The sequence below is a fragment of the Dromiciops gliroides genome, chromosome 2 (assembly GCF_019393635.1).
Source record: "Dromiciops gliroides isolate mDroGli1 chromosome 2, mDroGli1.pri, whole genome shotgun sequence".
Classification (NCBI taxonomy): Eukaryota; Metazoa; Chordata; class Mammalia; order Microbiotheria; family Microbiotheriidae; genus Dromiciops; species Dromiciops gliroides.
The window spans coordinates 463,710,253-463,938,836 of record NC_057862.1 but is presented as its reverse complement, the minus strand read 5'-3'; the positions used below and the strand labels follow the sequence as shown (position 1 = coordinate 463,938,836).

At 42.0% G+C, this 228,584-nt stretch overlaps 3 protein-coding genes across 5 annotated transcripts; 1 reads left to right on the top strand and 2 right to left on the bottom strand.

Annotated features, from left to right (window-relative positions):
* Positions 1-1,013: 1,013 nt before the first annotated feature.
* Positions 1,014-125,937, bottom strand: YWHAB (tyrosine 3-monooxygenase/tryptophan 5-monooxygenase activation protein beta). 2 transcript variants are annotated; one of them, XM_043980100.1, is made up of 6 exons: positions 125,816-125,937; positions 11,078-11,380; positions 7,583-7,706; positions 3,651-3,814; positions 2,632-2,727; positions 1,014-2,059 (listed from the first exon to the last, which is right to left on the bottom strand). In XM_043980100.1, exons 2-6 carry the CDS (start codon positions 11,375-11,377, stop codon positions 2,003-2,005), a joined length of 741 nt encoding a protein of 246 aa, XP_043836035.1. In that variant the 5' UTR covers positions 11,378-11,380; positions 125,816-125,937; the 3' UTR covers positions 1,014-2,002. The 2 variants fall into 2 exon arrangements, with proteins under 2 accessions (XP_043836035.1, XP_043836034.1); XM_043980099.1 differs by lacking the exon at positions 125,816-125,937 and adding an exon at positions 27,792-27,930.
* A 139-nt stretch (positions 125,938-126,076) lies between these two features.
* RIMS4 (regulating synaptic membrane exocytosis 4) lies at positions 126,077-191,540 on the top strand. Of its 2 annotated transcripts, none has more exons than XM_043980097.1 (6): positions 126,077-126,513; positions 162,179-162,320; positions 176,200-176,312; positions 176,717-176,818; positions 178,936-179,075; positions 185,960-191,540. In XM_043980097.1, exons 1-6 carry the CDS (start codon positions 126,417-126,419, stop codon positions 186,176-186,178), a joined length of 813 nt encoding a protein of 270 aa, XP_043836032.1. In that variant the 5' UTR covers positions 126,077-126,416; the 3' UTR covers positions 186,179-191,540. The 2 variants fall into 2 exon arrangements, with proteins under 2 accessions (XP_043836032.1, XP_043836033.1); XM_043980098.1 differs by lacking the exon at positions 126,077-126,513 and adding an exon at positions 127,387-127,411.
* Positions 191,541-194,463: 2,923 nt separating this feature from the next.
* On the bottom strand, positions 194,464-202,750 carry KCNK15 (potassium two pore domain channel subfamily K member 15). The gene is made up of 2 exons (XM_043980264.1): positions 202,120-202,750; positions 194,464-199,633 (listed from the first exon to the last, which is right to left on the bottom strand). Exons 1-2 carry the CDS (start codon positions 202,400-202,402, stop codon positions 198,765-198,767), a joined length of 1,152 nt encoding a protein of 383 aa, XP_043836199.1. The 5' UTR covers positions 202,403-202,750; the 3' UTR covers positions 194,464-198,764.
* Between the last annotated feature and the right edge of the window lie 25,834 nt (positions 202,751-228,584).

The following is a 228,584-nucleotide window of genomic DNA, read 5'->3' as shown; positions in this document are numbered from 1 at the left end:
ATTAAAAAGCCACGCCCTCAGTGGAAGAAGAGAAAACAGGTTCTATGACACCAAAGGCTGGGTAACTAGCTGGTTCCAAAAGTACGGATCTTCACCAGGGAACAAACCAAAGCAATTATTCACAAGCCTGATTTAACTGATAAAATTTTTTATTTCACTTTTGAATTCTTTTACACTCTTCCTGATTATTCCATGTAAGGTGAAACTAGAACTGTTTAAAAGACAGACACAAATCTAGTACATCAATAACCAGGGATTTTGTTTTTGCTATACTATTTTCACAACCACGTGTGTGCTACGCAATATACCCATCACAGAAGCAAACGTTAGGCAGAATACTGGTCAGTAAAAACAAAGCAAAAAAGAGCTACCAGATATACAGACAGGCTCGGTTCCACATTCACTACTGCGTTGATCAAGCGCCAAGGACTAACTGCACAATGGTTCAGCTAGGGGGGAGTGTTTTTGTGATTTTTCTTTTTCTTTTTTTTTCTTTTTTTTAAATCAGTGCATGAATTTTACTTGTTTTAGCAGACAATGGACAAACAGATGGCATTGACAGCTCAGTGGAATGTTAAGGTGGCGAGACGGTGCTGTGAGACGATAGGCCTGGATGCTTGAAGTCCTTTCCTGTGCATGGTTCATGCAACATTCTGTAAATGATAGGGTCTCATTTGGGCACACCTGACATCAGGTACTAACAAGTGTGGTGGGGCTGCATTCCAGGAGGAAATAATGGGAACTATTACACACTGACTTAAGTCAGGTTTTGGGTATGACTTAAGAGCAGCATATGCTCAAAGAACTGGAGGAAGACTGAATGGTGGCACCTGCAGTTCTGGCCTGTCCACAAGTCCTGGAAAACTCCCCTTCCCCCCTCCCCCCTCCCCCCCCCATCCCATATATTCACAAAAAGTGAAGCAAAAATATACAGAAGGACAGAATCCACAAAGAAAAAAGATAGGTAAGAAGAGGCTGAAGGAAAAAATTACATTAATAGGCAGAGAGGACAGTGTGGAAAGAATGGCTGGAGACTGCATTTTGAGTTCTAAATTGGGAATACCCTAAAGGTTTTTTGTTTTAAATTTTCCTAGAGAAAGGCAATCTTGTAAGTACATTATTCTTAAAGGTAATATCCAGCAAACAGATAAGGCCATTCATAAAATATGCATCTTTTCTTGCTTCAGCTCACTTGTCACAATTAAAGGATGATTCCACTATTTAAGCATAAGTTGCAAATTGGTAACTTATTGCTATGGGAAAGGGATATACTTGATAGCTGTTGAGAGGTACTTCCAATTCAGAAATCCCATGATTCTAGGTTATATGTGCATTAGACCTTATTCAGCTTCAAAATCCAGGTGACTGTCACAAAGGAATTTGGAGGTCAGGGGTCCATCTTGCCCAGAGGAAAAGGAAAAGTGTGACAGTGGCTTTCACTGGTTCTGGACTATAAACAGCCCAAAGTGATGAAATCTGAAGCCCAAATAATAGGTGGAATCACTTTCAGTTGTCAATGAGCTGGAATACTACCAGATGGGTGTTTCATTCCTCATCCCAGTGTCACAATATAATCTCTATAACTTTCTGTACAACTTTACAACAGAATTGTACTTTGACTATTTGGATATCAGATTAAACTTTCAAAAAAGTCACACATAATTCAGGTCTACTTTTTTTTTCTACCAGTAAGAGTTCTGCTAAGTTACAAAACCCCATAATCACAGTGTTCAGTTTAAAAAAAAAAAAGAGAGAGAGAGAGAGAGAAAAAGAGAAACACTCAGTAATCCTAACTGTCAATGTTAATCAGAATCAAACTCCAGAATGCCATCGTTATTTGTTTTACCAATCTCAGTTTTTGATACAAACACCAACTGTTCACCCTACGGACTTTTTGCTATGCTGAGGTTGTGAAAAGTTGACGTACGATTCGTTGTCGCACAAAGGGATATATGTGTAGGGTACAGAGTGATATTGAACAGACAGTGAAGCATGATAGCCATTAGTTCTCTCCCTCGCCAGCATCCCCTTCATCACCTTGGTTTTCTGAAGTCCATAACTGTAAGAAGAAAAAAGAAAGATGTTTGCATTCATTTATGCAATTAGTCTGACATTCATGGCTCTCTACAAGCTGGCTTCAACCTACTTTTCCTAATCCCTTTTTCTGCTACTTCCTACCCTCACATTTTATACAAATCATAGTATCTTGAATGTGCCTTCATTCTTTCCTACTTCCACACCTCTGTGCTCATTCTATTCCCTCCACTGGGACTATGTCCTTCCCAACCAATTTTAGTTGCTGATCTTAATCATTCTTCAAAACCCAAAGGCCATTTCCTTCATGAAGTCCCCTCCCCCCCAATTCTTCTCCCCTCTCACCCAGAAATAATTTCTTATTTGATCTTGTAGCATACTTTATACTTCACTTACGCAATGCCTTATTTATCTTTTATTATTACACCAAATGTCAATAGATCTTGCTAACATAATGTTAATAATTTTTTTAGGATTCCAGCCTCTAGAAAAAATGGTGATAAAGAAACTCATAGGAAGTGCCATTAAACAGAATTAGTTGGGAGAGCAAAGTGTTCCAAAGTACAATCCAGATATCCATAGAGCCATAATACTTACAGTGAGATTGTCCCTGAGTAACTGCATGATCAGAGTACTATCTTTGTAAGATTCTTCATTCAGTGTATCCAGTTCAGCTATTGCTTCATCAAAGGCCTAAAACAAACTACAAGGATTTAGCACAGAATTCCTTGGCAAACATTCTCTTAGTTAAATTCACTTTTCTCCTTAGCCAAAACAATAATGAAAGCAGTCCTCCATTTGCACTTTTAGAATCTGGTGACAGCCCATGATACTCCTTACTAATTATATTAGCAAATGTCCCCTTAGGCACATTTACAGTCATCATTCCTCTAAAGGTAAGATATCTCTAAACCACAAAGTTCCTAGATGAAAACATTTCAAGAACTAGCTTCTTGCTTGCAAGCCAGCAAGAAACACTGCTAACAGCATGTGTTTTCTACCAGGCCCACTAGATTTGAGTTATACAAATGTTTTCAGTTTCTTTCATGATCTAATGGTCAAAGGCATGGATAGAAAGTTTGATGAAATTAAAATCTTTGAAGTGTTGAACGGAAACAGTAGTTATAAAACTCCTCCTAAATCTAATTCATAACTGAACATTTTTCAATATTCATTTTAATTCCAAGTTCCATTTTAAAGACGTTCTAAAGTAGCAGTGCATTTTTTGAAGAGTATTTCAACTATATGGAAGGGGCAGGTAGGTTATTTAAAACAGATCACAGGAGGTAATGAAGCGAGGGTGCAAAAACTAGTTAGACTAGCTTAATTTGACTTCACTTCTTGGTATGATGAAGATCATGCCTTTGACTCAGCCCCAGGGGAGAAACAGCCAAGCTGCTCCACCTGAGCTTCCATTCCAACAGTCTCAAATGACTCAATGGCACGTCTGCAACATTCAGCCCTTAGGTTGTGTACATTTCCTCCCCAAAGAACTCATGGAAGACTGTGTCAATGAAATACCTCAAAGAAGTTTCAGGTGGAAAAAAGTAAGTTATGAAACACTCCTTTCCTGCTGGTCAGTGACCTACTGAGAAACATGAAAAGGGCCCACTCACCGTTTTTGCCAGACTGCAAGCTTTCTCAGGTGAATTTAGTATTTCATAGTAAAAGACAGAGAAATTGAGAGCCAAGCCAAGTCGAATTGGGTGTGTGGGCTGCATTTCTTTCTTACTAATTTCAAATGCTTCCTGGTAAGCTTGTTGGGAGTTTGATACTGTGGCTAGAAAAGATTAAAAAAAATTTTTTAAAGCTGCATTCATTCACAAGTTAACAGCATCATAACTTAAGTTCTCACTTGGTCTGATAATATTTTGTCAAACTTGTTTTAGCCAAGTTGGTGACATCTTTTCCCCGCAAGTGTAGCTGACCAGTGACATCTACCACAGCCTGGTGCTGGTAGAACTGGTTATACTAGAAAGTCTAGGGCCTCCCCCTGCTACACATCTCTTTCAAAACGGACAGCTGAGTGGTGGGTCCACAGAAGCTAAGTTATACATCCATGAAATGTACTTTAGGTCATTTCTGAAAGGCCGGTCCAGAAAGAAAGGCTCAATGGCTTCCAATAGCACAAAGCATGACTGAGGATCAACAACCAGAATGACCTACCCAAAGTTTTATTCCCTGAACCGGCCCCGAGCGCACCGCCCCCCCCCCCCAAACAAAAAACAAGATAAATCTTCAGCCAACACAAGACAATAAAATTTGGGCTTCTTTGTGTTTTGTTTTTGGGGAAAATTATCAATTAGCTTTTAGCCCAAGATTAAAACTGGATAACAACTTCAGTTGGCCTTAAACCCACTGAAATGAGTTTAGCAAAAAATGAAGTATTTTGGGCCTTAGGGATACTATAGTTTCTGGTTTTCAGTAGCCAAAAACACCCAACAGTTTACTGCATTTCTTCAGTGTGTCCAGAACAGTTACAGGGTTCTTATACTACCATTACTGTTGCTGCATAGTTAACAATGGTGGTGTTTTATATGGCTAAGTACCTGGACTCATTCTGGACATTAGCATTTCAGTTCCTTAGGGAGCTTTCTCAGCCATTGGGGGGCTATGGGGTGAGGGTCGAACAATCACTTCTATCTTCCTTTCTGAGTATTTCTGGATAAGGGATTCAAGAAAACTTAAATTGTAGTTTTTGCCTTGATGTAATATTTTAAAAATGGAATCAAGTTTCCAAGGTCAGAGATGACTAATGTTTTTGCTAAATGCTTTTAAACATTTTCTTATCAATCTAGCTAACAAATATTTTTGTTTGTAAGCCAATGTCATGTTTTCAGAGCATAATTTGTGTATATATTAAGACAAATATTTAAACCTTGAAGTTTACTGCTGACACACACACAAAACACATGTAGAAGCTACAGAAACTATGGCAGAACTTTTTGCTGGGCTTTGGCAACCAATTTAATATTAAAAATAACAATAGCAGTAATAGTATTTATGTAGCACTTTAAGGCTTGCAAATCAATTTACAGGTTGTCATTTGAGCCTCAAAATAATATCATGAAGTATCATTATCCCCATTTTACAGATTAAGAAATTGAGGCTGAGGGAGGTTCAGTGACTTGCCTAGGGTCACAACAAAGCTAATAAATGTCTGAGGCAGGATTCAAATTCAGGGCTTCCTGAATCCAAGTCCAATATTATTATTCACTGTGCCATCTAGCTTTGTCTGGCCAATCCCACCCCTGCCCAGGATCCCATCACAGAACACAACTCCCATGATGTGGATCTCAGTATCTTGATAGCCCTTATATGAGACTACTCATTTATATATATATATATTTTTTAGTGAGGCAATTGGGATTAAGTGACTTGCCCAGGGTCACATAGCTATTAAGTGCTAAGTGTTTGAGGCTGGATTTGAACTCAGGTACTCCTGACTCCAGGGCCGGTACTCTATCCACTGAGCCACCTAGCTGCCCCTATATTAAATATTAAACATAAAAGTTTTATCTGTCTGAGGATGGCTTCTAATTTTTTTTTAAGTTTTGTGGATTGTATTTAAACAATTCAAGTATGTTTCCTAATTCTGAGATACTAAGTAGTGTAACACAATTGCCACTCAACTGAATGTGTACAAGAGTACCACGAAACTGATAATGAATATACCCTTGCATGGCTTCAGGTGCTAGAATTAGTGAGAATTGGTTATTACACAAAAATACAATACATTTTGAGATTTGCTGGATTAATGCTAATATCCTGCACAGCAATAATAGGCGCAAATTAATTAACTTTAGTTAGCTAGCATATAGTCTGACCTAGGGAATGAGGTCATAGTGTCATTACCAATTAATAACAAATGGGGCCAATTATCTTAGCCATCACTGATGATTTCAAGCTATCAAAAAACTTGCTAAAACCCCGATTCTAAAAAGAGATGCATCCAAATAAGATTTTCTGAAAGCAGTGTTACTAAATCAGATTTTAACTATTAAAATTATGGTATATGAATGTAATGAAATATTATTTTGCTATAAGAAATTATTAAATGGACTGTTTCAGAGAAACCTGGGGAAATGTATATGAAATGAAAGAGTAAAGTGAGCAGAAACAGGAGAACAATTTATATAACACCACTGTAAAGACAAACAATTTTGAAAGATTTATTTTTGGTTTTTTTTTGTTTTGTTTTTAGTGAGGCAAGTGGGGTTAAGTGACTTGCCCAGGGTCACACAGCTAGTAAGTGTTAAGTGACTGAGGCCGGATTTGAACTCAGGTACTCCTGACTCCAGGGCTGGTGCTCTATCCAATTTTGAAAGATTTAAAACCCAGCATCCAACCCCAATTCCCATTAAGGGCTGATGATTAGGTATGCTCTAAACTTCTGGGGCAGAGAAGTGACAGACTTGGTGAAGAGTAAGACAGACACTTTTCGGGACATGACCAAGAAAGGAATTTGTTTTGAATGACCATGCATATTTATTATAAGAATTTTGTGTTCCCTCACGATGGAGAGAGAAAATAAAATTTTAGAAGATTTTAACTTATATTTCATCGATGAGATAGATTTTTTGTCATTTCTGAAAAGTCAACAAGTAGATTAGCTTAACACTCAGTATAAACTTCAATGTTTTGAGTATCTGCTGACATATTTTCAGGGTCATTTGAAATTCTGAATACTACAAAGTGTTCATACTTTTCGTGCTTTATAATTTATAAAGCACTTGAATCAGTTAATAAACAAATATTTTAAAGTATCTACTATATTGCCGTGTATGGTGCTAAACATAAGAACACAAGGACAAAACTAAAATAATCTCTGCCCTTAAAGGAGCTTTTATTCTAACTTTCCTCAAAATAAGATTGGGAGGTGAATGGTGCATGTATTCTATTCTATTCTATTCTATTTATTTATTTTTAATTTTTGTGGGGCAATGAGGGTTAAGTGACTTGCCTAGGGTTGCTCAGCTATTAAGTGTCAAGTGTCTGAAGCCAGATTTGAACTCAGGTCCTCCTGAATCCAGGGCTGGTGTTCCCCCATGGTGCATGTATTTTAAGCCCCATTTTACAGTTAGGAAACTGAGACTTAAGAAATTTTTGACTTGCCTAAGGTCAAATGACTAATAATATCAGAGTAAGGTGTCTAAATTCTAGTCTCTCCTTACTCTAAGTCCAATATTTTCCGCACTGAACAAGATCCTATTTAAGTAGGCATGAATATATATATTTTTACTGACATATTCTGTTCTTACATTCCATATATTTCCCCCTATATCCCTTCCCTTCTCTACTTCCAAAGAGCTATCCCTTATGAGTTTTTTTAAAAGAGGAAAAGAAAATAAATGAACAAAATCAGTACAACAAAAAGTCTAATAAATTCCATAGTCTACACCTGTGACCCTTCCCCTCCAAATTCTGTAAACAAATAAGTATTTTTTCCTAAAACACAATATGATTCAAACTAGGTCCCAAGAATCTATCTGATAAAGACACTATAGTAGCTCCAATCTTGGTTATTTTTCTTTAAAACATCACTTACTTTGTTTATTGTCTCCAGATGCCACCTCTGAGAGATATCTGAAGTAATCACCTTTCATCTTTAAGTAGAAGACCTTACTTTCTGGTTGTGTGGCATTGAGAATAAGGTACTTGTCCAAGAGCTCCTGAAAAGACAACCAAATTCAAGATCAAGGATTTGAAATCTTATTGATGTTATTTTAATATAGAATTAAGATTTTTTTTTGGTTTTGTTTTTCTAGTGAGGCAATTGGGGTTAAGTGATTTGCCCAGGGTCACACAGCTAGTGAATGATAAGTGTCTGAGGCCGGATTTGAACTCAGGTCCTCCTGAATCCAGGGCCAGTGCTCTATCCACTGTGCCACCTAGCTGCCCCTTAGAATTAAGATATTTTAAAGCAACAAATCACTTCTTGTTAGAATCAACTTTGGTGATTTATTTTAAAGATACACTTTTTGGACAAAACACAGGCTAGAGTACAATTAATTTAGGAATACCATAGAGAGGATTCATGTACCCAATAAGGGATTTATTGACCTAAAAAAGGTTTTCTAAAGTCTCTTCCAACTTTGGGATTTCAATGAATCCTTTATCCCAGGTCAAAAAATGGTGAGACTACACACTTTCCATTAAAGATAATTTACAAGTTTCTTTCAATATGTCCTTTTCCATTTGAGGATTCCCTTAGGAGTTCAATCAAGCTTTATGGAGAATGCGCCTTCCTGAAATATAAGTGCTAAAATACTCAAGATCAAATGTTTTGCATGACCACACATGTATAACTTATATTGAATTGCTTGTGTTCTTAAGGGGGGAAGGGTAGGGAAGGAAGAGAATTTGGAACATAAAGGGTTTTTTTTTGTTTGTTTTTTTGGCAATTGGGGTTAAGTGACTTGCCCAGGGTCACACAGCTAGTAAGTGTTAAGTATCTGAGGTCGGATTTGAACTCAGGTCCTCCTGAATCCAGGGCCAGTGCTCTATCCACTGCGCCACTTAGCTGCTCCATAAAGTTTTAAAAATCAACATTAAAATTGCTTTTACATGTAATTTGGGAAAAAAAATAGAATTCTACATTAAAAAAATAAAATAAAATAAAATACTCAAGATCAGAGCTAGGACTAGAGGTAGGCAAGGCAGGTAAGGCTTCTTAGGGCCCAAGTACAAAATGCTCCAAAATTCCATTCTTCACAACCCATCAGCAATTAGTTTGTGACAAGTCAAGTGGCCTGTGTTATAAGGTAACAACCTGGTCACAACCTCCAATGTACAATCATACACAGGGATGTGTGATTTCCAAAAGCCAGTAGCAGGGCAAGGCCACAACTTTCAAGCCTGGTTTAGGCAACACGAATGCCTGATTCAGGTTGTTCAAACATAAGTTTCCTAGTTTGAAAAGGAAAATAAGGGCAAATTGCAAAAGTTTAACAGTAATTTTAATGCCCAATATTGGTAACATATATAGTAGAATACCATGGAGGGCAGAGAAAATGAACATTCCCTTTGTGACAGAGAAGTTTTGTATAGTTTCTAAAAAGGAAGCTGTCATTGGCAGAGCTATCCCTAGGGTACAATAAACTCCCTGAGACCCTGACCTGCTTGTAACTGGACAGTGGCTCAGGGACAGGTCCACCATCGGAGATGATGACTTCTTTTCCCCTTCAGGGCTGCCTGTAATGTTCATTTGAATCCAGTTTCATCCTCAATTCTTCCACTATCAAACATCAACTAGCAAGGAACCAAAATACAGACAAACCTAAACAATTTCTACCCTCAAGATATTCACACAGATAAGTGAATATAAGGTAATGGGAAAAAGGAGAAGAAAAAAAGGATCATGAAAAGCTTCATGTAGGATGTGGCACCCGAGCTCAGCTTGGATTCTAAGAGACAGAGTTGGAAAAAGAGTATACTCCAGGCAGGACAGTCTGTGCAAATAATGGCATCAGGCGGGAGATAGAATGCTAAGTTCAGTCAACAGTCAATAAATTGGTTTGGCTGGTACATAAAGTATGCAAAAAGGAGTAATAATAAGTCTGGAAAAGTAATTGGGAACCAGACTGTATAGGGATTCAAATCTCAGGCTGAAGTATTTGTTATTTTACCCTAGAGAATACAGGGGACCACTAAAGATTTTTCAAGAATGACACTGTCAGACTTCTGTTTTAGGGATATTAATTTGGCAGCTGCATGGATGGACTGGAGAGAAGAAACACTAAAAGAAGAATCAATTAGAAGGCTATTGTGATAAAGCCAGGTGACAGAGACTGATGTGAGATGTTGTGGACATCAATTTGACAAGATCTGGCAACTAGATGGATACAGAGGATGAGGGAGAGAAAAATAAAGTATCCCTTGAAAGATGGGGAACTGGGTATTTGAAAGGGGGGAAGTGACATCAACAGAAATGAGAGATTTAAAGGGGCAAGTTTAGTGGTAAAAATTATGTTCTGGACATTCTGAGTTTGAGATACTGTGAGCCATTCCAGTGGAGGTGTCCAGCAGTCACTGATGTTTTTTAGGAAATAGACCAGAGCTTTATGTCTAGGTTTGGGAGCCATCCTCAGAGAAGACCAATGAACCCATGCTAAGACTTTGCACTAGTATGCTTATAAAATTCTTCTCATTGGATATGTGGGGCAGTATTTGCTTCAGGTCTTATGTTTCTGCCAAAGACAGTACTCCCTATATGCAAAGAGCACATTTATAGTTATTATACAGTAATACATTATTTGTGTATGTGACACATTCTCCTACTGAACTATAAGCACCACAAAGGCAGAGAAAATGTCTTATTCATCCTTTATGTCATCCTTTGGTGACAAGCACAGTACTTTTTGTACAGTAGATACCTAACAAAATGTTGAATAGATGCTCAATTACCTATACCAAGATAATAGACACAAATGATCCCATGAGTAGGTGGTTCCTCACAACATTTATATTTGGCTTTGGAATGCTTTTTTGAATTTTAAGTTCTCACTCCATGCTGGGGATAACATTATCAGTCTAATGGTAAGCAAACTAATTATTTTCTCTCTCTCTCAACTCCTATTTGGTTTAACTCTTCACTGGGGAGGAAGAGATGATGATGAAAGGCTGCCTTTTCTGATGGATAGGCCTACAGTAGGAAGGAAAATGGGATCCTAAAATATAAAATCAAACATACTCTACAAAGTAAACAAGGGGGGAAAAAGATAAGGCTCCAAATTTGGTTACAAATGCTTCCATAGGTTTCTAATATAATCAGAAGCTTAAATCTAATTAGAAACCAGATCATTACCAGTGGAGACAGCATGAAGTAACTGAAATAACAAAGGATTTTAGAAGCAGAAGATGTGGGTTTGAGTCCCAACTCTGATATTTACTAGCTATACGATGTGGCCGTTAATCCTTAAGAGCTCAGTTTCTTCCTTTGTAAAATGGGGACAATAAACCCTGTACCAAATACCCCAGTTTGTTGCAATAATGCACTCTATAAACTTTTCATCTCTATGCAGATGTTAACTAGTGTTATTACCAGAACATCATTGCAGATATCCTGCAATTCTGCTTCGATTTTCTCACGGTACTCTCTGCCCATCTGCTGCTTCTTCTCACTCCTCTCTGTCTTCTGTTCAATGCTGGAAATCACTCGCCAGGAAGAACGTCGGGCACCTACCACATTCTTGTAGGCTACCGAAAGGAGGTTCCTCTCTTCATTGGACAATTCATGCCCTTGCTCAGTGACTGCCTTCATGGCAGCAGCCATGTCATCATAACGTTCAGCCTGCTCAGCGAGTTTCGCTTTCTGCACAAGCTCACTTTTATCCATGGTCATTCCCTAAGGCAAAGATACAGAAGAATAAATGTTAGATGGCCAGACACTACAGGGAATGAACCTGAACACTTCTTAGCTAACAGGTTTCATAGAATGTTGGAGGTAGAAGGGACTTTGATTCATAGAACATAGACCATTAGAGCTGGGAACCTCAGACACAGAATGTTAATACCAGATGGAAATGTAGAATAAAATCTTGGAGCTCAAAGGAACTTCAAAGATTTAGTTGAACCTGTCACATTTTACAGAGGAAGGCATTACAAGGCTCAAGGTCAAACACAAAGTCAGTGGCAAAACTACAATCAGAACCAAGGTTCCAAATGCTGTCCTAGCACCTGTTAAGTGTTTTTGAGGGTCTTTCGCAAAACTTTCTTAGGTAATGACAGAAGACAGTAGAGCTATCCAAATATGCATTTATTTGGAAAATGACCAAATAATACTAGATCCATTCAACTTGACCTATTTAGCAACTCCTACATCTTTTTGTTCCCAGATAACTTTAGAGAGAAGACTGATTTTGATCAAAGCTGATACAACAGAAAGGGTATGAAGATAAAAATTTAAGTATATTTATTACACCTAGATTTAACATTGAATCTGACTGCAAACAAGGGTATAGTGACAAAAATTTTCAAGCGGTGTATCTTTTAATACATTTCTGCATTGATGGGTATTGTGGTATAGTGAAAATAGTATTTGGCTAGGAGTTAGAGGATCCTGAATTGATCCCTGACTCTACCATTTACCAGTCATGTGACTATAGGCAAGTTACTAATCCAAACTGGGCTTCAGTAAAATGTAAAATGGACCACGTGGATCTTCTATTTGATCTTAAATATCAGGGAAGAAACTCTAGATAGTATCTCTTTCTTCCCCTTTTTTTTTGGTGAGGCAGTTGGGGTTAAGTGACTTGCCCAGAGTCATACAGCTAGTAAGTGTCAAGTGTCTGAGGTTGGATTTGAACTCAGGTTCTCCTAAATCCAAGGTCGGTGCTCGATCCACTGCGCCACCTAGCTGCCCCTAGATAGTATCTCTATAATAAAATGCTTAGCTACTATATATGTCTGGTGCTATCCTATACCTTATAATCCCAATTCATCTCTATGTCCAAAATAGGTCTCAACTTTTACCCAAACTGATTTCATTTATATCTATAGCTACTATATATAAAAATAGCAACTCACAAACAACAAGTGTTATGTAATCACTTTTTAGGCACCTACAATATGCCAATCATTGAACAAACAAAGCCAAAAATTAAATACTCCTTACCCTTAAGGAGCTTAAATTCTATTGCTTTATGAAGAACTAGCTTCACAATCATCCCATGAGGTAGGTCACACAAATATTCAAGACCAATTTTTTATAGATAAGGAAAGTGAGGTTCATAATTTAAATGATTTATCTGATCAAAAAATGAGGAGTGAAGCCAAGTGAAGCCTAAGACCAGTCTTCTGATGCCCACATCTTGTAGTCTTCCCATTATACAGTGTTGTCTCTTACCAATTTTACACAAAGTATAATATCTATCTCCACATCAACTGTACACAGGAATGTAGCTGTGAGTTCCCTTTTTTGAATCTGTGCCATTTAGCATGGTATTTAGCACATAGTTTTAAATATATATCATAATATAATATACAGCATTTAATAAATACCTGCTGACTGACTATAATGTTTACATCTAAACACAATCCACTGGCATTAGGTCTACTTGATTTAATAAATTTTTTAAGTGTCACTATGACTTTATGACTTAAAAGACCTAGAGTTAGAAAGTGCTACTATTCTGTGCTATTATTAACTGAACCAAAGAATGTTTATTTCCAGCATGTGGACCACTCAGTTAAAGGAAGCTGTAAGCCTGGTTCTCAACCAAGGAGGTAGAGATGTATCAGGTTTTTGTTTTGTTTTTTAAAACCTCTCTATTCCACTTGTCTCCCACCCTCTCATCACGTCCCCTCAATAAGTACATACCAAAAGTTAAGAGTTAGATTTAAAACCCTAGGTAACATGTCAAATAAGACTGGATATAGTTCAGTGGTCACAAAGTGTGCTCCAGGTACCCCCTAAGGATCTCTGATACCCTTTTAGGAGGTTAGCAAGGTCAAAACTATTTTCATAATAATGTTGAGATGTTCTGATTTCTAATATGGTAAATGTTGATAGTTATAACCCACATAAACAGAAGCTCTTTGGGGTTCTGAATAATTTTTAAAAGGGAGTCTTAGAACCAAAAAGGTTGAGAACTGCTGATTATGAGAACTGCCCTCATTTTATTAAGGCTTAAAAAAAAATACCTAAAAAAAAAAAAGTATAGGGGCAGCTAGATGGCACAGTGGTTAAAGCACCGGCCCTGGATTCAGGAGGACCTGAGTTCAAATCCGGCCTCAGACACTTAACACTTACTAGCTGTGTGACCCTGGGAAAGTCACTTAACCCCCATTACCTACCAAAAAAAAAAAAAAAAACCTATCATAACCACTTAACTGCTAACCCCTGCCCACTGAACCCTCCCTCATAATAAAGAAAAGCATTTAAGTAAAACCAACAAATATGGAAGCAGTATTTGACAGTGTATTTCACATTTTATAATCCACAGAATTCCCTTCCCTCGTGCCACACACACATTTTTACTAAGATAGAAGTGAGATTGGTTATTACAATTAATCAGGTCAACTGTCTTTTAGTGTTGTTTACATTACTGTTGTCATTGTGTAGTCTGTTCTAGTTTTCTTTACTTCATTCTGCAATGATTTATATCAGCTTTCCCATGTTGTTCTATATTCCTCAATGGGGTAATAACATTCCCTTACATTCAATATCAATTTTAAATCACTTTATATATATATATATTTTTTTTTGGGGGGGGGGTGAGGCAATTGGGGTTAAGTGACTTGCCCAGGGTCACACAGCCAGTAAGTGTTAAGTGTCTGAGGCCAGATTTGAACTCAGGTACTCCTGACTCCAGGGCCGGTGCTCTATCCACTGCACCATCTAGCTGCCCCTAATTTTAAATCACTTTAAATCCAGGATTCTTTTTTCTACCACTACAAATCCTATCATAAATATTTTGGGAGAAGTAGCATTTAAAAATCTACTTGAGATATAGTCCCAGCAGTTGTGACCCTCTCATTTTATAGAGGTCAAGAAAAATGAGGTGACATGGGGGCAGCTAGGTGGTGCAGTGGATAAAGCCCTGGATTCAGGAAGACCTGAGTTCAAATCCAACCTCAGACACTTGACACCTACTAGCTGTGTGACCCTGAGCAAGTCACTTAACCCTCATTGCCCTGAAAAAAAAAAAAGTGACGTGACTTGTCCAAGGTCATATAGGTTGGTAAAAAGCAGGGCTGAGGGGCAGCTAGGTGGCGCAGTGGATAGAGCACCGGTCCTGGAATCAGGAGTACCTGAGTTCAAATCTGGCCTCAGACACTTAACACTTACTAGCTGTGTGACCTTGGGCAAGTCACTTAACCCCAATTGCCTCACTTAAAAAAAAAAAAAAAGGCAGGGCTGAGACAAAGGTCTTTAAACACCCAATCTAACATTACTATACCATACTCTCCCTGGAGGATCACCAGGTTACAAAATTGAGCACTGCTAAGACATTAAGTTTAAATGATTGTTAATTTGCCATTCTGAAGTAACTCATAATTATTCTGGGCTAGGGACAAAGGGAGTAGAGAAACACCTGTAAATTAGAAACTATAGATAAATACTGGGATCTTGAAAGATTCACTACTTTGTCTATCAGAGCACTCATGGAAACAAGACAGTATGGAACAATGAAATTATTCACCATATGGGAATTTAAACAGTAGCTATCACAGTATTTTATATTACTTTCTTTTTTTCTGATTTCATCAGTGTCCAGAACTCCTGGTGAGGAAAACCCCCTTCTACCAATACAGATCAGTAACTGATTTACACCTTATATAAAGTTGTCTGGAGCACTAAGAAGTTTAAAGACTTATCCAGGGTCACACAGTTAATATGTATCAAAAACCAGACTCAAATCCAAGCGAAAAAACCTGGATGTAAATCAGGTACCCATCAAACCTAACCCAGGGATAAATCTTATTCTATTTGGCCCCAGTAGGCAGAACTGGGATCAATGGGTAAAAGTTTCAAATAGGAAAATTTAGGCTAAATGTCAGGAAAAACATTCTAGGAATTAGAGCTGTCCAAAAATATAATAAGCTGCCTAGAAAGGTGGTGGATTCCCCCTCACTTAAAATGTTCAAGCAGAGGTTAGATGAACACATGTCAAGTATGTTACTTACAATGGAAATTCATTTTCAGGTATAGGTTGGACTAGAATAGATGCTAGGGTCCCTTTTAAATTTCAAATTCTGAGATCTTAGGTATCATTTAAGTATTTATGACTGTGTTGATAATACATGGGATAATGCCCATCCCTAATAATACAACAGGAAATACTACAGGTATTTTTTTTTTTTGGTGAGGCAATTGGGGTTAAGTGACTTGCCTAACTAAGGTCACACAGCTAGTAATTGTTAGGTGTCTGAGGCTGGATTTGAATTCAGGTCCTCGCCGTGCTCTATCCACTGTGCCACCTAGCTACCCCGGTATTCTTTAAAATACTCTTTTTCTATTATTATCATTATTATGAAAACTGCCTACAGGATCCAAAGCAACTGGTGATGAAGTAAACAAAGGATTTGGACTGGGAGTCAGGAAGATATGAGTTCAAATCAGGCCTCTGACACTTCCTAGCTGTGTGATCCTAGGCTAATCATAATCACTTAACCTGGGGGGGGGGCCTCAATTTCTCACCTGTAAAACGGGGATCAATCATATATAGCACCTACCTTACAGGGTGAGGATTAAATGAGATAACATGTAATGCTTTGCAAACCTTAAAATGCTATATAAATGCTAGCTGTCAAAAAAAAAAATTAAATCTCAAATTCTGTATGTACTTCTATCTTCCTAACTCCAAGGCCAACCCTCAATCCACTATGTCATACCACTTCTCACCTTACACAAAGTAACTGAACAAATTTCAAATGAAAAGAACCAAACTATACCAGTCATACCAAGTACAACTCATTTCTTTCAAAAACAAACTCAATGCACCTATTCTTCAAAAACACTGATATCCTTCCCGTACTCATTGTATTTTCCTTGTATTTCAATTTTCTTTTAAAGTTCCTGTATATAAATACATGCCAGATTAACCTTCCTAAACCTGTTATTTTCATGCTGTCATTTCTCTACTCAAATACCCATTAAGAATCTCTACTGCCTTCATACATTACATTTGCTTTAAAGTTAACAAAATGGCTTCATGACTGTAATCTCATGATCTTTATAACAACTGTGTGGTGGATCATGTAAAAAAACTACCCCCCCATTTTATAAATGATGCTGGGGCTCTTGCATGTTAAGCAATTTGTCCACAGTCACACACAGAGCCAGGACTGAACTCCAGGTCTCCTGAATATAATAGCTCTCCCCTTCTCCTTGCCCCCCAAAACCAAGGCATTTAATCAAGGCATAATAGCAAAACAAAGTAAGAGGGAATCAAGTGGTAGATTCTCATTATACCAAAGGACTTATTCTCAAGCTACAAGGGAAGAATAATGTAATTCTCCCCTAGTCACCCCCCAAATAGTGAAACAATCACTTCAGAAATCACAGCCTGATTGGCAAAAAACTTAATGCATTTTCTGTCTCATGGCATTCTACAGGCCTCTCAACTTAGTACTGGGATAATAAAGATACTGCCAAGTGTCCTGGGTTCAGGGATACCAAAGTACTACCAATCCATACATTCCCCATTTCACTGCTCTTTCTACAATACCATACTGACTCACACCTAAACTCTGGCTGACTTCAAGGTCTTCCATCATCTGGTCCCAATATAGCCACCCAACTCATCTTCCATGACTCTCCACATCTTTAATCAGACAGGCTTCCTCATAGTCCCATGAACATGCCAAGCATGAGCTACTTCCATTCCTTTGCTTATATTTTCCTCTACCTGGAATCCCCTACCCCTATTTCAATTCAATGAATATTTATATTTATTATGAGGAAGGAATTATATATACGTTAGAACCAAGCTTAAGTTTCACCATCTAAAAGGCACTTTCCTTGACTTCTTCCACATCTCCCCATATCACTGTCTAATCAATGCTGAACACATATGATGCAAACAAATAATCTTGTTTCAGATCATAGAGACCAGCAGCAATGTATAAAGAAAATTAACTAATGTTAACAGAACTAACGTTCTATTCTTCTGCTACTTAAGACAACAGAAATCTAGTTTGGACCTCCTGGGAAAAGAAACAGTTTACCTTAATCTGACAGAATACCTTAATCTATGATGCTACCACTTTGACAGAAAGAACTTAAACTATCAATCCTCTCCAAAATGGATGCACAGGTTGATGATTATCTGTAACTAAGTCTTATTTATGTGTTAAAAAATGAACTTTCAGTTGACAGACTGTGATGGTTCATAACCAAGGCCTTGTTCACTCTTGGGACTCTGACCCAAAGATGTCAATAATAAAAAAGCACCAATAGGGGAGCACTAATTTGCTTCCTAGAAAACTCTGAAAGGCTCAAGCCTAGTCATCAGGACTGGTACTAATACAGCATACCATCAGGATACCAAAACAGACAAATATACTCATTAGAGGCAGCAGGAGTCAAGCTCTGCATTTAGTCAAAGCCATTTTCCATGTGAGTGGCAAACATAAGGATAGGTACACATATGTTTAAGAGTAGGACTTATTTGTATAAGGTACATCCACCTGGTGGGCATCACTCTATTTTCAGCCATTGGATTTGTCAAGTAAAGAGGGCTGGAAAGCATTTGTTACAAGAAGAAGCTATTCTATTAAAATGTTGCTACAGAAAAACAGAAATTCCTGGTTCTAGTGATGTCCCGTATCAACACAGTAAGATTTTCTTGAAATACAATCTAGTTCAAAGGACAGCACAAATGTAGAGGTTAAATATCTCCTTTTCCCAACCCTTCACCGTAGATATAGAATTCTGAACTTTAAAATTACATCATGTTCAATCCATTTTTCAGGTGGCCAAAGGAAGAGTCAAGACAGGATGAATGTGAATTGACCTTACCTATAGCTAATACATAGGGATTCAGGAGAAGTCAATGACACCTGAGGTTATCCTGAAAAAGCTTCAGCATACAAGAGGTAAATCTTGGCAAAGGTCTACGGGATATGGGTTTGGCAGAGTTGAGGAACAGCAGGAAAAAAGAAATTATATATTCAAACCAGTCATCCATTATCCCAAACCAAGCACAGATCCAACAAACATCAGAGTTGATGAACTTGTGTTTGACCTTTTCCATCCCTATCCAAACAACTGTATCACTGACTCATCCTACTGAATCACCCCCTCCCATTCCCACCCCCCCAACCCCAGTTTTCTGACAGTAAGTTTATGATCTTTTGTGGTTCAGTCAATCAAATGATTTAAGTATAATAACTTAGCAACTTATATTTGTACAATGCAAGAGAAGAACAGAATGAAGGGAACATAAATCAGAAGGTAAAATGAGAGGTGAGGGCTGTAAGGTTAAAGGACTGAGGAAGAGATAGGAAAGAAAAAATTGGTGGAGGATCTAAAGTCTGATGATCAAGAGGTCAATCTGGTGAAAGGCAATTGGTAGTAAATCTTGAGTTAAAATCATTAAATAACATTTTTATTATGTACTGTCCTCAATAATCCATAGCATGCTAAACCAAAGATTACAGAGCTGAAATTCAGGACACTGAAGAAAAACCAATGCTTTGCTACTGCAAAGGGTACAAGAAAGTCACAACGACCAGGTGGTTTGTGGGTGTTAGCCAGAAAAATCTGAAGAGTTCTGGCTCTTCTGTGTGCTAGTGGGAGAAAATCACTCACTGAAAACACCCACTCTAAAAATGTGTTCCTTTCTACACACAAAATTAAGAACCCGATAATGATTATTACTCCATTCAGATTTTTGAGACATTATTAGAAACAGAGGTTAGTCATCTAAAATACCAAGTTTCTAGTACTGTGGGTTTCTCTGCCACATACAATGAACACTGAGAATCTGGGAAGTTCTCCTCAGCAGGGAAGAGGCAGTCTCCTAACACTTGCCCATGTTCCACTGAATAATAAATATCACTACTAAATGTGTGTTCAATTAGAAAAATTTAACTTAAAAAAAAAAAAAAGATAAGGATTAAGTGATTTGCCCACAGTCAGAATGAATCACTGGCAGGAATGACAATAAAACTGATGTCTTTTGGCATTAAATGCTCTATCCATTAAGACTGCATACTGTTTTTAAAAACACCATCTGCTGATTAACTAGATAATTTCAGTCACATATTTAAATATATTAGTTTTACAAATAGGTGCAGAGTTTGGGGCATACAAAAATATTTGACATATTATTAGAGATGCTTTAACCCAAACTCATATTTGTCTGTCCAACATTAGAGCATAATAGGCTAAAAATGATTCAACACACACATATAAGTACCTTCTACATGCTAGGCAACATGCTAGGCACTAGGACAAAAGCAAAACAGTCCCTGACCTCAAGCAACTTGCATTGTACTAAGAAAATAGAACATATATAAAGGTAACTGGGGAGAAGAGGATTAGGGAAAGTTTTATGGAGGTGGTGTCTGAAATCTGCCTTGAAAGGAGCTAAGGATTCTAAGAGGTAAAGGTGAGGAAGGAAGGCATCCCAGGAACGTGAGATAACCTATGCAAACATGGAAATGGGAGATGGAATACTGAGTTCTAGAAACAGCTGGTAAAGGCACTTTAACTAGAGTGCATAGCGGGCAAAGTTTGGAAACACGGATTGAAGTCAGACTGTGGAAAGTGTTATATTTTATCCATGAAATAGGGAAGCAAGAAAGATCTGTGAGCAAGAAAATATAGGGGTCACACCTATGTCTTAGTAATATTAATTTAGCAGCTATGCAAAAGGAGATTTAGAAGATGACTGAAAAAAGTGAAACCAATTAGTAAGTAATTATGTGAAAAGTGATGGTGATCTCAACAGGGTAGCAACCCGGTGGAGAGAAGGAAGTGTATGTGAGATTTTGTGGAGATAGAAATGAAAAGCCTTAGCATCTGGTGGGATATGGGGAGTGGGCTGCAAACATAACTGTGACTAGAAGGATGATGGCAATGACAATAGAAATGGGGAAATTTAGAAGAGAGGCAAGTTTGGTTAAGAGAAGATAATGAGTTCTGTTTTAGATGCCAAAGGAACATCTGATATCCAGCAAACAGGTGACAAAAAATTGGGCTAGATATATAAGTTGAGGAGTCACATGTTTACAGATAACTGAATCCACAGAAACTGATGGGATCATCTTCAAAGAAAGAAGGGTCCAAGCCAAGGCCTTGGAGGACAACCATGCTTAACGAGTGGGAGATGAATAATCATCCAGCAAAAACAACAAACCTAAAACAAAAACAAACCCAGGAGAGAGCAAGGGCATAGAAAGCAATGGAAGAAAGAATATCTAGAGGGATAATAATGATAGTTGACATTTATACAGCGCTTTTAAGATTACAAAGACCTTTACCCACATTTTCTGTCATCTGTTCCTCCTAACAACTCTGTGAGATAGGTATTACAGGTATGATTTACCCCCATTTCCAGATAAAGAAACTGATATCCAAAGAGATTAAGAGATTTGCCCATGGTTGTCCATGAGCACACAGGTAATTAAATGTTGACTCTTTCTACTGTACTAAACTGTCTCTAAGGTTATCTTATCTTTCTATGTCTCTCATCATATTCACAAACACTTGTTTGGTCGGGCACACTCGAGCACAAGCACATATCCACGCCCCCCCTCGAAATTCTCATGTAAGCAAAGACAGCAGTGGCACTTGGCCTTTTTTTGAGACCTATTCCTACCTTATTTCAAACCTAGCTTTCTTCTATTCATTCATTCATTTTTTATTTATTTTTTGCGGGGCAATGGGGGTTAAGTGACTTGCCCAGGGTCACACAGCCAGTAAGTGTCAAGTGTCTGAGGCCGGATTTGAACTCAGGAACTCCTGAATCCAGGGCCGGTGCTCTATCCACTGCGCCATCTAGCTGCCCCCATTCATTCATTTTTATTTTTGAGAATTTATTTATATTAATCATTTTTCAAATTACATGTAAAGATTTTTTTTGAGTTCCAGATTTTTCTCTCCCCCCCTCCCAAGGACAGCAAGCAATCTGATATAGGTTATACATTACAATTATGTTAAACATATTTCCACATTAATCATGTTGTAAGAGAAGAATCAGAACAAAATGAAAAAAAAAATGCAAGAAAGAATAAACAAGAACAATAACAAAACAACAAAAGTGAAAATAGTATGCTTTAATCTGATATTCTTTTTCTGAATGTGGACGTTTTGCACCATAAGTCTTTTGGCACTGTCTTAGATCACTGCATTGCTGAGAAGAGTTAAGTCTGTCACAGTTGATCATCACACAATGTTGCTGATACTGTGTACAATGTTCTCTTGGTTCTGCTCATTTTACTCAGCATCAATTCATGTAAATCTTTCCACGTTTTTCTGAAATCCATCTGCTTATCATTTCTTACAGCACAATAGTATTCCATTATATCCATATAACACAACTTGTTTAGCCATTCCCCAATTGATGGGCATCCCCTCAATTTCCAATTCTTTGCTACCACTGAAAGAGTACCAGCTTTCTTTTAGATTTTCAGAATACTGACATGCTCTCTTGCACATCAATGTGCAATCTGTTTGCATATATTACTCATACATGGACACTACTGTTAACTTTTCATGACAAAGATTTAATCCCTATAGCAAACAAGTATACCCAAATAGACTGCATGACCCATAAAACCCTCCACAGAGATTGCATCTGTAATCAGTTCTAGAATTTGATCATTGTTTTTCTCAGATCAGTTATCAATGGCTATGTCATAGATCCAATCCAATCCAATTCAACTAGCATTTATTAAGCATTTTTGAGCAAAACACCATGCTAAGTACTGGAGATATATAGAAAAAGAGTCTCTGGCCTCAAGAAGCTTAGATTCTACTGATTCAAACAGTTTCAAAGTATAATTGGAAATATTCCTGATGTCTGTTCTTTCTAGACCAACATCCTTATTTTAAAGACAGCTAAACTAAAGCCCAAGAGAGAGGAAGTGAATTGCCTAAAAACTAAAGAGCAGTAGAGCCAAGACTAGGAATTAGTTCTACTGACCCAGAGTTGAAGTCTATTTCCATGACACAAGGCTGCCTCCTATGGAGAAAGGACGAAGGCAGTTCTTTAGCCTTAACATTAAAATGAGACTTAAAGAATATAATAAAGGATCAACAAATACTATAGTCAAAACAGTTTAAGGGAACCCATCTAGGGGCAAACCCTAATACTTGATGGTATTCATACCTGCTTTACAGTTACTTTTGAATACTTTTAGCAGGTCAAGGCATTTCAGAAATAGCTTTCCCTGTGGAAACTTGGTAGGAGGGGAAAAATACAATAAAATATACTAATTAACTAGCACAGAGGTTAAAAAAAACTTGCATTATATATAGAAAACTGGCAAGATTAATAAACTAAGCCATCTTCACTGACCTGCAGTCTGCTTGGAATGACTTGTTCTCTGGATGCTAAATAGGTCATTGATCCTTTTCATCTCTTTCCAAGTATTAGAACTAGATATATGTGTCTACATTAAAAAACATTTTAGGAGAAAAAGCTGTGAGATTATTGGTTTTTAACACAAAAGTCACTAAGGGAACAGGCAGGAAAAGTGGGCTAAGGTACTAAGTATTCCCCTTAGAAAGTTAAATGCAGCTTACTTACAAATAAAGGGAAACTAAAATTAGGTTAGCAAAGATTATATATTTTCTATTATAGCTTATACTATAGATCACAGATGATATAATTAAGACCAAAAAGTCATTTTAGGTTCAATTATTGAAGGTTGCCAAAAACACAGCTAGTTTTTTGTGGTCTCTCTGGCTTGGGAGGAAGTTGTAGTAAGTTGGCAAGAACACTGGTCTTGGGAGTCAGAAGATCTGAGTTCAAGTCTTTGCTCTATTTATTAACTATGTAACCTAAAAGGGGCAGCTAGGTGGTGCAGTGGATAAAGCGCTAGTCCTGAGGCTGGAAGGACCTGAGTTTAAATCTCACCTCAGACACATGCTAGCTGTGTGACTCTGGGCAAGTCACTTAACCCCGAATGCCTTAAACATCTGGGGCCATCTCCAATTATTCTGATGTATATCTTGCCACTGGACCCAGATGGTTCTGGAGGAGAGTGAGGCTGGTGACCTTGACAGCCCTCCCTCATTTAAATCCAATTCACTGCAAATCATGGCATCATGTTCCTCTTTGAGAATGAAGGACAAACAATAACAACAGTGTAACCTAGAATAAATCCCTTAACATAGCTATTCCATACTATTTAGGCAGCTAGGTGGTAAGGTAGAGAAAGTAATGGACCTAGAGTCAAAAAGAACTGAGTTCAAGTACAACTTCAGACACTTAGCAGCTGTGTGATCCTGGGCAAATCATTTAACTTTTCTCTGCCTCAGTCTCATTAACTATAACACAGGGATCATAACAGCACTTCTTTCATAGGGTTGTTGTGAAGATCAAATGAGATATGATTTGTAAAGTGCTTAGCATGGTGCTTGAAACACAGCAGACAATTAATAAGTGCTTGTTCCCATTGCATCACCACTCCTATCCCAGTCTCTGGTGGTTGTTAGGACTAAATGCTAATGGGTGAAAAGAGCTTTAAGGGATATTCAAATGCCAATTCTTTCTCTAACATTAATATACTGTTCAAGGCCTTATAGTATAGGAAAGAGTGTTAGACTGGAAGTCAGGAATAATGGTTCTTTTTGCTAACTATTGTGTGACATTAGGCAAGTTACTTTACCTCAATGGGACTCAGATCCTCCTTTTTCAACAGGGGAGGTGACCTGATGATCTTTCAACTCTGACATTCTGTGACTTTATGGCATGTTACAAGCATCATTCTTTCTCCAAGGTAGGGGATAAGAAACTATCCTTCTTTAGGTAAGCAAGTCAATCATTTAGTCTAAGTGAGCTTGTTACGAAGCTGAGTACATCTTGGTCCAATGCACTTTCCGCTAAATGACAATGCTTATTAGGGCATCTCCTCCAACAGAAACATTTGTAAGAAATTTAACATGAAGGAAAAAAGCAAGCCAGTACAGAAAAACTGATGCTCAGTGTCCATACCTTCAAATTTCAATAGAAAAGAACATGGGATTTCTGAGGCTAACAAAATAAACTATTAGATTCTGATAAGCCAAGAATTGCTTAAAAATAAGTGACAAGGGGTGGCTAGGTGGCACAGTGGATAAAGCACTGGTCCTGGATTCAGGAGTTCCTGAGTTCAAATCTGGCCTCAGACACTTGACACTTACTAGCTGTGTGACCTTGGGCAAGTCACTTAAGCCCCATTGCCCCGAAAAAAAAAAAAAAAGTGACAAATTTATTGCTGCTTTATTCCACACAGTATGGTGTCCTCCCCCCCCCCCAAAAAAAAGAAAATTGCATCATTGAAAAGCTGACCGTCAGTAGATGCTGCCCCAGCCCCCATTCCTAGTACACACCAGAACCCTGCAGGAATCCCTATGAAAGACAAAGCCCATATGTTCCCCATAGATTTTATCTTCATAATCACAATTTCTTGCTTAAACACAATTCCGTATTTTAACAGAATACACCAAGGATTAAAATCATTTGCTATTCATATTAAAGTACTATACAATGTGTTGAGCTACAGTGCTTGTCCAGCTGGTTTCTTGTCTTATTTAATGAAAAGAGAGTGGCTGGACGAGTACAATTTCCTAACCCCAGGAATTGATCGATTGATCATGAAGATGCTATTTTCAGTACCACTTACGGGATGATGTATGCCAGAAGGTAAAGTGATATTCCAAATATTCTTTTACAGAATAGATTTTTTTTAAATCCTAAAAGTAGAAAAAATGCTATTCTTATGTCTAATTGCCTAATTTGACCATGACTTGTTGGTTAAATTGAAGATCCGAAAATGAAGCTTCTCCCCCATTAGCTAATATCTACAATGGGATAAAAGTTTAGGATTTTTTTAATTCAGACTTGTGACTTCACAGTATAGGGAACTCCTGGGGAGGAAACTCTCAACCAATGTTGATGATCAGCAAGTATTCAACAACTTATAGCCTCAAAGAGCCATGTGGGGCTATGAGAGTTTAACTTGCCCAGAGTCACACAACTAATGTCAGAGGGGCAGGCCTTGAACCCAGGTCTTCCAGACTCAAGTCAGGCCCTGTCTCAAGAGATAAGGTATCCCAAGCCAAAGAAACATCTGTACCAATATACAAAAGTACCTGAAACTCCTGATTATACACAGTGAAAGCAACATGTTTACAACTGGGCTGGATCACAGCTGAAGGCAAGATGGCATCTAATACGTAACCTCCATTTTTTGCTACAAGTGACCTGAGTTCTGGAACTCTTATTAGCCTGACTACTTAGGAATTTACCCAGTCTGCTTTGTGGAGGTTGTTCCACTTGTTCTATAATGTTCTGGTTCTAAAATGGTTATCAATATCCCTAACAATTGTATGATAGGTCAATTTTAACCATAACTCTGGGGCTGACACTTGCTGATATGAATACTTAATTATGATGATTACCATGAAAACTTGATGTGTGGTATAGGCCAAATCACAATTCCTATGAATTCTTTATCCTGTAAGAAGGGTTAGTAGTGTCTAATCTCACAAAGTGAGCTGAGAATTATAATCCAGTAGTAATTAGTGAATTGGCCTTTCATGTTTGGAGGTCAGACTTAAACTTATTAGTTTAAGCCCAATAAAAAATTCATATGGTTTTATCCTCAGCTATTCCTGTGCTACCCTCTGAGGAGGAATTCAAGAAAAATGACAAGACCTGGAGGAAATTTTCTAGCTGACAATAAGGTCATATACTGGGAGAAATCTGTAGCATATAGCACAAGGCCTTTCACATTCATATAGATTGAAAGGAAAAACTTAACTCTCAAGCCCCCAGATTGTCGTGTATTCATGTCTATGAAAATGGTTTTTACATGAAGTTTCACTGATTTGCATGCATATTTGACCTCTCTGCTCCGGCTCAGCAGCTTTCTTTCTGGCTTCCAGATTCACAAAATCTGGCCAAAGTCCATCCACCCACACAGGGCAAGTAAAATCAGAGTCTGATGCTATCTATTCTTACCAAAGAGAGTGCAATTAGGGCCAGGAGGAGTGTAGGTTTTTACAGGTGGGTTGATAACCTTAATAAATCTGCCACCACAAACCCATTACATATTAAGATTCCATTTGCCAAAGGCAGTGCCTTGCGGGGGAAGGAAAAAAGGGGTGGGGGGCCGGAGAAGCTACCCACTTCATATATTTCCCCCTCATCGAAATCCCAAACCCAAAACGTGACTGAGCCCTGAATAGGTAGGTGCCTGCCAGGCAAAACCAAAAATCAAATAAAACCCCCCTAGCTATTAAATTAGTACTCCTCAGAGAAAAACGTGCCATTTTCTTTCCTCAGTCATTTTTACTGGAAATGCGTTTTACTCAATCTGCTGAAAGATCTGCATTTTCTTAATTCCAATCGTAATTCTGGGCTTTGAACGACATCAAGTGCACTGGCAGAACCCCATAACCACTGAACGATGAAATGGCTTTACTGCAAAGCAGAGGGTGGGAGCTCATTTCCGTCTGCGCCTCCCAAGGTTAAACCCCTTACTCACCGACAGTAGGCCAACCTAGAAGCTGGGGATGAAAAAAACACTCGCATTTTATTAAACAATTAGGTTTATTTCAATGCAGAAAACGTGGGGCGCGGGCAGCAAGCCGCAAGCAGACTGACCTCGGGGCCCAGCTGGTCCCTGGGTACCACGCCAGGTTCGAAAGGGAATGGCTGGGCCGAGAGGCCCGGGCGGGGGTGGAGGCAGGCTGGATGCTAGGGGCACTCCGGGAGGGAAAGAAAAGGATGGATGGATGGATGGATGGATGGATGGATGGATGGATGGATGGATGGATGGATGGATGGATGGATGGGTGGATGGGTGGATGGGTGGGTGGGTGGCTAAACGGGAGAAAGGGGCCAGGCGCGGGACCCCAAAGGGAAGGGGAGGAGAACGGAGGGCGGCCCTAGCGGGAGGCGCGGGCCCAGGCCGGAAACAGGGAGGGGCCGGCCCGGGCCAGGGCATGGCAGGGCAGGGATGAAGGAGTCGGATCCGGTCGAGGGCAGGAAGGGTCGCCCGGCCCTGGATTACCCCGCCCGTCCACCGGCCCGCGGGGGCCCGGCCTCCCGAAGGGGAGCCACGGGCTGGGCCCCTGGGGGCCCCACACTCACCGTGCAGCGGGCAGCGCAACGACAACACACTTCCCGGCAAGACTTCGAGCGCGGCAACCGCTTCCCTCCTCAAACTTCTCCTCAGGCGACTACGGCGACAGCGGTGGCTCCCCCGGGGTGCGGCAACAGCAACGGAGGCAGCGGAGGCTCCACTTCCGCTCCGGTCGCCGCTTCCGCTCCGACGGAAGCTTTGCCCCGCCTCCTCCCCCCGCTACCTCCTCATTGGGCCCCCGAGAACGAGAGCGGAGCACGGGGACGCCCGGCCCTGAGTGCAGGGGCGCTCTGGGAAGGGAGAGGAGGAGAAGGAGGCGGAGGAGAGGGGGAGGGGCTGTTGGGCGTAGGGTAGGGAAGACTTACGGAAATGGGGTGAGGGGAACGAGAATTGGGGAATAGGCCCAAGGTTGTGAAAAGGGTATGAGATGGAGGGAAGGGGGCGTTGCTCTGACTGTTTTAGCTCATAAGGAGCTGGAAAAGACCAGCTTCTTCATTTTGACCGAATGTCTGCGTTGCTCCCAGATACACCTTAGAACAGAGAATGTCGGTGCTGGGAAGGCTTTAGAACAGACAATGTCAGAGCTGAGAGGACATAAAATAGAACATTGGCGATGAAAGGACATAGAACATAGGATGTTAGAACCGAGAAGGGCCTTAGAACATAGAATGCCAGAGCTGAGAGCAGCCTTGGAACACAGAAAAGTCAGAGCTGGGAGGATCTTTAGAACAGAGAATGTCATATTTGGGAGGGACTTTTGAATATAGCATGTCAGACCCGAGATCTTAATACCGAGAATGTCAGAATTGGAAGAAGTCTGAGTACATAGAATGTTAAAACTGGAAAGGATCTTAGAGCATAAGATGTCAGAGCTGGAAGAGACCAAAGAACATGAGGAAACTAGGTAGTTAAGTGGCTAGCATGACCGACTTGGAGTAAGTGCGGGGCAGGGAGGGGTCCTAAATTTAAATCCTGATTCAGGCACTCACTAGCTTGTGGACTGGACAAGTCACTTAACCTTTCAGCCTGAGTTTCCTCATCAAATAGGGATAATATTGGTACCTAGCTCACAGGGTTGTTATAAGGATAAAAATGGGACATGTATAAATTGTTTTGCAGACCTTAAAGTTCTATATACATGTTAGCTATTATAATGTCCTATCGGGAAAGAATCTTAGAACATAGAGCTGGGAGGGCCGTTAGTGAACAGACCTATCATTTTACAGAGGGGTAACCTGATCCCCAAAGAAGGAAAATGATTCATTTCCCCATCCAGTGGGCCTGAGTTATATATAAATCACAAAAGTACTCCTATTTAAAATTATAAAATAAAATCTGTATTTCAAAAATCATAAGATAAAACCTGTATTCCATGGCCCGGGTTCTCCCTTACTAGCTTACTTATTCCAGACTGCAGAATCAGTAGAGTGTTTTAGGAAGGTAACCACTATTCCCTCCGGAAACACTCTCAAATGGCTTTGTTCCCTCATGTGAACACATTCTGTACCAGTTAAGAGTAAGCAAGCATAGTGAAGTTCTTTGAGATGATTAAGATAAGTTATCAAACATTTACTAAGATCCTCCTAAGGTCAGGCACTGTCCTAGGTGCTAAGCATACAAAATAATTGGGGGGGGGAACAGTCCCTCACCTCAAGGAGCTCACAATTAATGGGGGAGACAGCCTGCAAACAACTACGAAAAAAGAAGCTTTATACAGGATAAACTGGAAATAATTACAGAGGGAAGGCAGTAGCATTAAGTCTGCTATTTGCTGGCAATGGGATTTGAGCTGAGACTTGAAGGAAGCCAGGAGGTAGAGAAATGGAGAGAAGGAATTCCAGGTATGAAACAGTCAGTGAAAATACCCAGTCATAAGATGGAGTATCTTTGTATCTTTTTCTTTCTTTTTCTTTTTCTTTCTTTTTCTTTTTTTTTTTTTGCGGGGCAATGAAGGATTAAGTGACTTGCCCAGGGTCACACAGCTAGTAAATGTCAAGTGTCTGAAGCCTGATTTGAATTAAGGTACTCCTGAATCTAGGGCCAGTGCTTTATCCACTGCACCACCTAACTGCCCTCAGAGTATCTTTTTTTTGTTTGTTTGTTTGTTTTGTGGGGCAATGAGGGTTAAGTGACTTGCCCAGGGTCACACAGCTAGTAAGTGTCAAGTGTCTGAGGTCAGATTTGAACTTAGGTCCTCCTGACTCCAGGGCCAGTGCTCTAATCCACTGTGCTACCTAGCTGCGCCCCCCCCCCCCCAGTATCTTTTTTGAGGAACAGTAATGTCGCTGGTGTTAGTGAATCCCAGGGTAGCTGGACAGGAATAAAGGGTGAGAAGACTGGGAAGATAGGAAGAAGCCAGGTTATGAAGGGCTTTAAAAACCAAACAGGATGGACACATATATGTGCATATACATGTTAATCCTGAAGGTAATGAGTAATCTTTGGAATTTGTTGAATTGTAGAGGTGACATGGTCATACCTGTGCTTAAGGAAGATCACTTTGATAGCTGACTGGAGGATGAATGGTGGTGAGGAAAGAGACAGGGAGACCAACCACAAGGCTCTTACAATAATCCAGATGTGAAGTGATGAGGCCCTGCATGAGGTTGGTGGTGGTGTCAGCAGAGAGAAGGAGATATATAGGAGAGGTGTCATCAAGGTAAAATCAACAGGGCTTGGCAAAAGATTTCATATGGTAAGTAGAGAGAGTGACACCTGGGTTAATAGCCTGAGTGACTGGGAGAATAGTGGTGCCCTGGACGATAATATTGAAGTTTGGAAGAAGGGGAGGTTTGGGGTAAAAGATAATGTCTTCACAGGTATAGACATGTTCAATAGGCAGTTGGAAATGTGAGCAATGGTCAGGGGAGGGGTTAGATACATGAATCTGAGAATCATCTGCATATAGATAATTGAATCTATGGAGGTTGATGAGATCACCAAGTGAAATTAGAGGGATGAGGGTACTGGGCAACATACACAGTTAATGGAAGGAACTTGGTTGAAATCCTTCAAAAGATACTGAGGAGGGGGGCAGCTAGGTGGCACAGTGGTTAGAGCACCAGCCCTGGATTCAGGAGGACCTGAGTTCAAATCCAGCCTCAGACACTTAACAATTACTAGCTGTGTGACCCTGGGCAAGTCACTTAACCCCAATTGCCTCACCAAAAAAAAAAAAAAAAAAAGATACTGAGGAGTGGTCAGATAGGTAGGGAGAGAACCAGGAAAGAAAAGTGTCCTAAAAACCTAAAAATAATATAATATCAAGGAGAAGAAGGTGATTGACAATGTCAAAAGCTGCAAAGAAATAAAGAAGGAAGAGAATTGAGAAAAAGTCATTAGATTTGGGAATTAAGAAATCACTGGTTACTTTGGAGAGTTGAAGATGAATGATTAGGTTGTTATCCCAAGGCCAGAGTTCTGCCCCCTTGGCCTTGTTCCACATGCAGTCAGTTAATGGAATGTTGTTTATCTTCCTTTGTTCTTAAACTCACATTTCTCTATCACTTTAAGGTTTACTAAACACTTTCACACAATGGGGTTGTGAGGTAGGTTATATAAGTAAATTATCACCTCTTTTACAAATAAAGAAACTGAGTCTCAGAGGTTGTGACTTACCCAAAGGTTAGACAGCTAGTAATTAGGTGAGCTGAGATTTGAACCTAGGTCTCTTCCTATCCTCAGTGCTCTACTACTCCTACCACTATCCTGGAGCAGGATACCATCACCTGAATTCATACCTGGATTACTGGAGGTAATATTTGTTTTCCTCCCTCCAATGTCTCCCCTTCAGTCCATTTTACACACCTGATCATCCTAAAACAGCACTTTACATGTTCTACTTCCCTGACCCCAAATAAAAATCTTCAATGACTCTCCATTATCTTTAAAATTATATTCATATATTGATTTTAAAACTTTGAACTTCAAAACTAGATGAGATCTTAAGAGAGCATCTTGTCCAAGTCTTTGTTGATAAGACTACTAAACTTGGTTTCAGGGAAAGTCTAGGTTCCCATTTCACCTAAGATGCTTATTTGCTGAATGACTTTGGGCAAGTAACTTTTATCTCTCTGACCTTCAGTTTCCTCTGTCAAATGGGAATAGTTAATGATATCATGTACCTCATAGGGTTACTTTGGAGATCAAATGAGATAATGTGTATAAATAATTTTTTAAACCTTTAAGTTGTATTTACATGTAAGCTAATAGCCTGGAGAATGGATATTCTTTATTTATTTGATTTTTTAGATAGGTAGCTAGCTAGGCCAAACTCTTTTGAGTGCTCTTACTCTTACCTTGAAGGCTCTGTAATGGTTTAGGTTTTTTTAAAAACATAGATGTATTTATTTATTTTTGTTCTATTTTAAGTTCCAAACTGTCTCCCTACTTCCCTTCCCACCCTGCACTTGAGAAGGCCACCATTTGATACTGATTTATAAACATATTAAAACCATATAATACGTACTTCTATTGATCAGTTCTTTCTCTGGAGGTGGATAGCATCTTCCTTCATAGGTCTTCTATAGTTGATTGGAGTATTTATAGTATTCAAAATAACTTGGTTTTTCACAATTATTCTTTAAACAACATTGCTGTTACTATATACAACGTTCTTTTGGTTCTGCTCACTTCACTGTTCATTATTTCATGCATGTCTTTCCATGTTTTTCTAAAAATCAACTGCTCATCATTTATTTTTTTCTCTTAATAGTATTTTATTTTTTCCAATTACGTGTAAAGATAATTTTTAACACTCATTTTTGTAAGATTTTGAGTTCCAAATTTTTCTCCCTCCCTTCTTCCTCCCCAAGACAGCAAGCAATCTGATATATGTTATACAGTACAATCATGTTAAACATATTTCCTCATTTGTCATGTTGCAAAAGAAAAACCAGAACAAAGGGGAAAGAAAAAACAAAAAAGTGAAAAGAGTATGCTTCAGTCTTCATTCAGACTCCATAGTTCTTTCTCTGGATATGGATAGCATTTTCCATCATGAGTTCTTTGGAATTGCCTTGGATCATTGTATTACTGAGCCAAGCTAAGTCTATCATAGTTAATTATCATTCAATGTTGCTCTTACTGTGTATGTTCTCCTGGTTCTGCTCACTTCACTCAGCATCAGTTCATATAAGTCTTTCCAGGTTTGGGGGCAGCTAGGTAGTGCAGTGGATAAAGCACTGGCCCTGGATTCAGGAGGACCTGAATTCAAATCCAGCCTCAGACACTTGACACTAGCTGTGTGACCCTGGGCAAGTCACTTAACCTTCATTGCCCTGCAAAAAAACCCCAAAACAAACAATCATATACCACAACTTGTTTAGCTCTTCCTCAATTGATGGGCGTCCCCTCAATTTCCAGTTCTTTGTCGCCACAAAGAGAACTGCTATAAACATTTTACAACATATAGGTTCTTTTCCTTTTTCCCTGATTACCTTGCTGGGTCAAAGGATACACACAGTTTTATAATTCTTTGGACATAATTCCAGATTGCTCTCCATACAGTTCCAATTTTTCCACATCCCCTCCAACATTTGTCATTTTCCCTTTCTATTATTTTAGTCAATCCAATAGGTATGAGATGATATTGCAATTTAAAAAAATTTGCATTTCTCTAATCAATAATGATTTAGAGGATTTTTTTCATAGGACTATATGTAGTTTTGATTACTTCATCACAAAACTGCTTGTTTATATCCTTTGTCCATTTATCAATTGGGGAATTACTCATATTCCTATAAATTTGACAAAGTTCTTTATATGTTTGAGATATCAGACCTTTATCCAAGTAACTTACCATAAAATCCGCCCCCTCCTCCAATTTTCTGCTTTCCTTCTAATCTTAGCTACATTGGTTTTATTTGTACAAAAACTTTTAAAATTTAATGGAATCAAAATTATCCATTTTATATCTCACAATGCTCTCTATCTCTTGTTTATTCATAAAGTCTCTGTCTGGTAGGTAATGTATTCCATGTTCTTCTAGTTTTCTTATGATATCGCCTTTTATATCTATGTCCTATACCTATTTTGACCTTATCTTGGTAAATGGTGTGAGATATTGATCTATACCCAATTTCTGTAAGACTGCTTTCCAGTTTTCCCAACAATTAAACTTAAATCTTTACATTTGTCAAATACAAGGTTACTATAATCATTTACTACTGTGTATTGTATGTCTACTCTGTTTCATGATCCACCTTTCTATTTCTTAGCCAATACAGATAATTTAAATAACTACTGCCTTATAATATAGTTTAAGATCTATAAACTGCTAAACCTTATTCCTTTACATTTTTCATTAATTTCTTTGATATTCTTTACCCTTTCTTCTTCCAAGTGAATTTGTTATTGTTTTTCTCTAGCCCTATAAAATAATTTTTGGTATGGCATTGAATAAGTACATTAGTTTAGGTAGAATTGTCATTTTGATTATATTGGCTCTGCCTACCCATGAACAATTAATATTTCTCTATTTAAATATGACTTTATTTGTTTAAAAGGTGTTTTATAATTATGTTTGTGTAGCTCCTGGGTTTGTCTCGACAGGTATACTCCCAGGTATTTTAGACACTTTACAGTTATTTTATTTTATTTTTGCGGGGCAATGAAGGTTAAGTGATTTGTCCATGGTCACACAGCTTGTCAGTGTTGAGTATCTGAGGCCAGATTTGAACTCAGGTCCTCCTGAATCCAGGGCCAGTACTTTCTCCACTGCACCATCTAGCTGCCCCCTCTATAGTTATTTTATTTTATTTTATTTGGGGGGGGGCAGGGCAATGAGGGTGAAGTGACTTGCCCAGGGTCACACAGCTAGTTAATTGTCAAGTGTCTGAGGCTGGATTTGAACTCAGGTCCTCCCGAATCCAAGGCCAGTGCTTTATCCACTGTGCTACCTAGCTGCCCTCTCTACAGTTATTTTAAAGGGGCATTTCTTACTATCTCTTCTTGCAGGATTTTGTTAGTGATATATAGAAATGCTGATGATTTATGTAGGTTTATTTCATATCCTGATGCTTTGCTAAAATTATTCATTGTTTTAATTTACTTTTTAGTTGAATCTCTAGGATATCATCATATCATCTTCAAAGAGATAGTTTTATTACCTCATTGCCCATTCTTATACTTTCAATTTATTTTTCTTCTCTTATTGCTATTGCTACCATTTCCAATGCAGTATGGAATAATACTGGATATAATGGGCATCTTTGTTTCACTCTTGATCTTATCAGGAAGGTTTCTAGCTTATCCCCATTATAAATAATGCTTGCTAATGGTTTTAGGTAGGTGTTTCTTACCATTTTAAGGAAAAAAATCTATTTATGCTTAGGCTTTCACGTGTTTTTAAGTGGTCTGGGTCTTGATGCAAATAGCACAATACCATCCACAGACAGGACATTACCATCTATAGGGCATTTCTCATCAATTCAAATGCATCTCACCCATCACAATCAAGTACCTTTAGTAAGCATATGTTTCTTTTTTATATTTGTCCTGATATTAATGATCAAAGGCTCATCAAACAAGTTTATTTCTGCTACTATGCTTTTCAAGGAATCTTGCATAATTTTAGCATATGCATGGTAGATAATTTGTTGAAATGCCTCTACTCTCAAATGCCTTTTTTTTTTTTTGGTGAGGCATTTGGGGTTAAGTGACTTGCCCAGGGTCACACAGCTAGTAAATGTTAAGTGTCTGAGGCTGGATTTGAACTCAGGTCCTCCTGAATCCAGGGCCAGTGCTTTATCCACTGTGCCACCTAGCTGCTCCCCCTAATACCTTAAAAGTCAATTCTTAAAATTCTTCACATTTTGTCACCTTCAGAATAAACTTCCTGTGTATACACTTCATCTAATTCGGCTGTTTCCCCCCATTTTTGTTTTTTCTTTTGCCATTCTTTATCTTCTGTATGTAAATCTAAGTCTTTTATGTTAGAGTACAAATATGGTAGCTCCATTGTCCTTGGTGGTAAAAAGAATTTGTTTATAAAAATCTTTGCATATTTTTTTCCATCTTTCACCACTTTGTAGGTCTCCTTTTAGTTTTCCCAGTAAATGATATACAATTAATTGGATGAACAACTTGAAGAGCTCATCATTAGTATTTATATCTTGGAAACATACTACTACAAATGGACAATAAATTTAGTCAAGAATTAAAGAGAGAGTTGTATTGCTTTTGGGAAATTGCAAAATTCTTTTAATGACCCTAAACCTCTCTCTGAAACAAAAGCCCATCATTTCTTTTTCTTTGTTTTTGTAGGGCAATGAGGGTTAAGTAACTTGCCCAGGGTCACACAGCTAGTTAAGTGTCAAGTGTCTGAGGCTGGATTTGAACTCAGGTCTTCCTGAATCCAAGGCCAGTGCTTTATCCACTGTGCCACCTAGCTGCCCTAGCCCATCATTTTTAATACCAATTATCTTCTGGCATTACTCTATGGCTATAAAGAATAAAACACTACAATCTGTGAACAATTGTAAATGAGTATTATCATAAGTACAATGTAAAGACATAAAATATATGTGTGATTATAGGCTGCAACACATTACAACTGAGAATTGAGGAGAAGAGTAAAGATTGATGACCAATTTAAGCCTTTGTTAAGTATCTACTATGAGCCAGGCACTGTGTTAAGCACTGGGGATACAAAGACAAAAATGAAATACTCCCTGCCTTGATTAGAGAAATGCAAATTAAAACAACTCTGAAGGACCACCTCACACCTAATAAATTGGCTAATATGACAATAAAGGAAAATAATAAATGTTGGAGGAGTGGAAAAATTGGAACACTAATGCATTTTTGGCAGAACTATGAACTAAGCAAATCGGAACTGCCCAAAGAGCTATAAAACTGTACATAGCCTTTGACCCAGCAATACCACTATTAGGTCTTTACCCTAAAGAGATGATTAAAAATGGAAAAGGACCCACATGTCCAAAAATATTTATAGCTGCTCTTTTTGTGATGGCAAAGAATTGGAAATTGAGGGGATGCCCATCAATTGGGGAATGGCTAAACAAGTTGTGGTATATGAATGTAATGGAATACTATTGTGCTGTTAGAAAGGATGAACAAGGGGGCAGCTAGATGGTGCAGTGGATAAAGCACCGGTCCTGGATTCAGGAGAACCTGAGTTCAAATTCAGCCTCAGACACTTGACACTTGCTATCTGTGTGACCCTGGGCAAGTGACTTAACCCCCATTGCCCTGCAAAAAAAAAAAAAAAAAAAAGAAAAAAAAAGAAGAAAGAAAGAAAGAAGGAAAGAAAGAAAGAAAGAAAAAGAAACGATAAGCAGAAGGATTTCAGAGAAACCTGGAAGGACTTAAATGAACTGATGCTGTGTGAGATGAACAGAACCAGGAGAACATTGTACACAATATCAGCAACATTGTGTGATGGTCAACTGTGATAGACTTAATTCTTCTCAGCAATATCAATGGTCCAAGATACTTCCAAAGGACTTATGATGGAAAATGCTCTCCAAACCCAGAAAAAAGAACTGTGGAATCTGGATTAAGATTGGACCATACTGTTTCTACTTGTTTTTGTTTTTTGAGGTGTTTCCCTTTTGTTCTGAGTCTTCTTTCACAACATGACTTATGTGGAAATATATTTAACATGATTGTAATGTATAACCTATATCAGATTGCTTGCTGTCTTGGGAAGGAGGGAGGGAAAGGAAGGAGGGAGAAAAATTTGGAACTAGAAATTTATAAAAAACAAATGTTGAAAACTCTCTCTACATGTAACTAGAAAATAATAAAGTACTTTTATTATAAAAAATGAATTTTGAAAACTATCTTTACATGTAATTGAAATAAAATAAAATACTATTAAAAAAGAAAAAAATAATCTCTGCCTTCAAGGAGTTTGCATTCCACTGGGGGAGACAATATGCACATAAATAAGTATATATAATATATAATATATGTAGAAGAGCATCCTAGTGATCATGTGTGGTAGATATAGGCCTGGTCTCGAGTCCTTTTCCAAAGCATATGAATTATCAATTGTCTCTTAGTTGGTCTTCATGTGTTATAGTAATTAGGGTCTGTGTCAAAGATGACTGACTATCGATCCAAAAGGAACTGACCCTTCAGTAGTCTTTAAGAGCAAAAACAAAAGTTCTCCTCCCTTTTTTGTGGGCTGGCACTCTTTTTGAGATCCATCTAGACCAGCTCTTCTGTGGACTTACAACAAGAGGCCGGTAGAGCATTTTGTTTACCATAGATGGTAAGGGGCTCAGACAACTGGTCAGAAAGAGATTACAGGGGTTTCTTTGTTGGCACTGGGTGTAGAACCCTGTCGCATTACCCATATACAGATCTGGATCATAGTCCTAGGGTGAAGAGAAGTACCAGCACACTAATGTTTGTGGCTACAGGGGAGCTGGGACCCTCGTCCCTGGGGTTCCAGGATGGAGAAGAGTGCTCATTGTCACTCACTGGGAGCAGAGGTCCTAGTCTCAGATCCAAGGCAGAAAGGAATATTAACATTTGTGTCCACAGGAGATCAGGAGCCCAAGTCACAATTACAGGGTCATAAGAAGTGAAAGCACTTGAAGCTGTAGAGGAGCAGAAGTCTTTGTCATAGTTCCAGGGCAGAGAAGAATATTTGTATTTACAATCAGGCCAGGAAACAGTGACCACACTTCTCCTTGGAAGAACTGAAAACATAAAGACCCTCAGAACTAGCTCTGAAAACAGCTGAACAAAAAATTGAAGCTTGAGATAGTGCCCCTTCTATTCCAGAAGCAGAGCCCAACTTTGACATAAAGTTAAAAGTCAAGAAATAGACTGGAAATGAACAAACAGCAACAACAACAAAAACTTGACTACAGAAAGTTACTGTGATAACAGGGAAGAGCAAAACACAAATGCAGAAAAAGACAAAGTCAAAAGAGCTATATTGAAAGCCTCAAAGAAAAATGAAAGTTGGTCTCAGCCCCCTCCCCCAAAAAACCTCATGGAAGAACTAAAAAAAGATCTTGAAAAATCAAATAAGAGAGTTAGAAGAAAAACTGGGAAAATAGATGAGCACAATGCTAGAAAACCATGAAAAATGAGTCAATAGCTTGGTAAAGGAAATACAAAAAACTGAGGAAAATAACACCTTTAAAACAAAATAGGTCAAATGGCAAAAGAGGCACAAAAATCCATTGAAGAAAAGAACTCTTTAAAAAGTATAATGGGGGGGCAGCTAGGTGGCGCAGTGGATAAAGCACTGGCCCTGGATACAGGAGTACCTGAGTTCAAATCCGGTCTCAGACACTTGACACTTACTAGCTGTGTGACCCTGGGCAAGTCACTTAACCCCCATTGCCCCGCAAAAAACAAACAAACAAAAAGTATAATTGGGCAAGTGGAAATTAATGACTCCATGAGACATCAAGAAACAATCAAACAAAATCAAAAGACTGAAAAAAAGGAGAAACTGTGAAGTATCTCATTGGGAAAACAACTGACCTGGAAAATAGATCCAGAAGAGATCATATAAGAATTATTGGACTACCTGGAAGCCATGATCAAAAATGCCCAAAAAGAGCCTAGTCATCATCTTTCAAGAAATTATAAAGGAAAGCTGCCCTAATATCCTAAAACCAGAGAGTAAAATAAAAATTGAAAGAATCTATCAATCATCTCCTGAAAGATATCCCAAAAGCAAGACTTTGGGCAATATTATAGTCAAATTCCAGACCTCCCAGGTCAAGGAGAAAATAGTACAAGAAGCAGAAAGAAACAATTCAAATACCATGGAGCCATAGTTAGGATAACACAAGATTTTGCCTCTTCTACATGAACAGATTGGAGGGCTTGGAATGTAATATTCCAGGGGGAAACTCCAAGAATCGTCTATGCAGCAAAACTGAGTGTAGTCCTACAGAGTAAAGAAGTAATATTTAATGAAATAGAGGACTTTTAAACATTCCTGATGAAAAGACCAGAGCTGAATAGAAAAATTTGATTTTCAAATATAAAACTCAAGAGAATAAAAGGGTAAACATGAAAGAGAAATCATAAAGGATTTAACAAGGTTAAACTATTTGCATTTCTACATGGGAAGATTATACTTGTAACTCCTAAGAATTGTCTCATTATTAGGGCAGTTAGAAGAAGTATACATATAAGCCATGGGTGTGAGTTGAGTATGATGGGATGATGTAAAAAAGATCAAATTAAGAGGTGAGGAACAAGGATGCACTAGGAGAGGGGGGAAGGGAGAGGTGAATCGGTTAAATTATCTCACATAAAAGAGGTGTGAAAGGAAAAGTTTTTATCATGGAAGGGAAGATGGAGAAGGGGTAGTGGTAACACAAACTTTACTCTCTTCAGAATTGGTTTAAAGAGGGAATAGCATACACACTTGGTTGGGTGTAGAAATCTGTCTTTCAGGGAAGTAGGAAGGAAGGGGGATAAGATAAGGAGTGGGGCTGATAGAAGGGAGGGCCAATTGGGGGAGTTAGTGGTCAGAAGCAACATGGACTGTTAGGAAGGATAGTGAAAAGAAGGCAAGAAGGATAAATGGGGCAGGGGAGAATAGAATGGAAGGAAATATACAGTGATCATAACTGTGAATGTCAATAGGATGGACTAACCCACAAAAGAGGAGCAGATAGCAGAGTGGATTATAAACCAGAATATGATAATATATTGTCATATTGTTTACAAGAAACACACTTAAAACAGAGACAAAAACAGAGTAAAGGTAAGGGACTGGAGCAGAATCTATTATTCTTCAGTTGAAGTAAAAAAAAAAATCAAGTGTAGGAATCATGATTTAAGACAAAGCAAAAATAAGAGATAAGCTGTGAAACTGCATTTTCTTAAAAGGCCCAATACACAATGAAGTAATATTAATACTTAACATATATGCACCAAACTGTATAGCATCCACATTCTTATTTATTTCAAGTTTTGAGTTCCAAATTCTATCCCTCTCTCATTCCTTCCCTCCCTACCCTCCCAACTCCCCAAGACTGCAAGCAATCAGTATAGGTTATATATGTGCAATTATGTAAAACATTACCATATTAGTCATTTACATAAAAAGACTAAAGTTTTAAAAAAAAGCACAAAATAGCATGCTTCAGTCTGTGTTCAGTGAATATCAGTTCTTTCTCTGGAGGTGGATAGTATATTTCATCAATTGTCCTTTGGGATTGTCTTGGATCATTGTATTGCATAAGTTCATACAAGTCTTTCTAGGTCTTTTTGAAATCATCCTGCTTGTCATTTCTTATATGTAATAATATTATATGCATAATAATATTCCACCACCATCATTTACTACAGATTGTTTAGCCGTTCCCCAATTGATTTGATTCCCAATTCTTAGCCACCACAAAAAGCTGCTATAAATATTTTTGTACTAGTAGGTATTTTTCTCTTTTTTGGGGATGTCTTTGGAATATAAACCTAGGAGTGAGGAATGCCTTTTCTCAATGGCATATAGCACCTACACAAAAATAGACCATATATTAGGGCATAAAACTTCATAATTAAAGGCAGAAAAGCAGAAATACTAAATGCATCCTTTTCAGATCATAATACAATAAAATGATATTCAATAAAGGTTTGTGGAATTAATTTTTAAAATTAATTAAAAATTAATTGGAAATTAAATAATTTAACACTAAAGAATGAGTGAGTAAAAGAACAAATCATAGAAACAATCATTTCATTAAAGAGAATGACAATGAAACAACATACCAAAAATTATGGGATGAAGCCAAAGCAGTAATTAGGGGAAAATTCATATCCCTAAAATGCTTACATCAATAAAATAAAGATCAGATCAATGAATTGTACTGAAACTAAAAAAAAATCCTAGAAAAAGAACAAATTAAAAATCCCCAATTAAACACCAAATTTTAAATCCTGAAATTCAAAGGACAAATTAATAAAAATTAAAGGAAAACCATTGAACTAATAAACAAAACTAAGTCCTGGTTTTATGAAGAAAAAAATAGGTTAATCATTAGTTAATTTAATTTTTTTTTAAAAGAGAAGAAAACCAAATTACCAGTATAAAAAATGAACAGGGTAATTCACCACCAATGAAAAGGAAATTAAAGTAATTGTTAGGAGCTATTTTGCCCAATCATATGCCCATAAATCTAACAATCTAAAGGAAAGAAATATTCATAAAGATATAAATTGCTCAGATTAACAGAAGAGGAAATAGAATACTCAAATCACCCTATCTTAGAAAAAGAAATTGAACAAGCCATCCATGAACTCCCTAAGACAAAATCCTCAGGACCAGATGGATTCACAAATGAATTCCACCAAACATTTAAAAGACAATTGATTCCAATATTTATAAACTATTTGGAAAAATAGGCAAATGACTCCTGCCAAATTCCTTTTATGACACAAATGTCATGTTAATACCTAAACCAGGAAGAGCAAAACCAGATAAAACTATAGACCAATTTCCCTAATGAATGTTCATGCAAAAATTTAAATAAAATACCAGCAAGGTGATTACACCAATGTTTCACAAAGATCATACACTATGACCAGGTAGGATTTATACCAGGAATGCAGTGAGATCAGCATAATCGACCATGTCATTAACAAAAAAGAACAAAAATTATATGATTATCTCAATAGATACAGAAAAGGCTGTTGACAAAATACAATACACATTCTTATTAAAAACTCTAGGGGCAGCTAGGTGGCGCAGTGGATAGAGCACCAGCCCTGGAGTCAGGAGTACCTGAGTTCACATCCGGCCTCAGACACTTAACACTTACTAGCTGTGTGACCCTGGGCAAGTCACTTAACCCCAATTGCCTCACTAAAAAACAAAGCAAAACAACGCCCCCCCAAAATGCCAAAAAACTCTAGAAAGCACAAATATAAATGGAATTTCCCTTAAAATGATAAGTAGATCTATCTCAAACCATCAACCAGCACTATCTATAATGGAGATGTGCCGGAAACATTCCCAATAAGATCGGAGGTGAAGCATAGATGCCCATTATCATCACAATTATTCAATATTGTTCTAAAAATGCTAGCTATAGCAATAAGAGAAGAAAAAGAAATCGAAGGAATTAAAATAAACAATGAAGAAACAATGCTCTTACTTTTGCAGACAAAATGATAATATACTTAGAGAATCCTAGAGAATCAACGAAAAAACTAGCTAAAATAATTAACAACTTCAGCCAAGTTGCAGGATATAAAATAAACTCACAAAAAATTATCAGCATTTCTATATACTATCAACAAAGAGCAAGAGATGGAGAAATTTCACTTAAAATAACTGCAGACAATCTAAAATATTTGGGAGTCTACCTGCCAAGACAAACCCAAGAACTATATGAACACAATCACAAAACACTTTTCACACAGAGTCAGATCTAAACAGAGAAATATTAATTGCTCATGGGTAGGCTGAGCCACTATAATAAAAATGACAGTTCTACCTAAATTAATTTACTTATTCAGTGCCATACCAATCAAACTATCAAAAATGATTTTATGGAGCTTAGAAAAAAAATAACTAAATTCATCAGGAAGATCAAAAGATCAATAATTATAAAAGGAATCAATAAAAGAAACATAAAGGAAGATGACTTAGCAGTACCAGATCTCAAACTATATTACAAAGTAGTAATCATCAAAATAATCTCATACTGGTTAAGAGATAAAATGATGGATCGGTAGAGTAGATTAGATATACAATACACAGTACTGTAAATGATCATAATAATCTGGTATTTTATAAACTCAAAGATCCAAGCTTTGTGGACAGAAACTCATTATTTGACAAAAGCTTCTGGGAAAACTAGAAAGCAGTTTGGCAGAAACTAGGTTTAGTGGACAGAGTACTGGGCCTGTTGTCAGGAAGACCTGAGTTCAAATCTAGCCTCAGACCATTTACTACCTGTGTGACCCTGGGCAAGTCACCTAATCTCTGGTTGCTTTAATCCAGTGGAGAAGTAAATGACAAACTGCTCCAATATCTTTGCCAAGAAAACCCCATGGTGCATGGGGTCATGAAGAGTCATATATGACTGAATGACTGAACAACAAATATAGACCGGCATCTCACACCATGTAGCAAGATAAGGTCAAAATGGGCACATGGTTTAGACATAAAGGGTAATATCATAAGCAAATAAGGGGAGCTTGGAATATTTTACCTATCAGATTTATAGATAAGGGAAGAATTTGTGACTAAAGAAGTAATAGAGAACATTATGGTATGTAAAATGGACAATTTTTAATACATTAAATGTAAAAGGGTTTGCACAAAAATAACCCAGTGTTGCCAAGATCAAAAGGAAAGCAGAAAACTGGGGTAAATTTTTTACAGTGTTTCTCTGATAAAAGCCTCATTTCTCAAATATATAGAAAACTTAATCAAATTTATGAGAATACCAGTCGTTGATAAATTGATAAATGGTCAAAAGATATGAACAAGCAGTTTTCAGTAGAAGAAATTGAAGCTATTGTTAATTTTTTTATTGCCCTAAACCATTATTGAATAGAGAAATGCAAATTAAAACAACTCTGTGGTACCATCTCACATATATCAGATGGGCTAATATGACAGAAAAGGAAAATGACACGTTGGAGGGGATGTGGAAAAATTGGAAGACTAACACACCATTGGTGCAGTTGTGAACCAATTCAACCATTCTGGAGAGCAATTTGGAACTGTGACCAAAGGGCTACCCAACTGCGTGTGCCCTTTAACCTAGCAATACTACTACAGGTCTGTATCCCAAAGGGATTTTTTTAAAAAGGAAAAGGATCTATAGGTACAAAAATATTTATAGCAGTTCTTTTTATGGTGGCAAAGAATTGGAAATTGAGGCAATGCCCATCAGTTGGGGGAATGGCGGAATAAGAGGTATATTATCGTGATGGAATACTATTGTGCTATAAGAAATGACAAGGATAGTTTTAGGCAAATCTTGGAAGAATTAAAGAACTGATGCCAAATGAAGTGAGCAGAATCAGAACATTGTACATAATAACAGCAATATTAAGATGACCAATTGTGAATGATTTAGCTATTCTCAGCAATACAATGATCCAAGACAATTCTGAAGGACTTATGAAAAAAGCTATCCACCTTTAGAAAAAGAACTGATGGAGTCTGAGTGTAGACCATACTTTTTAAAAACTTTGTTTATTTTTCTTTTTTTGGAGGGGGTCTGTGTTTTCTTTTGTAACATGGCTAATATGGAAATACATTTTTCATGACTGCAATGTATAATCTGTATCAAATTGCTTACCTTCTCAAGATGGGGGAGAGAAGGGAGAGAATTTGGAACTCAAAATTCTGAAAAAATAAATGTTAAAAATTGTTTTTGCATGTAATTGCAAAAAATAGAATATAAAAATATTTTAAAAAGATGTTGAAAATAAAAAGCCCTAAAAAAAGATATTTTCTTGGAGTTCTGCTCTGGGATAGGGGTATAACAAGCCAGACAAAGATGACAAAAACTTGACTTCTCTCTTTTAGGAGTCAGGCTCTCCCAGAATTGAATCCAGTCCATGTCAATTCAAAGCAGGAGCCCTGTTTTCTTCTGGGAGAACCCCTGTCTGAGCCACATAGAATGGATATATACAAAATAAATACAAAGTAAATTTTTTGGGGTTGGGGTAGTTTCTAGTAACCAGAGAGATCAGGAAACACTATGTAGAAGATGGCGCTTGAGCAAAGTTTTAATGGAAATGATAGATTCTAAGAGGCAGAAGTAAGGAGAGAGTCCATTTCAGGCATGTGGGACAGCCAGTGCATAGGTCTAGGAGAAGAAATGGAATGTCACAGAAAGCAGGGAGGGGAGCAATGTAGAAAAAAAAGGTGGAAAAGGTGGGTTAGGGCCTGGTTATGAAAGGGCTTACAAGTCAAACAGATAAGTTTATATTTGATCCAACAGGAAACAGGAAGTCACTGGAGTTTATTGAGTTGGGGAATGACATGGTCCTAAAACTGTGCTTTTGGAACATCATGTTTTTAGTTGTATAGAGGATATATTGAAGAGAAGAGAAATGAGGCAGGGAGGTAAATTGCAAGGTTATTGCAATGGTTCTAATGAGAGGTGATGAGAGCATGAATTGGAATGATAGCTATGTGAATGGAGAGAAGGGACTACATGCTAGAGACGTGGAGGTAGAATTGAGAAGATTTGTAAGCTAGGGGCAGCTAGGTGGATCAGTGGATAAAGCACTGGCCCTGGATTCAGGAGGATGTGAGTTCAAATCTGGCCTCAGACACTTGACACTTACTAGCTGTGTGACCCTGGGCAAGTCACTTAACCCTCATTGCCCCATGGGGGAAAAAAAGAAAGAAAGAAAGAAAGAAAGAAAGAAAGAAAGAAAGAAAGAAAGAAAGAAAGAAAGAAAGAAAGAAAGAAAGAAAGAAAAGAGAAGACTTATAAGCTGATTGGATATATGGGGTGAGAAAGAGTGAGGAGTCAATGATGAATCCTCAAAGGCTGAAAAGCTGGGTGGCTAGAAGAATAGTAGTGCCCTCCACAGAAACAGGAAGTTCAGAAGAAGGGTACATTTTTGTGTAAAGATAAATTCTGTTTTAAGCAAGTTGAGTTTGAGATTTCTACTAGTTGTACAGTTTTAAATATCCAGTAGGCAGTTGGAGATGTGTACTTTGAACTTAAGGGAGAGATTGGGTATAATATATTGATTTGGGAGTCATCTGCAGAAAGAAAATTAAATCCATAGAAACTGATGAGGTCACTAAGTAGGAAAGTATAACAGAAGAAAAGAAGAGCACCCTGAGTAACGCATTGGGGGTACACCCACAGTTTAGGGATGTAATGAATATAATGAACTAAGGAGTATGATATGGAAGGTGAATCTTATGATTCTGGGGGTGGAGCTGTAGGTTAGCCTCAGGCTCCCCAGCAGAGCTTCCCCTCCCCCTCCTTTTTATCTGCAGGGGCTTCTGAGCTGGCTAAGCTGTGCAGAGGAAAAAGCCCTGGGTGTGGCATGGGCAAAGCCTGTGTGGAGGTTCCAGGTACGCAGCAGGGGGCATGGCCCCTCGAGCCCTGGGTGTGGTACACACAGCTCACTCAACCTTCCCCCCCCCCATGGGGAGGGGGCTAGCATAGCCAGCGAATTACCTTGGCATGTGCAGAGGCATGGGGAGCCTGAGGTTTGAGGGGAGAGAAGGGATATATAGCCTGGGAGGAAGAGACACTGGGGGTTTGCAACAGTATGGAGTTAGGGGCTTTTCAGGGGTTGCTTTGGGAGGGAGAGAGAAGTTAAAAAGTGAAGCAGGTCACGACAGTACAGAGAGGGGATGGAGAAAGAGCTAGCTGGAAGGTAGAGAGACGCCAGAGGAATGAGAATGCTAAGGGGCTTTTCAGGGGGGGGTCGATGAAGTGAAGGGGGCTTGGAGTTTGAAGAAAGGAGTGGAGCAGTGAAGCAGGGGGCTTTTCAGTGAGGGGGGATGCTAGAAGAAGGTCGGTTGGTACAGAGGACGCTAAGGAGATGCAGGGGCGAGAGAGATGCTCCGGAAGGAGAAAAAGTGTAAAACTCAATCAAGTCGTATAACTTTGCATTTCTTTACCCTTATCTCTTAAATTTATTTTTATAAATAAACCCTGCTTTAATTACTTAATTAAAAGAGGCATTTGCTTATCAATTTGGGAGAAGCAGTTGTGGGGGAAATTTTTAAATGGCCCTAACAGACTGGCTTAGGCAATTAATAGCAGTCAGATAGCCAGCCAGTCAAAAGTCCACAGATTAGGACCCAGTTAGGTAAAATATTTTTTACATTTGAATGGTGACCATGTCAGGACTTACGGCCCACTTATAATTTTTCTAAAGTTATAATTTTTCTTATAATTATAATTTTCAGCTATAGATATAATTTTTCATATAGCCCACAGTTATAAAATTTACAGATTAGCATAAGATAATTTTTTTTAAAGAGCCAAAATGGTGGAGGAAAGGAGCTCCCCACACGATCACTCCAAAAAACCTCCAAATAATACCATAGGACAATTCCTGGAGCAGCAGAACCCACAAAAGGACAGGGTGAGATAATTTTCCAGCCAAAGACAGCTTAGAAGGTTGGCAAGAAAGGTCTGTTGTACTGGGGTGGGAGTGGAGTCCAGATCTAGCCCCACGCTGGCCATGCCAGAGAAAGAGACCTCCAGAGCTTCTGAATTGGCTGTAGTAGCGGCTCCTTCTGAAACTCAGCTCATGGTCTGGTGAGAGGGTTGATCAGTTGGCTGGGGGTAGATTACAGGGGTCTCTGCTGTCACTGAGGAAGAACTCTGTGGTTTTGCTATGCTCGGAACCAGGAAGCAGTCTTGAGTGACAGGCCCAGGTTGGGGAGGGGCGCAGGCATGCCAAAAGCCAGCAACCATAGTGACACAGAATTCTGTTTCCAGGTTAAAGAGCAAGCAATCCTGGGGCTATTTATAGACCATAGCACAGGCCAGGGGTGTGAAGAACCTGCCTCTCCTTAAATTGATCCACCTGGGACCCCCTGAAGCTTGGGGCAGTGCATCCTGGAGGCAGGGCCTCACTTTAAGAAGGAGTTAAAAGTCAAGATATATGCTAGCAAAATGATCAGACAGAAAAAGATGCGAACCATAGAAAGTTTCTTTGGTGACAAGGAAGATCAAAATACACCCTCACAAGAAGATAACTAAGTCAAAGTTCCTAAATCCCAAGCTTCTAAGAAAAATAAGAATTGGTCTCAGGCCATAGAAATGCTCAAAAAGGACTTCGAAGATAAAGTAAGAGAGATAGAGGAAAAAATAAATCTTATGAATCTAAGAAAAAGTGAATAGACAGGTAGGAAGAGAAAACAGTGTCATGAAAATCCAGAAAGGAGAGAATATCCAGAGGGTGGTCAGCAATGTTAAATACTTCAGGGAGGTCAAGAAGGTTAAGTATTGATAAGAGACCATCAGACTTGTCCATTGAGAGCATTGGTAATTTTGGAAAGAGCAGTTTTGGTTGAATGGTAAGGTTTGAAACCTACATTGCAAAAGGTTGAAAGGTGAGTGAAAAGAGAGCAAGTGGAGCCAGTGGATGAGGACACCTTTTCCTAGGAGTTCGGCTGGTTTTTGTTTTTTGTTTCCCAGAATTGGGGAGCATATTTGATAGGAGCAGGGAAAGAGAAAATAGAGAGGAAGAGACAGATGATTGTTGGGCAATCTTCTGAAGAACATGGGAAGGAGTTGGGATTAAGGGTGCAGATAGAAGGATTGACTTTGTCAAAGAGACAGGCCACCTTTTCATTAGAGACTGGAGTAAAGGAGAAGAGACCGAGTAATATGTATGGAGTCGAGAGGTAGGGGAGAGGGAATAGAGCCAAGATGGTGGAGTGAAAGGAAGCTATGTAGTGGACTACTTTCCATAAACTCCTCCAAACAGATCTAGAAAATATACTAGACTGAATTTTAATGGGGGAAATCTAGAAAAATGATCACAGTGAGTCCTTTGTATAGGGAGACAGACCGAGAAATCTGTCTAGACAGTGGATGGAATTGAGCCAGAAACATGTGGAGCACACCAATGCTCAGAGACACTGTGTGCCAGGGGAAGAGAAAGTCTCAGATACATACCTAGCCTCTACCAGACCCATACCAAAGCTCTGCCATACTGGGGTACTGACATGGGAATAAATAGGGATTTTTGGACAGGCAGCTTTGTTGACCACTACTTATTTATGGGACACAGATCCAGGGTGGAGTGAGAAAGGGAGCTCCACAAGGGAATGGCATTCTCATGGAGGGAGTTACTGGGCTAGACTGAGAAAAGAAGAAGTTCAAAAGCCAGCAGCCCCAATGGTACAGCTCAGACCCCCAAACTCAAAAGCAGGGTCTCACTTCCACCATCTAGTCCAACTTACAGAGGATTAACTAGGGCAGACTAAAGGGGAAACTACAATTCTGTCATTCTGAACAGAACTTTCCAGTTACTGATAGGAGTGGAGTCCACAAGCATAGGCCCAAACTCAGGTCAGGAACTTACAAAGCTCAGACAATGGGGGCAGCAATCAGACCTTGCCTTGGATCAGATCACTTTGGGAACACTGCAAGCTTACATGTTGTCAGCCTGTCTGGAAAACAGGAGAAAAAAAATTTAAGAATCATTGTACTATTTGAATGCCGTGACCAAAAATAAATAGCCTAGATATCCTATTTCAAGAAATCATATAAATGAATTCCCCAGATCTCTTAGAACCAGAGAGCAAAGTGGAAATAGAAAAAAAAATCCACTGGTCACCTCTTGAAAGAAACTCTGAAATGAAAACTCACAGCAACATCATAGCCAAAATCCAGAGCTTCTAGATCAAAGAAAAATTACTGCAAACATTCAGAAAGAAGGAATTCAAATGCAGAACAACCATATTCAAGATCATACATGATTTAGCAGCCACAACTCTAAAGGAGTAGAGAACTTGGAATATGATACTCTAGAAGGCAAAGGATATGACTTACAGCCAATAATGATTTACCTAGCAGAACTTAATATAATGCTACAAGGGAAAAATGTATCTTTAATGAAATTGAGAACTTACAGGCATTCCTGATGAAAAGATCAGAATTATGGAGAAACTTTGAAGTTCAAATACAGGAGTGAAGAGCAATATAAAAAGGTAAACATGAATGAACAGCAATAAAGGACTTAACAAGGATAAACTGCCTACATTCATATATGAAGAGATTTCCCTTCTGAAGCCTACCAAAAAAAGAGCCCATAAAAGGAAATCAAATTAAGCTAGGTTTGGGTTCTATTATGTCTTTCTTTTTCTTTTCTTCTTCTTCTTCTTCTTCTTTTTCTTTTCTTCTTCTTCTTCTTCTTCTTCTTCTTCTTCTTCTTCTTCTTTTTTTTTGCAGGACAATGAGGGTTAAGTGACTTGCCCAGGGTCACATAGATAGTAAGTGTCAAGTGTCTGAGGCTGAATTTGAACTCAGGTCTGCCTGAATCCAGGGCCAGTGCTTTATCCACTGCGCCACCTTGCTGCCCCCAGTTCTATTATGTCTTGATGATCTTAAGAAAAGAAGGAAAGAGAGAAGAAGAGGAAAAACCTGGGAGAGAAAGGAAAGGAAGGTTAGGGTATTTCACATAATTAAGTTGCACAAATAAACATCTGTACAAACAAGAAAGAGGTGATGGGGAAAACTGACACTTGAATCTCACTCTCATCTGAACTGGTCAAAAGGAAGAAGAATACACACACATACACGCATATACACAGAGTTGGGTACAGAAATATGTTTCACTCAACAAGGAAATAGGAGGGAAAGGGGAGAAGGGAGAGGGGGCAATTATAGGAAGGATAAAGTAGAGATTAGCCCTATGCAAGCAAACTCTAAAGATGGACAAAAATATCTATAGCTCTTTTTGAGATGGCAAAGAATGGGGATACCCACAAATTAGGGAATGAATGAACAAGTTATAGCATATAATTGCAACGGAATACTGTTATACTGAACTCTTGTAAGCATAATGACCAACCAGGATTCTGACAGATTAATGAGGAAACATGTTACCCATCTCTTGCTGGAGAGGTGAAGGCCTCAGAATGCAGAATGAGATGTGTTTTTATGGATATGGGCAATGTGGAAATTAGTTTTTATTGACTATATATATATATTTGTTTTCTTAAAAAATGATATTTATTTATTTATTTTTCTTTTCTTTTTTTTTTTTTTTTTTAGTAGGGCAATTGGAGTTAAGTGACTTGCCCAGAGTCACACAGCTAGTAAGTGTTAAGTGTCTGAGGCCAGATTTGAACTCAGGTACTCCTGACTCCAGGGCCGGTGCTCTATCCACTGCACCACCTAGCTGTCCCCAATGTTTGTTTTTATAAGATTTTGAGTTCCAAAATTTTCACTCTCCCTCCCTCCCTCTCTTCCCTCTTCCCTCCCCAAGACAGAAAGCAATCTGAAATAGGTTATATATGTATCAATCATGTTGTGAAAGGAGAATCAGAACAAAGGGGAAAAACCTCAAAAAAGAAAAAAAAGTAGACACTGTATGGTTCAATCTGCATCCAGATTCTACAGTTCTTTTTTGTTTGTTTGTTTGTTTGTTTTACAATTCTTTTTTCTGGATGTGGAAAGCAGCTTCCATCATGAGTCCTTTGGAATTGTCTTGGATTGCTGAGAAGAGTTAAGTCTATCACAATTGATCATCAAAGGATGTTGCTGTTACTGTGTACAATATTCTCCTGGTTCAGCTCACTTCACTCAGCAGCAGTCTGCTTAAGTCTTTCTTCGTTTTTCTGAAATCTGCCTGTTCATCATTTCTTACAGCACAATAGTATCCCATTACATTCATATACCTCAACTTGTTCAGCCATTCCCCAATTGATGGGTATCCCCTCGATTTCCAATTATTTGCCAGACTATATACATATATATGTATATATAGTATATGTATATATACTGTTAAGGGCTAAAATTCTAGCTAAACTGTCTAAAATATCTAATGAGTGGTCGCCAATAAATTATAAGCTTTAGCAAGAGTTAGACTTTTAAGCATTTATTAAGGAGAATAAGAATTTGGTAAAGAGAGAGAAAAAGGCCTAGATTTCTATCTATTAAAGGGAGAGCACATTTCTAGCTCCCTTCTCCGCCAGCGTCCTCAGGAAAGAGCCTGAGACCGAGCGCCAGTCTCTTCCTTCCTCCTCCCACTCATCCGCGTCACTTCCTGATGCCTGGTCTTGCCCTCAAAGACCTTCCCTTCATGGGCAGAACTCTTCTACAGTAAGTATCCAGCAGGTGGCGTCATTCCAATCGTTACAGTCCCCCCTGTTGTTCCTCAAGAAACAAAATGTTTCCTTGACGGAACAGTAAAAACAATATAATAACTATTGCTAACTAATAATATGTGAACAACAATATAGAAAAGGAAGAGAGGAAAGTTTTGTCCAGAGGAGCGATTTTTTTTTTTTTGTCCTCATGAACCGACGCTTTGACATTAGTCTTGCAAAGGGAGGGCCTCTGCAGAGAGTACATGTTACAGATGGTATATATTATAACAGAAAGAGAAAAAAAACAACAAAAACAACAAATCAAAACTGTTCATTTAAAGTCTCTGAAAGTCTTTTCTCAGATGTCCTCTAGGTGTAGTCGTGGAATGGAAGTCTTTTCAGGGGTTGAGGTGTGGATGCTGGTAATCAGCCAGGAAAATTTCCTACAAAATTGAGCTTAACACAACTTTAAAATAGCTTTGTCAATAATCAAATCAAACAATGAAAGTTCTCAAAAACATGTCTAAGGGAATTCAGAATCTTGGTTGTTACACATGAAACATATAATAAAACAAAAATTGAAACATCCTTTAAAATTATATATTACTATAGTCCCCCCTTTTGGAGGGTAATTGAGAAGACAATTGCTGCAATATTAATTTTTTAAAAATAATTTTTATCTTTGTTTCATCACCTTTTGCATCATCTGCCTAATTATCCTCATGCCATTATGAGAAATTACAAATCTAATATAATTGGTAACAGATGTCAAGGCCAAATTCAACACTGTTATTTATCATGACATCTGAGATAATTATGGGGGTTACCATAAAAGAACAGAGAAATGATGGGATATGAGCATTCCCACACTTGAGCAATATATACTGTCCATGCAGTATGCCAGGCTTAAAATAGGTGGATGGAATATATGTCCACGCCACCGAACATATTGGAGGAAACTGAGTCAGACTTAATCAGATGCATGGGATTGAGATGTCCATGGCATCAGGCATATAGGAGGGAGCATAGAAGCCAGGTGTAGGAGTGAGATGGGTGGGATGAATACTTCCAGCCATCTGTACAATATTGTGGGGAAAAATAAAATAAAATATTAAACCAAGAGAATCCAACCTCAACATTTGTCAAAAGCCGTTCCCTCGGCCATACCTTGACTTCATGCATGTCTCCCCTCATGTGACAGTTCAGTGTCTGCTCTTGCATGTATTCCTCTTGTGATTGGATGGCATCTTGGCCAACTGGCATCTGATAACTCAGAATAAAGGCAATTAATGTCTTAAATGATAAGTTCCCATAATCCAAGTCTCATATGGATTTAAAAATTGAGGATAATAAATGATTGCAAAAAAATGTGAATACATCTTGACTCAGAACACAATATATAATTATGCAACAATTTCAAATAATACCCCTTTTTTTTTAACTTAGTATACAATTACTTTTTTGAAAAATCAGAACATATTTAAATACAAGTTAAAGCACAACAGAATCTCAAAGAAAACTTTTTTTTTTTTAAAAAGAAAACTTTTACAAATGTTCCCCTCTTCTTTTTTTTTTTTCGGAATATGCTTATCAAAAATAATACTTCTAGAATCAATTTACACTTGCCATGGCAAACAATTTGCCAGGGAAATGCTTTAAAGAGTTTGATCAAATAATCAGTTGAGAAAAAATAACAAAAACAAACAACTCAGAATATGGGAGCACAATACTCCTAGAATTAACATTGTATTATGAAATCAAAACCATCTTGTAATGTTTCAAAATTAGAGAGATGAATAAATAGAAAAAAAATACACATGGAACAATAAAAGACAATGAAATTCAAACTAGGGAAATCTAAATGAATGTGAACTTAATATTAATAAGAGTATTATAAAATATAAACTTGATCACATGACTATAAAAAGCTTTTACAAATATTCTCCTTGTTTTAAAAACTAAGTATGACACAATCTCAAAGCATTAAAATCTCTATAAAAATAAACCCATACCATTAATTTCAAAATGTATATTTAATAGCACAGAAATCCTATGTAACCTCTGAACTGACATTAATAATCTGAGTGAATTCAGAACACTCTTGATTCCGATATCTAAAATCCCCAATACTCATATCAATACCTTGCTGCTTACTTCTACATTTCTGTAAAATATATACCCTTCCATGGCAAAAGAAGCAGAGTCTTGAACTATGTTGATTGTCATTCTTATTCAGCTTAAGTTTTTCTTCTTTAACCCCTCTATATTGTCTGTCGGGCTTTTCACCATACAAATGCTTTATAAGATTACTAATTAAAGACAAAAGCAGGTTAGCAAAATTATGAACAAAACGAGCATATCTGGAATTTAAAGAGTTTTCTAAGATTGTCTCAAAAGCACAGCCAGGCCGGGGAAGGGCTGAGCCTGAAGCTGCAAATGCAGGTAGAAAAAGTTGAGCATGCGCATCAGATCTCTGGACTTCCCAGGCAGGGGAAGCTATGGGCTTGGCCATAGGAGGAGTAGAGGGTGGGGTCTGGAGAGGAGGGGAGGGACCAGAGCAATTTGAATCAGACTTGATTTTGAACTCAGGCCTGGATTCCTCTTCCCCCACTTTGCCTCCAGGTGCTAGGGGATTAAAAGCTTCTAGAGGGTGGGTCATTGCCTCCAGGCATGCAAAATTAAAGCAACAATTACTGTTAGAACTGGGAAAAGCTGCGGGAATCTCTTCAGGTTTCTCTGAAAAAGCATGGTTGGGAGAGGGAGAGATATTTCCTTGTGTGAGTAAGTTGCTGGCTCTTTTAACAAAAATAAAAAGAAAAATAGAAAATCCACAAAAACAAAGCATTAACATGATCTTATCTCCCATTTGTCTGGTTAAACAGACTAAAATCAAAAATAGGGTAATTAGGGAGTTTAAAAGGTCCATTCGAAAAAATTTAAAGGGAAAACACAGCCAGTACGCCAGTACTTGGCAGTTAAAGGGAGAGGGTAGAGAAAATGCCTTACCCAACCAGAAGATCAGAAGACTGAGGTTTAGCTTTCCTCTTCGTGGTCAGCCATCTGTTAAGGGCTAAAATTCTAGCTAAACTGTCTAAAATATCTAATGAGTGGTCGCCAATAAATTATAAGCTTTAGCAAGAGTTAGACTTTTAAGCATTTATTAAGGAGAATAAGAATTTGGTAAAGAGAGAGAAAAAGGCCTAGATTTCTATCTATTAAAGGGAGAGCACATTTCTAGCTCCCTTCTCCGCCAGCGTCCTCAGGAAAGAGCCTGAGACCGAGCGCCAGTCTCTTCCTTCCTCCTCCCACTCATCCGCGTCACTTCCTGATGCCTGGTCTTGCCCTCAAAGACCTTCCCTTCATGGGCAGAACTCTTCTACAGTAAGTATCCAGCAGGTGGCGTCATTCCAATCGTTACAATACATACATAAACATGGGTGTATATATATTTGTAATGGGTTTTGTTTTTCTTGTATTTTTAGTTGTGAGGTGGGAAGGGGACATCTTGGCTGTTTAAAACAAAATATTTGAAAATTTTTAAATGCCTCCCTTCCCCCAAAAAGGAGATATAGAGAAAGGAAAAAAGGGGAGCATGTGGTAGAATCAATTTTCTCAGTAAAGTCAGTGAAGTCTTCAGCTGACAGATTGGGAAAAGGAAATGGAGTGGGAGACAAGAAACAAGAAAATCCTCTGGGGAGGTCGATAGAGAATCAGTTTTTGTTGTGGGGCAGCTAGATGGCACAGGAAAGCCTGAGTTCAAATCTGGCCTCAGACACTTACCAGCTATGTGACCCTGCAGGAGTCATTTAACCCTGTTTGCCTCAGTTTCTTCATCTGTAGGATGAGCTGGAGAAGGAAATAGCAAACCACTACAGTATCTTTGTCAAGAAAATCCAAAATGGAGTCATGAAGAGTCAGATGGAACTGAAATGATTAAACAACAACAATAATCAACCTGATCATGTGATTTCCTCCAGCTTCATTCAGTAACATGTGAGTAGGAACAGAGGAGACAGATAGCTGGGGTTTGTAAAGGTGTGAGCTCTGACAGAAAAGCAAGCTATTCAAAAGTAAGGTGCAGTATAGCTTTCATCTGAGTAGCAATAGGGATGAGATTGGGTAGGGAGGAAAACGAAGTTAAATCTGGGGCTGTGACCTAATGACAACAAAGAGGTGTATTAGAGAAAAAGGTAAGCAGGTCACATGAATAGAGTCAAGGATATCTTACTGACAGGCCCTCTAGGTATGCAAGAGATATCATGAAAGCAAAGAAGACTTAGAATAATGAGCATCCCTCCTAGGGTGAACTCAGGAGGACATATACAAGAGTTACAGAGGATGGACAGGCATGGATGGTTCGCAAGCTGCATTGCTGGAGGCAGTGTCCTCCCCAATGAGATCACAAATCCAAGTAAGGCTACAAGATCATAGAATTAGAGAGAGATGGGACCTTGAAAGTCATCAAGTCCAACCATCTCATCTCCCAGATGAAGAAACAGACACACAAGAGGTTCAGTAGCTAGTCCCGTAGCTAGTAAGTATCTAAGGCAGGATTTGAACTAAGGTCTTTGTTGATTCCAAATCCAGCATTCTATCGATTATAGTACATTGGGTTCATAGGACTTGGAAGGAACATTGGAAACCATCTAGCCCACAGAACCTTTCTCTAACACACTGGTTTTTGTTTGTTTGTTTGTTTTCACAGAAAGTGGTCAATCTTCAGCCATTCCGATGACAAGTTTATAAGTGAAAGCCGACACGAATAAAAATTCTTTCAATTAAAAAAAAATGAGGGGGCAGCTAGATGGCTCAGTGGATAGAGCACTGGCCCTGGAGTTAGGAGGACCTGAGTTTAAATCCGGCCTCAGACACTTAACACTTACTAGCTGTGTGACCCTGGGCAAGTCACTTAACCCCAATTGCCTCACTAAAAAAAAAAATGAGGTTCATAAATATTATTATTAAAATATAGTGTGACAGAGGAAAGAACTCTGGATGAGGAGTCAGAATCTTGCTTCTGTCTCATATGTCTGGCCTTGGCCAAATCCCTCCTTTTTCTATGAAGCTCAGTTTCTTTATATCTAAAAAGGGGATGATAATCCTTGCTCTCATTCCTGAATCACAGAGCTTTTATGAAGGTTAAATCAGATCATAGATGTAAAAGTGCTTTGTAAAGTGATCTCAGGTTGTTTTGTCCAAGCCTTATGTAAACAGAAATCTCTATAATGTTCCTTCCAAGAAGCCACTCAACCTCTGTTGAAGACCTTCAGAGCTGAGGAACTTATTACCTTTCCCCAGTATGTCTCTACCATTCACCTCCCTTTCATGTCCTGCCCCATTTCTCCTAACTCAGTTAGTCAATTCTTTTTTTTTTAGTTAATTTTTGCCCTATCAATGAGCTTTATCTCTCTTCCCCCTCCCCACAACCACTTATTAATAAAGTAAGAAAAACAAGGCACCTATTACAAACATGTTTAACTGAGCAAAACAAATTCCTGCTTTGGCTATGTAAAAAAGAAAAAGAAAAAGTTTCAGTCTGTACTCTGAGTCTATTACCTCCTTAGCCAGAGAGGGGTAGCTTGTTTCATCATTGGTCCTCTGGAAATGTGGTTGGGCATTACATTGACCAGAGTTTCTGTCTTTCAAAGTCGTTAGTCTTTACAATATCATTGTAATTATATTCATTGTTTCGGTTATGCCCATCATCAGAAAATCTTTCCACGTTTCTCTGAAACCATCCCCATAATCATTCCTTTGATGTAACAGTATTCCATCACATTCATATAACTTGTTTAGCCATTTCCCATTCAATGGGTGTCTTTTCAATTTCCAAGTCTTTGCTACCAAAAGAGCTGCCATAAAATATTTTTTACATTTAGCCTTTCCTTTTTCTTTGTTCTCTTTGGGATATAGACTTAGGAGTGATGTGACTAGGTCAAAATTCATGAATATTTTAATAGCCTTTCTGGCATAGTGCCAAATTTTCATTTCACTTTAAGATAATCAGACCTGAGTTCAAATCCTCCCCAGACACTTACTATCTGTGTGACCCTGTTTGCCTCATCTGTAAGATGAACTGGAGAGAGAAATGGCAAACCACTCCAGTATCTTTGCCAAGAAAACCCTAAATGGGGTCACAAAGGGCTGGGCATGACTGAACAAACAAAAACAATTGTTAGGAATAATTTGTTCTTTGAATCAAACTGAAATCTACCTCCCATTGTTCCTAATTCTTCTCTCCAGGGCTAAACAGAACAAATAAAATACTTCTTCATGTAACAGCCCTTCACATAAAGATGCCTATCACATTCCTGATAAGCTTCTGATGCTCCAAGACTAACGTCTCCACTTCAGTCAATTGGTGCTTTCATAGCACAGTCACCATTCTGGTTGGCATTCTTTGCAAGTATTGCAGGTTGTCACTGTCCTCCCTGAAAGTGGACTTAATATTTCAAACATTATCTGACCAGAAAAGGGGACAATATGACTATCTCTACATTTTAGACATTGTTGTTCAGTCATTCAGTCATGTCTGACTTTTCGTGACCCCTTGGATCATAGGGTACCAGGCCTTTCTATCCTCCACTATCTCTTGAAGTCTGTCCAAGTTCATTTTTGTTGTTTCCATGATATTATCTATGCATCTCATCCTCCACCACCCCCTTTTCCTTTTGCCTTCAATCTTTTCCCAGCATTAGGGTCTTTTCCAACGAGTCCTGTCTTCTCATTTATGTGGCTAAAGTATTTAAAGTTCACCTCCATAATGTTTTACATAATCATACATGTATAACCCATATGTGATTGTTTGCCACCTCAGGGAGGGGGGAGGGGAGAAAGGGAAAGAGGGATAAAAAAATGGGATCCAAAACTATAAAAATGTTTATTATTTTAAAAAAATTAAAATCGAACATAAATTTAAAATGTAAAAAATAAACTATTAAAGTTCACTGCCAGTATTTGACCTTCCAGTGAGCAGCCTGATTTAATTTAAGTATTGACTGATTTGATCTCCTTGCTGTCCAAAGGTCTCTCAAAAGTCTTCTCCAGTACCAGAAGAGAGTGAAGTGAGAAAAGGAACAGGAAGCAAGCTCGCTGTTTAGAGTTCTCTCCAGAAGGTGGCACCAGTGGATAAAATTCCAGTTTAGTATAGTCCATTCCTATCAGAATTATCTGTCTATTCAATTGATCACCTATGAATTGACTCTTTGAGCGCTGTGTTAAGTGATGGGTAAAAATAATAGTAATCACTCACATTAGAAGTTTATTGAATATGACCCTCCTTCACACATTTCTATATGCAATCTCAATTGCCCTGTTTGCTGATCCTCCTTTATAAAACAATCCCCAACTCAATGCTTTTGCACAGGCTGTCTCTCAATCCTGGAATATACTTCTTCCTTACCTCAGCCTCACAGGATTCCCTTCAAGGGTCACCTCAAGGGCTACTTCCCACAGAAAACCTGTCCCGCTCCCCTAAGCTGCTCTTGAACTCCTCCAGAAATAACTAGTGCCTTCCCTCCACTTACCAGTCATGTACTCTGTATATGCCTTGTACATATATAGTTATTTACATGGTGTCTCCTCCATTAGACTGGGATCTACTTGAATGCAGGCCATTGTTTTTGCTTTTCTTTCTATCCCCATTGCTTATTTTTGTTTTGTTTTTGTTTGTTTGTTTGTTGGGCTATGGGGGTTAAGTGACTTGCCCAGGGTCACACAGCTAGTTAAGTATTAAGTGTCTGAGGCCAGATTTGAACTCAGGTACTCCTGAATCCAGGGCCGGTACTCTATCCACTGCACCATCTAGCTGCCCCCTATCCCCATTGCTTATTACAGTGTGCCTTTATAGTAAGTGCTTAATAAATTGATGATTTACTACAAATTATATATTTGAATAGAATGTAAGGGCAGATGTTTAATTTTTATCTTTGTACCCCCAAGGCCTACCACAATGCCTGGCATATAATAGACCCTTTTTTCCATTTTTTTTTTGGTGAGGCAATTGGGGTTAAGTGACTTGCCTAAGGTCACACAGCTAGTAAGTGTTAAGTGTCTGAGGCCGGATTTGAACTCAGGTCTTCCTGACTCCAGGGCTGGTGCTCTATTCACTGCACCACCTAGCTGCCCCATAATAGACTTTTAATAAATGTTTTTCTTGAATTGAATTTATATAGTACAGGTCTGACTAAGCCACCCTACTCAATAAACTCCAGTAACTCCCTATTATCTCCAAGCTGAGCCATTGCCAGTCATCTTGACCTTTGTCCTGCCACTGGACTTCAATGACTCTGGAGGAAAGAATGATGCTGATGACTTTGTACAACTCTGCTTCACTGATGTCGTTGGTCCTCTTAAAGAAAGAAGGATGAATAACAATTATCTACAAGATCAAACATAGACTCTATTTAGCATGTAAAGCTTTTAACAACCTGCCCCCCTCCTACTCTTGTTTCTACACGTTACTCTCCAATGAACTCTAAATGAAACCATACTGGTCTACTTTGCTGTTTTGCATACACCCAGTGTTCAATCTCCAGTCTTAATCAATAAACATATATTAAGTGCCTACTGTGTGATGAGCACTGTGCTAAGTGCTTTGAATTAAAAAAAGAGGCAAACCCTGTACTTGAGCTCACAAGCTGATGGGAGAGACAATAAGAAAACAATATGTACTAATAAGCTACATGTAGGAAGATAGAAAATAATTAAGAGAGGGAAGGTACTAGAATTAAGAGAAGTTGGGAAAGGCTTCTAGTAGAAGAAGGGGTGTTAGTTGGGACTTAAAGGAATCCAGGGAAGCCAGTAAGTAGGTAGAGGGAGAGCATTCCAGGCATGGGGAACAGCCTTAGAAAATGCCCAGAATCCTGGATCACAGAGTACTTGGTGGGGAGTAAGATGTAAGAAATCCAGAAAGGGAGGAGGGGGATAGATTATTAAGGGCTTTGAATGCCAAATAGAGCATTTTATATTTGCTTCTGGAGATAAGAGGGAGCCACACACAGGAGTCTATTGAGTAGGAGAGTAACATGATAGGAGCTACTGCTTTAAGAAATCTCTTTAGCAGGGGCAGCTAGGTGTCGCAGTGGATAAAGGACAGGCCTTGGATTCAGAAGGACCTGAGTTCAAATCTGGCCTCAGACACTTGACACTAGCTGTGTGACCTTGGGCAAGTCACTTAACCCTCATTGCCCTACCAAAACAAACAAACAAACAAACAAATCACTTTAGTGATTGAATTGGAGGATGGATTGGAGTGAGTCTATACTTGAGACAGGCATTCTCCCCTTGACTCCTGGAGTCAGGAGACATGGGTTTGAGCAGTGTGGTACAGCAGAAAGAGCCCTGCATATGGAGTCCAAATACCGGTTCTGCATCTTACTAGCTGGAGGTATATTACTTCATTCTTTGCGCCTTGTTTTCCCTATCTATAAAATGGGTGACAGGAAGGAATCTTGATGATCTCTAAGTTCCAGCTCTAAAAATGGGATCCTATGTGTTTACCTCCTCCACTTAGTAGTTTTGTGACTAGAGCCTCAGTTTTCTCCTCTGTAAAATAGTGATAATAATACCTGTAAGTTACCTGACAGGGTTGTTGTATAGATCAAATGACCTAATGTATGGAAAGTGCTTTGCAAATTTTAAAGCCTCTATAAAAGGCAGATTTTACTATCTCATTTTATTTTATTTTTTTCCAGGGCGATGAAGGTTAAGTGACTTGCCCAGTGTCACACAGCTAGTAAGTGCCAAATGTCTAAGACCACATTTGAAGTCAGGACCTCCTGAATCCAGGGCCAGTGCTTTATCCACTGTGCCACTTAGCTGCCCCATCTCATTTTATTTTTATGACAACTCTATGAGATGGTATTGTAAATATTGTCTCCACTTAACAAATAAGGGAATTGAGATGAAGTGACTTGTCCGAGGTAAGGCATGAGTTACTTGTCTGTGGTAATGTACGACATGGACCTTGAATTTGAAAGTCTTATAATTCAGTTGGGGAGATGAGAAAAAAAAACCCATTAGAGAACAATACAAAATCATTGATTCAGTTGTTCAAGAAGAGATGAGGAGGATGCTGAAGATTAATTCACTTTGCATATTTTACAGTTTGTGATAAACCTGATGCTGTGCTGGAGGTGTGGGGAGAGCTAGCAACCATTGAATGTCAGACTTAGAAGGGACCTTAGAACATGTTGTTGCTGTTGTTGTTTTTTTTAGTGAGGCAATTGGGGTTAAGTGATTTGCCCAGGGTCACACAGCTAGTAAGTGTTATGTGTCTGAGGTCGGATTTGAACTCAGGTACTCCTGACTCCAGAGCCAGTGCTCCATCCACTGCGCCACCTAGCTGCCCCAGAACATGTAATATAAAATATCAGAGACAGAAGGGAGAAGCTAGTCCAGTCTTCTTCATTTATACATAATGGGGATATAGGCTACACAGAGCTCCTGCCTGCTTCCAGTAGACCATGTGTGGCTCTATGCTGAAAGTATTTTGTGTTTTAGTACAAGCCAGCAAGCCCATGGCTGTCTCTTGGGCCTCCCCTTGAACCATGAAAATGTCAGGGGGTGCTTTGTTAGTTTAAAAAGAGAGACAGCTTCTGGGTCTCTCTGTTCCTTCCACCCTCATGAGGGGGTGGGAAAGAGGTGGTCTACTTTTCCCTACCTTGTCAGCATGGCAATGGCTCACTCATGGCAGCTAAAGTAAGCACTCAACCAGGCAAGCTGAACCTGTGCCTGGGAGAAGCTTTCTATTGGCTAGTGGGAGTTTATGCATCAGAAAGGATACTACAAACAAGGGAAAGAGCTCAATTCCTGGCCTGCTTTACTAGTGTGATGAAATAATGAGATTTAGCAGATCCTCAAACACCCACCTGGAGATTAATCTAGACTGATTGAATCAAGTGAGAGTGATTAACTGCTGATTAGCCTACTTCGAGTTAACTGGATTGTAATCACACCTTGAGAACACCTTCAGAACCAATGGATTTGGATGACACCAACCAATCAACTTGAAGCAGTGTGTAAGGACTGCCTCTGTTCCAGACCTATAAAAAGCTTCCACAGTTTGCTGGACAGAGTTCGTGATTGAAGCAGGCTTGTGGCAGAGGACTTGAGGAAGAACCAGACCAGGTTGGAACTCTAGGCTAAATAGGCTTTTTTCTTAACTTTCTGAGCTCCATGGGAATATCTGTATGCTTTAATAAATGTTTAATGCCCAAGGACTGGTGCTAAAGCTTCTAATTTAAGGTGACCACAATTTAGATTTTAAACATCACACTAGAAAACATGGACCTGGAGGAATCAGAACAGTGCTGAACTGAGGTGAAATGCTCCTTTAGTAGTTCCACAAGCTGCCCATGTTCTCATTTTAAAGTCTCAAACTACTGGGAAGGTATAACAGTTGTTATTACTATTGCTTGTTTAAAGTCTTTTAAATGTATACTCATTGGAGTATTTTATGTTTCTTTTGTATGTAGGAAATAAATAGCTGTTGCATACCTGATTCATGTTGTACATTGAGTACCCTTCTACTATTTTCTGTGGAGAGACCCTAGAGATAAACCAAATCTAAGCTTCAAATAATCTTCCCCTACTAGAGTTAGATTGTAATAAGCCAAAGAAACAAGGCAAAAGAGCATTATCCCTTTTTTTGTGGGGCAATGGGGGTTACGTGACTTGCCCAGGGTCATACAGCTAGTAAGTGTCAAGTGTCTGAGGTCAAATTTGAACTCAGGTTCTATCCACTGAGCCACCTAGCTGTCCCCATTATCCCTTTTTTAAGTGATCTGGTTTCCCCCAGGGTTAAATCCAGTTACCATATGCCTGGGTACTAAGCAGAATCCCTTAGAAGGAGTGAATGACCAGGGCCCATGAGTAGTTGCTAATTGTTACACTTGGGGGTTCATCTGCCTGTCACAGGTTGGGGAGAGGATCGAAGGACCACCTCAGATTTGCTGTGCCATACTAAAGCATCAGCTTATTTCAGGGTTAAGCAATACATGGTCAACTGGAAGCAGGAAGAGCAGTTCTGCATATGCTCTATTCTTGTTACATATAGATTAGGAAAACGAGGTTCCTGAGACTTCCCCAAAGGTCACAAAGCAAGTTATTGTCAAAATCAGACCGAAACTCAAGGCTCCCGACTCCTGGTCCAGGGCCCATTTCAATATGTCACATCTGAGGAAACTGGAAAAGTTCTTCCAATTTTCTGACTAGCATCTTTTGGAGTAAATACACAGGGACAAATACTATTTAATAAGGAAATGCAGATAATTTAGTCCTGGGGTTAGTTCAATTAGCTGTTGAATCAAGTTAAAACTGCTACTTAATAAAAAAAATCAAGAAAAAAATTGATTAGAGCTATGGAAATGTTAGTGGCGAGTAGGAAAACACTGAAGCTTCTGCCAATGTAGACAGTCATGCCCCAAGGTAGAGGAGGCATCACAGACTCCACAACTCAGCAAGTTCGGATCTTAGTACCAAACTCTTCATCAAAATGTAATAGAAGGGGGCAGCTAGATGGTGCAGTGGATAAAGCACCGGCCCTGGATTCAGGAGGACCTGAGTTCATATCTGGCCTCAGACACTTAACACTTACTAGCTGTGTGACCCTGGGCAAGTCACTTAACCCCCATTGTCCCCCACACACAAAAAATGTAATAGAAAGGGGCAACTAAGTGGCACAGTGGATAAAGCACCAGCCCTGGATTCAGGAGGATCTAAGTTCAAATCTGACCTCAGACACTTGATACTTACTAGCTGTGTGACCCTGGGTAAGTCACTTAACCCTCACTGCCCTGCAAAAAAAAATTACACAAAATGTAATAGAAATCTAGAACCTGGACTTTTATGGCAAACAAGAAATCTAAATCTAGATTCTAAGGCAAAGATAGAAGCGTGTAGTGGAAAAAGCTCCTCTTGACCACTACTGATGTCAGTGCCCTCACCATTCATTCATCCTGTCACTGAGATTTGCAACTTTGAAATTAACTTTGCTTCTTCCCTCTCCTTGACCTTTCATATTCAATCATTTACCAAATCCTCTCAATTCTACCTCCAAAACATCTCTTATATTCAGCCCCTACCCTCTTCCCCCATTGCTACTACTCTTGTGAAGACCTTAACTATCACTCACATGAACTATTGTAAGAGTTTTCTGTTGGGTTATTTCGTCTCCATTTTCTTCTGCCATCAGTCCATCCATGAAACAGTGTCCTGCCAGGGCAATATTTCTTATGTTTCGAAACACTTGTGTTACTCCTCTGCACAAAAGTCTTCAGTGGTTCCTGGTTTCTTCTTCTTTCTTTCTTTCTTCTTTCTTCTTCTTTCTTCTTCTTCTTCTTCATGAGGGTTAAGTGACTTGCCCAGGGTCACACAGCTAGTGTCAAGTGTCTGAGGCCTGATTTGAACTCAGGTTCTCCTGAATCCAGGGCCAGTGCTTTATCCATTGCATTACCTAGCTGTCCCTCCTGGTTACTTCTTGACAAAAGCTCAAATTCCCCCTCCCTATCATCTAAGGCCACCTATAATTTGTTATTACCTCATCTTTTCAGATTTATCTCATATCATTCCATCCACATATTTCATATTCCAGCCAAACTAGAAAAATCTTTGATTGCCACATACAACCTGTGTTCCCATTCCTTTGTGCCATTTTAACCACCCTTCTCTGCAATGTCCTCCATCCTCTTCTATGTCTACCAAATTCCATCTTATCCTTTAAAAGCCAGATCAAATGCTACATCTTCAAAGAAGCCTTTCCTGATTTCTTCTGTCAGTAGCAATCCTTTCCTTCAAATTTCTCTTTGTTTCTCAACTCTTTAATATACTTATCATATAATGTTGTTGATTATACTTGGGGGCATTCATTTTTTATTATCCTACTAGATTACAATGCCCATGAGAACAGGGACAATGTCTTTATTGAACTCTTGCACCTAGCATTGCTCTCTGCACATCATAGATGCTTAATAAATATTTATTGCAGTTGAAGTAGGAGTCAGGAAACCTGGGTTCCATTCCTGGCTCTGCCACTAACTTGCTGTATAACCTTAGATTACTCACTTTCTCTTCCTGAGTCCTAATTTCCCTTTCTGTCAAATGAGGGGGGTTGACTATACAGCTGAAACTTAGCCAGTTCATATCTTAGTGTCAAAATCTTTTTAGCAAACGGAAATCTAAATGTATTTGGAGACCAGATATTAATCACTAAAATATACCACTCAGATATGTACAAACTCTTTATTGCTGGACACTTTAGCAAAGATCTGCTCAGTCTTCTCAAAGTGAGAGGACAAAGGGTTGATGGCTTTGGGACATTTAGCTTGGGGCAGAAATACTAGATGGCGTATTGCATCCCATACTTTATACAATACATCCAGCTGCTCTTGAGCTCAATATTGAGTTCTGGTTTTATATCACCTCAATTTCCAACTATATCCCTTTTCCTCCTTTTCCAGAGAGCCATACTTTATAATAAAGAATGAAAAAAAAGTCAGCTAAGCTAACTAGCGCATCAACAAAGTCCAATATTATATATGCAGTGTCTAATATCCACAATCCACCACCTCAAAAAGATAGGAAAGAGGTAAATTTTTATATTTTTTCTTTGGGGGCAAGCTTGGTCATTATACTTTCATAATATTCAGCTTTAATTATTATATTATTATTCTTTTCATCCACACTGTTGTAATAACTATATATGTGTGTATTGTTTTCTTGGTTCTGCTTACTTCATTTTGCATCAGTTCATATGTCTTCCCATATGTCTCTGTAGTCACTACATTCATTGTTTCTTACAGTACAGTAGCAATCCATTGTTATTACCTCATCTTTTCTGATTTATCTCATATTATTCCATCCACATATTTCCTATTCCAGGCAAACTAGAATTCCATTGCATTCACGTACCATTACATTACATTTGTATTTAGTGATTCACTCAGTTGTTGGTAATTGACTGTTTCCAGTTTTCTATAACTACAAAAGTGCTATTATAAATACCTTGGTGTACAGGGGACCTTCCGTTGATCTTCTTGGAGAATAAGCTTAGCAGTTAGATCTCCGAATCAAAGGATATAGACATTTAATTTTTTCTTTTTAAAATTACATTTTATTGGTATCTTTCATTTTTGATATCATAAGAATTTCTCCTAGTATACCTCTCCTTCCTCACTTCCATACAACCATCCTATATAAGAAATAATAGTTTTAAGAAAATGAAAAAAATAAGAAAAACTGATTATCACATCAAAAAAGTCTGAAAATATATGTAATGTATCACTCCTCTGGATATCCCACCTTTGCAAAAGGACAGAATGTGGATGTGTTCTCATTTCTCTTCTCTGGGGCTGTGTTTGTTTTTTGTAATTTTGCAACATTAACTTTAGATTATTTTGGGTTTATTCTTTTAATTTACATTGTTGTAGTCATTGTACATATTGTTTTCTTGACTGTTTACTCTGAATGCAAGTATTTCCATGAGTCTTTGTATTTATCATATTCATTATTTCTAATTGCATATTAATGTTCCATTACATCCATATATTACAATTTACTTTGCCATTCCCCAATAGATGGACATTTACTTTGTTTCCAATTCTTTGCTATCTACAGAAAGTGCTACTATAAATATTTTGCTGTATATGGGAATTTTCTTCTTATCAGTAACTTCCTTGGGGTATAACCCTAGTAGTGCATTCTCTTGGTCAAAAGGTATGGACATTTTCACCACTGCATTTGCTTTCCAAAATTTCCAAATTGCTTTCCAAAATGGTTGAACTGATTCATAGTTCCACCAACAATGCACTACTATGCCTGTCTTTCTATGATCCCTCTAGAATGAACTAGTCCCATACTTTGTCAGCTTTGCCAATTTTCAGGCTTTGAGATGAAAGCTCAGGGTTGTTTTGATTTGCATTTCTCTTTTTAGTCGATATTTAGAATATTTTTTCATATAGTTGTTCATATGGTTTTTATATGGTTGTTAATAATTTGAGAACTGTTTGTATCCTTTGACCACTTTTCTGTTGGGAAATGACTTTTGATCATATATGTGCATGGTCATATGTACATGTATATATATATTATATATATATCTTTTAATTGTGATAGAAAATGTGTATCTAAGCAATCTGGGGTATTTAAGGAGGACTAGCACTTCTGGTACTTGCTCTGGTGTTTCTTGAACCTTTTTAAGAGTGGCTCATCCACTTTTGGTATCTACCTTCATCAGACTCTCACCTGTGGCTTCAAGAAGCTGTAGCACACGCAGCAGCTGTCCCCTGCCCCCTCCCCTGACACACACACCTTGAGTAAAACTATCTCAGCAGACAGGGTAAATGGGGTTGAGGGAAACCAACAGACCTCAAACACATTAATGACCTAGTGGGGGTGTTTCCCTCAACCATGTGAAGCCTTCCCCTGGTGGAATGGGCAGATGAGAACAATTTGTTCCAGTGACCATGAAAGCAGCTGAAGCAGGTTCTGTGATCAGACATCAAAGACTCTAATGTCACCCACTGCATTCTGGGCCATTGCCAGTTGTATTGACTTTATCTTGCCACTGGACCTTGATAATTCTGGGAGAGTAAGGTTGACTTTGTGCAACTTTGCCTCACTTAAATCCAATTCATGTGCAAGTCAAGACATCACCCTGTGATATCATTGGTCCTCTTCAAAAATGAAGGACAAAAACCAAAAGCAATTCTTAATTATTGTATATATTTTCTTGGCTCTAGGTCAGTTCATGTGGACCTTTCCACGCTTCTCTACATTCATCACACACATCATTTCTTACAGAACAGTAATTTTACATTTCATTCATGTACCACAATTGTCTAGCTATTCCCCAATTGATTTAAATCTACTTTGTTTCCAGTTCTTATCTATCACAAAAAATACTGCCACAAATGTTTTGAAATATATGGGGACATGTATTTGCATAATTCCAAATTGCTTTCCAAAATATTTCACATTTCACCATTTTCAGCTCCATTTCACAGTTCCATCAACAATATGTTAGTATGCCTATCATTCTACAACCCCTCTAACAAAAACTATTGCCATTTTTTGGTCATTTTGCAGAGTGTGAGGCAAAATTTCAGGGTTGTTTTGATTTATATTTCTCTTATTAGACATTTGGAGCATTATTTCATATGGTCATGAATATTTTGCCATTCTTCTTTTGAGAATGGTTTGTTTATATGCTTTAACCATTTATTTGTTGGGGAATGGTTATTAGTCATATATGTGTATGTATATATGATTACATATGTGAATTATTTATATGTGATCATACATATTTAGCTTATTTATATATCTCAGATGTGGAGCCCTTATCAGAGAAATTTGATACAAAGATCTTCCCCCCATTTATCTATTTCCTTTCTTATCCTATATGCATTAATTTTATCTTTGCAGAAGCTTTTCAGTTTCATGTAATCAAAATTATCTGTTTTATGTTTTGTAATTGCCTCTATCTCTTGTTTGGTTAAGAATATATCTCCTACTGTTAGCCACAAGAGGTATATTATCTGCTTCTCTTAATTTTTTAATTATATGATCTTTAATATTAAAGTCGTGTATCCATTTAGAAGGTATTTTGGAATGTGGTCGGGTAGAGATGTGGCACAGTGAATAGAGTTCTGGCACTGCAGTCACGAAGATGCATCTTCCTGAGTTCAAATCTAGTCTTAGACACTTACTGGCTATGAAAGTAACTTAACCCTGTTTGTCTCAGTTCTTCATCTGTAAAATGAGGTGGACAAGGAAATGGCAAATCACTCCAGTATCTTTGCCAAGAAAACCCTAAATGGGGTCACAAAGACTCAGACATAACTGAAACAACCAAAGAACAAAAAAATAAAATGAAGTGTGGTATAAAGTATTGATTTAAGCCTAGTTTCTGTCTGACTGCTTTTCAGAAGTCTTTTATAAAACAAAAAGTTTGTTTCCTAGGTAATTTATATTTTCTACTTTATTAAACATTGGGTTATTGAGTTTCATTGTTTCTGAGTCACCCTTTTCTAGTCTGTTAGAGCTATCTTTCTAATTTTTAACCAATACCACTGGTTTTTGTTGTTGTTGTTGTTGTTGTTGTTGTTTGGTTGGTTGGTTTTTTGGAGGGGGGTGAGGCAATTGGGGTTAAGTGATTTGCCCAGGGTTACACAGCTAGTAAGTAAGTGTCAAGTGTCCGAGACCTGATTTGAACTCAGGTTCTCCTGACTTCAGGGTTGTTGCTCTATCCAGGGCACGACTTAGCTGCTCCTATACCAATGGTTTTGATGGCTTCAGCTTTATAATATAGTTTAAGGTCTGGAAGAACTATTCCACCTTCAGTCCTACTTCTTTTCATCATTTTCCTTGATATTCTAAATCTTTTGTTTTTATAAATGAACTTGGTTATTATTTTATCAAGTTCTATAAAGCATCCTTTGGTAATTTGATAGTTATAGCACTAAAAGTATCAAGTAACTTTGGTAATATTGACATTTTCATTACATTGACAGGGCCTACTCATAAGCACTGAATATTCCAGCTTTTCAAATTGCTCTTGAACTCTTTAAGGAGCATTTTTGTAACTAAAACTATACAACTCTTTTGTGTGCCTTGGGAGGTCAATTCCCAGATATTTTATGCATTTTGTTGTTATTGGGAATGGGATTTCTCTTTTTCTCTTTGCTTCTTGCATTTTGTCATTATTACATGGAAGTACTATTGATTTTTTAAATTATAAAAGTATTTTATTATTTTCCAGTTACATGTAGAGCTAGTTTTCAACATTTGTTTTTATAAGATTTCTAGTTTGAAATTTTTTCCCTCCCTCCCTAAGACAGCAAGTAATCTGATATAGGTTATATATGTACAATAACATTAAACATATTTCTGCATTAGTCATGTTATAAGAGAAGAATCAGAGCAAAAAGGAAAAACCTCAAAAAAGAAAAACAGCACCAAAAACAAAAGAAATAGTATAGTTCAATCTGCATCTATATTCCACAGTTCTTTTCTCTTTTTTTTTTTCTGGATTTGGAGAGCCTTTTCTATCATGAGTCCTTTGGAACTATCTTGTACTGTTGTATTGCTGAGAAGAATCAAGTCTATCACAGTTGATCAACACATAATATTGATGATACCGTGTACAGTGTTCTCCTGGTTCTGCTCATCTCACTCATCATCAGTACTGTTGATTTTTGAGGGTTCATTTTTAGCCTGAAACTTTACTGAAGAGATTGTCTTAATGTCTTTGCTGATTCCCTAGTACTTTGAAAGTATATCTTATCAGCAAGTAGGGATAGTTTCATTTCCTCTTTACCTATCTTATACCTTTAATTTTTTTTCTCCTGTCTTATTGATATTGTTAGCATTCAAAACTAAATGGAAAAATAGTGGGGGAAGTGGATATCCTTGCTTCACTCTCATGTTTACTGAAAGCATATGATGCTTGCTTTTAGTTTTGGATAGGTCTTTTTAATGATATTTTAAAAGTTTCCTTATACTTTGTAAGGCTTTTAAAAAGGCATTTTCTGCATCTATTGATATGATTGTGTGGCTTTGGATGTTTTAGGTTTTAATATGATTAATTATATTGTTTCCCTAATGTTGAACCTTCTTAGCATCCCTGGTATAAATCCCACATGGTCATAATGAATGATTTCTTTGATAAAATGCTAGTCAATACTAATTGATAATGTTGGCCTACAATTTTACTTTCATATTTTTTTATTTCTCTGGCTTAGGTGTTAGGACTTTATTTATCTTTTTTAAAAAAAGATTCTGGTAGAGTGCTTTCTTTTTCAGTTTTTGAGATTAGTCATTCTTTAAAAGTTTGATAGTATTCTGCAAATCCATCAAGACCAGGAGGTTTTTCCCCCACCTTTGGTAGTTCCTTTACTGTTAAATCTATTTAATTTTCAAAGATTGGGTTATTTAAGATCTCTGTCTGGGCTTCTGATAGTTTAAATATACTATATTTAAAATGAATAAATAAAAATACTATATTTTAAGGCATTCCTCTATTTTGTGTGTGTGTTCTCAGTTTTGTTAGTATATAACTGTGAACAATATTTTCTGATTATTCTTTTCATTTCCTCTGAATTTGCTATGATTTAATCTTACTCATTTGCTATTGTATTGATTTGATTTTCTGACTTCTTTTTAATCAGATTAGCTAAAAGTTTATCAATTTTATTGCCTTTTCAAAGAACCAGCTTTTATTTAATTTATTGTTTCTATGGGGCTTTTGTTTGTTTCCAATTTATCTATTTCTCCTCTAATATTTAATATCTCCCCTTTTGTGCTAATTTTAGGTATATTTGTTGACTTTCTAAATTTTTGATGCATATCATGTTAATTAATTCTCTCTTTTTCTATATTGTATTAATATATGTTTGTAATAATGTGATTTTCCTCCTGAGAACTGCTTTAGCAGCATCTCAGGAATTTTGGTATGTAGTTTCATCATTATCTAATGATATATAATTTCATATAATTTTTATATAATCATTGTTTCTTTGAGTTATTCTTTGACTCACTCATTATTTTGGTTTCCATTGTTAAGTCTCCATTTGGGTCTATGTCTTCCATGTGTAGTCCCTGAATCAATGACATTTTTATTGCATTCAAAATTATAACCTTTCTAGGTCATCCTGGAACCCATGCCTCCAAACTTATCAACTCAATTAGAATGTGAGCTTCTTGAGGGCAGGGATTGTTTTTTTCTTCTTTGTTTTTCCAGCAATTTTTCCAGTTCCATATTTTTCCCTTTTGTTTATCTTTCTGTTAGAATTATCCAAAACTGAGAGGGGATATTGAAGTCTCCTTTCACTATTATGTTATTGTCTATGTCTTCTTGTATATTAGTTAATATTTCCTGTATGAATTTGGATGGTAAGGCATCTGTAGTCTTTAAGTTTATTGCTGATAATAATTTGTTGTACAAGGTTCCTTTTAACATAACATAGTTTCCTTGTTTATCCCTTTTTATTTTTAAAATGTTTTTGCAGGGATAGCTTGGTGGCACAGGGGATAAGGCACTGGCCCTGGATTCAGGAGGACCTGAGTTCAAATCCGACCTCAGACACTTGACACTTAATAGCTGTGTGACCCTGGGCAAGTCACTTAACCCTCATTGCCCTGCCAAAAAAATGCTTTTGCTTTGTCAGATAGCATGATTGCAACTCCTGCTTTTGAGATTCACTTGATGTACTTCCCCCCCCCATTCCCTCAATTTTGTTTTGTGTATGTATGTTTTTAAAATGTGTTTCTCGTAAGAACAGATTGTAGGTTTTTGTGGTCTGGTGCATTTTCTAGATTTGTTTAGAGGAGTTTGTGGACAGGACGTCACCACACTGCTTCTAACCATTCTACCATCTTCCAGAATCACTATTTGACCTCAAGGCTCTCCTGACTCCAGATTCAGGAAGGACTCTTCACCACACTAAGTTGTAAGTAAACAAGTCATCAAGTCCAGAAACATTTATTAAATGCTTATCATGTGCCAAGTATGGTGCTAAGCACTGGGAATACAAATAAGAGCAAGAAGAAAGCTAGTCTCTGCCTTCAAGGAACTTACATTCTAATAGAGGGTGACAATACAGATGAAAAGAAGGAGGGGAAAAATGGCCTTGTGCTGAGTCATGATCACAAAGTCTACAGGGTCTGAAACATGGAAATGAGAAGAATAAAGGATTGTTGGTGTGCCTTTTCTCAAAGTAGAAATATTGGGAAAAACACATCAGTGGGCAAAAGGGGCACCAGGAGCAGAGGAAATTTCCACTGTGAGAAGGCAAGGGGACACTGTGTTAAAGCCCAGAGAGTTAGATGGTCTCTTAAGTCTATTCCAGTTCTGAAAATCTGATTCTAAATCTGATTCTAAATTTACCTAGCTTCATCGCGGCTTTTGTCTCTGGACCAAATACGACATCTTCAGGCTTCTGCTTAGTCCAGATTTGAGATCAGTCTGGACCCTTCAGAGGCCTGCTGCATTGTTATTGAATCTTATACTTTAGTTCAGGACCAGAGAGCAGAAATAAGGGGCTAGAGTAGGCCCGAGAAGAGGCAGGTTCATCCTGCAATTGGTGTTCAATAGTTCCAATTTCAGACCCAATACAGATGCATCATGGGCCTTCTAGAAAATGCAAAAAGTGACAAATGTCACCTGGCAAACTCCCTGACATTAATCTACCACTAGGGGTCTCTGTGTCATTTTCCAGCTATATCCTACAACCTTGATGGGAAAAGGCTGGTGACTTCTTTTGTATGCTAAGACCTCCACTTAGGTAACAAGAGACAAGAGACAGGAGGAAGGCAGGAGGGAGAGAGGAGGGAGAAGGGGTGCCTGGCAAGAAATGCTATGCTCATCAGGATGTTGGTTCCAGCCCTGCGAGTCATCCAAAGTATGCCTTTCTAGCTGTCCTGGGAAAACCTTAGGCTCTTTTACTGCATTTCTCAGCTCTTTTTACCTGAGCAAAAAGAATTTGAGGAATAAGACTATAAAATGCTAAGCCTATAAGGGGTTTCAAAACAAAGACTGTTAGAACTCAGATTATCAGAACTAGAAGAGACCTTGAACTATAGAATGGAAAAGGTAGTCATAACTTGAAAGACCTTACAGATATCTGCTCCAACCCCCTCATTTTACATATTGAGAAACTGAGGCCTAGAGAGGGCTAGTGATCTGCCTAAGGTAATACAGTTTGCAAGAAACAGAGCTGGATCTGGGAACCAGTTCATCCCTGAACCTCCATTTGTGGAAACAGCCATGCCAGCCATTCTCACTCCAAACCTGGTTCAACTCATGATGCCTCAGACTCCTTCCAATCCCTGTTTGCATGGAGATACTTCACCTCCCCCATTTTCAACTCCCTTTTATGTATTGTCTTCCCCCATCACAATATAAGCTCCTTAAGTACCTTAAGGGTCCTTCTTTTTACTTATATTTGTATTCCCCGCACTGAGTGAAGTATCTAGAACATAGTATTTAATAAATGCTCTATCACTCTGTGTACCTTTCTATCTTTCCATCTATCATCTATTTCTCCCTTTCTCTCTCTCTTTATTTTTCTTTCTTTCTTTTTTTTTTGCAGGGCAATGAGGTTACATGACTTGCCCAAGGTCACACAGCTAGTAAGTGTCAAGTGTCTGAGGCTGGATTTGAACTCAGGTCCTTCTGAATCTAGGGCCAGTGCTTTATCCACTGCACCACCTAGCTGCCCCATCCCTATCTCTCTGTCTCTTCCCCCTGCCCTTCACCTCTCTGTGTCTCCCTTTGTCTTCTATCTATCCGATTCCTTGTCTGCTACACTTTCTACTTTACTATGAAGCCACTGAATGAGAGAAAACTTTCTGATAAAAAAATTGAGTTGGTATATCTTTCATAGGAATAAGCAGGGAGATAAATTCATTGACCAAGGCTGTGATGAACTCAGAAAAGGTCCCATTGTTTTATTCTGTCTACTATGGGGTGACCCAATCTTTAAGATTCACTTATGGCCTCTTCCAGAGAGCAATGATGCTACTGTAATCAACTCCTCAGTTCTGCACCCTGACTCTGGGGTTGGAAACAGCGGGGCAGGCTTGTGTCTCAACACTCAGAGCCTTGTAGTAATCTCCGCCAAGTCTAAGAAGGAGACCAGGATACAGAGGGGATTCCAAACCATACTAGAAGGAGACTTCGAGACTACACAGCAGCTCTTTCCAAGTATTTGAAGGTTTATTATGAAGAAAAGGGATTAGGCATAGTCAGCTTGTTCCCAGAGGGGAGAACTGGAAATAATAAGGGAAAATACAGGAAACTAGATTGCTGCTCACTAGTTAGAGCTATCTGACACCACCATGGACTGCATTCAATAGTAGCAAATTCTCTGTCACTGTGGTGGTCACCCATTGGAAACTGGATGTCTATTTAACACGGATTTTGTAGGATACATCTCTTAGAGTCTGAATGACCTCTGTAGTTTCATCTATCTGTGAGATTCTATGACTCAAGAAGTCCGAGGTTCTTTTTTTCCCCTGAGGATGCTTCTGATTCAGTTGTGTGTGTGTGTGGGGGGGGGGGCTTGGGGGGACAGCAATAAAGATTAAGTGACTTGACCAGGGTCACACAGCTTAGTAAGTGTCAAGTGTCTGAGATCAGATTTGAACAAAGGTTCTCCTGAATCCAGGGCCAGTGCTTTATCCAATGTGCCACCTAGCTGCCCTGAAGTCTGAGGTTCTAATTCTATAGTTGCATGCTCCATATTTCTCTGATGTTCTATAAGTGTCAAGTGTCTGAGACTGGATTTGAACTCAGGTCCTTCTGAATCCAGGGCCAGTGCTTTATCCACTGAACCACCTAGCTGCCCCCCCCCCACTATTTAAAAAAATATAATTTCATTCTTTGCGGGTATTTCCTGATTCTGCTTTCTTTACTCTGTGATACTTCTCCCTGTTTTTTTCATCACTGAGGAAAAAGCCTACTCCTAGGGTAAAACAATATATTACCATTCAAATATTAAACTAAATAACTTCTGACCCTTCCAACTCTAAGTTTCTGTGATTTTGTAAAACCTAACCCCTTTTCTCCTGAGACTTCAGTACAGTTATCCCTTCCATATGGTGGTGGTTAGGGGCATGGTGCCCCCTCAATTTGGAAAATCCACATACAATTTTTTGGCTCTCCCTTCGTACCAGAGAAGTAGTCCAAATGTTTTCTTTTTCTTTTATGGAATGTTAATGTTCCTTCTTGTAACATTTTGGTTAAGTATTTGGTCATAGGCTCTGTGTTGTCTACTGGCCTTTGTTTGTCATTTGTGACTTCTGCAAAAACTCCCCCCAAATTCCCATTCAATTTCTTAGCTGACCTGCAATATATAGAAACTGTGATGGGGAAAGTCATTACGTGGAAGGACTAGCTATTCCAAATGATGACATTCCTATTACACCCCAGAACCTATGCCTCTCAATTCATCAACTCCCTTAGACTGTGAGTTTCTTGAGGGCAGGGACTCTTTTTTTCTTTATTTCCTCATTCCTTAGCCCAATTCCTGGCAAATAGTAGCCACTTCATAATATGTTAATGATTTGACTTAATTTGGCTCCTGAGTTCTCAGGAACTCAGTCTCTACTCTATCTCAAACATCTTTCAGGTAATTTATACCATCACTCTAAACTCTTCTTTCTCCAAATTGTGAACTCTGAAATTCCCTTCTCTTATCACAAACTCTTTTTCACTTCTCCCATTGCCTCATTCATTCTAAACCTAGTCTTTCATCCTTGTCATTGCCTCCAGTTTCTCAATAGTCACCCTATTCCCCCTGTACATCCCCCCATTCCAGTCTCATTTTCTTCCCTTCAGAATCTTGTTGACTAGTTGACCAGCTCAACAAAGCATTGTATTCTGTCACTGAATCCCTTACCCTCTTGCCCTTTATTGTTGATTCCCTGAAAACTTTGAGTCATCCTCACCAACTCACCCTTCTTCTTTGTTCCTCCTAAGGCACAGAACAAGTAATGGTTTCCCCTAATTCTCTATCTTCAAGCCCCCATCTCCACCTCTATCCCACTTCCTCTCACTAGATAAGCTCACCTTCTACCTTGCTGAAAAAATGATGTTATCCCTTTTGAATTTCCTAAGTCTCCTTTATTCCACACTTCAAAGCTGATTTACTTCATCTTTTCTTTCTTTGATCCTGTCTCAGGAGATAAGGTGACCCTTCTTTTCAAGCCTAACACCTACATTGATGCTCTTGGATTCCATTGCTTCCCTTCTCCAGAAGTTCATCCCATCAATGAGTTTTTGTTCTTTCATATTCAATCTTTATCAACTAATTCCTTCCCCAATGCCTATATACTAACTTAGGTCTCTACCCTATCCTTCCAAAATCTTCCCTTGTCACTCCCATCCCCATAACTTTTCAGCCTATATTTCTTTTCCCTTTCATCACTGAATTAGAAAGAATGAATTCCACCGTTTCCATTTTATAAACCAGGGCTTCTTAAACTTTTCCCACTTACAATCCCTTTTCATCCAAGAAATTTTTATGCTACCCTGGGTATACAAAATAGGTATAAAAAAATCAAACATTTATTGTCAAACTTTTCATGACCCCTGCATTCAGTTATGAGACCCCAAATGGGGTTGAGACCCACAGTTTAAGAAGCTTTGTCCTAAACAATCCAGTCATTCATCAGTCCTTTGAAATTTGGCTTTCTAGAGGCAGCTAGGTGGTGCTGTGGATAAAGCACTGTCCTGGATTCAAGAGGACCTGAGTTCAAATCTAACTTCAGACACTTGACACATTAGCTTGTGACCCTGGGCAAGTCACTTAACCCTTATTGTCCCACAAAAAAAAAGAAAAGAGAAAAAGAGAAAGAAAGAAGAAAGAAAAGAAATTTGGCTTCCTGTCCCACCACTCAACTGAATCCTCTTTCTGTTTGCCAAAGATCTCTTAATTGTTAAATTTAAATCTTTTTTCATTCTCATCCTCCTTGACTTTTTTGTAGCTTTTGACATAGTTAACTATCTCTTCCTTCTGCATACTTTCTCTTCTCTGAATACTTTCATTACATTATATCCTCCTTTCTTCATTAACTTTGTTTCTTTAATGACCATCAACCTTCTCCTATCCCCTGAATGTGCATGCTCCCAAGGCTGTGTCCTGAATACCATTTTCTCCTTTCCAAGTATTCTCTTCCTTAGCATACTCAACCTTTTCCATTTGTTCAGTTATCAACTCCTCAAAGACAATTCCAAATTCATTTATCTATCTATCTATCTATCTGTCTGTCTGTCTGTCTGTCTGTCTGTCTGTCTGTCTGTCTGTCTCCATCTCCATATCTACCTACCTACCTGCCTACCTTCCTACCTACATATCTATCTATCATCTATCTCTATCTCCATATCTACCTACCTGCCTATCTATCTATCTACTATCTATCTATCATCAATCTATCCATCTATCTATCCATCCATCTATCTATATCTATCTATCTATCTATCTATCTATCTATCTATCTATCTATCTATCTATCTATCTATCTATCTATCTATCTATCCAGACTTATTATTTCTCCTGAAATCAAGATCTAAATCTACAACTACCCATTGGACATCACCATGTAGATCATAATGATAGCTAACATTTATATAGCCCCTTAAGATTTGCAAAGTGCTTTACAAATATTATCTCGTTTTATCCTCACAATAATCCTGGAAAGCAAGTGCTATTATTTTTCCTATTTTACAGATGAAATAACAGACAGTTTAAGTGACTTGCTCAAGGTCACACAACTAGGAAATACCTCAGGTACTAGATTTGGTCTTGGTCTTCTTGACTCCATGTTATCTAGTGAATTTGACTACCTCAAACTCAAGATGTCCTTAACTGAGTTCATCATCTTACCCCCTAAACTTTCCTCTCCTCCACACTCCCCTATTTCTTTGGAAGATGTCCTCATCCTCCCTGAACACATGTTCAATTATCTTTGTTTCCTCCCTTTCTCTCCAAGCATTTGTTAAATCTGGCATATTCTCCCACAATATTATTTGTATCTGTCTACTCACCCAGCCACTACTCTATTTCACGTCTCCTTACCTCTCACCTGGACTATAATAAAAGCCTCCCAATTGACCTCCTTGTCTCTCACAGCTGCCAGGGTAACCTTACCAACCTGTCACTTCCTTGCTTAAAATCCTTCAGTTTCTCTTATTCCCTCTAGGATCAAATACAAACTCCTTTATGAAACACTTAGAGCCTTCCAAGATCTGGCTTCAATGTACTTTTATAGCCTCATTTCACATTATTCCCCTTCATGCACTCTATTACAGCCAAGCTTGACTACTAAATAGTTCTCCAAACTCAGGCTGCTATCTCTCTCTTTGGTACATTAGTGCAAGTTATCCTTCATGCCTTAAATGCATTTGCTTCTTATCTCTGCCTTTAGAATTCTTATCTTTCCTCAAGGCTCTGCTCAGCTATCACCTTTTCCATGTAGCCTTCCCTGAAAGTGTGCTTTTCCCCTCTTAAATTTTCCCAGAATATTTTGTGTGGATGTCTCTTTTACCCTCATCAGTCCCTACCTGTTATTATGCTTATTTGTGTACATATTGTATCTCTGTCCCTTTCTACCTCTTCTCCCACCTGGGTTGAATGTAAGCTCCAGAAGGTAAAGTCTATATGAATTTTATCTTTATGTTTTCTGTGCCTAGCTCAGTACCTTGAACTGAGTAGCTCGTATGAAGAAACACTGAACTTGGAATCCAAAGACTTTGCTGTGAATCCATAATTTGATATAACCTTGGTCTTTCTGTTTGGATAAGTCACTTCTCTGGCACTCAGTTTTCCCATTTTTAAGGATCAGTACACCACTTTATTGTGATGTTTGTGGGACCTTTGTTGGGAGGCAGTTTGGTAGAGTGGAAGCAGTCTAGATTTTGATTTCAGAGACTCTGGGATAAAATCCCAACCCTGTCCTGTCTAGAGGTATCTAGGGGGGTACAATGAATGGAATGCTGGGTCTAGAGTTGGGAAGATCTGAGTTCAGTGTCAAACACTGATAAACTGTGTGACCCTAGGAAAGTCACTGAACCTTTGTTGGCCTTAGCTTCCTCAACTATAAAATGGGGATGATAATAGTATATTATTAATACTATGAAATATTAATAATAGATGATACTGGTATGTTTTTAATAGTAGTATACAATAAGATGTAAGATGATGGTGGTGGTGGTGATGATGATGACAACGCCAATGCCAACATCTACCATCCAGGGCTTTTTGTGAGCAGGAAATGAGATCTTTGTAAAGCACTTAACACAATGTGTGGCACACAGCAGGTGCTTACTAACTCCTTGCTTCCTTCCTAGCTGTGCAATCTTGAGCAGCCCACTCTACTTTTCAAGGACTCATTTTCCTTATCTGTCAAATGAAGGAGCTGAACTGGATGCTATTTGAGGTTCCTTCCGGCTGTATCTATAATCTCATGACTTTCCTCAGGAGACACTGGCTCAGAGTTCCCTCATTTTGTTGCATAGCTAGGTTCAAAACCATAGAAAGCTCCTGATTGCTGTCACTGATCTTGTCTTGCCGTTTCCTGGACAGTTCTGTTTCTTTGTCACCTACACCATAGTCTGACAATTGATCCCCACAAATTTTCTAAGTGCCATCTCTAGACCTACTTCTTGACATGATATTAATATTTAATGAATAACTGGTGATAACAACAACAGCAATAATGCTTCTGCAGTATTTCCAAAGATTAGTAATTTACTGAGTTTGGTAGCTATCAACAACAGGTCAATTGGCAAGCATTTAAGTGCTTACTCCTTGCCAGGCAATGTGCTGCTTACTGAGAATACAAATATAAGCAAAAAGAAAGATAGTTCCTGCCCTCAATGAGCTTATATTCTAATGGGGGCAAGATAACATAAAAGGGAGCTGAAAATCAGAGTATAAGGGCTAGGGGGTGGGGGTGGAGGACAGAAGGAAGGAAGATCCCCTGCCCCAGGAGGCATGATGAAAAGTCCAACCTAATGGGAAATAAAAAGATGGCTGGCCTGGGAACCTTCCATAAATGTAGGTTTTGGGAGGAACCATCCAATCAGAAGGAGGGACCCAGGGGTAGAGGGTATTTTCAAGTTGTGAGTGCCAGTACTGAAGAGATCTTCCAGGATGAAGTGGTTGCAGGGGCAAGTGGAGAAGTCTGGAGCAGTGAAGCTTAGTGGGAAATAAAGATAATACCAACATAGATCCAAGTCTTTACATGTCTTAGTTGCTGACATGCTTGATTTTCTATGGCTGAAAAAAAAAATCACCCAGCAGTCAGCCTTTCAGGGATGTACTTCTCCAGATAGCTAACTTGGTTCTCAGATGATAGAAACAGTCCATCACTGAATTTCTACTCAAAGGCTGTCCAGCTAGGTATGACATGCTGGTTTATGTTTTATTGGCATAGCTTTTGAGAAGCCTGTCATCTCCAGGCCATACCAAAGCATCAGAGGAGGCTTTTGATGGAATAATGATAAAAACCACTGGTCCTTCTGTAGCATTTTGAAATTTACAAAAACATTTTACCTCGGGGGCTGCTAGGTGGCGCAGTGGATAAAACACTGGCCCTGGATTCAGGAGGACCTGAGTTCAAATCCAGCCTCAGACACTTGACACTTACTAGCTGTGTGACCCTGGGCAAGTCACTTAACCCTCATTGCCCCACAAAAAAACCCCAAAACCCAACCCCCCAAAAACCATTTTACCTCATATGATATAATAACCCCATTATTGAAAAGGCACAAGGATTATAATGCTTACATTTTCCAGGTGAGAAAAATGAAGGCTCACAGAAAAGTGACTTGCCCAAGATTACAGAGTGAACTAGTGGCAGAATTGAGACTTGAACTCAGGTCTTTTGACTTCAAATGCAGGATTCCTTCTGTATCTGCATAGCTGAGGAGATACAGCAGTTAGTATCACTTCTTTTTGACTTCCTCCATAGCTTCTTCTTGCATGATAGAGAAATAGTTGGGACCCTTGCTATAAATAAACCTATTTCTAAACCTATTACCACACTACAGAAAGGCTGAAATAATCCCTTTGCCCTCTGCCCTCTGCCCTCTGCCTTCTGTCCTCTGTCTGCCCTGCCAATGTTTCCCCTTTCTGTATTCTACTTTTGATCCTTGGACCATTTCTCATATCCCAGAGAGGAATCTGGCCTCGCTCTTTTGACGTTTTTTACAGTATCAAACTGTATTTTTTTAATCATATTCCCCAGAAGAGTGTTTCCCCATCACCTGTGGCCCCCAGCTTCTAAAAGTTAATTAGAGCCAGCCAAAGTATAAATAGACTTGGGGGCCAGATGGAAACTCGGTTGTGATTTAGAATTAGCTGAGCCATCACCTACTCCATTTTTGCTCTGAACAAAGGCGCTGTTAATTATTGCTCTCCTCGGGTGCAGGGCATGGGAGGCTGTAGCAACACTATCTGGGAGTCTAGCTTTAAATAGAGCTGGGGGGGGGGGGGAGGTTTTGCTGACTCTGCTACAATTGCAACCAGAACACCATTGCTGAATGGTAGAAACTATTTCTAGGATCCTGGTACTTAGAAGAGGGGCAAAAGTCCTGTGACACAAGAGAGATCAGAAGTCACTATTTGCCAAGATTTCGAGGTTTGGAAGAATTTTCTTTTAATCAATGTCTCAGGTATTCGTGCTTCTTAACCTCCAGCTGTGGCTTTGCTCACATCAGTCTCTACTCCTAGAATGCTATCTCCTCACACATATCCCCGGCTGTTAACATTCTACCTTTTTCAGGGGGCACCTAGGTAGCACAGTGGATAAAGCACCAGTCCTGGATTCAGGAGGACCTGAGTTCAAATTCGGACCTCAGACACTTGACACTTACTAGCTGTGTGACCCTGGGCAAGTCACTTAACCCTCATTGACCCAAAAAACAACAACAAAAAAACATTCTACCTCTCAGCGCCCAAATCAAATGCCAACTTCTCCAAGAAGCCTCCCTGATATATCAAAGGGACACAGAACCATGATATTTAGAGCAAGAAAGGATTCTAGAGATAGGATCTTCCAGTCCAACTCCCTGATTTCCAGATGAAGAAACTCAGTCAGACAGTTGGCATAGGTTCAGTGCCCTGGCTTTGGAGTCAGGGAACCCAAATTCAAATCCTGGATCTGTTCCTAACCACCTATATAATCTTGGCAAGTCACCTGATCACCCTGGGTCTCAATTTCCTTCTCTGTAAGACCAAGAAGTTGGGCAAGGTGATTTCTAAATCATATGGCTCGATGAAATGGTCTGACCTTGAGTCACAGAGATAGTCATTAGCAAAGCTGGAATTTTAATTCAGGTACTCTGACTCCGACAAATCCAGTGCTCTCCTTACCACACCACTGCTTATTGTCCCCACTGATTACTGCATTGAAAAGAATAGGGGGGTTGGCTAGGTGGCACAGTGGATAAAGCACCGATCCTGGAATCAGGAGGACCTGAGTTCAAATCCAGCTTTGGACACTTGACACTTACTAGCTGTGTGACCCTGGGCAGGTCACTTAACCCCAATTGCTTCACTAAAAAAAAAAAAGAAAAGAAAAGAATAGGGAAAGGTTCATTTTTTAAAAAATATTTAAAATTTTTTTGGCAGGGCAATGAGGATTAAGTGACTTGCCCAGGGTCACACAGCTAGTAAGTGTCAAGTGTCTGAGGCTAGATTTTAACTCAGTCCTTCTGAATCCAGGGACAGTGCTTTATCCACTGTGCCACCTAGCTGCCGCCTGCCACCTAGCTGCCCCTGGGAAAGGTTAAAAAAAAAGGCGGTCATTCATCTTGTGAAATAGAATCATCCTTGACCGACTTTTGGTGTCTTCTTTGCCCAAGACACAAGAAATCTATAGCACAACCCAAAACATAAGACATCCCCCATCCCCCACTCTCCCAGCGTTGAACACAGGGCAGATCAGTAGATGAAGAAAATGGAGAATGGGAATGAGTTTTGTGAATCATGTTTCAGAATGTTGGAATAATGCATTCTTTGTCAATGATAGCCTGTATCTAATAAAGACTGGCAAAACTATATTTAATTTAAAGATTGTAAATCTAATCAGGCAACTAGGTGGTGAAATGGATAGAGCACCAGGCCTGGAATCAGGAACACAGAAGTTCAAATCTGGCCTGACATGTACTAGCTGTGTGACCCTGGGCTAGTCACTCGACCCTGTTTTCCAGTTTCCTCAACTATAAAATGAGCTGGAAAAGGAAATGGCTACCCACTCCAGTATCTCTGTCAAGAAAATCCCAAATGGAGTCATGAAGAGTTGGACATTGCTATTGAACAACAATGGCAAAAATCTAATCAAAGGGCTTGAAACTGAAAAAAGAAAATAAGGGAGAAAACTGCATGGTGCAGTAGGAAAAAACAATCCTGGATTCAGAATCATGGGACGTGAGTCCATATCCCAGCTCTGCCACTTATTAGCATTGGGGTCCTGGGCAAGTCACAACCTCTTTGGTCCTCAGTTTTTTCATCTGTATGATGAAGGGGTTGAAACATATGGCTTGTAATGCTCCCTCCAGCTATAGATCTATGTATGATCCAATGATCCTGGCTTATATAATCCACCAAGCTACATAGCTGCAAGAGGAGCTACATTATAGAAAGAATACTAGTAGATGTACCCAGAAATTCACACAAAGAAAGGAGCCTCAGATATTTATATGCTAATTCACAAAGTATGAACAATAAGCAAGATGAACTAGAGAATGTTATGCCAAGAGATAAATTTGACCATCTTAGAATTTGTGATAAAGGATTAGAAGAAAGCTGGATATAGTCTGGAATGCTGCCTAAATTTTGGTAAAGTAGATTTCAAATGCTTCAGAGAAAGGGTAGGTAGTATCTTATGGCATTAAAATCTACAGAAGGATTTAACCCAGGAAGGATAACAAGCTCTCAAGAAAGAGAAACTATTCTGATGAGGGGAAAAAAAAATATATATATATATATACATATATATGGGTGGGGCAGTGAGGGTTAAGTGACTTGCCCAGGGTCACACAGCTAGTAAGTGTCAAGTGTTTGAGGCTGGATTTGAACTCAGGTCCTCCTGAATCCAGGACTAGTGCTTTTATTCACTGCACCACCTAGTTGCCCCTTAAAAAGACCAATCTTGATCCAAAGAGAATTTATTGATCAAATTAGATTTTTTAAAAGACACAGATAGAAAATGGAAGCAAAGGCAGTTGAATGTGAAAGAATATAAAGTATGGCAAGCCCTGCAAAAAGTGTCATGAATGTTAATACTCAGAATGAGCTGAGGAAATGAGTTCCTTTGAGGAGGAAAACTAAGGATAATTCAAAAATTTGGGAAAGTTTTTTGAGGGGGGAGGAGAAAGAGGGTTAGCTATATACTGGGTGAGGGGGGTGGGGGAAGAGGATCAAAGTTAGGAATAAACCGATGCTTGGAGTAGATAGAACCATGATAATGAACAAAAGAGATTATACTGAGCTGCCTTATTTTGATCCTATTTTCTCTGCCAAGGGGAATGATCTTTGGACTAGAAAGGAGAGAACAAAAATGCTTAATAGATTTGAAACCTAAGACAAGTAGGGAAAAAATCATAAGAAAGTCATTCCCTGGGCTTGATGAGTTCAAGTCATCAGGCCCAAATGAATGGCATATTGGGACACAGAGACAAATAGCAAATGGGATTATTGAACTACTGTTCAATTATTGAACTACTTGGAGAATAAAAAAGGTATCACAGGACTTCAAAAAAGCAAATATTGTCCTGATTTTTTAAAAATGAGAAGCGAGTGAAGGTTACAGATTATAGCTTGATTTTGATTCCTGGGAAAATTCTAAGGCACGATTAAAGGGATGGTTCTCAATGGTCAACATTTGGAATAGGAAGAGATGATCATCAAAAGCCAGCATGACTTTATCAAGAACAAGTCATTTCCTATTAAAAAAAATTTTTTTTTAAATTTTTTGGTGAGGCAATTGGGGTTAAGTGACTTGCTCAGGGTCACACAGCTAGTAAGTGTCAAGTGTCCGAAGCTGGATTTGAACTCAGGTACTCCTGAATCCAGGGCCAGTGCTTTATCCACTGCGCCATCTAGCTGCCCCCCATTTCCCATTTTGATAGGCTTACTAGATGGATAGAGTAAGGGGATGCTGTAGGCAATAGCTTTTTTGGATATTGGCAAAGCATTCGACAAAGGCTTTCATCCTATTTTTGTAGAAGACATGAAAATAATAGTAATGATAGTAGAGATAGACTGATTCAAAAATGATTGAATGAAGAGACCCAAAAAGGAGTAAATGCTACCTCCCATCCCTGATCTCCACTTTCCATTCTAGAAACACAATAAAATCAATACTGCCCTTACCCTTGGAAATAGTATATCACCTATTCTCCTGTGGCTCCACTCACCAACTCTGTAACTTTCCAAACCAAAATAACCCTCCCTCACCACTATTCCCCTAATAGAATGTAAGCTCTTTGAGGGTAGAGATTGTCTTTTGTTTTTGTATCCCCAGAGCTTCTAAGGGGACTGGCACTCGATAGTTAGCACTTAATCCATGCTTTCTCATTCATTAACAAATCTTTAGATGACATAAAGTCAGGAGGAATAAATAGTTAATACATTAAATGATGGAGTGAGGATCCAAAAATATTTCAAAAGGCCAGAACATTGGGCTGAAACGAGTGAGATTAAATGTGATAGAGATAAATGTAAAGTCTCTTACTTGGGTTTTTTAAAAAAAAGTCAGCTTTCCAAGATGAGGGAGGCATGACCTAATTGCAAGTTGTCTGGAAGAGATCTGTAGGCTTCAGTGAAATGCAAGTTCAGTATGAGTCACCTGTGGAATATGGCAGGCAAGAATTAATGGCATCTCAGTCTATATTAAGGGAGGAATAGTGTCCAGAACTGGAGAGGTAATAGCCTGCTGTCCTCTCTCTTGGCCAAATCCCATGGTGGGGGAATTACTGTGGTCACTTTGAGGTGTCACAGTTTAGGAAGGACATTTTGGAAAGTAAGAGCAGGAGCTGTGAGCTTGGGAGAAAGGGACATGGGAGTTGTATGTATTTGGGCCTCATTGCCTCTGGCCATCAGTTTGTTTTTTATGTCCTTGATGGCTGCAGAACAAAGACCTCACTTTCCTAAATGTACTTTTTTTGATACATTGTTTAATGACACTTTTTGTGAAAGACTTCATGAGGCAATTGGAATAGAATATTGATCTGGGAGCTGGGAAACAGATTCTGAATCATCCTGTTCTTCGGTATATTAATTGTGTGATTTTTGGCAAGTCATTTAACCTCTCTGTGCCTCACTCTCCCTATCTGTAAAATGGGAGCAATACCTACCCCTGTTTAGCTACCTCACAGGGTTGTTGTGGGGATTAATTAGATATAATGTAGGTAAGACATTTGAGCTCCTTGGTTCACTATACAAACAAAATAATCCATTAAAATTGGTTTATTTGTGCTGGGCTTTTTATAGTGTTTTTTTCTTTGACTTCGGTGATTTTATGAGAATTTATAATAGACCCTAAGGAGAATAAAATATTGTTTATTTTTTTCTGTAAAAAAAAAGAAAAGTGTCCAGAGGTCTATAATCAAAATGGTGAAGGATCTTGATATTGTGCCACATGAGGATTATTAGAAGGATCTGTTAATGTTTAGTCTGCAAGAAAATAATTCTAATAAAACAGCTAACCTTAGCACAGTACCTGGTACATAGAAAGTGTAAAGTACAATTGCTTTCCTATTTGAGCCTCATAATTACCCTGGGAGGTAAGTGCTATTATTATCCCCATTTTACAGATGAGGAAACTAAGGCAAGCAGAGGTTAAGTGACTTGCCCAGGGTCACACAGCTAGTAAGTGTCTGGGGCCAGATTTGAACTCAGGTTTTCAGTCCAGATCTTGCTACCTCACACTACCTGTGTGACTATGGGCATTAATGCTTTAGTATTTTTTTTGCAGGGCAATGAGGGTTAAGTGACTTGTTCAGGGTCACACAGTTAGTAAGTATCAAGTGTCTGAGGCTGGATTTGAACTCAGGTCCTCTTGAATCCAGGGCCAGTGCTTTATCCACTGCACCACCTAACTGCCCCCAACTATGGGCATTAATAAGCCTCTCTGTAACTCATTTTCCTCATCTTTAAAATGAGAAGTTTATGTTAATTGCCTCTACAGTCTAAATCTATGCTCCTATGACTTAGGGAGAAGATAAAGCTTTCTTCAAGGATTTGAAGGTCTGTCCTTTGTAAGGAGAATTAGACTTATTCTGCCTAGCTAAAGAGAGTACTAACTAGAAGTAAAGATTCAAGCTTGATGCAAAGGAAAACAAGAATCAGTGTTGCTCCAGAGTGAAATGGTCTACCTTGGACAGAGGTTTCCCACTCACCAGACTAGATAGCCTTTAAACAAAGGCTGGATAAGCATCAGTTGGGGGTTGAGGACATTGTCAGGCATGGCTTAAACTAGGCAGCTCCTGAGACCCTTCTCATCCCTTGACTGTGAACCTGTAAAACCAAGTGTAGACACACAGGATACTCCCCGACCCCTTCCCCCGCCCCCAGTAAGCATGCTCCAGCCTTGCCACCATTAATCTCCTCCCCTCCATCAACCAGCTCTGCAGCCATGGGATAAGTGCCTTGGAGATGGATGCATTGCCCACAAGCCATCTCAAAGGAAGGCTGATCCCCTTGTTAGGGCTACTGGTAATACCTAGCACCTTCCTTCTTGAACTGGGACTAGGAGTCAGGTGACCTAGGTTCCAGTCCCTGTCGATTGCAAGCTAGTTGTATGAGTCTGTTTTAGTCACTTAGCTCAGTAGAACTCATTTTCCACAACTGTCAAATAAAGGAATTGGGAATGATGAACTCTGGGGTCTCTTCTAGCTCTAACATATTCTAAGCCTATAAATCCATTTGTCCCTGGGACTTCTCATTATCCCCTTTCCCCCACATCTAATCTTTCTTCCTTCTATTTCTTCTCAACACTTTTTCTCAGACTAATTTGTAAGGAAAATTCATATACACTCATCTACACCACTATTTGGAGGTTTGAATGTGTTGCTCCTAAGCATGTGTGCATTTAAAGGAAGCCTAGGAGTCGAGAGTTAAACCAATAGAATGAATCACCAATGGTGAAATTTCAAGCAACAGTTACAGAATACGGGATAAGGTGTTTTGGTGACAAAACGTTACAACAATTAAGAAGGTAACATACTTATTCTTTAGAGCAGGAAGATGGTAGATGTTGCCGATTACCCTGAAGAAGGGACCAGCCTCTCTTTTCCTTTGAAGCTGCCTATAGAAAGCCTGTAACATCAGAACCAGCCCAGGGTTTTAAGAGTGTTTTTGAACTGGCTGTCACAGTGCAGAGCTAGCTGCTTGTGCTTTTAGTAGGAACAAGAGGCAGGTAAGACTTTGGTTGTGCCAGAGAGATGCAGCTCTGGGAAGTCTGGGGACTTGGGTGACTTTCCTTGTGCCTGTTTGTGTTTTCTTGTGTTGTATGCATCTACAATGATCTATATTTCAGGATGTAGGAGATAACTACTAGGGCCTCAGCCCTCTTTTCCTTTCCCCCTTAACTGCTCCAATTCCCCATGACCATTCCAGTACCCATCTGGGATGGCTGGGCTGCCAAAAGGCTCACCATCATCACTGGGGGCAAGCTCCCTCTTCACCTTTTCTTCCTTTCCTGGGCAGTTTGGTTACTCATAGGACTTGGATGAAATGGGAATCAACAGCTTTGTTTCTTCCCAGGAGATGAAGTACCACCAGGCTTTACCATCTGCCTTTCATTACCCTAAGGACCTCCATACCTTACACCTGCTCTGCCTGTGTACACTTCAGTCGCCTAGCGCTGTCATCTGTCTTACATACTTGCTGAAGGACCTCCAAACATTGTCATTTACCCTACCACTGTACCCTTAGGTCTTTAGGGCCTTTCCATCTGCCCTAAAGCTCAATTTTCTTTTATCTGTTATCTCACCTAATTAAAATGTGAACTCCTCAAGGGCAGGGACTGGCTCATTTTTTTCTATTTGTATTCTCAGAGCTTAACACAGCACTTGGCACGTAGGAAGCACTTAATAAATGCTTTTTTGTTCATTCAGGCACATTTTATAGCAGTGGGTTTGGGCATCGATGATAGTGTGTCCCAAAGTTATTGCTGACTGTCTTTTTTATTTTTTTGGTGGGGCAACAGGGGTTAAGTGATTTGCCCAGGGTCACACAGCTAGTAAGTGTCAAGTGTCTGAGGCCAGATTTGAACTCAGGTCTTCCTGAATCCAGGGCCGGTGCTTTATCCACTGTGCCACCTAGCTGCCCCTACTGACTGTCTTTTACAATCTCTTCTGAGTTCTGCCTTAAACTCTTATTTTAGATATTACAGGATTACCAGGGCCAGAAGCCAAAGGATCCTGACATAAGAGACTTCCTGGTGCTTTAAATCTCACCTGGTTTGCCTAGGCATTAGGTCACCTCTGTATGTTCTGCCTATTTCCCATTGCACTGTCTTGCAGCTGCACTAGGAAGAAATGTGGATCTCTGCAGAATGCAACTGAATAGTCCTCAAGTGGGAGCAAATAATCAAAGAGAGATGGGCCTGTGTCAGGCTGCTCTGCCCTTAGCCAGTAACAAGGGGGTGGGGGTAGGGATGGGAATTCTGGTTGTCCAGTCTCTCTGCCAGACCTGACTTCAGATATAGCACTAGAGCAACCTATTAACTAGGATGTGCTTAGCTAAGGAGCAACGGGATTCACAAGCCAAATGCCCTATCCATATGGCTCCTTCTTAAAATTTCACCCAAAAGGAAAGAAAGAGAATATCAGGGAAACTGGGCTCTTGGAAGTTGACTTTGTCCTTGGAAATCCACTGCCTCTCTCTTAAGACCATGTCCTAACTCTCCTCTTCCCATTGAAGGTCAAAGGTTGAAGCCCAAATTAAGATGGGGGATTAACTCTCATTGTACTACCACTATCTTCCTGCCACTCAGAAAATCCTGGGATTCATGCTGAGGATAAAGAAAAATGGTATACTAAGGAGGCGTGGATAGAGCCCTGTAGGAGGAAAAAGGCCTTTCTCCTTATCTTTGGTGGAAATTGCGTGTGTCTGTTTCTGAGGGGCATCACAGTATAGTGGTTAGTAGTCTGGCCTTGCAGTCAAGAAAACCTGGGTTTGAGTTCTGCTTCTGACACATACTTCTTATGTGAGCGTGGTCTAATCCACTTAAATTCTTAGTTGCAGGGCTTCTGGGTAATCTCTAAGATTAGAAGCTATAAATACCTTCCTAATGTATGTCAGTGGAGGGAATTTCCACACCAGAAGTTGTCCCCCACACCAGAGTGAACTCATAGATTCGGACATCCCCTCATTCCTCCCCACCTCCAAAAAAAATCTATAGTAGTAGAAACCTTTAAAAGATTCCATTGGAAATGACAGAAGACTGGTATGTCATAACAGGGAGGGACCTTAGACTATAGAGAATAGAATGGTAGAGCTAGAAGGTGTTGTAGAAGAGACTTCAGAAATTATATAGTTCGATCCTCTCATTTAACTCAACATCAATCTAATAACAGGGCAAGAGAAATGACTAGACCCAGGGTGGTGGGTAGTCATGTGGGGATCCAAGCTCAGGCCTACTGACTCCAAAGTCAGTGCTCTATCCCACCCTCCTCGGAGCTGTCCCTAGGTTCAGTACTGCCTGTTGCCTTCTCACTCACACAACTGACTCAGAGATTTTTTGACCCTTCAGATTTGAAGGGAAAACTAAGAGTATGTGTAAGCCCTGGCCCTGGGCCTCCTTCCTTGGAACAGCAGCTAATCAGCAGAACCTGTCAGTTTAAAAGGGAAAGGAGGCCGGGGGAAGGGAGAGCTGCATCCTTCACTACTGCCTGAAACAGCTTTTGATTGACAAGAGTGTTTGTTCATCCTGGATATGATGTCATCCCATGCATAATTTGGTGTTTGACTGATGGCTGAACAATGAGACTGTATCCATTTGGAGCCTCGAACCTTGACAAAAATGGGAAGTTGGGGGAGGTGGTTTTCTGCATGTTGTTCTCAGGGCCCCACCCCCACCCCTACCCCCAGCAAAGCACTCAGTGCCCAGGGCTGGCTTCTCACCCAGACAGACCCCTTCAGGGACTTCACCCTGTGACACCCAAAATGTCAGAGCTGGGAGGGGCCTTTGATCATGTATCAGAGAATATAAGAGCTTGATGGAACCTTGGAACATAGATTGTTAGGACTGGATGGGGCCTTTGGAGCTGGGGAAGGGAGGGGATTGGGATACAAAATGTGAAAGCTGGAGGGGAACATAGAAATCCATCATAGGAGCATGGGATCATTGACCTAGAACCAGAAGGAACTCCCATAGCCATCTAGTCCAACCCCCTCATCTTACAGATTAGACACCCATGGCCCAGGGAAACTGTTACCTAAGGTCACACAGTTAAACCCAATTTTTTTTTTTAGTGAGGCAATTGGGGTTATGTGACTTGCCCAGGGTCACACAGCTAGTAAGTGTTAAGTCTCTGAGGCTGGATTTGAACTCAGGTCCTCTTGATTCCAGGGCCAGTGCTCTATCCACTGTGCCACCTAGCTGCCCCCTAAACCCAATATTTTCATCCTATCATTTCATAGAAAGGAAAACTGAGTCCTAGGGAAGGGAACTGACCTTGATGAAGGTCACAGTTTAAGTTAGTGGCTGAGCCAGGCCTTGTATCCAGGCCTCCAGTTTCTGAATGCAATGTGTCCTTTCTAACATTTCTTCTTAGTTCACAATTTAGTCTGGGTTGATCAGGACCACCAGAACCCTGGGCAATGAATGCCACTTCCCCACTCCACTCCTCTTCCCCAGTGCCTCCCGTGGCTTTGGAACGCAGGTGGTAGCTCTAAGGATGGCAGGAGGTTATTTTTGGCAACATGGCCTACTTCCCAGATCCCAGGAGGGCCCTGCCAGGTGGGTTCTGGCCACTTCATCCCAATGACTCTGTTTCTTGCTGCAATAGAATGTAACTGGGGCTCAGAGGCCCTTTGCCACTCTTTTGAGCAAGTACCAGGTTTTTACTAAGCAGCCCCCTGTGCCCAGCACTGTGCTCTAGAAGAGAATGAAAGATCACATTTCTTTGGTGCTTTACAATTTACAAAGCACTTTCCTGTATGCTCACACAGGCATTGCTCCCATTCTACAGAGTAGGAGACATAGGCTCAAAAGGACAATTCCCTTGCCCAATCATGCAGCTAGTTAGCAAGCCTCAGTCTTCATACTGCCTTCCAAGTGTCGTCCATCACTTTATTATCTCCTTACAACATCCCTCCATGTGACATAGGGAAGGTAGGTGTTTTTAATCCTCATTTTACAAAAAGGGGAAAAACTGAGGCAGAGAAAGAGGCAAGGAGAGGGAGGGGGAAAATCAGAAAAAGAAGGGAGGGGGAAACAAGAAAAAGAGAAAAAAGGGGAGGAGGAGGGTGGGGGAGAGAGAAAGAAGAAGGGGAAGAAGGGAAGGGGGAGAGGGAGACAGACAGACAGACAGACACAGACAGAGATGGAGAGAGTATTTGTGTGTAATTTATCCATGAGCACACTAGAAGCTAACGGCCCAGCCAGGACTAGAATCCAGGTCTTTTGACACCAGGGCACAATCCCACAGCATGCTGCTTCCTCCCATACTCTTCCTCCCCTCAGAGGGGACAGTTGTTCCTCCTATCAATTGGTCCTAACAGGAATCTTAGAGTCTAAAGAAGCTTGCAATGTGACAGTCAGGCACTTCAAGTGTCAGGGGCCTGTCTGTAGCAAAATGGGTGAGAGTGCTCTCTCTCTCTCTCTCTCTCTCTCTCTCTCTCTCTCTCTCTCTCTCTCTCTCTCTGTCTCTGTCTCTGTCTCTGTCTCTCTCTCCTCTCTCTGTCTCTGTCTGTCTGTCTGTCTCTTTCTGTCCTTCCTTCCCTCCCTCCCTCCCTCTCTTTCTGTCTCCCTGTCTCTCTCTGTCCCTCTCTCTGTCTCTCTCTCCTTTCTCTCTCTCTCTGTCTCTCTGTCTCTCCTGTGTGCCCCTTTAGAGGCATCAGCTGTCTAGCAGCTCCTACTCTAGTTCCCATCCCTAAAAAGAGCAATTGAAAAATTCACTATCTCTCACCCTCTCTCTTTTCTCTGTCTCTTTCCCTTCCCTCTTCTTTTTATCTCTTTCTCCTCTCTCTTTATTTATTCCCTTCTCTTTTTCTCCCTTCTTTTCCATCTCTCTTGTTCCTCTCTCCCTCTCTCAGTCTTGCCATTGTTCTTGTCTCCACCTGCTATTTCCTCTTTCTTTCAGTTTCTCCTCCTTTCCCCTGCCTTCTCCTCCCATCTCTGTCTTTTAGGGAAGTGGTGGGAGGACAGGACAGAACAAAACAAACAGCCAACAGGAACCTGGCCCTCTTCCCCCTTCTCCCTCCCCTCCCCCCGCAATTCTTATTTACAAACAAGAGGCAGTTATTCATGGAGCAAGGGGAAGAAGGCAGTTCTAACATTATGTAATTTCTCAGCCAATTCACAGAGCACTCATTCACTGACACTTCAGGGTAGAGATGAAGGAAAGGGAGGCAGTGTGTGGTAGTGGAGTAAGCAGTGGGCTGGGAGTCAGGCAAGCTAGGTTCTCATCCCAGCTCTGCAATGACTGGCTGAGGAACCTTGGGCAAGCCATTTGTCCTCTCTAGGGCTCAATGGGATCATTGCTGAGCTCCTCACCTGTCTAGAGGCAGCTGGGTGGCGCAGTGGATAAAACACCAGCCCTGGATTCAGGAGAACCTGAGTTCAAATTCGACCTCAGACACTTGACACTTGCTAGCTGTGTGGCCCTGGACAAGTTACTTAACTCTCGTTGGCCCAGAAAATTAAAAAAAAAAGTCTATGTTTTAAGACACCCTCCAGTTCTGACTTATAATGAAGCCTTGCTTACATAAACAGAGTTGGGAGGCTAGGGAGGAGACAGTGTGATGGAAAGGACTCTAGGCTGAGAGTCAATCTCTTCCCCTCCTTGAGTTTCTCTTTCCTTATCTATAATATGAGGAAGTTAGAATTAATTATTTCTAAGGTCCCTTCCAGCTTTGACGTTCGAGCAGTAAATGTACTACTTACTATCTGTGTGAAATTGGACAAGTTTCTTTTCTTCTCTGCACCTCAGTTTCCTCCTCTGAAAAATCTCCAAGCTCCTTTTCTGCCCTAGATCTTAAGCTGACTCCATTCTATAAAGACAAGGACACACAGATTCCCTCTCTCTCTCTCTCTCTCTCTCTCTCTCTCTCTCTCTCTCTCTCTCTCTCTCTCTCTCTCTCTCTGTCTCTCTCCCCCTCCCTCCCTCCCTCCCTCCTCCCCCCTCCCTCCTCCTCCTTCTCCTCCTTCCTCTCCCTCCCACCCTCTGTGTCTCCCTCCCTCCCTTCACTCTTCCACTTTTTCTTCCTCCTCCCTTATTTTTCTCCTCTCCCTCTTCTCTGTTTCTGTGTCTCTGTGTCTCTGTCTTTCCCCCACCCCCTCTCTCACATACACACACCCCAGAATAGCAAAACCAGGAATTGTCTGTATTGTTTAACAGCTATTTTCCAGCCTAGTTTCATCTTCCCCTATGGGAGGAGCCTCTGGGTTGACAGCTGCTTTTTTTCCTGGTTTTGTTCCATTTCACCAGCCTTTACACACAGGCACTGTCAAACATTGGCATCACCCTTGGATGTCTTACTCTCTAATGCTGAAGCTTTGCTAGAGAGGTTAGTAGCACAGGGTTTCCTTACGTGTAATAAGGGCTCAAGACATATTTGTTGGTTGAATTTGATCCTTGAAACATTTTTTTATCTTTGATTCTTCCCAGGGTAAAAATTAAAATGTCATTTTTTTGGTATTGGACCATTTGGAGACCTCACTTAAATTTTTATGTGCCCCACAGCCATGGGGGTTGGGGTGAGACCCATAATCACAAAATTTTTGAAGTAGCTCTGATTCAGTCCTCTCACTCATGTAGTGTCAGCATAAACTCACAGACTGTCAGAGATAAAGCAGATTTTTAAACAAAGAACATAGAAATGTACAGGTGGAAGAGATCTTAAATCAAGGGCTCCCAACCTGGGGTATTCATATCTCAGGTAGTATGAGAAGCTTGCCAAGAGGGCATTGGGAATATTGGGCACATAATAAGAATATCTTTTTGGAACATTCCAATTTCTAGTATTGTTAGTAAAAAAATCTGAGGTTCGGATAAATTGACAAATTAAATAACTATGATCTTAGAGTGTCATATGAGAAAATTTTCTTTTTTGTTGTTTTTTTGAAGATTTTCTTTATGAAAAACTAATCAACTTTGTTTCTTAAGTGCATATGAATAGAAAACTATAAAATCTATTTTTTCATATTGAAAAGGAGGTGTGGAAAGGCTTTCCTGAAGATGGAGACCAAAAAATGGGTTGGGAAACTCTGCTTTAGTGGAGAGAACATAGAATGACAGAGCTGGAAGAGATCTTAGAGAACAGTATAATTTCCTTATATTACAGATTGGAGAACTGAGACCCAGAAGAGATAAGTGATTTTTCCCAAGGTCACACAACTAGTTAGTGGCAGAGCTAAGATTTATAACCTGATTTTTCTGGCTCTCAGTCAAGTGTGCTTGGCAGCTTGTGGTGAAATGGATTGAGTTCTGGGTCTAGAGTCAGGAAGACCTGAATTCAAATCTACTCTCAGACACTGAGACCTGGGAAAGACCTTAGCTTAAAAAGGTCAAGGTGTCCCACTGCAGCTGGGGCCATCTCCAGTCATTCTGATGTATATCTTGCCCCTGGACCCAGAGAGACTGGTGACTTTGCACAGCCCTCCCTCTCTCATTTAGTTCCAATTCACTGCAAGTTATGATGTCACCTCCTGATGTCATGGGTCCTCTTCAGAAACAAAGGACAAACAACAATAACAACAGACACTTATTAGCCTTATCTGTAAAATGGGAGTTTATAATAGGACTTACCTCAAAGGGTTGTGGTGAGTATCAAATGAGATAATATTTGAAAAAAGTGCTTAGCACAGTGCTTGGCATATAGTTGCTTAATAAATGTTCATCTTCTTTCTTCTTTCCACTATACCAAGTCTTGCCTTATCTCAGATAAATATTTCTCACACAACTCTTCCTTACCTTCCCTAAAGCTGTTTTTGGGTCCTCCTTCCCTTGAATTTGATCATTTCCAATGTCCCTTCTAGCTATAACATCCTGTGATTCTTGATCAATCCAGCCCATTAGCTTCCCAGTACCCAGTCCTTTCTTTCTTTCTTTCTTTTTTTATTAGTACTTACATTTATTTCAGGTTTGCAGTTTACATGCATATTATTGAGCAAAACTGGACTGCAAACAAATATTCAAATATCATAACAAGCATTATCAAATAACCTAACTGGCACTAGTGTTATAAGCAGATCGATGGAACTGGTAAGGAAGAATCATGGAAGAAGACTTCAGCCCATGGCATTTTGCTTTTTAACCAAAACAGAACTCTTGGTAGCACCATCATAGCAATACTTAAAAGAAACATAGAAGAGAGGACATTTTTACTACTATTTTGTTGAGAATCATTTGCTTTGCATATTAGTGAGTTAGACAGGAAAATGAACAGTACATGCATTTTGACCAGTCTCAACTTTTTTTTTAATGAGCAAAAGTTAAAGGGAATAAAGCTGGCCATCTCAGAAATCTGCCTTTTATACCTGTGCAAGCACTGCATTGTGCTTTTATTCAATGATTGGAAATTACACAATCCTTTGTAGCCCAACCTGTGCGAGCCCTCGCGCACGCGCACACACACACACACACACACACACACACACACACACACACACTGCCCAGATCTTTATCAAGCTTCAGTTTTATCATACTGTTCCCCTTCTTAAGAATCTTCTGCTGGTTCCTTACTACTTATTGCATCTAATAATGATAGCTATTGTTTTATAGTGTTTCTCTCTTCTTTTTTTCTTTTTCTTTTTTTTTGGTGAGGCAATTGGGGTTAAGTGACTTGCCCAGGGTCACACAGCTAGTAAGTGTCAAGTGTCTGAGGCCGGATTTGAACTCAGGTTCTCCTGAATCCAGGGCCAATGCTCTATCCACTGCACCACCTAGCTGCCCCTATAGTGTTTTACAGTTACAGGGCACTTTCAGTTTTCTCATTTGTTTCTCATGTTACCCCTTCAATGTGGTGAGAACAAGTGTTATTACCCTTCTCCTACAAGTCAGAGGCTAAATGATACGGCCAAAGTCATGAAGCTCATAAGTGGCACAAGTTCACCAATTTCTTCTAATACTAAATCCTAAATAGTGTTTCCAAGAAGATCAGAAACTTGGAGATGGGTGCCAATGGATCCTAGGCAGAAATAACCCAGTTTCCCCTCCTGGATCTCCTTTGGAGTTTTTTCTGTCCCTGGGACTAACTGTTTCAGTGGACTGACTAACAAGGGATTTGGGGAGAGGGGAGCAGTGGCATTGAGAAAGAACATTCTGGAGAGAGGTAGGAAGATGCTGTGAAAATGGGAAAAGAAAAAGGCTGAAGGAGCTGTCAAGGGAAATCATTCAAATCAATTGACACAGAAGTAAGTGAGGTGCTTCTGGGATGAGATCACCTGGGTCATGTCTGGGTTGATTCTGCTTTGCTGAAACCCATGTGTGTTCTCTTGAAACTGGAAGCTAAATGACAAAAGATCCCCTCTGTCCCCCATTCAACCACAGAGCATCCAGTAATCATTATTCCCAGGTAATGAGGAGTCTTATGCAAATATACTAGGCTAAAAACCCAGGTTACACTTATAAGGTTTTATATTTTATCTCAAAATGGCAATTTTGATAAAGAAGGCTAATTATCATTTGATCAATTTATGTGGTTGGTCAAGTCAGTCAACAAGCATTCACCCTGAGCAAGTCACTTAACCCCAATTACCTCATCAAAAACAACAAAAAAATACAATGATCAAGCACTATCCCAATCCCCTGGAATACAAAGAAAGACAAATTTGGTCACTGTGTACATTCAGGTGAGAGGAGCGACTGGGGAGGGGTTGGGAGGAAAGAAATTTAGAACTGTATTGTTGTGCTGTTGTTGCCCTTTTTGTGCCAGTGATTCATGGTTGGGCCTTGGAAAAGGGAAATATTGATTTACTTTTACGACTTCCCAGTGCAAAGAGAGAAAACTGATACAGGATTCCTCTATGAGTGAGAAGCAGTGGCTTGATGAGGCTAGACTGGTATTGAAGAGAAGTTTTTGCCATTTTCCTTTCCTTTTCCCCTTCCCCTTAGTTCCAGAGGAAATGCACTCTTCCAAATAGGGAGGACCTGAGAGATCAACTAGAGAGAGTCGCCTTTAAGGATGTGTAGCTTTTGTCCACACAAAAGTGGAGATGAGTAAGAGGAAGAAGGAGGCTACTCATCCTGCCCACCAGTACAGCTAAGCAGCACACTGCCCACTTCACTGGTTTTCAGTTAAGGTCCTTCCTCTAGTGGCAAGGAAAATTGTAGAGAGTTCACCTTTATCTTTCCTTTTCCCTTTTCCCTCTCTAGGACCCTGTGCCCTGTTGTTTTCCTTTCCTTACCTCCAAGTTCCCAATCAAATGAGTTTGCAAGACACTCCATCTGTTGGCATGGGATATTCTCTTTCCTTCTCCTATCTAACTACTGACCTCCCTAGCTGCTGCTTCTTCTTCTTCTTCTTTTTGCGGGGCAATGAGGGTTAAGTGACTTGCCCAGGGTCACACAGCTAGTGTCAAGTGTCTGAGGCCAGATTTGAACTCAGGTCCTCCTGAATCCAGGGCCAATGCTTTATCCACTGTGCCACCTAGCTGCCCTCCCTAGCTTCTTTTAAGTCCCAACTAAAATCCTACCTTCTGCAGAAATGTTTCCCCAACCCTTTAATTCCAATTTCTCTCCTTCGTTAATCACTTCCTATTCATTCTATTTTTAGCTTGCTTTGTATATATTTGTTTTCATGTTGTATCTCCCCCACTGGACTGTAAGCCCTGTGAGGGCAGGGACTATTTTTTGCCTCTTTTTGTATCCCCAGAGCTTAGCACAGTGCCTGGCACGTAGTAGGTGCATAATAAATGTTTATTGAATTGAATTTTCCTGTCCTTTATTCCCACTTAGGTGTTAATAGCTGAGAAACAACTTAAATTTTTGTGGGGTTTTTTGTTTAAACAAGGATCAAAGCCTTGAACTAAAAAGAACTAGTAAAGTATAATAACATTTTAGATTGTACCCAGCAGATGGAGAGGGGAAGAGGCTGAAGGAGAATGAAAGCCTTCCCGGGGCCCCAGAAATCAAGGTACACAATCAGGAGCATAATTGGACTATAGAAGATTGGCTCTTTCTCTGTCTGTAATGCTTCTCCCTGTTTTTCCAGCATGAGTGATCATGGCCAGGTGACCTTTAACAAGTTCATTCCTTCCTCTGAGTTTTAATCCCTTCCTTGCTAGTTATAAAATTCTGTGACTCTATCATAAGCTCTATCTGAGAGTTGTAGTAGAAAGCACTTTCTGAGAATTAGGAGAGCTGGATTCTAGACCCTTCTGTTAGATCATCTCTCTTCTTTCTCCCTAACTCTGTCCCTCACCCCGGTATGGAGTATTGAGTCATCAGCCTCCACCAATGAATAAGAAGAATCCCATACACATGGACTTTGAGGTTCAGGATACCTATAGCACTATAAGTTTGCAAAGTGCTTTATATATATGATCTCACCTGATCCTCACAACAACTCCATGGGATAGGTACCATGATTATCCCTATTTGATTTGCCCAGATTTTACTCAGATGAAAAAAATAGGCCCAAAGAAGTTAAATTACTTGACTAAGGTCATACAAGTGCAAATTGGTCCAGTCATGATTTGCACTCTGATTCTGGGAGTTCAGATCCTGTGTTCTTTCTTTTCCACCCTGTGGCATCTTTTTGCACCTTAATTTCTTTATCTTTTAAACTAGTGAGTTAGGGGCAGCTAGGTGGCGCAGTGGATAGAGCACCGGCCCTGGAGTCAGGAGGACCTGAGTTCAAATCTGGCTTCAGACACTTAACACTTACTAGCTGTGTGACCCTAGGCAAGTCACTTAACCCCAATTTCCTCACCAAAAAAAAAGGGTGGGGATTAGCTAAACTAGTGAGTTAGACCAGATGACCTTGAAGGTATAATTCTGTTATCCTATAAGATGGGGAGGTGGAGATAGCTGGGAGAGGAGAGTTTGGTGGGTTGTTGTTGTGGTTGGTGGTGTTCCTTCATTTTTTTGAAGAGGACCAATGACATCATGGGGTGATTCTTGACTTGCACATGAATTGGATTTCAGTGAGGCAGGGTTGCACAAAGTTGCAGACTCTCTTTTCCAGAGTCACTGAAGTCCAGTGGCAAGACAAAAGTCAAGATGGCTGGTGATGGCCCAGGATATGGTGGATGACCTTGGCATCTTTGATATCTGACCAAGTTCTAGGAGCATCATAGTAAACAAAGAGGCAATAAAGGGCCCCTCAGCCCTGGTGGTGGGGGGAGTCAGAGTTCAGTGACTGACTTATCCTGGAATCCCATTCATTCACTTATTCATTCAATGTACTTGTATTAAACACCTATAGTGTGTGACTCCCCCGAGGGTTTGAGTAGAAAATGAAGAGAAATGAAGGATATTTTGGAGGAGGTAGGAACCCATTTCCCCTCCATCCTGCCTTCTGGGGGGCCTGAGAGAAGGGAATCATAGACTTGCAGAATGAGAATCACAGAATCTAATAAATGGAAGGAATTCGAGTCACCATCTAGTCTGACACATACCTGAAAGGAACCCTGCTCCCCCAAAATACTGACAAGTGGTCATCCAGTTTCTGTTTGAACACTTGTCCAGGCAGCTCATTTCACTTTGGGATAACATTAATGGAAGTTGTGCTTCCCCAAGTTGAGAGGCCCTCACCCCCACCATCATTGTACCTAATTTGACCTCTTATCAGAAACTTCTACCCATCACTCCTAGTTCTTCTCTCTGGGGCCAAGTTGTTATTAATTTTTCAGTCATGTCCAGTTCTTCATGACCCCATTTGGGGTTTTCTTGGCAAAGATACTAGAATAGTTTGCCATTTCCTTCTCCATCCCATTTTACATATGAGGAAACTGAGGCCAATAGGGTTAAGTGACTTGCCCAGAGTAACATAGCTAGTAAGTGTCTGAGGCCAGGTTTGAACTCAGGAAGATAAGTCTTCCTGATTCCAGGCCCAGTGCTCTCTACCCACTGTGCCTCCATGCCCAAGGACCAAGTAGAACAAGTCTAATTTCTTGTCATTACCCTCTCTTGCCTAATTCCATTATGGGAATGGGCGGCTTTTCTGGGGATGCTATTCTTTTTTTTTTAATTAATAAAGTATTTAGCCTGGTTCATTCTCACACCCAAATCAATTAGTGTTTACTGAGTACATATATGCTGAGCATTCTGCTCAGTTCTGTGAGTGTGCTATGCTCCCATAGTCCAACTATGGGCAATATAGAGAAAGAGGAGAAAGGAGTCTCTTCCAGGAGTTATCAGTGATAAGTCTGGGCTATGAGAGAAGCTAGTCATCCCCCCAGGCACCTTTACTTCACACTCAGAGTCCTGGAAGCAGAAAGAGAGCTCTACCTTCCAAGAATCTGGGCCGAGTCCTAGTTTACCAGTAGGAGTCAGTCTAATCTAAGGAAGCAAAGCCAGATAAGAACCACAATACTACACACACACACACACACACACACACACACACACACACACACACACACACACACAGACACCCTATTGCTTCCCCAATTCCTCTTGTTCAGTAGTGGATTGGAAAAGTATCATACTCTATCAATATCTGGGTAAGACATATTTAGTTAGTTTTTTTGTTTGTTTAGTTAGTTTAAAAAATGGTATTTCTGAAGGGACATTGGATCAGTAAGCCCCAGGAAGACTTATGGAGCATGCTCTGAACTCACTCTTCAAAAGTGAAGCTGGGGGCAGCTAGGTGGCGAAGTGGATAGAGCACTGGCCCTGGAGTCAGGAGTACCTGAGTTCAAATCCAGCCTCAGACACTTAACACTTACTAGCTGTGTGACCCTGGGCAAGTCACTTAACCCCAATTGCCTATCTAAAAAAACCCAACCAAACAAACAAAAAAACAACAACAAAAAAAGTGAAGCTGGTTACCTTTCCCCTTCAGGATTCCTTCCCTTCCCTTCCCTTCCCTCGCCTCACCTTGCCTCCCCTCCCCTCCCCTCCCCTCCCCTCCCCTCCCCTCCCCTCCCCTTCCATTCCATTCCATTCCATTGCCTTCCTTGATACTTTATAATTACCTGAGGGGAGGATGTCCCACCCGGGACAGTATCCTTGAAATGGTCCAAGTGTTCTTGGCTTTGCTTGGGACAGGGATCCTGTGACAGCGTTGTTCTAGTTGGAGTTATGGGCAGAGTTTTTTGTCACAGGTGGAGGAAGGTCAAAGGCAGAGGCTACTTTGGGGGTGGGCAGGTAGGAATACTGAATAGGTAGAACAGATGAATGCTGGGATTTGAAAGATTGACTGAGCTTAGGGATTTCATATCTGTCTCCACGGACATGCAGACCTTCCCACATATGCCCCATAGTGTTTGGAAAGGGCACAGAATGCTTAGTTCTGCAGATCCTCCTCCCATTGGCTTAGAAGTAGGGGAATCAGCCATGTTACACTGGCCTCAGACACCAGCTACTTTCCTGATTCTGCTTGTTGATGAAGGTAGGATTCATACCAGTCAAAGAAGCTGACTCCCAGGGGATGCCAGACTGGGTGGGCCCAGGGGATCTGTCCCATCTCGAAAGTTGCTGGGTGGAAATTCTACTCTATACCCTTCCTGCTTCCAAGGAGTTTCAGGCTAAAGCCTCTGGGGAAGGCTCATTTTTCTGAGACAATTCTGTCTCTTCTTTCAGTCTCCCTAACCCTAGAGACTTCCCCTGCCTCTCTGGCCTCATTTCTCTGGCCCCCTAACCTCCCTCTCCATTTGCCCTAACATCTGTAAACCCAGGATATCTTCTACCTTAGTGCTTAATCTACTCAAGGCTCTTCTTACACTTGAGGACACAATCATAGTGACATTTTCAGTTTCCTGAGCACCATGGGTGCTTTTCATTCATATGTGGGATAGGATCTGGAGGGGCAAATCCCTGGTTTCTCTGTCTCTGGAGAAAGCAAATTTATGTTTCAGATAGGGCCTGGCTGAGCTTCCTATACCTGCTTCTGGACTGGGAACTTGGACTTATAGAGGAAAAGAGGGATCCATGCAAAGGGCTGTCCCCAAGAATACCATCTGGGTATTAGCTCTATGACCATGGGTAACCCATATCCCCTTTCCTTAGAAGCAGCTACATAGCTCAGACACTTACTAGCTGTTTATAACCCTGGGCAATTTACTTAGCCCATTTGCCTCATTTTCCTCAACTGGAAAAAAACAACAACAACACACTGCAATGATACTGATAGCACCTGCCTCAGAAGGTTGTTGTTGAGGTTGAAAGAGAATATTTGATAATATTAGCACAGCACCCAGCCCATAAGTAATCACTTAATACATGCTTATTCCCTCTTCCCCTCTCAGTTTCCTTTTCTGCCAAATGAGAAAAGGATAGCTAAGATTCCTCTCATTCTAAAAACTATGATTCTATTATTTTAATGACAAAGAAAAGGTGTGGCAGGTAAGGGGGGGCGTTGGGGGACGAATGACTCATCCTGACCCAGAGCAGGGAGGAATCAATCTTCTGGGAGATGAGTAAGGCCTCCCAGCCAGAAACAGTGCCCAAAAGGGTAGAGAGTCAGAGGAAAGACAATGATACTGTGAGATTGGGTGAGACATGTGACAGAGATGGGGGAAAGAGTTGAAATGAACTCTGCTTTGGCTGCGGCCAGTCAGGGCAGGGCCTGCGTAGGCCTGGGGGCTGTCCTCAGGGGTGCTTCTGACTCATTAGCTGGCAGCTCAGGTACCTCCTTCTGCAAAAAGCCTTCCCCCCACCCAAGTGCTAGTGCCTTCCCTAGCCAACAACCTGGTATTTGCTCTGTATATATTTATATAGGTACATGTTGTCTCACCCCCAATGGGATGTAAATTCCTTGGGAAGAGGGATTATTTTCCTTCTTGTTTTTGCATACCCAGCACCTAGCATAGTTCCTGACACTATCATACAGCAGAAAACAGCTGTTCATTGGATGAATAACTGGTAGATTGATTGAACCCCTCCAGACCTCATTTTCCTCATCTGTAAAGTGAAGGGGGGGTATACTAGATAACCTCTGAGGTTCCTTCCACTTCTAAAGCTATGATATATGATGACACTATGGCCCTGGGCAGGCCCCCAGCTCCCACCCTGGTCCCCCAATCCATTCCTAAGTCCAAATGAGGTCAGAACAGCTGGAAGGAGTCCCAAGTCTTTGATTCCCAAGCTGGGAAATCTCTCATGGACACCCTGACTTAGGCAGACAGAGTCCAGAGAGGTTTGCTATGGGGGCTACTGTGACAGGAAGAGGATAAGATTCATAGGAGGGTGTAGGGTTGGGGGTGGGGGGAGATGACTATCCAGTAACCTTGAATCTTATCCCCTTATGGAGGAACTCTGATTCATAATAGTACTATGGGGGGGGGCTTTTGGAAAGGGAAGGAGAGTTATGCTGATTCCTTATGGGTTTGAGTCCTTGTCTTTTTTGTCAAGTGGATAATAAAGCTTGTTTTTGAAGGTTTCCTAACTTGAATGCTTGTCTGATAGGTGAAAACTTTCTGTCTTTTCTGTAGAGGTTTAGATACTAGCCAGATCCTGATGTCCAGGGGCCACAGGTCACAACAATCATGATAAGTGCCCCCATTTCCAGAGCATTTTTACAGTTACAGAACTAACTCTTTATTGGGCTGGGAAGCAGAAGACCCAGGTTTGAAACCTGGCTCTGTTACTAATTACTTGTATAACCTTAAGCAAGCAACTCTCTCTCTCTAGGCCTCAATTTCTTTGTAGAATGAAGGGGTTAGGCCAGATGCCCTCCAATGTCCCTTTTAAGTTCAAAATGCATGATCCAAATCCATCCATTCGTCCATTCCATTTCATACTTATAACATTCCTCTAAGTCCAGTAGTTTAAAAATCATGTTTCCCATTTTATAGACAAGAAAACTAAGGCTCAGTCACACAGCTAGTAAATAAAAAGGATTAGCTTTTCCCTAAAAGGCAACAAAGCTGACCCTCCCCACCTGATTGGCCCCTGCTTCTTTTGACAGCTTCCTGGTCACCCAAAAACATAAAAAGTCCTACCCACATGGAGTGAGGGTCCCTCTGACTTGGTGGATGTCTGGAAAGAGCATGGAGTCATGACACCTGACTGCCATGGCAGCCAAGAGCATTGGAGGCAGCTAGGTGGCACCATAGTGCACACAGCACTGGGTCTGGAGTCAGGAAGGCCAGAGTTCAAATCTGGACTCAGACATGTACTAGCTATGTGACCTTAGGCTTAACCTTTGTTTGGCTCAGTTTCCTTATTTGTAAAATGGTAGACAGTAATAGCACCTACCACCCAGGGTTGTCATAAGGGTCAAGTGAAATAATATTTGTAAAGCACTTTGTACAAAGTAGGAAGGAGCCACATAAATACTGTCCATTCTCATCTTCAGAGGATTTGGGTTTAAATCCTAGCTGAGTCACCTGTGTGACCATGGACAAGTGATTTCCCATTTCTAAGTGTTGGATTTAGAAGAAATGGGTTCCATTCTCAGCTCTGACACTAATGAACTTGTAGGATCCCTCAAAAAAAGGGTGGGGATAAGAGGGAAGAAAACGGAGTCTTCAAACTAAAGCCCAGTGGACCTAACTTTGATTCCTGGAAAAATTCTAGAATGTTTGGTAAAGATAAGGTTTAGTGAACTTGTGGAAAAGAAAGCAGTGATCATCAAGAACCAGCATGACTTCAAACGGAGTGTCTATTCTGTGATTATTTGCTTTTTTGACAGGGTTACTGGAATGCTAGGTCAGGAGAATGCGACAGGTACAATTTCCCTGATTCTAGCAAAATATTTGAGAAATGTTATTCTCGTAGAAGACAGGGAGATATGTAGACCATGTATAAGTACAATTAGGTGGATTCAAAATTGAATGTCTAAGGGCTACAGAACTGTGTATATCCTTTGGTCCAGCAATACTTCTGCTAGGTTTATATCCCAAAGACATCCCCAAAAAGAGAACAAGACCTATTTGTGCAAAAATATTTATAGCAGCTCTTTTTGTGGTGGCTAAGAATTGGAAATCAAAGGTATGCCCATTAATTGGGGAAGGTCTAAACAAGTTGTAGTAAATTATAGTGATGGAATATTATTGTGCTATAAGAAATGACACGCAGAATTTCTTCAGAAAGGCTTGGAAAATGTGAACTGATGTATAGTGAAGTGAGCAGAACCAGGAGAATATTGTGTACAGTGAAAGCAATATTGTTTGATAAAGAACTGTGAATCAGTTAACTATTCTCAGCAATACAATGATCCAAAACAATCCCAAAGGCTAATGATAAAGCATACTATCTCCAAAGAAAGAACTGATATTGATTGAACACAGAATGCAGCATGCTATTTTTCACTTTCTTTCATTTTTTCTTTTATTTAAGTTTTCTTATACAAAATGACTAATATGGTAATGTTTTACATAATTGCACATGTATAGCCTATATCTGATTGCTTACCACTTCATGGAGGGGGAGAGGGGAAGGAGGGAAGAAGGGATAGAATTTAGAATTCAAACTTTAAATAAAAAAATTTTTTAATTGAATGTTGAGACTGGAAAAAGGGGTTTGATGTCACTTTGGAAGGAGGTCGCTACTGAAATTCTCCAAGGATCTGTGCTCTGCCTTGCACTACTTAACTTTTTATCAGTGATTTGGATAAAGGTATATAGATGGCATGGTTATCAAATTTACAGATGAAACAAATATGAATGATATAGCTAATCATAATAGCTTACTTTTTTGAGTTCTCTCCCTCCAGCTCCTTTTCGGCCCATTGAGAAGGCAGAATTACACATTCATTATAAATACATACATACAAATATATGTATAATATATATATATGAATGAAGTCATTCAAAACACATTTCCCTATTAGCCATGTTAAAAAAAAAAGGCAAGAGAAATAAAGGGAAAAATATACTCCAATCTGCACTGAATCCATCAGTTTTCTGGTGGTCTTATTGTTCAGTCAACTCTCCCTGACCCTATTTGGTGTTTTCTTGGTAAAGATACTGGAGCACTTAGTCAATTTCCTTCTTCAGCTCATTTTACAGATAAGGAAACTGAGACAAACAGGGTTAAGTGACTAGCCCAGGGTCACACAGCTACTAAGTGTCTGAGGCTAGATTTAAACTCAGGTCTTTTTTAATTCCAAGCCCAGTGCTTTATCTAGTGTGCCACCTAGCTGTCTCTATCTGGGGGTAGATAGCATTTTATATAATGAGTCCTTTGAAGTTATAGTGGATGATCGTATTGATCAGAATTATTAGTCTCTTAGAGTTGATCATTGTTAACAATATTGCTCTTACTGTGTAGATTGTTCTCCTGTTCACTTCTGTTCACTTCGCTCTGCATCAATTCATATAAGTCTCTCTAGGTTTTTATTTTCTTTTTTTCCCCCATTTTTTTTGGTAAACCCCCATTTGGTAATGAGGGCTAAGTGACTTGCCCAAGGTCACACAGCTAGTAAGTGTCAAGTGTCTGAGGTCGAATTTGAACTCAGGTCCTCCTGAATCCAGGGCCAGTGTTTTATCCACTGCACCACCTATCTGTGCCCTCTCCCTAGCTTTTTCTGTAACCACCCCCTTAATTTCTTATTGCACAATAGTATTCCATCAAAATCATATACTACAACTAGTTCAGCCATTCTCCAATTGAAAAACATCTTCTCATTTACAATTTTTTTTTTGGCCAGCACAAAAAGAGCTGCTAGAAATATTTTTGTACATATGCATCCTTTTCCTTTTCCTTTGATCTCTTTGGGGTATAGACCTAATAGCAGTATTGAATACCTCTCACTTATATAGTGCTATACGTATTTTATCTGCTTTGATCCTGAAAAACCACTCCGTAAAGCAGGTGCTATCAGCCTTTTGCAGATGAGAAAACAGAGGCTGAGAAGTTAAATGAATTGCACATTTAGCAAGTATCTGAGGAGAGATTTGAACCCAGATGTTTCTTGCTCTTGGTCCCCACTCTATATATTACGCCGTGCTGCCTTGGCTAATAGTTTGGATGACAGATTCTGAGATGCAAAGAGATCTTCACAGGCCAGAAGAGTGGGCTGAAGTAAATGATATGAAATTTAACAAGGGTCAATCAACATGCCTACTGTGTGATGGGCACTGGCTAAGCACTAAGGGGATAGATGCTGGACCTTTGATTTCACTTGTATTGGGAACTCTCAGGTGACAAACTCCCTCCACTTGTGCAGGCCAGCACCATGTAAGAGTGTTGCCTAGAGCACAGAAACATTGAGTAATTTGCACATGGTCATATAGCCAATATAGATCATAGGTGGGATTTAAATCCAGGTCTTCCTGGTTCAGAGGCAGCTAGATGATAGTGTGGATAGGGGGCTGGCCTAGAGTCAGGAAGACCTGAGTTCAAATTCAGCCTCAGACACTGACTAGCTGTGTGACTCTGGGCAAATTACTTAATCTCTGTCTGCCATAGTTTCTTCATCTGTAAAATGAGGATAATAATAGCATTTATCTCCTAGAGTTGTTGTGAGCATCAAATGAGATCATATTTGTAAATTGTTCGGCACAGTGCCTGGCACACGCACAGTCTATGAATAGTAGGTGCTTAAGAAAGCCTTGATCAGTAGGTAGGTGACTCAGTGTTTAGAGTGCTGGCCTAGAGTCAGGAAGATCTGAGTTCAAATCCAACCTCAAGGGGCAGCTAGGTGGCGCAGTGGATAGAGCACCGGCCCTGGAGTCAGGAGTGCCTGAGTTCAAATCCGGCCTCAGACACTTAACACTTACTAGCTGTGTGACCCTGGGCAAGTCACTTAACCCCAATTGCCTCACTAAAAAAAACCAAAAACAAAACCAAAAACAACCAAATCCAACCTCAGACACTTACTGGCTATGTGACCCTGGGCAAGTCACTTCACCCTGTCTCAGTTTCCTCATCTACAAACTGAGCCAGAAAAGGAAATGGCAAGCCATTACAGTATCTTTGCCAAGAAAACCCCCAAAATGGGGTCATGAGGAGTTGGACATGACCTCAGCAACAACAACAACAACAAAGAAACAAAGTGATGGATTAGTGGAATAAATTATGTACACAATAGAAAATGACCATAGTAATCTAATAAAATGATTACATTACCCCTTGTTTTATTTTTTGTTTGTGTTTTCTTTTGCAACATGGCTAATATGGAAATGTGTTTTGCATCACTTCACATGTATAATCGATGTCAAATTGCTTGCCTTCTTAAGGAGAATGGAAGGACAGGAGGGAAGGAAAGAATTTAAAACTCAAATTAAAAAAAGATTGTTAAAAATTTTTAAGTGTAATCGAGAAATATTGAATGAAATATGTGTGTTATATATAAGCTTATTGTAAAAGTCCAAGTTGAAGGTGATGATGGGTGGGATTAAATGGTTACAGTGTGATTAGAGGTTGGGAAATATTTGTAGAATCAACAATACTTGGAAACCAACTGTATAAATGTAGGGAGATGTGGCTGCCTGTCACAGGAATGTGCCAGAAAAAAAATTTTGTTCAGATACAAACTAGGCCAGATAGCCTCTGAAGTTTCTTCCAAGTCTGAGATTCTAAGACTCCAACCTTGAGCAAATCACTTTCTCCTTTAGATTCAGTTTTCTCTGGGGGAAAAAGGGAATCAATGGGTAAAAATGCTGACTTCAAGTTAGGAAGAACTGAGTTCAAACTCCACCTCAGACACTAGCAATGTCACCCTGGACAAGTCATTTAACACATCTCAGCCTCAGTTTCTTCATCTATAGACTGAGATAAAAATAGTACATACCTCCCAGGGTTATTGTGACAATCAAATAAGATAACATGTACAGTGCCTTGCAAACTGTAAAGTGCTATATAAATATTAGCTCTTAGCTATTATTCCTTTACCCATTTCATAAAATAATTTCAAGGAAGGTGATTTCTATGCCATAAATTACCGTAGAAATTGATTAATAGGATCATCAAAGTGATTTTCATAGAGCTTTGATGTGGAAAAACCATCTATTCTTATCTTGAAACCTAGGGGTCATTCTCAAAACCTCACTCTCTCTTACCCCTCATATCCAATCTGTTGCTAATTCCTGTTGAATTTGCATTCTCACCATCTCTTTGTATATGACCCCCTTCTCTCCTCTCACACTGTTGCAGGCTCTCCTCACCTCGTGCCTGACTATTGCAATGGCTTTCTGGGAAGTCTTCCTGCTTCAAGGGTCTCCCCACTCCAGTCAATCTACTCAGCTGTTAATTTTCCTAAAGTACAGCTCTGACCATGTTACTCCACCTGTTCAATAAACTCCAGTGACTGTCACCTCCAGGATCAAATGTGAAATCCTCTGGCATTCAAAGGGTCTCTCCTACCTTTCTGGTTTTCTTATACCTTACCCTGCCTCTACCCCAGCCCCACAAGTACTCTGTAATCCAGTGACAATGACCTCCTTGCTTCCTAGAACAAGACAGTCCATCTCCTGACTGTGTGTTTTCCCTGGCTGCTCCTCATCTCTGAAACTCTGTCGTCCTTCATCTCAGCTTTCTGGCTTCTCTCAGCTAAAATCCCACCTACTACAAGAAGCCTTTTCTAGCTCCTCTTAGGACTAGTACCTTCCCTTGGACATTATCTCCAGTTTACCCTGTATATATCTTGTTTGTACATAGTAGTTTGCATGTTGTCTCCTCCCAATGCTTAGCACAATGCCTGGCACATAGTAGGTGCTTAATAAATACCCATTGACTGACTCACTGAGAAAGAAACATGACTTAGTGAACTGTGATTTGCTCAAAGTAACACAGCTATTAAGAAACTAAGTGGGGTGGGGCAGCTAGGTGGTGCAGTGGATAAAGCACCGACCCTGGATTCAGGAGGACCTGAGTTCAAATCCAGCCTCAGACACAACACTTACTAGCTGTGTGACCCTGGGCAAATCACTTAACCCTCACTGCCCCACCAAAAAAGAAAAGAAAAGAAAGGAAAAGAAAATCAAAGAAAAGAAACTAAGTCAGGATTTGAATCTAAGATCTCTGACTCCAGGGACATCATTCGGATACATTTCAAAATGTGCTTCACAGAAAAATCTAGGGGAAAGAGTGAAGGAGGCCAACCTCTGTATCTTGCAGTAGGTAGCTTTGCAGGTAGAGGCCTCTACTGAAAATCCCCAACACATCTGTTTTTTTAAAATTAATTAATTGATTGATTGATTGCAGGGCAATGGGGGTTAAGTGACTTGCCCAGGGTCACACAGCCAGTAAGTGTCAAGTGTCTGAGGTCGGATTTGAACTCAGATCCTCCTGAATCCAAGGCCAGTGCTTTATCCACTGCTCCACCTAGTTGCCCCCACATCATTGTTCTCTGAGTGGGATTCAAGCCTCCACCCTGATGTCCTCTCCCAGGCAGGCTGGTGGGGAGGTAGGGCTGAGGTGGAGGATGGGGAAGGAAGAAATTTCAACCAGGAAAATGCCATTGTTCTGGGTTGTAACGCCCAGGAATGGGCCTCTCTCTGTTACATTGTTTTCACTTCTTGACTGTCTGCCCAACCCGTTAGCTGGTCAGCAACTCCAACTTTGTCAATACCAACTAGTTTCAGAGGAGACAGCAGCTGCAGTCAGAGAGAGACCCAGAGTCAATTCAAAGCATGAAAAGATTTGTATGAGTTGATACAGAGTAAATTAAGCAGAACCAGGAAAAACAATATCCACCATGACTGCAACAGTGCAAAAGGAAAGAGCAAAAGGGATGGAATTCTGAGTAGTCATAGTCACCAAGCTTGGCCCTGGAGAAAAGTTAGGAAAATACATCTCTCTCTGTCTCTCTTTGTCTCTCTCTGTCTCTCTCTCTGTCTCTCTCTCCCTCTCTCTCCCCTTATATCCCCCCCTTAAGAAGTGGAATGATCTGTGAATGTCAAATATTGAATATACTACCAGATTTTTTTTCTCTTTGTTTTTCTATTCTCTGTGACAAGGGGAGGAGGGGTGTTATATTCAGCAATGAAATTGAAGTGATATGAAAACAAAAGATATTTATAAAAGGAAAAAGGGGAAAAATCAGGACCCAAGGGGAAGACCCAAACCAAGTAAGCTGGAATAGACCAGGAAGAAGGCTGCCATTTACTTGGGATACTAAAAAGTCAGGAAGTATCATAGCAGAAGTACTGACTGAAAGCCAGGTGACCTTGTTTGTAGCCTTAACTCTGCTAAAAAAAATTTGCTGGGGGCGGCTAGGTGGCATAGTGGATAAAGCACCGGCCCTGGATTCAGGAGTACCTGAGTTCAAATCCGACCTCAGACACTTAACACTTACTAGCTGTGTGACCCTGGGCAAGTCACTTAACCCCAATTGCCTCACTAAAAACAAACAAACAAAAATTTGCTGTGTGACTTTGGGGAAGTCACTTTGCTTCTTTGGCTTCAGCTTCCTCCTTTGTCAGATAAAGGAGTTGGACTAGATGATTCCCAAGTTTCTTTCTAATTCTAGGTTTTATGATTCTGTTATAAACTCTAGGAGGTACTGTTCTGTGTGTGTAACAACTCAAGTGCCCCAACACGAGTGGACCCTTCTAAAAATTTGTATCCATCTATAATTCAACACTCACTCAGAAACCATAGCTCACAAGCCCCCACCATTGTCTTCACTTTTACCAGTCAGGGATAAGACACATCAGTTTAAAACAAGAGACATTTAACCAAATAACACAGCAAATAAAGTGACCCCAAGCCCCCCAAACCAAATCAACTTCACCATGCATACATGAGGCACATTGTCCCACAGGCTTCCATACCACCAGTGGAACACAGCACACAAGATGAAAGCATACATAAAACCAAGGAATACATATGGAAGGCACACAAATTGGGGATATGTGTAGCCAAGGGACACATATGGCTGGAATGATACCCATCTATGATGTTGCAGGGGTGTCCATGTCCCCTTATGCTATCATTACTTTACTCCTTGATGGGTGTCACACCTCTGTTCTCCAACAAACATGTCTCTGCTCAGGGTGTCACGTAGCCACTAGGCATCCCTAAGCCACCCTAAGTTTCATGTATTAAGTTTCATGTCTTAAGAGTCATCTACCACCTCTCTGCTTCCATTTCCTAAGCTATAGTAACCAGAAATCCTCTCTATTTTAAGGACAAGCTGAATTCTTTAAATGTATAACCATTGGAAATGGGATCCAACACACCTAGATAGGCAGCCAAGGAAATCAGCATGAGTGCCCCAGGCTAATGACAATAACAAATATTTTATATGATGCTTTAAGGTTTATAAGGCACGTTCTGACCATCACATTTGATCTTCCCAACAACCCTTGGTAAGTAGGTGCTCTTATTATACCCATTTTACAATCAAAGAAACTGAGGCAAATGTAGGATAAATAACTTACCCAGGAGCACTTAGCTACAGTCTGAGATTGAGATTCAAACTCAGGTTTTCCTGATTCCAGATCCAAAACTCATCCACAGTGCCACCTTGCTGACTCTAATTAAGTCTATTATTTTTACTACCTGTGTCAAGTGCTGACGTGAAGTGGTCTCAGACAATATCTAATATCAAGAGAAATCTTTATACTATCCATTTGATTCCTGATGAAGATTCTGTACTCCTCCAAAAACTGGGGAATTCTCTGTGTGTGTGTGTGTGTGTGTGTGTGTGTATTCTTCAGGTTCCCACAGAGTCTACTTTTTTTCCCCTTAGTCCTCTTTGATTGTCATGCAAATAAAATTGAGCAAAACCAAAAAAAACTAAGTGAAGAAAGCAAGGTCATTGCTCTCTATCCTCTTGGCTTATATTCCTGCCTTTTATTATGGACATTTGTCAGCAGAATCAATAATAAGATAATATTTATAAAGCATAGCACAATGCCTGGCACACAGTGGGTATTCAATAAATGCTTGCTTTCTTCCCATTTCCTTTTTTATTTTTATTTTATTATTATTACTATTTTTTTGGTGGGTCAATAAGGGTTAAGTGACTTGCCCAGGGTCACACAGCTAGTAAGTGTTAAGTGTCTGAGGCCAGATTTGAACTCAGTTCCTCCTGAATTCAGGGCCGGTGCTTTATCCACTGTGCCACCTAGCTGCCCTCCCATTCCCTTTTGAAATTGTATTTTGACTAGCACAAAACCTATATAGAAGATGTGGTAGGAGGGCCAGTGGCATGCTGCTTTTATAGAGGACTCAGAACTTTTCAGGTAATCCTCTATTTTCCTTCAGCTACTTTACTTGGTTTCTACTCCAGGGAACATCATAGCCCTGGTCCCTTCCAACTCCCCACTTCCTTTTTCCATGTTGTTTTCCCTCATTATATTATAAGCTCCTTGAGACCAGGGACTATCCTTTTTTCTTTTTTGTATCCTCAGTGCTTAGCACGGTGCCTGGCACATAGTAGATAATTAATGTTCATTGAATTAAGTTGGGCAGGAGTTATTTAGAACTAGGTTAAGTGACACACAGGGAGGATATCTATGTGAAGACATGCTTCTGGGGGCACAATTATTCCTGCCTTTCCTGATGTTGTGACACTCAATTGTTTGATTTCATGTTGCCCCTTCCTGATCCTAAAATTGGGATGGGCAGCAGGATGAGCACTCCTTTATTGAACACTGAGATATGGGTTCTAGTCTTGGCTCTGCCCCAATTTACTGTGTAACATTGGGCACATCAATAAACTCCTTTGGACTTTAATTAACTGATCTGTCAAATACCTACCTAATGTACTTCAGAGAACAATGAAATTGTGTATATAAAAGATCATTGAAACTGTAACAGCCTCCTAACTAGCCTTAATGCCTGTCTCTTACTCCACCAATCTACTCTACCTGAGCTGCTGGTTATCATTCTAAATAGTACAATTCTGATCAATCAATCACTCATTGTCTCAAAAAATTTCAGTGGTTCCCATCTACCCAGTCACTAAACCATTAAACATAAAATGTCCAAGTTCAAAGAAATCTAAAACATATAATTTTAAAAATAATAAATATTTATTTATTTTATCTTATATTTTTATATCACCTTTATTTTTCACTATATCCATCCCCCAACAAACCCTCCCAGAAAGTTATCCCTTTACTAAAGAATACAAGAAAGGGAAGAAAAATAAAGTCCAACAATACTAACCAATATAAAGAAAAAGCCTTCTATTATTAGTTGAAAATGTTCTACATTCATGGTCCCCTGCCTTTTTAAAGAAATGAGGTGAGGTATCTTCTCATATCTTTTGTTTGAAGCCAAAATTTGTACTTTATAATTTAGAAACATAATTTATTGATATCTTTTGTTTTTACACCACCTGATTTTCTCCTTTTATTCCTCCTCCACCCCTCTTCCTAGAAGGTACCACTTAAAACAAATATATTTATAAAAGAGAAAAAGGAAGAGCAAAAACTTCAGCAAACATATATCAATACATTGAAAAAAATCTGACAATATATGCAATGTTCCATGTCCATAGTATCCTTCCCCCTCTACAAAGGAGTGGGGGAAATATCTTTTTATAGCTCTTCTTTGGGGCTAAGATTATTCTTTATCTTTTTGCCACATTAATTTTCAATTGGGTTATGGTTTTTGTGTTTTTTTTTCTATTTAGTTGTAGTTATTGTGTGTATTGTTCTCCCAGTTTTGCTTACTCCACTTTGCATCAATTAACTCAACTCTTCCTATACTTCTCTGAATTCACTGTAGTCATCACTTCTTACAGCACAATTCAATTACATTCATGTACTACTCCAATTTATTTAGCAATTCCCCAATTGATGAGCATCTAATTTTTTTCAGTACAACTTAGAATATTACAGCTGGCAGAGGTAGAAAGAAATTTGGAGATAATTTAATTCAACCTCCCCCCCCCCCCCCAACTTTGCAGAGGGATAAATTGGAGTTGAGAGAAGAACAAAGTCACACAATTAATTAATGGCAAGCAGAGCCTCAAACTTAATCATTGTACAGACCACTATTACTACTGCCAACAAACTACAATTACTACTTTCTACAAACTCCCTAGCTTGGTATACGTGGTACTTCCCATCTAATTCCAATCTGCCTGATTCTCCATGAAATGTATTTAATGGTGTAGCCAAACTAAAATTGTTGTTCACTTGTTTCAGTGGTGTCTGATCATTTGGGGTTTTCTTGGCGAAGATACTGGAGTGGTTTGCCATTTTTTTCCCTCTAGCTCATTTTACAGATGAGGGAACTGAGGCAAAAGGGGTTAGGTGACTTGACCAGAGTTATGTAGCTGCTAAGTGTCTGAGGCTGGATTTGAACTCAGAAAGATGAGTCTTCCTGACTCCGGGCCTGGCACTTTATCCACTGTGCCAAATAAAATATTTGCCTGGAAGTCATGCCCCTCTGCTTTACTGCTTTGTATGACTTTGCTCTTTCTATTCCCTCCTAAACATCTTAAGAGCTAGTTCAAAATTGACCTATTCCATAAAATTTTGCTGATTTCCCCAGTCGGAAGTGCTTTTTCTAGCCTCTGAACAGTGCTTTGTACCTCTTTGATATAGTCATCATCCTTTCTATCTTCCACACAGGAGTCTGTGTGCTGACCTTATCCTTTCTGTCTTTACAAGTCTATGAGCTAAGTGATGTCAACTACTGTTGACTCCTTCCACTCCTTCTTCCCCTATCTCTGAGCACTCTCCTCTTCTTCCCTCTCAGCCTCTGTGGAATAGGCTCCCTTTGTTTGTAGGTAAGGGGAAAATGCCTCAGTTTGTGGATGATTTCCAAAATAGCTCTTTCTTATGGCCCAGATATTAATAGTATGAATTCTATGCAAATGCCAATGGTTGTATATGCTTCTATGTTCCATATAGGTGACAAGGATTAGAGGTACTAATGTATTCGGTGTAAAAGCCAATGACTGTATGCTCTGATATGTGATGCTCCACGTAAATGACAAGAATTGTATGAGTGATGTATTACGTGTAAATTGGAAGAATTTCTTGAGCTCTTGGTGAATGATTGTATGTATTGGTTTTCATGGAACTGTGACTGGCTGTACTGTATTCTCAAAAGTCAGGGCTAGCACATGCCAATGTTTCTTGTAAATGACAATGATTGTACGTACTGTGTTCCATGCATTAGTGGTGATGTGTACCATCATGCTGTATCTACACATGGGTCAGAGATTTGTATGCTTTTTTTCTGTGTAAATGACATTCTTGTTCATGTCTTTCCTATGAAAATGAAACTGCTTGAAGTGATGATTTGCATTCTAGATAAATGGAAATGTTTGTATGTAATGAAGTGTCTACTATGGAAATGGAAGTGCTGATATATGCTAATATGTTATGTATTCTTTGGAATTATAAATGCTTGTGTATGCTAATGATTGCTTTATGTAAATGAAAGTATTTGTATAAGGTAATGCACAGCCTATACAAATGGATGATAACCCTGCTTGTCTCCTCTTTCTTAGTGATGTTTTCTTTCAACAGTATCATCTGAGGATCTTTCCCTGTTCTGGGAAGGTATAAACCCACCGGCATCCCTGATCCTCCTAGGCTGCCCCTGAAAACAGGCCATGAGACAGATTCTGTCCCTGTAAATTGTGAGTACCTGTGTCTGTTCTGGTACAGGAATTTGAGGTAACAATGGTAATGTATACAGTATAGCCTTTATTTTCCATACGGAGAATGTATGAAACCCAGAGGAATGGAAGGGGCCCACAAACAAATGCAGAAAATACATAAAGGGATTCACAGCCTAAAATCAACATATTTCTTTTCCCTTTTGGGTGGTTCTTGCCTCCCAACCATGGTCCCAAAGTCTTTCTACTTAGTGCCACCTTGTGTATTAGACTCCCCAAACGTGGTCATGAAGAGTCAGACATAACTCAAAAGAACTAAACAACAAGAAGGAACATGGAAGAACAAGAAGGGAATGACACTAAGGCAGCCCATACCCACTCACTCCCATGGGGACAACAGAAGGCGATACCTTCAGAATGGAAGTGGGAAGGGTGGAGTTGGAGAAACAACCATGTATGTTGCCAGAGTTTCAAGGATGGTGGTGTTCTGGTTTTGGCAAGAGGAGGAAGAAGCCCATAATGATGCTTTGAAAAGCTGTGCATATCATTAGCATGCCATTACACCAAGCTCATTGTCACTCAGTGCATGAAGGCAGCCCAGGCTTCAGATCTTACAGGGAAAAGATCTCACCTGAGTAAATCAGATTGTTTTTCCCCTATGATATCCCAGGCAAGGAAATGCCAGGGCCATACCATAGAACATGGAATAGTCTAGCAGGAAAGTTTGGAGTCTTCGCATCATAGGATCTTTGATTTAGAGTTGTAAGGGACTTACAGGAGAAGCCATCTCCTCTAATCCTTTCAGTTTAAATATGAGGAAACTGAGGATAAGAGAATTTAAGTGACTTGGCCAGAGTTGCACAGCTAGTGTTTATGTCATAATTTGAACCCAGATCTTGCTGAATTTAAGTCCAGTGCCCTATCAAACCCAGGAAAGGCAAAGAACATCAGTCATGTCTGAGATACCTGGATGCTAGCATAATTAGGCCCCCAAACCTGCTGGAGGCTACTATACCAACTCAACCTATTCCAGTGGTAATATTCTACTCCTTTTCATAAAATTACTCTGCACCTACTTGGAGTTCACACAGTAAGCAAACTGTGTCCTCAGGTGATATGAGATAATATTTATAAATCAATTATCACAATTCCTGACAGGTGCTTAATAAATGCTTGTTCCCTTCTCCCTTCCCCTTTGGTGACTCAAGGAAGCAGCTCCAGCTTAACTAGTATGAAGAGGGAAAAGAAGGGTGGGGGAGAGAAAAGAGTGCTGGCTTCCAGTTAGAAGAACTGAGTTTAAATCCTCCATTCTGACACATACACATTCCATGACATGTGGCAAGTCATTTTGATGAGCTGGGCCTCAGTTTCCCCATCTGTAAAATGAAGGGGGTTGGACTAGGTGACCTCTAAAATCACTCTACCTGTACATCTATGATACTATAAACAAAGAGCTGAGGATCTCATCATGCTATGAACACATGTTCACCATACACCACCTCCCCAGACTTTTTCCCCTGTGTGTTTTTGTAATAGTTCTCTCTTCCAACATGACCTTAAGGTATCATAAGGTTGAAGACTGGAAGGAACCTTACAGATGTTTTAGTCCAATGCCCTTATTTTAGAGATGATGAAAACAAGGGTCAAGAGAGTTTTAGTGACTTACTTAAGGTCGCGTAGGTAGTAAAAAGTAGCACAACTGTTCCAAAACAGATTGCATGACTCTAGGGCTGCATAAGGCTGCCTCGGGGATTCTCTCTTAGCCATAGAATGTCAGCATCAGAAAACTTGAAAGGACTTGAATTATGCCCAGGCAGTGTGGCCATCCTTAAAACCCCCACTTGACTTTGCCATTCCCTTGAGCTATAGCTCTCTTCCCTTTCCCAGACAAACTTTTAGGGGAAAAGCTATGTACACTCATAGCCTCTATTTCCTCTTCTCAAATTCATTGTTCAATCCCTTGCAATCTGTCTTCCAACATCATTACTCAACCAAAACTACTATCTCCAAGGCTACCAGTTACCTCTTAATTGCCAAATCTAATAATCTTTCTTAGTCCTAAGCCTTTTTGACTTCTCTGTGGCATTTTACATCACTGAGCACCCTCCCTGCCATGATAATCTCTCTTCTCATGAGTCTTCTCCTGCTTGGCTGGCCACTTCTCATATTCCCAAAGGCAAAAGTAGTTCAAAACAGAACTCATTACATTCCCCATCCAAACTTACCCTTCTCCCAGTCTTCCCTAATTCTGTTGAGGGCACCTCCATTCTTCTTTCAATCACCTAGGTTGCAACCTAGGAGTTATTCTCAACTCATCTTTATCCAATCAGTTTTCAAATCTTGTTGATTTTACCTCCACAGCATCCCCTTACATCTACCCCTTATATCTACCCCTTATCTTCATTCACACAGTTATCACCTTAGTTTAGGCCCTCATCACCTTTGACCTGGATTATTACAATGGTCTCATAGTTGCTCCCCTAACTCCAGTCTCTTCTAGCTCTAATCCATTCTCCACATAGCTGCCAAAGTGATATTCTGAAAAGAGAAGTATTCCAGTGGCTCCCGACTGCCTCTGGGTTAAATTACAAGCTCCTCTGATTGGCGCTTGAAGACTTTTCCAGACATTATACATTAATCCCTTCCATGCAACTGCAGTCCTGCCAAACTGAGCTATTTTGCTGTACTTCTTATACAACATTCCACTTACCATATCTGTGCCTTTCTATGGGATGCTCTCTTGTGTCTGGAATGCATTCCTTCTCACCTATGAATCTTTGAACCCCTACTTTCCTTTAATTAAAATCTTTGCTCAAGTGCTAGTCTCATCATGAGGTTTTTTCCTGACCCCTTAAGTTGCTATTGCCTCTTCCTTGCCCCGACCAAAAAGTTACTGTATATATGTGTGTGTGTGTGTGTGTGTGTGTGTGTGTGTGTGTATGTATGCATTTTATTTTCTTATACAGGTATACCTTGTTTTGCATTTTGCTTTATTGTACTTTGTAGATATTGAATTTTTTTTTTTTACAAATTGAAGATTTGTGACACCCTTGTTTTGAGCAAGTCTATTTGCACCATTTTTCCAACATGTGCTCACATAGTATCTCTGTGTCATGTTTTGGTTGTTCTCACAATATTTCAAAACTTTAAATTAGTATTTTATCAATATGGTGATCTGTGATCTGTGATCAGTAATCTTTGATGCTACCATTGAAATTGTTTTGGGGAGTCACAAACCGTACTCATATACGACCTCAAATTGAATTGATTAATGTATATTTTTACTGCTCCACCAACCAGCCATTCCCCCATCTCTCTTCCTCTCCTTGGGCTTCCTATTCTCTGAGACACTACAATATTGAAATTAGGCCAATTAACAAGTCCACAATGGCTCCTAAGTGTTCAAGTGAAAAGAAGAGTCAATTGATGAGACAAACTTCATTGTTGTCTTATTTTTAAAATTGCCACAGCCACCCCAGTCTTCAGCAGTCACCACCTTGATCAGTCAGCAGCCATCATCATCTAGGTAAGACCCTCTACCAACAAAAAGATTATGACTCGATGAAGGTTCAGATAACAGTAAGCATTTTTTAAGCAATAAAGTATTTTTCATTATGATATGCACATTTTCAAACATAATGCTATTGCACACTTAATAAACTACAGTGTAGTGTAAACATAACTTTTCTATGCACTGGGAAACTAAAAAATTCATGCGACTTGCCTTATTGAAATATTTGCTATATTGCAATTGTCTGGAACAGAAGAACCCACAATATCTCTGCAGTATCCCTGTATGAGTTTTTACTATTTTCTCTGACAGAATGTAAATACCTGGGGGACAAGGACTGTTTTGCATCTTTGTATCTTTAGCACCTAGCATAGGAGTTCAAGAATGGCATTGTCCATGGGCTTCCCTATTGGGACATTCAGGCAAAGCGCAATTGTACCTCTTCAGTAAGTATATGGGTGTTCAGTAAGTAGTAATGGGTGTTTAATAAATGTTTATAAATTGACTGATCTCAAAGGCCACCTAGACCAAGCCCTGCCTAGAACAGGAATCTCCTCTACAACATCCAAATAAACAATGGTCCAACCTCTGCTTAAACAGCTTCAGTGATGGAGAACTTACCTTTCAAGGCAGCCCACTCGATCAGGACAACTCCAATTATGAAAAAATTTCTTCATTATAACTACCTAAAACTTACCTTCCTATAATTCTGTCCACCCACATTGCTAGTTTTGCCTTCTTGGGCTAAGGGGAGTAATTCTAATCTTCCTTTTCTCTATGGTCCCTACAACTTTGGCCTAGGGATCTGATCTTGTGGGTTCTAGGGATGCCCAAGGGAATGACTTATCAAGGCTCTAGACCTTGGAGAGTTCTGAGACACTCCTCCTCATTCAATTCTAGGAAATGGTTGAGCATCTGGAGGCTACTTCCACCCTAAGCAAACCTGTTGAATAGTTTTGGTAATTTCTCCCCAGTCCTTGAATGTTTGAGAAAACACTAAGAGTGGAAAGTCAGGGGCATGGAGAGACTGGGACTAGAAGAAAAACTTCCCCGGTCCTCAAAACCCCATTTCAATGAATGGGATTCTGCCCTAACTCAACCCATAGGTCCTAGGCCCATAACAACCAATTTCCTCCCATTCATACATGGCTTGGAAGTTTTCAAAGAGGTTTCCCATGGACAAATGTATGTTATCTTTATGTCAGCCCTAGGAGGGAGACAAGATCTCATCACTGCAGCATAAAAATGGGAGAGATCTTAGGACCTAGACTGTCAGCTATGGAAGATCTGGGGATCTAGTTCAACCTTCTTATTTTGCAGATGGAAAAACTGAGACCAAGAGTTGGAAAGTAACTTTGTAATAATGATAACAGTAAACATTTATATAGCATTTTAAGGTTTGCAACATGCTTTATAGAGCTATTTCATTTGAACCTCACAACAATCCTGTGAGATGGGTGCTAATATTAGCTCCATTTTCTAGATAAAGAAACTGAGACTCAGAGAGGCTAGGTGATTTCCATAGGGTCACATCCTTAGAAAGAATCTGAGACAAGATTTGCATCCAGGTGTTGTTAATTCCAAGCCCAGCATCTAACCATTACACCACTCTGCATTTACCATGAGGTCATACAGTGAATTAGGGGCTGTGCTGGCTGAGCTTCTGATTGTGTTGGGCCTCCTGAGTGACTCTTCCAGAGCAAACACTGATCAACCTAATTCTTCCCAAGGAAGCCATGCTTGTGTCATGCTTTTGAGCAGCATCCAACCTATCTGTTCTGGCCACATGCAAAGCCTACTTACTTATTTCCTTGGGCTGTTGTTTTAAAAAGATGATTCTGTACAACTTCATATACACGGGGAACTAGAGACTCCCAATATCTGAGTTTGACTCCAGCCTTCCCGCCTCCAACCCCAAGGGAGCCAGAGCAACCTTTTCCCATCCACACTCCCTGATCCTCCCTCTGCATAAGGTTCCTCTTGTGGGAAAAGGGTGAAATCTATCCGGGACATTCCCCTCCCCTCCAAGGATAACATTTTAAAAGTGGGTCGTGAATATAAAAGAGGGGGGAAATGAAGGAGAGTTAGGATCATGTGATCCAGTCTGACTGATTCCTTTCCCCATATCCCCAGCCAGAGAATGAGTAAAGGTAGGCACACTGAGACAAGATGTTGGGAACGGGAGAAAGGAAAGAAAGTGATATCATAGAACTTTGGGAAATATGTACACCCTGGGGAAAGAACTGCATTTGAAGTAAGAATACCTGAGCTCAAATGCTGGCTTTTCTGCTTAACTATCTGTGTGACCTTGGGCAAGTTCCAATCCTTCTCTGTGCCTCAATCCTACCCCTCCCCCGCTCTCTCCCCGCCCCCCCCCCCTCCGCCCCACTCTGTAAAATGCGAGGGTTGGATTTAAATTACAATAGCCTCTGGTTCTAAATATTCTTCTCCTATAATTAGACCATTTTGAAGGCCCCTTCCAGCTCTAAGACCTAGGCTTCTCTAACCAGCACCGCCCCACTTGTCGCTCTCCATTCTCACCACTGTTAGTGACACCTGCTCCTTGGCTTTGCGCGTCTGTCTGACTCGGAAGCTGATCGAGCGCTGTCCAGCGTCCCTGGAGAATGGTGCTCTCGGTTTGGGGCCCCGCCTGCCTCAAGCCCACTTCCCCTTTAACGTCGAGCCCCCCAATTTCCCGGCTCCCCGGGAGCCCCCTCCCTTCGCGGGCTGAGCCGATTGGCTGAGCCGATGACTTCACTCTAGAGCCCGCCCTGGGCTGGGGGAATGAAGCGCCAGTCAGGTCTGCGCCGCAGACTGGAAAGCAGGCTGTCCCTCGGTTCCGCGCGTCTCACCTTGGCGCGGCCCGGCCCGGCCCTGCCCCACTCCGTCTCATCCTGTCCCATCCGCTCCCAGCTGTCCAGGAGCAGCTGCCTAAGCCCAGAGCTCAGCGCAGCGCCCTGGGTGTGGGCCCCCAGCCCAGTAGCCCGAGCCCGAGCCCCAGCGGCTCCCTCCCTTCTTCCTTTGGAGCCCCAACCAAGCCGCCAAGACGCCGCGCGCGGTGCTTCGGGTCAAAAATGGGGCGGCCAAGCTGGCCAAGCCGCCGGCGGCTGAGGCGCCCGGGGCCGGTCCTCCGGGGCTCTACATGGAGCGCTCCCAGAGTCGCCTCAGCCTGTCAGCCTCCTTCGAGGCGCTCGCCATCTACTTCCCCTGCATGAACTCCTTCGACGAAGAGGACGCTGGTGAGAGCCGGGAAGAGGATGGGAAGATGGTGGGGGAGGGAGGCCCACAGGCTGGAGAGGAGGGGGTGGGGGGCTCGGGAGGCAGGGGTGGAGGGGTGGGCGCGGGGGGAGGCGGGAGCCGGAATTCTGGAGAGGCCTCGGTGGAGGTGAGGGGACGAAGTGATAAAGGATGGCCCCAAGGGATAGGTCTCGGAAAGCTGGGAAGATACGGACTGGGGCGAGATGAGAGGCAATAGAAACAGCACCTCTGGCCTTGCTATCCGAAGTGGTCCTTGACTGAGGGCTCTGGGATAGGATACATGCCCTTCCCCACGAGATGGCCCCCAGGGCGTAGTCTGGTTTTTAGGCTGCCCCTGGGGAGCTCTAGGAGCAGAATCCTGGTTTGAGATCTCCTGTTGTACCCAACACGAATCTTCGGCACCCTGCGCCACTTCCCCCCCCCCCAACCAGGTCCCCCTCCAATTTCTAGGAAAGGAGCTTGCTCAAGGCCCCACGGACCTTCATCATCAAAGCTCTCGGCCCAACGGACACCGGGGCAAAATGGGAAGGGGAGAACAATGCAAATAGAGCCCCTTTCTTCCATTCTTTGTCAATTCCACCTGGGGAGGATATGTGACTTAGACTGGGATCTTGACTTGGGGGTTTTGATCAAGGGTGCCTTTCCCTGGGGGAGTGTTCCCGGGGACATGCCTCTATATGACTGGTTGGGAAATGAGTTAGACTTGGCATCATCTAGCAGGCCAAAAGGACACTTGAGGTGCTGTAGCAGCATATCTTAACCCTTACCCAGAAAAAGAGTGAGAAGGGAGGGTATAGGGTCTTGGAGATATTAAGGAAGAAGAAACTCCGAGGCTTCCAGTTTGGGATCAAACAAAACAAGCAAGTCTGATGGGGTTGTGTGAGTAGGGGGATGACCTTTCATTTTGTACTTTATTCCATTTAAGTAAAAGATGGCTTCTAGGGACCTATCCTGGGTTGAGTGTGTGTGTGTGTGTGTGTGAAAGCTATCTAGTAATATTGGCTTTGGCTCCATTGCAACTGTAGTTGCTGACTGGGCCAGAAAGGGGGCCGGATGCAAGGATCATAAGATCGTAGACTTAGAGCTGGAAGGGACATTAAAGATGGCTGAGTTCACTTCCCCACCTCTTTCATGAGGAACCTGAAGCACAGATGAGTTAAGTAACTTGCCCTAGCCACACAGCTAGTGTCTGCGACAGGACAAATCTGGTGTTCTATGTGCTACACCATGCTGCCTCTCAAGGCCAGGAGGGGAGATTAGAACCTCTGAAAGCCTTCCATGCTAAGACCAAAACCTGGTTGGCAGTAGGCACTTGTGGGGAAGGTAGTACAATAACAGGTTGATTCCTATCTGCTTTGGGAAAAGGAATAGGCTTCTTTTGTCTGCCCTCCTGGTGTACCTGGAGAGAAACAGCATAAGCAGAGAGTAGTCAGAGCACTGGATTTAAATTCCATCTCTGAGGCATACTGTCTGTGTGATATTGGACAAGTCATTTATCCTTCCTGAGCCCTTTCAGTTTCCTTATGTGTGAAATGAGGGGGTTAGACTAAAAGGTCTCTGAAGTCCCTTCCTGCTCAGGATCTATGATCCTATTTAAGTCTGAAAGAATTTCAAGGATTCTGTGTGGAAAGCCTTAACCAGACTGAGAGGAAAAGTTGATTTGGGCTTTGGGGAGGGGACAATTCTCTGAAGCCAGGCCGAGGGGCAAAATCACCCCAGTTTCTTTCCTCACCCTTCCCCATAGAGTTGTCTCCTCAGATGCCAACAATTACCATTTTGAAGGATGTCTCTCCCTCCCTCCCCTCATCCCAGCCCCTACAACAGACAGGGAAGAATGGACAAACCGTTCTTAAGAAGATAAAACAACTTCAGGCCTAGAAGGGAATGTTGACATTCATTGTTCTAAGAAGGAAGATAACTGAATGTCAGAGCTGGACTTCACCCTAGGGACCATCTGTTGAGGACCAGAGAGGTGAAGCAAATCACTTTCTTTTTCTCTCCACTCCCCACCCCGCCCCAATCTGTTCACAATCTATAGCTTCAGCTCAACATTCCCCTTCTTCAACAAAGAGGTCAACTCTTAGAGGCCAATACCAGGCACCCCGGGGGAAGGACTCGGTGTCTCTTCTCCAATTAGGAAAGCTCCACACTTTGATGCCATCAGGTGGGGCAGGGACAACCACATGTTTCTCTAACTTCTTCCTTTTCAGGTCAGGAGTATGACAGTGAGAAATGTGACTGGAAAAATGACCTGAGGTCTAGGAAAGTTTGAGGGTGAAGCTATAGTTCACAAAAACCTTTGCTCGAGGCCTTCCTGCTTAGTGCCTGGGCAGCAGTGGTCATGTCACAAGGAGTGGGGTGGGGGAGTGTGCCACAGTTTGGACCTCCTAGAGGGGTGAAACTGGAGCTTCACCTCCAAACAGTTTCACTAGAAAACCAGAAGCAAAAGGCTGTCTGTATAGTTTTGTTTTTTTTTTTTAATTTTGGTGAGGCAATTGGGGTTAAGTGACTTGCCCTGGGTCACACAGCTAGTAAGTGTGTTAAGTGTCTGAAGCCGGATTTGAACTCAGGTACTCCTGAATCCAGGGCCAGTGCTCTCTCTACTGTGCCACCTAGCCGCCCTGTATAGTTCATTTTTTTTAAGTGAGTCAGTTGGGGTTAAGTGACTTGCCCAGGGTCACACAGCTAGTAAGTGTTAAGTGTCTGAGGCCGGATTTGAACTCAGGTACTCCTGACTCCAGGGCCGGTGCTCTATCCACTGCGCCACCTAGCTGCCCCTGTATAGTTCATTTTTTAAACCATTTTTTGACTTTTCCTCATCACCTCTGCTGACAATAATAACCAGTTGCACTTTGCTCTGCTAGTTTCGAAAAGAAACTGTTTTATCTCGGCATGAGTGCAAGACTCTACTCTCAGAATACCCTCAGTGGATCCGTGGTCTCATGGGCCTGCGGACCCCTCCCACCAATGCCGATTGCAGTCCCTCTCGGACTACTCATGCTTTCTTAACCTATGCCATTATCGTCAATGTCTTTCCACCATTTGTCCATAGAGCCAGTAATCGGTGGCCTTTCTCTCGTCCTTTTAAATGTTTCCAGGGCGCAAATGTAACACCCGGGCAGTCCATCTGTTTTCAATTTAATATCTCACCTTTGAATAGTACTCGTTTTTACCGTCTCTACCTCAGACCTTCCCTGGCGGGGGAAGGCAAAGCAGGGGTTATTATGCCCATTCGATTCTGGGAAACTGAGGGCTGGAAAAGGGATGGTCACACGGTTAGTGAGTGGCAGAGAAAGGGTCAAGTCCAAGCGTCCTGGCTCTCTGCCAGGAATCTTTCTCACGTTGCATCGCAAGCTTTCAGAAATGGCTTAATGCTATCTCGCCTCTCCCTCCTCCCCTCTGAAATCAGCTACATCTCCTTCCTTCCCCCGCCGTCCCCCCTTCCTGAGAAAGAAGACTGTGTCCCTGACCGAGCTTCCGGTGAGGCGAGCCCCCTCCTCTGCCCTATGAGCGCCGCTTCTGAGTCATGGCGCAAGGAGCCGCTCCACGATATGGATCAAACTGAAAATCGTTTCCAGGGCGAAAAAGCTTCCCTTCAGCCTAGCGGGGCTGGCCAGGGAGGCCGGACTCGCCAGCTGGATCTATGCGCGCGCAAGATGCTTGTGTGGCTGTGGCTGTGGCTGTGCCCGCGGCGGTGGCCGTGCAGGGGGTGGGGTGGAGGGTCTCTTTCAGGCTATTAGCCTTAAGGCTATTAGCCTTAGTTAGAACAAATGCTTGGAGCTGGAGTTTATTGTCACTTATCGTTGAAATTGAACTTCACCTCCTAGTACCCCAAGAAGATGAAGGGAACTGAGAGGTGTCCTTTCGTTCTGGTTTTTGCCCCAATTCTTCTTCCGCCCGGCTTTCCACTCCCGTCGCTAACGAAGGTTCTGTAAAGCTTCTTCAGTACCTTTGCATAGCCCCTTCTGGAGAAGCATCCGGCCTAGATTACTGAGAGCCCATCAGAATGGAAATGTTTCCCAGGATCCATTTCAGATGAGCTGAGACTCAAAATTGATGAAATTATAGCGTTATTTGTTTTGTTTTGTTTTGTTTTAAACTTGCTAAAGTACTATTTGGGTATATTGTTGTTAAGAGGTGGGTGTTAGAGAGGTTATCGAAACCTGACTGAGGTGTAAAAAAAAATGCAAATATATATTTATTTATTTAAATCTGATACTCCCAATTGTCACCACCACCCCAGAACAAAGTATATATCCAGAAATGGCCCAAGAGCTCGCCTTTCGTTGTGTGGAAGGTGAAGCTAAGTCCCAGAAAGGGGAAGTGACTTGTCCACAGTTACACAGCTGGGACCTTAGCAAAGCTGGGTCTAGGAGAAGGAACCAACAAGGTTAAGTGACCTGTCCAAGATCACAAATGACAGTCAGGACTCGAACCCAGGTCCCCTAACTCCCAATTCCATGAGTTTTCTATTGTGCCACGACTCCTTTCCGCAGCTTATAATGTAGGCTGAGGGATAGCTCTTGACCTGTCCTTTGAGCCACTCCTCTTCCTCTGCCAAAAGTTGTGGGCTGCTTCCTGCGTTAAATTTAGTTATTTAGTCTTATTTCACTCGGTTTATTAATCCTCCCTACTGCGAGACTGTAGTGTAGGGATCCAAATCGCTTCAGACGATTACAACTTGGTTGTGACCTTGGACAAGTCACTTCACTTTTGTGGGCCTCATTTCCCTCACCTATAAAATGAGGAAGGGGATCTACATTTCTTCTGAGGTCCTTTTCATCTGTTAATCTGCTCATTTGCTAGGGTTTCGTGGCTGCAGCCGAAGGCACCCCTGAAAGCAGTGTGTCCTGGGGGTGGGGGGAGGGGCGGGAAGATCCACGTGGTAATTGTCCCAGCTTAAACCCTCTCCTCCTGTTTCCTTCTCCGTTTTCGCCGCATTTAGAGAGGTGGATCCAGGAATCCAGTTCCACATTGCCCAGCCCTTAAATTTGGGTAGCAGATTGGCAGACCATGGGAATTATGGAAGGGGGTTGGCGAAAGAGAAAGATGGGAGGGGGGCGCGAGAAGTGCCCCTCCCCTCCAGCCGCACTTTTCGTGGCTTTCAGCAGGTACTTTTTCATTTCTGTCCTCCCGAGGCTACAGCCTCACCCTGGGCGGTGACGGAGGAGGTAGCGGGGAAATAGAGCTTAGCCTAGCCGCCGTCTCTCCAATTCGGCTCTGGCCCCCGCAGCTGCAGGAGAGGCGCCAGGATGCTGTGAGCGCCGAGAGGGAAGGGAAGAGGTTTCCATGGCAACAGCCCGTCAGCAGCGGTCCTCTCCCGGAGGAGCCCGGGGATTGTCTTCGGGATAGAAGTTTCCTCAGGCACCCACAGACCAGACCAGCTCTCTTCTCCTCCTTCCCACCCCTCCCCTTTCCTTCAGCGAAAAGGATGAGTTTGCGCTGGAACCAGGGTTTAGGCTACAGTTCCTGTAAAACACCTGAGGCACCTCCCTCAGTCCTCACCTGGGTCCCAGAGCCTAGGAAGATACTCTCCAGGACGGGAACTCTCACCGACTTGAGGAGTCAGCTTTTCAAAACCTGTGGGCGGATTTATTCTTATCGCGATACTTCACATTTCTGTAACACTTTAAGGCCACACACAATTTACAGAACGTGTAAAATGTACGTGGTGCTCCAGTTCCTCTTCCATCTGTAACTATGTATCCTTGTACTATTTTCCTCACAGCGTTGCTGTATATCATTCTTGTGCTAAAATAAACATATATGGGGAGGGGAGACAGAGACAGACATATATGGGGAGGGGAGACAGAGGTAGAGACAAAGACAACAAGAGACCCAGAGACAAAGACAAGCTGAGACAGAGATAGACCGATAAGCAGCGTGACTTCTGAGTCAGGAAGACCCGAGTTCAAATCTAGGTCTGATAAATACTGATTATCTGACTCTAGGCCAGTCACTTCACTCCTCGGTGCCTTAGAAACAACTCACCAAGACGAGAAATTTCAGAAAAGGTGTTGGTCGGCACTAATAAAGGAAGTTCCTCAACCTCGAAGCACCTTTGTACCAATGACATCACAGGTTCGGTCTCTTTAAACACCTCAGTCCAGAAGAGATTCCAGAAGGAATGATTGTCCCTATTCTAAAGAGGCTAGAACGCTGCCTCAGAGACGTTAAGCATTTCCCTTATGTCTCAGGGAGCAAGTGTCCGAGCCGGGGTTCCATTGCAGGTCTTCTCAATAGAAGGTCGGTGGTGCAGTTGCTGCTCTAGTCTCCTAGTTTGTGTGTAGGTTTGTGTATGGTGAAGGGAAGCTTAGTTATGACTAATGGTCTCATTTGCATTTCTATACGCCCTTTAGATGTATTGTCTCATTGGATCCCTTTGACTTCGGAGGAGAAGCAGGCAGGATTTTCTGCATTTTCCTAATGAGGAAGTTGAGGACCAGAGAGAATGTCACTTGCCTGAGGTCATATGGCTGGGAAGTAGCAGAGAAAGGATTCAAACCCAGATCTTCTGGCCTCCTAGCGCCGCGATCTTTCCGATGTACCACACTCCCCAGAGAAACGGATGCTCTGGGGCTCTAATTAGGGCAAGGGTAGGGATCAGAGTCAGAAACCCACCACTCTGGATCCCCTTCTCCTTTACTGCCGTGGTTCCAGAAGCCCTTGGGAATGCCTTCGGTATCTCTCTGTTCCCCACCCCTGCCCCTGCTTCTTTGACCTTTTTCTTCCTGTCTTGGCAGAGTTTCTTTCCCAGGACCAGTGTTCCCTTCTGTCCTTGAAATATGACCTGAGACTTTTGATGGGAAACAAACTATCTACAACCTCCCTGGAGGTGAAAAAGTTCAGTCCCTGTCCTTGCAAAACCCATGGTCTAAGTGTATGATTGGTTCTAATCCCTGTTAATCCGGGGGAGGGGGTTTCCCCCATCTCATTCTCTCCCTGTCATCTCTCCTAAAGCTCTAGCTGTCTTCATGATAGCATAACATGGTGGGAAGGACGTAGGACTTAGTGTCAGGAGATCTGTTTTCCAGTCTTGGATCTAATAAGTCAATTTATTAACTGTGACATTTTCTGTGTCCCAATTTCCTCATTTGTAAACTGGGGATAACAATGGTATAATGGAAAAAGGATCTGGAGTCAGAAGATTTGGGTTCCATTTTTTTGCTTCTCTACTTACTGAACTTGGCCACTATTTCTCTGGGCCTCTGTTTTCTTATCTGTAAAATGGACTAAATAATGGTAATAATATTTAGGCCATTTTAGAGGGCTGTTGTAAAGGAAATTTACGAAGTATTACTGAAGCATTCTACAGTATAGCCCTTTTTTGGCTATTGCCTGGGGAAAATCGGGAACCCCTTCGGGACCTCTACAGCCAAAGTAAAGCAGGGACTTGGACCAATTATCCAGTTAATTCAATAAAGAATAAAAAATGTTTCACTTAATTTATCCTGAAGGGATTTCCAAGTCTGATTATGTTACTGGGATAATATAGACAAAAGTGCCCTTCCCCCACTTCTCCCTACCTCCACCCAAAAAAACAAAATCCAGAAATTTTATTAGTTCAGTTCCCTTGCTGCTGAAAAGACTCACTGAGTATTGATTCTTTTTCAGCTTTTTTGATCTGAGCTCTTGGACATTGCCTTGATCCCTGGTACCTTTGGTAGCAATTATTAACATCCCTGATCCTCACCCTGGAGTTAGAGGCAGATAAAGTCATGTTCCACAGATTATAAATTCCATGAGGGTAGGAAGAAGACATTCAAACTTTGTATCAATCCCTCTACTCTCCCTTCCCTACCCACACTTCCAATGGCCATCTTGGGGCTCTGTGAAAACCAGGTACTTAATGAATGGTAGTTAGTTGAACAAATGTGGTTGAATTAAATGTAAAAGGGAAATTGGGGGGGGGAGGGACAAATCATTGTCTAAGATAGGGAAAGCACCAGAGAAGTGTATTAATAGGGCTTCTTACTAGAATACCTGTACAGATAGAACTTTACTATATAGACTGGAAGGAACCTTAGAAATCATTTAGTCCAACCCTCTTCATTTTATGAGGCCAAAAGGGAGGGGGGAAGGGAATTACCTAAAGTCACACAGTGAATTAGTGGCAGAGCCAAGGCCAGAAATTTTGGCTTCCTGACTCTCAGTCCAGAACTCTTTCTAGGACTCCCTGGCTTCTCCACGTGTAACCATATTTGACCTCACTCTTGCTGGCAGCTGCACTTGACACCTGTCTAGGCAGCTTTCTTTCCCCAGTCCTCTCATTTGAGTGTCTTAGATGGTTGCAGTCCTATCCAGCCACTGACTAAAGCTCTGTTGTTGCTTCTCTGGTCTCCTCTCTCTTGGCTCTCTAGGACATGTACCTCCATCTACCTACCTCCTTGGACCCATGGAGGTTAGGTTTGGATTATATTTCAGGCTTTGCTTTTGACTTGACAACTAGCAAACATTCTCTCTTCATTCCTCCCCTCCCTGCCACCTTCTTCTTCCCCCTCCCCCCCAAGCTGGGCTCTGATTCATTCGGAAACTGACAAGGCTGATGTCAGCTATATTCTTAGCCCCCAGGATTGTAACTGCATTTAGCAACGCACTTCATTAACAGTTTTGGAAACAGTACAGGAGTGAGATGTCCCTAAAGAGTCCTTGTGTTGGGTCTCTCATAGGCAAGGAAAAGGGTGAAGGGATGGAGGGGGTGAGGTAAGGACATGTCTAAGTCCCTCATTTTCCCAGATAAGGAAACAAACTAAATGATGGAAGTGACTTGTCCAAAGTCACACACTGATTAGTGGTAGTTAGGGCTAGAACCCAGGTCTTTAAATTGTGGTCCAATCTTCTTACTATGGCAATAGATACCTTCATGAAAAGGGCTCTTTTGGATGAAGAAATTCCCTTTGGTGTCTGGGATGTGTTAGACAGTGTTAGTCAGATTTACTCTGAAAACTGTCCTTGTTCTCAGAAGCCTGAGTTTGGAAGGTCATTGAGCCCTTCCTATATGATCCCAGAATCTCTAAATAATAACAACAATTTTCTTAGAAATAAACATAATTTCCATTTCTATAGCACTTTTCAACAAGTGCTTTTTGGACACCATCCCAGAGAAATGGGTAGTGCAGGTATTATAGTTAAGGAAATTGAGGTAAAGTGATGTCTGTGGTCACACTACTAATGTGTCAGAAATGATGCTTGGACTCACCCTCTCAGGCTATTCAACTGATATAATCACCTACCAGAGCTGAGAAGGACCTCAGAGGCCACATAGTCCAACCCCATCATTTTATACACAAGAACCCTGAAGCTCAGGGTGATTAAATGACCTATCCAGGGTCATACAGGTAGTAAGAATCAAAGGTGGGATTTGAACCCAGGTCTTGTGACTCCAGAGCCAGGCCTCTTTTTATTGAGCTCTGAAGTGGAACAGTCTTAGAGACTATCTAATCAAATGCTCTCATAATTCAGATCAGGGAACAGAGACTCAAAATATGGAAGGAACTTGTCTGAGGTCATACAGTTAATGAATACTGAAGCCTGGGACTTCCTACTCCAGAGCCTCTCCAGGCAAAAGGACTCAATAACATCCTTTAGTGTGGAAAGAACACTCAAGTGATAATCTGAAGACAGAGGTTCTGGTCCCAGCTCTGCCATAAACTCCCTCTGTGACTTTCTGGTTGTCCCTTCCACTAGTGGTGCCTCAGTATCCCCATCTATAACATAAGAAGATTTGACAAGATTATTTCTAAGGTCTCTAATACTCTAGCATTTCCCACCTTGGTGGGAACAATTTGCACAATTCTTTTTTTTTTTTTTTAAGTGAGGCAATTGGGGTTAAGTGACTTGCCCAGGGTCACACAGCTAGTAAGTGTTAAGTGTCTGAGGCCGGATTTGAACTCGGGTACTCCCGACTCCAGGGCCCGTGCTCTATCCACTGCGCCACCTAGCTGCCCCTGCACAATTCTTTACTTATCATTGGAGACCTGCCCTCAAACACAATTCATTGTGGCTCTCCCCATAGAGGCCATATCTTGCTTTCTCTGAGAGAAATTCAAACCCTTTGGAACTGCATGAGCCAAGTCCATGATAGATTACCAATAAAATATTTTAAAGCTAATGAAGATAGCACCCGTTTATATAGGACTCTGAGGTAAAAAGCACTTTTTATTTTTTTTTCGGGGTGATGAGGGTTAAGTGACTTGCCCAGGGTCACACAGCTAGCAAGTGTCAAGTGTCTGAGGCCAGATTTGAACTCAGGTCCTCCTGAATCCAGGGCCAGTGAAAAAGCACTTTTTAAATAGCTATTATCTCATTTTTTCCTCATAACAGCTCTGCTAGTGCTAGTATTATTGTACCCAGTTTATAAGTGGGGAAACTGAGGCTTCTAATGGAGAAGTGATCTGTCCAAGGGAGACTTGAACTCACATCTGACTCCAAGTGCAATGCTCTTTGTACTGGGCCACTTCACCACTAGTGGGCATTCCATAATATCACTTGTTGATTATTGACTTAATAAATGAGGCACAAGAAGGATGGGAAATTGTAGGGGTACCTTCCCACTTTAGCATGCTGGGGTCATAGCCTTTGTCTCACGTCTATTTCAGTGTCTCCTGCCTGAGAAGCACATTTAGGAGCCCTTCTTCCTCCACTGTGTCTATAGAGTATTATAAGGCGGGTCCCTTTCTCCTTTTTCCCTTCCACAGTTATTAAAAGCTCGAGAGTCTGGTTTAGAACTAGTCAAATCGAGGGACCCCTGGTGTCCTAGCAAATTATAGGACTCCCTTGCATTCCTTCAACCCTCTGTTCAGTGCATCCAGCAGGAGGCTAACTCCTAACAAATCCTCTGCGACTAGAGAGGAGAAAGAGAGACTTGGCATGTGTAATTCCCTGGGAGAGGATGCTGTCCATCATAGAAGTGAGAGATTTAGATAAAACTTCCTAAAGAAGATTTAGCTTGTCAGAACTGAGAGGGCCCAGAGAAAACAGAATGGCAGAACTGGAACAAAGAATCAAGGAGAATTTATTAAGCACCTCCTGTGTGCTTAATATCACTGGGGATACAAATACAAAAAAAGAACAACCCTGCCTGCAAGGAGTTTATATTCTATCAGAGGAGACAACATATGAATATATATGTCAGAGCTGAGAGTGCTTTTAAAACCTAGAATGTTATAGCTAGCAGCAACCTTAGAAATCATCTAATTTATCCCTATCATTTTACACATGAGGAAACTGAGGCCCAGTTATTGAAACTCTATACTACAAGAGTCAGTCAATTACCAGTCATTTGGGGAATACCCACTGTGTGCCTCAGCCCCATGGGGGACAAAAAACAGAGATAAGAACCCTGTCCTCCGCTGAATCTTTGAACATTATCTCCAATCTCCACCCCTGGAGCTCTTGCTCTCTTTGGTGTCTCCCAGAGATTGCTAGTTTCCGCCTGGCATTACCCTGGGAGCATGTGGGAGGATGTGTCACTAATTGGGGCCCGTAATGGGAAATTAATTAGTTCGCAAAGCAAATGTCTCTGATGGAGCCTAGAGCACAGCTTGGGCTGGTTCCCTCCCAGGCCACCCTCCCCCAAACCATCTGGTCCTGGGAAGGGGACTCACTATTTGGGGCAAGGGCCCCCTCTAGACAGTCCCTAGGACTAGTCAGAAGGCTCCTGAAAGTAGAGAAGCTTCAGGATGTGTGTGTGTGTGTGTGTGTAGGATTTTGTGATTTTCTCCCCTCTTGACCTGTTGAATTCCTACTAAGCCAATGTTACCTCCTTTGGGAAGCCTTCCCTGATGCCCTGATTCCACTCCCCTGTCCCAAATGGTAGTGATCTGCTCTCATAGACCTTATGTAGTACATTGTCTTGTGCCATGTTAATCTACCTCTCCTCCACTGTCCTGAAGTACTAGTGTAGTTTCCTGGGTTTGTGACTTGTCCTCTTCCTAGACAGTGAGGGTAAGTTTCCTGTTTTAGGTAAACTTTGTAATTCCCCTGTGTATAGTAGAGTGATTTGCAAACAGTAGATACTTAATAAATGCTAATGGGATAAGGGTATGGGTGGTGAACTAATTGATTAATTGCTAAGAATTTCTAAAAATACAAACTATTCTCTGAACTGCTCTTAATCTTTGGCAACAAAAGCATCAATCAGCAAATACTTATCGAGTACCTACAGTGTGCCAGACACTGTGCTAGGTGCTGTGGATACAAGTACTGAGAATGAAATAATCTCTCCTTTCAAGGAATTTATGTTCTAATGTGGGAGACAAGGACTTATTTTTAAATTATAAAAGTATTTTATTATTTTCTAGTAACATGTAGATACAGTTTTCAACATTTGCTTTTATAAGATTTCTAGTTTCAAATTTTTCTCCCCCCTCCCCTCCCTCCCTCCTCCCCAAGACAGCAGGTGATCTGATAAAGGTTATATATGTACAATCACATTAAACATATTTCTTCATTAGTCTTGCTGTGAAAGAAGAATCAGAGCAAAAAGAAAAACCTCAAAAAAAGAAAAACAACAGCACCAAAAATAAAAGACATAATAGTATGGTTCAAATCAGAGCAATGATTGGAAAACCTCAAAATAGAAAAAAAACAACAGCATCAAAAACAAAAGAAATAGTATGGTTCATTTAGCATCTATACTCCGCAGTTCTTTTTTTTTTCTCCTGGATTTGGAGATCCTCTTCCATCACGAGTTCCCTGGAACTCTTCTGTGCCATTGCATTGGTGAGAAGAATATAGTCCATCACAGTAGGTCAACACTCAATGTTGATGATACTGTGTACAATGTTCTTCTGGTTCTGCTCATCTCACTCATCCTCAGCTCACGCAAGACCCTCCAGGTTTCTCTGAACTCCTCCTGCTCATCATTTCTTACAGCACAATAGTATTCCATTACATTCATATACCACAACTTGTTCAGCTATTCCCCAGTTGATGGGCAACCCCTCAATTTCCAATTCCTTGCCACCACAAAAGAGCAGCTATAAATATTTTTGTACATGTGGGTCCTTTTCCCTTTTTTATGATCTCTTTGGGGAAAACACCTAATAGTGGTATTGCTGGGTTAAAGGGTATGCGCAGCTTTATAGCCCTTTGGGCATAATTCCAAACTGCTCTCCAGAATGGTGGGATCAGTTCATAGCTCCACCAACAATGCATTAGTGTTCCAATTTTTCCACAGCTTCAACAACATTTATTATTTTTCTTTTTTTTGTCATATTAGCCAATCTGATAGGTATCAGATGGTATTTCACAGTTATTTTAATTTGCATTTCTCTAATCAATAGTGATTTAGAGCATTTTTTCATATGGCAATAGATAGCTTTGATTTCTTAATCAGAAAACTGCCTGTTCATATCCTTTGACCATTTCTCAATTGGGGAATGACTTGGATTCTTATAAATTTGATTTAGTTCCTGATATATTTTAGAATGAGGCCTTTATCAGAAGTACTGGCTATAAAAACTGTTTCCCAGCTTTCTGCCTCCCTTCTAATTTTGGATGCATTGCTTCTGTTTGTGCAAAAACTTTTTAATTTAATGTAATCAAAATCATCCATTTTGTATTTCATAATATTCTCTATCTCTTGATTGGTCATAAACTGCTCTCCTTTCCAAAGATCTGGGAGGTAAACTATTCCTTCCTCTCCTAATTTACCTATGGTATTACCTTTTATGTCTAAATCATGTACCCATTTTGACCTTATTTTAGTATAAGGTGTAAGATGTTGGTCTATGCCTAGTTTCTGCCATACTATCTTCCAGTTTTCCCAGCAGTTTTGAGGCAAGGACTTTTAAAAATACAGCATCAATGTAAAGTGACTAAATGCAACTATTGTTGTTTCTGTCATTTTAGTTGTGTCCAACTCTTGGTGAACGACTCTTTGTGACCCCATTTAGGGTTTTCTTGGCAAAGATACAGGGCGGTTTGCCATTTCTTTCTTCAGCTCGCTTTACAGATGAGGAAACTGAAGCAAACAGGGCTAAGTGATTTGCTTAGGGTCAAACAGCTAGTATGCATCTGAGGCTGGATTTGAACTCAAGTCTTTCAGTAGTTAAATATCAAGTAGTTTAGGAGAGAAAGCAAGAGAGGTTGGGGTAGGGGTGAGGTGGGGTGGAAATCAGCAAAGACTTCAACCCCTTCTTCTTTTGCTGTCTCCCTCTTTTGAGCCTACCACTGCTTGGCCTCAAGTAACCAGAGTTTTAACGGAGCTTCTGAATGTTCAGATTTTTAATGGAAGCTCCCTTCCAAGAATCTTTTGTATTCTTCCCTTTCCCTGAAAAGTCAGCTGTCCTGTGGCCCCTCCCGTTATGTTCTCCAAAGTGGTGACAATGATTCGTGTATCTGATTGCTTGCTAAGTCCATTATGGCTGATGACAGATTGAACTTGTCTTAGCCTGCTAGGAGTTAGAGATGAAAGGGATCTTAGAAATCAAAGGATCTTATAATCCTTTGATCACAGCTTAATGGTTAATTGAAAAAAAGGCATGGATTTAGAGTCAGAGGACCTGGGTTCTATTTTCAGCTCTGCTATTTTCTGCCTGGGTGACCTGGAGCTAATCATAACTCTTTGAACCTCAGTTTCCTCATACATAAGATGAAGGATTCAGAGCCAGCACCATCCAAATGAAAGGGCACTGAACTTGGAGTCGCAGGACCCGAGTTCAAATTTGGCCTCTTTAATTTACCTATATAACCTTGGGCAAATCATTTAATCTCTGTGGGCATTGTTTCCTCATTTATTTCTTTTCTTTTTTCAGGGCAATGGGGGTTAAGTGACTTGCCCAGGGTCACACAGCTAGTAAGTGTCTGAGGCTGGGTTTGAACTCAGGTCCTCCTGAATCCAAGGCTGGTGCCTTATCCACTGCGCCACCTAGCTGCCCCTGTTTCCTCATTTATAAAATGAACCAGATGACCTTTAGGGGACCTCCCAGCTCTAATCCAGTGTCTAGTTCACCTCTAAGGTCCCTGCCCAAGATTTTATCATTTCTCTGAGTCGAAGTTCCCTCTTCTGAAAAATGGGTGTCCTATATAGTGTTCTTGTGATTGCACAGAATTGATGTGAGGATCAAAAGAGGCCTGAATGTAAAGATTGTTGGAACCAATTATAGGAAACTGGGGAAAAGCATAAGCAAAGGTTGAAAAGAGGTAACAAAAATGCCTTAGTATGTTCAGTATGAGGGAAGGGAGCTAAGAAACTTGTTTGGTTAGGCTATAGGGTGTTCATTCACGGGCCAAAGCAGCCTAATCCATATCCAGAGGATAAAGATAGGATTAGGGTCTGGATGGCTCTGGCTGGAGGGTATTGGGGGGCTGATATCAAAAAGGGAAGGGATTAGACATGCAACAATGTTGGGTTATGAGGCAAATAGTCTATGTTTTCCCCTAATTGTGAGGGACACTTTCCGCATTCCAGGAGGGAAACATTTTTCTCATTTGCACTAAACTCTTACCTTTTACCTAGTCCTTTAGCTCAGGAGAACCTTAGATCAAAGGTCTGTGGACCCCCAAGGGGTTCATGGATACATTTCAGGGAGGTCTGTGAACTTGGATGGGAAAAATTACATCTTTATTTCAACATCACTCCTTTGTAACGTTGTGTACTTTACTTGATGGATTAAAAAAATCTTCTTGGGCATTTTACTTTATGGATTAAAAAAAATCTGAGGAGGGGTCCACAGGCTTCACCAGACTGTCAAAGGGATCTATGTCACAAAAGAGGTGAATAGCTCTCCCCCTAGACTTTTCTTGCTGTTAGAACCAAAAATGACTTGGGAAACAGAACATAGAAGGTCAGGGCTAAAAGGGGCTTAGAACAGAGACTATCAGTGGTGCAAGGAATTTTAGAACACAGACTGGAAGCTGGAAGACCTTAAAGATCATCTGGCCCCTGGGACAGCTAGGTGGCACAGTGGATAAAGGACTGGCTCTGGATTCAGGAGGATCTGAGTTCAAATCTGGACTCAGACACTTGACACTTACTAGCTGTGTGACCCTGGGCAAGTCACTTAACCCTTCTTCCCTGGCCAAAAAAAAAAAAATCATCTGGCTCCACCTTCTCATTTCAAAATGGGGGAATCTGAGGCTCTGGTAATTTTCTTTATCTTTCTTTCTTTCTTTCTTTCTTTCTTTCTTTCTTTCTTTCTTTCTTTCTTTCTTTCTTTCTTTCTTTCTTTCTTTCTTTCTTTCTTTCTTTCTTTCTTTCTTTCTTTCTTTCTTTTTTTTTTTGGTGAGGCAATTGGGGTTAAGTGACTTGCCCAGAGTCACACAGCTAGTAAGTGTTAAGTGTCTGAGGCTGGATTTGAACTCAGGTATTCCTGACTCCAGTGCCGGTGCTCTATCCACTGCGCCATCTAGCTGCCCCTCTGGTAATTTTCTTTATGGTGTCCCAGTGATTGATAAATCAGCTGCTAGAACCCAGGCAGATGACTCCTAGGCTAGTGCATTTGAATAAATGAATGGATGGACAAATAAAGCATTTATTAAGCACTTCCTGCATGCAGAGCACTTTGCAGAGCACATGCCCCATGCCCCTTTGTCCTGAGTGCTTCCATTCAGGTCAGGTTTTCCATTACAGCACCGAGAATAGTTGCTTGGGTCTGAGCTGCTGCAGGCAGAGAAAGCAGAGAATTTGTCACTAGACTTGACCTGTGGCTGTGGGGCTGGAGAAAACTGGTTTGGAGGCAGAAACAAATTACTCTCCTAGAGTCAAGGCTGGGCCAATTCCAGCTGTGTTGCATTATTAAATTTGTAATCTTCATTCTAATGCTTTCCAGCACTGAATAAGAAGCAAATTTAAAATGGGAGCTTTACATTTACGGAATGAAGCTCTTTGTCAAGGTCTCTTGAAACCCTTAATTTCTCTCTAGAGGTGGATTTCTAAATCTCTCTTTAAAAAAATAAAATAAAATAAAAAAGAGAAACCTTTCTTGGGTTAAAGTGGGTTTTGAGAGGGTAGAACCTATCTCTGGACAAAATGGGGTTTTCTTCCGTGGCTCTTGGCTGCATCTGAAATTGAGATGTCTTATTCCTTCCCTAATCCCAGACCAGATCCTAAAGTAGAGCTGAGGAATATGAGGACGTCCCTGTAGGTTGCCACGGAAACCAACCCCCCCCCCAAATCTGGGAACTGTTGGGGGAAGAGAGAAGGTTGGCAGCCTCTTTATGACAGCGAGCCACAAGGCGTCTGCCCTAAAGCATTTTGTAAATGGACATGTGCCTTGGTCTCAGTACAACCAGCCACTGGGTCCCTAAGGAACAAGGCTTCAGGTTTAAATGAAAGCTATTCAAGTCAGCCCCTCTCTCTCTCTCTCTCTCTCTCTCTCTCTCTCTCTCTCTCTCTCTCTCTCTCTCTCTTTCTCTGGTGTGCTCATGAATTGGTATATTTTGCTTTGGGTACATAATAATAATAAGGACAATGCTAGTAATACTAACAACAATAGAAACTATGTTTTTGTAGCTGCTACCAACATTTAGCGTTTATGAAATGCTTTCACAACCATTATGTCACTTAATCCTCACAGCAGCCAGCCCTGTGAGGAAGGGAGAGCAAATGTTGTCACTTCCATTTTACAGATGAGAAAACTGAGGCTCTGGGAAGGGAATTGACATGGAGAGTAGTTGCTGGAGGTCCCCTGAAGGAGCTGGTTGAGATAGCCTTAGGAGAACGCAAAGATTATGTGGATCCTGAAAGGAGGAGGATGGTGATAATAATGTTGACCCATTCTTCCACAAACATTGGTTTAGTAAATCTTGAAAGGATGTTTATTATTATGTCCATTTTAAAGAGGAAGAAACTGAGTCCCATAGATGGGAAATGTCTTGCCTAAGGTCACTCACAGCTTAGAGCAAAGTTAGGACTAGGCTTTTTTGGACTTCTGGTCCAAGACACCCCTTCCTTTACTGAGGTACTTCAAGATCCCTCCCCTGTTTTGTCCCCACTAATGGGGCTAATGCTTGCTTTGGAACCACCCTCAGGGATCTATATGGGTCTGTCCCTCTTCTTGGCCTTGGGGTGTCCTTGAACCTCAAGAGTGTCCCATGAAAAGCCTGTGGCTCCAGGTCCTAATCTGTTAGCTCACATTTTCTCACGTAATTTCAAACTGGGAGGTACCTTTGAGATGAACCAGGCCAACCCTCCTACCTTCCAGAGGAGGAGACCAAGGTTCAGAGGATAGGCAGTGACTAACCAACAGTCACCAAAACCCGGATTCGAACCCAGGTTCAAATCGGAGATACTTTTTCCTTGTAGCAAGCAGTCCTCTCAGCCTCAGATAGCTTGGCTGGTTGCAGGTGTAAATCTGGAGACTACCATCTTATCCCAAGTTTGCCCAGCAACCCAACACGGAGATTTAGCACTATTAGAGTGCAATTCACGTTTCCTCCTGCTAGCCACAGCCTTCAAAGATTCAAAGCTCCCCAGGATTCATTCCCAGCCTGGCCCTTAATTTAAATACGAGAAGCAGAAGGCCTCCCATCACAAGGAGGGTGTCTATGGGAGCTATTTATATCCCAAGCAGCTTCTAAGGCAGCATCAGTGTGAATTTGCAAGTTGTCTCTCTTCCCAACCTGGTGACCTGGATTAATCCTTGCATCTGATGCCTTCTTCTTTCCTTTCTGGGGAGTTAAACCTTCCCCAACCTTAAAGGCACAGCCCAGGTTCTACCTTCTCTAGGAAGCCTTCCTTGGCCACCCCAGCCCACTGAGATCCACCCTCAACCCCACTTTCCTGAGCTCCTACAGCCCTGCTTGCACCACTCATAGGACACTGAATGTAATAGGCTGCCTGGTGGAGGTATGTGACCTTCAAATGAAATTCATCATGTCTCCCTGCTTATACTGAGAGGAACAGTCATCTCCTAAGCCCTATGAATAGGGCTGGGCACAGTACAGACTGATTGATTGATTGAATGAATGAATAGAGTGAGGGAGGGAGGGAGGGAGGGAGGGAGGGAATGTGAAATTATATGCCTCTGCACAACATCTCTGGGGTCCATGCAGTAGATCTGTCTCATTTCCTCTGTTCTAACCTCTCTAAGAATAGGAACTAGGTCTTCTCTGAAGCCATCATCATCCAGATCAGGGCCTTGTACCTAGAAGTTACTCATTAAAGATTTCTTGAACAGAATTCACTCAACATTCAAAATCCTTAGGACTTGGGGTCTACACAGAAGGCTTTCTCTGAGGGATGGGGTGGGGGGAAGGAAGAAGGGATGGAGCAAATCATACTCAATCCCCTCTTTCCCATGTATCTTTAATTCAATAAACACTTTCTAAGTATATTCCATATGGGGATTTGGGGTTAGAAAACCTGGATTTGAATTCTGACTCATACTTACAATCTTATACTTACCCTTTCTGAGCAACATTTTCCCTGTTACAAAATGAGAATGTTGGACCACATGACTTACAAGTTTTCTTCTAGCTCTAAATCTTATGATCCTATGTGCAGGGCACTGGGGAAAGAAACTAAGACGGGATTCATGCTCTCATGGAGTGAATAGTCTAGTAGGGTCATATGGCACACACATATGTTTCTGCCATATTAAGTTGAAGAGAGATACAAACTAAGTCTTACAGGAGGTCAGGCGAAGAATCATTGGGTCATAAATTTAGAGTTGGAAGTGACCTCAGAGGACATCTGGTCCAACTCCTTCATTTTATGGATAAACTGAGGCACAATGATTTGCCCAAGACCACACAGGGAGCAAATATCTGAGGTAAGGTTTCTGAAAATATTACTCTTTCTATGGTACCACTGATTAGTAGGGTCAAGGGAAGGATTCCTGGAGGAAGTGGCATGTGAGATAGGTCTCAGAGGACACATGTGACTTCTGTGGGCTGGGGTAGATGGGAAGGGATTGAAGTCACAGGGGGTGTCGGGAGCACAGCACAAAAAGAGATTCATGGAACCACTGGATTTAGAGCTGAAGGAGACCTTGGAGATCATGTAATCTAATCTCCTCATTTGAGATTCCTTCAGGAATACTGAGTCATTCCTTTTGGATGGATTTTAGGGTGGGTGTTTCTGAGCAGGGCCATAGGATTTTAGAACTACAAGGGATCTTCAAGATTATTTAGTTCAACCCTGTTATTTTATCTTGTTTGGAAGGGAGCTTAGTTAGAGAACAACTTTATTTAGGTAATTAAGGAGAAAAGTAACAAAACAAAACGGATAGATAGGTCATTACTATCACCATGGCCTGAAGTCTACCCGCACCCCCTGTAACAGCCCCAGCTTGTCCCCCTGCTTCCTTCTTCCTCCTATCCTTCCATCCTGGTCAGGATGAGTTCAGGGGTGTCAAGGTGCCCCTCCTTTGAGGCATGGAAAATAATAGGTTCACTGAAATATACAATAGCATGAGACTTCTTTCTAAATGGTACCAGTAGAATGAGACACATATTTTTAGACATGGCCAACGTGGAGATTTGTTTTGCTTGATTATGTTTGTTTATTACAAGGGTATTTTTCCTTCCTTTTTTCAGTGAAGAGTTGTGGAGTAGTAAGTGGGAGGAAGAAAAAAAAGCTTATTAATTGAAAGAAATTAATTTTTAAAAACCTAATAAATGGTACCAATGTAGGAAAGAACTAACCTATAACAAACTAGAGATGCGGGCAAGGAAGAAAACTGAAAGCCTTTTTGTTGTTGTTGTTTTTATATACACATTTTAACCTTTTGTAGAGAAGGTATGTCCAGTTGGCGCTATTGAGATCAGGGACACTCCTCCAACCAAAGTCACCCCATCATTTTATAGTAGAGAAAACTGAGGCCTGGAGAAATCAGTGACTTTTTCCAGTAGCACAAAGCTGACAAGAGACAGAGGTGTGATCCTGCTTTGAGAAATCTCACCCCAGCAATGCTGCCTATATGGTCAGTTTAGAAAGGTGAATTCAAGTTTACCTGAAGCACCAAGAGCAGCATTAGAGAAGAAGTGAAGGCCCAGAACAGCAGCCCAAAAGCAATTCCCTGGGTGGGATATGAAGAAGGGAGGAAGAGAATGAAAGGATGGAGACACAGCCCCACAGATATGATGTAGCATTTTGGTGATTTGGGGGGTTTACAAATGGAGTTTAGGGGATGATTAGAGAAACAACCTTTCATTACCCAGAATCATGGACTAACCTTGGAGATCATCCAATCTAATTCTGTCCTTTCATAAAGGAGGACACTGATGTGCAGAGAGTGGGAAATGCCCATAGTGGTCTTTCCACTAAACCACATAACCTGCAAGGCCTCCTTCATGCAACAGTCCTTCTCTAACTAGTCTCCTCCCATATTGATCTTCCCCTTCCCACACTGTCTACATCTAGAATAGATGAGGTCAAATATAAGAAAGAATATTCTGAAAATAAGGTTTGGAAAATGCTGGAATGTGATCGATGGGAAGGAGGGAGGGGTGCTACTTGACATTCCTTTCCAGAATCCTTGGAAGAGACAAGTGGGCTTCCGGGATCCTTTGTCATATAGCTTTGCTTAAAGATGTCCTTGGCTCTTACTTCTGAACTTGGACCTCACAAAGAATGACTTTGCTTGTTCCCCAGTTTCCATTTTGGTCTTCTGTCTCCCTCAGAGCCATACTAGGCTCCCTCACCCAAAAGTCAGTTCTGATGTTCTTATATTCCTTCCCTCAATACAGTCACAGTACAACAAGTGCAGGTTTTTCCAGATGACTTTGAGTAAATATCCAGTTATCTTTTAGGCTTACCCTGGAGAGAACAGTGCAGAAAGGCCCCAGACTCCAAATAAGTCCTCTTCTGCATTAATTTCATCCTACGTCCCAAACTAGGAAACTTCTCTTTCTCCTGGTTCCCTGATAGCTTGGTCTATTCACCGATTCCCTCATCAAACATTCATTAAACACCAACCATAGGCAAAGCTCTATTCTTTGCTTTTGGTATACAAAGAAAAGAAACCAGGTCCTCCTCCCCAGGAAGTTACACTCTAGTGTAGGGAAGGAAAAACATACAATGAAATGAGGTACAAGGGAGAGGGAAATACATGTAATGGAGAAGTCTGGATGATGAAGAATTTGAGAGGTCTCTTTTACCTACAGAGATAGGATGTCATCAGGAAAGCCATCACGGAGGAGGTGGCACTGGAATTGTCCCTTGAAGAAAGGGAGACATTTCAACAGATGGAGATAGGGGAACAAGACTCCATTCCAAGTATGAAAGATGCCATGAGCAAAGGCCTGGGGCCAGGGAGCAGAATGAGAAGAGGGGACAGAGAGGGAGATCAGTTAGCTTTAGCTTCATCTTGCTTCCCAAAACTGATTTTCCCCTCTTCCCCTTCCTCTGAAGATAGCTGTCCCTGCCACAGTCCCTCCCTTCATATTTGATTCATGTCCTTGGAGTTAAAAATAACCCAGGAGAAAAGGACAAGGGCACATTGCCCTGCCCCTCTGTCATTGGACTGGGGATTCTCAGTGAGGGGGTGAGGATGCTGGTGAGGGGGTAGGGGAAGAAGAGAAGAAGGCTGAGAAGATGATGGCTCAAAGAAATCTCCCTTCCTAACCCCATGGGTAGGAGCACACCCTTCCCTGAACCCAACTTAGCTCATTTCCAAATACATCTCTTTCTCCAGACCTAGGTCATGTGATCCACTAAGAAGAAACCAGGCAGGGGGCTGTTAGGTGGCACAGTGGAGAAAGCACTGGCCCTGGATTCAGGAGGACCTGAGTACAAATCTGGTCTCAGACACTTGACACTTCCTAGCTGTGTGACCCTGGACAAGTCACTTAACCCTCATTGGCCCAGGAAAAAACAAGAAGAAACCAGCAAAGGATTGGCTTGAGGATCTGTGAAGGATGGGCTCATAAAAGGAAGTATGGTGGATAGGACGCTGAATGGCCAACTTGGATTCAAATACCACATTCATCACATACTAGTTGTGTGGCTTTTACCAAGTCATTTAAACTATTGAGGCCTCAGTTTCCCCACTTGCAAAATGGAGCACTTACCTCACAGGATTGTTGTATCATATGAGATGAAATATACAATTTGTAAAAATGTCAGTCTTTGTTGTTGTTAGTGGACAAAGAGGAAGTATTTCTTGTTAGAGTTCCTAAAGTGTCATAGAATGGACCTGGAGGGGAGTTGGGAATACAGAATGTTAGAGAGGAAATAGCTCTTAGAGATGATCAGTTCTAACCTCCTTAAGCATGTAATAACATAGGCAGAATTGGAAGTTCAGAGGAAGGGAAATGATCTGCCCAAGGTCACGAGCGTGAATTTGTGGCAGAACTAGAATTAGAACCTGTGTCTCTCCTGACTTCCCCATTGCCACCCCCAAAGCACTTTGCACTCAATCATGCTGCCAAGGGAGGAGGTATTGAGGACGGTGACCAGCCTGCTGTTTTCCCTCTCTGCTAAGTCAGACCAGAAGGAAGTGTAAGTTTATATTTCATAAAGACAGAATCAGGTTAGATACAAGTTAGATCTTCCAGTCTGTGGGCGATGAGACTCTGGAGTGGGTCAGGGGAGAAGGTTGTCATGCAGGTGTCTTTTTCCTGAAAAATCTTTGTGAATTAGTTGGGAGTGGAGGGGAAGGTTACTGCCTATTTGCCCAGTGGATGGAGGAGTAACAAGATTTTGCCACATATATCACAACAATAACACTAACTCATATTTTGGGGGCATTTTAAGGTTTAGAAAAAGCACATTATCAACATCCCAGTGAAATTGGTGGCCCAAGCATGGTTCTTCTTTTTTTTTTTTTCGGTTGGCAATGAGGGTTAAGTGACTTGCCCAGAGTCACAGAGCTAGCGTCAAGTGTCTGAGACTGGATTTGAACTCAGGTCCTCCTGAATCCAAGGCTAGTGCTTTATCCCACTGCACCACCTAGCTGCTCTAGCCTCTGTTCACTATCAATCAACAAGCATTTAATCATCACCTACTGAATGCCAGGGTTGTGCTAGGCACTGACAACATGCCACCTCTCATGCTAAAGTATCAGAAGACACAGACAACATGGTAAGCAAGCCCCCTAGAAGCTCAGCAAACAAAATATCCGAGGGCCTGGGGAGGTCTTCTCTCTGTGGAGGGGGGAGCCTATTCAGAGAGCCCAGTGGAAGGGGTGGGAATCTGCCATTCCAAGGCAGCTTCTCTCCCAGCCTCCCCATCCGAGGGCAGCTCATCTGAGGCAATGTTGGCTCCCGATGAGCTCTGTGACTGTGAGGCCAGCTGGTTCCAGCTGGTTCCACTTGGCTCCAGGCTGGCTTGGGAGGGAACTGAAAAGCTCCTTCTTCTGTTCAGGCCAGGAGCAAAGTAAAGAACTGGAATCTTTCAGGGTAGGGAGGGCTCAAGGCTGTGATGGAGGACCTCAGAACACATGGACACACAACATATACATGCATGGCTCATTGTGTTTCTTGAATGCTGCCAGTTTTACAGAGCACTTTTCTCAAAACAATTTTATTAGGGAAGCTATTTAAGCTTTTATTCCCTCCCCCCAGTTTATAGATGAGGAAACTGAGGCTCAAAGAGGATCATAGCTAGTGAGTGTTAGATAGGATTCAAACCTGGATCTCTCTTTATCTCAAGTTCAAGACTTTCCCCATTATGTCATGCTATTACTTTGTACATGTTTATTATAGCTAACTTTCATATAGTACTTTTAAGTTTGCAAAGCACTTAACATATGTTACTTCATTTGTTTCTCCCCCAAACTATGCAAGGTAGGTGCTCCTATTATTCTAGATGGGGAAACTGAGGATGAGAGGCAATAGGTGATTTGCCCAGGGTCATGTGGCTAGTAAGTAGCTGAGGCAAGATTTGAACTTGGCTCCAAATCTAACAGTTTATACACACATCTGTACTTGTAAACACACAATGCCCTCACAGAATCACAGAGCTGAAAGAACCTTTAAAGATTTAATTCCTTAATTTTACAAATGGGAGAGCTGAAGCCCAGAGAGCATATTGACTTGTTTGAGGTCTCAGTTTCCTCATCTGTAGAATGAGAGGGCTTTGACTTCATGACTTCTAAGTCCTCTTCCATTTCTATATCAATAAGCCTTTGAGCTGGGGGAATAGAGCCCAAGTGTCCTGATACCTAGTCCAGGGATCCTTCTGTTACTTATGTTCTTGTGACCCTTGACTGTTTGGGCATTGAGAATTTTTCAGGTCTGGAACTGAATCCACATGGTTTCTTTAGCCCGAACAGGTGATTCTTTGATAACATTCACTTCCAGTCTTTTTCCTTCCGGGCTTCAGGAAGACGTTTTGGCTGGCAGGAGTCTAGTTCTGTGCCAAAGCAGCCCCCCCTGCCAAACTCATTTCTATAGCACTTCACCAAATTTTCCACTCATAGCAACCCTGTGAATAGAATTATTGTTATATGTTGTATGTCTATATTATATAATATATTATCATGGAAGGATTATTATTCCCATTTTGCGCATAAGCAAGCTGAGACTCAGAAAAGTGAAATAATTTTCTAAAGGCTCCAAAGCCAGTAAAAACTATCACCCAAGAGGCATTATAGCCCCTCTCATTGTCACTCTGGACAAGGTCATCTGACTCATCAGGTTTCTCTCTCTGGTGCTAGGCATCACACTGGGTTGGTTCTTTTGGTTCTCTGAAACCATATTCCTACCAACCAAAAGACACATTTGGTCCTGGTCCTATAACATGCCCCTCTTTACCATCTCCATCTTAACAACAGTGTAAGATGAGATTCCCTTGTGATTGTATTCAGTACTGAGGACAGGGGTCAATTGCTTGCAATGGACTCTGAACTCCTTATAGGGTCTTGAACTTGAAGGGATATTAGAATGTAAAATGTTTGAGCTGGAAGGCAGCTTAGACATTATCTAGTCCACCACCACCACCACTACCCCTTCATCTTACAGATAAGGAAATTGAAGTCCAGAGAGAGAAAAATCCCCTCTCTGCCTAAAGTCACATATTAGTAAGTAATAGAGTCAGGATTCTAATCTAGATCCTCTTACTGCAAATCCTATCTTCTTTCCACTCTACCAAGCTATTTTCCACAAGGCTAGAGACTAAATCTCCTACTTATCTGTCATCCCACCCATAGGACCCCCCCTTCACCCACTTAGGACTGCACACAGTGGGTACTCACAAACAAGTAACAATTGCTTAGACTGATCCTTCCCTCATCTGCCCTTATAGGATTTTTCATTATTTTTATGCAAGACCCAACCCCACGTCCTAATTTCAGAAATGAATAAGCTCAGGGTCAGAGCAGCAAGGTGCTGCTTGCTTGACTTGTTCAAGATGACACAGGAGATAAGTAGCAGCTGCATAATGAAGTGGAAAGAGTCCTATACTTAGAGGAAATAGATTTCAGTCTCAATTCTGACATGTGCTTGCTGTGTGATGCTCCAAAAAAAGGGATGAAGATGGATTCTGCAAACTAGAAACCAGGGAGCTTCATTTTAATATCTGGCAGAATGTTAGAATATATTATTAAAGTCTGACTAATGAATGTCTAGAAAAGTTGTGATCATCAAGAGCCAACATGACTCCATCAAGAATTGGTCATGCCAGGTTAATCCTGTTCACCTCCACCCCCTTTTTTTGGGACAGGGTCACTAGACTGATATATCACGGGAATATGAAGGACATAGTTCATCTCAAAGTATTTGAGAAAGTGTCTTTTGCTCTTCTTGTGGTCAAGACAGAAATAACTGGGCTCAATGATCATACACTTAGGTAGATTTGGAACCAGTTGAATTGCTGGACAAAAAGGAAAGCCGCTCATGGTTTGATGCCAACTTGGAAGAAAGTCTCTAGTGAAATGCCCCTGGAATCTGTGGTTGGTCTCTTACTAGCTAATATTTTATCATTGATGTGGGTAAAGGAATATGTGACATTTAAAAATTCAAATTTCCAGGTAGGAGGGATAGCTATAATGCATTGGATGGCAGAGAAGATCTGAAAGGATCTTGACAGGCTGGAACACTGATCTGAATTGAGTAAGATGGAACTTCACCATAAAAGTTAAATGCAAAGTTGAGTTAAGCTGCTGGGGCAGCTAGGTCACACAGTGGATAGAGCACCAGGCTTTGAGTCAGGAAGACTCATCTTCCTGAGTTCATATCTGGCCTCAGACATTTACTGGTTGTGTGACTCTAGGCAAGTCATTGAACCCCGTTTGCTTTCCATTTCCTCATCTGTAAAATGAGCTGGTGAAGGAAATGTCAAACCATTTTAGTATCTGCCAAGAAAACCCCAAATGGGGTCATGAAGAACCATGGACACCACTGACATGACTGAACAACAACAAAGTTGCGTTAAATGTAAAGTCCTACACTGGGGCTCAGAAGTCAATATCACAGAACAAGATGGGGAGGTGAGGCTATATAGAAGTTTGTTTGAAAAAATTCTCGATGGTTTTGTGAACCACAAGTTCAAGATAAGGCAAAAGTCTGATGTGGAAGTCAACAAAAGCTGATGTGATCTTAGGGTACATTAAAGTAAGACTGGAAAGATGTTATTGCCCTTTTCATTATGCTGGCCAGACTAATCTCAAATAGTATGCTCGGTTCTAGAGGCAGAGTCATGCAGTAGATAAAGGACTGGCCTTGAAGCCAGAAGAGTTAGGCTGAAGTCCCATCACTGACAGATACAGTCTGTGAGACCCTGGACAAATCACTTAACTCAGTGTTCTAGGCAGCCTTGTAATTCTGTCTAAATTTTTTAAAAGGGAGGAGAGTGCATTCTGCAAACCAGAAGCCAGGGAGCTTCATTTTAATTTCTGGCACAATGTTAAAATGGATTATTTTAACGGCTGGTTAGTGAATGTCTAGAAAAAAGTGATGATCTCAAAGAGACAATATGACTCCATCAACGATTGTTCATGCCGAGTCAATCCTATTCTTTTTGTGTGTGTGGGGGGGCAGGCAATGGGGGTTAAGTGACTTGCCCAGGGTCAAACAGCTAGTAAATGTCAAGTCTCTGAGACAGGATTTGAACTCAGGTCCTCCTGAATCCAGGGCCAGTGCTTTATCCACTGAGCCATCTAGCTGCCCCGAGTCAATCCTATTGACCATGTGCGTGTGCATGTGTGTGTGTGTGCGTGTGCACCTCTTGGTGTTCTAGGCAGTTCTTGAAATTGCAGAAGGTTCTGGTCAATATTAGTAGAAGGAGTTTCTTCATCCAGGAATTCCTCCTACCAATGAAATCTGAAAGTCTAGTCCCTATCCCTATCTAAATGCCATATTTTTAGGAAAGAAATTGATCCACCAGACAATATCCAGAGGAGACTAAGAAGGATGGTTGGGGGCCTCAGGCTCTCACTTTTGGAGGCTAGGACTGGGGAAAGGACTCCTTCTGAAGATTGCTTGCCACCTCAGGGAAGGGAGAAGGGAGGGAGGGAAGGAGGAATAAAAATTGGAACCCCAAACTATAAATAAAAATGTTTATTACATTAAAAAACAAAATAAAATAAAGAGCCAGTTGGAAGGTGGTGATAACTGTCTTATCTTAGGTATTAAGAAGGCTGTCTCTTGGAAGAGGGATGACACTCATTTTGCTTGGCCCCAGAGGGCAGAAGTAGCATCGATGTGTGCGAGTTGCAGAGTGTTAGTTTTCTTCTACTTCTGAACAATTATAACAATCTGGAAATGGGATGGATGACCTCAGGGGGTAGTGGGCTCCTGTCACTGAAGGTCTTCAAGCTTACGAATGCGTGTTCATTGGCGAGACGTGGCGTAGAGAGTGCTCTGTTTCAGGTATGGGGTGGGGTGACCTCTGATCTGTCTTCCAGATCTGAGAGAATGACCCTTCACAAGTCATTTCCTCTCAGAGTATCAGTTTCCTTTCTCTGAAAAATGTGATGATAGCACATGTACCTCAAGGGGTTATTGTGAGGAAAATACTTTTTAACTAGAAATTACTATGCAAATGTGAGTTGTTCATAGTTGGTACAGTGAATAGAATGCCAGACCTGAAGTCATGACAGGCCAGAGTTCAAATCTGGACTCAAATTTGAACTCAGACCCTGGACAAGTTACTTAGCCTTGGTCTGCCTTAGTTTCCTCATCTGTTTTTGTTTTTGTTTTTTTTTTTTGGTAAGGCAATTGGGGTTAAGTGACTTGCCCAGGATCACACAGCTAGTAAGTGTTAAGTGTCTGAGGCTGGATTTGAACTCAGGTACTCCTGAATCCAGGGCTGGAGCTTTATCCACTGTGCCATCTAGCTGCTCCTCAGTTTCCTCATCTGTAAAATGGAGGTAATGATAGCACCCACCTCCAATGGTGGTTGTGAAGAACAAACGAGATAATATTTGTAAAGCACTTTGCAAATCTGAAAATGTTTTATAAATACTAGCTACCGTCTTGTCTAACAAAGGAGGATACTGAGGCTGGAGGGTCAGGACAGTATAGGCATTGATTTGCCCAGATAACACAGGTAGAACTGGTATTTGAGTCTAGATCTTCTGAATCCAAAGACCCCATCCTCTCTCCTTACAAAAATCTTCTTCAAGGAAAAGTCTTCTTGGGGGAGGGATGGAGGCAAGAGGCATGTTTCCTGAATCTACTGGTTTATAGCTTGTAGTGCAGGGAGGAATCTGTATTGGAACAACCCAAAGCAGCTTTGCTTCTGCAGGGATCTCTTCTTCCAAGATGGTCTGGGGTGGGGGAAGGTATGAGGGCAAAGGGGGCTGGGATACTCAGCCAGGCAGATTGAATTGATTGGGACCCAGTGAGGCCCCAGGAGTAGATTGTACTCCCTCCACTCCATTACATTAACTTCAATGCTTGGCTGTATGCTCGGCCCCTCAGTTAATCACCAGCCCCAATTTTGTCAATATCAATTAATTTCAGTGGAGGCACCAGCTGCAGCCAGACCCAGATTCAATTCTTGCCATCCCCCCAGGGGAAAGGCCCAAAGCAAAAAAGGCTAAGAGGACTAGCAATCAGCCTACATCTTACTCAGGATGCTGAAAGGCAGGTATGGCAGAGACAGCACTGCCATGAGACTCAGGAGGTCTGGATTCTAGTCTTCCTGTCACAGAATTGCTGTGTGTGACAGAGACATTGGGCAGGTAATCCCTCCGGGCCTCAGTTTCCTCTTCTGCCAATGAAAGAATTATAGCAGACAAGACCCTTTCTTCTCTAATGTTCTGTGTTGACCCATGGCAATAATAAGTTTTTATGATTTTAAGACCATGAGGAATCTAAAATTGGGGCGTCAGGCTGTGACTCTTACAAGGGGGAGGCCACTGGGATGGGGGAGGGCTGTTTCCACCCGGGCCAAAGCATACAGGGCTGGGTCAGAGCCAGTGCTGGCAGGAGCCTGGGGGAGGCGTGTGAGGGCGGGAGCAACTGGAAATAGCAGGGACTGGGAGTGAAGAGCTGGGTGGGGAGGAGAAGCGAGGCAGCAGCCTCTGAAGGTTTTGTCTCAGGGGTGCCAAGAGGCACAGCGACCACAGAAAAGAGGCAGGAGGGGGTTGGTCATTTCTCTTCCTCTTCAGGCCTGGACCCAGCCCCAGTGACAGCTTAACAAAAAGGCCGAGCTTAACATGGACACAAGGCAGCATGATGTACTGGAAAGAATTCTGGGTTTTGAGTCAGAAGGTGTTTGTTGGGAGTCCCAAATCTTCCCTTTCCTATGTGGCCAAATCCCCGCCCCCCCCCCCCCCAGCCCAGGTGCCCTGGTACCATTCAGCTCTTACATTCCTCTGCCTTATCAAAGTCTTTTCTCACAAAGCCCCCAGATAAACTTATTTACAGTCAAATGTACATGACTGATAAGGACTGGACATGTAAGCCCCTTTTAGAGGGATTTGCATCATAACAGAAAACAGATGGTTTTTTTTTTAGTGAGGCAATTGCAGGATTAGGTGACTTGCCCAAGGTCACACAGCTAGTAAGTGTCAAGTGTCTGAGGCCGGATTTGAACTCAGGTCCTCCGGACTCCAGGGCCAGATCCCCCTGTGCCTGCTTCCTCACCCACTGTCCCTTTTGTTTGCCATAGCATGATGCAGACATTGCAAGGGGACAAGAAAGAATTGGAGCTTATGCTAAGTCTCTGCATTGTATAGTGGCAAGGGCAGGCAGTGAGGGACAGTGAACTGAGCGCTGGCCTTGGGGTCAGAAATGGGTCTGTATGACCTTGGCTTTCTCTTCTGTAAAATGATGAGTTAGGACCAGATGATGGAATGCTGAAGTCCCTTTTGGCTCTAGGCATCTTGAGACTCCTACATCTTGACTTCATAGGGAATCAATTTTCCAGCTCACACCATCAAGGACAAGAGGCCTTCCCTCCATCCCAACCAAGGGCAGCTGCAGAGGGGCCTTCTCTGCTTCAGCTTCAAGCAGTTATTTGTCATTATTCCAGGTCTCTTCTTCCTGGGAAAATGTGTCAGGCCCTGGTGGGAAGAGAGAGAGAGACAAAGAAATCTTGCTTTTTCTTAGCCCTGCAAAATGGTGGAGTGTGTGTGGAGGGGTGAGTTTTCAAAGCAGGTGTTTGCCCCCTGATGAAGGCCAGCAGAGAGAGAGAGAGAGAGAGAGAGAGAGAGAGAGAGAGAGAGAGAGAGAGAGAGAGAGAGAGAGAGAGAGAGAGAGTTTGGGACTTTGTCTGAAATAGTCACTATATCTGTCTCCATATGTGTCTTTGTGTTTGCTTCTGGTCGTATGAATCTAGGGACAGCTAGATGATGCAGTAAATAGAGTACTGTGATTGGAATCAGGAAGATCTGAGCTCAAATCCAGCCTTAGCCACTGACTAGCAGTGTGACCCTGAACAAGTCACTTAGCCTGTTTGCCTCAGTTCTCTTATTGGCAAAATGGAGATAATAATAAGCTACCTCCCAGGGTTGTTGTGAGGATCAAATAAGATAATAATTGCAATGTGCTTAGCATGGTGTCTGGCACTTAGTAGGCATTAAAAAAATGTTAGTTATTATTATTATTACCTCTATGGCTGTGGTTGTATCTGCATTTCTGTGTGTGTGCATATATCTTTCACATCTCTCTATGAAGATAACTTTGTGTTACTGCATCTCTGTGTTTGTGTCCATATATGGGTCTCTGGGATCTATTTCTGTGCATCTGTCTGTGTCATATCTATATGTGCTTATGTGGGTCTCTTTTTCTTTATGTAGAGTTCCTGGTCTGTGTGATTCTATTCCTGTGGACATCTGTCTTTTGAGTCTGTGCATAGCTTTCTATGTGTGTGCCTGGCGGGATGGAAGGGAGTGGTCCTTCCTGTCTGTTTGTCTCTGTACAGGTTTCTGTCTATCTTTCTTTGTTTAGGTCAATAGTTGTATATGCTTCTGTGTGTATTTGTCTAATTTGTCTCTGGGCATCTACTCATTGGTGTATATCTATACATGTAGACATGACTGTCCCAATATCATTTTATCTGTATGTTTGGTTGTTGTTCAGTCATTTTTTCAGTTGTGTCTGATGATTTGGGACCACATTTGAGGATTGTTTTGGGGGGCAAAGATACTGTGGTCATTTCCCATTCCCTTCCCCAGCTCATTTTACAGATGAGGAAATTGAGGCAAATAGGCTTAAGTGATTTGCCCAAGGTCACACACCCGGTAAGTGACTAAGGCTGTGTTTGAACTCAGGTTCTCTTGACTCCAGGGCCAGTGCTTGATCCACTGCACCACCTAGCTACCCCTGTATTTGTCTCTGTCTTTATGTATGTGTGTATATGTGTACGTGTGTGTGTTTTCTATCTTTGCCTGTGTATAACTTCCTGTCTGTCTGTACATGGGTACATCTGTCTCTGTGTATGTCTTCATATATATATGTCTTTCCATCTGTGTGTGTATCTGTCTCTGTGTGCATATGTCTGTGTACTTGTATCTTTGTAACAATTGTTTTTGTTTCTATGTGTTTATCTGTGCATCATTATGTACCTGGGTTTGTCTTTTTGTTTCTTGTCTATGTCTGTGTGTATGTATGTGTATCTTCATATATCTCTGTGTGTATGTATGTATGTATGTGTATGTGTGAATCTTTGTATGAGAGTGAGTCTGTAAATGTGTCTGTCTTTGTTGAACTCCTCTAGGACACAGGGAACTCACTCACTGCTTGGCAGGCACTCCCTTACATTACTGGACAGCTCTGATTATTAGAAAGTTCTCCTTTACCTTTTGATAGCTTTCCTGCTTTGTTCCTAATTCTACCTGTGGAGGCCAGGCAGAACGAGTCTGTCCCTTCTATCCTCTGATAGCTTTTCCATTACCTCAAGACTGTGATATATCTCCTGGACCAGCAGGAGAGACTGGTCTCTTCAATTAATTAATGCTTATCTCATAGATAGGGTCCTTAAGAGAGAGAGTACAATTAATTTTTTATTTGAAGGGGAGCGATCTGAAGCATGGGGTGCCATAGGGAGCTGGGGGAAAGGAAGTATTGAAAAAGAGTAGAGACACCAGAGAAAAATTCTATGCATCTTTCCCCAGGATGTCAATGCAAGGTCTGCTTCAAATAGGGTAACAAACTGCTCACATTTGTATGCTATTTTATAGTTTCAAACAGTCAAAAAAAAATTGAGAAAGTTTTTTTTTTTAAAGCCAGTGCCTGCTCTCAAAGAGCTCACAGTCTAACAAAGGAGACAATAGACAAAGAATTATGTACAAACAAGATGTGTACAAGATCAATTGGAAATTATCAACAGAAGGAAGGCACTAGAATTAAGGGAGATCAGGAAAAGCTTCCTGTAGAAGGTGGGATTATAACTGGGACTTAAGGAAGCCAAGCTGTGCTAACAAACAGGAAAGCATTCCAGGCACAGCAGACAGTCAGTGAAAATGTGGAGTTGGGAAATGGAGTGTTCCCCAAGGAGCAGCTAGGAAGCCACTGTCATTGAACTGCACCAGGTATGTAGGGGATGGGGTGGTGTGTAAGGAGTAAGAAGACTGGAATGTCAGGAAGTGGCTAAGTTATGGAAGGCTTTCAATTTAATGTTTTATTTTTTCCACAATTACATGTAAAACAATTTTTAATATCATTTAAAAATATTTATTTATAAAAATGTAAAGTTCTAAATTCTTTCCCTCCCTCCCTCCCTCCCCTCATTAAGAAGGCAAGTCATTTGATGTAGGTTATGCATGTGCAGTCATACAAAATATATTTCCATGTTAATCATGTTGGGAAAGAAAACAGACAAAAAACTCAAGAAAAATAGAGAAAGTAAAGGAAAAGTATGCTTTTATTTGCTTTCCGACTTTATCAGTTCTTTCTCTGAAGATGAAGAGTATTTTCCATCACGAGTCCTTCAGAGTTGTCTTAGATCTTTTTGTATTGCTGAGAGGAGCTGTCATTCATAGTTGATCATTGCACAATGCTGCTTTTACTGTTTACAATGTTTTCTTGGTTCTGCTCAATTCACTTTGCATCAGTTCATGTAACTTTTTTTTGAGTGTGTGAGAGGCAATTGGGGTTAAGTGACTTGCCCAGGGTCACACAGCTAGTAAGTGTCAAGTGCCTGAGGTTGGATCTGAACTCAGGTCCTCCTGAATGCAGGGCCAGTGCTCTATCCACTGTGCCACCTAGCTGCCCCTCATGTAACTTTTTTATGGAAGGCTTTAATGGTCACACAGATGATTTTATATTTGATCCTGGAGGCCACAGAGGGCCAGTGGAATTGATTGAGTGTCACTACCATGAAGGTGATATGGTCTAACTTTCCTCACAGAACCCTATGAGTTGACTAGTACAAGTATTATCACACCTACTTTATGCAGGAGGAAACTAAGACTCAAGGAGGATCAGTGATTTGGTTAATATACCATGACTGGTAACTGATGGGTAGAAGACCCAATCCAATTGGATTCTTAAGAACAATATAATCTAGTAGAATGAGTATGGGATGACTTGTCAGATGATTTGTGTTCGAATCCCACTTCTGCTGCTTATTACTTATGTGAACTTGAGCGAGTTTAACCTCCTCGGGTCTCTGGTTTTTACTCCATAAAATAATAATAGCCAGAATTTATATAGCACTTTTAGGCTTCAAAATGCTTTACATATTTGTAAAATATGCACATATATACCTCATTTGATCCTTACAACCCTATGAGATTGGTACTACTATTATTCCCATTTTACAGATGGGGAAACTGAGACTGAGAGAGGTTAAGTGACATAGCTATCAAGTGCCTGAGGGAGGATTTGAACTTATGTCTTCCTGACCTCAAGTCTAGCACTCTATCTGCTACACATCTAGCTGCTAGAATTTTTATATATATATATATATATAATTATAATAGTATTCTAGAGTTAGAGTTTCTACAGCACTTTAAGGTTTACAAAGAGACATGCATATGTTATTTCATTTGATCTTCACAACAACCCTGTGTGGTAGGTGCTATTATCATTCTTTTTTACTGATTTGAAAAATGAGGCAGAGAGGTTAAGTAACTTTCCCAGGGTCACATAGATAATATGTGTCTGTGACAAAATCTGAACTCAGATCTTCCTGACTCCAAGTCCACCACTTTATTCTCTGAGCCACCTCATTGACCCCATGAAGGAGTCAGGCTAGCTGATTTCTAAAATCCTTTCTTGCTTGATATTACATGAAACTATAGTCTTGGGTTGTTCTTAGTACAATGTATGAGTGAGAGACTAATGAGAACTTCCTAGAGTTTTCTTCTCTCAATGTGTATTTATGTCTCCCTCCCTTTTTTTCCTGTCTTTTACTTGCTTTCCTAGATGGAGATGGCCGGAGACTAAAGGGAGCCATTCAAAGAAGTACAGAGACTGGCCTGGCTGTGGAGATGCCCAGTCGGACTTTGCGTCAAGCCAGCCATGAATCCATTGAGGACAGCATGAACAGCTATGGCTCCGAGGGCAAGTGAGTAGAAATCTCAGAGACCAGAGGTCTGGTCTTCAAAGCCCTAATCACCTCAAGAAAGTTCTATCCTAGGATCTCTTCTTTTCTCTCTATAGATTATCTCTCGCCTCCCCTTCCTTCCTCTCCTCTCTTCTCTTTTCTTCCCTATTCCCTTCTCTCCTCTTCTATTCTCTTCTTTTCCTCTCTTCTCCTCTTCTCTCTTCTCCTTTTCTCTCCTCTCCTCTTTTCTTTTCTCCTCTTTCCTCTCCTTCCTCTTCTTCTATATTCTCTTCTCATCTCCTTCCTTTTTCTCTCTTCCTCTCTCTTCACTTTTCCTCTCCTCTCCTCTCATTCCCCCATCTTTCCTCCCCTCTTTCTCACACTCTCCTTCTCTCCCCTTTCTCCTCTTTCCCTCTTTCCTCTCTCCTCCCTCTCTCTTCCCCCTCTCTTCCTTCTATTTCCCACCCCCATCTCACCAGTTCCTCTGAGTTAAAGTATCATCTCTATGCAGATAACTCCCAAATCTACATATCTAGAATTTATCTTTATCCTGAACTCTAGTCTCACATCACTAATTACCCATTGGACCCCTCCACTTAGAGTTTCCATAGGTATCTTTTTTTCTTTTTTCTTTTGGTGAGGCAATTGGGCTTAAGTGACTTGCCCAAGGCCACACAGCTAGTAAGTGTCGTGTCAGGCTGTATTTGAACTCAGGTCCTCCTGAATCCAGGGCCGGTGCTCTATCCACTGCGTCACCTAGATGCCCCGAGTTTCCATAGGTATCTGAGTCAGTCAGTTCAGTCCAGAACTCATTATTCTTCCCCCCAAAACTTACCCTTCTTCTGAATTTTCTTATTTTTCCTCAGCATCTCTCAAATCCATCCATCTACTTCTTGCTATTTGTTCAACTATTGGCCTAATTCAGACCCTCATCACCTCTCATCTAGACTGCCACAGTAGACTTCTAATTGGCTCTCTCTGCCTCCAGTCTCTCTGATCCAGTTTCCACACACACATTTATCACAAAGTGATATCCTAAAGCCCAGGTCTCACCACGTTGCTTCAGTGTTTCCCTCTTCCCTCTATGATAAAATGCAAATCTTCCTGTTTTCAATTAAGGCCCTTCACCCTCTGCCTCCAACCTATCTTTCTACACTGTTTTCACATCATACTCCCTCATACATTGTGTGCTTCAACCAAACTGGCCTACCTGCCTCATACACATCTCCCACCTTCGTGCCTTGGCACTGGCTGTCTCCTACTCCTGGCACATACCCCCTCTTTCTTCTTCCTCTTGGAACACCAATCTCCCTTTCAGGTTTAATTCAAGTGCCACTCATTAGAAAAGGCTTTTCCTGAGCCCCACTTGTTTGGGGGGGTCTCTTAAATTTACCCTTACCCCCCTTAAATGACTTTGCATATGTTTTGCATTTACTTCTCTGTGAATATATTGTTTCATTTTTGTCTTTTTCTTCCTAGCACTTGCCTCAGTGCCCATTGAAAGTGCTTAATAAATATTTGTTGAATTGAACTTCACTAGCCACTCCTGTGAAAGTTAGCCTCATGGTGCTTGAAATGATTTTGGAAGGAGAGAACACTGGACTGGGAGGCAGGGAACCTGGGTTCAAATCCCAGCTCTACCATTTACTTAAGGGAGGATCCTGGCTCTGCTACCTCCTATCTCTGTGGCATTGGGTAAATCCTTTAACTTCTCTGCATGCTCAGTTTCCTTACCTACAGTGTGAGGGGCTTACATTTGTTGACCTCTGATATTCTAGGATTTAAACCCAGACACTCTGCCTCCAAATCCAACATTTTTCTATTTTACCACACTCCAAGCGATTTTTAAAATGAATCTGAATGTACCTTCTTGCCGAGGATTCCTAGCATGCCTCTTGGCCCTCCAGAGACATTTTTCCATTTTCTATTAGGAAGTATTTATTTATTTTTCTCCTTTCTTCCTAACCACCCCCAATTTAAAAGGAAAATAGAAAAACAAAACTCTCAAGCAAAGACAAATTCCCACATTGTCTGTGTCCTAAAATGTGTGTATCCTTTGGCTCCTTGGATCTAGTGCCTCTCTTCCAGGAAGTGGGCAGCACCCGTCCTCTAGCACCCTGTCTGGTCATCACGTTGACTAGCATTCTGGAGTCTTTCAAAGTTATTTATCTTTACTATGTTGTTATTGTTGTTGTTGGATAAATGGTTCTCTTGATTCTGCTGGCTTTACTCTGAATCAGTTCCTATGAGTCTTCTTAGGGTTCTCGAAGCCCATCCCTTTTATCATTTTGTATAGCACAAAAACATTTCATTGTATCAATTGTTGTTCAGTTGTGCCCAACTCTTTATGACCCTATTTGGGGTTTTCTTGGCAAAGATACTGGAATGGTTTTGCTATTTCCCTCTCCAGCTCATTTTACAGATGAGCAAACTGAGGCAAACAGGGTTAAGTGACTTGCCTAGGTCACACAGCTAGTAAGTGTCTGAGCCTGAAATTGAACTTCAGAAGATGGCTCTAAGGCCCAGCACTGTATCTACCATACCACCTAGCTGTCCCTCATTATATCCATTACACAACCATAATTCCTTCAGCCATTCTCCAGTGTTGAGGGTATTCTTAAGAGCATTGTTTTGTTCTTTTTTTTTTTTTAAGTGAGGCAATTGGGGTTAAGTGACTTGCCCAGGGTCACACAGCTAGTAAGTGTTAAGTGTCTGAGGCCAAATTTGAACTCAGGTCCTCCTGACTCCAGGGCTGGTGCTCTATCCACTGCGCCACCTAGCTGCCCCAAGAGCATTGTTTTGAAGCTGATGCCACCTGCGAAACAGACCTAAGTCCTGCTGGGGTTTCTTCCTTCCAGTAGTACAGAGGGGCTTAAACTTTTTGGTGCCATGGACCCCTCTGGCAGTGTGATGAAGTCGTTGGGCCAACTTCTCAGGAAAATGTTTTCAAGTAACTAAAGGGAATGCTAAACTGAGGTTGGGGAAATCAAGTTATGGATTTCCCCCCTGTCCAAGTTTATGGACCCCCTGACATCTACCCTTGGGCCCTGTGAGGGTCTGTCAGCACCAGGTTAAGAGCCCCTGGAGATATTGAGCAGAGCAATGTATCGCAGTGAAAAGAATACTGAGTCTGGAATTAGGAGATTCAGGTTTCACTCCCAGTTCTGTGACCTCCTAGCTGTAGGGCCTTGAGCAAGTCATTGCTCCTCTTTGGCCTCAGGTTCCTCATCTGTAAAGTGGAAGGTCAGAAACTCACATTTCCTCAGGATCATAGACCTAGAATTGAAATGAACCTTCAAGGCCACAAGGTAAAAATGAAGGTGTTGGGGTGGCCAACGTCCACATCCCCCTCCAGCTCTGAATCTGGGAGCCTATGATCAGGGTGCATTGCAGGAACAGACTTCCCGCTGTGATGGGAGGAGGTGGGTGCAGGTGGAGTATGAGGACATGTTAACAGGCTGCTGCTTTTACTGGGCACCTCCTCCTTGTTATTAGCAGGTATTCTGGTTGAGGGCTAACCTCCTGCAGATCCCAGACTGATGTCAGAGCTCCCATAGAGGAAGGAGCCACTCCGCCCTTCTCTCCCACCTCCTCTCCAAGCTCCAGGAGCGATGGAACCAGGCTGAAAATTGCTCAGCTTTGGCTTAAAAATAGACCCACAGAGGCCCATGTGGTTCTGTGGGATGGGAAGGACGGAAATGAAGCATCTAGGCCCCTCCTCTGGGCTGAGGGCCAGAACTTCCCAGGGCAGCCAACAGTCCCAAGAGACAGCTGTGCCTGCCCTGCCCATTAGACAGCCCAACCGGCAGTGGTGCCCCTCTGCCCGCATATCAGAAGGGTCCCTGACTGAATTGTTTCTAGTGAGCACGTGTGGGCATTCATTTATATGTATGTATGAGTGTATGTGTGACCTGGGCGAGTTTGTGTGGGGATGTATTTGGTAGAAAGGAAGTCAAGCCTTGAAAACTTGGGGTATCCCTTTCCCCATTGATGACTAGTGATCAGAAGTTTAGCTTGAACCTAAAAATTAGATCGCCTGGACTAACAATATTTAAGGGGGGCAAATAGCCATAATTCTAGCCCAGTACCCCCCTCTCTCTAAGAAGAGCAGAGTGGTCAAGCTTCTGATCCTGACCTCCTGCTTCCCTCCTTCCAGGAAATCCTTTGGAAAAGGGTGAGGGGTCACAAACAGAGGCCAGAGATATCTGTTCTGCCTCCCTTGGAGCCACACGGTGACACCTCTATGCTCCATGCAGGGGAAGAGCCACAGGAGAGCTGAAGACACTGAAAAGACCATCCTTTATCTTCTCTCCAGCTCCTCCCTGTCCCTCCTGCAGGCTTGGGGCACTGATCTCCACGGGGGAAGAGAAAGCCCCATACCAATGGGTATATCTATACACATACACTTGTGTGTTCATTCAAATGTGTACAGGCATAAGCTTATTCCTTTCTCTTCTCTCCAGCTCCTCCCTGTCCCTCCTGCAGGCTTGGGGCACTGATCTCCACCAGGGAAGAGAAAGCCCCATACCAATGGGTATATCTATACACATACACATGTGTGTTCATGCGGATGTGTACAGGCATAAGCTTATGATTGTGTGTATGTGTATATGCATATGGACACTGAGAAGTGTATGCTCATATACATATATGAGTATATGTGTATATATACACATGCATATTGATAAAGCATACATATGTGTATGCCTATGCTCAATCATATACCTATGACTGTACAGGTATACTTGCCCATCCTCATGAAGATGTACATACTCACACAGGCAGACACAGGTATATGTACACACAGACGCGTGTACACACATGGGAGAACAGATGCTAGACAATACAGAGTAAAGGAGTTCTCCTAATGGGAGCACTTAACTCAGACCAACCAAGAGAGTCCCAGACCTCAGCCAAAGGGGAATTCCCCAAAGTCTCTAAGCCTCAAGCTAGGCATAGGGGCATGATGAAAACTGTCAGCTCTCCTCATCTTGGCTTCTGCCACTAGTCTTGTTCTCTCTTCAGAAACCTGAAATGGGGTTGGTAACATCAATCTTCTACATATATTTCTCCATGTAAATATATTTCTCTATGTGTGTACATATATGTACATACATATGTGAGTGTAGTTATATGTTTATATCTCTATGCATGTGAATCTCTGGGTGAATATGCATTATTTAACTAGCAGTATGGGGGGGGGAGGTTGTTGGAGTATATTCTTAGAATGTGAACTACTTGAGAAAAGGGATTGTTTCTGCATTTGTTGCCTTGGTATTCCCAGAACCTGGAATAGTGCCTGGCACATAGTGGCTGTTGATAGGTTGATTAATTGTGTGCTAATGAGTGAGTGCATGTATGCTTGTAAATGTTTATGCTTGACCTGTAGAATTGGAGACATACCTGATAATAGCTAGAGTTAGCATTTACATTTATAATGCTATGGTTTGCAAAGATTTTGCATCAATTATTTTTTGTTTGTCCTTACAACAACCCTGGGATGTAGGTGTAATTATTATCCCAATTTTACAGATGAGGAAACTGAGGCAGAAAGCAGTTAAGTGACTTGCCCGGGGTCACACAGCCAACAAGCATATGAGGCTAAATTTGAACTTGGGTCTTCCTGACTCCAGTCCTAGCATTTTATTCACTGCACCACCTAGCTGTACATGTATATAGGATACATGTATACAGGATGGGGTATGTTCTCTCCTGTTTTCTATTAGGCAGAGTATCAGGGCACATGGTTTTGATACAAAGGATGTTCCCACCACTTCTGTCCCTTGGAGAAAGACTGCCCAGGTCACACATACACTCATACATACATGTAAATGAATGCCCACATGTGTGCTCACTAGAAACAATTCAGTCAGGGGCCCTTCTGATATGTGGGCAGAGGGGCACCCCTGCCGGTTGGGCTGTCTAATGGGAAGGGCAGGCACAGCTGTCTTCTGGACTGTTTGCTGCCCTGGGAAGTTTTTCCTTATCTGGAGTGGTCTGTTGTTCCTGTCAGTTGGCATGCAGGTGTGCAATGTGATGTCTTGCTCAGGCATTCTTTTTTTTCTCCTGAGGCAATGAGGGTTAAGTGACTTGCCCAGGGTCACACAGCTAGTAAGTGTCAAGTGTCAGAGGCCGGATTTGAACTCAGGTCCTCCTGAATCCAGGGCCAGTGCTTTATCCACTGTGCCACCTAGCTGCCCCCACTGAAGCATTTTTTCATTTATCTCTCTCCAGTCCCTTCCATGACTCAAAGTCCAGGGCCTACAATGCCATCCCTCTAGAGGGAAAAGAGTTGAGTTCTGGCCCCTTGTTCCCTTTCTTACTTTATTCCCCTCCCTTCTCCTCCTTGGGCGTCTGAGTTCCTGGGTTCTCTGCCATGGAAAGGAGCAGGGTCTGAGCTGGCAGCAAGCGGCCATCTTGGCCCTGGACCGGTGAGGGCCAGGCTTTCTTGGCACAGTCTGCTGCCTGGTTACCAAGCTCTTGAGGACTGCAGGTGTCAGGCCGGCCCCCTCCCCTCCAAGACCATCTGTTGTCTGGGGAAACAGACACACTGGAAAGTCAGGAATAGGTCTGGCTGAGCAAGTGTGGCAAGGAGTCCTGTGCCTTGTAGCCCCCGCCCCCCAGGCAGACTCAGGAGGCAGCAAAGCAGAAAGGGAAGAATGCTGCTGGTCTAAGGGAAGGGAAGCACAGGTGTAAGCCCCAGCTCAGTGGCTACCTTGCTCTATGTCCTCAGGTGAGCCAATACCCCTTTCTTCATCTCCTTCTCCTCGGTTTGCTCATCTGTTAAACCAAAGTAGACCTGATCATTGCTAAGGTCCCTTCTGGCTTTCACTGTCTTTGTTCTAGGCTCCCTTCCAGCTCTGACTTTCTGCATTCTAAGGTCCCTTCCACTTCTCACTTTCTGTGTTCTAAGATACCTTCCAGCTCTCATATACTATGTTCTGGGCTCCCTCCTAGCTCCGACAGTATACATTCTATCACTTCAAGTGAGTGTGAGCAGGTAGATGGAGTGTTTTCTTTCCCCTTCACATGTGCTTGCCTTTGCAAGTGCACATGTATGTGTGTGTATGTGTGCATGCTGGCATATATGTATGTGTGTATGTATGTGCCTATGCTAATATCAAGGGCTTAAGATTGCTTGGGCTTTGTATTTACACTACATCCTTGCACAAAATGAATGTTTGTTGATCAGCTGACTGAGATTCAAATCAAAGTGTGTCAGAACTAGAATTGGTCACTGTTAAGGACAGGGCTCTCTCTCTAGAGTCTTAGAATTATAGATGTGAAGCTGGAATTTACTTGTGGGATCAAGTTGTCCAGGCCCCCTCATTCTGTTTTATTTTGTTTTCTTTTTGGTGGGGCAATGAGGGTTAAGTGACTTGTCCAGGGTCACACAATTAGTAAGTGTCAAGTGTCTGCGGCCGGATTTGAACTCAGGTCCTCCTGAATCCAGGGCCAGTGCTCTATCTACTGTGCCACCTAGCTGTACCCCACCCCCTCATTCTGGAGAGGAGAAAACAGGCTCAGAAAGTAAATGCCAGGGAGACTCACCCGAAATCACTATCCAGGGGCAAAGCTAGCACTGGTTTCCAGTTCTTCTGACTCACAAGCCAACCTTCTTCTCACTACACTACACTGTTTTCCAGATTCTGGATGAAATTGAGAAAGTGAATACGTTTCGAAAACAGAAGGAAGGCTTGGCTGTTTTAATGACTGAGGACACTGTGTATCTAAAGGCTAATCCAATCTCAAAAGCTAATCAATAAAACATCCGGGAGTTTCAAATAAACAAGCATAACTCATAAGAGTGGAAATGCAGGAAATTTCATTTTGCAGTTGTTGGTTGTTTTTTTAAAGGAAAGCAAGGATTTTTTGTTGTTGTTGTTCAAGCCTAGCCTCCTACCTCCATTTCGGATTCATATTTGGTACAGGAAGAAACCAGCTGCACGTGCTCCATTTCTTTATCTGGAGGGAACAAATAAAGTGGTATCATTAACTCCCTGGGTGACTATAGACAAGATACTTTCCCCCTCTGGGCCTCAGTTTCCCTACTCGTACTCTGAGAGGGTTGGATTCAATGGCTTCTAAGATCACTGCTGAAACTTACATTCTGTTTTAAGGGGCTTTTCAGGCCTAACATTTTGTGTTCTCTGGTATAAAGTTCCTTGCAGGTTTTGCTTCCTACCTTCCAAGGTTCTTTCCCCCACTGACATTCTCTGATATGTGTTTTGAGGGCCCCTAAAGCTCTGAGATTCTGTGCTCTCTATGCTAAGGTCCCTCTTGACTCTGATGTCACTTTTTGCATGTTCTAAACTCACTTCCAGAATTAATCTATGCCATCGAATCCAACCACGACCTTGAAAAGACTTCCTCTCACACCTGTCTCTTAACTTCTCTGGCTTATTTCCAGTCTCAACTCAAATCCCACCCTCTCTCTGCAAGAGAGATTTCCTAGCCCTTCCATCTGCTAGGGCCTTCCCCTTTCCGATTACCTTTATCTCTTCTGCTCCTATCTTGTATGTCCCTAGTCATTTGCACGTCTCCCCCATTAGAACATACACCCCTTCAAGGCAGAGACTTTGGGGTCTCTATCACTCATGCTTTAGCATAGTGCTGGCACACAGTAGGCACTTAATGAATATTTATTGACTGACTAACAGACTCCCATGCATCTGACAGATGATCCTCTGGCATTTTGCCTGCAGACCTTCAATGAGAGGGAGCCATGACCTCTGGAGGCAGCTTCAAGGTCTGACACTCTCTATTCTCTGCCCGAAGGTCCTCAGGGTGCATCACTTCGTAGAGCTGCAATCCGGGGGGCCTTCCCAGCAGGAGAGGCCCTAGAAGCCAGCTGTAGTACCATAGGAAGTAAGGCAGCAGCCTAGGCATCACAAACAATTACAGCTAATTACCTCGCTGTCGGTCTCACCATTGTCTCCTCGGAATCCTGCGGGGAACTGGCGGGGAGACAATGGGAATGCTAGAGGAAACTTTTAATTTTGGGGGGTTGAAAGCCTCTCTCAGGTTCCCAAAAAGGGCGGGCATGGGGTTGGGCTCCTAAGCTGTGTTGTGGCACCCACAGATTCCTAGGAGGTTAATGTGAGAAGGGTCCTTTGAGAATATCTGCTCCAACCTCCTCATTTTTTTTCCGATTGAAAAAGTGAGGCCCAGAACGAAGGCAGGGGCTCGCCTCAAGTCACTCCCCAGGAGCACTTAGCATAGGGTTGCATAAAAAGGTAAGTGCTCAATCAACACTAACTGAATGGAATCGAAGTAGGAATTTAAATTACATAGCAGAAACTGTTTGGCTCAGGGACTTCTACACCCCAACAAATCAAACTTGCCTTCTTTGGACTGTTCAATCGAATTAAATCCAGTAGGTGCTTTTTAGCCATCTACCCATACTCCCCGGTAGTAGAGATATAAAGATTTTAAAGTTCTGATCCAGGACGAATGATATGGGTGCAGACAGCTACAACATAAAATGGAATTATATAAGTGCTTAAGAGAGGTACAAAGTGCTGAGGTCTGAGGAAAGACCACTCATTTCCATTGGTGAAGGCTTCCTCGAGGGGGGAGCATTTGAACAAAGCCTCGAAGGATGAGCTGTTCTTCCAAGAGGCAGGGGAATGGACTGGATGACCTCTGGAGATCCTGCCTGCTCTCCTCTTCTAAGTAATAGACATACTCTTTTTCTTTTCTTTCTTTTTTTGAAGCGATCAGGATTAAGTGATTTTCCCAGGGTCACATAGTAAGTGTCTGAGGTCAGATTTGAACTCATGTCCTCCTGACACAAGACCAGTGTTCTAGCCACTGTACCACCTAGCTGCTCCAACAAGCCTTTTTCTAGTAACAGACCAAATTTTTTAAGTCCCCCATGCCTTGATGGAGGGAAGCTCTATGCAGTGGTAGGATGGGAGGAACATTCAGATCCCAGGGATAAAACCTGGAGCTCTGAAGTGAACTTTTTATAGTTCCTGGATTTAGACACTAGGAAAAGGTCATCAAACATTGAACTGAGCCAACTAAGGGCTTCCTTCATTCAATGAGTGTTTGTTAATAAAAGTTGTTGAATGGATGGATGGATAAACAGATGGATGGATGCAAGGGTGTGTTGGTAAATGTTTAATAACTAACACTCCAAAATTCTATGGATGACACATTTTATAGTTTAATTTGCATTATTAACATTTTCTCCATCACTTTCTTAAGTATAGACAACTAACAAAATGATAAATCAAGCCCTGATCTGTAGTGGTTGCCAATTTCCAAGGTGTAAATGTTCACAGTGAAAATTTAACAATTTTCTCTCCTGAGCTCATTTAAGCTGGGAATAGTACATCCCTGGATGGATGGATGGATGGATGGATGGATGGATGGATGGATGGATGGATGGATGGATGAAAGAATAGAAGCTCCACTCATAAGGTAGTAAAGTGTCATAATAGATAAGATTCTAAGCTTGGGGTCAGGAAGACCTGAGTCCTGGTTCTGTCTGAGACACTTGCTGTGTAACCCTGTGCAAGTCATCTTAAATTTTCAGCCTCAGTTTCCACATTGGCAAAATGGGGATTTTACAAACTACCTCACAGGGTTGTTGTGAGATTAAATGAGCTGATAAAAGTAAAGTTCTCTACAAACCTTAAGGAGCTATATAAATGTTAGCTATTATGATGATAATGATTATCTGTGTAGCCAGGGATATCAAGCAATGGACATCTCTGGAACTCTGGCTGCATCCCTGGGCCATCAAGTGGCTACTGCTTAGCAATAAGCAATCTCCAGCAGGGGGAGTGGGGAACAGATGGAATTCCATGTGGAGCCACTTCACTGGCAATAAACTGGGTAGTGTATAGTCATAGCATCTAGGCTGAAAGAGATCTTAGAAAGTATCTAGTGCAACCTCCTAGGTTTTACAAATGAGGAAACAAGTCCTGGAGGGGAAGGGACCTGCCAAATGTCACAGAAGAAATCTATAACAGAACGGAAATTCCCATCCAGGGCCTCTAACTCTAAATCTAGTGCTCTTCCTATTATACCACACACTATTATACCACCTAGCTAGCACAATTCCCACCTCCCTAGAAGACAGCTAGGAGACCTGAATTCAGATCCAACCTCAGATGAGTACTAGCCAGCTATGTGGCCCTGGGCAAGTCTTTTAACTTCCTCTGCCTCAGTTTACTTAACTGTAAAACAGTGATCATAGTAGCACCTAATGCCCAGGGTTGTGGTAAGGATCAAATGAGATAATATTTGTAAAGTGCTCAGCACAGGGGCAGCTAGGTGGTGCAGAGGATAAAGCACAGGCCCTGGATTCAGGAGAACCTGAGTTCAAATCCGGCTTCAGATACTTGACACTTACTAGCTGTGTGACCCTGGGCAAGTCACTTAACACTCATTGCCCTGCAAAAAAAAAAGTGCTCAGCACAGTGCTTGGTACCATTTCCTTCCTTTCTTAGGAAGGCTTCCTTAACCTGATTAGTCCCTTGGGATCCCTTCCTCCTCTCACCTCCTATGGTCATCACCAAATGGTCATTGTATTTATGATCTTTGTCCTCAAATCCCAGAATTATAGATTTAGAGTTGAAAGTGTCCCCATTTTACAGATGAGGAAACTGAGGCTCAGAGAAGGAAAATGACTTGTCACAAAGGTGGTAATAAGCACAGTCAGGATTTGAACCAAAACTCTTTTGGCTCCTAAGCTAGATTTCTTTTTTCCCCCTGCTGTTTTTTAAGGAAGGAGTAGTGAGCAGTGAGTTAGGAGACCTGGGTTCTAGTTTAGACTCTGCCACCAAATCATGTGGGACCTTAATCATATAAAGGGGTCAGACCCTTCCACGTTTGATGTTCTATGACTCAAAAATGGTGTGTTCAGAGAGATACCCATAGCCCCAGAATTGGGACCCTGCAGTTAGGGCACCCCCACTTGGGTGGCATAAGGACTCATGGTGACTCCCAATTCCCAACCCCCTGCAGGGGTTCCTGGTGTCTGAAGATGGGATGGGGATAGCGAGGGTACACAAGTCTCTCAAAGGAGAGAGTGTCATGATTCTAGGACCTTGCAGAGTCTTAGAAGAAGCCAATTGAAAGAGACCTTAATGGCTCCTGTTGAGATAGGAATAGAGGCTGGTGGAGAGAATGACAAATGGCACAGAGAATGGGATGGTAGAGAGACAGGCAGAGACACAGGCTTGATTCAATTAGCATCTATATATAGACGCATAAATCTATATATGCAGCCCTAATCACTTTCCTGAACTTCAGGCCAGCACTGCCAACTGCCTGATGGACATTTCTGTCTGGACATCCTATCAGGATCTCAAATGCTGAACCAGAACTAATTATCTGCCTCCCTAAACCCACCCTTCCAGTCACCCAGGTTGGAAGGCTCTGCGTCATTCCCAACTCTTCCCTCTCCCTTACCTCTTTCTAAAATAGTCCATCAGTTGATTCTGTCTTCACCATCTCAGTTGAATTTGTCTTCTTGACACTCACATGGTCACTGTTCTACTTCAGGCAACTAGCTGCCTCTAAGCTCTTTCCTCAAATCTGTCCTCCAGTTATACAGTCAATAACCGTTTATTAATCACCTACTGAGTGCTAGACACTGTGCTGGGGATACAGAAAAAGGCAAACGATAATGTAGTCCCTGCTCTCAAAGAATTTACAGTCTAATGGACTAGCTTCATATGGTTGTCAAAAATAATCTTCCTAAAGCATGTTGGGCCTTCACACTCTCTTTAAAAACTTTCAGTGGCTCTCTATTGCATAGTTGCTCAGCTTGGCATTTAAGGCCTTCCTTGACCTGCCTGCCTGCCTTTTACATCTCCAGACATATTTCATTCTATTCCCCTTCACCAAATCTGTGTTCCAATCAGACTGGACTGCTAGCTGTTTGCCAAACTTGTCATTCTAATGCCCATCTCCATGCCTACTAATAGGCTGTCTCCCATGCCTGCTTCTTCAACTCTACCTTTTAGAATCCTTTATTTTCTTCAAGGCTTGGCTCATGTGTCACCTCCAATTCCTCTGGTTAACGCTTTCTGTCCCCTCTTCAATTTATCTTATATTTCCTTATATGTGTACATCATATATATAGAATCGATGTTTGGAGACAAGTCCTGTGTTTCATTTTTGCCTCTGCATCCCCAATACCTAGCAGAGTACCTTAATGCCTTGTGCATAGTAGAGAATTGGTAAGTATTTGTTGTTTGTCCTTTACTCTTGAAGAGGACCATGACATTGAGAGGTGATGTCATGACTTGCAGAGAATTGGATTTAAGTGGGGGAGGTATGTGCAAAGTCACCAGCCTCACTCTCTTCCAGAGCCATCTGGGTCCAGTGGCAAGATATACATCAGGATGACTGAAGATGGTCCCAAATGTTTTGAGGCAATCAGTGTTAAGTGATTTGTCCAGGGTCATACAGCTAGTAAGTGTCAGGTATCTGAGGTTGGATTTGAATTCACATCCTCCTGACTCCAGGACCAGTGCTCTAAAACTGTGCCACCTAGTTGCCCCTAGTATTTGTAGAACTGAGTTGAAGCTGGTGGATAAAGATGGCAGAGAAACTGAGGCTGATGGAGAGAAAGGCTAAGGTAGAAACAGAAACAATCAAAGGATAGAAAGCAAAAAATTGATCGAGACCAGTGGGGAGGCAGAAGCAGTAACAGAAAAATAGAAATAGACAAATAGACAGACAGATAAAATGAAATGGAGAGACAGAAACAAAAATTGACAGGGAAGAAAAATCTAATTGGAAAGACAGCATAGACTAATAACAATGCAAATTGAAACAGATTTTGAGACAGGCAGCTGGTTGTCCTTCTTGGGGATAGCAGGGCTCTTTGGCTGCCCAAGGGACCCTTCTCAACCTTGTTCTTTTGAAACTCTTCTAGTCTTACCTATGGAGGTGTGTGCCTCGCATCTGATGCTCAGTTCAGTGACTTCCTGGGCAGCATGGGACCTGCACAGTTTGTGGGACGTCAGACCTTAGCCACCACATCCATGGGTGAGTGACCTTCAGACTTCAGGGAGCCCCATAAGGAGCCAGCCCAGGAAGTAAGAGAATCCCCTGACTAATTTGCCAGACCAGGCTGGCCAGTGCCCTGATTTCCCCCTTCCATCCCTGAGTCCAGATGTAGCAGTTTCCATGGACTGCCAGTGAATTCCTTAGCCCCATCAACCTTCACTTACCACCACTTGAAGCAGTTGCCCTGTCTTCCCCAAGTACTCCCACTAGAAGTTCTGAATTAAGCTAAAGTACATACCTGCTTTACCCTCTGTAGGTCCTGGGTCTAGGTCTAGGACTGTGATGGCATTGTCCTTGGGGACACCTATGTGAACAGTGAGGCCTGTTCTTGGTCGAGGGAGTTCCTAAATCTATCTGTTTTCTGTGCTTTGGGGGTCCTGTAGGAGATGTGGAGATCGGGTTGCAGGAGAGAAATGGGCAGCTTGAAGTGGACATCATCCAAGCCCGAGGTCTGACAGGCAAGCCAGGCTCCAAGACCTTGCCAGGTAACCAGGAGTCATGATAATCACTGAACCTCTCACTTAGGACCCAGAAGGACTGGGACTAGGCATTGACCAATCCATTCTCACCTTTTTGGATTCTAACCACCACCCAGTCAAGACACTAGGTCCTTAAGATCTCCCTGGCATGTTAGTGTCCCATCCACTGCCCAAGCTGTAGGCTTGATCTTGACCACACCCTTACCTTAACCATATTTCTAGTTCTTGTACCCTAAGCCTGACCACATCTCTAGTTCTGATGCCTTAACCCTGACCCAAGTGTTTACTATACCTTTCCACCTCAACCTCTAGTCTAGCCCATATCTCCTAACCCAGACCTTTTCCAAAACCCCAATCATTTCCTATCCCCAGTCATGCCTCAAGCCTTTATGAAACCCTCATACCTAAGCCTAGGCCTGCCTTTGACACCTAACTCTGGCCACCCCCTCAGCCTGGGCTAGGCTCTTAGCCCCAGCCATGTCATCCACCTGGTCATGAACTTAGTCATGACTTATTCCTCGGCCCTAGTGACATCTCTAGTCCTGACTCTATTTCTCCCACCTTGATCACATTCCTGAAGAATAACTCCTGACAGTAGTTTTCTGTACCACAATTAGTTCCTTAAACTTTAGCAGCCTCCAACCCTGTGGGTTAGCCTAGAGTACAGCACCAGCCAGGACACCCCTCAACACTAACCACTCCCTTAACTTTGACCTCATTCAGCCCTGACCATGACCTCCTGACCAGCCCTGACATGACCTGCCCCATAATGGGAAAAACACTTGATAGTTTAAAAAAACAACAAACAAATACCTCTCCACTCAGTGACTTCTTACCCCAGTGACTCTGATTAATTAATCTCTCTGGGGCTTAGTGTTTTCATGTGAGAATTGGACTACATGACCTTTAAATACTTTCTAATTCCCAAACCTACAAACCACACCTGAAACTCAACCTCAGTTCCAATTTTGGACACATTTCTACTCTGATCATGCCCTTAAGTGATCAGGGCCCCAGACCTGACCATTTTACTCTCTCCATTAACAAATATTTTTCTTCTTCTCCTCCCCCACTGAACAAAAAAGAAAAATAAAACAAAATAAAACTATTGTAACAAGTATAGTCAAAAAAAAAATTCCCTCATTGGTCTTCTCCAAAAATCTAACCACTTCTTGAATGTTCTCCACATTTGCAGCCCCTAACCCTCTATTGTTCTAGACTCTGGGGTCCAAGTGGGAGGAGAGTAGAGCCTAGAACAATCCTGACGAGGAGAGGAGAGGAAGGCGGGAAGGGCTGCTCCCTGCCTGGACACAGGGCTGCTTGTCAGTGTTTCTCCCAAGAGAAAATCCCATCAAGGTCGCCCCTCCCCCCACCCAGTCATTCCTCCCATTTCCCCCAGTGTCACCTAAACCATGGTTTGCATATCCTGGGCTGGTGAGATGGAGAAATGATGGGAAACGATAGGAACAAAGAAGAAGGGTAGCGGAGAGAATGGTGATGAAGTATTCAGGGTGACTGACTCTCTTACCCTGCCCAGACACAGGGCTACCCATGGCCATTTTCTCTGTCTTTTCACCACTCACCCTTAGGTAGATTCAAACATAGGATCATGGGGTTTAGAACTTGAAGGTACCTTACATAGGACATAACATTTTAGGGTCACAAAATACCTTAGACACTAATTTGCCAATATTCCCCCTACCCCATTTTACAGAGGAGAAAACTGAGGCCAAGGGGTTTAAAGGGACTTTCATGAGGTTATGTGAGTAAGAATAGTGAGCTGAACCTTTGTCCTACTTTGGAATCCATCCCTGGTGTCCAACTCCTCAATTCCAGACAGAGCATCAAGGACAATGAGGACTTACATGAAAATGTTTTACATAATTGCATGGGTATAATCTATATCTGATTGGTTACTGTCTGGGGGGGGGGAAGAGAGGAAGGGAAGGAGGGATAGCATTTGGAACTGAAAACTTCAAATCCAAATGTTTAAAAATTGAAAAAAGAAAAGATATACAATGCTGTCAGAGTCTTCCCCTAGCCAGTGAGTGCCAGGAAGCAGGCAAGAGTGGGGCAGGGAAAAGCCCAGTAAGACTTGACCCTCCTGTCCTGCTTTTTTCCAGCGGCCTACATCAAAGCATACCTGCTGGAAAATGGTGTGTGCATTGCCAAGAAGAAGACCAAAGTAGCTCGAAAGTCTCTGGATCCCCTGTATAACCAGGTGCTCCTGTTCCCTGAGAGTCCTCAGGGCAAAGTATTGCAGGTAAAAACTGTTCAAGGCTGGGAACTCAGCTTTTGTAGAATAAGGACCTGGTCATGGGGAGGGGAGGAGTGCATAAACTGGGCTTGGGGGGCATTGGGTCATGGCCTTTGGGGAATGTGCATCTGGCCAATTGGCGAGTGAGATATGGGAACCTGGTGCTTGGTCTTTGAGGGAAGATGGGAACCTAGTTTATGGGAGAAGTGGGCACCTGGACTTTGAAGGAATGGGAACTAAAACTGTAAAAAAATTTGGGGCCTGGGCTTTGAAAGATGAGGACCTAGCTTTGGTGGGTTGGGGGCCTGATCATTGGTGGCATGGGGGGAGGAGGGTGAAACTGGGCTTTGGGGAAGAATGGTTTCTGGTCTTTGGAGGGATGGGAAAATGACAAATCTGGAAGAAGTGAGGCTCTGGTCTTGGGAGGTATCAGGGTCTAAAGGCCCTTAACAAAATGCTTAAGTTTTGGGAGAATCTAGGACATATGGGATTCCTGGATCTGGGTGGGAATAATAGAGGAAATCTTCATAGAGGAGGTGAAATCCCAGCCCTCTAGAGGAATGCAAAGCTCTAGTCTCCCTGGCCCCTATTACGCAACGACTATTGGGAAGGTCACCATTTTCCTCCCACTGACATCATCTCAAGCCTGAGGCCTTGCTTATACTAAAAAAGCAGCTGACATTTCTGGGGCACTATTGAGGTTTACAGGGTGCTTTACATGAATGACCTTTGATCACCACTATAGCCCCCTGCAGGGTAGGTACCAGAGATACTATTGGTCCCACTTTACAGATGAGGAAAACAAGGCTCTTCAGCACTTTATACAGCACTTCAAGGTTTGAAAAACACTTTATAAATATTAACTAAAAAGCCCTGGGAGATGGATGCTGTTATTATCCCCATTTTACAGATGAGGAAACTGAGGCAGACAGCAGTTTAAGCAACCTGCCCGAGGTCACACAGCTAGTAAGTATCTGAAGTGGATTTGAACTGAGGTTTTCCTAACTCTAGGTCCAGTGCTCTATCCACTGCACCTCCTGACTATCTTGCATTTTAAACTCAAATGTAACACCATATTCATCCCTATTACTTTTCATCTCATTAAGTTTGGTCCATTGTTCAGTGTATGGAGTTTTTGGGTGGAGGGGAAACTATGTCACTGAATTTATTAGCTATTCCTCCTAACTATATGTGATCTACAAAATGCTGGAGCCAGCTCTTGAGATCTGATTGTTAAATTTTCAGTATGTATATTTGCACCTCAGAAATTGGCAAACACTATAAATCAGGGTTTGATTGATCACTTTGTTGACTGTTTAGATGTAAGAAAGTGATGGAGAAAAGGTTAATAACGCAGATTAAACTTAAAAGTATGTCATACATACATCTCCCCCCCCTCCAGAGAGCCAGTTGTTAAACATTAATCAGGACACCCTTGCAACTGTAACTTTTTTTTATTAATAAAAATATTAAGAAGCATAGAACCAAGCACAGGTCCCTACAACACTTATCTAGAAACCACCTTCCAAACTGTCATTGAACCATTAATGACTACTATTTGATTCCTGCCATTCAGTCAGTTCTGAATCTACCGAACTGGACCACATCTGTTCTTTAAGAATAGCATGAGTCTTTGCCAAATGCTTTGCTAAAATCTAAGTCAACTATGTCTACAGCATTCCCCCACTCCAAATCTAGTAACCTGTTAAAAAAAAAATGAGGTTAGTTTGACCTGACCTATCCTTGAAGCCATGCTGGCTTTTTGTGATCATGGTTTCCCTTTCTAGACATTTACTAACCACACCTTTTATAATAAATTTAAAAATTTTTCCAGGAATCAAACTCACAATAGTTTGCAAGTTCTTTTATTTTATCATTAAAAAAATTGGGACATTTGCCCTTTTCCAATCCTGAAGTATCTCCTCAGCTCTCTAAGTTCAAAGTTGATCATCTCAAGCCTGAGGCCTTGCTTATACTAAAAAAGCAGCTGACATTTCTGGGGCACTATTGAGGTTTACAGGGTGCTTTACATGAATGACCTTTGATCACCACTATAGCCCCCTGCAGGGTAGGTACCAGAGATACTATTGGTCCCACTTTACAGCTTTCAAAGTTCACTGAGTGACTCAGCAATTCACTCTGCCTGGTCTTTCAACACCCAGCTAGGTCTGGTGACTTGAACTTGTCAGGAGAAGCAAGGTGTTCTTGTGATCTCCTGACTTATCTGAGGTATCACTTCCCCATTAATCACATTTTATCTGTCCTTTCCTGTCTAAATATTATTGTTTTTAGCAGAGAAACCACAAGCAAAAGATGTTAGCCCTGCAATCTCTCAATCATCTAATATCATCATTTCATCTTGACTGTTTAGTGATTCTTTCATTTTTTGCTAGAACCATATCAAAGAAATCTTTTTGGTCGCCAATATAAAAAAAAAATCTCCTTCGATGGCCTTAACTTATTTTAACCTCCTTCAGTAAATTCTGTGCTTTAGACCAGGACTTCTCAAACTTTTCCCACTTCCAACCCTTTTTCACTAATTTTTATGTGACCCCAGGTATATAGGTATGTAAAATAGGTAAACATAATCTTTTACTGTTGCCAATTTTTTCATGAGCCCTCTGCCATTTTCAGTTCCGTGACCCCATATGCAGTCACTACCCTCAGTTTAAGACCGGATTTAGATTAGACATTGTTTTGGGTTCCAATTTTTATCCTTCTTTTCCCCCCTCCCTGAGGCAACAAATAATCAGATATGGTTTTATACATGGATGGTTATATAAAACATTACCATATTTGTCACTTTGTACAAGAAAATTTGATTAAAAGAAAAAAATGAAAGAAAGTGAAAATAGCCTGCTTCAGTCTGTTCCAACAATATCAGTTATTTCTTTGGAGGTGGATAATATGTTTCATCAATAGTCTTTTGGGATTGTCTTGGATCATTGTATTGTTGAAAATAGGATTAGGGGGCAGCTAGGTGGCACAGTGGATAAAGCACTGGCCTGGATTCAGGAGGACCTGAGTTCAAATCCGGCCTCAGACACTTGATATGTACTAGCTGTGTGACCCTGGGCAAGTCACTTAACCCTCATTGCCCCACCGAAAGAAAGAAAGAAAGAAAGAAAGAAAGAAAGAAAGAAAGAAAGAAAGAAAGAAAGAAAGAAAGAGAAAGAAAGAAAGAAAATAGGATTAGACTTTTTTTTTTTTTTGCTGGGCAATTGGGGTTAAGTGACTTGCCCAGGGTCACACAGCTAGTAAGTGTTAAGTGTCTGAGGCCAGATTTGAACTCAGGTCCTCCTGAATCCAGGGCCAGTGCTCTATCCACTGCACCACCTAGCTACCCCTAGACTTTTTTTTTTTTTAGTGAGGCAATTGGGGTCAAGTGACTTGCCCAGAGTCACACAGCTAGCAAGTGTCAAGTGTCCGAGGCCGGACTTGAACTCAGGTACTCCTGACTCCAGAACCGGTGCTCCATCCACTGCGCCATCTAGCTGCCCCTAGACATTATTTTTTTACAGTACTTTTTCATGCTTTTGTATTTGCTTTCTATTTACCGGCCCTTGCTTCCATCTTTTCCTAATGTCCTTTTTAAAAATCTACTTCAGTTGCTGAGTTCCTTATACATTTAAATGGATCTCTTTAGATCACTCCCCTTTTTTATCCTCATAAGAATTGTTTGTCTTTGCATGTGTCTCATAAGTTCCATTCTTAAGAGTGTCCCAGTCCTCTTTTTTTTTTTTTTTTGAGCCTAGTCCTCTTAAGCTGACGTCTTCTGTAGACTGTTATTAGGCTAATTTTTAGACTTCCTGCAAGCCTGTCATGGAGCTCCCAGGGTACTTCAGGGAATTTGTCCCCAAACTATTGGAGTGAGCATTCAAGGTCAGCAGCTAAGCCTAATAGCTAACTTTAGGACTCACTCCCATCTCTCCAGCCACTTCCATATTTCTTAGACCATCTTCCCCACCTCCACCCCCTTCTGCTTATGGATAAAGATGGTAAAGATGTCAAGATTCCTTAATATGTGGGTGAGAGGCAATGTGGGGTAGTGGATAGAGAGCTGACCTTGAAGCCAGGAAAATCTGAGTGCGAGTCCTGCCCCTGACACATACTGGCAGTGACCCTTGGACAAATCATTGAACCTCTTAGTGCTCTAGGTAAATTCTCCAAGGCTGCAAATTGCAGAGGCAGCTAGGTGGCACAGTGGATAGAATACTGGCCCTGAAGTTGGGAGGACCTGAGTTCAAATTTCACCTCAGACACTTACTAGCTGTGTGACCCTGGACAAGTCACTTAACCCCAATTGCCTTAAATATCCGGGGTCATCTCTAGTTGTCCTGATGTATATCTTGCCACTTGACCCAAATGGTTCTGGAGGAGAGAATGAGGTTGGTGACCTTGCACAGCCCTCCCTCACTTAAATCCAATTTACTGTAAGCCATGACATAACCTCCCAATGTCATGATCCTCTTTGAGAATGAAGGACAAAAAACAACAAATTTCAGAGAAAGTGCTGACTTGTATAGGTAGAAAGACTTTCCTTACTACCAGAGTGTCCTATGCCAACGAAATCACAGGTCCTGTTCTTATCTCCATTTAACATATGTAAATGGAATTTTAGGGGCAACTGGGTACTGTAGAAGATAAGAGACCTGGGCCTGGAGTCTGCAAGACCTGAGTTCAAATCCAACCTCAGACACTTACTAGCTATATGACCCTGGGCGAGTTGCCAAACTTGTTTACCTTTTAAATTTTATTCTACACTCACAAAAACATAATGATATTGTTAGAAAACAAAACAAAAAAACCCAAACAGTGTGTAATAACCCCCATTTTACAGATGAAGAAGTTGAGACTGAATAATTTATTTAATACCACATGGCCAAGTTTGGGCCAAGCTGGGACACCTTATGTTGGAAAGAGCACTGAATTGATAGACAAGAGAACAGAGTTCTAATCTCAACCCCAAAACTAATTTACTGGATTCATTTGGCAAAGTCACACCCCCAATCTAGAGATTATCCTCATTTGTAAAAGGAGAGGATTAGATTCAATGATCTCTAAGGTTCCTTGCTCTTCTAAGCTGTTCTCCAGTATTGACGGTCCCTTCTATGCACCCCATAACAATTCTGTGATCTCTGAATCTAGATCCCAGAATCTGATTCTAGATTCTAGAGCTGGGGCTCCCTGATGCCCTGGTCCCTGCTTGCTCCATTTGACTACATGAGTTTTGCGCCCCCATGTGGCAGGATGACACTGGTCCTGAGATTCCTGGGGTTTTCTGTTCATGAACGTGATGCCTCCCAGGAAATAAAAGATTCTGGGGCTTTGGCAGGAAGGCCATTGGTGACCATTGGCAGATGGGATGCTCCTCTGTGCCTGACAGGACTCAGAGATAGGAGATTAATTATGAAACATGAAAGGAAAGAGTTGCATCAGAAAGAAGAGGATTGAGAAGAGGAGCAGTCTTGGGTAAAGGACACATCCAGATTCCCTTCTTACTAGCTCTATGACCTTGAGCAATTCTCTCTCTCTTCTCTGAGCCTCAGTTTTCTCATCTGTAAAAATGGGTCACTTGAGATCTCAGTGCTTTAGGCAATTCTCTAAGACTATAAATCACAGAGTAGCTGTTAAAGTGAATTTCCTTAATGAAATAATTGATCCAGACCCCTTGCCCCCCTCCAAAACAAAAGTGGATCATAGATTTAGAGCTGGGGATCTTATGGGTTATCTCATACACCTTCTCATTTTGCAAATGAGGAAACTGAGGCCCAGAGAACATGAGGGGCTTGTTTAAGGTCACACAACAGTAAAGCAGGTCATATTTAGGTTTGAACGCAGGTACTTTGACTCTAAATCCAGCCCTTCCTCTTGGACCACACTGCCTTACTACCCCTCTGTGTTAATACTTGAGCTACCAATGACCTCAGAGAGCTGTTGTGAGTAAAGCATTTTGAAGACCCCAAAGCACTATGGAAACACAGTGATCCTTATTCTCTGAGCTTTACAAGAGCCTTTTGAGCTCAACGGGATGAGGATTTCATCCACATTTTACATATAAGGGAACCCAGGCTTAGAGACATTAATTGACTAGAAGCTATTACTCATTCCCCTTTTACCGTGAAAGAAGTTGAGGCTAAGAGAGAGTGCTAGCAACATCCATGTCATGTACCCATTCGTAGCTGAGCCAGGACTCAGGACTCAAGTTTTCTAAGTCCCATTCCAATAATAATTAAAATAGCTCACCATTGTATATCCAAATGTAGAATCCCAGAATATATAATGTCAGGTCTATGAGGTACCTTATAGTTTATAAAACACTTTCTTCATAAAAATCTTGAGAGAGACACAGAGACACAGAGAAAGAGAGCGACAGAGAGAGAGAGAGAGAGAGAGAGAGAGAGAGAGAGAGAGAGAGAGAGAGAGAGGAGTAATTCAAATATCGGGCCCATTTTACAGATAAGGAAACTGAAGGCCAGAGAAGTTACTCACATTACTTGGACTCAGATTCCAGCTCTCTTCTACTTATCCCCTGTTTGACCTTGGTCAAGTCACTGACTTTCTCTAGGCCTCAGTTTGGCACTCATTGGACTTGGAGTCAGGAAGACATGAGTTGAAGTCTTAGCTCCACCATTTACTAGCTGTATGACTTTAGACAAGTTACTTTACTTCATTTCTCCCACTATCAAATGAAGAAGTTGGATGGTCTGTCAAGCCCCTTTTAGCTCTCCATAGCTCATGTGGTGAACCTCTAGTGGGGTAAACCAGGTGTACCTGGGGGCTCATTTTAGAAGAAAGCCTGGTTATGGGTTGATGTGAAGAATGATAATACTCAGGGCATGGGGGAGAAGGGAATTCATGCTCAATTCTGTCTTATACCTGTACTCTAGGTGATCGTCTGGGGCAACTATGGACGGATGGAACGCAAGCACTTCATGGGTGTGGCGAGGGTGCTTCTGGAGGAGCTGGACTTGACCACCCTGGCTGTGGGTTGGTACAAGCTCTTCCCCACATCATCCATGGTGGACCCCGCCACCGGCCCACTACTCCGCCAGTCCTCCCAGCTGTCCCTGGAGAGCACCGTGGGGCCCTGCGGGGAGCGCTCGTAGTGGCTGAATTGGGGGAGGGGTTGCCCAGGGACTATGCCTGGATCTGGAACTCCTGGCACTTCAGATGGAAGCAGACAGGGCTCCCTCCCAAGGAGGGGAGACCTACTCCGTGGGCTCCTCCCCATCCCTCGTTTGGCCCCCTTCCCCACCCTGAGGCCTTCCCTCTCCTGGAGCCATTGGCTTTACCTTTGACTTGGTCACTTCCAGGCCCCCCAGATTTGGGAGTGGGCCTATTGTTCAACCTCTCCCTTTTTTGTGTTCTCCTGGGAGCTAATTGCCTGGAGCTGTCTCCACTATCCTAGGCCAGGGGCCTGCCTTCCCTATAGTGCCGATCTACCAGCAAGTGTCTTTCTTGTGGCACTCGGCTCCAGTGGCTGCATACTCTGCCTGCAGCCAGTTTGAGAGGAGCCCAGGGAGTTTCCAAGGAGGATGGTGGAGCCAGCCATCTTGACTTTAAGGCCATCTGGATCCCGGAGAGGCCCCAGAATATCAAGGCAGCCTGGAGATTCTGCCCATAAGCTGTCAGGGGCTTCACCTCCTCTTGACTAAGTACCTCCTTCTAGGCATGTGTTCTCCCACAGCCACAAGTTCGTTCTTTCGCACAGCTCTTTGGATATCAGGCCTGATCCGTGATGACTCAGGATGCAGATGGTGCCTCCTTTCTACAAGGAAAAGATCTCTCACCTGGGAGCCAGGAGGCAAGGATCTGGGTCCTGACTTAGCCACTCGTTAGCTCTACGTGACCCTGACAAATCACCTCCCTTCTTTGGATGTTTCCTCCTTCAAACGTGAGGGGTTTAGACTAGATGATCTCCAAGACATTCCATTGGAGGAATTGAGGATGCCTTTATTTAGTGCCCAAAAGGGACCACCGCCCAGCCCTTCACCTCCAGATCCCGGGGATGCTTGTCTCAGCAGTTTGGAGGCAGTTGGAAGCAACTGAGACTCTAAAGGAACCCTATCTCCCCCCACCTCCCCCTGCTCCCAGTAGTGGATGGTAGAGCTGGGCTGAATTTGCTAGATCTCCTAAGGTCTCTCAGCCTGCGTTGCAACAAGTCTTGTCTGTCCCTGGATGGGCCTGAGTGTGCTAAACCAGGATGTCAAGGAAGGCAGGTTTGGGAGAAGCTAGGGTTGAAGAATGGCCAGGGCATTCCATGCCAGTCATGGACTCTATCCCAGGGACTTGGGACTGTCTGTTAGGAGAAGAACCCCTCTCTGTTTAATACACCTGGGCTCCATAGGTCATCTAGTCCAGCCTGTTCCCTCTGGGGAGATGGGAATCTACCTTCTTCTTAGGGGTCTCTAGGGTCAGAGAACCTCGGTTTTCCTTTTTAAAAAATACATACAAAGCAACATCTTGAAACGGGCAAACTGTATACAAAAGAGTCATTTATGTGGACTCTTGGAAAGCAAATAGAATGGGTGGGAGAAAAAGAGAAAGGGTCAAACTATTGGGTGTTTCCTTCTCTCTCTCTCCCTCTCCCTCTTCCCTTTCTTTCCCCCTATCTCCAGCTGCACTGTTGGTTCGGTTCTGTGCCCTGGGGCTCCCAGCTCCAGGTCTGGCTCACTGGCCTGATCCCAGACCTCAGCCATGGGGTAACTTTGGGCAAACTGTTGCAAGCTGGGTAGGAACTCTCTTTAATGAAGCACATTCCTGCCTCCTGCAGGGAGGGCCCCTTCCTCTTCCCTTCTTTCCCCAGCTCCCCCTCAGTGCTGAGGCTGGCCCCTTCTTCCTCACCTCCCCCATCCCTGGCATGGAGGGAGTCGTCTAGAGCAAGGCTTTCTCCTAACCTCTCATATTTATAAAGTCCAAGGAGGGGGAACCTAAGTATGTATATGCAGGGAGAGTGGGGAATGATAGGCCACATGGGCCTGACAGGGAAGGGTTAGACCAAACTCTTTGCCTAACTCTCTTCTTTTCTCCCTAATGGCCCCAGAGGCAGCCGGCCTGTCTTTTCCTCCAGAACTTTGAGGAATAAAAGGGGTCTGGGGGGTGTTGAGAAAATCCAGCTGGTTCCATGACTGCTGGGTGTGGCTGCTGGGGCTGGTCCCTTAGGGGGGGTTTGCCCTTCTGGTTTCTTTCCTCTCTCCCACCCAGCCCAAAGAGGCTTTAGCTGGGAGCACAGAATTACATAGTGTTATTTATTCTTGTCGATATTCTTCTTATGATCACACATTTACAAAGCCCTCCTGGGCCACTGGGTTGTGTTTGGGCCCTGGTGCAGGGCCCAGGACAGACCAGGGCAGTCAAGACATGGGTTACAGGCCAAGTGTTTTGGGGGGAGTAGAGTGGAAAGTTTAAGGAATCCTTTTAAATTGGACTAGGGGGGAAGCGATGGAGGCAACTCATCCTATTATTGAGCCTCAGTTTCCTCTTCTGTAAAATTCAGGAATTGGACCAGATGATCTCTAAGTTCCCTCCCAACAAAATCTCAGATCCTGTGGTTCTCCCTGGCCAGTGAGATTTGGGAATAGGAAGGGAAAGCCTGAGCTAGGCAGTGAGGCCTTGGGCCTAAGATTTGGGTCTAAAGTCCCGGTCTCTTAATACCCAAACTAGTGGAACTTGGCTTCCCAAAGCCAATGCTCAAAGGATTTCTGGCTTCTCCTGGTTCAGTCCTCTAGCTATATTGGTGTAGAGGGGAGAGTAAGAGAATTTTCCAGTCCTGGGCTTGTGGGACAGAGATGAAGGGGGGGGGCTGCCTAGTCTCAGGCCATGGGGAAGGGGCCTTCACTTCCCCAGGGTGGCGTCTGAGATTGAGGGGGGCATGTCATTGTCTTCAGAGGAAAGGGAAGCAAGGTCAGGAGAGGGTTGGGCACAGTAGGAATCTGAATTTCTTGTGAAAAAAAAAAAAAGATTTCTTTCTCATTTGTTTGTTACTCACTGTTAATAGCTGATGCCCCCCTCAACCTGGGTTGGAGATGGCTCTCAGGTCTTGAAGGCTTTGCTGGCCAACTGGCCCTAGCAGGGAGGGCTCCAAGGCCAGACCAAAGACCTGGGGACAGAATGCATCTGTTGTCTTAGGACCAGCCTAGCCATAGGGAGAAGTTTCAGACAACAGCAATTCTCAAAGACACAGCCGTAAAGGGAGGCTGTATGCTGTAGTCTCTGGCAGGAGCAGAATAATCACTGACCCCTGATGCATTGAAATAGCAACTGTTGGAACCAGGAGCCTTCTCTTGGAACCACGTGCTCCATGTACAGATCAGGGCCATTTTTTCTGAGGGAGCAAAGAGGCTTCTGGGCCGCTGTGGGGCTAAGGCCCTCCCTGGAGCAGCAAATATTCTCCTTGCACCACCCTCAGGCTGAGAGGGGGGCAGAGGCAGAGGAGACCTGTGTGAAGGGGATTCCTGATGGGTAGTGAGGCAGTCTCATCACTTCCTTTCCAGACCTCAGTGTTGGTGAAGAGGACTTGGCCAATTTCTCCTCCCTCCTGTCTCCGACAAAGGCCTGTTTTGTAAAAGAGACTGGGTACGAAGCAATAATCCATCCAGAGGTGGGGTGGGGGCCATGGCCTCAGGACCCCCTCCTCCCGCTGCTTTTCTTGTTCCTTCTGTGAAATAACTGGCCTCCTGGTGGGGTTTTGAGTTGTATCTTTATCTCCTGTCCCCCCTCCTTCCCACTATTAATGGTCCATTCTTGTCAGTGTGTCCTGGGTGTGTTCTGTGCTGGGGTGTATGTAGGGGTGGGGTGGGGTAGTAAACTTTTTGTTAAACTGTAGCTTTGGGAGAGACTCTGTATGAACTTGGCTCCCACTTGGGACCCAAGGAAGTTCTGGATGCCACCCACCTGTCATGTCCTGTCTGTCCATCCTTCTGACACTTGACAGTAGGAAAAGACTGGTCTCCTAGGGCGGGATGAACTCTGTCCCCACAGAGCTGGGCAGACTTCTCCTGGTTGTCTGGGCCAGGCCCCAAGTGGGGAATAAATAGAATGTGGCTTCTCTACATTAAAGAGAATAATACTAGTAATAATAATAATTAATAATAATAGTTGACATTTCTATAGCACTTTCTAATTTCCAAAGCGCTTTACATCCATTATCTCATCTGATCTGTATAACTCTGTGAGGTAGATAGTGCAAATGATATGATCCCAGTTTTATGAATGAGAAAACTGAGGCTCAGAGAGACAACACCCAGATCAGGTCACTTAGTACTGAGTGGCAGAGCAGCAGTTGGGACCTAGGTCTTCTGAGCTTAGCCAGTGGGGCTGAATCAGAGCCCCCTGGGTGTGATGATGTCTCCAGGACATCATCTGCAGACCTGCTGGGGCCCCCACAAAGCCAGATCAGGAGTTACTCGTGTGCCATCTTGTCTCCCAGAGATGCTCATGGGTTCTCCCTATGTAGAGACTGGGATCTCTGGCCAGAAGAAATCAGGTATGAGAAACTTCTCAGGCTTTAGAGAAAACACCAATTGGAGCCACTCATTAGTTTCAGAGTGAGCTCCCTTGCCCGGGAGTTTCCTCCAACTGAGCCTGCAGAAGACAGGAGAAGATACCTTCAGTTGGGTCTGGAAATACTAATCTTTCCTCACATTTATTTGTACAGCACTTTAAACTTTTTAAAGCAGTTTCCCCATTTATTCTCATGTGATCCTTAAGCATACATTAGGAATTATTTCCATATTTACAAAGAGGGGAAACTGAGTCCCAGAAAGATTAAAGCAAATCAATGTTATATGGCAAGTCAGTGTCAGAGCCAGTACAAGGACTCAGGTCTTATGTGTCATATGGATAGAGCAGGTGCTCAGCTGAGTGGAGGCCTGGGGGAAGCACCCCAGCATAGGTGGTCAGGATTTCTGAATATTAAAGGCTAGCCCAAAGCAGCTACCCACAGGTCATTGGGATTTGGATTCGGTAAGAAAACCTATGCGTCCTCTAAGGACCTTTCCAGCTCTAGGTCCATGACCAGGTGTGACCTGGGTTTGCATATCAGCTGTGCTACTTGTTACCTATAAGGCCTTGGGCTGTCACTTTAACCTCTTTGGGTCTCAGTTTCCTCACCTGTAAACTTAGCAGGTTGAACTAGGTGATCCCTTCCAACTCCAAATCCCATGATTCCCCAAGTCAAGACTCTGCAGGGCTTTGTGAAATAGCATCAGGTCCCTTGCATTGGTGGCAGCACCACCTGGACCACCTTGGGGTGCCAGCACTTGGGCATGTTGACCATTTTCATTTCGCCCAGGCTGGAAGGCCGCTAGGTAGTTGCCTGGCTGGCTCCTTCTGCCCCCTCACAGACCCCATAGTAACAGCAGTCTTTTAGTTAATAGGTGTGAAAAAAATTCAGTCAGCACCAATAGGTGTTGGGTGGTATTGGACCAACTCATACTGAGTGGGACACACACACACACACACACACACACACACACACACACACACACACGTAAGTAGCCCAGATCAAAAGCCTGATGTCTTCCCTGAAGCATCTCCCAGCGAGGCTCTATCATCTTGCTGGAGCAGGTTCAAATGGCTCACTCTGAAGCTGTGTTCACTCCATCTGAGGGATCAGGTACAGTTCACTCACCATGTGGGTCTGGGGCCAGGTCACCTTCCTGCCCTATGGAGCTGGCCCCTCAAGTATGATGGGGCTCTCTAAGCCAGGTGGGGTGAGGCAGGCAGGATGTTTCCAAGTGAGCTGAACTTCTGAATGACAGAACCCTGAGTCAATGGGGTCCTCAAGAGTTGGTACAGGAAGTTGGAGCACCTGAGTTTGAATTTCAGCTCTGCCACTTATACCTAGGTGATCTTTTGCAAGTTAACAACTGTGGGCCTCATTTTCCTCATCTGTAAAATTGGGTTTGACTAGATGGCCTCCAAACTTCCACTCAGCTCAATTGGATTCTATACACCCCCATTGTAACACTGGACTCCAGCTTAGAGCTTTGGGGGTTCCTTACTTTAAACAAACATCCAGGTTTATGAACAAAATCATATTTCTTGGCTTCAAGCTCTTAAATCATTTTTCTCTCTCATGGGAGGCTCATAAAACACCCCACTAATCACCCTCATCTTATAGTTGAGGAAACCGAGGGTCAGGGAAAGGGACTGCCTTACCCATAGTCATGCAAGTTAGTGGCAGAGCTGAGGCTCAAACCCAGGTCCCCTGACAAATTAAGGAATGCTTTTGTCCCTGATGTGAAGAAGTCTTCACTTTATAAAAGTTCAGCTCACTGTTGAGAGCCTTGAAATAGAGATCTGGATGCAATTCCATTTGCAAAACTCTATTGCGCTGTTCTTTATGGAAGCACAGTTGTTGCATAAAGCAAGGTTCACCTGCATTTATTTATTGAGTCTGACACTGTGCCACCCCTTCCTCTCTCCCTCCCCATTTCCTAGCAGCCCATTAGCTCCTGACACACTTCCTTGGAACCCTGAGGAAGCTTTGTTGTCAATATGTAGGTGCCTGGGTCCCCAAGTTGGCAGGTTTTCACTATGTCTCCACTTCGCTCCCTAGGAGCAGGAGTGCCCTTGGTCTTGGGGTGGTAAGGACCTGCTGGGAAGTTTCTCTGTCAGGCAAAGCTGGGCCAAATGGCTTGCAAGGGTTTCAGAATGGGGCCCAGGCCCCTGGGGTAGAGTGTCTTATGTTGAGCTCATGTAAATCATGTTGAAAATTAAAAACACGTTTTTGTTTTTTCTAAATGAGTCTGTTTACTGATTTACATTTCTTCTGCTTGGCCCAGTGGTGATGGCAGTGTTTCCCACCCCCTATGTTTCCTGGGGAGCATCTTTGCCTCAGGCTGGCCCTGGGCTGATACCCTTTGCCCAGATAGTCTAGGATAGGGTAGGTAGACTTTGGGTTTTAATCCCCAGGTAAACCCAGAAGTCTCAGAGGAGGCCCTGGAAGGTGTCTAATGGGGGAAAAGTGAACATGATGTCTGAAGACCCGGGTTCAAGGATCAGCTCTGCTACTCACTAGCTTGGGGATCCTAGATAAATGACATCATTTCTCTGGTCTTCAATGTCCCTTTGTGTAAAATAAAATGATTGGACAAACCTCTAAGGTCCCTTCCAGTTCTAACAACCTCTGACACTTAGGAATCCTGGCTGAAGCCTGAGTTGGGTCTAGAACTCTGAAGGGAACTCTTAGGGTATGTGTGTGTGTGTGTGTGTGTGTGTGTGTGTGTGTGTGTGTGTGTGTGTGTGTGTGTGTATCATGGTATCCTGTAGCCCCCAATTCTGAGGCTGAAACATCCAGGTCACACAACTATGGTATCTGGTGACATCACCATAGGACTGGATGGCGGGGGGGGGGGGGGGGGGAATGTTGCTAAGCAACCAGTGACCACCATATCAGTATCCTTGAAGTCGCCTAGCAACAGGAGCTCAATCCAGTCCCCAGAACAAGGCTTTGGAGTAAAAGCATGGAAGACTTCCTTGCCCTTCCAACTTGATTCTCTAAAATCAACCCCATAGGTCACTATGTCCAGAAGCTATTCCAACACCAGACATATAGAAAGTTAAAACTGAAAAGGGACGTTAGGGATTATTTAGTCCAACCACAGGTTTTTTTTTTTCCAGAGAGGAAAAGTAAGGACCAGAGAGGGAAAGAAACTTGCCAAGGTCACACAGTATATTCATGGCAGAAATGGATCCAGAACTCAGCTCTCCCGATTCTCAGTCCAATCCACATTGTGCCACTTCTCTGAGGAATGAATACACAATATAAATCAAAGGGCCAAAGCCCTGTCCCTCACCTCCTATGCTAAATATGGGCTGGTTTATCGGAGTTATACCATGAGTATTGGCCGACAATCTGTGGCAGATACCAGGCTTCGGGGCTGGGGACTTTTTTTTTTTTTTTTTGGTGAGGCAATTGGGGTTAAGTGACTTGCCCAGGGTCACACAGCTAGTAAGTGTCAAGTGTCTGAAGCTGGATTTGAACTCAGGTCCTTGGGGCTGGGGACTTTTCAAACAGAGTCCTTATTGCTGTTAAGAGCCCAAAAATCTTTGCACACACAATGCATGCCATTTTCTGTTTACTCCCATGAGATGTGCTTGTTTTACATAGGGGAAACAGAGGCTTGTATAAGGGTCCTGTACCAACTTAGAGGCAGAGGTGGGCCTAGAACCAAAATACTTCTGACTCTCAGGACAGAGTGCTTGTCACCAAATCCTTGGCATGAGACAGAAGTGTGCTGGTGATCTCTGGAGAGAAAGAAGGTGTACCAAGGGATCTGACTTATCTCCTCCCTCCCAAGATAGATGTATGTGTTGGGAACTTGGAAAATAATAACTGCTCACACATTTTTATAATACTTTACAGTTTACTAAGTACTTAACACCTTTTCATTTGAACCTCATAATAGCCCTGTGAGGTCGGCGGGGCAGGCCACATATAATTATCTCCATTTTTGCAGCTAAGGAAACTGAGGACGAACAAAATTAAATCACTTGTCCATGGTGACTAAGCAGTACAGTGCAAACTTGAATCCAGCAGCCTTTATCCCAGGATTTCACCAGTGAGAGTCCCATTGAGGTTAAAGAAGTCAGCTCAAGCCATTCCCAGACCACACCCTTACAATCACCCCAGACCCTAAAAGCAGCTCAGCCTCACTGGAATTCAGCAATGGCCTGGCCTGGCCTGGCACTCTATCCACTGAGCCACCCAGCTTCCCTGAACTCTAAGGTACTAGCAATAAAATGTCAAAGCAACTTGAAGGAAAGATCGATCCCCTGTGATGATCCAGGAGGGCTCCTGGGGGAAAGGTGAGACTTGAATAATTGTAAAAGGGAGAGAAAGATGGCTGACATTCCAGCTCTCTCTCTCTCTCTCTCTCTCTCTCTCTCTCTCTCTCTCTCTCTCTCTCTCTCTCTCTCTCTCTCACACACACACACACACACACACACACACACACACACACACACACACACACACACCACTTCCTCACCTGAACGTGCCTTCAACTTGTAAACTGATATTTACAAACAAAACCTTGTTCAACATGGTGTATTGGTTGGGGAAGGCCTGACTGGCAATCATTTAAGCCTCATTTTAGCCTTGGCTCTGCCTCTAATTTGCCATATGACTTCAGGCAAATCATTCCTCTGTCTAGGCTTTGGTTTCCTTAGCTGTAAAATGAGAGGCAGAGACAGGGCAGGAACTGCAGAGTCTACAGGATCTCTTCCTGCTCAAACATTTTATGTCCTAAGGTTTGATCAGGATCTAATATTCTAAGAGTTGATGTCCGGGCCCACCAGATTGGGGTACAACTGGAAAGAGTTTTCAGTTTCTGGCTCGAGGGGGATGAGACAAATATCAGCATCCTAACCACCCCTTTGGGCCCAGGGTTCTACACGACAGGCTCCCAATCACCTGCTGGATCAAATAGAAAATCCTCAGTTTGGGTTCCTAATCTGGCCTCTCCAACCTTTGCGGTCTTCTTATACCTTACTCACCACCAGGTAGTCTTTGATCCAGTGACACTGGTCTTGCTGTTCCTTGCCTTTATCTCTTGACTACATTTTCTTTTCTTTTTTTTTTTCTGGTGAGGCAATTGGGGTTAAGTGACTTGCCTAGGGTCACACAGCTAGTAAGTGTTAAGTGTCTGAGGTCGAATTTGAACTCAGGTCCTCCTGACTCCAGGGCTGGTGCTCTATCCACTGCACCACCTAGCTGCCCCTCTTGACTCCATTTTCACTGCCCATACCCCATACCCCATACCTGGGGTTCTTGCCTTCCCAGGCTCCACTTCCTGCTTCCTTCAAGTCTCAGCTAAAATCCCACCTTCTGCAAGAACCTTTTCTTCCCCCTGGCCCCCATTTGTCTTAATACTAGTAGTGCTGTCTTTCTAAGATTCCCTCAAAGTTCTTCTGAATGTGTTTTGTTTGTACACAGTGGTTTGCATGTTGTCTCCCCCATTAGACAGTGAGCTTCACGAGAGCAGGGATTGTTTTTGTCTTTCATTGTATCCCCAGGGCTTACCACAGTGCGGAGTACATCGGAGGTGATTGATAAATTCTTGTTACCTGATAACATGGGGGAGGCCAAGCTAAATTCCCTAGTGGCTCCTTCCCCAAGTTGTGTATAAGCCCCAAATACTCTGGGCTCTTCTCTATAAATCACAAAGCATAAATGGGATTCCCCAGTAAGATTCTCATCAGTCAGAACAATGTGGTTTTCCTCAAGAGTATTAGGAACTGAGGGGGCAGCTAGGTGGTGCAGTGGATAAAGCACCAGCTCTGGATTCAGGAGGAACTGAGTTCAAATGCGACCTCAGACACTTGATGAGTACTAGCTGTGTGACCCTGGGCAAGCCACTTAGCCCTCATAAAGAGGATTAGGAACTGAATTATACTTTCAAGTGAAGAGGGAGTGGTCTGAGCTCCTAGACACCATGTGGTGAGTAGAATGATAAAACTTTGGAGCTGGATTAAACCTTAGTGAACATCTACCCTCATTGTAGAGGTGAAAATAGAAGTCTAGAGAGGGAAAGTACTTACCCAAGGTCACAGAGCAAGTTAGTGACAGAGTCAGTCCAAAAACCTGGGTTCCTTGCCTGATCCCAGTTTAGTGCTTTTTCCATGAAATAGTGCCTTGATATTTAGGGCCCCTCTCTTTATGTCTAGACTCTGGCATAGTCCACATACCTTCTGAAGGACCTTATCCAAAGTCCAGTCCATTTCTTCCACTGTCTAGAGTAGAGTATTTCCCCTCCATCCCCACTTAGGTTTGTTCTCCATTCATTCAAGGCATGATCCATCCTATAGAACACAAAGCCAGCCTTGGTCTCTAGTCTATGCCAGCAGGGTAGGAGCTGAGCCTTAGATGTGGCAAAGAAACAGAAAATATCATCCCTCAAAACTTTCAACCCAAAGAGGAATTAAAATGGTTCAGGAATCTGGGAAGGGCAGAATCCAGGATAAAGCAAAGAACAAGATCTCAGAAGCTTGATCTGCACTCTCATTCCCTGTCACCCCTCCCCAGGGGCATGTATCCGTGACATCATCACCAGATGGCAGGCTCCCTGCCACACTAAGTCTGAGATATATCCATCCCTTTCCCTGCCAGCTAACCAGCCACCCACCCACCATCAATCCAAATACCTTGGCTTCCCCTTCTTTCTGCCCCCAAATCCTCCTCCAAACCTCCCCACTGGCTTCCAAGGTCCCACTACAAATGTATAATAATGAGACTACTCTCTCCCATCTGTACAGAGCTCTACAGTTTATAAAGCCCTTCTACATACGTGATTCTGTCACTGGATCCTCACAGCAGTCCATTGAGGTCTGTAGGGAAGGCTTTATTATCCTCCAGTTAGGAAGGATGATGAAACTGAAACTGACAGAGGGGAGAAGAAGTGGCTTGCGGGTGTTATTCCTATTTTCATAGATGTTTAAAGATATTGAGTCTCAATGACAGTGATTTACCCAAAGTGACAAAGCACCCAGTATTTCTGATTCCTTAATAATCCTCCTCTTCCTTCTGAAAATGATCTCAGAGGTTAATAGTCCTAAGAGATGATTTTACTGAAGGGGAAACTGACTCAAAGAAAGGGAAATACCTTATCCAGGAACACAGGAGCATGAGGCACGGCCACCACTAGAACTTGCCTCTTTTTCCTCTATTTCCACTATTACCACCAACTTCAGTGTAGTTGGTTGCTAACTAGAATACAGATCTAGCTGTTAGGGCTTTCTCCCTCCTCAAATTGTATTTACTTATCTGTTTATCTATTGTATCTCCAAATAAAATATAAGCTCCATAAGGGGTAAGGATAGTTTTAAATTTTCTAACTTCACACTTAGCACAATGCAGCACACAGAGAGCGTGCTTAAGCAGTGTTTGTTGAATTGAATTGGGGCTTGATATTTCATTGGCAGGATCCCCGGCTACACTGTCACAGGGATGACTGAGCAGGGCCCAGATACCCCTGCAAACAGTCACCAGCCACACCGGCAACAGGCAGGTTCAACTGTCAAGTGTCTGAGGCCAGATTTGAACTCAGGTCCTCCTGAATCCAGGGCAGGTGCTTTATCCACTGTGCCACCTAGCTGCCCCAGTCCATACGATATTAACACTGGGCTGCACCTTAGCACGATATAGTAGAAAGAATATTGAATTTAGAGTGAGAAGATCAATTCAAAACATTTAATCAACGTTAAAATAATAGATTTTTAAATGTTTTGCATGATTTCACATGTATAATTCATATCACATTGCTTCCCTCCTCAATGGGTGGGGGAGGGAGAGAATTTGGAACTCAAAAAAATTGTTTTAAGTTAAAATAAATGAATAAAATATATGTTAGGGTGAGAAGACAGATGGGAATCCTTGCTAGGCTACTGAAAACCTGTATAACCGAAGTGCAAGTCCCTTAACCTCTATATGCCTCCGCTTTCTACCTGTAAAATAAGGGCACTGTACTTAGTCACATCTAAGGTCTCTGCTAGTTCTAAATATATATTTTACGATCTTAGTACAACCACCTCATTTTTTATAGATGGGGTAACAAGTTCAAAGAAGTGCGTGGCACCCAAGAGCGCGCGCGCGCGCACACACACACACACACACACACACACACACACACAAGACTCCTACACACTTCTTCCGGCTCCAAATCCAGCGTTCTTTTCAACCCCCTCAGCTCAGACTGACTTCCGACGGGTCGGGACCCGGCCGAAAGCACTGCCTGAGGACGTTGTGCTCCCAGGAGGCGAGAAGCCGAGGTTATCCTTGGCACCCAGCGCCAACTGGTCGATCCGATAGGAAATGGAGCCGCAATAGACCGGGTTGGAATGACAGCTCGGCGGAGGGGTCTCGGGATGCCTCTGGGCCGCAGGCAAACGGGGTGGAGAAGCCCCCGCAGGGAGAGGCCGGATGAGCTTCAGGCGGCTACAGCTCCGAGCTCCGAGGCAAGGGAAAGGGGTTGGATCGGAGGGAGGAAGGGCACGGCGGCGGGCGACCTCCTGCGACGGTCTCAAGGGGTTCCCCGGCCGGAGCCGACGCAGTGAAGCCCGACCCTCGGCGTCCCGTCGCTCGTCCTCGGCGTTGAGGGTGAGGAAGCGCAGCACCACCAGGTTGAGGAAGGCGCCGATGACCGTCAGGCCCAGCAGGATGTAAAGGAAGCTGAAGGCCACGTAGGGTGGCCGCTTGTGCAGCGCCTCGTCCCGCTGCAGCGCCACGAAGTCGCCAAAGCCGATGGTGGTGAGCGTGATAAAGCAGTAGTAGTAGGCGTGGAAGAAGGTCCAGCCTTCGAAGTGGGAGAAGGCGGCGGCGCCCACGGCCAGTGTGCCCACGCACGACAGCAGGCCCACGGCCACCATGTTCTCCGTGGACACCTGAGTCTTCCGCAGTCCCACGCAGCGCTTCAGCCGCTGCAGCAGCCGTCTGACCAGCACGTTCATGCGTTCTCCCAGGCTTTGGAACGTGACCAATGTAAGGGGGATGCCCAGGATGGCATAGAACATGCAGAAGATCTTACCCGCGTCAGTCCCTGGCGCCGCGTGGCCGTACCCTGGGTGAGGAAAGAGGAAATCGGAGGTTGACTTGGGGTTGAGAGCGAGGCAGAGATAGGCGCGTCAGGCGAGGAAGAAGAGGTGAGGTGAGGAGGAGAAACTGAGGGAAAGGGGGATATGTGATGAAAGTTGGAGGGAAAGGCAAACATGAGGAAGGGAAAGAAGGACATGATGATGAGGGTGCCCAGGTGCCACCCCATGAAACCTTCATTGAGTGTCAGTACAGAAAAATGAACTGGTTTTGGAGTCACACTAGCCAGGTACAATCAGATTCCTTCCTCAACTGTGCCTTCGGGCCTGTCACCTCATTTTCCTCATCTGTAAACGAAAGGGTGGGACTAAATGAAGTGTCTTCTAGCTCAACCCCCCTGTTTTTCAGTCCTCTTCTCCAACTAAAAGTGCTATCTCCCACCCCAAATTGTCGTAGAACACCTGTCTGACCTCACCACCCTCCTTTTAAAAATTTGCATAGCTACTGTATTAGACCAAAATCTCCTTGAAGGCCTGCCATTTTTCTTTTTATGTCTCCAACATGTAACCCAGGGCCCGTGAAAAGTGGGAACTTAATACATTTTTGTTGAATTAAATTGGGAAGGGGCTAGCCTTCCCTAGGGAGACAAGAGTGCAGTGAGCTGGGGAGTGTTTAATATGGCAACTAAATGCATGCAGAGAACAGCAAGAATGGGCAATAGTTGGGAATAGGAAGAAAACATTTTTCTAGTGTTACTGGTGCTTCCTTATAAATAAGTTGACCTTTCAAAATTCTGGTCTCTATAGATGTCCGTCCCAACCCATTCCCACTCCATGCCCCCTCATGCCACAGAGAATAATCTGTGAACATTCCTTGCAGGTTCCCTTGGCCTGGATAGTTGGCTACCATGGCTCCCAAGGGGGCATAGTCCTAGGAAGGTCTGGATGCCAGCAGGATCCTTAGCAAATACCTGGTGTCCACCCTGAGCTAAAACAGAACATTTCCCCATTTCACCTGGGCCACTTTCCATCTCTCTCTCTCTCTCTCTCTCTCTCTCTCTCTTTGTGGGGCAATAAGGGTTAAGTGACTTGTCCAGAGTCACACAGCTAGTGTCAAGTGTCTGAGTCAGGATTTGAATTCAGGTCCTCCTGAATCCAGGGCTGGTGCCTTATCCACTGCACCACCTACCAGCCCCTATCTATTTTCTAAAACCCTGTCTAGGCCCTATTATTTGGCAGACTACACACACACACACATACACATACACGAGGCCTCAGGATCTCAAGTGTTTAGGGCTAAGCACAGACCCTGGGTACTTAGGAGGTGCAGATAAGCCAGTGAGGAAGAAAGTCAATGACCGTGGCCAAGGGGAGGGAGGGAGGACCACAGGGCATGGAATGGACAGGCAAAGTTAACCTGGAACAAAGTCTTTGGTGGCTTGATTCACACCCCAGTTTTTGCGGCTTTGGATAAAAGAAGTGATTTCTCCTCTTTTGGTCTCAGTTTCTGCATTTGTCAAAAACAGGGGTTTGAACCAGATTGTCTTCCCTGGCTCTTGTATCCTCTTATTCTGCCCTGGGATTCAGGAACAAGTTTGCAGAGTCCAAATCCCCAGAAAGGTTTCTGAACTCAGGGAGAAGAAAGGGAAAACAGACCGACTGACATGGGGCATCTGAGGGCTGAAGGTGGGAAAGGGCCCAGAAAGAAAGAGGAAGGACAATAGCTGTCCTCTCTTTACTGGCTGGGGTCCAAAGCGAGACCCCAGGCTTGGAGGACTGCCCTTTCTCCAAGGACAGCCAAGCAATCGATTGGAGAGGGAGGTACAAGGAGGCAGGCCTTCCAGGGCTGAAGGTATATGGAAGGAGAGGTGCCTAATCCTCCTGCTGGGCTCTAATGAGAGTCTTCCACCTCTCACCTCCATCTAAACCAGCTTCCCCAAACACTACCAAGTGACTAGGTCTTCATCCTGGACTGAATTGGGCTTCCCTGTCTCCAAAGCGAAGAAGTTACAAAGATGCCCAGTCTTAGCCCAGTAAAAGGAAAAGACTAGGAAGCAAGCCGATTGAAGGAGGAGTGTAAGGGTCTGGAACCTCTCCCCTCCGACAAAACAAAACAAAACAAAACATACAAAACCAAAAGCCAACCCACTCATACAAGAGCTATAGTATTTAGCACTGATGGGAAACTTGATGTTCAAAATGTAACCCCTTCATTTTAAGGAGAAGGAAATAGATTCAGATGGGAAACGACTTAGCCTAAGAAGACACACGTCTGGCAAATGGTAGGTAGAGTCGGCACTGGAAGCCGGCTCTTCAGACTCTCAGCTAAACCAATGTGTGTTGGGAACAAGGTCTGCAAACGTTCCAGACACTCAGTCTTCCAACGTCAGCCTCCTCCCATCCCACTCCTACTCCAGGGGCTTTGGGTCGGGGCACAGACGTGGGGGCGCCCGGCTCCCGAGGGTGGGATGAGGGAGGCCAGGTCTCCCAGCAGGAGCTGCGGGGCTGCGCTCACCGATGGTGGTAATGACGGTGATGGCGAAGTAGAAGGAGCCGGCGAACTTCCACTGGCGGCCAGCACGGTGCGGCTCCGCCTGCAGCACCAGGCGCTCCAGCTCGCGGTAGTCCTCGGGCGAGAAGCGATATTTCCTGCGAAACTCGCTGCGCTTCTGCTCCAGAAGCCGCTTCCGGGCGCTCTCCGTCTCCGACTCGAGCGCGTCGAACACGGCGGCGCCCACCAGCAGATAGGAAAAGGTGCAGAGGATGAGCGACGCCGTGCGCACGTTCTGTCGCTTCATGGCGAGCTAAACCTCGGGCCGGGGCCCGGAGTGGGGGCCGTCTCACCCCGGCAAGCTCATGGTCTGGCGGGGCGGAGGCTCCCCGCCCCCTTACAGTCACACCGCCATCCCCAGCCACCCCTCGACTTCGATCAAATAACCAGGTGGGCTACTGGCTGGGTCCCCGACTCTAGCCTGCCGCCCAGTGGTCGGTAACGCCCTGCCCCGGCTGGCCAAGCCTCTGCTCATCCACTATCCACAATCCGAACCCCGACGGCAGCGTTGAAGCGCAGCGCCTAGGACAGCTCCGGGTCCCTCCTGCGCCCCAATCAGCCTGAGTGCTTTGCCGCTACCGCTGCAGCTGCCTCCGAGGCGGGGCTCTTCCTGGGTCTGCGTTCTACTGGCTATCCCGCCAGCTGCTCGCTCCTCCCCTCTCCAGCTGCTCCCAGACCCAGTTAGTTGGAGATCGGATGATGTAGAAGAGCATGAAGGGACTTTTCAGCCCAACCCCCTCATTTTTAGGGAGAAGGAAAGACACCTAGAAAGGGAGTGGGTGGGAAAGGACTTTTCCAATGTCTCATAGAAAGTTAAATCAGAACTGGAACTCAGGTCTCCTGATTTTCAGTCCGTTGTGGGCATGGGGGGGGGGGGGCATAAACCCTTAGAGACATTGGAAAGTTACGCTGGGAGGGCCAGGAGAGGGGGGAACTAAGTCAGGTATCTCGGCATCTTTTAGGGCTCACTGGCCTGACCCGTAGAGGAGGGGCAGCTCCTAGCCTGACTGCCTTGCCTGACTGTCTGAGTTGATATCTTCACTGGGGGGAGTCGGTGGAATGAGGGAGGGGGTGCTCTCACTTGAGTCAATCACCACCCTCATCTCTCCTCGTCAATCTGTTTCCAGCTCCTTAAGGTCATCTCCTCGGAATTGATTCTTTCTCAAACTGAGACATCTGGCAAGCGAGTACTCATTCCTCCACCTGCTAAGACCCTCCGACTTTCCCCTGGGCTGGACCAGATGGTCCCTATGCCAGCTCCAGCCTGTGGGGAAGGAAGAAGAGCAACCGAAGGCAAGCCCCTCTATTTTTGCCCTTGGCCCCATTCCCTCCTGGCTCCTCCAGCAGCTTACCCGGATCCTTCCCTGCCCCCACCCCATCCCCTCTAATTTTCAATCTCTCCTTATCTACCAGCTCCTTCCTGCTGCCTGTAATCGTGTCCAAATATCCAACGTCCTTAGAGAACTTCACTCGATCCTCCTATTCCTTTAAGTTACTAGCTATCAGCCAAACTTACGGAAAAAAGGCTACCTGAACTCGCGTCCATCTCTCCTCTCTCATTTCCCATCTGAAACTTTTCTCTCCAAGGTGACCAGTGATCTCTTGATTGCCGAATCTAAATGGCAGTCTTCTCAGTCCTTATCCTTCTTGACCTCTCTGAACAATCTGACACTGCTGACCGCCCCCTGCTGGCGTCTCTTTTCTCTGGGTCTTCCTAACATCTCTCCACTGTTGTCTGTCGTTTCTCCAACCCTCCTGGCCACTCTTCGGGCTCTTTTGTTGAATCATCACCCATATCCCACTCCCTATGTATAGATGTACCTCAGGACTTTGTCTTAGGCCCTCTATTGTCTATGGACACTCTTCCACATGGATGAGTGTCCTCCAAACTCCCTTTCCAGCTCCCCTATATGTGTTGTCTTCCTCATTAGAATATAAGCTCCTTGAGGTCAGGGGACTTGTCTTGCTTGTGTATTCCCAATGCTTATCACAGTGACTGGTACATAATAAATGCTTAATAAATTGTTTATCTTCATATCTAAATATCTATCTGTCTACTTATCTCTCTTGGTGATATCAAGAGCTTCCATAGACTCAACTATCATCTCTAAGCATGATAATTCCCAGAGAAAATGAGATAATGTATATAAAATTATTTGCAAACCTTAAAGTACTATATTCATGCTAGTAATTGTTTTATATGTATATATGTGTGTGTGTGTATATGTGTATATGTAACTACTTATTGGACATATCTAACAGAGTATCAGTCAGTCAATAAACAATTTTAAAGTGCTTATCAGACAGTTCTTTAAATACCTTAACAACAATCCAAAACAGAATTTATTATTTTTCTGAAAAAGTTTCCCTGATTCCCAACTTCCCTATTTCTGTTGAGAGCAGCACCAGCCTTCCACTTAACCATTCTTCAGTCTCCCTCACTCCAGTAGCCAATCAAGTGTCAAGTCTTATCAACTCTACTAATACAATGCTTTTTTAAAAAATGGTTTTTTTCAGTCATTGAAAATCTACTTTCTCTTCCTCCTACCTCCCACCCACACCCAAACAGAGAAAGAAAAATGAAACCTTTGTTACAAACATTGATGGTCAAACAAAACAAATTCCTGTATTGGTCATGTCCAACAATATGTGTATGTGTATACACATATATACACAAACACACACTGTTTGCACACATGCATAGGCCTCAATCTACACTCTGTCACCTCTTTCAGGAAGTGGGCAGCATGCTTTTGGTATGGTTGATCATTGCTTTGATTAGAGTTCCTAAGCTGTTTTTATAATATTGTTGTTACGTAAATCTTCCTCCTAGTTCTGCTCACTTCACTCTGTGTCTCTTCATACAAGTTTTCCCAGGCTTCTCTGAAACCATCTTCTTTGTTTTCTCTTACAACACAATAGTGTTCCATTGCATTCTAATACCATACTTTAGTCAGTCATTTCCCCATTAGGTGGGGAATAGCTGAACAAATTGTGGTTTCCAATTCATTCCAATTCCTCAGTTTCCAATTCTTTGCTACCAAAAAAGATCTGCATGTAATACATGTACTATATATGGGTCTTCTCTTGGATCTTTTTGGTGTTGTTGGGTCAAAGGGTATGCAGAGGTTAGTTACTTTTGGACATAGTTCCAAGTTGCTTTCCCAGTTGACTGAACCAATTCATAGCTCCACCAGCTGAACATTAATTTACCAGTTCTCTGTCTGGTATCCATCTCTTCTCAATACTCACCCCACAACCACCAATTCTTACTTGAATGACTGGTCTCCCTGTTTTGGGTTCCTCCTGTCTCCAAACCAACCTCCATCAAGCTGCTAAAATTACCTTCCTATATTGAGGTCTAATAAGTCAATACCCTGCTCAAGAAGTTCCAGTGACTCCCCATCTCTTTAAAAATAATAATTTATTTTTCCCAATTACAAGTCAAAACAATTTTGACATCTTTAAAAAGAGTTTTCAGTTCCCAATTCTATCCCTCTCTCCTCCCTTCCCTCCCTGAAATGCTAAGCACCAATTATCTCTTCAATAAAATACAAACGCTTTTATCTAACATTCAAAACTCTTCATGATCTGGCTCTGGCCTACTTCGTATGTATTCTAGATTTCAGTCAAATTAGACTACCTACCCTTCCTTGTACAGGCCCCTCTATATTTCATCCCTGTACCTTTGCACAGGTTGTCTCCTGATTCCTATAATGTACTTCCTTAACTCTCTCACCTTCTCAAGGACCATAGAGGGAAAGGAGGTAGGGAGAGAATTTGGAACTCAAAAAAGATTTAAAAACCAATGCTAACATTTTTGAATTGAGAAAAAAAATAAATGTAAAAAAAGAAAGAAAGAAAATGCATGAAGCAGCTAGGTGGCACAGTGGATAAAGCATCTGCTCTGGATTCAGGAGGACCAGAGTTCAAATCTGGCCTCAGACACTTGACACTTACTAGCTGTGTGACCCTGGGCAAGTCACTTAACCCTCATTGCACTGCAAAAAACAAAAACAAACAAACAAGTAAGTAAATAAATGAATGGATGCTGAATGAATGAATGATGCCAAAACCAGTGGATCTTTTCTGGTTTAAGGCTGGAAAGGGTCTTAAAAATTAAGTTGTTCCATCTCTTCCTTTACAAATGAGGAAATGAAGTCTCAAAGAGGGGATGTGACTTGTTCTAAGTCATGCAGCTAGTATGTGGTAGAACTGTGATTGGAACCCAGGTCTTCAGACTCCAGGGTTAGAAGGGACATCGTAGGGTACTCAATCCAATCTGATCCTAAGCACAAATTCCATTTACAACATCTGCCTTTTCCTTGAAGGCTGCCAGGGACAAGGAGCTCACTGCCTCCTAGGGTTAACCCTTAGGGGACCTCTAATTGTTAGGTACCTCTTGCATTACCAAAGGTCTTTCATGCAACCTCTCCAAGCTTTTTCTTTTCTTTTCTTTTTTGTGGCGCAATGAGGGTTAAGTGACTTGCCCAGGGTCACACAGCTAGTAAGTGTCAAGTGTCTGAGGCCACATCTGAACTTAGATACTCCTGACTCAGGTCTGGTGCTTTATCCACTGTACCACCTAGCTGCCCCCATCTCCAAGCTTTTTTTTTTTTTTTGCAATATCATTGAGTCAGAATCTTCAGACCCAACTCCTCCCTTCAGAGAAGCACAGACAGGGTTGGGAGTTTATCCCTGCCCAGACTAGAAAAATTGCTGAACCCAAATTCAGGCCCTGAGCTCCTTGATTAGGAAATGTTCAGAGCTTTTGAAAACCAGGAGGTCCCTTTTGATATTTAGTGATGTGAGTGAGAGAAGGAAGTCCCTAGTTAAGAAGAAGGGACATTTGGTATGGGTATGTGCATTACCAATGCATAATAGATGTCATATGGTATGGGAGGAAAAAGAAGGGTCTCTTTTACAACCAAAGGCTGTAGTATGACTACAACTCAAATTCAACTGTGAGAGCCTGGGCAAGTTCCATGTTCTGGGATTCTGTGGTTGTTCAGTAATTTTTCAGTCATATCCAACTTTTTGTGAGCCCTATTTTGGATTTTCTTGCCAAAGATACTAGAGTGGTTTGCCATTTCCTTCTGCAAATCATTTTACAGATGAGGAAACTGATGCAGACAGGGTTAAGTGATTTGCCCAAGGTCACACAGCTAGTAAGTGTCTGAGGCTGCATTTGAACTCAGGAAGATGAGTTTTCCTGACTCCAGGCCCAGAACTCTATCAGCTATGTTCTGGGATTCTAAGCAGACCTAAATAGATGTACCTACGGTTTAGAATTCATGGGGAGAGTGGGGACTAAATGGAAGAACATGGCTTCCCTGACTGCTCTCCAGCCAGAATGTGGCAAAGAAACAGCCTTAGATGTTAAGTCAAAGACCTGGGTGTGGGTCTTTAATACTCCCCTCCCCCCTCCCGCCTTCCCCCTACTCTTAGGTGACTCACTTAACCTTTTGGGGCCTCAGTTTCCTTATTATGTAAAATGAAGAAGTCAGACTAAATGGCTTCTAAGGGCCCCACCAGCTATAACAACTTAAGACTCCTTATGTTTCCAATGGTTTCTCTTGCAAAACCCCCTTGCTTCCCCTCCCCATTCTTCCCTCCTTCCCTTGTAAGGATGGAACAGTGCCTTTCCAAAGAGCTAGGCAGCCACTTATGGGGATGAGTTGTTGGACTCCATCTCCTGCCCCTGTGCATAGCCCAGAGCTCAGCGGGATTGGGGGGGGGGGGGGGGGAGGCAGTCAGGTCGGGTCAGGCTGCTTGCTGACTTTGCCTTACGTTTGGCATTTTCTGCTCAGCAACTCTATTTTAAGCCTGAGAAGTGTGGGGTGGTTTGATTTTTTTTTTTCTCAGCTTGGAAAAATTTCAGCTGAGCAGCCGCCAGGTCCCTAGCTCCAAGCAGTACTCAGAGTCCCCCTCCCCCTCCCTCCTCCAACTTCCTCAATCATCTCCCACCACTTCCCTCCCACAGGGCCCCTGGGACAAAATCAGGATGATAGGAAGAGGGGAGGGCTTCATCACACCATGGTCCCTGGATCACCAGCTCTGTTCGCTTTCCTGAGCCACAAATCTACATAGACCATGCAAGTAACCATGCCTCACATGCATGCAGCTAGTGTCTTGTTCTTTCCAAAGCTGCTTCCAATCCACTATCTCATCTGAGAGGCAGATTGGGATAGTGGATAAAGCATTGCACTTGGAGTTTGAATCTTAAGTTTGAATTCTGTCTCAGACACATACCAGCTGTGTGACTTTGACAAAGTTACTTAACCTCTCTGGGCCTCAGTTACATCATCCTTAAAATGAAGGGGTTGATGGGGCAGCTAGGTGGTGCAGTAGATAGAGCACGGGTCCTGGAGTCAGGAGTACCTGAGTTCAAATCCGGCCTCAGACACTTAACACTAACTAGCTGTGTGACCCTGGGCAAGTCACTTAACCTGAATTGCCTCACTTAAAAAAAATGAAGGGGTTGAACTTGATGACCTTTAAGGTCCCTTCCAGGGGTAACCTGTGATCCTATGATCATGTGATTCTTGTGGCAGCCTTAGAAGGGAAAGAGTGGGGCAAGGTTTGTATTCTCCATTTTACAGATGGGGAAAATAAAGTCCAGTGATGTGGCTAAGGTCATATAATTACCTTAGTCTTGTAAGACATTTCAAAAATGTTAGATGTCAGTGGCAGCCAGGATACACAGTGGACAAAGCACTGGCTCTGGATTCAGGAAGACCTGAGTTCAAATCTGGCCTCAGACACTTGATACTTACTAGCTATGTGACCCTGGGCAAGTCACTTAATCCTCATTGCCCCCCCACAAAAGTATTAGATATTGATGATGATGATGATGATGTCCCATAGGTCCTGACTCCTTGCTCCTTTGGCACTGAGAGAACTAGGTGGTGTAATAACTAGTACTGATGTGGTACCATCAGGAGGGCCTAAATTTAAAACCTGCCTCAGACAGTTAGTAGTTATGTGACCAGGGGCAAGTCTTCACTTCTAAACCTCAGTGTCCTTATTTGTAAAATGGGGATAACAACACCATCTGCTCTGCAAGGCTGTGAGGATCAAATGAGATAGCATATGCAAAGTGTTTTGAAACAAATGAAATACAATAAAAATGTCAGCTACTGGCTATTGTTATCTCACTTGCCTAGAGCCCTCTAAACAGGAATAATAGGAGACAAGAACATTGGACTGAGAGTCATGAGACTTGAATTCAAGTGTGAGCTTCAAGATGTACTAGCTATGTGACCCCAGATATATAATTTTACTTCTCTGCCTAAAATCTTCATCTTAACAATGGAAATAATCATTCTTGCCAGTGGCGGTGTGAGAAGAGCTTATAAAGTGTCACAGAAATGTGAGCCATTGTTATATTGGAAGATTTAAAAAACCAGAATGTGCATCAATATAAGTGGGCCCTCCACTAATGCAAATTGCAGCTCCTTCTTGCCTCGATAGATAATTCTGTGAGTTTCTGTGGTCATCCCTCAAGCATTGGGCTTTTTGTATTGAATTAGGCTTGTGCTTAGATGATAGTCCACTAAGGTTTTACTTCCTCTGCGGCAGGAAGTTTAAAATATGTTCCTGGTGACAGGGGAAAGAGAGCAGGGAGAAGGGCAGCTATAGACATTTACTGGTAGCACCCTTCCCTTTCCACCCTAGCTCAGCCTGGAGGTTCCTGGAGAGATCAGAAGCCATCTAAGAGGAGGGGGTTTCTGTTTTCTCTGGCATAGCCTGGTGAGAGACCTGACTAGAAACTTCAATGCTCTGATAGGTTCCCATCAACCCTTGTATTTACTCAAAATAACTCAAACTGAACTCTCCTGGGAGCTGCCTATCCCAAGTGGATAAGGAGTGATAAGGTGCTAATGAGACACAGAACTAGGGCCACCTTTGGGTTATTTCTCCTTAGTTATGCATTTATTTTGGCTTCAGACTGAAACGTCCCAGTTCACAGTTCTACTCCCCAGGCAAATCCTTCAGAGGGAGGGCATGTGACTGGTGCTGACACAAGGATAATTGGGACCAAGGTGACCAGGGTGACAGCTAAGGGATCGATCCTAAGAACATAACTTTAGAGCTGGAAGGGACCTTGAAGGTCTAGTCTGAACCCTTCGCTTTACAAGAGGAAACTGAGATGAAGGAACTTAGTTAAGTGACTTGTCCAAGGTCAGCAAGTAGCAAGCTGAGTTCAGGTTTTTGTTCTTTATAAAAAAAACAAAACTAGTTCCTTTAAACATTTCCCATTCTATACTCCATATGCTGATAGAAGCTGAGAACATTAAAATCAGAAGGGACCTCAGAATGCAGGATGGGGGCATTCCATTTTCCATGTGAGGATCCTGGTTCCAGAGAAGAAAAGTGACTTATTTGCTCAAGATCATGCAATGAGTCAACAGCAGAGCTGGGAAAGGGCTTAGGTCTTCAAACTGTCAGACTAGAGCTTACCTGGAGATGATACATACTTGCATGTCATTCTCTCTCCCTCTTGAGATTACTTTGTATAACTTTACTTCTCCACGTACAAATTGTAGCTTTTCAAGAGAATGTAAGCTTCATTTCATTTGTGTTTCATTTGTTCATTTCTTTGTATCTTGAGTTCTTAGTACAATTTCTTGGCACATAGTAGATGGTAAATAAATGTTTGTTGAGTTGAACTGAATTGAAAGTATTTAGTAAAGGAAGAAAAGAAACAGGCATTTATTAAGCACTTACTATGTGCTTAACAAATATTACATTTTATCCTCACAACAATCCTGAGTAATCAATGCTATTAGCTCCATTTTACAGTTGAAGAAATGGAGACAGACAAAGGTTAAGTGACCTGCCCAGGGTCACACAGCTAGCAAGTATCTTGGGCTACATTTGAATTCGTCTTCCTGTTTCTAGATCCAGGACTCTATCCATTATGCCACCTACCTGCCCTAAACTATAAAACCCTAAAGACATGTCAACAACGGTAACATAACATGAATCTTACATTTTTCATTAAAACAACGATAAAGAGGAAATTAAGCCTACAGGGAAAGCCTGAGACCCTGTGGGGTAGAGGGGCCTTGCTCTGACTCCGTTGCATCTTTCTGACTCTGAATGAGTCATAGGTGATCACTCCAGTCAGGTGGTGGTTAGCATGGGTTCAAGATTCCTTTCTCTTTCAGGATCTGTCCCTACTTGACATCTTTTCTCTTGGCTACTTTGCTTTGAGGCACTGATAGAGTTTTATGCCCCTGCTTATCCTAGATAATCAAGAATGTATTGAAAGGCTATACCTGGGGTGGCAAGCCAGCAGGGCCTGGCCTTGGGAAACCTGGATTTAAGTAGTGCATCCACCACCGCCCCGACCTCGGTGCTGATGTTCTAACATTTCTCCCAGCTCCAGCTCCTATGATCTTGTTTCTAAACCTGTATTAGCACCTCGTGTTATATTGGGCCTCTGCAAGGAACACCAACAGCTCCTGTTCAGTCTCATTTGTTCTCATAAAACCATGCCTATGAAAGAAGACTGACCAAAGATGTGGGGAGGAAGGGGTGGGGATCTTCTTCTGATTAAAGTAGGGGAAACTAAGACTACCAAAAAGTGTGTGTCTAGACCCCCCAAAAAATAGCCTTCAATGCTGCTGCTGCTGCTGATGACAGTGCTGATGCTGAACGAGATAACTAGCCTTTTTACAGTGTTTTAAGATTTACAATAATGTACTTGACAAATATGACTTTCATTCTACCCTCACCACAACCCTGGGAGGTAGGTGGCATCATAAACCCCATTTTACGGTTGAGGAAACCGAGGCAGAGAACGTTTAAGTGTCTTGCCCAGGGTCACACAGCTGGAAAGTGCCTGAAGCTGAATTTGAACTCAGGGCTTCCTGACTCTAGATCCAGTGTTTTATCCCTTGTAATAATTAGCTTGCTTTAATGCATCTCTCTTGCTCTTGTGAATATCTCATCCCTGAGTTTATTGTAAGAAGAAGAAGAAAGAGCTGACATTTATGTAATGTGTTGTGATTACAAATTTATTATCTCATGGCCCTCAAACACGATGGTAGAAAATTTAGTACAAGTACCTTTATGCTATATAACCTTATGGGCACATGTAGCATCATGGATCTAGGGCTGGAAGGGACCAGTGCCCCTCATTTTGCAGATAAAGAAAATTAGGTCTAAGCTAATGAAGTGACTTGTCTAAGGTCATGCAGGCTCTTAAAGTAAGAGGTGGGATTTGAACTCCAGGTCTCTTCCCACCGTAAACCATTGCTTTGAATACAGAAGAGGAGTGAGGCTCAAAGAAGAAAAATGTTTTCTTAAGCCTATACATATACCTTAGCTGAATCCTTCTCTTTTTTTATAAAAGTATTTTATTATTTTCCCATTACATGTAGAGATAGTTTTCAACATTTGTTCTTATAAAATTTCTAGTTTCAAATTTTTCTCCCTCCCTCCCCTCCCTCCCCCCTCCCCAAGACAGCAAGCAATCTGATATAGGTTATATATGTACAATCACATCAAACATATTTCTGCATTAGTCATGCTGTGAAAGAACAATCAGAGCAAAATGGAAAAACATCAAAAACAAAACAAAAAGTATAAATAGTGTGGTTCAATCAGCATCTAGATTCCATAGTTCTTTTTTTTTCTGGATTTGGATAGCAGTTTCCATCATCAGTCCATTGGAACTATCTTGGGCCATTGTATTGCTGAGAAGAGTCGAGTCTACCACAGTTGATCAACACACAATGTTGTTGATACTGTGTACAATGTTCTCCTAGTTCTGCTTATTTCACTCAGCATCAGTTGATGTAAATCCTTCCAGGTTTCTCTGAAATCCACCCGCTCATCATTTCTTACAGCACAATAGTATGCCATTACATTCATATATCACAACTTGTTCAGCCATTCCTCCAATTGATAGGCATCCCCTCAATTTCCAATTCCTTGCCACCACAAAAAGAGCTAGCTGTATCCTTCTTGAAAGCATTCACTGTGTATTTCTAGCCTTTGTCTTTTTCTTGCATGGGAGGAAGGACACAGAGATCAATTCATGGGATTACTCCAATGTACATGAAATAGGACTAACTTTTCTTCTGAAAACTACCTCTTTTAGACTTGAAAGAAGGCCTTTAGGTGTAGTATTTGAGCCTGAGCAAATTTTGTCCTTGTTAATAATAGTAACATCCCCATTTGATGTGCCCTATGGTTATAATTTTCTCTTTTCAGTGAATTATAACACCCAAACTTCTCAAAGGTAGGTATTATTGCTCCCATTTTACAGATGATAAGATGAGACCTAAAGAAAAATGATTTACCCAGGGTCTCAGAGCCAAGTGAGTCCTGGGACTCCAAACCAGGTTTCCTGATTCCAAGCCTAGTGCTTTTCACCTCATCAGCTATCCTTATTAGAATGAGAAAATCCACAGAATTGTTCCTCCTCTCTGCCCTTTTTTATTGTATATCCTTTGATCTTATCTCCTTTTGGCCTGTGTTTCCAGCCTGAAGAAACTTAATTCATCTTCATCAAAAAGAACACTTAATTGACTTTTACAAGGTGGAAAATAATCCATGGGACTGCCCCTGGATGGGGCCTGCCTTAATTCTGGCTCTGGGTGTATTTGTCATTACATTATCATAGAGAGGCTCAGGAGTTTCCCAGGTACCCATCTCTAGGTGTGTGTTTACCATCCATAAAACAGACACTGTGAGATGCCACCGTACCTCCATCATGAGGTCAGCCTGAGACTGCCATGGCATAGAAGGATAAATGCCAGTTAGAAGCCCTCCTGTAATTTGGGGAAGAACCACAAAGCTGCATTATACTTGCCTAGATTTCCTAACTTACCAGGAGGCCAGTCCAAATCACAGCTTCTCTCCATGCCTTCTCATTCTACGTGACTCTTGTCCATGTTTTCCCATAAATCCACAAAAGGGACCTACAGCCTCAAACTGTTCCTACATCACCATGTTGTTATTGATGTCATTTTCTATGAACCATCTCTGGGACTCATGTAATGTGCAATGACAATAGTGTCAGAGCTGGAGGGGACCTTGGCATGTAGAGCATACAATGTCAAAGCTAGGATCGACCTTAGGATGGAGACTGCTCAAGGAGGGGACAGGGTGATGAACTTGGAGTAAGAGGACCTGGGTTCATACTCTGCCTCTGATTACTACCTATGGGACATTAGGGGAGTTACTTAGCTACCCAGGGCCCTAGTTTCCTCATCTATAAAAACCGGGGGGGGGGAGGATCTAAGATACCTTCCAGTTTGAGATCTATGATTCTGTGACCTTAGAGTTCATCTAGCTAGTCCAGCTTCCTTTGTAGAAGAGGATGCTGAGTTAAGAGAGGGAACGTGATTCTTGGCAAGTCTGTGACTTAAACCCAAGACTCCCGACTCTCTAGGGCTCTTTCTACTGTAGCATATCTGCTTCTCTTATGAAGCTCTTCTCTAGCCTAGTCAGACCATGGCTGATGCACAAAATAGAATTCATTATGCACACTTTTATGTGTACATAATGGATTCTGATGGATTCATAATTTCATGTGTGGGATGAAATCCATTGCTGAAATCCAATGCCTCCATTGCTAAAGATCTGAGTCCTGCTACACTTTCTCATCCTGTCCAACCCTGCTCCGAGTGTTCTATAAATATTGCAGAGATAGTGTGGTCTAATTGTTTTGTTTTGGTTTTTGGTTTTTGGCCAGGCAATGAGGGTTAAGTGACTTTCCCAGGGTCACACAGCTAATAAGTGTCAAGTGTCTGAGGCCGGATTTGAACTCAGGTCCTCCTGAATCCAGGGCTGGTGCTTTATCCATTGCACCACCTAGCTACCCTCAGTGTGGTCTAATTGTATAGTGAGTAAGTCTCAGAGCTAGGATGACCTGGGTTCAAGTCCTTCCTCTGAAATGGTACAAGCTTGATGGCCCCAAACACTTTACTTAAGCACTTAGGGATCTGGGCAACTTTGTTAGACTATAAGTTGCCAAGCAGATGCTGGCCTGCTTGGTAAAGAGGAAGTTATTTCCTTCATCCAGGAATTCCTGACATCCATGAAGTCACTAACCTTATTTTGTTATTGTTGAGTCTTTTTCAGTCACATCCTACTCTTTGTGATATCTATTTTGGGGCTTTCTTGGCAAAGATACTAGAGTGGTTTGCCATTTCCTTCTCCAGCTCATTTTAGAGATGAAGAAATGGAGGCAAACAGGGTGAAGTGACTTGCCCAAGGTCACACAGTCTAGTAAGTATCTGAGGTCAATTTGAACTCAGGGCTTCCTGATTCCACACCTGTTACTCCATCCACAAAGAGATCTCAACTGGGTGTAATGCAGGCACATCCTAAGTCAGCATGTCAGGAGACAGAAGGAAAGATCTCAAAATCTAACACAACTATTTCCACATATAGTGAAATTGCCAGCTATGAACATCAGAACATACTAAGAATGAAATAGGCCAGAGAGTGTTGTCATGTCAATGTGCATTTATTAAACAGTACTGTGTTCCAGACACTGTGCTAAGCATGGAACATACAAAGAGAACTATCTCAAGCAGCTCAAAGTCTGATAGAGGAAACAACATGCAAATGACTATGCACAAACAAAATGTACACAGGATAAACTGGATGTGATCTCAGCAGGATCATCCATGATCATGTCCAAAGAAGAGCAGAAACAACAATAAGGGCCTCGAGTCAGTGTCATATAAGGACAAGTTGAAGGAAGTTAGACCAAAAAGAGAAAACTTAGGGGAAACAAGGACTTTAGGTCACACAGCTAGTAAACACCCAAGAACTAGAACTCAAATCATCTGACTCCAGACCCAATGATCACTATATATCCCTACCTCTCATCCACATACATCTTCTCCATGTCCTATACTGGGATTGCAAGTGAGATTTTATAGCCCCATTTCCAGATAGAAGCAACTGAGGCTCGATAAGGTTAAATGTTTTACCCAAAGGAATATAATAGTAAATTTCAATAGCCAAGACTAGAACCCAGGCCTCCTGTTTGTGTGGTTGTCTGTCTATTATGCTAGTAAAGAGATTGAATTCTGGAATGGAAAGAGCATCGGGCTTAGAGTCAAGAGACTTCTGTTTCCTGAAACCTACTGTCTAATCACTTCTCAGAGCCTGAGTAGAGCTGTCCCAAAGTGGCTCAGATTGGGGGCAGCCAGATTGTGCAGTGGATAAAGCACCAGCCCTGCATTCAGGAGGACCTGAGTTCAAATCTGGCCTCAGGCACTTGACACTTACTGGCTGTGTGACTCTGGGCAAGTCACTTAACTCTCATTGCCCCACAAAAAAAAAAGTGGCTCATATTGTCCTGGGAGGTTGACAAGGCCTTTAAGCAGAGGCTGTTTGACCACCAGCCCATAGGACTGGGGATTCCCTTTGGGTCAGAGTTTGGAGTACATGGGCACTGAGATCCTGTCCAGCTTTAAGATTCTGTGATCCAGTGCTTCCATCAGATGAGCAAGCCCACCTGTGGTGTGCAGGTCTAGAACCTTAGAATTCCAAACCTGGGAGGGGCTTCAGAATTCATCTAATCCCCCTTCCCATACAGGAAGCAGGAAGCTCCTTTCCAGCATATGAGACAAATGGTCATCCAGTCTCCATATTAATCCTTCTGCTCATAGCCCCTTCCTCCCACTACCTATCCAGGCTTCTTATACCCTACACCTCATCATGTAATAGGCAATCCTCCTCACTGTTTCTCACATAAGATGCTCCATCTCTCTACTCCTGGTGTTTTCCCTGGCTGCCCCATGCCTGGAATACTCTGCCTCTTTGCCTCTGCCTCCAGTTTCCCTGACTTTCTTCAAGTCCCAGCTACAATCCCACCTTCTAAAGGAAGTCTTTCCAGATCCCCCTTAACTTCAGTGCCTTCCCTCTCCAGTATGTAGCTTGTTTGTATACAGCTGTTTAAATGTCTCCCCAATTAAATTGTGAGCTCCTCTTCAGCAGGGACTGTCTTTTGCCTTTCTTTGTACCCCTAACACTTAGCACAGTGCCTGGCATAGAGTAGGTGCTCAATAAATGTTTATAGACTGACTGACTGATAGGGAAATCACTGCCTACAAAGTCATCCCGTTCTGTTGTTGGACAGCTCCAGAGAACCGGAAGCTTTCCCCTTCACTGTGCCCTGATATGTTCAGCTTCATTCTAGAAATTAAGGCAATGAAATGGCAATACCGAGTGTGAAAGTATCTCTCTCAGGGCCATGTGATGAGTCTGTGACCAGGGTCCAGATGAGCCTCCTCCTTAGCTATGACCTCTGGAAGGACAACATGCCCAGGCTTCTTAAAGCAAATCTGGACTCTCCAATGCTCCAATAGTTCCCTTCATGCCCTGGTCACGGGCTGTTAGTTTTAATGGATGTTTTATTGACTTGCTCCTCAGTCATCTGGCAGCTGAGAGAGAAGTAATCACAAGTTCACAGAGCTATACCATTTTCCTCACAACAACCCTGGGAGGTGTTGACAATATTCATATTATCCTTAAAAGGTAGGAAACTGAGGCTCCGAGAAATGATTAGACAGTAGGTTTCAGGAAACAGAAGTCTCTTGACTCTAAGCCTGATGCTCTTTCCATTCCAGAATTCAATCTCTTTACTAGCATAATAGACAGACAACCACACAGACAGGAGGCCTGGGTTCTAGTCTTGGCTATTGAACTTTACTATTATATTCCTTTGGGTAAAACATTTAACCTTATTGGGCCTCAGTTGCTTCTATCTGGAAATGGGGTTATAAAATCTCACTTGTAATCCCAGTATAGAACATGGAGAAGATGTATGTGGATGAGAGGTAGGGATATGCAGTGAACATTGGGTCTGGAGTCAGATGATTTGAGTTCCAGTTCTTTGGTGTTTACTAGCTGTGTGACCTAAAGTCTTTTCCAGCTCTGACATTCTGGGATTCAGTGTAGTCACTTTAGCTTCTGAGTCTCACTTGTAAAGTGGGGATAATAATACCTTATTCTCTCTATCTCACAAGGTTGTCACGAGGGACAAATAAAATAAACCAGGTAATGTACTACGTAAATCCCAAAGCATTATACACTGTGTTCCAAAAGTCTCAGTGTGGTTTTAAGCTTTAGCAGATTAAAACAGCCCTAAGAATTTGAAAATGCTCTGTACAAATGCCAGTTATTACTATTGACATGCTTACCCCCCAGCAGCCCCTGAGTGACATGCTAGCTCAACGGGGGACTGGGATCAAAGAGAGCCAAGGAGACAGGAGGCCCTGAGTGAAAAATATTTGGAGACTGAAGCTTCAAATGAGGTGTAGAGTTGACTAGTTAGGGGAAAGTTAGGAAGGTACCTAGAGGGGTACCTCTTGTTTCCCCAGAAGATGCTCCCCCTTCTGGCCCATGTCTCCCCACTTCAGTGGGGATTTCTGGGACCATGGTCTATATTACCTTGTGAAATCAATAAAAGCTGAGTTCTCCACCTGGTCAGAATTCTCAGCCTTGGACCTTCGGGTGGGGAGTATTGGTATCTCAGAGCTTTCTCCCCACTGACAACAACAAGATGTTCTTAGCTACCCCTCATGGACTGGAGCTCAGATGGAGGCTGGCCATTCCCTCCATTCCCTGAGGCTGTGGGCTCAGACTAGAAGAGAGGTCTGTCTGCCTCCTCCCTCCCCACCCTGCTGCCTGCTCAGGAGGGTGAGGCAATGCCTGTATGAAACCTGTGACAGTGACTGTGACTGCAAACAGTCTCTTGGGAAGGGGTGAAAGCAGGAGGAGGTGACCAAGGCATTTCAGGCTGTGGCTCACAGGGACAGCCATCCAGGGGCTCAGACACAAGGCTCAGGTACCCCTACCCTGCAGCCCTCCACCCCTTTCCTAAGAGGCCACTGCCTGGATTTTACATCCACTTAAATAGAAGGCATGGGAGGTTGTACTTTAGTCTGGCATTCATGGGGAGGCAGCAGGGTGGAGGAGGAGGAGCCTGGGATTGAGGGGCTTTGGTCTCAAATCTCAGCTCTGCCACTACAAGCTCCATGTGTGACCTTGGGGAAGTTATGACCCCTCTCTGGACCTCATTTCCTTATCTGTAAAAGAAGGGAGCTGAACTAAACACTCTGAAATCCCTTCCAACTCTCAATCCCAAGATCTCTTAGCTCTAATATTTTTTGAATAATAAAAGTATTTTATTATTTTCCAGTTACATGTAAAAATAGTTTTCAATATTCGTTTTCATCATATTTTTATTCCAAATTTTTTCCCTCCCTCCCTTCCTTCCCCCCACCCCAAGACAGAAAGCAATCTGATATAGGTTATATATGTACAATCACATTAAACATATTTCTGCATTAGCCAAGTTGTAAAAGAAGAATAAGAACAAAAGGGAAAAACCTCAAAAAAAAAAGTAGAAACAGTCTGATTCAATCTTCATCCAAATTCTACAGTTATTTTTTTCTGGATGTGGAGAGCATTTTCCATCACGAGTCCTTTGGAGTTGTCTTGGATCATTGTATTGCTGAGAAGAGTTAAGTCTGTCACAGCTGATCATCCCACAATGTTGCTGTTACTGTGTCCAATGTTCTCCTGGTTCTGCTCACTTCACTCAGCATCAGTTTACTTAAGTCTCCAGGTTTTTCTGAAATCTGCCTGCTCATCATTTCTTACAGCACAAAAGTATTCCATTACACTCATATACCACAACTTGTTCAGCCATTTCCCAATTGATGGGCATCCCCTCAATTTCCAAAGCTTTTCCACTACAAAAAAGAGCTGCTAGAAATATTTTTGTACATGTGGGTCCTTTTCCCTTTCTTATAATCTCTTCGGGATACAGACCTAATAGTGGTATTACTGGGTCAAAGGCTAAGCACAGTCCCATAGCCCTTTGGGCATAGTTCCAAATTGCTCTCCAGAATGGTCTTAGCTCTGATATTAACTGTGTTCCATAGTCAATGCTTTTACCTCTCATTATGGCTAGTTGGGCTCCTGACTGCATGCAAGGCAAGACCACTAGGGGGAGGCCTCATTTCATATTTGATTTTGACTAAGACAATTAAATCAGTTGTTTCTCCCTGTGGACCTCCCCTCCTACAGTTCTGTAGTACCCATCAGCTGGAGCAAAACAGCAAAAGTGGAGGGAGGAGAGGAAATTCTTCATTTGTATAAAGGAAAAAATGTAATGGTTGAAGAAAGTTCATCAGATGTTCCTCAGTTGGGGAATGACTAAACGAACTTTGGTCTATGAATGTTACTGTACCCTAAGATTCAATGAATATGAAGAATTCAGAGGAGCATGGAAAGAATTGTGTGAACTGATGGAATGAAATGAATAGAGGTAGAAAAACAATATACACAATGGCTATAAGCAGCTAGGTGGCACAGTGGCTAGAGTGCCAGGCCTGAAGGCAGGAAATCTCATTTTCCTGAGTTCAAATCTGACCTCAGACATTTGGTGTTTTGTGACACCAGGCAAGGCACTTAACCATGTTTGCCTCAGTTTCCTCATCTGTCAAATGAACTGGAGAAGGAAATGGTGAACCACTCCAATATCTTTGCCAAGAAAACCCCAAATGGAGTGATGAAGAATCTGACACACTTTAAAAAATGATTGCAGGAACAATATAAATGAACAAACAATTACAACTCAATACTGTGGAATTATCAAGACCATACTTGACTCCCAAAGAAGAGCTATGAGAAGTTCTAGGACACTACATAAAACAATCAACTTTTAAGATATTAGTTAATTTTGCTTTCCCCCCATTTAAAAAAATTTTTTTTTATAAAGGATATCTCTCAGAGGAAGAAGGACTATATTGGGGAATGTCAAAGATATAAAAACAAGACAACAATAAAAATTAAATTCACCAGATTGACTGAGGATGAGACTGTAGATTTTGTTGGTGGGAAGCAAAGATGTGCTGGAACCAACTCCTACCTTATCTGATTGTTAAATTTCTAATGTGAGCATTTACAACCAGAGTTTTGATTTATTGTTGTGTTGATCATCTTGACTTAGGAAAGTGATGGAGAAAATGTTAATGACACACGTTAAATTTAAAAGTGTGGGAGACAGCTAGGTGGTGCAGTGGATAAAGCACCAGCCCTGGATTCAGGAGGACCTGAGTTCAAATCCAGTCTCAGACACTTGACACTTACTGGCTGTATGACCCTGGGCAAGTCACTTAACCCTCATTGCCTTGCAAAAACAAAAACAAAAAATTTAAAGTGTGTAGGAAATGCCCCCTCCCCCAAGTTAGTTGTTAAATATTTACTAGCACACCAATGGTTGAAGGGTTCATAATTTGGCAGGTTCTATGTAGGGAGGACAGGTCCAGGAGTGTGAAAGTTGGGGAAGGAGGGTCCCTGAATATCTGCACTGGTGATGGGGCTTACAAAGGCAATCTGAGGATGCCTGCAATTCCAGAAACATGTGAGGATAAAGATGCATTGCAATACTGTAAAATAGTTTAGGACTATGTGAGGGAAAGCTCCAGAGGGCACCAATACCTCATGTAACTCTACAATCCAGGACTCCATAACTACTTGTTATAAAACCCAGAGTTTTCTCTGAAAGGAAAGAAGGAAACAAGCATTTATTAAGTGTTTGCTAAGTGCCAAGCACCATGATAAGCATTGGGATACAAATACAAACAAATAGGACAGTCCCTGACCTCATTGAGCTTATATTTGCGGGGGGGGGGAAGGGGCTTTTATTAATTTTTCAAATTTTTTCAAATTCTGAACTTAAATACAAAATGAGAAAAGAAAAAAAAATATCGCCATGTACACAGCAGAACATAGGAGATAATTCAATACAAAACAATACATTTCCATTTCAAGAAAACCTATATAATAAATACCACAGCTTTTCTTTGCCTCTGTTTGTTTTCTTTTGTTCTCTGCTGTGTACTTTTTGGTTATTTTCCCCACTCTTCCCCAAAGAAAACTGTAATTAAGTGTGTGTGTGTGTGTGTGTATATATATATATATATATATACCATATACACACATGTATATGCCATATACCTCCGTGTGCGTGCCATGTACATATATGTACATACCACACGTGCATGTACACCATATATACATGCATTCACATATATACACTCATACACATATATGTAAGACCATGCTATGCTTATTTCCAGTTTCTCTGAAGGTAGATAGCATCTTCCTTCAGAAATCCAAGTCTTGGGGGCCACTAGGTGGCTCAGTGGATAAAGTGCCGGCCCTGGATTCAGGAGGACCTGAGTTCAAATCCAGTCTCAGACACTTGACACTTACTGGCTGTATGACCCTGGGCAAGTCACTTAACCCTCATTGCCTTGCAAAAACAAAAACAAAAAATTTAAAGTGTGTAGGAAATGCCCCCTCCCCCAAGTTAGTTGTTAAATATTTACTAGCACACCAATGGTTGAAGGGTTCATAATTTGGCAGGTTCTATGTAGGGAGGACAGGTCCAGGAGTGTGAAAGTTGGGGAAGGAGGGTCCCTGAATATCTGCACTGGTGATGGGGCTTACAAAGGCAATCTGAGGATGCCTGCAATTCCAGAAACATGTGAGGATAAAGATGCATTGCAATACTGTAAAATAGTTTAGGACTATGTGAGGGAAAGCTCCAGAGGGCACCAATACCTCATGTAACTCTACAATCCAGGACTCCATAACTACTTGTTATAAAACCCAGAGTTTTCTCTGAAAGGAAAGAAGGAAACAAGCATTTATTAAGTGTTTGCTAAGTGCCAAGCACCATGATAAGCATTGGGATACAAATACAAACAAATAGGACAGTCCCTGACCTCATTGAGCTTATATTTGCGGGGGGGGGGGAAGGGGCTTTTATTAATTTTTCAAATTTTTTCAAATTCTGAACTTAAATACAAAATGAGAAAAGAAAAAAAAAATATCGCCATGTACACAGCAGAACATAGGAGATAATTCAATACAAAACAATACATTTCCATTTCAAGAAAACCTATATAATAAATACCACAGCTTTTCTTTGCCTCTGTTTGTTTTCTTTTGTTCTCTGCTGTGTACTTTTTGGTTATTTTCCCCACTCTTCCCCAAAGAAAACTGTAATTAAGTGTGTGTGTGTGTGTGTGTATATATATATATATATATATACCATATACACACATGTATATGCCATATACCTCCGTGTGCGTGCCATGTACATATATGTACATACCACACGTGCATGTACACCATATATACATGCATTCACATATATACACTCATACACATATATGTAAGACCATGCTATGCTTATTTCCAGTTTCTCTGAAGGTAGATAGCATCTTCCTTCAGAAATCCAAGTCTTGGGGGCCACTAGGTGGCTCAGTGGATAAAGTGCCGGCCCTGGATTCAGGAGGACCTGAGTTCAAATTCAGCCTCAGACACTTGACACTGTAATGATTGGAATGGTACCACCTGCTGGAGACTTACTGTAGGAAAGCTCCAACATGAGGAGAGGGCCTCTGAGGGCAGGACCATGCATCTTTTCTTTGGTGTCAGGAAGTGTTGGCTGGTGGAAGGAAGAAGGGGAGGCTGGCATGCTGGCTCACTCTTTCCTGAGGACTCTGGCGGACAGCGGAGCTATGAATGCTCTCTCCCTTTAATAGATAGATGAATCTAGGCCTTTCTCTTCCTCTTTACTAAATTCTTATTCTCCTTGATAAATGCTTAAAAGTCTAACTCTTGCTAAAGCTTATAATTTATTGGCGACCACTGATTAGATATTTTAGACAGTATAGGTAGAATTTTAGCCCTTACAATACTTAGTAGCTGTGTGACCCTGGTCAAGTCACTTAACCCTCATTGCCCTGCCCCCCCAATTCAGAAGTCTTTCCATGCCTTTCCAAGTCAACCAGCTTATCCTCTCCTATACTACAGCAATATTCCAACCCAATCACATCCTATCTGAGAGATTGTCCATGAAAGTTTCCCCCTCAATTTTCTACATTCCTTCTATTATTCCCTATACAGGTATGAGCTGACATTCTATGGAAGGAAAACTATATATGAAAGCAAGCTGAGAATGGGGGTTGAGATACAGATATCCAGCAAGAGGGACATGATTTTGAAGGCCAGAAAATCAGGAACAGGACAGAGAAAAGAATGAAGGCCAGGAAATCTGATCCCTTCACAAAATGTAAGTACCCAGAGAAACCTACCCATGGGAGAAAAGGGAGGGCTTTGACAAGGATTATTCTAGGATAATCAGGTCACTGGGATGGTGGGATGTTCCAGAGTGAGGAGGTCCCAAGTGCTAAGGGAAGTTCTAGGATGAGATAATAGTAGAAGGATGAAGTCCAGAAAGTCAGGAACAGGGCAAGGAGGAGAATGAAGGCAGGCCAGCTGGGATCCTACACAAAACTGAGGTTTCAGGAGGAACTTATCAATGGGAGAAGGGTAGAGGACACCTTTGCCTTTCCTCTGGGAAAATCTGTGAATAATAGCTCATCTTTAGTTCACAGATTTGAGTAAAAGGGTCTGATAGAAGCATTAAAGGGAGCAAATCAAATAAAGAGGACAGCTATTGCCCTCCTGGCTAGCCTTCATTTACCTTCTAGCCCTACTCTTGACTTCTTGAATTTCAGAATCATGCCCCCACTAGATACCTTCATATTCCCTCTGATATTTTTCCAGCTCCCTTTTATTCTTGTTGTTCAGTCATTTCTAACTCTTCATGACCCCATTTGAAGTTTTCTTGGCAAAAATACTGGAGTGGTTTGTCATTTTCTTCTAGAGCTCATTTTACAGATGGGGGAACTGTGGCCAACAGGGTAAAGTGACTTGCCCAGAGTCACGAAGATAGCATTGTCTGAGACCAGGTTTGAACTTGGGCAGACTCATCCTCCTGACTCCAGGTCCAGTACACTATCCACTGCACCACCCGGCTGCCCTCACCCTTTTAGATCTTCCCCTTTGGAATGTAACCTCCTTGAAGGCAAGGACTATCTTTATTTTTGCTTGTTTTTATATTCCCCATGCTAGCAAAGGACCTGGCACAGAGTAAGAATTTAATAAATCCTTCTTTCCTTTATTCTACTCCACTGAAAATATGCAGAAAGCACATAAAAGTGGGTGGAGTGGAGGGGGCTACCCATAAACAATCAACAAAATTCCTTTTCCTTATTTGATGAATTCTACCCTTGCCCAGGGTCCTAAAGTTCTCCAGACTCATAGCAGACTCTTCTCAGAAGAGAAACAAATTTGAAATGGCTATCCTTCTCCAGTCCATTTTGCAAATGAGGAGCTAAGGCAAACAGGGTTAAGTGACTTGCCCAGGGTCACACAGCTAGTGTCTGAGGCCAGATTTGAACTCAGGAAGAGGAGTGTTCCTGACTTCAGGCCCAGCACTCTATTTACTAGGCCACCTACCTGCCCAACCTCCTCATTTACAGAGGAGAAAACTGAGGTCCAGAAGAGTAAAGTGGCTTAACTAAGGTAGTAAGTGGCAGATTCACCGAGCTGCCTGCCCCAGTGTATGATATGGATAAGCCTGGAAAATGGAATGAAGGCCTGGACGAGTTAAATCGAGAGTCCACCTATCAAAGCTGAGGAATTTAGGGAAGGAGTCCAAGTTACTGATGGGGAGGAGTAAAGTATGTTGGGGTAAAGAAAACCTGGTGTGGAATAAAATAGAATCAGGAACTGTCAACACTCATCCTGAAAGGTGGAGTTTAGAGACTCTCGACATTCAAACTCAACACTCTAACAGTTTCCCTATCCATGGGCTCCCTTCCCAGACTCCCCAAGGCTGGGGCCAAGAACTCTCCTCTTAGAAGAGGCAAGTGGCTTCAGCTCCCCTGCAAATTGCTCCAAGGCAGCCTTTAAGAGCTCCTGAGGTGGTCATGGTGGGGAGGGGTGGTTTACCTCTCACCTCATCCTTGAATCCAGGTCTGAATTCAGTTTACTCTCAAGTAAGTTGAAGTAGATGAAAAGACAAAAGGGTCAAAGGGGTCTGCAGGTGGGTATGCTCATATGTCAGCACCCAAGGTATGACTTAACACAGTCTGATCCTCCAACACTGGGAACCAACCAATTCCTCATCCTGCCATGGTGTCACCCTGAAAACACTAATCATAGAAAATCCCATACTCTCTAAAGTCCCCAACAAAGGCTCACCTCCCTATAAACCCCTTGAGTTGATCAGGGAGCTCCCTTGATCAGCCTCTCACACTTCTATCTCTTATGACTGTTTGATCCTTTATATTAAAGAACGTTTTGATTTTTCCCTATCCTACCACCCGCTAGATGACTGAGTCTACTGGGCAGCAGGAAGAAAGACCAGTAGCACTCAGAAGGGAACCAGGAACTTTTTTTTCTTTTCTAACCAACTCATTGCTCTACAATTTCTACCAGACACAGGATACCCCCTACCAGTTGGATGCTCAGTCCCATTTCCCTAGTTCTGTTAGAGATATCCCAGAGCTCCACAGAATTCTAACTCTTGAACCCATTATATCTTGGGAGAAGAATATCTACCTTGCCATTATTCCCCAAGATCCTCTGTACCTGTACCCTGCCTCCTGTCACTTTTCCTGCCTATATACTCTCTAGTCTTTCCATTGGCCATGGAATGCCCAAGACCATGAACCCTCATTTGTGTGTTGTCTCCCCCAATTAGATAATGTGAGCTCCATGAGAGCAGAGATTTTCTATTTGTAGCCTCTGCACTTGGCACAGGGCTTGATACATCGTGTGTTTAACAAATGCTTTTTTATTCCACTCCATTCATATCTCTAGCTCTCATTTGTCTTCTGAATATCAGGCCTGTGGCATTTCCAACTGCATAGAGGACTCCAGGATTGGCATTATATCCACTGAGCCACCTAGCTACCCAAACTCCTCATTTACAGATGAGGAAACAGAGCCAGAGCAGTTAAGAGATTTGGCTAAGATAGTAAGTGGCAGAGCCTGATTTAAGCCCAGATTGTCTAACTCCAAAACCCTGTGTTCTTCCTGCTATACTGTGCTGCCTCTAAATTCATTCCTGGCGTTGTCAGTTACTGACTGTTGGACCTTGAGCAAGTCACTTTCCTTCTCAAAATCCATTTCCTAACCTGTAAAATAGGGGTAAAAATCCCTTGACACTTTGTCTCCAAGTCCTGTTACAAGGAAAGTGCTTTGGAAATCTTGAAACCCCAGAGCAGCAATTCTCAAAGTGAGGTTCAGGACCCATGGAGATCCCCAAGATACTTTCAGGGAACTCTCGAAGTCAAAACGAATTCCACATTAATAAGAAGATATTTTCATTTCAAATATGGCAAAATATTGACAGATATAACCCACATAAATGAAAGTTCTCTGGGGGGTCCTCAATAATGTGTAAGTATATAAAGGCATCCTGAGACCAAAATGTTTGAGAACAGCTGCAGTAGAAAAGTAAAAGTCCCATTATGTGAGCTGTTGTTATAGCACAGGGCAGGTGATTAATGAGCTTGGAAGAAGACATTGGAGGGCAGCTAGTTTAATCACCTCATCTATTCAGAGATCTGAGTGGGGAAATGACTTGTCTAAAATCATACAGGTATTGAATAGCTAAGGCAGGACCTAAACCCAGATCTCTTGACACTAAGTCCAAAGATTTTTCTACTAGATGTTTCATGAATGAATGAACAACCTGCTGGAAATTTCTTCTGGTCATGTGTGGGTTATCCCAAGAGGAGGGGGAAGACTGATGATCTCTATGGCACATACTTTCTGATGCCAGACAATATCAATATCATCTCCTCCATTCTTATTTTCTCTCTCTCTCTCTCTCTCTCTCTCTCTCTCTCTCTCTCTCTCTCTCTCCCCCCTCTCCTCTCCTCTCCCCTTCCTTCCTTCCTTCCTTCCTTCCTTCCTTCCTTCCTTCCTTCCTTCCTTCCTTCCTTCCTTCCTTCCTTCCTTCCTTCCTTCCTTCTTTTCCTCCCTTCCTTCCCTCCTTCCCTTCCCTTCCTTTCTTTCTTGGACTGCACCTATGATTTCATCAGTATAGGGAACTCTCAGATAAGGAAGCTTCCTCCATCAATACAAGCCAGCACCTTATAGTACTGGAGTTGCCAAGGGCATTTAGAGGTTAAGTGATTTGCCCGGAGTCACACAGCCAGTAGGGTTCAGAGGTGGACCTTGAAGCTAGATCTTTCTGACTTCAAAGTTGACTCTAGCCAGTAAAACTCATTACCTTCATTCTATAGCATGATATAATTGGCAGCCCTTCATGCTGCCATCTTAGGAAATGGAATAATGGGCCTTTAGACTAGATGGCATAGAGGGTAGCATAAGCTGGGCTTGGTACAAGAAAGACCTCAGATTTCCAGTGTCCCCTACAAAAAACCCCAAAATACCCCACCAAAATTTAACCAGAAGGAGTATCTTTATTAGAATTCTTTTTGAATTTGGTATGTGGCATGTAGGTGACTTTATTCAGGCATAGTCTAATTTCTGAGCATGTGGAG

Excerpts from the sequence above, each read along its gene's own strand:
- KCNK15 (XM_043980264.1), bottom strand. The coding sequence starts at position 202,402 with ATGAAGCGACAGAACGTGCGCACGGCGTCGCTCATCCTCTGCACCTTT. Across the intron at positions 199,634-202,119 it reads CACCGTCATTACCACCATCG|GGTACGGCCACGCGGCGCCA; the intron begins GTGAGCGCAGCC and ends TTCCTCACCCAG.
- YWHAB (XM_043980100.1), bottom strand. The coding sequence starts at position 11,377 with ATGACCATGGATAAAAGTGAGCTTGTGCAGAAAGCGAAACTCGCTGAG. Across the intron at positions 2,728-3,650 it reads CTTGCAGTCTGGCAAAAACG|GCCTTTGATGAAGCAATAGC; the intron begins GTGAGTGGGCCC and ends AGTTTGTTTTAG. Across the intron at positions 2,060-2,631 it reads TACTCAGGGACAATCTCACT|TTATGGACTTCAGAAAACCA; the intron begins GTAAGTATTATG and ends TTCTTCTTACAG.
- RIMS4 (XM_043980097.1), top strand. The coding sequence starts at position 126,417 with ATGGAGCGCTCCCAGAGTCGCCTCAGCCTGTCAGCCTCCTTCGAGGCG. Across the intron at positions 126,514-162,178 it reads CTTCGACGAAGAGGACGCTG|ATGGAGATGGCCGGAGACTA; the intron begins GTGAGAGCCGGG and ends TTGCTTTCCTAG. Across the intron at positions 176,819-178,935 it reads AGGCTCCAAGACCTTGCCAG|CGGCCTACATCAAAGCATAC; the intron begins GTAACCAGGAGT and ends GCTTTTTTCCAG.